The 288,358-nt window shown below is 42.9% G+C and overlaps 2 protein-coding genes and 1 long non-coding RNA gene across 11 annotated transcripts; all 3 read left to right on the top strand.

Moving 5' to 3' along the window:
- The first annotated feature begins 86,425 nt into the window (after positions 1-86,425).
- BTRC (beta-transducin repeat containing E3 ubiquitin protein ligase) lies at positions 86,426-212,988 on the top strand. 9 transcript variants are annotated; one of them, XM_081007070.1, is made up of 16 exons: positions 86,427-86,791; positions 101,703-101,771; positions 118,154-118,261; positions 141,546-141,623; positions 150,386-150,475; positions 186,174-186,405; positions 189,470-189,656; positions 196,080-196,176; positions 197,251-197,388; positions 197,910-198,028; positions 199,523-199,772; positions 200,129-200,247; positions 204,252-204,362; positions 205,216-205,294; positions 206,841-207,034; positions 207,805-212,988. In XM_081007070.1, the coding sequence occupies exons 1-15, from the start codon at positions 86,744-86,746 to the stop codon at positions 207,000-207,002; spliced, it is 1,887 nt and encodes a 628-aa protein (XP_080863196.1). In that variant the 5' UTR covers positions 86,427-86,743; the 3' UTR covers positions 207,003-207,034; positions 207,805-212,988. The 9 variants fall into 9 exon arrangements, with proteins under 9 accessions (XP_080863198.1, XP_080863196.1, XP_080863199.1 ...); XM_081007072.1 differs by lacking the exon at positions 141,546-141,623 and having other exon boundaries at positions 86,426-86,791; XM_081007073.1 differs by lacking the exon at positions 118,154-118,261.
- Positions 212,989-220,585: 7,597 nt separating this feature from the next.
- On the top strand, positions 220,586-245,259 carry LOC308477951 (solute carrier family 2, facilitated glucose transporter member 5-like). The gene is made up of 12 exons (XM_081007087.1): positions 220,586-220,959; positions 225,676-225,774; positions 226,043-226,203; positions 228,237-228,361; positions 228,902-229,047; positions 230,718-230,850; positions 231,025-231,212; positions 232,406-232,516; positions 236,834-236,935; positions 237,571-237,646; positions 240,878-241,005; positions 243,878-245,259. The coding sequence occupies exons 1-12, from the start codon at positions 220,915-220,917 to the stop codon at positions 244,121-244,123; spliced, it is 1,560 nt and encodes a 519-aa protein (XP_080863213.1). The 5' UTR covers positions 220,586-220,914; the 3' UTR covers positions 244,124-245,259.
- Positions 245,260-267,299: 22,040 nt separating this feature from the next.
- Positions 267,300-274,642, top strand: LOC308477962. Its single transcript, XR_013986772.1, has 4 exons — positions 267,300-267,447; positions 268,312-268,357; positions 270,538-270,593; positions 274,005-274,642. It is a non-coding gene; the product is annotated as an uncharacterized lncRNA (long non-coding RNA).
- Positions 274,643-288,358: the final 13,716 nt, after the last annotated feature.

The following is a 288,358-nucleotide window of genomic DNA, read 5'->3' as shown; positions in this document are numbered from 1 at the left end:
ACTTGTCAAAAGCCCAGAAAGCATGGGGCCTAGTGGTTTTCTGCTTGTCCCATGCTTTCAAGGCATGGGCCCAAGCATTTTTGCTTTTGCCCAACTGCTTTCCCCTAGAAACCCTGCTATTTAGCGCTAAATCAGAACAAATGGCAATCCCCAGAAAATTTTATTGCTGTTTGTTTTGATTTAGCACTGAACCGCACATTTCCCCAGGGGAAAGCAGCAGGGCCAGGATGAGCCCCAAGTCTAAGGCAGCTTCCAAGGATGAATGTCCCTAAGCTGTCACAACAGGCAAGCAAACTCATCCCCTCCTACCTTCCCCCTTATCCTGCTCATGCTCCCCTTCTAATACAGAAAGTGAATATTTCCCAGCTGCTCCCAGGTGAACCGGCAACTCTGAGGATTGATGGGCGTGCTTCGGAAAGTGTTTCCTTCCTTTCTTGAAGGCAGATGCTACAAGCAAAAATCCCATTGCAGCCTTTTGGATTACAGAGAAATGGATTGCTGAGAAAATCCATAGGGCTGCACAGCACGTTATCGCAAAGCTGTCCACCTGTGTCTTGCCACAGATGGGAGATTGTAAAACACCATGCGAGAGACTGAAGCATGTTCCCTGTTCCTGGTAATGCCACCTGCTATGGGAAACAAAGAACAAGGGAGTTTGGCGCGTGAGCTCACTAAGGGAATTTAACCTGTATCGTAAATTATCCCACTGAGGAGGAGGACTGAAAATGGGGAGGTGTCTGTATAATTTGCTGTTGAAATGGAATACTCAGGATGAAACGGTGAAATCTGTTATGATTAAATGGGCACAAGATGTTGGACATAACATTATGATGGCTGACTGGGAACAGTTATGGACCACAGGTATGAAGTTCACGGCATGTAATGCCTTAAGAGAGAATATAATGAAAATGATATACAGGTGGTACATGACACCAGTCAAGCTTGCGAAAATTTATCACTTGCCCGATAATAAATGCTGGAAATGTAAAGAGACGGACGGTACATTCTTTCACCTTTGGTGGACATGCCCAAGGATTAAGGCTTTCTGGGAGATGATCTATAATGAAATGAAAAAGGTATTTAAATATACCTTTCTGAAGAAACCAGAGGCCTTTCTCCTGGGCATGGTCGGCCAATTGGTGCCAAAGAAGGACAGAACTTTCTTTATGTACGCCACAACAGCAGCAAGAATACTTATTGCAAAGTATTGGAAGACACAAGATCTACCCACTCTGGAAGAATGGCAGATGAAGGTGATAGACTATATGGAACTGGCGGAAATGACTGGCAGAATCCGAGACCAGGGAGAAGAGTCGGTGGAGGAAGATTGGAAGAAATTTAAAGACTATTTACAGAAACATTGTAAAATTAATGAATGTTAGAATGATGTTGGAATGAATCTATGTGATTTTAGCAAAAAAGTATCAAAGATTTAAGAAAAACAGACTGTTAATTGGTGAAAAGAGGGAAAGTAAACTTATACTAAGATCAAGATAAATTTTCAGGATAAAAATTTTGAAGAGAGGGAAAGGATTTGCTGAAATGGATAATTGACTTAGAATACAAAAAAGGGAGGTGTGAGGAGGTCAGGGAAACAAGCAAATGAAAGATAAGTTATGGGAAGGCTTGATTTGTTTTTTTTCCCTTTTGTTTTTAATTGTTTCTATTCTTCTGTTTTTTTATTGTGATGTGTTGTTTTGCTATTGTTTAATTTGGTGTTTTTTATTTTGCCTTTTTGTAAACTTAAAACCTTAATAAATACTATTTTTAAAAAAATGAAAATGGGGAGGTGGAAGTATGGAAAATGTCTAAGTATGGAAAATGTTTATTTTGCCTCCCGTTGTTATTGGGCAGCATGAGCTGACCAGACAGGAGGAGGGATCAGTATACCACATTTTTCATCTATAAGATGGCGCCATGTATAAGACGACCCCTATTTTTTTAACCCAAAATTAATAAATTAAGTAGTTTCGCTTTTTGGGGGGGGGGGGGAGGTCATTTCCGTCAATCGCTCACCTGCCTGCCCAACACTGCCGATCGCTTGCCACAGCCACTGCTGATCACACACCTCACCACAGCCACCAATTGTCTGCCTGCTCGCTGCCACCAACAGCCCACTCGCCCACTCGCCGCAGCCGCCAATCACCTGCCCAATTGCCACAGCCACAGCCAATCACCAGCAGGCCTTGCCACAGCCACCAATCACCCACCCAATCTCCGCTGCCAGTCTCCTGCTTGCTGCTGTCGTTAATCACACGTCATCGTCCCCCGCATTCACTATCTGTGTATAAGACGACATCCAATTTTTGCCTAATTTTTTTTTAGCAAAGAGCATCATCTTATACACGGGAAAATACGGTAACTAGAAGGAGTCTGAAGGTTGCAGTTCAACTGTCCTGAGAATCCAAAGATGCTTTAAACACCATAAATTTAAAGCAAAAATCCCAGAAATAGTTGTTTGCCCTTCACAAAGCTTTAATTGCCAACACACTTAAAAACTCCAGTTCCCAGGATTCTTTGGGAAGGTGCTTTTAATGTGTGGTGTGTACTTAGCCCTAGACTGTAGGCCAGGGAAGAAAGGCCTTCAGGCACATAGAGCAGTGCTGTATTTGTAAATTGGGAGTAGGGTGGCCACTTATGCGCAACCACCACCACCCCAAAGAAGACACAGATTTGGACATAAAACTTGAATATACTAATTTATATGTATGGATAGAAGTTGGAACATTGTTACTACAATTTAAACAGAGATTATACAGTGTATCTCACCATAGGTATATAAGGGGCAAGTATTTATTAAGGACGTAAACGTCAGGCAATGGCAGGGACAGCATGCACATAAATTAAATCAGGGAAGAATGTGCTCAGTTTCCATGCTTAAAGCCAACTGCCCAAAACATATTAAAGCCCCTTCATTTTGGCTTGAACCTCCTCTTCTTTATCTTCATTTTGGGCAAGTAAGGCTTCATTGTATCCTTGTAAATACTGTTCAAGCACTTCTAGTTTTGTGCCTGTAAGCTTCTTAACTACGGCAGATTCATAAATGAATCAACACTGTACAGCTGATAAGAACGACATATTCCTATGGAGAAACTGCCACTGATAAGCAAGTAACATGGCACTTGCTTCATTCAGGGGTTTTTTTTGGTGGGGGGTTCTTTAGAGTGGGATGCCTGAGAGGGAATTTGTATAGGTGAAAAGTCTTCTTGGAAAAACTCTGCTGCCATCCGGATAATAGCTTTTGAAGAGCATCTTCCAGACCCTACTTTCTCTTTTTCAGATCTTTGAACCAGACGTGGCAGTCCTTCAAACAGAGGACAGCATCAGTTAGATGGCTGTCCTCTGCTAAGAAGAGCATAAAGGTAAAGGTACCCCTGCCAGTACAGCCCAGTCATGTCCGACTCTAGGGTTGTGCACCCATCTCACTTAAGAGACCAGGGGCCAGCGCTGTCCGAAGACACTTCCGGGTCACGTGGCCAGCGTGACAAGCTGCATCTGGCGAGCCAGCGCAGCACACGGAAATGCCGTTTACCTTCCCGCTAGTAAGCGGTCCCTATTTATCTACTTGCACCCGGGGGTGCTTTCAAACTGCTAGGTTGGCAGGCGCTGGGACCGAGCAATGGGAGCATACCCCGCCGCGGGGATTCGAACCGCCGACCTGATGATCGGCAAGTCCTAGGTGCTGAGGTTTTACCCACAGCGCCACCCGCGTCCCAAGAAGAGCATAGGGCCACCCTAAGGGAGAGATGCTGGAATGAAATTGTCCTTTCTCCCTACGATGGTCATATCCCAGCTGCAGTGTTGATTTTGTTTGCTCTCAGTAAAGGCTTTTCCTTCTGTCCTGCTTCCCATGGCTTCACAGTTGGTACTTATAGTGCCGAAAACACTCTGCTCAGCTAAGCAATGCTATTGAGGCCTTGGACTGAGTCCAAATCCCCACTGAGCCACAGAGCTCCCTGGGTGGTCCCGGACATGCCTGCCTCTCTTTCGTCAGTCACCCCGCTCACCCACTTCAACATTCGTGTGATTTGCTGCATCCTCCTGAAGATCAGAGCCCCATCCAACACGACACAGTATTTAATTTGTTTTTCTCATGGCAAGTTTTCAATGCAGAAAGAAGAATAAAAAGACAAGTATTTACATATCTGTAGGAATAACTGTGCTTTTGTATTTGCAGGTTGCGGAAAAAGATTTCTCCCCGAGTTCAGCTGGACATTTGGGTAAGTATAGTTAAGATTGCGACCTGAAACTTTCAGATTGTGAGTCTAAGCTGGCTGCTGCTGAAAAGGACAGTTGTCATATGCTAATTGTTTGGCTAAAAGCCAAATTATGTTTATCCTTTTTTTAAAAAGGAAGGAAGAAAAAGGTTTAAATATGCAACTGAATAAATACAGAAGAAGTCCCTGCTTCTGAAAAAAGAGCTCTTCTGTAAAGATCGGCTTTTGGAATTGCAGAATCCAATTCGGCTTTCTTCCTGGACTTCAGGAAACTCCTTTCACGGCGCTTCACAACACTCTAGCCTTCCAGATTGCTCTGTGGGAAGAAGCCTTCATTACAGATAAGCATTAACTAATTAGATTTGGAGTTGATAATGTAGGTGACCTTTTCAAATGGCTTGCGGTGGCCTTCCCATGCACAAAGCTCTCTCTTAATATTAGCTAGAGTTTATTTACCAATATGTGGAACGTGCCATTGCAATTAAAGTGTTCCACTTTTCATGTTCTGAGGGATGGGGAATGCAGCAGTGAGGACCAGCTCATGCAAGGTTTCTCTAATGGCTCAGTCCCAACTATCCTTGGGCATACAATTCATTGTGGCCATCATTTCTTTTGCTTTTACCTTTTCTCCTAGGGACAGGTTTCTGCTTGCTTTTTCCTCTTGCCCTTGTTAAGGATCGGAAGTTGTTTCTCAAGTGGTGAGTCTGGGGTATTTTACGGGGAGGGAACTGAACTTTTAAGAATTATAATGATTTTTATAATTAATTTTTGTCTATTTTGTTTTTTTTTTAAATAATGTTTATTAAAATTTTCAAAAATACAGAAAGTAAAAAGTTAAAATACATTCAGAACCTTATTTTCATATATCCACTTTCTGGGACTCCCCCCTTCCCCCACCCCTATCATATTCCTGTTTCATATTGTTGGCTCCACAAGCTCTCAATTCTGATTAAAAACTTAATTTGTTTAGACCATTGTTCGAATTTAAAATTTCTACACTCCTCATCAATACCCTTAATAAAAAGCCAAAAGTTTCTTTCCCAGGGCCCACCCCATTTTTATTCCACAATTTCCCTTTTTTTTTTAATAATAAAGACTCCCCACATAATAAAAATATCAGAAATAAGAAATAAAAGATAGAATAGATGAAACAAAACCAGTTCAAAGAAAGAAATTGACAAGCCTTTGGATTTTAGTTCTCCCCCTCTGTCCCCGGTTTAATTTCCCCCTGACCACCAAACCATGTTATCCGCCTGGAATTCTTACAATCCATAAATCACCTATTTTCCCCCAACTCCTTGCTGGTTTTTTGTTTTTTTTTTTTTTCCCTTACATAATTTATTTTTTAAAGCACTTAGCTTCAGATCTTTAATAAAGCTCCCCCCATTGTTCTTTCCAAATTGTAGTCCAGTTTCCTCTTGTTCCGCTGCTGAAACGTTCTAATTCAGAAGCTTAGTAAGTCTGCAGGGATTATTGTTATTCAGGAACAAAAACTTGCGTTCAGTCCCTTCCTTTCTTCAATAGAAAATTCTATTGTCTCCTTTAGCTGTACACCCTGTAGACAAAATATTATTTCCGTTTTGCAGCTTTCCCAGAAGATAACCAGTTCTATAAAATTCCAATGGTATTTTTCCACTTACAACCATCTTTGTAATGTCCCGAAACTCCTCTAGGGGGATTATTGTAACTTTGTTTTCTCTAGTCCAAAAGTCCGATTGTTATCCATGTTTTCGCCATTTTGTATCCAAGTTTTAAAAAGTTGTAGCAAATTGTAACAAATTTAGCCAGCAAAGTTCTCATAATAAAATCCTCTCTGCTTTCCGACTTTGACAGCTACTTTGACAGCTGTCAAAATCTCCGACTCTTTTCACCAGGCTCTCTCTTCAATCACCCCGGTTCCCAGGGGGGGGGGTTACGTTTCTTCTCCCTCAATTCGTCCTCCAGCACAGTTCTTATAATTTCCCATCGTGGAATTCTTAGGTTTTATCAGCAATACAAATCTTTTTGGACCTTGGTTTCCCCGTCCTTGTCTTAGAAGGTTTACAATAGGGGGGGGGACTGACTTCCTTTTTGGATCCCCCCCCGCTCGTGTCCAAATCGAAAGGAAATTCTTTTTTTTTTCCTCCTTTTAAACCCAGTTTCCAAATTACTCACGGGTTGTTGTTAAAAAGTCCGAATTTTCAATGGAAGAAGTCAGCGCTCTCCGCCGGATGGCATGCGGCTGCGCTCGGCAGGGATAGCAGAGGACTCAAAGCACCACGCTTCTCCCCGGCACCCGATCCGTAGCCTTTAAAAAGGCTCCTTCACGAGTCGGGAGGGCGCTGACGGTGCCAGCCGAGTCTCCATGTCCACGGCCCTCGTGGCCGTGGTTTTTAAGGGTCCCCGCATCGCCGGTGCGGTAGGACCCAGCCCCTGCCGAGCAGGCTCCCTCCGGAGCTCGGAGGGAGTCCGCCATTCGGCGATGGCGCCAACCCGGAAGTCCCAATTATTTTTTTTTTTGTCTATTTTGTAGGTGGCACAGAACCAAGATACTAATGTTGTTTTATTGTTTTTGGCAAATGCGGGGCTGAAAGGCAAGGTCTTATTGGTTTTTAGCTTATGGGAGAATTGGGATTATTAAGACCTTATTAAACAGCAGAAGAAAAGCATATGGTAAAAGCACATTTGGTTGTTTGTTATATAGAAGTGACCTGTGTTAATTTGCCCTGAGAGGGCTGTTTGTGGTTGTAGGTTTTATAAGAAATGATATCTGTAAACCTGTCTCCGAGTGACCATTCATTAGGCTGCTTGTTTTTATTTTGTCGTTCTGAAATGTATTACAGTAATCTTTACGGTGTATTAGTCATATATGCAGCCTCCTATTTCTTGAATATTGCAGATCCCAACTTGGTTGTTCCTTAGGTTGCAGTTTTGTGTCGGGCTTGATTTCCTTTTGTTTCTCATTCAAGCTCTAGAATATTCCCACATGGCTTGAGAGTGGGAATATTCCTCCTGGAGGAAAGACAGCAGCAGGCAGTGGTGGCTGGCCCAATGCAACCAATGGGCAACTGCCCCAGCAAGCTCAGTCTGCCTTCAGCCAGGCTGCACCTGCCTTCCTTCGTACTTACAACCTGTCCATGGGGTGGGCTGTCAGCTTCCTCCTTAGTCTCAGGGCTCGTCTACACTTCCTCTTGTTCCATACCTAGAAAGCATGGGTCTGAGTGTTTTTCCCCTTGCCCCACTCTTTTCCCAGGGAAAACCTGCTCTTTAGCTCTAAACCGGAACAGATGGCAATTCACAGAAAGCCTGAATTGCCCTTTGCTCCAACTGAGTGCTAAAGAGTGGCTTTCTCCAAGGATAAGCCCTCAGTGTTATAGCCCTTGTGGGAGGAGGACTGGGGAAATATTATAACTAGTTGACTTTGCCTATCATTGCCTCTGGCTCCACCTACTGTTGACCTCCCTACCTACAGCCTGAAATAGCATTGCTCTGTGGGAAATTAAAATGGCTGCCCCCAATGGGACACTGCTGCCATCAGAAAAACCCACAGCCTTGGATAGGGGCCATTGCCAGTGGACTGTGCCAGGGTGCTGAGGCACTTGCGGCAGCCAAAGGATGCCAGGTGATGTCATTAATGCTCTAATGAGATGTGGCATTAAAACATTTCATCTTCCTTACCACATTGAAAAAAACTATAAATGCAGTCTGATGAAGCTGTTATTTTGCACAGAGAAACAGAGATGGGGGTGTTGCCTAACCCTTTCTAGTCCTGCCTTTTTCTGCTGGAAATTACTCACTCTGCTACTTTTCTACCTGTGGGGTGGTAGAACTTATCCACGTTTTTCTCTGCAGGAAAGATACCACCTGAGAGGGGTGGTGGTGATTGTGAGCCAAAAAGATCATAGGCCCTTGCTGCTGACCCTTCAAACTTCCCCTTCCCACAGAATTGCAGTCGTTACAGACTGCTTTTGGGTTGCTTTAGATGATGTTGTTGTTAAAGGGAAATCACTGGGGGAAATCTACAGGTGATTGATCTTATATAAATCTGGATATCTCCAGGTTGGATTACTTCAATGCACTCTATGTAGGGCTGCCCTTGAAGCCGGCCCAGAAGCTGCAGCTAGTGCGAAATGCGTGGCTCAACTGCTTAGGGGATCAAGTATCACCACCATATTATGCCACTGCTGAAAGAATTGCACCACCAAGCTAAGATCAAGGCATTGGTTGTGGTGTATAAAACCATAAGCAGCTTGGAACCAGAATAATCTCACCCATTATATACCCAATCAATGCATTCCAGAAAAAGGTATCTGCAGGCATCTTTCAGATACCATCTTATCAGGAGATCTGTTCCATATGATGTAGGAATTGGGTCTTTTGTAAGGTGACAGTTCCCTTACAGTATGTGTGTGTGTGTGTATCTATTGTCTTTTCGGCACCTATGGAATACCTTCATCAACAAGCCTTTTAAGTGGAGATCTTTATTCTGCTCTGTACCTGCATTAGATGTAAAATTAGTTATGTACAAAATTGTTTTTAGCTGTTTTTACAGACTGAATTGTTATTACTGTTTTTCATATAGAATAGTAATTGTTTCTATTGTCGATGTTTTTATTGCAAAATGGCTTTGAGATATGTCATGGAAAACAATTCCATCAACTGGATCATATAATTATTATTTTTTAAAGTTACATGCTTTCCACCTGCACACCTGTGCTGTGTTTCCCATAGCCATATCTTCCATTCTACTGGCATTCATGCAGTCACCTTAAAATGCACCTACAATCTTTCTCTCCTCCCCCCCACATGCATGTACTTGCATGTATATTTATATGCATGGACACAGGGACGCACTGGCCATTGGGTGACAGTTCAGGCCATAGAGAGCAGCACCAGATTTTGATTTGTTGGCTGTCAGTCAATGACTTGAATGTCATGGGCATTAGGACTGGGAGATCAGGGAGAGCTGTGGCTGTCACAGAGCAGCTGTTGACACTCATCTGATGAAGCTGTTAATTTAACTGGAGTTTACTGAATGGCAATTAGGCGGGGCCTCATTACCAGCAACGAGTAGAGCAAAGGCACATTATAAGAACCCAGGGAAGGAGAAGGCAGAACATCAGGGAAATGGTGCCAAAGTGTCATTTAGGATCTGGAGTTATGCATCTGAGCGCCCTCTGATAGGCTGCCCTTCCAAATGCTCACAGCTGGAGTTAGGCATCGCAGGCTGACAGGCCTGCAGGTCTGGAGATGAGAGACTAAAGGAGGGCTCTCAGCGGAGGATGAAAGGAGGGGGGGTGAGAGTCTGCTTAAAAGTAGCAGTAAACAGCAGTGTGTGGAAGCAAACACCACATTCCCCGAAAGGAGAAGTGGCATTTCCTCTCCATCACATCCAGGCTGTATGTCGATGGTCCCAGGCTTGGGGACGTATTTCAGCCATCTTTGATACAGAAGTCTGAGGGTGCATCAGGGCCGGATTAAAGGGCATGGGATCCCTATATTGTGGGGCTGAAAATATTTTCCATGCACTTACCCCTGTGTTCACATTCACTACCTCATATCCCGGCCACCCCCTTTATCCTGTCCCATCATCCAAATGTTCCCTAAATGAGAATGACCCAGCAAGCAAAGGTCTACATGTTGGTACATGACAGAAGAAGTGTACCATTTTGGCCACTGCAGGGCTCACTTACCTTGCTGAAATGAACTAGCCAGCATGCTCTGAGGTTTATTGGAGTTTGTTTGTTTGCAGATGTCAAGGCACAATTTTATAAATTGCTATCAACATAGGTTGATGCAAAACAACATAAAAGGGCACACCAGAATTATAAAAGAGAATCCGCTTTTGCAAACTGTTTCCCAGGTTTTGCGGCTGCACAAGCTAAAACAAATTTCATGTGTTTGCTAGTTAGCAAATATTTGGAGACTGAGAAAGAACAGCAGTCCTGTCCAAAAATGACACCAACAGATCATTTCAATTTGACACAGAGCCTTCAGTTACACTCAGTGGTGGGACTATATGTTGGGTGGTGGCTGTTGCCCTGCTTGTCATGAGTTATCTGGCCAGCCACTGTTAGAAACTGTATGTTGGAACTAGATGAATGGTCAATCTGAACTAGGAGGGCTCTTGACAGTGGCAAGAACTGTACTTGAAAGAGGCCACAGCTTCTCTCTGGCTCCACTTCTGGCAGCTGCTATCACAGCATAGATTTGGTGTGTATGGCTCTGCCCTTTTTTGGGCAGAAAGTGTGGGATTAATTAACTGATTCTCTACCCCTTTCCACCACACCATTCTGTTGTGAAAGGCACATAAACTAGGAGCAGCTAAGAGCAGACATTAAAATTTCAGAGGAATACAATAGCTGAGGAGACTTCTCTCCACTAGCTGAGAAAAAGCAAATGAGGAACATTTGCTTCCCATGAAGCTCTCATCGGAAGGCACCTGGTAAAATTAACATACTAACAAGTTTTGAAATGAACAAACATTTCTTTGCACAGTCCAGCATTGTTCTCTGGAGCTCACTTCCATAGGATGACGTGATGGCCAGCTGTATAACTGGGTTAAGTAAAAGACCAGACAGATTTATGAAGGCGGGAATATCAGTGGCTGTTAATGAATGCCGCAGTTCAACACACTTCTCCATACTTATCCCGCTACCTCCAGCCTAATGCTACAATCCTATGCAGACTTACTTGGGAGTAAGGAAGGGGGAGAAATGCAATTCAGTTCATATGTAAGTGCAAATCCCACTTTCAAGAACAATTTGTGAACCAAGACACTGCCATTCGTTGAAATTCACACTCCTCCGAATTTTGCAGTGCGGCTCTCCAGCTAAGCAGTGTGTGCAAAAACACATAAATTTGTAAAAACAAGACGCAAAAATAAATTAAGCTACAGAAAATTCATTTGCAAACAAGAATAGGCAGAATGGCATACAAAAACATGTTTATTAGGGAGAAATTCACAATAAAATGCTGGTGAATTTTCATTATATATATATATATATATATATAGAACTGATGTGGAAATTTGAAGAACTGACCTTAAGGTTGGGAAAATTAGAAAATGAGAGAAACATTAGTAGTAGTAGTAGTAGTAGTAGTAGTAGTATTTACGCACCCTTCACCTGAAGGTCTCCGGGAGCGTTAAAACAATTTAAAATACAACACTAAAAACGCTTTTAAAAACATACCATTACCAAAAAAATGCAATCACAAAAATAGGGGGAGTTCTGAAAATATACATCTCAGGTGTCAAAAGGGTACAGAGAAGTACCTTCTTGGCAGACTCTCAGCAGTAAGGGTTACTATGGGGCTCACTTACCAATTAACACACTTAGGATCAGGATACATACTTGTCAGTAGTATACTTTTTATTACCGAGGACTTTATATATATATTTTTATCATGAACTCTTTGGCTCAGAGATGTTTAATAGTGACTTACAAAGCTGTGAGAATGGCTTTGTATTTTGGTGCAGGGGCCTGCATTATATTTTTTCCAAATATTTGACTAACATCTTAGGTCAGATGCAACTAAGTTTTACTCAAAGTGGAACCACCGAAATAAATAAACCTATCTCAACCATGTTGAATACCACCCCAAATATTCCAGTAGGAAGAAGAGAGGAATTAAGTTCAGCTTTGTTTTCTAATGCAAGCTTACCTGATTTGCATTTCTTCAATCAATATACAAACCAAAATTCAGTGATCCTTCAAAATTCGCACTTCTCCAAAGTATGCAAAGACTTCTCCAGTTGACAAATGTGTACAAAAAGTATATATTGGGGAAATGCATATATTTTTTAATAATAGTGAAAACAATATACCAAAATACATTGTATTAGAGAAATGTTCATGCATGTGTATAGCAGGCAGAATTGCACACAAGACTATGCATATTGGGGGAAATGCACACTAAAAAAGAAGAATTTATGAGGATTTTTCAAACAAAGACTCACAAACTGATATGAAAATGTGGCAAACTTGACTTAAGACTAGAAAATTGAAAAACAACAACCCGAGAGAAACAGAAATTGACAATTTCATCTTCCAACCAACCATATTTTTTTACCTCTCACCGTTGTATCCAATCACCAACATTTCTCTAGCATCTGAATGCTAGCATCTGAATTCTCTAGCATCAGGGATGTTGTCCCTGTCCCCACTGCTACAGAGGGGAGATGATGGGTGGGTGCCTGACCTAGGTACTGTGATGTGAAGGAGGCGAATGCAGGTCAAAAGGCAAGGCCGTGTGTGTGCTGAAACAAAGGGAAAGTGGCAATGATGTGCTGGCCCTTGCTAGGCTTGGATCCAGATCTGGCAAAGCACTGATTCTCATTGGCACATACAGCAATAAGCTTTACCCAGGTGATCCCTTGAGCTCTGACTGTTGTCAAGAAGGAGAGGGCAATTATGACAATGACTTTGCCTTGTGAGGAGTGGGTTCATGAGGCTATCAGCACATCCTTAACCTGGGTGCATTCATAGTTAAGTTTTTTGCAGGGGGCCTTGGTTCTCCCCCCCCCCATCCCCGGCCCCAAACCCCAAACCCCAAATCTTTAAAGGTTCCCCATACAAGTCCACAAGGGATGGCCTCCAGAATGTGCTTCTGAATTATGGCAATTTCACATTTCACTAGCAACCCCAGATACGATTAGCAAGTGGGTGTTGGGAATCCTTTGGCTCAATGGTCAAGGTGCCAGCAGTATCTTTAGCTTGGCAGATTTAGACCTGGGCATGCCAGGTAGCATTTTCTGGCATCTGATTTGACTTGAGCATATTGGTAACTAGATTAATTCTTGGCATTTACATACCACTGTAATGGGTCTCCACATCCATTCCAGCATCAAAAGTGCTAGAAAACCACTCAGCTCTATACAATGTTCACTATGCAAAGTTCAGCAGAACCGGTGAATCTCAGCTTAAATTCCATCAATTTCTTTATACTTCCTGCTGCAATATTGAGTGATCCAGCAACACAAGGAATTAGGGGAAGGAGTAGGGGTAGGGAGGCAATGGGGGTACAGTTCAGAAAGTTCATTCATATGATGACCAAATGCTTCTGGTAAATGAGCAAGACACACAAACAAACACACACACACACACACAGAGAGAGAGAGAGAGAGAGAGAGAGAGAGAGAGAGAGAGAGAGAGCCAGACAGTGGTCTCACACAATTCCACTTCCTTTAATGGTGCTTGTGCTAGAGCACTTCCCAGTGGATTGTTACCCTTTATCCCTTAGATCCAGAAGGCAATTCAAAGAATCAGTCAAGGAAAGGGAAGCGAGACTGAAATCCTGCGTGTGTCTGAATCGATGCAGCCCCTGAATGCCAAAGAATCCCCAGTAGGACTCGGCCGGCTATTGTCCCAGCTCCCCCTCGCACCAATTAGCTTAATTCATTTTTCCTCTTGCCTGTTCTGAGCCGGAGAAGGGGGAGGGAGGGTTTAAATAAAAGGATGAGAATAGTCCCTACTTGACCTCTCTTTTCCCCTAGGAGTTGACAGGGGAGAGGAGAGGAAGCCGTGAATAAAAAGGAACTCGTGTTTACAGGAGTGATTCTCCCATTAATGGCAGCATATGTTTGCATTTATTTAAACCTGCGGGGGAAGTGTGTGCGCCTGTGTGTATGTGTGTGCGAGTGCTGGGTGAGGGGGGGCGGTGGGGGGAGAATAGCAGCCGCAGCAGCCGCAGCAGCAATATTGCACACAGCATGCCAGGTGCTTGCTGTCAGCCTAAACAAAAAGGGGATGTCAGCATTCTGTGTGCTGGGAGGCAGGGGAAGGGGAGCTGGCAGATTCCTGTCATCGTTGCCTTCTGCCTTAATGCTCAAAATCTTGTCTTCCTACACAGAGACCAGATCAGACCAGACCGGCCTGGGGGCCAGCAAGCCCACTGCCCTGGCTCCCAGAGAAGCTGCAGCACCTGCTCTTTCAGAAGGAGCAACGCTACCAGGATCAGTCCAGCACGAAAGCACCCACCCTTGCCACGGCAGCTGGGGCTGCCATAAACATGCCGTGCCATTTCAGCCACTGCAAACACACCTTTGGCCACTGTGGACACAGCCAAGGTGTGTAGAATGAATGACAGGCCAAATGCTCATTCCCCATATCTGCCCTTAAGCAATGTACTATACTGGGGATGGAATAAATGAGTAAGGAAACCCTCAAATCCCAGGTTGGATGCAGGTTCCTTGTTATTTTTGCACCCATTTAGGTGAGAGGGCAAATATGCAATTGAAATAACTTTCTCACCTTGATCCCTATGTAGATAAAGAAAGGAAACATGAGGACACAACTTTATCCTTAGTGGGGCCACTATGCCTCATGGGAAGACAAAAATTAAACCCGTGCAATTTTCAAGTGTACATTCATGTGATAATGCAGATACAAAGCTGCTCAGGACTAGATTGGTCTGGTTAAAAAAGAGAACAGGGCTCTTGAACCGTTGCATTAGGAGTAGCCAACACAGTGCCCTGGAGATTCTGTTGGACTTAAAATTCCAATAATCCTCCACCCATTGGTGGTGATGAGAGTCAGGGTCCAAACGCCTCTGGAGGACCCCACATTGACTATCTCTGCTTGACGTAATTGCTAGGCAAGTTACACCTGCTGAAATGCCCTCCCCCCATGCAACAATTAAAGGTGCAAGGGTTTTGACTTATTTTGCATTTGACCAGGCTAATCATGATCTAGAAGAGTACCATGTGACTTGTCAGGTGATCAGCTGAACTGCAGGAAATTCACATGACTCAGTCAGTTGAACCACAGAAGGCTAATATGCATAGCTTTACAAAGGGGACATAAAATGGGGAAAAGTCATGTCTGTAACCGACCTATGGCTGGGAGTTTAAACTGTAGTTGCTGACTTGACTTATGCAATTATGTATTGCTGTTCTGAGGTTGTTATATAACTGCCTAGGAAGAAAGGTAGGCCTGTAAATTTGTTTTCTGAGGCAACATCCACACACACACACATGTTGGAAGAACTGTTTAATCATGGAACTGAGATCCTCATATCTCGATGCCTGTTGGTGGAAAAAAAAATTTTTTTTCTATACTGCTTTATATTTTTAATAAAAATCTCAAAGTGGTGTACAGCATATTAAAACAAATAAAACAATAGCTGGGCGATGTTCCTCCGGCTTCATGAGAAGCCTCTTTTGTAGAGCTGGTGAGTGTGGGCCCCACCCCCTAGGCCAGGTGGAAAGGGCCTTGCAGGGAGCAGCCTTGACGCCTCACAGCCGGGCAATGTTCCTCCGGCCTCATGAGGAGCCTCTTTTGTAGGGCTGGTGAGTCTAGTTAGTTCCATACAGTGCAAACCATGGAGAAAGTAATCTGTGATCCATGTGGATTGTGGTGGGGCAGTAAAAGAGAGCAGGGGAGACTGAGATCTGTAGCTACAAGATGCTGCAAATAATCAAAACATGCCACATGTAGCTAAGCGTGCTATATTTCACAGGGGAGTTTGAAGAATCTCAGCCTGGTGTGCTAGAAAATTGTTTCTTGATCCTAAATATTATCAGAATAACCCAGATCATTTAGAACAAGACTCAGGTAGCCGCCTGAGTGATCTCTGTAGATCAAAATCTCAAAATCTTTAGCCGACTGAAATGGAGGACCATTCATGACATCTCTGAAGTGATCAGATGTTGCTTTCCTTTGCATAAATTCTGAGGGCAGCTTCACAGGACAGGGTGTGCTGTTTTCCCCACAGGTAGAAAACTGTCTTAGGCGAAACAACCGTTGGAGAGAAGAAAGGCTATGGTACATCCTTGGGTACCTCTGATTCTGCCCTGCAGAGGCCAGTGGTGGATCTTCACACTTGCTTCCTTATTGTGGTGCACATGATCTGGAAGCTGATGCAAACCGTAGTCCTGGATGGCTCCGAAAAGCTGATCTGTGTAGGCTTCTTCCTACACTGCAGTTTCCCTCCAAAAAGCTGATCAGCACCAGCTGTCCGGTCCATATTGTGACAGTGAAGCAAATACTCCCACCCCAATTCACACTTGATGAAGCGCATGTCTTCTCCTACACAAAGATTATCTCTATATACGGTGAAAATAGAAAGCAAAGAACGAAGCAGCCTCGAGGTTCCATGTCAGGAACGGATACCCTTTGAAAAATTGGACGAATGCCTTCACCAACTTACTAGCCTACCCTATGGTGCCAACGGCCGCTTATAGATGTTTCTGAAAGCAAGAAAACATCTCTTCTTATTTCACAACTGCTCGTTCGCCACATGTTCTCTCATTGCATTGTGCCGGTTGCTCCCACGTCAAGAGAAATCCGATTTATGTAATGGCAGTTTGTCAGCACTTGGCTAAAACAGTGCCTGCTCTCTGCTAGCATAGCAGAACAAACATAAACACAGAATTACTAGGCAGCCAAGCTTTGCTAATATTTATCTATGATTAGGGAGATCAATCACTGTTAATTGATAGCTTATTGCTTTCACATGCCACTTTGTATGCATTTATCCTTTTATCTTTGCCACGAGCCTTTTAGGCTCATTTTTTCTGTGCGTGACAAGGTACTGCAGAGCAGCAGGCAAAAGTTGGCCATCTTTGACCTGGACATTATTGGTGGGGAGGTCAATTGCTCCTTCCTTTCTGCAATCACAACAGTATTCAATGCAAGTCATTGAAATGCACGTGTGGAAGACAAGGCCCCCCCAAAAAATTTCAACGAAGAAATATTCTAAAAGCAGGTACTCTCCTTGCTTTCTCTGGTTTTGCTTTCCTTTTCTTTAAAAAGCTGCATTTGGAAAATCTTTTTTAATTTTATAAAAATACAAAATTATTTTTAAAAATGGAGATATGAAAGCACCCATGACAACAGCTGTTTGCTGGTTACACATGATCCATCTTAGTATTTTTCCACCATCAGGTTTGTTTGTGAGCAGATCTATGAGTTAGATGCAGAGCAGAGGCTTAGAATACAGCTGCATGCTTGCAAGCCACGACTGCACATGCATACCATATTAACATGCCCCACTGACCAGCTCTTTTGTCATCCCTTACTGGGGTGTCACTTGGCTAGAAACTCCACCAGCCTCATTAGAATGCATTCATCCTGCAGGCTGAGACCCAGTGATGACATTAAAGGATTATACCCCTCAAGTTTGTGCACTTCTGTCTTGATTGTCCATGTGGCCTGTACCTGCTCATTTCAAAGATATACCGGTAGCTCACAACTTTATCAGCATATATCTTAACAACATTTATCCTGTCTTGCTGACATCCTTGAAAAAAGACCACCCCCAAGTTGATCCCTCCAATCTGGACCACAGACTAACAAATGCTGATAGATGGTATCAAGGAGGTGCACAGTGGAACGGCCATAACCTATGGGACAGCACAGCTTTACACGCCAAAGATCCCAGGCATCAATTGCTGTCATCTTCACTTAAAACAGGTATGAGGAACCTTTGGCTCTTCCAAATTTTGCTGAACTACAACTCTCATCAGCCCCAGCGAGCAATCCCTCCACGAGGAAAAGCTGCGCTGATCAATTTGGAACTAGTTGAACTCCAGGATCCAGTTGCCTGGTGCTGTATAAAAACCGTACATTTAAAACACATGGCTTCCCTCAAAGAAGTCCGGGAACTTTAGTTTGTTAAGGGTGCTGGGAACTGCAGCTCTGTGAGGGGGAAATTGCAGTTTCCCAGCTCTTTAAGGGAAGTTACGTGTTTCAGTTGTACAGTGTGTTACAGTAAACCAGCTAGAAGGCAAATCTAGTTTGGCACAACTTGCTTAGAAGCTTCTTCCGGTAAGAACAGGAAGATTCCTAAATGTACAAGCCAGATGAAAAGTTAGGGTCAGTGGATGCATCCATGTGAAGGCCTCTCTATGATAGGCTGCTATGATAAACCTCCCTGTGTCACCACCCACCACCCAGTCAGAAGGACAATTTTCTCCACGAGCAAACCTTTCGAAACTGAAATGTTGGCGCTTGCATAGAGAAAAATCTCTCCAACTGTCCTGGCATTCAAACTGCACACAAACCACCACTTCACACACGCACACACACACGCACACACACACACACACACAATAACAGATGCCACATGGGGTGATTTAAAGCTATCTTCACACTGCAGCTTTAAACTAGATTATCTCTGACCTCATCCAGCTATAAAAACCTGTGAATGTATCAAGCCCTTGTCAAGGCTATAATCCATAACTTGCATTGGGTTTGATACTAGCTTTTGTTTCATCACAAGGCACACACTCCCCTCTCCACCCTATGTTTTTGCAAACATCTGTTTTTCAAAAATAACACAACACACACACATTCTTTCACCTCCCTACCCTGTTCCCTGCCCACCCTCCTTGGGTGCCCTCTGTCCGATACATTCCTGGCTCTCTCCTTCCCACCCACCTTTCCTGCAACGCTCAGATAAAAGCGTTTGGGTAGCGTCGCCCTTGTCATATAAATCCCACCATAATTCTCTCTTTCCTGTTAAGCGAAAGAAAATAAACGTGTACGGCTGTTACTGGAAGCCAAGCTGTGGGACTGCTTTAAATTCTCTTCTTATTGAGTCTGGGCTGAAAATCATTCAATTCTGCCGAGGACACAGATATGCGTTTGCACACACACACACACGGAGGTGTGTGTGGTGGGGGAGAAAAAGAGAGAGACAGGGAGCAAGAGGCAGGCGTGTATAAATATCTCCAGCTCTCCAGATATCCGTCAGATTTATTCCTCTGCCAAGCCTGCAGAAAATTGACTTGTTTCATGGAGGCAGGCTATTGACACATTACCGCGAGGAGGGTTAGGAGAGAAAGCAGTGAGACTGGCGCCCCCTCTATTAGACGATAATGTAATCAGCAGTGTGGGAAATGAGTGTGGGTAAAATGGCATCGCTGACATTTATATTAGAGGATATTGATGGTGGGAGCTGTGACCGCATCTATCCTACCTCCCGTTTGCTGGGATTGACACAGACGGCTCTTGTTTGGCTGGATTCGCTCTCTCTCCCTTTCTTCTTAGCTGGGTGGCTGGCTGCTGTCACAGCAGATAGATAATTGAAAAATGGATCTCACCTTTCCAGCAAACAGGAGTGGTTCAGGCAATTACTGTAGAGGTTACCTACTCAGTCTGAAGGCTTCGTCTCCGAGAGAGATTCAGAGGAAATTGGATTTTACATGGATGTTTTATTCTGGCAGCAGTTTTAGTATAAATAAAGGCAAGGAGACAGAGAAGAGGTGTAAGGATGAGTGAGAGCTGCACAAAAGGGACTTGACAGAGAGGCAGCGTGCGCGTGTGAGCGCGCCCGGGTGCGCCTGGGTGAGATTAATACACCCGCTGCCAGCCCTCCAGGGGATTTCTGGTTTGTTGTTCATTGTGTGCGCGCACGGCTTTTAAAAAAAGAAACAGAAAGAAAGAAATCGGAGGCTAAAGGAGGTTAACTTCCTCAAGGCCGCACAACTAAGCCTGCCCTTGGAATAAAAAAGAAATGGAAGGGGGTGGGGTGGGGATCCCATTCCCGGAGGAAATAACAAAAGGTGGGAGGGGGAGAGAAAATAAAGGAGGAAGCGTAGAGCCCCCATCAAATGGGCTCTGGACATCTTTGTTTTTCTCTGCTGTCCCACCACCCAGAAGATTAGGCCACAGGCTCCCTGTGTTTTAACAGATCTTGCTGGGATAAACCAATGGACTACCTCATCCACTATTGAACCTCCTACAGGGGGAATATAAATGGAGGAGTGACCATGATGAAGATGTTAAAGAAGTAAATAACAGATCACATCACAAACAGAAAGCTTCAACTCTTGACCATTGTTTCCACACAGATGTTCAGGTTTATCCTCAGTACAGGACCAATGTCTTGGCCATCTAGCCATTAGCTCTTGACATTCAACTGCCTAATGGCCTCCATGTCACCCAGGAGATTTCAGCCGCAGGGGTAAGAAAGGAAGAGTCGTTCCTTCGCATGGAGAGTTTGCATGGAGAAGCCATTTTCAATGGAGGCCAGCAACGGAAATGCGCAGTTGTATTGAGCCAGCACCAGGTGTTGAAATTTTGTGCCCCTAACAATTTTGCGCCCTGGGCAACTGGCCCTGTTGCCCCCATGTTATGCTACTGCCTCCTCCCTCCATTTGTTTGCCTCACCACCCACCCACAGGCCCTGCTACTGCTGCTACTGCCTCATAAACATACAGGCTTCTATAAGGAGTCTCAGAGTGCACCGGCATGGCAGCAGCTAAGAGTCCTTTTCAAACTTTGCCTCTGTGCATTTGTCAGTTAATATATATATTGGTGTATAGATCAGGGAGACCATCTTGACTATGAGTCCTAGAAGACTCCTGCCTTGCTGCCTTGCTGGCCTTCCCCCCAACCTAGCCTGTGAGGGTGGGGCCCTGACTGACTCCAGCTACAAAAGCTGAGGATGCTGAACAGACTCTTGGATTGGGGTATTGGTTAGGGGTTTTTGTTGTGGGGGGTATTTTGCTGTTGTTTAAATGTGTGTTTTTTGTATCTTTATTTTGGATCCTATTATTTATGTGGAAATTGTTCTTTTTGGTTGTGTACTTTTTGACATTTTGTGTATTGTTTATGACTACTTTTGTTACCTTTGTAGTTATGTAAATTTTTTATATGTTGTAAGCCACCTTGAACACGGTTTTAACTTTGGAAAAGTGGAATACAAATAAAAGGAGTGATTGATTGATATTATGATGTGATCTATATATTTTCCTCTTTTTCAAACAAGTAGCTGGCATTCCATTTTGCCTGCTAATGACTATGTCATGAAAAGCCTTGAGATGATGTTTTTCATGACTCTCAGAGGTGCAATTCTGCTCATGTTTACTTGATCATAAATCCCACTGGGTATAGTAGGGCTTAATCCCAGTTAGTGAGTATAGGATTGGAGCCTTAGTTGCCATTCCTGAGTTGGGACAATCATGCATATAATCCAGCTGTATATATGCATAGTTTTCATGATGTTTACGTGTCTAGATTACTGTATATAACGGGAGGAAAGATTTCTGAGACTCATTTTAAATGAAATAGATGTAGGCTTCTGAGTGCAACCAGAACGTGTTCTATATGATTTTATGGTTTGCCATAATTTGGGTTTTAATATATGGTGAGCAGTGTTAGATGGAGTAACCTAAAAGAGGCCTGTAAATAATAAAATAAATAAGTAAAGTAGAATGGATTCAGGTGGCCTGTCCTAGATTTGAGCCCCTCTTCACACCCTTGCTTGTGCAGTTGCAGACCTCTGGTGCTGTGCCCCCCCCCTCTACACAGTTCTCACCCCACTGCCTGGGTGTAAACCTTGACTTCTCTTCGCTCCCTTTTTTCGTTCTCCTCTACCTGTCCCCTAATGTCAGCTCTGGAGGCTCCCGTATCACTTTCTTGCTGATTAAATCATCTCTGACATGCACCGTGGCAGCCTTGGCCTCATGTGAAGAGACTGTCTCTAGGTGACTCTCACCACTCTCCAGCTAGTCCATGGCAAAAAGCAAAGATCGGTATAAATGAAATAAGAACAAGGCACCCGCAACAACCACGTTTCTAGGTAAGGAGTTGTGTTAAGACTGTGGCAGCGAATAACACAGTGTCTTGCAGAACCCTTGAAAACTTAACACACTGATTGTGTCATGAGGTTTCACAGCCAACTTCATCAGGTGCCTGAAGTGGGCAGTGCAGATATGAGCTATGCGACAGAACTCTGCTGAATGTTCACCTTTTAATATTTTCAAGGTGAGAAGTATGTTACAAACACACCCCTGTCCCCCAAATCTACCTGCTTACAGGCATTGATCCCTCAATTTGCTGCTGTTTCATTTTGAAACCTGAACAGTACATTTTCCTTCACTACAAGATCCCCATCAATCCATAGTGATTGTGATGACATCATTGGTCATAAAGCCAATCAGATGTGGTTTCATTAAGATATGTGCACATTTAGATGTTCAGCACAATGTGCATTCAAACACACATTCCATTGACAGCAATATAGTGCAGATCTGCCTTCACTCGCATCAGCTGGGGCTGATGGGAGTTGTAGTCCAAAATATCTGGAGGGTGCCATTTTGGCAAAGGATGGTCCCAGCAGGGGTCCGGTCCACTGTCCCACAGACCTTGTGGGGGCTGGACTATATTTTGAAAAAATATTAATGAATAAATTCCTATGCCCCACAAATAACCCAGAGATGCGTTTTAAATAAAAGCACACATTCTACTCATGTAAAAACACCAGGCAGCCCTCACAAATAACCCAGAGATGCATTTTAAATAAAAGGATACATTCTACTCATGTAAAAACATGCTGATTCCTGGACCGTCCGTGGGCCAGATTTAGAAGACAATTGGACCGGATCTGGCCCCCGGGCCTTAGGTTGCCTACCCATGGTACAGATACATAATACACTCAGATGTGCATTCCAGTGTGCATCCAAGCTGATGCTCTCTGTTTTGCCTTGCTGCATTGTGCTGCAGTTGTTTCACTGAACTATGTAGCATGGCAAAACAAGGAGCATCAGCCCAGTTGACCAAACACAACAGAAACGCACTCCCTCTCTCACCTATGGACACCTTTGCACCTTTTCAAGCACTCCCCTGAAAAATCACCAAAACTGAGGGACCTTCTTCAAGCAGCATGGAAATATTCACAGAAGCACACTCATTTTGGCCCATTCACACACTCACGCACAGAGTAGCCACTTAAGCATCACCAGAAAAGAAGAAATGCACCACCGGGACAAAAGAGAATCCATATTCACGTATATTAATTAATATGCATAGATATACATAAAGATGACCAGTGTGTCAGCTCCGTCTTCTCTCTGGGTGCTAACTGCTGATGGACAGCTTGAAGCCTTGCTCACCCTTCTTATGGTTCTTTATATTTAAACTGGACTTGGGCTGTAAAGCAGGTCTCATGGCACCCTACACACATACACACACAGCCTTCATGGGATGATGCTTAGACTGAGGCCTGATTCCAGGGGTCTTCAAAGTCCATGCTCAAAATTGTTTATGAATGGAACTACTGGGTTCCATGCAGGAAATGTTTAGATGGAGCTGGGTTTTTATCCTGTCAAATCTTCTCAGTTGAATTGTAGAACCCGGAAACTCTTGAATGAGCATGCAGACTCAGAAACAGACACGGGCATAGACAGAGGCCTTTTTATGGACATGCTTCCCGTGCACTGCTCATGAAGGATGTCCTTGACTACATGGCTTACTACAATCATCTGTGCATGTGCACAGTCATCACCTCAACAATGCATGCACACGGTGTAATGAAGTCATTGTGCAAGGTTATGTGCCTGGTGCTTCTGCACACATGCAGAGAGGCCTAGCTGGGCTCCCAGAGTGGAACATGTTAGATCTTCTGCAGAAGCATTTTGGTTAGGCCTGCTCCTGGTTCAAACCCAAGTCCATCTGACTCAAATCCACACCAGTCTACTTCAAATTTAGGTGAAATCTGGCAACATCCCCATTTTGTTTTGCCCACAACCAAGGGAGTTAAATGGTGACTGGATGTTTCCTAGACCTTCTATGCCTGCTTATGCATGATATGAGGGTTCTCATCTCTATACTGCAGATGTTGCTGGACTACAGCTTCCATCATCCCTGATCATTGGCAGTGCTGGTTGGGGCTGATGGAGTCCAACAACATCTGGAAGGCCCCAGTTTCCACTTTAGAAGGTGGAGGTTATTTCAGAGAAATCAGAGTAGAATACAAGGGTGTGCCCTTGTTAGCATGATGGTCCCATGGCTCTCCAGCCTTTTTGGAGCAGTGGGCACATGGGGGAACCTAAGAAACTGCTGTGGGCACCACATGCATGCACCGCAACCATGCATGTGCTGCTGCCATGCATATATGCAACAGGCTCACTCTCCACCCACCTCAAGTATTAGGCTTCAAAAATGTGGTTTTTTAAAGCTTAATTGTGGAGTGGGGAATATGAACTTCCTAGAGAGTGCAGCTAGGTAGGGAAAAGCTAACTTTAAATCACCCTGTATAGCACACACCCTGCAACAATTAATCTTGAAAAAAAACCTCTTCTATTGGAGTCAGTTTTCAAATCTGATTGCTTTGGGTGGGGTGATGCACCCAACAGAAGACTCCCCCCCCCAAACCCCCTAAATTAGGGTTACCAGACGTCCCCATTTCCTGGGGACAGTCCCCAAATTTGTGAATAAGTCCCCGGACAAATTCCACCCCTGGAATGTCCCTGGATTTCATCTAATATCCCCAGGAAACTCAACAGCGGCAGTCTCAGTAGCCAGGAGCAGTTGGCTCTCTGGCTGGCTTCAGGAGCTGCTCGGAGGTCCCCATACTATGGTGGTGCAGGGGCTCTAAGATGCAGCTTCCAGGCTGCCTCCACCTTCCCTGACCCCCAGCAACTAAGCTGTGAAGGGAGGCTTCATGCTGCCTATCGGAGCAGCCTCCCAGCTCCTACTTGCGTGCAAGCAGGAGTGGGATGGGGATCTCTCAGCTGTGAAGGGAGGCTTCACACTGCCTATCAGAGCTTGTGTGCAAGCAGGAGGGGGTAGGGATCTCTCAGTTAGGCAACGGGAAGCCCCCCTTCCCAGCTAGGGGATCCCCACCCCCTCCTGCTTGCACTCAAGTAGGAATGGGATTGGGGCTGCTCCAATGGGAAGGGAGGCATTGTGCTGCCCAAGCCTCGCTGCCGCTGCCACTCTAAGCCCTCCATACCTGACTTTCTCCGCCTTCCATGCCTGACCCACCGCGCACTGCTTCCCTGCCACTGAAGAACCAACAACTCAGGGGCTGCCCAGGCTCATAGATAAAGGAGACAGAAGCCTCGGAGGAAGGGGAAACATGGCGGTTGAGGTCAAGGTGGCAGCCGCCCCTCTGCCACCGCCATCACTGAAGCATCAATGTCCTGAACGTGTGGTATTTATTTATTTATTTATTTAAAGTGTCCCCGGATTCATTGGAAAAAAAATCTGGAAACCTTACCCTAAATGTAGGAGTGGTATGGGAAAAGGAGGAGACACTTTAGGTCCCAAAGAAGGTCTTGGTGGGTGCATGCATTGGCCATTCCACTTCTAAGCTCTACAGAATATTTCCCCTGCACATACAGAACTCACTACCCGCAGGCCTGTGCTTGTCTCTAACTGGGTCATCACAGATGTGTACAGCAGATGTTACTGTCTATTTATTTGCCCATCCTCCAGAACTGAATGCTTTCATAGCCCTGGAAAAATGTGAATCACTGCATCACACAAACCGGCTACACACAACAGTGCCTTTTCAGATGAGGGGGCAGCCAAAGCAGTAGGTCCCCAGATTTAAGCCAATTGCTGATCTTTCCCATTAAAAGGACCCAGTTGTAGGTGATTTGGAAGACCTCTGCCTGGAAAACTACTGACAGTCAAAGCACTGGCGGAGGAACGGGGGGCAGGGGGAGCGCACCGCCCCCGGCACCATCAGGGAGGGGGGGTACCATCGCGGCCGCCCCCCAACACACACAGCCCCCACCCCGGTGCCGGGTGCCACACCACCACAGGTGGCGCTCCACGCCCCCAGGACGCACGCCATGCTCCCATGGGCAATGTGCCATGCCCCCAGGATGCACACCACGCCCCTCGGGATTTGCGCCAGCCACCCCCCCGCCTGATCTCCGCCCCCAGTGCCGGAGCATGCAGCTTTGCCACTGAGTCAAAGTATACAATACTGACCTGGATGGACTAATAGTTTGACCTGGTATGAAGTGTGGGATATTTAAAGCGCAGTCAAACCAACAATTCGTGCTTTGCTAGACAGGCACCTGATAGGAGCTAAAGCTCACAGAATTTTCCTGTAAACTTGCTAGAGAGGACTCTGTGAGAGACGCTCCCACTGTGCAGCTATATATTCTCTTACCTGCCTGGGCAGGTTCTCTCCTCTTTCCATCTCTTTCTGCTCTGTCAGCAATTTGAGAACATCTGCAAAGTCTGAGCTCCAAGCTCAGAAACCATTTCAAGCTAGACCTAAGTATGTCTTTGTAAACATTTTAAGTCTGCCTGAACAAAGCTGCTGTATCTGCTACTCTTCTTCAACAAGTATTCTGAGTGAGTAAATATTATTTTTTTCCCTTTTACAAGACTGCTTGTGTGATTATTAAGTGGGAGAAAACAGGGAAATACCAGAAGAATCCAGTCTGCCTTAAAGCATCCTGGATTTTTTAAACTAAAAGGCTAAAACTAGCCTATCTAAGCTTCCCTTTAAGCTGCAAAGGAATGGCACTTAGCTGAACTCACATGTGTGAGGAAGGAAGGATAAAATATAATAGATATATCCTCTCCTAGCATCTATTCACATTCAAACAGGAAGCAGCTTCCTTATGTTCCTAGGCTGTCTGTTTGCAGGGTCTTGCCCACCCCCCTTTTTGCCAGAGGGAAATCCTTTGCCACTCACACACAAACATTTCTACATGCAGAGTTTAGTTCACATTGAAGGTTACATACATGAAATGCACGACCCCAGAGGTTTGCTCCTATACACTGTCATATGTATAACCTACATGCCAGGAAGACGTGTGAACTGGTCTTTTACTTGCAGCTAAAACACGTTTGGATGGTGCCATTTATGTCTAACTTAGCATCAGTGGCTCAAACGTCGTGTCAGGTCCTTGGAAGAGGCAGATTCTAGTGTTGAGGCTTCATTTGAGTCGCTTTCTGCCTCTCCCTCATTTTCTGTCTTACCCTTTTTCTTTACTGACTTGTACTACAGCAGCTTTTCAGAACGCAGCCGGCTTTCATAATGCACTTCTGTCTATTTGCAAACACAATGGGAGCTCTCTTGGTGTTACTTGAAAGCAGTGGAACACAAAAGCCATGGAGGCATTCTCAGCGAGTTCATCGCCTTGCCACAAGGTGGTACTGTGATGGCATAGGTATCATACTGTGGGGCACAATGCAGACTCATTGGGAGGTCTTAGTATGCCGCTGCTGCCACCTCCTGGAAGGAATCAGAGCTGCACCGTCTTTAGTACGGGAAACAAGCTTGCTTAAGTGGCGCAACAGTACAAAGCTTGCGACAAAATCTGATCATTAGGAGAAACTGCGAGATCTAAAATATATTAATAAGGCTTTATAATTCATACCAGGAAGTAGTTTCTTGCAAAGTCAATAGGCAGGGGGTGATTACCGATCTTAAGCACAGAGTTATGCACTAGCAAATGACTAAGAATTTGGTGACAGCACAACCCTTTGTGTGCTTACTCAGAAGTAAGTCCTCCTCTTTTCAACAGGGCTTTCTCACAGGTAAGTACATGGAACTGCAGCCTTAATTTTCCGTTTTCTTGCTGCCCCGTATTTGAAACTGTTCAATCTTAAATCAATCTTTTGTCAATGAGTTTTCCGAAATTTTTTGAACGGAACAAAAGCAGTCTGTCTTGCCCTGTTCTCTCCTTTCCCACTGTCAATCCTTTCCCATGTCCACTAGGAAACACTCTTCACAGTTGCTCGCAATCCTAAACTGAGAAGGCCCCTGCATTTCTCTCCCACAGCCAAGCCTGTATCAGTACTCACTTCAGGGCACAAAACGTCTGGAACAGAATGTTGACTTCTTAAGACACTTACGTATTTATCCATTAACTATGAATCCTGCTCATCATCAGAAAGAAGCCCTAAGTGGCAAGCATCAACATGTTAAATCGATACAATTTAAAATAAAACAAAAACATATTTAACATATTTTTTTAAAAAAAAATAAAATGATTTAAAAGCATTTAAAACCTCTAAACATGTTTTAAAGATATTCATGTTAGGGAGGTAGTGGAGGCACATACTTAAAATAACACTGTTGCCCCAGATAGGTGCTCCTTGCATGGGCAAAATACTGAAGCTACCAGCTGAGCCAGGCCACGCTAACTGCCAATCAGCAGCAGAACCCCGCAGGTCCATGTGCCTGTTCAGCTCTGCTCAACATCCCTAGGCTGGAATGCATGTTTTAAATAAATAAAACATCAAGGCCTAAGCAGGGCAAGCATCAAGGGTTCTGTAGTATTGGGCATCTGCCCAAAGCGCACCCATCCTAGGAGAGGCCCCACTGATAAGACCTTGTTGCATTGGAGAAATGGACTGACTGAGAGAGCTGGGGTGCACAAAATGTATCTTGCCCAAAGGCCTGGATCTGACACTGACGGCAAGCATAGAGGAGACGGCGTGGGCCATGTCTCCTCAATCAGTGCATACATACTAGAAAGGATCTCAATTATATTGAGGAGGAATTGAGAGTTATGTAGGTGCTTGTGGTGGGAGGCCCATGGAGGTTGTTATGGGATGTGCACATGGCTGAATACTGGATCTTGATCCAAGATGTTGGGCTAGAAGAGCCATTGGCTTGATCCTGCAGTCTCTCCATAAGTTCTTGGAAGGGGCCACACAGGAAATGTCGTACAGTCACTCTAGCTGGGAGGTGAAAGATGAAGAACCTCAAAAGAGCATTCAGAATCTCTTAGCATCTCCAAAAAGCTCCTGGGATTACCAAAACTGCTTCTCTCAAGTACCAGACCTAGGGAGGGCTTCCAAAGAGAAGGAAGCTGACTTTCATCCCATCTCCTGTTGTTTGCTTTCCCTCATTCAGTCCTTCAGCAATCTACGCCTGGCAAAGTTCACGTCTGTGCTCATTAATTTCTTCCAATCTCTCCACCGAAGGCTTAAAGCAGGTCAGGAAAAACAATTGACATGTTGGGCAGCTGTGAGATCAATTGACACTGAAGGTCAAAGGGCAGGAATTCTGGAAGGGCTGGAGCTGGAGGCACAGGCAGGCAGGAGAGGTCCCCTAACAATCCGTGATGACTCCAGATGGAATGCAGAGAGACCAAGGGCAGCGTTGGGCACTAAATAGCAGCATTTGCTTAGGAAGGGAAAGAAAGAGTGAGGTTTTAAAACAACACCAAGCAGCAAAGCTTAATGTTTTCCATTTGAGGTCTACTGGACAAGTTCCCTGACATTATCAGAATTATACTAGATTCAAAGACTCCTCCTTGAGCAGCTTTAGTTGGAGGAAAGAAAGGGCTCCAGAGGGCTGGTTCACACTGCTAAATTCCTCCACATGGTTGTATAGATGGCAGCATAGAAATGCAGGTCGGTATGAACTGGACTGTATGTATTTGGGAGAACTGATTGTGGCTTCAGTTTTTCCACAGCAGTTGCTGGCTCAACATGCATTCCCCCCCGCCCCCCATGCTGAAAAGCTGTCCTCTCCCGTACAGACCTGTAAGATCTCTCAGATTATCTGGAGAAATTCTACTCATGCACTGTACAGAAACAATGGTGGTGGTTGACCCCCAAATGGGCATTTTCCATTATTGCCCCTATACTATGCAATGCCCTTTCCTCTGTCGTTCATAAAGCAGAAAGCATCCATTGCTTCAGATGTGTTGTGAAAACTTTTTATTTTTTGCCCAGGCTTTTCGGAGCCATAAGATCAGGCCCTGTTTTTATTTGTTTTTACTATGATTTTATACTTCTGTTATACTGGCTTTAGGCTTCCCTTTTTATTTTAATGATATTGTTTATTGTTATCTTGCACACTATTTGGATATTTTTTTGAACACTAAACGGTTTACAAGTGCTTTTAAATAAATAGCTAAGCTATTGTATGCCACCCAGTGAAATTCACCTCTCCCTACAAGACTGTGGATCCATGCGTAGTTCCACATATTTCACCATATTCACCAACGGGAGTAAGCCTAGACTCTTCTTTTTCTCAGGCTAGATGGGCCACTGGACTGATGCAACAGGCTCTTCTTAAGTCCTTACGATAAAACAGGGTCATCATAGCAAGCTGTGTGGGCCAGACAATGGACAATGGACTGTGTGGGCCAGACAATGGACTCCACAGCTTTCCTGAAACTTTGCAATAAATTATCGATTCTTCTTGTGAATCACTATCAGGAACAATAACAAAAAAACATGAGTCCTGTGGATTTCAGTGTCTACCTTTGAGATCCAGGCTGTGATCTCCTGTGCCATGAGAAATGGAGAAAGGCATGGATTAAGAACAGACTGTGACAGCTACAAAATTGAGACTTTCCATTTCCCTTTTAAACAGACACACTTTGTGAATATTGCCTTCACATGGGAGCTTGAAGGAAGAGAGGTCAGCTGCCACACAGTGCATGTTCATTGGGACCATCTTCTGAAGTAGACCCTTGAAAGCCCATCTTCTTCAAATGGCAGGGCCCAAGACCCAGAAAGTATGACAGAAGCTTACCCATGGCTGATAAAAGTGGAGCCACTGAAATGATGCACTGTGGCCACTCATGCAGTGCTCTCTTTGGTTCCACTCCAGAACAGCATTAGGTTGTGTTCAGTTTGTGACCAACTCCAACCTTCTGCTGAACTTCCACCATGGTGGACTCTTCACTGCAGTACTACTAAACATTGTGTCCTTCCCAGGCATCCCCCATATTGCATTTATAACTTTTGACCTCTCTTCTTTCCTGACGTTAGCATGCCTATTGGAAAGAGGCAGCAACTTTGAGGATCCATTCCAGCGCAGTACCTGTGACTCTTGCTCTGTTTTCTTCTACCAAGGTCAAACAAGTTTTGTGTCATATGGCAACCTGCCGCCCAGCTCCAATTCTATGGGAATCATGTGCAGGCATGTGACTGGCGGCCGCCGCGCAGTTGGGGGTACCAGCTGCCCAAGCTGCCAAGAATGATGCCTGTCACTCAATCCCTCCACCCAGACCAGCTTCTATTTCTGAGCGTGCCTGGTTGGCGGTCCAGGTTCTTCCGTATAGGGCAATGAGGCTGTTCTTAGGCAACAGCACGCAGCTGGGCTCTGGGAAAGTGAAGCCAGTATTACGTTGATCGCTGCGGGGTGCAGCAGTTCAGTAAAGTTCCCAATAAAGGCTTGGTGCGATGGCATTTCCTGCTGAATTTTACCTCCTATAGGTAAATGTGAGCAGCTGCTGTCCTTCACTGTCAGGGGCCAGATCAAGGAGTGGTACCAGAGACAAGGAAGGAGCAAACTACATTATGGCTTACGCGTGGAGGAAATAAAAAAAAAACACAGAAAGAAGAGCTTACTTGGCAGAGCATATTTTATTTTTACAAGCCACCCACATGGACAAAAAAATCTCTCTGGACCTGAGAATGACACCTGTCAGAATGCAAGATGTTCAGGAAAAAATCAGGCTGTCCTTCCTGGAACAAGGAAGAAGGAGAAATGTGGAGGGTGACCCACACAGAGAAATCAAAACGTCCATCTGGAAAAGAGGAGGCAGGACTCAGAGACTCCCAGGTGCAAGGTCCCAGGTGCAGGCGCCCCAAGCCCCTGTCAATCAGGCATCCCTGGGGTTGATGCACACAGTGCATGACGTTCAAGGAGCTGTCAAAACCTTGGTCTTGGCCCAAGTGGCCCCTGACTTGAGCAGCATGACCAAAGGGATTAGGCAGCCTGTAAAGTGACACTTGACTCTATCAGTGGATAGGGAGGGGAGGGGAGTTCTTTGCTCCTGGACACAGAATGGCCTTTCCATCATTTCCCCTGGCCTTTATGGGCAGCTTCCAAGGTTTACCAGTAAATATTCCCTATATTATTAATCATGGTTGTTGTTGTTGTCATTATTAATTTATATTCCACCTGTTCTCCAAGCAGCTCGAGCTGGCATCCAGGATTCTCCTTCTCCCCATGATTACAACAACCCTGTGAAGTAGGTTAGGCTGAGGGACAATGAGTGGCCCAAGATCACCCATCATGGTTGAGCGGGGATTGAACCATGGTTTCCCAGGTCCCAGCCCATCACTCTATATGGGAGAAGCCAGTGAATTGTCCCCCAAGTGATGCTGGGCTTCAATTCCCATCAGCCCCAGCTAGCATGGCCAAAGACCAGGGCTGATGGGAGTTGTAGTGCAACATCTGGAGGGGACCACGCTACACATCGAGATCTATTATCCTGTGGATACCAGTTCCAAAATTGAGACCAGCTTCCCTACCCAGCTATTTGTTCACCTGCAGCCTGCTTCCAAGGGTGTTTCTGTTGCACACTCTTTGCTTTCCAGGTGTCCTGCCGAGAACCTGTTCATTCAGTTCTGAGCTATGGGCAGGCAAATCTAAACTCCCTTCTGACCCAGCTGGTACATTCTTCTTAGCCCTTGCAGCAAACTCTTCCCCCGACCGTCTGTCAGGATACCGTAGTATCAAGATGAAGCAGTAATGAAATATTTTTCCGCCTTCTCCTGTGCTATCTCCTGTCTGTTCATAAAACTTATGTCTTGTATCTGCAGGGCCCACTCAAGAGTATTTTGTTCACTGAGACAGGGCGAATCTCAAAAAGACTTAGGCTGCAAGTAGATGCTATGATATATATGTACAGCTGCCATCAAAACAAAGCCCATATTTCTCATTCCTCTTCGCTTTCAATAACGTCTACTACAACTTACCCATTTCCAGATGTCAAGCAGTTATGGGCTTTCTTGTACCAGGTTTGGCCTTACCATTAGGAAGAGTGAAGTGGCCTCCACAGGAGGCAGATGAAGGAGGTGGCAATAGGCTTTTGGGAACTGGCTGCTTTTAATGAGAAGGCTGGTGCTGTAAGAAAGCAGGCAAGTGCATGACTGGCTAAAGAGAGCATGAAGTTAGTGGGGCCATACCTCATCTGCCTTAAGAGACCAGCCTCCACTACAGTCAGTGTAGACAATACTGAGCTAGATGGACCATTGGTGTGGCTCAATGTAAGGCCACTTCCATTGTTCCCAAGCTCTCTTGATGCTTGTTCTGCAACTCCTAAGCTAGCTAGCTTCTCTCCAGTGTCGTGGCGGATGCTGTTCTAACAGCAGTGTTGAAGTACAAGCTGACACTTATGTATGTGTTGGTGGTGATGCATGCAGTCTCAGCAACCCCTCTGGAGTGGCCTGCTTCACACCCTCAGCAATGACATGTGGGGTGTGGGGAAACACACAATGACCAGAGATCAGGACATGGCTAAGCTCCTTGTGACATTACAAAGGAGGAGGAGAACCCCATGCTCTGTTTGGCAGCAGCTATGTAAGTATCACAACATCTAGTTCTGGCCTTGTGTCAAAGGAGCCTGTAAAAATGGGTGCCATCAATTAGGAGGAACTTCTCAGCAACCCACACCAATGGCACATCCTTCTTCCACCCCCATCAGACATCCACATACCAAGGAAATGGTTTTGGAAAGCATGTTTTCCTTGAAAGCTACTTATTGAATTTGAGCTCCCAGAGTAATTAGTTTTGTTCTCTCCATCTATTACACAGGGCTAGGATATTGTACTATTTTTGTTAGATTGGGGCCTGCAGGAGTATCACACTAGGAATAGCACCTGGCTAGGCGTTCTTTCTGTCTTTTTCTTTTGTAATCATGAGGAAAGCCCCTTAGGAAGATCCCACCCATCTCCCCTCAGGTGGGCACTGACAAGCTCCTTTCCTCCAAAGCTGGTGGGCTGCAATGGCCCCTATAGGGGGAAAGTGAAGCCGCGGTGCCAACAGAAGTATTAGCAAGGGAGAATCTTCGCCTGCAATTCATCACGGGAGTACAGGAGTGGTGAGACTCTTTCCTTCCACCACACCTCTCCTTCCCCATGCAGAGCAGCGCTCCCTCTGCACTGCAAGGATGCATTGGCAGGTAATTCCAAACAGCCCCAGCGGGAAGGAAGTAATCAGCAATTTTCTGGTTCTTGTAGCCACCGCTAGCTCCAGCAGGCTTATCAAGGTAACACACTGCTATGTCAGTAAGTGCTCTAATAGCCGTTCCCTCCCTGGGGCACAACAATGATCACATCCAGTGGCATTCCCCTTATTTATGGGTGCTGTGCACACACCTAGAGATCCGTCTGTGTGCAGGTTTGCATCCTTCTAACCCTCAGCCGGCATCTCGCGTTTTCAGCAATGCAAACTGCAGGCAGAAGCACTCGCTGTGCCTGTAAAGGAGCAAAGAGGAGCTCCGTGGGTGTCCAATTAACAGCACGGGAGGTTCCGACACTAAGCAACTGGATTCTCTTCCTGGCTCTGCCACCTACCTGCTGGGGGACCTTGTTCACCTTCACTTGCTGCTTCTGCTGTAGCTGCTTTGATTCATAATCCAAAGTCATGTGGTTTCAATTAGGTTATTTCAGTTATTTATATACCCTGTGCTGTGCTCAAAGGATTCTTTAGGCCATGGATGTTGCTGGCGCTGCCTCCACCATCTCTCATGCAGGCACCCTTACGATGGCATAATGGAAAATCAAAGATGACCTTCATAACAGAGCTCCAGCCCTTACAGCAGGGGTGGGGAATGCTTTCCAGCCTGAGGGCCACATTCCCTTCTGGGGAATCTTCCGGGGGCCACATGCCAGTGGTGGGTGGGGATGTAGAAGAAAAGTGGGAGGAGCAATTAATGGAAATGTTTCCTTTGTAGAGTGGTCTAGTTTCTACATACACTCACACACTTCTCTGCATCTTCCAGCCAGGGATCCAGGAGCATACCCTTCAACATGTTGCAACAAAAGAACACAGGATGCTATCTTCTGGGGCTGCACTCCTGTGTGAATCACATGACCCATGCGAGATCACGACTCCCAAAAAAACACTTTTTGGACCAAGATTCCAGTGCAAAATTGTGTGAGATTGCAGCACCCAAAGTGGCCACTGTGCTCTCGTGGGGGGAAAGGGGATGTCCCGGTTTTTCCAGGACAGTTGACAGGTATGAAAGAGGCATTATCTGAGTTCAAAGACACATTTTAGTCAGGCAAAAGCACTTAAGGAAGATGTGATGTAGGGCAGCAGGGGGTGCCCCTGGGGAGGGATGGTGGCCCGAGGAGAGTCCTGAGGGCCAGATGGAGAGGACTAGAGGGCTGCCTACCCCCTTGGGCCTCAGGTTCCCTGCCCTACTATATAGTGCAAGCTACTCTAAGAAAGCTTTTGACATTCTTCTGAAGGTCAAGAAGATCAGGATACAAACAGACCATGAAGACAAAGACTCCAAAGCTGTAGGGTCTCAATGAAGAACCACTTGCCTCCTAGTTCTTTAAAGATTCTGTTTTTTGCACTGTCCATTAGGGAACTTTTTTTAGTTCCCATAATTGGGATTTATGTACAAAAAAAATTAACCCAGAGTGAAACAACTGAAACTGCTGCATCCAAGAACCCACTGATCCCAAAAAGGTCTTAGGATAAAGATGGGGTGCCTGTAGCCCTCCAGATCTTGTTGGACTACAACTCCCATCATCCCCAACCATTAGCCATGCTGGCTGGGGCTGATGGGACTTGGAGTTCAACAACAGCTGGAGGGTCACAGGTTTCCCCATCCCTGTCTTAGGGCATTCAACCGCAATAAAGATTGTTTGATTGGTATTCTAATAGGTGGACTGCCAAACACAAAGCCCTAGTGAAAGAATACAGCAGAGAGGTCTAATATAATTCTAGGAATTCATAGAAGAAGTGACTCTTCTACAGATAGCACTAGTAAGAGTCTATTGAATAGTATCCTCAGTTAGTATTTTGTTCTGTTTTTTGAATAGTATTTTGTGAACATTTGGGGAGGGGGCAAGGAAAATATAATGGGAGGGGAACCCTGGGCCCTGATGCGAAGCTACGGTTCCCATCAGCCTCAGTGTGCATGCCCAATGGCCAAGGGTAATGAGAATTGTAGTTCAGCAACATCTGGAGAGCCAAAGATTCCCTACTCCTTAAATATAGGAATGACGTGAAGGCTGAAGAGCAGCTGAAAAAGCACAACCAAACTCAAACATGATTTTATGACTTAGGACTTAGCTATATTAGGTGTTTGTTTTTTAGGTAAAGGTAAAGGGACCCCTGACCGTTAGGTCCAGTCGTGAACAACTCTGGGGTTGCAGCGCTCATCTCGCTTTACTGACTGAGGGAGCCGGCATACACCTTCCGGGTCATGTGGCCAGTATGACTAAGCTGCTTCTGGCGAACCAGAGCAGTGCATGAAAATGCCGTTTACCTTCCCACCAGAGGGGTACCTATTTATCTACTTGCACTTTGACGTGCTTCCGAACTGCTAGGTTGGCAGGAGCTGGGACCGAGCAATGGGAGCTCACCCTGTCGCGGGGATTCGAACCGCTGACCTTCTGATCGGCAAGCCCTAGGCTCTGTGGTTTATATCACAGCACCACCCACGGCCCTTGTGCGTTTTTTAAGCATGTTAAATTTGTTATAACACCAGACGGCGCTGTAGAGTTCAATCCTTTGGCAACGTGATTTCCCATTATAAGCTTTATAATGCGTTTCCCTGAAACTTTTTTTTTTTAATGTGTCTAGATCCAGCCATAGTGGGGGTGGGGCAACCATCTGGCATAGAGGACTGAAATAGAAGGAAGTAAGATCGGGAAGTTAAAGCGGATAGATTTTAATTGAAACTCAGTGTGAGTCTGACAATACTCCCATGAAGTCTGGTAAAATTCCAAGCACTAGGGGGCAAAAAACATCACCAAGAGAATTTGGCCAAATAAATGGCATGGGCTACTCTTCTTCCTGTCTCTCTTTTTCAGGGACACTGATTAACTGTTGGCACAGCCAAGGGAATAGATTCTCCATCACTTGCACCTTGCAAACCAAAGCTAAAAGAGGTGATTTAGTTTAATGGGCTTGACCTAGAATGTGCGTGTCCTCAAAGAGTCTGTTGCAATATCTCTGGGCATAAGCTGCTCCATTCATCTCCATAATAGGGTTAATACAGATGCTCAGAGATTATGACGCTGTGGCTAACATTGCTAACAATTTTATTCTTTATGCAAAAGAACACCACATCTTTACAGTATATTGTCAGCAGCATCCTGCTTTGCAAATTCAGGCGCAAAGAGCTTTTAATTCACCTCTTCCTCCATAATGACAGCCCACAGACCCACCTCCAATCCAAATTCTGTGACCCATAAATCCAAATTCATGGTTCAAAAGAATATTATGCAAAATTATATTTTGTATGGTTTATGCTGCTCCTTCTTTAACTGGGTTTCCCATACAATCTGGACTTCTAGTCTTCCTTTTTGCATGGAAGCGTGTGATACAGAGGAGAATGTGAGTAAATGCCGTCTCTGTTTTCTCTCTTTGACAATGTGAGAACTGGTGAAGGATGGAAAGAGGGGAGAGAAAGACTCACCAGAGAACTTCGACAGCACATTTCATGCTTCCGTGGCAAAATATGAAATATTACAAATATGTTTGTTTATTTATTATGGGTGCTTTGAGATGGGAGTTCAATGGTGGAGCAGTGCTCCTTCTACATGCAAAGTTTGTTTTTTCACAGAATCCACACAGTGTTGTAAAAATTCTGGTGTGTATTCCACCACCACTACCCCATTTAATCTGAATTTCCCCTTTCTGGAGAAAATCCAGTACGTTAAAGAAGCCTGTTGCCAACAAGCCACTTGCAATATCTCAGCAACCAATTCCCCATATTAAGTCTCCATCTGTAAGAACCCTACACCATGCTTTTTCCTCTAGAGAGCGCAAAGCATTCAGCATGTGATCTGCCATCCAGATAGTGATCATAGGAATGCAGGAAGCTGCCTTATACTGAATCAGACCCTTGGTCCATCTTGCTATGCATTGGCTGCAGGGGCAGGTCTAGGGTTGGCTAAGTTGGCCCCTGCCAAGGGTATAGGCTCCTGTGTGCATGTGCAAAAATTGTGCCTCTCCACTTTGACTTAGAGTGGCTAGGAGCCCGCTCACCTGTCCACCTGCTCCCCAGGTCGCTCCTCTGCTGCTACTGTATTATTGAGAAGGAGCACTCTTCAGACTCCCATCCCAAAGCACTGACAGAGGCCTTTATCCAAGGCTTGCAACAGTATGGGTCAGATGACAGGTACTGATCATCTGAGGCAGGGTTTCCAAAAATTTGGGTCTCCAGCCATTGGACTACAATGCCTATGATGCCTGGCTAACAGGACCAGTGGTCAGGGATGATGGAAACTGTAGTCCAAAAACAGTTGGAGATCCAACTTTGGGAAACCCTGAACTAAGGCATGGCTATTGAGTTCAAGAACGACATCAGGGGTCCAAAACCAGATGAAAGCTACAAAGATGCCTCAATGATGAGTCATGCCCCTCCCATCAGCTTTTAAAGGTGGGACAGGCACACACACTCATGAGACTCTCTCTCCCTGTGAGATTGGTGTGCTTGGAGGCACATGCTTCTCTGAGGGGTATGGTCTTCTGCCAACCACGGAGACAGCTCTGAGTTCTCAGCAGCAAGAAAGGGGTGAGCTCCTCTGGCTCCTCATCCTCCATCGGTCCAGCTGCCTCTCCTGGCTGTTTAATATTCTCCCCTATTGGTTAAGGCAGTGGTTCTCAATTGGGGTTCCGGGGACCCCTGGGGGTTCTGCGGAATGTACCCAGGGGCATCCCTTGCCTCCTCCTCAACAATTTTTTTGCCATTTTTGCATGGTAATGTTACAAATTTTATTGTCTGTGCAATTTTTCAATATACTGTTTTGAAATCAGACCATGATAACGATTTTGAGCCAGCAATACACAGCAATATATCGCTTCTCATGTGAGGGAGAGCAGGGCAGCCAATTTCAAGGCACTGCCAAGATCTCAGCTGATAACGCTGCTGATCTGAGCTGCCTTCCCTCATGCTGAGGCAGACCAGGGAAGCTGATTGCCCTCATTTCAAGGCACCATGGCACTACCTTCTCCTGGCACTGAGGCAGAGCAGCTTTTCTCAGTCAGCAGGAAAGCAGCAGCAGCCAGAGTGGAGGCGCATCTTCACTGGCTGCCACAACTGGCTGCCCTACTGACAGTGGCTTGATCCATCCCCCATCCCCTCCCACTCAAACCATGCTGTGGGGATGAATCTGCTTCCCCTCCCTACCCCACCTGCCCGATCTCCAATTTCAGACATTGTGATATATCAGAATATCGCGATGTTTAGCTGCTGATAAAGCACGGTGTTGAAAACCAGAGATCACTCAACCCTAGTCTGTTTTTCAGTACAGTATACCTAAAATCCTTTGCTTATTAGGGCCTACCCCACATTTTGTTCAAAAAACTGCTTTGCAGAGGTAACTACCATAGAGTTATCAAAACTTTCAAAAGTAGGGGGTCTGTGGCTTGGCTTTTGAAAAATAGGGTGTCCTCCGTAATTAGCTAATTGGGAACCACTGAGTTAGGGGATGGGGCAGGACAGAAAGCCTGTGCAACTGTCTTCCCTTCCCTGATCTCCAAAGGAAAGGTCTGGGAGCCCCTCCCTCCCTCTCAGGCTCCTCATCTTTGTCATCCTCCACACCTTCCTCATCATCAGACAGCAGCTGCCAACTTAGAACAGTGGGGATTGTGGGGCTCAGAACATCTGCTTAAATGAAGTCGGAAAAGTTTCACCAGTATTACACCACATCTGCATTTTGCCCGAGGGACCCAGAACATTGACTCTTGATTTTGCGACTGTGTTGTGGCACTTACTCATTAAGGTTATCCTTTCTCCAAGGAATAGATTGCAGGTACAGTACTGGCGAAAAGGAGCTGAGGACAAACTTAGTGATGGGGAGCCCCTTGATCAAAGTCAGAGTTTGATGCATCCTTGGTTATTTCCCAGTGCCTTTTTTCTGTTCCCCTCCTTTCAGTGTACCAGCTAATAGAGTTGTTATCCCTGTTAGTTTAAGGGCCGTTCGAATTCTATTAGAATATTAAATTATCCAGCTTTGTGCTGCCGGCAATAACTGCTACACAAGGTCGTATGTTAGCCTGACAGATAAGCTGTCATTCTCCGTCTAAGTTAGCTACATTTAAGAGCCAACATCTTTGTTTTATCTGAGAAAAGAGAGAGACATGGGACCAGAGAGGACCAGAGGGAGCCAGAGCTGTCTTTCTTCCCCTTCCAATCGCTGGCACAAATCACGGCCGTTCTGACAGTCTCATCCAACCTTCCTTCCGCTGCAGGTTGGTAAATGTGTCTTCCTTGTGTTTGATCATCAAATGGCTCCCTTTATTGCATTTGTCACAGCCAAGATTAAAGTCCCCCACAGTTTGCCAGCCTTGCAAATCAGGCCGGTGCTGGGTCTTGGAAGAGCTGGTGGCTCTTGCTGAGAAATGGAGGGCTCCTGCTTTGAACAGGTGGCTACTGAAGATGTGCAAACTCAGCCCATAAACAAGCTGCATGGTTCCAGGAGTCAGGAAATGATGCTCATTCTGAGGACTTATCGTGGGAGACAGTTAACTTTTGCATCAGAAGAGCCCAAACTTTACGTAAATGATGTAGAAGACGTAAAAGCAGGAAGACTTGGGAAATGCATGTTCCAAATTTCGAGTTTCTTGTTGTTTTTGGACACTTTGCATTGGGCACAGCTGGGCTGCATCAGTACCACATTTTGTCAATCCTCTGTTGTGCAACAACTGCCAATTCCCAAAAGCAGTGCCAAAAGAACTGCCATACATTTATCCTCCACAGGCTTTTCCACACCAGAGCTTACTGTGTGTTTACAGCTGTTTGCATTCCCATTTAATGATAGCAGTCCACATGATGTTTGGTATCTCCCAAGTCAGTCCAAAATGTCTTTATATAGAATGTCCTATGTTTGCCCCTTACGGAATAAAGAAGAAGGCTGCAGGGCCAGACAGACCTCATGGTAACCCGAATGCAGCAAAACAGAAGCTGGCCTATTAGTACAACATAAGCAGGTCACTCATTGTGCAGCACTGCCAGCATTATCTTGACTGGGATACAGACAATGAATTTACCAAAACAGGTAGCAAGCACAAAACCTGGCTGGGAGTTCAAAGCAATCCTCTCCTCCTCCCTTCTGCCCTCCAGCCCTGTATACTTTAATTCAAAGTTACCAGTTGTGAAGCTTCTCTTCTCTTCTGTCTTCTATTCTATTCTATTCTATTCTATTCTATTCTATTCTATTCTATTCTATTATTTCTTTGTTGCTTTCCTCACAGAAGCAGCCCATAGCAGCATACAAAAATTGCAAAATTACATTCCGCCCCCTGCTCCATGTGCCCCCATCTAGTGTGGTGAAGCTGGTGGCTTCTAGGGAGGTGCTTGGTGATCTCCCTTAGACTTCCTTGAGAATCAAACCTGTCCCCTCTTCTACATTAAGAATGGAAAGATCAGGCAATTTCAGTTTCTCTCCGATTCTAATTTTTCCAGTCTCATGTTCAGTTTGCCCCACTTCTGCATCTCCTGGGTGCTGTTTCTTGGTCATGCCATGACATACTGCTGACAAGGTGGGACAGAATGATGGGAACCAGCTTTAATATTAATTTTTTACCCTGCAATGAGTCCTGACATTTGAAACAGTCTCACAGACTAATTCCTTGCTCGGATCTTGTTATCGCGTTACCTTTAACCAACCTAAAAGCAACCTGGGTCAGTGTCACTGCTGATAGTAGCTTATGGAGTAGTGTGCTCAAGAGAGCCATGTAACCAGTTCCATCCAACATATTCTAGACCAGGTCACTGCTGTGTTTGGCTTTAAAATGTATGAAGGCACCCTAAGGACTCACTGTCCCACAACAGACAGAAGACTTGTGTGTAAGCGAGAGAATAACTCACCCCTGTGTCCTACTTCCTTTGCTACCTTTAGTGTCTGTAGAGCTATAAACTAATGGTCTTCTCTTTTGAGTAGTTAGGTTTAAGGCTTAAAGTGCTTGCTCACACTGGACTTACTAATAAGCAATGAGTCCCCTGTTGTGATGATAGGCCTGAAATCTCCTATGGCAAACTGTCTATAACCAGAGTAAAAGAGAACTGAACTAAATTATTTATCAGTGAACTCTTTAACTCACTCTAAGGCTGCAATCCTAACCATGCCGCACACTGAATTCGGTGGGTCTTACTCCCAGGTAAGTGGAATTAGGATTGCAGCTGAAAACACTGTTATTGTAATGAACCTAAGGCTGGATACATGCCATACAATAAAAGCACATTTCTCCCCACTCCCACCAAAAGGATTCTGGCAGCTGTAGTTTACCCCTTGTAGCAGTACAATTCCCCGCATCCGTAACAAACCATACCGTATTTTTCTCTCTATAGGACGCACTTTTTCCCCTCCAAAAATTAACGGGAAATGTGTGTGCATCCTATGGAGCGAATGCAGGCTCCTTGGCTTCAGTGATAGCAATGCAAAGCCTCCGAAGCGCAGAGGGAGCGCTCCCTCCGCGCTCCGGAGGCTTCGCATTGCTTTCGCTGAAGAGGGGTGCTTACCGACCCCCCTCGCTCTCCAGGCTTCAGGGATAGCCGCCTGAAGCCTTTGGAGCGCAGCGCGAGTTCCCGCTGCGCTCCGAAGGCTTCGGATTCCTTTTGCTGAAGCCGGGAGAGCAAGACTCTCCTGGCAGTTGCAATTTGAAGCCATAAAACATTCAAAGGTATGACGAGCTGTCAGGTTGTGCCGTCATCTCACACCCCCAGATTTACAATTGCAAAATCCTTAAACTGCAGCCATTAGAAGGGCACAAGAATTCAGTGTGTCTAAATCAGGGCTAGACAACGTGCTGCCCTCCAGATATTTCTGGACTCCAAATCCCATCAGCATGGCCAAAGGTGAGGAATAACGGGAGTTAAAAACCAGCAACCACTGAAGGGCTAACCCTGATCTAGTTCATATGACCTGAGACCCTCTGACTGCAGCTTGTGTGGCTGCCTAGAGCAGAGGGCAAGTACTTGCTAGAGAAACTTGCTTTCCCCTCAAATTTGATTTTAGCTATTGCCCTAGATAACACCTGATTGTACAACTATATGATTGGGTGCCTGACTAAGGTTGCTTCTACACAAACCATTTTGCCTGGAATTGCCATCTTTTGTTCACAGTGTGCTGTACTGCTTAGTGTGTTGGACTAAGACTGGGGAGAACCGAGTTCAAATCCCCACTCAGCCATAAAGCTCACTGAGCGACCTTGGGCTAATCCCTGCCTCTCAGCCTAATCAACCTCACAGAGTTGTGGGGATTGAATGAGGTGGGGGAGGGCCATGTACATGCCACCGTGAGCTCCTTGGAGAAAGACGTGGGCTATTAATGCAAACAAACAAACAAACAATTTTCCAAAACATTTCACCTAGGCTCTACCTTCTCCTAATACTCTGGCAGCAAATCCTACACATGTCTATTCAAAATTAAGTTGAGTTGAGTTCAGTGGGGTTTACTCTTGGGTAAGAGGGTATACTGCAGCAAGCTGCAGTGCTATGTAAATTTACCAGGGAATAATCCTCATTGGATGCAGTGGGACTGACTTCCCAGGAAAACCTACATAGCATTGTGCTGCGAGAGCATCAGTTTAACATTCAGCCATTACATCAAGCAGTACACAGTCCCTCTCCCTCCTGGAAAGTAACTTCCTGCAGTGAAAGATTGGTTCTACCAACAGAGAAGTTCCTCAGCGATTTGCCAATGTGATGAAAGGTGATGTCAGAGCATTTTAAAATGAAAGAAAGGGAACACCAGCAGTGGAAGTCGGATTCAGACATCCGTCTAATTGAGCAATGGTGCTCGCCAGGTTAATTTCCCGCTACTTTTTGCTTGTGTGCCACCAAGGTGCGACTTCAGTCTATTTAAAGACGCCAACTTTAAGCAATGTATTTTGGTAACGCTGGAAGATCGCAGTACTGGAGTTTTTCCTGTCTCCTCTGTGCTCTTCTTAATGCCTCTATGTAAATTCTGAAATACAGCCCTCCTTTACTATTCAGTTGTGAGGTGGGCTTCCTTCCTTGCCTCTATCTGTCTTGCTCATACACATTCATAACATTCAAATTTATAATGTAATCTTACTTGCCGTTCCATATTTATGAGAGGTTTTGATGGGTGTTTCTTTATGTGATAATATCAGGCAGAATGCTAACCCATTGCCTCAAACCACTGTAAAGTCGTTTTCTTACATAATTGACATCGGCATATTCTTTCATTATACAAGATTTAGCACGCATCTGCTCCACCATTGCGCGGCAATAGATGACTTTTTCTAGAGCTTCCTATTATCAATTCAAATTACCCCCATTTCCTGAAGCTACTGTATGGATTTTACAGTTGACAGTAAGGGAAAAACACAGGAGCATAATAACTCTCTTAAATTATTCAGGCCTAGTTAAACCCAGTTTGGTCTTGACTGGAAAGTGGATGAAGGAGGGGAAAGGGAGGGAGGGAGGGAGGGAGGGAATGAGAGGAGAACAAACCCGGCCTTTCATTGGTTATAGAATTCAGCCATCTCCACCATGAATTATGAGATGTGCCACCTGCAAAAGAGGCTGGAGGTCTTTAATCAAAGTGAAAACTCTGTCATATTACAACACGTTCCTTTCAGTTAAGGTAATTGGGTTCAGCAAGAGGCTAAGAGGAAAAGTTGGTGATGACACCAGCGTCTATCATCTCCTACCTTTCTGATGTCCCTGCCCTTTGCAGCAGCCCTGCCACCCTCTCATCTAAGCTCCCTGTCATCACACCTGTCTTTTTGCCCACAGTGGTACAAGTCAAGTCGGGAAGGTCATCAGTCACCCCGCCACCGTTCCATCTGTACATCGCCCTGTCCTCAAGATACTATTGGCAGGGAAATCTAGAAATAAATGTTGGCGCAATCACATCGTGAAACACAGAATCAATCTTCCAACCACAGAGCGTAGTGCACTTCAGAGAGCCAAGAATGTCTTGCTTTCATTCTTTTGAAAAGTACATTTGGATGCAGGAAACAAGCTGAAAATGTAGAATCTGCTAAAGGTGGGGCGGTAGACTAAGGGACTCCTTCTGGTCACGCTTCCAGTGCCCATAAGCAGGGATTCAACACTCCCCTAAAACTCCAGTCCTTTGGCACAGATCCAGGCTGAGTCCCTTCTCCACAGCACCTACTGACCCAAACTTCTCCTTAAGAATATACGGACATTAGAAGCACCTGCCGGATCAGGTGAATGGCCATCCAGCCCAGCAACCTGTTCTCTGCTGTTCTTGTGCCTAAAAACACTCAAGAGTATCTGGTCATAACAAAAACCATTGATCCCTGCTCTTTGAGGAGCAGAGCTCTGCACAAAAATGAAGTGAATTAACAGGTTTTACTTTCTCAGACTCCGTGTTAATTAGCTAAAAGGATTCACTGCCTCAGGGTGAATTCAAGGACAGTGATTTGTAGGTTTCTAGGAGAGATGAACCATGCCTACACATGACAGCTACATTAGGACCAGAATATAGCTATACTTCCACGAAAAAACAATAGGCAAGGGGTGAGGGTGGGTGTCATCATTGACTTTTGTCTTCTGCCAGCAAAGTAGGCTTGAAAACTCTTCGCCAAACAGACTTGGTTCCTCAGAGTTCATCCAAAAATGGCAGCTGCTTTGATATTGATACTCTGGTTTGTCACATCTTTAGAACCTATCCTGGGTGTTTTGTACCCACCAAGTTCTGCATTTGATATTGTTGCATAGTCATCATAGCCAGCATGCTTTGAATAATGTGAAACAGGATATTTTATCACAAGCAGCATTGGAGAGCTACCTGTCATATGGATGGAAACTGATGGAACCTTTCTCGAATTATTTATTCGCTAGTGATATTTATTGATTAAACACACTCACCACAAATTTAAAATACCAGTTTTATTCAGGTTCTAATTGGACTTGCCCCCTGTAAAAGCTTTTCCATTCAGACACAGTAGTAAACAAACAAACAGCCAGACAGACTAGGTTCGCACCTTGAGTCAGGCAATGCAGTTTAAGATGGTTGTTCACACAACTAATTTATGTGTCACGTAGTGCAGAGAAACTGCAGCCTTTATTTAACAGCCTCAGAATGTCAGATTGGCTTAACTGCTGTAATATTTTAATTAGCTGGTTAAACAGTTAAAAACAAGACAGCTGGGGCTGTTTTTTTTGGGGGGGGGTAGGGGAAAACTGTATTTGATTGCTTGTATTTGATTATATGTTGTTCTTATATTCAACTAATAAAATATTCCAAAACACACACACAAAAAAAAACAAGACAGCCATGGCTGCAATCCTGACCACACTTGCATAGGAAACCTAGTAAGCTGCCTTGTACAGAGTCAGACCGCTTGACCATCTAGCTTAGTACTGTCTGCACAGATTGGGAGAGGCTCAACAGGATACTCTCCCAGCCCAGTCTGAGTTTACTGGGAACGAGGCGCACCAACTCCTAGGGGTGCAGGGGCCCCCTTAATATTTGCTGGCATGGGGCCAAGCCCCCTCAATGTTGAGGGGCTGGAGGAGGCCAAGTGTGGCACAGTTTCAAGGGCTGGCTTCTCCCTGCTCAGGCTCCTTTCCACATGGGACGTTTTATACAACAAATACAGACTTGCAAACAATTTGTTGCACATAATCCCCACATCAATCCTTTGCGGTCACACTCTGTATGCAGGAATACTGCATTTTCCCAACACTCAAATTACGGCACTTTCTACCTTGAAAAACGAGATTCATCTTCCAGGCAGCACATCCACTTCATTTAAAGCTCAGAGACCTGTTGAAAACCGTCTTCAACTTCAATAGTCAACCGACGCAGCAGCATCCTCCCATCAATTCATACTGGTGCAAGCCAGAGTAGTCTCCATCTCCAAACTGATCTTCAGAAGGCACTGTAGTCTTCTTTAAAGCCCATTCAGATGATGCACTAGTTGCAGCAATAAAGAGAGGAGTCATTAGCATCACCATCTATGGTGCCCTGGCCTGAAGACAGAATTTCCCCATCATCTTCAGAGTTTGGGGACCAGTCCCCTTCAGTCTCTCCTGCTCTACTTCTATGCAGGCGCATGCTATTGCAAAATAGGGTATGGGCTCTTTAAGTATTGCTTATAGGACTTTTAAGGGGGTGAAGTCATTGGAAGAGAAGGCCCTGCCAGCCTGCTTAAACCCTTAAATGAGGCTGGTCCCCAATGGAACAGCATCTCCCTTAACCTAGCTGGTACTGGGAGATGCCAGGTCCTGATTTGGCAAGGTCTTTTTAAATCAATTATTGCCACTTCCCCTGGGACCCCAAGCCTCAGTAGAGTAGTTATATAATGCTGATGTTTTAATAGCTCGAGTTCAGCTAAAATGCAGTATATACATCAAGTGATCAATAAATAAATAAATGCCACCATCTTATCTGATTTCATACTGGTAGAATAGAGCATTTTGATTTTGTAGGGAATAAGCTTACTCAAACTACTGTAATGCCAGAACACTAAAAATCTACTCTGCCTTAACCACAGAGCTCCCATTTGCACTCTATAAAGTCCAAAAGCCCTGGAACCAAGACTTGCCAAGAACTCAGTTGCCCATCTCTCTGCTTCTCAGGATCCCTCTTTTGAGTGTTGTGCTCATGGAAGTATATGTCTAAGAGTACATGCCAGTGCTGGAAAAAATAATAAAAGAGGTTTTTCATCCATTTTTCGCTCTCAAAAAAAGCAGTGGAGCCATTTGTCTTTCTTCCTGCCCTCAGTGCTTGAATGGTGAATCATCGCTTGGTGAACAGCCTTTGTATTTTATCCTTCCAAATGATGTTAATGTTGCCTCCTCTGCACTCACAGCTTCAGTAGCTCTATTGAACAGAACAAGCCACCGTTAATGGATAGAACTCTTATTGCTATTTGTGTACTTTCTATCTTGCATTTTGCAGCATGTATTCTTTGGCTTTCTGATGCTCTGACCTTTAGCTAAAGCAACAAATTTCTAACCAGTGTTAATTCATACTTTTTAAGAGCCACCTCTCGTGGTGGCATGTGGGGAACAGACCTATGTCACATGCATGGGTTACAGTTTTGTAGAACCACATAACACGTTTTGCTATGTAGCCATAAAACATTTAATGTTTGAAGCAAAACACAGGGAGGCAGTGCACAAGAACTGCTCTAGAATTTTAAAGCAAAATACACTGTTGTTGTTGTTGCTATTATTATTATTTTATTTTAATATATACTGCCCTATACCCAAGGGTCTCAGGACGGTTCACAGAATAATATCAAGATATAAAACCACAAAATACATAATAAAAATAAAAACAGCAACACAACATCTCCCCCTACATAAAAGCACACTTTAAAAGGACATAGGATGTAAATCAGATCAACCAAAGGCCTGGTTGAAGAGGAACGTTTTTGCCTGGCACCTAAAGGTGTATAATGAAGGTGCCAGGCGAACTTCCTTGGGGAGAGCATTCCACACATATGTTACAAACACTGTTTTAATAATAATAATAATAATAATAATAGTAATAATATTTGTACCCCGCCCATCCGGCTGGGTTTCCCCAGCCTCTCCCTAAGCCTCCCTGTTGCTAAATTTATAATGTTGGGTTGCATTCCATGCTGTTTACCAGAAAGATGCCAGCGCATTAGTGTTGGCTCCACTCACTTTGAGGGAAAGCATCCATTGATTGTCCATCCTTTTGACAGCTCTAATCGCCTTCCTTAATTACCTTTCAAAAAATCCCTTTTGCTCACAGATAGCTCTCAACCCACACAACCCACTTCTCAACTCTCCACATTTCTAAGGTAGGTACAGATTTGCCAAATGTTTGGTGTCCTTCACAGTGAGAGATGCTGGAGTGAAGAGATCATGTAGTGGACGAGTGGGCTGGAGAGGATAACTTACAAAGATAGATTTTTATTTTTTTTAAGTACTGCTTATGGGAACAATGAGTCAGTGTGGGATATGACAACAGGCTACAAATATCTTATAGCATATTAGCAGCCAAGAGCAGGAAGGATTATGCACTGAGCTACACGGGGGTGTAAACAGGATGCATTTCAGGATATCATGCCTGCCTCAGAGTGAACTGCTATGAATTTAAATCCAGGGATGCAACAAGAGTTTAGTACACCGAAAACTCATATGACGAAGATCTCTAACTAGATGTCAAATTCTTCGTCCAAACCTCTTCATTTGGCAGCCGGAAACTACAAACTGTGTCACCGAAATAAATTGTGCAAATATTGTTTATTTCTAAGTTTTGTTCCAGTAGACAAACTTGGATTTTCTCCTTTTCCCCAAAATTTGGCTTTATCGTTTCTTCCAAGGGTTGGTACACTACAAATCGGAAAAGACAGGTTGTTGCGACTTAAGAACAGATCTGGCCCAATGCATTTTGGCACCTGAGGCGAACCACAAAGTGGAGCCATCCCCTTTTGCCAGGGAAGAAGGGGAAGCGAAGATCTACATCAGGAAAAAGCAGGGAATCAAATCATCCTCACCCAATAGTTGAACTGGGAATCAAAGGCCATCGCAGGGGGAAATGTGCCCATTATGAATCCTGCAAGGCAAGTCCAGGAGTGGGATGGAGTGAGACCAGCAGCACCTCCTATTCACTGAGAGGATGCTGTGGAGCTGGAAGATCTGGCCTCCAAGGAGCATGTGGTGACAGTAGGCAATGCATTCCTTGGAACGGCCACCCCTGTGGATCCTACCGCCTGAGGCAGTTGCCTTACCTTGCCTCATGGGTGGGCCAGCCCTGCTTAAGAACATTGCTTTTCCATCTGTTCAACCCACCTTCCTCCATTACCTTTTAAAGTCCCAAATACTCATAGCTCCCTCTGTTCAGCATCTCAGTGCAGTTATAAGTTTACCAAATTTTCAGTAGCAGAGGAGCATAGCTGCAAGGGACTGGAGTCATCAGGATAGACTCTCCAACTATTGAAGCCCCCGCTGCCCCCCCAACTACCCATTCTTTGGTTTCTACAATGTTAGCAGGCACCAACCATGTAGTTTCAGGGCTTTCTGGACAGTCAGGACAGTTACAGGTTGAAATAAAGACATTCACAGGGTTCTGGAGTCATTAGATTTTGCAGTGCAATCACAGCAGCACACATTTCAAGGCTGGTTTTAAGACTGTAATAATTTCCAGCTGGATATATGGAAAAGGGAACAAAGCACAGATCTATAGTCTTGGGAATCTTTCTGCCTTCGCTCTCAGCAGATGTGGTTGTTTCAACTGGTTGTTTTCGTGCTATTTTCTTATTGAAATTGCTTGCTCCCTTCTTTCCTTGTGAAAGGATGTAAACTTTTCCTTCCAGCAAAGCCAGATGGATTGTGCACTCTGTTGGCTATAAACATTAAAACATTTTAAATCCTTCACTTTACCCAGGTAAACATTAGTTTGAATATGAGATAGCTCCTTCCCTCATGCCCTATTTATCTGCTTTGAACGCCTGAAGAGGAGTTTTGTGCCGCTCAAAACCTTGCTTCCATCATTTGGAGCACTTGCTCTTATGACAAAGGTATTGTTTCCACTGCTGTGTTTTCCAAACGGGTCAAATGAGCTGAAATCCTGAGTGAGCAGACTGAAGGTAGAGGACCCATCTCAAGACAGAGAAGACAGCATGTTAACAAGTAAGGTGGATGAATTAGTGGGGGGGGGGGAGAGAGAGAGAGAGCACCCCCTCCACACACACACTGATTGGGCTTATGCAAAGTAATAGGCACCTGCCTTGGGCTGGGGGGAGGTTGGTTTGTAGCAACAGCTGGTAAGAGGCCTAAATATGATTAATTAATGCTGCAGGGGGGGGAATCACAGATGCAATTAAGATTTATGGTAGGGTGGGAAGATGCAGGACATAGGAGATGAGAGGAGGAGGCAGATTAGAGAGCTTAATAACTTTTCGTGCTAAAAGGTATAAGCAGAAGGGCACCTGAAGCTAGTGGAAATTGAAGGACTTTGTGTGGGCGTTTGCAGGGATTAAAGAGAGGATGAAACCAATAGAAGAAAACATCTCACTACAGTAATTGTAGGGATAGATGACAGATTGGCAGCTGCTTATAAAGGATCCTTGCTTACTTTCTTAGGAAGGGACCGTGGGTTGGAGAAGTACATGCTCAGAGATCATCACCAAATCAGTTTTTGAAATATTCATCAGGTGATGACACGACATGGACATTTTAATTCTTGCGGAAATGAAAGGGAACCTGAATGCCACATACGCTTCCCAAAGAAAAGTAAAAGAAAGAGGGGGAGGCTCTTGGAATGAGCCTAATAGAGGACCTGCCAGTTTCATGGCCTTTCCCAAGGTGGTTGGGAAAGAGTGTGGGAGCCTGGGATCGTGTCTGAATCCCCACCTTCAAAATATCTTATTGAATTTTGATACATAATCCTGACCCCCCACTCATAACCTTTGCTAATGAGGTAAGGAGAGGACTTGGGGGGGGGGGAGCAGGTGTGTGGCATTGGGAATTCTGAAGCCATATGCTCACAGACATATGGACATTAAACTATTTATCATTTCTGCAATTTATTGCTTCCTCTCTGGGGCTGCTGGTGGCGGCCACTGGCTATCCAGTCCTCTTGCGGGCGACAATTACCTTGTTACCCTTGCTTCTCCTGTTCCTCCCATTTCTCTGTTGTTTTAGCACCTTTCTCTCTCCCTTACCTCTCTATCCTTCCATCACCTTTCCCACGGAAGAAACATGGGTCCTGACCACCACCAGCGCTCCATGCTACTTGTGACACATTATGTACATTGCTGAGGCTTAACACTTCTTTGGCTGTCTGGTGAACCATGTGCCGGCGCAACACAATTGGACCAGTCACAAAGAATGATGCCAGTGGCTAAGAGAGACGGTGGAGCATTGAGCCTAAGAGGCTGAGGTACAAATCTGGAAGTCTCCAGTATGAATTCTGTCTCTGTCATGAGCTCGCTTATGAAGTCATTGGTAAGACACACCTTTTTTCAGCCTCTGTCTTCCCATGTGCAAGGTGTTCACACAAACCTGCCCCAATGCACCTGTCTTTGGAGGCGAGGCAGGTGATGGCTGGTTCTTTTCCACTGAGTGCCCTGACTTTCCAGAGATGCTAGTCAAGCACTAGATTGGATGTCCTTTTGGTGCCATGCAAAGACATTTCTATTTGCCCAGACATTTCAGATTTCCCCCCCAATTTTTTTTAAAAAACAACTTCAGAAATTAAAACAGCTGCAGTTGTGCTCTTTATATTAAGTTTTATATTGATTTATATATGTTATTGCTTTTACTTGTTTGTGAGCTGCTCTGAGAGCCCTTTAGACTGAAGTAGTGGGGCATTAGGAGCAAGAGGAGGATACTGGGTTGTTGTACAAACTGCACCAAGGTAATTTATGTGATGCACTTTGAATGCTCTTAAATGCAATATTAAATGCTAAGCATAATTGCAGTGCAATCCTAGGCATGTCTACTCTGATGTACATTCCCATTGACCTCAATGGGATGGACTCGCAGGTCACTGTGTATATGAGTGTAGTGTAGCTTGCAAGAGTCATGGGGGCAACAGCCCCTTGGTTTAGTTTAGAATGTCTTTAAATACCCCATCTCCACTCTGCCAAGCATTCCACAACAGGGCGCAGATTTCTCTTGGAACCTTTGGTTGCAACTCAGTCATAAGCATTTTTATGCAGAAGTCAAGTCCCACTGCGTTCAGTAGGACTTATTTGCTAATGAGTGAGCCTGGGAATTATTAACTTCAGCTCTTTCCCTCCACAGCACAGTTTCCCCAGTTTAATTTCCAGGTTCTACTCCTTGCAGGATATTGCACTGACCTGGAATAACTCAGGCCATCCTTTGCTAAAGTGCAAAACATTTGTTTGTATCTTTTTCTTTCATGCCAAGTTGACTTAGCATCTTCCTCTTTCATATCCCTCCTCCCTCCTCCAACCCTCCAGTGATCATGCAAATCAGTGAGGAGAGCAGGGGGAAATCTCATTCCAGCTGTAGTGCTTGCTCCACAACCATAAGGGCCCCCTCAGTGGCATTTCTCCACTAAGCTTCCATTTCTCGCACTTAATCACGTGCGCACATCTGTGGGCTCCAGCGGAGTCAGCGAAGCAGGTAGCAGCAGGTGTAAGAAGCTGCTGAGTCTGGTTACACCATGGAAACCAGGGATGAAGTTAGAAGGGAAGTCGGGAGGGGGGTGCCCGCTGAGCTAAGCTGAGGGAGTTTGGTTGATCCCTGCAAAAGACGGAGCAAAGTCAGAGGCTTGAGTTGAAGCCATCACAGTTGCACATCTGCAGGGGAATTTGCCTTTCAGTGGTCCAGTAGCAAACTGGAAACGTGGGTGAGGTTGTCTGAAAAATAAGTGCAATGTGGCACAGAAGTGCAACGTGCCCTTTACCTTTACCTTATTTTGCCTCAACTGGACCATGCGGGCAGCAATCTTCCTCTAAAAGTTGCAGAAGGTGACAAAAAAATAAAGATTTGCAGCAAGTCTGTTTGGAATGTATAAGCAGGAATAGCCAATATGGGGCTCTCCAGGTGTGGTTGAACTCCAAATCCCATCAGCCCCAACCAGAGAGGCCGATAGACTTGAGGATGTCGGGAGTTGAACAATATCTATAGGGCACCATATTGGCTACCCCTGATATAGGCCCTTCCCTAGAAAAAAATTAAACAGAACTGAAAGTGGGCTGAAGTTTCTGCTCACATTTTTTCATGAAGACACTGCTATCTTAATGTTGCCACGTGGGACAAAGGAAAACAAGCACCATGGGCTGATTGAATCCCCTTCCTGGGAGAACGCTAGGCATTCCATCCCTCTTTGGCAACAAACCTGTTTCCCCAAATATCAGGACTTTTTGTGTTAAGGTAAATGACAGGAAAAATACACTAGAAAGCAGCACTTGCTTTGCCACAACCCCGTCTAGCCTTCCTGCAGACTGATTTGTTTGCAAGAGTGAATGCTCCTTAAATAGCCAACTTCATTTAATCTCCCTGCAAACAAATCCAGATGAATGTTCAATAAACAGGTCGTCTGGAAGCACCCGGAGTCTGCTTTTAATAGGGTTGCAAACTCATTTGTATATGCTACTTCCTTTAAACATATGCACATTTAAAATTGCCCATGGCCTAGCAGTCAGACAGTGATTTAAAAAAATAAGTCTAATTACAAAAAAAGGGGAGGGGAGAGACTCAGTCAGGCTAGCCTAAAACCAGCCAGGTGGCAACTATATACTCCAAGGGGCAAAAGGAGTGAAGACTGATGAGATAATGGTCGTAAAGTGCTTTGTGGTTTTTAAACTCCATGTAAATTGTTTCACTTTTTGCTTTAACATTATGGATGGGCTGTTCGGAAAGGTAAGCTGGGGAAAGGCAGAGCCACTGAGCTACAGTGCATCTTGTTGCTTCACCATAACACCTATTCTGAATCAGTTATAGCTGGGATATTTCTGTAGTATTTGGGCTTAGTAAGATATATGTTCAGAGGGCAGCTTGGCACATTACAAAATACAGATGCAGATGGTACATAATCCATGCAGGAATTAGCATGGTAGGAAGGATAAACACCCACCATCTATTACACAATAGTTCAAAGCACTAACACCCTTGCTATATTTGAACATATTTCATATAAACATCAAGCTTGTGAGGATACCTATAGGGACATGTGGGTGGCTTATATCAACTTATATATTTGAATTAAAAGTGCTGTATTGGTGGTTATTGTATTTTTAATGTGAGCTGCTTGGAGTTTTGTTTTGTTTTTCTTTTCCAGTCCTCTCTCTGCTCCTATTTTCTTTTGCTTCATTGTTAAATTTGTATGTGAATTAGCATGGTACACATATGCAAAGTGTAATGTGTACAAGCACAAGTTTAATTCCTCCATTGTAGCATGGTGAAATGGGCCCTCGCTGAAATGATGCATAACTAGGTATTTTCTTTTTCCATTCCTGTATATAATATGTACTGTAATCTTAAATCACTACCCTGGCTTCCTATCCCCAGGTCCTGAACAAGCTTCTCATCTTTACTTGCCCTAACTCTCCACTCTATTTATTTATGGCTTAATGCCACAATACACTTCTAAGCAGCGTTGGTCAGTCCTAACACGTCCTCTCCTTGTGGCTTCCACTCGTCTTTCCCTGCCAGCCTGAACTATCTGAAGACCTCTTCCTCCAGGTTCTGCCCTTTCTCTTGCCTTGCTCCTTATGCATGGAGCTACCTCCCACCATAGGGGCCACATTAACTTAGTCAATCATTTGAGCCCCTTTCTCAAACTGCTTCCACTCAGAGAGTCCTAGGACTCAGCTAGATTGGTAAAGAAAAAGTGTTCTATTTGTGTTGTATATGACCACTGGTCCTGTTAGCTAGGGATGATGGGAGTTGTAGTCCCAAAACATCTGGAGGGCTGAATTTGGGGGTGCCTGTTTTGGGGTGTCCTGATTGTTACTTTTTGAAATATGGCAACCCTAGCCCTAGTGTTCAAGGGTAGCAAACCTGTGTCTCACTGGCATGAGAAAGCTGGCACCATTCACTGGGGATCCTTGGTTTTTCTGGTGAAAAAACCCAGGATAGTTTCATCATGCTCTCATCTGCCTACCAGTTTCCCTCCAATAGCTTTGTACTTCTTGCATTCTCATTTCTCCATCACCTGTCTTATCTGCCTTTTACTTTCACATGGTCCCTCTAATGTTTGACTACTGTATAATGAGTGCTAGAGGCGCCAGCTTGCAAGGGCTATGTTGTGCACAACATTGCATGCATATCAGGATGTTGGGAGGAGCCAGGGGCAGAGCCTGGGGCGGTGGCCACATGGCTTCATTGGCTCCTGCTCTGCCTCCTCTGGTGCTGCCATCAGCAGGAGGCTGCTTCAACCCCCCTTCTCCTCGACAGCAGGAGAAGAAGGAGCCAGCCACTGGAGCCACACCATGCTCTCCTCCATTCTTCGCCTCCGCACTTTTGGGATACCAAGGGACTGGCTCAGGATGCCCTGCTTTTTGCTACCTTTGTGCACACAGATACATCTACACTGTTCAATACTGTGGTGGCCAATATAGCCAGCCACACGTCTCTCCTTTGCTCGCTCGCTTGCTTGCTTGCTTGCTTGCTTGCTTGCTTCCATACCATAATTCAGAGTAAGGTTAGAAGATGAATTGGTAGAACTTTGACCATGTGACTGAAACCATCAGAAAGAGACATTGCATGGAGCATCAGGAGCAAGTTAGTAAAAGTCCATGATCGATGGCTAAAATAGTCTATGATAGGGAGATGTGATCATAGGCTTTAACAGAATGCAGACCTCAACGCACTAATATGAGCTAGCACATTCCAGCACAGACAGGGTTAATCATTATCCACATTTATCCCCCATCTGCACACAGCTAGGGTTGCCACCCTACAGGGAGGGAGGGAGAGGGATGAGAGGAAGTATTTAGCCATGTCTAATTTGCATGCATTTCCATGTGTTCAGTCATGCAGATTTCCCATGGTTGCCTGTGCCGTAATGCACACTGCCCACCTGGCTTGTTCTGATACAAATTTACCACCGGCTGGTGCAAAAGTGAACTGATTCCAGGACCTGGATTCAGGCCGTGCGAAATGCACCATTGCGGAAATGGATAACATGCCCAAGGTGGTGTCTATAGGAGCAGCTTTCACTGTAAAAGCTAAGTCATCAATGCTCTCATTTTAGGACTATAAATGTCTAGAAACTGAGTTTTTCTCCCTCTCTCATACTACTAGAACCTGGGGCCACCTGATGAAGCTGAATGTTGGAAGATTCAGGACACACTTAAGAAAGTACTTCTCCGCCCAGGGCAACCATGGAAATTGCTCCCATAAGAGGCGTGACGGCTGGCAACCTGGATGGCTTCAAAAGGAGGTTAGACAAATTCATGAGAAAACAGGGCTATCCATGGTCACTAGCCATGAAGATTATGTTCTGCCTCCACTGTTGGTGCCTGTAGACCTCTATAAACCAGTTACTGGAAAGTTCAGGAGGAGAGAGAGCTGTTGTGTTCAGGTCCCTCTTGCAAACTCCGCATAGGCCTTTGGATGGCCACTGGGAGAACAGGATGCGGGACCAGATGGGCCTTTGGTCTGACCCAGCAGCAGCAGAAGAAGAGTTTGGATTTGATATCCGGCTTTATCACTACCCGAAGGAGTCGCAAAACGGCTAACATTCTCCTTTCCCTTCCTCCCCCACAACAAACACTCTGTGAAGTGAGTGAGGCTGAGAGACTTCAGAGAAGTGTGACTAGCCCAAGGTCACCCAGCAGTTGCATGTGGAGGAGCGGAGACGCAAACCCGGTTCACCAGATTACGAGTCCACGGCTCTTGACCACTACAACACACTGGCTCTCAGCAGGGCTCTGTTTATGTTCTTATCTGGATATCCTGTACTTGCTCAAGGCTCCCTCCCCCCCCCGCCAACAATGGTATAAATGGATTGCACACAAAATAGGTGGTTTAGCATGAAATACCCCCGTGAAAGTCCACCCTGAAACTTTTGCAGGCGCAAACGATATTGAAAGTGGCATTGCTTAGGACTACCCATTGCTTGGGGGACGCAGGTGGCGCTGTGGGTAAAACCTCAGCGCCTAGGACTTGCCGATCGCATGGTCGGCGGTTCGAATCCCCGCGGCAGGGTGCGCTCCCGTCGTTCGGTCCCAGCGCCTGCCAACCTAGCAGTTCGAAAGCACCCCCGGGTGCAAGTAGATAAATAGGGACCACTTACCAGCAGGAAGGTAAACGGCGTTCCGTGTGCTGCACTGGCTCGCCAGATGCAGCTTGTCACGCTGGCCACGTGACCCGGAAGTGTCTGCGGACAGCGCTGGCTCCCGACCTATAGAGTGAGATGAGTGCACAACCCTAGAGTCTGGCAAGACTGGCCCGTACGGGCAGGGGTACCTTTACCTTTACCTTTACCCATTGCTTAGGACATCATGAGCACAAATCATTATGGATACACCACAGAAACAGACACCTGGAAGGGCCCATGTGGGTGGTTGTTTGCAGGATCTCTGCACTATCAAGGGGTGAGAAACCCATCTGGTGAAAGAGCTGGTGTTTGTGGGTACAGATGCCGGTTGCTGCCTTCCTCACCACTAAGGTGTGGTGTTAGGCATACTGGATTCTTTTCTGGGGGAAATGTTTCTGCCTTGTGCAAGACCTATAGAATCGTAGAGTTGGAAGAGACCCCAAAGGTCATCTAATTCAACCGCCTGCAATGCAAGAATCACAGCTAAACAATCCATGACTGATGGCCACCCAACCTCTCGTTAGAAACTTCAAATGAAGGAGAGTCCACCACCTTCCAAGGTAGTTTGTTAACACTGTCCAGCAACTTTTACCATCAGAAAGTCTTTCCTAATGTTTGGTCAGATACTCCTTTCTCGCCATTTGAATCCCTTGGTTTGGGTCTTCTCCTCCAGAGCAGCAGGAAAATGAACCTGGGTTGATTTCCATCATCCTTGTGTTCCCCCTGTCCCTGCATTCCTTTAACAAGTGGGAATAGGCAGCAGTGGGGTGTTTAGTGGTGGACAAATACTAGTCAGCATGTTACCTGAACTTGAAGGTAACAAAAGCGGTATTGTGGGGAATACCAGGACTGCTAGTGCAAGTCCTAGCCTAAGCAAGAGACCACATTCTCAGTTCCATCACATACAAACCTTGTGATGCTAGTCAGTCTTTTGTCACCTCTGTGTGAGGGGCTATTCTTATATGGCCACACCCTGGCTACCTAGTGCCACAGTGCCCTCTTCTGGACAGAAAACAGAGCTGCTTCTCCTGGCTCTTAGCTTCAGGTGACAGGTCTTGGTTTCAGAGGTGGCCAGTATGGAATTTTACACCTATGGATGACTTGGGGGGGGGGGGGCAGAGAAGGCTCTATGAAGTCTCCGGTGTATATTGATTTGCGATAATGCCCCTTGTGGAAGTTTGAGCAGGACCCTCTTGTCGGAGAAAGCATCAAGGATAGACCGCTTGCATCTTGCCTCAGAGTTGCATCTAGCTATGTAATGTGTCCAAACACCTCTCCAGGAACTGCTGTATAATAATTTTGCCCTTCTCTCTCCAGTGTTCCTCTACCATCAGCTGCCTTGAAGGTTGATCTGCACTACCATTCTCCTGTAGTTCCTTGGGGTGGGTGTGTATCAAGGCAACTACACCTGAACTGGGGTAGCTGATGAGGAATGGTTGAGGGGGGAAGGAAAGGGAGGGGTTTGCTGTGCATTCTGGAAATTTTCTCTCTCTCTCTCTCTCTCTCTCTCTCTCTCTCTCTCTCTCTCTCTCACACACACACACACACACACACACACGGCTGGTTAGGCACTCACATGTTTCCTCTCTCTTCTTGCCTTCTCCCTGCAAAAGAATTATGTAGCATGAAGGGAAGCAGGCGCCACCATCTTGAACTGAGAGTGAACTTTGCTTTCTACATATAAATACAGATAGCAATCACACCCCAATCAGCGTGCAGGCTTCAGGGCATCGTCTCAGCAACTCTAACTTTCCCATTACGATAATGTGATTTTCACTCAGTCTGTAATATCACCAGCCATGAATAAAACAACTGGCTCCCTCTCTCTCTCACTTTCTCTGTCTTTCACTCCCCTCACATTCTTTGCATACTAATGACAGCTCAGCAGCGCTCAGCAACACCAGAGAGTTATTCCGGCTTTTACCTGCCCCAGATGGAGAGAGGGGCGTCATCTGCCAGCACTGCACATCTCACCTGGAGCCAGCTTAGAGATGACAGAACAGCAGCAGGGCAGAGTCGATAAGCCCAACTGTGAAGCTTTTTCCCCTTAAGTGATGACTTCTAGAATTTTTTCCCCCTTTCAAAGTGCTGGCTTCTGCAATCTCTCTTTCGCTTTCCTTCTCTGCGAGTGATGGTTGCTCTCCCAAGGCACGGCTGCCCTTCTCATCAGGCAGGAGGAGCTGTGTCTGGGAGTGCTAATAACATAGAATTGTGCTGCAAGTCCTATTGAATTCAGTGGGGCTTACTCCCAGGTAAGTGGGGTACGGACTGCAGCCATAGTTTATTATTTTATTTTTTAACCACTATAGGGTAAAATCTTCAGATGCCAAGGTAGTGTCGTGGGCTCTCCTTCACCCAAGGTCACCCCTTGTGCTTCTCAGCTGTCTGAGTGCTTCCTAATCTATCTAGCCCAAATTACCTTTCAAAGTGTGGTTGGCTGGGGCTGATGGGAGTTGTAGTCCAAAACTTCTGGAGAATCCAAGGGTGGCTGAAGGTTGCTTTAATTATTGCTTATCTGAGAGATGTGAGATAGCTTGTCTGAAAATAATTATTGGCAGGCAATAACTTTTTTGACATATGTGGCTATCAACACTCTCCCACGCAAAACTATCAAGCCATCATATCCTTAATCAGAGACAGTTCTGTGGTTCATATTTCTTCAGGGTGCTGGATGTAAAGAAACTAAGCTGGGCAAAATACATTTCTGGTGGCTCATTCCCTTTGAGATTTCCTATAAAGCCTCATTCAGAATCCAACCAGCAGAGTAAATTTCCTCCTTCTGTTCATCAGTTTGAACAAGTTCATTCACTAATGGGTAGCAACTTCCAAGAAGGGTAGCTGAAATATGTTACTCAGTGTTGCAGCAAAAACAACTGAGCTTCTGCAGTGATAAATTTGTGAGTATTTAAGGTGCTCCAGCAATCCTTGTTGTCTTTTCTAAAAGGATAAGAAATGAACTGTAAGAAATGTCATGCACGGGTAATGCTGTGATGCAGAGAAGAAAAGGTAGAAGTGAAAATCTAAGAATTAATAAAAAGAAAAAAAGAAGCTGAGGCAGAGAGTTTATCCTGGAAAAAAACCAAACCAGCGATTTTATGATACTATATTTTTAAATAGTACGGTATCGTGCTGTTTTATGAACAGAGGACTAAGTTATTGGGCAGGCTTATGTGATAAAAAAAATAAAAACAGTCATTTCCCCCTGATTATAGACTGGACTGCAGTTGGGTGTATTATTGATCAATTGGTTGACTGGTTATATTTCTTACCACCCTTTACTAGGCATTACAGTATACACAAACACAATACACTTAACAGCAATAAACAGTAACTCCACCCCTGCAGTTCCAACAGAGGTAAAATGAAGAAGCTAAGGAATGCCCGTTCCATTAAGTCAGGCACATTGCTTTCATTGCGGGGTTTACGCAAAGAGCCAGATAGGCTGCCCAGACACTATTCATTTATCCAGGGCCGGCTCTACCATTAGCTAGAGTGGGGAAGTCACCCGAGACAGCAGATGCTGAGAAGAGAAGAGGGAGTGAAGAGTGATGCAGAGGCCTGTCCTGCACCCCCTGCCAAAGCTAGCCTACTACCACCATGTATGGTGGGAGGGAGACACTATCCCCAGTGTTGAAAGTCTAGCTGGCTTCTGTATGTGGAATGTGTGTGTGTGTGTGTGTGTGAGTACCATCTAGTCCTCCTCCTTGGGCAGCAAATGCTTGTGTTAGCCCTGCATTCACATATCGTGATCATGCACACATTATTGCCGCCCCCCATGTTAATGTCTTTTTGTTTTTTAAGGAAGCTGCCTTACACCAGCTCAGGCTATGTGTCAATTTGGTTCAATACTATCTACTCTAACTAGCAGCAGATTCCAGGAATTACACATAGGACCTTCTGCATGCAAAGAATGTACTGCTCTATAGGGTAAGTCTGAATGGCTGCTGTCTGGAAATCTTGATCCATAATCCTCAAAAGTCTATTTCTATTGAACCAAGTTTGAATTAACAGCAATGTTAACAATGGACGGCTTTAATAAGGATAATGGGAGCTGGGAAAGGGCTGGCTGTACTTGTTCTGTTCTCATTTGGCTACTACTCCCCGTGACTTGAAATGAGAAAAGAATGTTCAAAATACATTTTCTCTCTCCGCTGGTCCTGGCACTAAGCAGATATACTCTTCAGCCAACCATCCCTCAAAGCCATGTCCTGCTGTCCTGCGCCACATGATGCTTTTAACCCACTTGAGATCTGGCTCGAGACATTTTGCTGCCCAGGGTGAAACAGCAAATGGAACCTTACCCACCACAGTCAAGGAACATAATACCTTTGATCAGTGCTTTTTTCTGGGGGGACGCAGGGGCACTGGCGGAGGAACATGGGTGCAGGCGGTACGCCACACTCCCGGGACATGCGACAGCCATGCCCCCGCCTGCTCTCCACTCCCTACCCACTGGAGCTTGAAGCTCCGCCACTGCGCAGGGGTACACATACCCCTAAACATTTTGTGAATCTTTCTACTTTTGTCCATTTACTGTATTTATTTTCCCTCATTTGAACAATAAAATGGTGATTTTCTTGAGTCAAAATGAGAGTACCACTAAACATTTTTTAAGAAAAAAAGCACTGTCTTTGATCATGCATAGAATTGACTCTAAAGGAACGCATTATTTCAGAACAGTATCTAGTACTGCTTTGCCTGCCTCTTCCCATCAGGCTAAATATATGAATCCACCAAACCTGAAGAAGCGAGGTGGGTACGGAGATGAATATTTGCTATAAGGTACAGTACAGCTTATGGGTGTTACCATAAAGCACCAATGCTGCAGCAAGCAAAGGCTTTAGCAGCTCAGCCAGCTGCTTGTGGCTGGAAAGCCAGACAGGATGTTTGTGACTGTTGCCATGGGAACAAAGGGGCAGTCCATTCTGTACTGAGCACCGGATGTTAGCTCAGTGTGTGTGTGTCATATGACCCGTACTAGATGTACTTGGGAGGAGTTTCTTCTTGCTGTTGTTGAGTGCAGACATGATTCTCTGTACTGATGTAAGAGGCAGAAATAAATGATGTAAATAGTTTTCTGTCTGCTTCTTTCCCCTCCCTGGGGACACCAAAGGGGAGAGAGGAAGAACGGTGTGTTCCTCTCATACATCTGAGAAGAATCGCCGGACCTCGCCTGCTTATCAGCAGAGTGGAGACGCGGGGAGGTCGACAGGAATATCTGCCGGTGCCTACGCTGTGGCACATTCCTCTGACCCAGGCAGAATTCCAACAGTGGCAGCCTTCGGATGGTTGCGATTCATCGGACATCTGCATGAGAGGCTGGTGGATTGTCCTCCTCTGCTCCAAGGAGGAAGAGAAGCGTCTGAAAGAAGCCAGAGGCTCCACAGACAGCTGGTGGAAAGAAGAGGTGTTTTCCAGAGCAACAAAGTTCAAGGTATGCTGCATTTCGGGCTAAAAGTGTGAACGCAGGAAGATTAATTCCCTGGTTCACGGAGCTGCGTTTCAAAGAAAACAAACGCTCCGGGAGAAGAGGCCTGCAGCTTGAAGGCTGAAGCCTGCATTCCACAAATTTTTGTGGTAGATAAGATGTCCTATTGAAATGCATTGTTGCTAGGTAACGGTCCTGGAAAGTTACTGGCAAAGGGGCTGGACTCTGCGTGTAAGCCTGGGAAAGCGAAACAAAACCAGAGAATGTTTTGGCTACAAGGTTTACGAGCTCTTGGAAGGGACTTTTCAATAGCAGCCTGAGTTTAGCTGCCAGGTGCAAAGAGCGTAAACAATTTGCAGTTTGCTGCGTGAGAAAGGAAAAAAAACAACTGTTGGATTTTACAGTTTGTTTGACAGTCTGAGAGAGGCTTGGCTTCAAGATGGATGCCAAGAAAGGGGGAGGTTTGCCTTGCCCACCTCCCTTAACCAATGACAATTATTCATCTTGGTCTGTAAAGATGAAGGCCCTGCTGCAGAATCAGAGGCTTTTTGATGTAATTGAAAACCCCATCCCTGCAGCACCAACCAGAGGTTGGGAGTCACAGAATGTAAGGGCCAGGACTGCTATAATTCTGTGTGTCTCAGATGATCAGTTGGTGCATGTTCAGCATTTAGAAAATGCGAAAGAGGTATGGGACACGCTGCGTACAACGCATCAGAGAGATGCTGGTTCTTCAGCGTTGCTGTATTTTGAGAAATTGACCAATCTGAGACTTGCGCCTGATGGAGATGTTCAAGCGCACCTGACAGAAATGAAGTTTCTGCGTCAACAGATGGTGGAACGCAATTTTCGTCTTCAGGAGGAAGTGTTTTGCTTCATGATGATAAACAGCCTTAGCCGCACCTACAAGGTTGTTGCCAGTCAGCTTGGTTCCCTACCGGCCGCGCAGCTGACCGCGGAGAGAGTTTGTGCTGTGGTCCTGAATGAACACGACAGACTTGCTGCACTGGAAGAAAAAGACAGGGGGAGGGAAGAACAGAGTTCTAATTCCCCCACTGCTGATGCTACTGGGGAGCATGGTGTAGCATTGAGTGCTGTCCGATGCTACAATTGTGGACAGACTGGGCATCTACAGCGAAACTGTAAGAAGCCGCGCCAGTCAAGGGGAGCAAAGAGCAGCTCTACGAAGCCTCAGGCGTCAGGCAAAAGCCGTACCAAGTGCCAGGTGAAACCTGCAAAGGCTATGATGGCGAGAAAGGAACCACGCCAGATGTTGGGAACGCATTCATAATCGACACGGGCTGTACAAAACATTTGTGCCCGCACAGAGGACTATTTTCGACGTTGAAGAAGCAAAGCTTCACTGTGAAACAGGCCAACGGTCAGGAGTTGGAAGCAACTGGAATTGGGACTGTGTATCTTGAGAGTCTGAACTTGACTATAAGTGATGTTTACCTGGTTCCAGAACTGAGATTTAATCTGCTGAGCGTGTCGCAGATTGCAAAGAAAGGACTGAAACTGTCCTATGATGCTAAAAGCTGCAAGATCTACAAAGATGGAGAACTGTTTCTTACTGCCAAAGAGAAAGATGGACTGTATTTGTTGACTTTTGATCAAAGTGATTACATGAAATGTAATTCTTCTGTTTCTAACGAAATCTCTCTTGCAGGTGTGACCAGTGTGAGCACCAGGAAGGTGACTAAGACCAAGAAGGTCGACAGAGCATTTCAGCGGGTGTATGCTGATATGATTGGTCCTCTAGAACCATCTAGAGGCGGTGCACGATATTACCTTTTGTGTGTGGATTGTTTCACTAATTATTCTTGGGTTTATATGATGGAGAAACCGCAAGAAACTTTAGAAAAGTTTCAGGAGTTTTGTGACAAGGTTAAAAGTATGCATGATGCTAACATTGATTGTCTTTTCACAGATGAGAAGCAAATTTTTCTGTTACAGAAGTTTCAGAAGTTCCTGGATGGAAAAGGGATAGACCACAAAGTTGCAGTCTCGCAAGAAGCGTGGAACAGGGGGGTCTGTGTGAGCGTGAACAAAGAATTGCAAAAGGGGATGAATGCGCAATTGCTGAGTTCACATTTGCCACATGAATATTGGGCCGAATCGCTAGCGTCCTATCTTCATGTGTGGTTGAGAAAAGTCTCAACAGAGTTGGGATGTTCTCCTTTTGAGAAGCTGTTCAATAGAAAACCTTCTGTTGCCTATTTCAAGGTTTTCGGGTCTCATGTGAGAACAGAAGCTCCAGGTGGTGTAAAGAATGCCAGAGGCATTTTCGTAGGTTATGAAAAAGGTCTCTACAGAGTAATTTTGTCTGAATCTGGTCAGGTGATTCTCACAAAGTTTCTAGAGAGTGCTCCTGAACAGGAGAGGTTGATTGTTCACGCATTTCCCACAGAGGATTCTGATGATAATGATGATGATGAGTTTGATCTTATTGAGTTCAGTAGTACTGATGATGACAGCGATAGCTCAGACAGCTCAGTTGTCACAGTCATTGACAGGAAATCTCACATAATGACTAGACCCTCAGAAGAGGAGGATGAACCATTGATTAAGCTTAGTACTGGTTCTCAACAGAGTCCAAAGGTTGAACCAGTGAGCACAGAGGATCAGAACCTCATACGCAGGTCTGAGAGAGCAACGAAGGGTGTACCACCCAAGAGGTATTCAAAGGAGTTTGCTAACCTTGCATATGTTGCTATTGTAAACGACCAAGGACAGATTGAAGCTGTGTCTGAGTCAGAGACAAAGGCACAACAGAGAGTTGTTAACCGAGGTAATGCGAAGTCACACAACCAGAGAGGTACATTGGTTAAACCAGTGGCGGGTAGTTCCAAGGGTGGAACTGAAACAACAGGGGAATGTTATAAATATAACAACTGTTTGTTTTCTTCTCTGGATGACGCTTTGCTCGCGGCACACATTGATACTTTAGGGGGAGTATGTTACCATAAAGCACCAATGCTGCAGCAAGCAAAGGCTTTAGCAGCTCAGCCAGCTGCTTGTGGCTGGAAAGCCAGACAGGATGTTTGTGACTGTTGCCATGGGAACAAAGGGGCAGTCCATTCTGTACTGAGCACCGGATGTTAGCTCAGTGTGTGTGTGTCATATGACCCGTACTAGATGTACTTGGGAGGAGTTTCTTCTTGCTGTTGTTGAGTGCAGACATGATTCTCTGTACTGATGTAAGAGGCAGAAATAAATGATGTAAATAGTTTTCTGTCTGCTTCTTTCCCCTCCCTGGGGACACCAAAGGGGAGAGAGGAAGAACGGTGTGTTCCTCTCATACATCTGAGAAGAATCGCCGGACCTCGCCTGCTTATCAGCAGAGTGGAGACGCGGGGAGGTCGACAGGAATATCTGCCGGTGCCTACGCTGTGGCACATTCCTCTGACCCAGGCAGAATTCCAACAATGGGTTTATGTATGTTTTGCCCCCACCTTTTTTCTGAATTTACCTATATAGAAAATTATTTATGCAGCCTGATCCTATCCATGCAGAAGAAGAAGAGAAGAGTTTGGATTTGATATCCCGCTTTATCACTACCCGAAGGAGTCTCAAAGCGGCTAACATTCTCCTTTCCCTTCCTCCCCCACAACAAACACTCTGTGAGGTGAGTGGGGCAGAGAGACTTCAGAGAAGTGTGACTAGCCCAAGGTCACCCAGCAGCTGCATGTGGAGGAGTGGAGACTCGAACCCGGTTCACCAGATTACGAGTCCACCGCTCTTAACCACTATGCCACACTGGCTCTGGAGGTTTAGCACAGGAGAAATGGGCAAGGGAGCTGCTGCCTTTCCCTGCCCACTGCACCTGCCCCCTGAAGCAACTGCCTGTTATCTAATGATAGGGCCAACCCTGCCTGTTTCTAAGCAGAAGTTCCACATCCACTTTTAGACACCCAGATTCAAATTCCCAATCCCATTTCCACATACAGCTGATTTGATTCCTCATGCATCCTTGTCTCCACATACATAGTGGGAGACGGAGTGGAGGGTTTGAGGAGCACATTCATCAGAACATTCTGTAACCTAAGCCGGTGGCCACAAACCTTTCCAGAACTTCCACCATTAATCTGCAGCACCAAAGGGTAATCCTTAACACATGTCTAGAAGCACTCTATGCTTTCTTGTTACTTCGCACACAGACTTTGGTCTTTCAAATTTCAGTGGTGCTCCATGCAAGGCCCAAATTTGGCATCCCCCCAACCCCTGCCTTACGTTTTGCTCAATTAACTACATCATCGTGTGAATTAGTGTGACACACTGCAGCGTCCCCTAGGCTCGGTGTCTAGTGAGGTGGAACCAGTCACGCTGCTCCAAATCCACCTCTGATTCACACGTTGGAAGTCTTAAGTCAGGAGTAGAATCTAAATGTTGGATTCCAACTTCCATTACACCTAGCCTAATGCAGGTATTATGTGTCTTTTCCAAGCTCTTGGGGCTCTTCCCTCAGTGTTTCAGCACACAGCTGTCATTTAGAGGGCATTAAACGTCAGTACAGATGTGGAGGAGATTAAGCAGCAAATATTGAATGTTAAGGTTGATGTGTGCAGTGTGCAGGCAGAGTTACCCAAACCAATCTATGCTCTGGAATTTGTTGTTGTTGAGGTAATATGAGGAGTTCCTGCAGTTTTGGAGCTGCTTTCTGTACAGTTTCAATGAAGGCCCCTGTATTCAGAACAAACTTTCCAGACTGAAGTACAAAGCTATGAAGGAAAAAAATAGTTCTGTATTTTAGGGAAGAGATTATCAACTGCCGTAGTCTCAAGGAGTGAGTGTTTGGCTACATAATCAAGTAAGCGTGCAGCCGTAAGAACTTCGCTGTTCTGGTGCTCAACATGTGCTCAGGTCCACTATTAACATACAGTACTAATATATATGGCTCCAGCGAGAGGGCCAGATCTCTTACCTCCCCTGCCACATCTATGGCCCCAATTTGACAGCTGGGCAAGCTCATCCACCTGACAATAAACCGAGGTCACAATCACATCAGGTGACACAGCACTTTGAAGTCCCAAGGATCAGCTGTTTGTTGGAACTTCAAAGCGCTATGCAGGGCTATCTGCAAGCAGGGCACTTTGCAAGCATTTGGGGCTTCTAAAATGTCACCCATCAGTTGATCATTGGGACTTAAGAAGGAATGCATGTGGGGCTGCTGAAGCACAAATGACCAGCTGACCAGCAGCGCTTCAAAAGCCCAACCCAGTTTTAACCTTTTAACCTAACATACCCGATGTCATATACGATGTTAAGTGATTGGCAGGTGGTCATGGCTTGAAATGGGGATGTCTTGCTGGCCTAATTAGGTGAGCTGGCTGGAGATTTCACAGCACTGGTGTAGAATAAAAAATGTGGAATCTTTATTTCTTTCAACTGGAAAATATTTTTCGGGGGGCCACAAAGAGCCAGAAAAATTGCTTTGGGGCCCACATTCAGGCCACAGATGCCAATTAGTCCTTCATGAGCTAAACGAGAAGCCTAGATTCATTCATTTAAGGAGTGAAAGAAACCCCAATATACCATCATCTAGTCTGAGAGGAATCTTCTCAAAGTTTTATTCCATAAATCCACTCACCTATTTGGCTAAAACATTCTTACTTGAATGTTGTCTAGCATTATTTCAGTGCTATACATTACCTCTCTAAGTGACTCCATCACAGCATTTATGATCCTCAGTGTTAAGTGTGTTTTATCTCATATAGCACCAGCTCTTTATATTGAATTAGGTTGGCTGCTTATTCGTTTCAAGGACTATTTTCAGGTGCTGATCTTGACCTTTCAAACACTGAATGACTTGGGACCAGGTTAACTGAAGGACCAGCCACACCAGAACAAGCCTGACCAAACTCTGACATCAGCATTGGATGCCTTGCTCTCAGGACTCCTAGCAAGAGGTATCAAACTATTACGGTGGTGGGTACCAAGGAACAGCCTTTTCCGTAATGGCCCCACATCTTTGGAACTTCCTCCTCAAGGATGTACGTCTTCATTGCTGGGTTTTAGACCAGCTCACTTTCAACTAATTTGAAGTGTTTGCACGGTGGGGATTAACTGCTGTGCTGGGAAATTGTAACCGCCACTGTTTTTTTTATTCTGAAATGATATTTTGTAGCATTATTGTTTTATGGTATTGTGTTTTGATGCTTTCTTAAAAAAATAAAAATAAACTGTAAACTGCCTTGCGAGGGCAGTAAGCCCTGAAGGATGGAATGAAAATTCATCAAATAAATAAGTATTTTCTAGCTGGAATTTGTCCAGGTGTTGAAACTTAATTCCTCCATATTAGTTTGGCCAGCATCCATTATGTCATCTCTTTTTCTATTTCTTCTTTTACCCTCATTTACAAACTGAACTGATTTTGCCCATTAAAACTGCAACCTTGCCTATGCATGTGTGAGTTCTGAGCTGAAAGTGGCTTCTCTTTATGCATAACTATGCAAAGACTGTCGCCTCAGGAACACTTCTTATATTATCACAGTGTCACAGTTTCCATCAACGAACATCATCGCGTCACGTGGCAATGGCTTTCATAACATGTGCAAAGACCTCATACTGTGGTTAAGTACTGTTGTTTGAAAAAAATCCGTCTCCATGCCAGCACCCCTCTACTTTCACAGGAACTGCTGATGTGGGTAAGATCCTTCACTTGAAAACACTGACCCATGTGGCGAGTTCCTTACATGTGCCATAGTAGCTAGAGCATTTCCCACACAGAAGCATTACTGGGCAACATTCATGCTGCTGCAATATCATGCCAAGCAGCCATAAGCCATTAGCTGCAGCATGTTATTTATGAAGCCTTGAATCACTCTCACAGTTCTTTCTTTGCGCACCCATTATTTGAAGTCTTTTTCATAAATGTGAGCAGGCAAATGGAGCACATGATTCTAGTAACTTCTCAGCTTTGTTTCTGCACCTCAGTGCAAGCACTTTCCATCCCTGAACATAATTTCCTTTTAATAATGCATCATATTAGCTGTACTTGGCACAGCATTACACTGGGAGCTCATTCCTAGTGGTCTATCTGCTGTGACTGGTAAATTGTTTTCTTTGAGACCACACTTTACAGTCACCTGCAGCCCTGGGTTCTGCTAGACAGCCATTACTTTCCAGAAGTGCCTGAACTGGGACTCCGTTCCATATTTGTTTGTTTTTCATCCATGGAAGAATACCTGTGGAGGAATGCACTTGAAAAGAAGTATGTCAGAATGAAAAAGATCTATGAGGGTTTTTGCAAGAAATATCTATGAACAGGACAAAGAAATGTGCATTCTGCCCTGCCCTGAAAATGTTGTGACAATTTTGCACCCTCCATGGGTATTCTTGCCGTAAGGTTGCAAGTCATGGTGACTTACCAAATCACAGAATCATAGACTTGTAGGGTTGGCAGGGACCACAAGGGTCATCTAGTCCAACCCCCTGCAATACAGGAATCTTTTGTGCCTGTGCCATCATCCATATGTACATAGAAAGCAGGAGGGGCAGGGAGGGAAGTGCAGCTAAATTGTTTTCTAGCCACATCCAGAAGGTCTCACAGGGGAAGTAGCCAACCTGTTCTGGAGGTGACAGGTATTTAGTCTTGTTGGCTAGCTCAGGAAGGAATGAGCAAGACTTTCCTACTCTGATGCTGGAAACTTTTCCTGTTTTTGTGTTGTTTGTTTGTTTGCTTTTTGGAGTAATAGCCTGCTTGCAAGAAAAAGCCTCCTTGCGTATGTAAGGTAAGGGAGCCTGGAAACTGACACAGCTGAAGAAATAGTATAGAAGGCAGGGGCTGAAGAAGGAGGAGAATGTCAGAAAGGGAGCCAGGAGTCAAGAAGGAAATGGAGGAGGGGGACAATGGCCTCCTTTACTGGAGTAAGGCCGTAAGTGCCCATACCATACACATTCTTACTTTACTCATTTTTATTCCCCTGCTGAACCATCTTTTGGTGTCCACCACCCATGTGACAGAAGCTGCAGTCCGTGTGGAGACCTCAGCGTCTCAAGAGACGAGACTTCCCCCTCTCAAGCGGAGCATTTTGAGCGAAATTACCATGCTGGGCCCAAGGTGTAATTGAGAAACAATCAAGGAGCGGAGAAAGAGTTTCCAGAGTTAAAGACTGCAAGTGTGCAAGGTAGAGGAGCCACTGACATATTGCACCCCACAGGGAGCAATTACTGCTGTCTAGGCCTCGGCCGTTTCTCACAGAGGGCCTCCATTTCCCCTTCCATTACAGGGCAGCGGGTGATGTGGGTGGGAGGGGAGGTTGGATATAAAACCTGCCACCCCCACCGCACCCCGCCAAAAAGAGAGGCCAGGCCCCGGGATCCACGTGGCTGGGGAGCTGGGGTCACTCCCCGTCGGAAGTGGCATCCGTTCAGCTCCCCAGCAAACCCCCAGCGAAAGGCAATCAGGCTCACCGCCGCCCGGCTAATTCCGAGGGTATAAAAGCAGTAATGAAATTCACGGCAGGATTAGCCTCTCCATCCAATGGGCCGGCGCAGCGGTGACATCGCTTGCTTCTCGCCCGAATGTAACACACCAATCTAATTTACGTCGTGTAGCGAGCGGGAATGAAATGTTCATAAAGAATGGCTGCATCTTGTCACCTTAACTGCGGCCCCGGGCTCTGAGGCATCTGTCAGGCAGAGGAGAGCCGAGGAAAGCGGGGCCTGCTTTGCTGAGCAGGGGCCTGCAGAGGGGAGGCGGGCGGAGGGAAAAGCCAGGTTTTATAGATGCTACTTGGGGCTGGTGGGGTGAGGGGAAGCGGATGTGAGAGTTCATCACAGGGGATGGGCAGGCAAATGGAAGGTGCCCGTGCGCACATAGATATGTGCAAAAGGGTGTCTTTGCTAGCACATATGATTGGGGGGCAGTTCACACAACCATGAACAGCATGGACAGACGTTTTCTCCATCCTCCACAGTTCCTGACCAGGTCAACGTTGTTCGTTTTGTTTCGTTTCGCTATTTTCACAAACCACACTTTCTTCTAAAGTCTAGCAAGGCAACGTTCAACTTAAGAACATGATCTTACCACAATTACGGTATATAAAAAAGCTGCCAATAACATATCAATGAAAGGTGGCTGGTAACAGGGTAGAGAGAACAGGTCGTATGAATGATGGATTTGGACGCCGCAATAAAATTCAGAACGTCTAGGTTTGTGTTGGCCTGGAAAAACAGCAACAGTGCTTTGCATTTGTGTCAAGTGATTCAGAGAACCTCTTTGCTGTGAGAATGGTGGAAGCAAACAAACAAAAACACCTACCCACCAGCCAGGTATAGGGTTGTCTAGCGACTTGGTGGCGGGTTTGTATCACTGAGACATGTCACAAAAGCTCATGTGGTGTGCGAAAAGTATAAATAAATACTTGCGCTCTCTCTCTCTCTCTCTCTCTCTCTCTGTGTGTGTGTGTGTGTGTGTAACACTTAACAGCAAATCCAGAAAGAAGCAAATGAAGTTTAAAGGCAGCAAGCAATTTGTTGCTTCTATTTGGGATGCTGGGGAAAGTATATTCCTCTGGTCCTTGCTCTTTTCTGAATGAACAGTAAGAGAGGAGGAGGACCAGAGAAATACACTTTCCCCCTGCACCCCAAATATAAAGATAGAACTTGAAACGCTCCACTCAAACAAAAAAGGAAGCAGATTTTGTTATGACGAAACAGGCATAACTACCCCCACCTTGCTTTCTCGCATTTGTGAGGGCACGGTAAATTTTAGCCCACAATACAGCTATAACCTATCCATTCTATATAACCTGTGCAACTACTATTGGAGAGGTGTTGTGAAAGTGACCAAGGATGCTTCTATGCAGCAGTTCATTGTGGACTTGGTGCTGCTCACACACAAGCATTTTGTGCAGCATCCCCGTGACACTGTCATCTTCAAAATGCCACGCCATATTCCCCTCCCCTCATTTATTCCAGATTTGCCTTTTTCACACATCCACACACCCCACAGATAAGGTTGCTTGTTTTTTGTGTGTGTTTTTTTACAAGACAATGCTGGCAACAAACATTTGGATTAAATGGAAGGAAATGTGAGGTGGCATTTTGAAGAGAATGAAGTAGTGCAGACGCTATGGAAAGCTTCCACAATAAGCTGCTGGGTGGAAACACTCAAAGAAGTATGCAGTTGCCTGCCTCCATCTTCTGAGGAAGTGTTGAGAATTTCCTCAAATGAATGGAGATTAATGGCTCATCCCAATCAGTGTGGGGAGATAGTGTGCCCTGCCCCACAAGAAAGGAGAATCCTGCAGCAAGCATCTATTCCAGCAGGGTAGGAACAGGCACTGATGGAGTGGGGCATGTTAGTTATGAAACCTCAAAACAGGCTCTAGCCTTGCATTGACATCTGTGGAGGGAGCTGCACTTGAATATCTTCTCATTCTCATGACATATCCTTGCAGCGAGTTTGCTTCCATGGCTGTGTATTGGGACATGATGTGATGGCAGGAGAAACATTTGCATGCATTCTGAAGTGTGTGTCGTTCTCTGGCTGCGCACTTGCATCATGGCACGGGGATGCGTGTGCCTTTGCAGTACCCTTCTGCCCTCTGGCTCACTCCTGCAGCCTTCTGCACATTTCCTTGCCGTTAATTTCCCGGGATCCAAATGGCTTGCAGCCTGCTGTGGGATGGGAGTTTCTCTTCCCTGACTCTTCAGTCAGAAAGTTTGCAGCAGTAAAATAGCCCTTCCCGTTGCGTTCAGAGTAATAGCATTTTGGTGTCCGGAGGCGAGTTGGCAAGACAACAATAAACTTTATTAAGAGCAGGAGATTAAATTCTGCGGCGCTTAATTGAAATAGCATGAGTGAGCTGAGAGGGGGTGAAAGAGGGTCCTGCTAAGTTCCTCTAAAAAACCCTTACCCACCGCCCCATCTCCTCCATGGGAGGTCAAGTTGCAAAGAGCAAGACTCCAAGGAGGAGATCAAGGCATTGTAGGTTTGGGCCTTATTGCCTAGATTATTAAAGCCAACGCAGGAAAATGTACACAAAAGGAAGAAATACCGCTCAGATGTCTCACATGGGCAGCTGTGTCACAATCCCAGTGGCTTCAGGACCCATGACTGCATATTTAAAGTGTAATAAACATTTGATTAATGAGAGGAAACCCCTTTCAGTTTAACATGTTGTCTTAAGGACTTCCCATGTTCACACAAGCTCCAAAATGTTGGGAAATTACAGCTATTAAAAGGCCACAACCATTCCACTTTACAAGTGCCCAACTGGCAGCGAATATCGCCCCAAATTCAGCCTGAACCAATGTACCTCTCCTATACCGCCAAGTTTCAAATCAGTCTGTTGAACATTTTTATAAGCCGTAGAACTTACTGCCCACACCCCCCAATTTCTTGCTATTATGGCAGGATGCAAATCAGCCAAATTTTGCTATTACAACTGTGGCCCTATAATTTTAATCATAGTGAAGGCCTTTACAATTTTTTTCTCCATTCATCCTGGAAGAGTAGTGTCACCCGTAAGGTCCTTTCCATATAAACATGGACAGCATGCTACAAGGGCATTCTAGCCGCCGCATGTAGGGTGATGATACTAGATACAGTGGTGAGGGCAGAAATCCTGTACATTTAACTTTTGCGTAGCAGAGGGAATTTTAGCAGGTTCCGTTTTTCTCACCTCTGCGCAACAAGGGGCACCTGTCAAAAATCCCTCTTCTGCACAAGTATTATATTAGATGTCTCTCATATATCTGAATATGCCCCAAAGTCCTTTAAAGCAATGAAATCATAATATCCCTCTTATAGTTAAGAGATTTTATACAATCTGAATAGATGCAGTGCTGTAGCCAAAGGGAAGCTGAGGCAGACACACTTCTCTAGAATATTTGTTCCATGCCCTTTCTTTTAATTTTCAGCTTTTATTTAAAAAACAAAAAATAAGTTTCTAGCCTTTCTACTTTACAGAACTATAAGAGGAAATGTTCAGGCACAACACAATTCCAGCCAATAGCTCAATAAGGGTCGCGGTTCCTGTTTGGTTTTTGACCAGTGAATGAGAAAGTCATTGCCATATTTGATGAGCATTTGGCAATTATTGATTGGTTACATGAAAAGTATTTAATTAACTTCAAACATGTCTGACTACTTGTGTTTAGGGGCCTCTTCTGTCACATTGATTTCACAATCCCTTCTCAGTGTATGTAAGTCACTCTCCCCCTGACAACAGACAGGCTAGAGCTGTGTTTCCCAGTGAAAGTTGTACAGGGAAGAAGTGGACAGCCTCCAAAGAATTAGAGCAAAATCAAGCTAAAGGTTCACACAGGACAGATAGCCAATTGCATTTTTTAAAACAGGTGAATAGCTACAGGGCTAGTACAATCTATACATGCTTATAGCACAAGCCTAATTGTGTCTACTCATTGAATTCAGTGGAGTTTACTCCCAGGTGCATGGGGTTAGGATTGCAGCCTTGCTGAGAACCGGAGTTCAATGAAGCTTACTCTCAAGTAAATCTGTGTAGGATGCGAGCCTTAATTATTTTCCCTGCATATGAATAGTACACTGGAGGAGTACACTCCTTTCTAACAAAATGATTTTTAATCCCAAAAATGGCAGTAGGCATGTAGGGTTACAAGAGTTCAAATCACTCATCCCCTAGAGGAGCTATTTGAATGGCGCATGTCAAATGGGAAACAAGTGAGCATTTATTGTTCACCATGTTGTGCAGAAAGGCCCTAAAACACCAATATCCCCATTTTTCAGATTAGAAACTGAGACAAGCTGGAACCGAAAGAGAGGTGCTAACTGCAAAAGGCCATGGGGAGACAGCCATTTATGTTTGTACTTTTATTATTTTCTGTTCTGTTAACTTTTTAAAGTAAACACTACAGTCTGCTTTGGGCCTTCAAGATAGGACAGGATATATAAAAAAATCTAATAAAAGATAACAGATCAATTGGTCCCAGAATCAATCATACCCCGTCTGAACAGGGCAATACCCGCCATAGCTCTTTAGGTACCTGAATTTGCTTGTTTTCTCTTATCTTGCTTTCCATTTATCTTTGTGTATCATGTCTATTGGACTATAAGATATCTTTTTTGTATTGCCAACTGATCTGAGTGCATTGAAGGAAAGGTGGTTTTAAAATGTAGTGAATAAATAAAGTAAACAATAATTGATACTGCCTGCCACATACCGGTATATTTTTTTGTTGCCACTTTTTTGTCTTTCCCTTTCTTCTTCTATCAGTATCTGACCTGGATTACAAGTCCCTTAGCAACAGGAAAGTGTATCTTTTATATAATGTCATGTTACCAGCTCTTGGTCTTTGGAACAGGATGGAAATCCTTTTAAAAAAATGTTTTTGATTGAAAAATAAATGCAGGCCACCCAATGAGTTTGTAACTGAATAAGCCTTTGCACTCAGGTTTCTCGGACTCAAAGGGAAGCTATTTTCACTGGATCACTTTGGCTTCTTTTATATTTCGAGGTTTCATTCTCCGCCTCCATTGTTCATCATAGCACATTTCTGACCTAGTAAATTATCATCTATCTCCTGTTTCCGCAGTCTGGCACATCTTCTTCTCATTGCTTTTTGATGACACATCTTGTACAGCCCCTAATGAATTGAGGAGGCATTTTTTTCTCCCTGATTTCATTCCTACGCAATGGCAGCTTTGCGACTGAAAAATTACTTAGATGCTATGAGCTTGGATGTAACATTTCGAATTAACTGATGATGCCTTCCACTAACAGTGAAAGACATTTTGAACCCTGGCTTTCTTTTATCACTTCATGGTGGTAGAAGAATGGGCCCTTTCAGGCTTTTAAAATGGATTTCTGTTACATTTTGCTTCTTAATGCTTTCATGGACACAGGTAACCAAACCTGGATTCCAAATTTGGCAAGAGTATTAAATCCACACCAGGAAAGTTATCTGTTGCAACCTTTTGTTTCAGCAACCAAAGGGTTTATTCCTAGCGTAAACAGATAAGGTGAGCAGCAGCCTGCTTCATCACCCTACAGTATGAGGAGCATATGCACTCGATTAGTTTTACGTAATCCCTTCATCCTGAATTAGCAACTGCGAAGGCCAATATATGTACCAGGTCTGTAATCTTAAACACACTTGCAGCCTGTTCCCAAACAAGCTTGGTGAGTTTAATAGAACTTATTTCCTAGTAAGTAGGATTAGGACCATTTATATACAATGGTACCTCGGTTATTGAACACTTTGGAAGCCGAATGTTTCGGTTTTCGAACGCCGAAAATCAGAAAGTGAATGTTTCCGCTTTCAAGCCATCCTAGATAGCCTCAGGTGAGTCATGCAACCTATGATGATATGAGAGAATACTACTAATTATGGCAAAAGATAACTTGACCACTACTTCTGGAATCTTAACACACATCTCTTGGTGATATAGCTGTGTAATATCTTTCATTTCATTTGTATTTTAGTCACAGATGTGATTCATACAGGAGGCATTTGCATCTCTACAAAAATTAATGTGAGATGCTGTCAAGCGAGGTGTGAGGAATATAGTGTATTTACTAGAAAGCAAAGCCCAACGAACTAAATGTGATTTGTTTGCATAGAATTGGGCTCTCACTGTCCTTATGCTGCCACAATATGGTTAGTCTCTCACCTTGTTCCAGCACTGGTATACAGCTCTGATGTTGCATCTGTTCAAAGGACACAAATAGTGCAGTTTTGCTTTCTTCTACAGCTCAGAAGCGGGTGGTGTTTAAGTGCGGAAAGGCTGTGGGAGTGGTGACATCCACAATGCCCAGACCAGGACTTCTCCTTGCAGCAGTGCAATACACAGAACATGAACGTTAAAACACAGTACTGTTGTCAAAGAGCCCACACATTCCACGGCTACATGCCAAAATGCCAGCAGTCATGCTTTGAAAAAATACCACAGATGTATCAGAGATGTGTTAGACTCCCACCCAAACATGAGAGATTTCTGTTCCCAGGAAAACATTAGGGAAGCACAAAAGGCTTGTGGCAAATGCATGAATCACAACTCCCACAGTGGTACAGGGAATCCAGGCATAGAGTGAATTATAAGGATGGCTCCTACATACTCAAGGGACTGTTTGGAGAATATGCTGCTTCTCAATAGGCAGAGAATAAGGCACAGACAAGTTGCAGCGAGGGACCAAGAGACCCACTTGGATCACCACCTTTCTTTTTGACATGGTTTGCAAGTCTTTCACAGGAATGGGGAACCACGTGGCCACGCTACAAAACCCAGATTTGAAGCTTGATTGGATAATGAAAACTAGCAGGAACATCAGAATAAGTCCTGCTGTAATATGTATGTTTGCAATTCTGATTCTGTTTTTACTCCAAAAGCTCCACTGCATGCAATATTCCAAAAATATTTAATTCATGATGATAGCAATCACAGAGCAGTTTCCACAGTAAAACAATAAAATACAGTACCCAATTAAGCAAATGCTATTAAAATATACAGGTTATAAAAATAAAGTGGCGGTTAAAAGATTCCTAGCCACCATAGAATAGCACATATGATACGGACTATTCATAAAACAGGTATCACAGGTTCTTAAGCACCAGGATACACAGGTGCATCTGAAGATGGTAAAAAAATTGATCTATTGTTGACACATGACACATTTCCAATGGTAGGAGATTCCATAAACAGGGCACCACTACAGAAAAAGCCTTTTCCCTGGTCACCATGTGTCGTACATTGTCCAGTGGTGGGACTGGAAGTGCAACAGCTAGGCTAGCATATACTGGGAGATGCATTCCTGCAAGCATTTGGGCCCCAAACTGTTTAGGGTCCTATACATAGGCATTAAAAACCTTACCTTGGGTTCAGAAGCAAACAGGCAGAAAAGGCAGATCACAAAGAATAGATGAAATACGATTCTGACTTAGTGTGCAACTCAGTAACCAAGCAGCAGCATTCTGCACCAACTGCAACTTCTGGACCATCTTCAAGGATTTGCCCCATTCCATTAATCTAAACATGACATTACCAGGGCGTGGATCACAGTCGCAAGTCGATCACAGTTGGAAGGTTGTCCTGGTCCAGGAACAGCAGCAGCTGGCAAACTAGCTTGGGCTGGGAATAGGCACCCTGAGCCACTGTGGCCACTTGGGCCTCTGATGGCCATCCTGGATCCAGAAGTACTCTCAAGCTATACGCCTGTTCCTTCAAGAGGGGAGTGCAATTCCCATCCAGAACAGTGTCTCTGTCTTTTCAGTGCTCAATCTCAGTTTATTAGCCATCATCCAGCCCATTGCTGCTTCTAGGCACCAGTCCAGCACCTGTGCAGCCACACCTAATATACAAGGAATGAGGAGACGGAGCTGGAACCATTGGAATACTAATGACACTTCACTCCATACCCCTAGATAACCTATCCCAACAGCTTCATATAGTGGTTAAAAACTATGTGGAACGGAATGGAACCCCAGTGCACAAATACCATGGGGCTAAGCAGAAGCTCCCATATGCTATTCTTTGTGCAGAAGGCATGGGGTTCTCTGTCTGTAGATCTACTCTCTGTGAATATCAGTGTCCTGTGGGCTGCAGTCTACATCTCCAAGTCCCCATATTTTGAGCTTGACAATGTAATACCGTATGGCATTACAACCTCCATCGGAGACTAAAAGAGAGATGTAGTTAGCTAGCATTTGCTGAGCAAACCCAGAATGGTAGTTAATATGCAAGCCAAGAGTATTTACAGGAGATCTCAGCGTCTGTAACTTAAAGCATTAGCGAAACAAATTGGAATTGCCTTCTGGAGGCCGTTGTTATAAATTACGGGCCCAACATCTGCCCACATCTGCAGTGTCTAGACAGTTTGTATCAAATATAACAGCGTGGAAAGGGTCGTGAGTGTATTGGGGAGAGGGACTAAAAGGGAGGAAGGATCACACATGCAAAAAGACAGCTTGACTCTGAATGGATTTAACATTCAGTTTCCATCCAAAATTAAGACCCATCTCTGTTCTTGCTTGGTGAGTTGAAGTTCCTGCCCAACCTGGGCAGATTTGTAGGCTGCTTAAGAGGGGTTTCAGAACATGAAAAGTTATTTAAACAATTGATCAATATAGGCCCCAGTGCTATGCCAATCCATTTTAAACCCCCAAGCACAGCCACATTTTCACTACAATGCTCCCAGAATAGCCTCTACTTTAAAACACTCTTCCCAACACAAGCTGCCTCTTCCCATCATCATAATATAGGCTGGCATAGATATAGATTAAACCACTTTATCTTCATCACAACCCTGTGAGGTAGGTTAGGCTAAGAGAGAGTGACTAGCCCAAGGTCACAAATGAGTGGGGATTTTAACCCAGGGCTTTTCAGGCAAGGTTAAATGCTCTAATCAACACAGCATACTAAGCTCTTAGTATATTCTTCTCTGCTGCTACCATCTCTTCTTCCACACCTTCTCACCTTCTCCCACCTGAAGGGAAAGGGCTATAGCTCAGTGGCAGAGCACCCGTTTACCACGTAGAAGGTCCCAGATTCAGTCCTTGGCATCTCCAGATAGGGTAGGAGAGAACCTGGCCCAAAACCCTGGAGAGTGGCTGCCAGTCAGTGTAGACAGTACTGACCTAGATGGTCCAGAGGTCTGGTTCAGTTTAAGGCAGTTTCCTATGAACAACTAGGCCTGCTTACCTGGCGTGCATAATTCCTGCAGTGCGTAAATTGTAAATATAGCTCCGTGTGGTTGCGGCTCCTCTTGCTCTGGCTAGAAAGGGGGCCAGCCAGCTCTGTATTCCTCCACAGCTGAGCATCCTCTGGAGCACATTACCAAAAGAAGTGACCGGCTCTGTCCCTAATCTGTTAGCAACATGGCAGCTTCTGAGGAGGTCAGGCAGACATTATTTATTTATTTAGGAAGCAAGTTTTTTTTTAAAAAAAACTGCCCTTCATCATGTGATCTTTCCTTCCTCCTGGCCCCTGTGCCTCGTGCAGATCAGAGAGGCCAGGCCCTGTCAGTGAGAGCGACTATATTTTTTTTAACAGTTCCTAGCGCAAACCTTCTCATTTATATGTAAAGTAGCCATTAGTCATAGCTCCGTTCCCTCAGACTGCCTGATGTACAATCACATTTTGCAGTGGATGAATCTTTCCACACAGCTGCTCTGCTATGAATAATCCGTCACTGGGCCCATAAATCAGAAAAAAATCATGCACCTCCTTCGCCTGATCCTTACACAAAGTCATATATTTTACATGAGGACAAGCTAAATATTCATGAGGCTTTAAAAAGCCTCTTCTGGCTCTAAGGGACTTGTTGGGGTTGTTTTTTGAGTTGTTGGACTGAGCTGGCTTCTTCTTCCGGTGCTCCATTTTAAAAGAAAGCAAAGCATTCCCCCCTTTCCTGCCATTTCCATGTTGCTTCATCCACCCCCATTTGGTTGTCTAAATATTAAATACCCTACACTCTTTTATAATATCCTACCCAAACAATACTCCATGTGGGGTGGGCCAGACTCCCGCATCACATGACAGCTAGGGCTGCAGCCAGTTTTGCACACCTGCTGCCCTCATTGGAAATCCCAAATATTTCCACATAAGGCTGCCCATTATCATTCATGCACAATGCAAACGAGAAAAGCGGCCACTCAAGTTCAAGGTGCTTGTTTTGACATGCAGAGCTCTATCTGGCTTCAGATAGGGGTTACCAGCATGGCACCCAGGGGTGGGTGCTAATGTACCTATAGAGGCCTTCTCTAGCACCAATTGGGTTCCCTCTCCATGGCTTAAACTAAACATTCCATTACCGCCAACAGAATAGATTGCAAGGTAGGTGTGTGTGTGTGTGTGTGTGTGTGTGTGACCCACAATACATTCTTTGGTTTGCAGATGTGCACATGGTCTTTGATGTTGGGTAGGTATTGCTATTTCTGTGTTGTATGTGTGTGAGTTTGATAATGAGTGGTGTGTCGAAAGCTACTGAATCATAGCACATTCAGACTTGCTAAGGTTTACAACTCAGCCTCTTAGTCTCTCTGCTATACTGACTCTCAAGGATTCTAGCAGATTTTGGAGATGGCGTTCTGTAACAAGGTCAAGGGATATTCATAGAAGAGCAAGAAACTCACAGTGTTTATGATGTAGCTGAAAAACAGGATTCAAGATGAAGTTGGTAACATTGAACCTCTTACACTGTACAGTACTCACCTCCTTAAACTCCATTTCTAAACATTAAAGCCCTAATAGTTTCATAACCATAACCTCCCTGTCATCAGAATCCATTTCGTCTTATTTTCTCCCATTACATTTACGCTTCTCCCTTCAATTTGCATTTTTCTTCTATGTTTATGCTGTGTCTCAAAAAGTGAAAGTGACATGTATCCCCCTCCAGTTTATTCAAATCACCCACATTATTAAATAATTTGCCTTCTTTATAATCCAGAAAGCCCTATATCTTATGGTTAGTATGGACTACATGTGCAGAACAATTAGCACATCCCCCTCACAATAAGCATTGCAAGAAACTATCCTATTAACTTCTTCTTCCACCACAAACTACTCCCTTCATTTCTCATTTCAGTCTGGAAAGAATTAGCCCAAGAAGCTGTCTGTAAGGATAGTAATAAGTCTGAATGCATGCAGCTGCCAGCCCTGCAAATTTAATTTAAACACATCGTTCTTATTATTTAAAGTGTTATAATTCAGGCAATAATGCCCAAAGGAACTGAAATTATGGAAGATCCCCATTATTTCAAGGGTTACTTCTACAGATTCCCCAAAGAGTCACTAGAAATGTAAAAACAAGAGGCATAACAAGGGTGAGAAACGTGGTACTCTTCATTGAAAATCAAGTGGCCACTATTCCTTGTTAAATTGATTATTGCCACTACCTATTGACATTGAATTCACCCCAGGGATGACACTGGCTGATAAAGTCTTGGAGGCAGTGAGTGATATTCTATTGCAAAAATCACCAAGACAATGACATTACATGGATTTCTCCTGGGACAATTCTAGGAGTGAATAGCCTTCTCTTGAGTTGCACAGATGACTGAAAAATGCAAATGGCAAATTAGCCCTATGTTTTGAAGCCAGAGTGCACAGAAACACTGTTTATCTTCCCGCCACAGCGGTACCTATTTATCTACTCACGCTGGTATGCTTTCAAACTGGTAGGTTGGCAGAAGCTGGGACAGAGTAACAGGAGCTGACCCCGTCGCATGTATTCGAACCACTGACATTCCGATCAAGCCAAAGAGGCTCAGTGGTTTAGACCACTGCACCACCCACATCCTTATCTGCACAAGCAAGATAATTCAACAACATGCTTGGCAACTTCTCTTGGGGAAGCAGGGTCTTCCAAAGATGCAGGCCTATCTTGGAAAATGGTCTCGTTTTCACTTCCCCAAAGATGAGCGCAGGGAGAGTTAATCTGAAAGGTTATGAAATCCCAGGGTGTGGATGGCTTTATAAATTATACTATCCCTATCCCTGAATCTGTGATAGAAGTATCTGCTTATACAAAACATATTTGCCAGTCACTGCAGAGATATAACCAGATTAACTCAAGGATGCTTCTTGTCACAGATGTTCCATGTGAACATTTCAGCATTATCACAAGCGATTCTGACCAGTTATAGCTGCTTCTAGACAGAAGCAGATATTCCATTCTCTGGAGAAGGAGCAGGTCTTCCAACCTGAGGCCTGGAATTCTTAAGAAGACTTTGGAAAGGAGAGAATACTCAGTAAAGTATCTTTGTAGTATATGTGCTATAAGAAAAACTTCTTCTTTGGCTTCTTTGCACAACAATTTTTAAGTCTTGAAAGTGCCTCATATACATGATATAATTAACCTTATAATAACTGGTAAGATAAATCAGTTATATCATCCTCATTATGCAGATGAGAGACTGAGGCTGAGAGACAGGAGCTTGACAAAGCCTACCTAGTGAGTTCATGGTTGAGATTTGAACCAGGGGCCTCCCAGGTGACACTCTAGGAATCAAATTCAGTAGCCTATGCAAGCTGTTGGGTGAAAACTGTGGCTCACATCAGAGCACATGCCATCTGGACTGCTCCCTCTCCCTTCTACCATCAACTGCCCTGCAGGAATGTTTCCATGAAAGAGAGAGAGGAGATGGGGGAAGGAGGCAGACATCCAGCTGGATGACCGCTATGGCGAGGGAGGTGATTGGCAGAAGAACAATCCTATACAGTGGTACCTCAGGTTTCATACGCTTCAGGTTACAGACTCCACTAACCCAGAAATAGTGCTTCAGGTTAAGAACTTTGTTTCAGGATGAGAACAGAAATTGTGCTCTGGCGGCACGGCGGCAGCAGGAGGCCCCATTAGCTAAAGTGGTGCTTCAGGTTAAGAACAGTTTCAGGTTAAGAACAGACCTCCGGAACAAATTAAGTACTTAACTCGAGGTACCACTGTATATGGAAAGGGGTGGAGAGGGTGTGAAGGGTGACTGGGTCATGCTCCTAGCCACTAGACTTGCTCTCAATTAATTTAGTTAAACTGATATAAATTAGCAACTGATCTTCAAAAATGTTCCACTGCTACAAGGTCCATTTCTAAACTGCCAGGGGGACTTAGATGATATGAGGAATCGAAATGTCACACACACAAAAACCACAAATAAGATTGAGTCTTGGATGAACATGATCACAGTTTTGAAACTCAGAGGGTAAACTGATAGCAACTTAAATAGATTAACCAGACTGTAAGGATTTTGGGAGGCTATTTATTGTAGTATTATTTAACATTTTTACCCAACAGTGTGCATTACAGTCTATCTTGTTCATTGTCATAACTAACTCCTGCAGCATGTCATTTTTTCTCTAATTTGACAGATGGGCTGAGGCTGAAAGATAGCAACATGCCCAAGGCCAGTCAATTAGTACATAGCTGTGTTAAGATTTGTATCCAAGCCCTCTCTAGATGCACCTGCCAGATGAAACAAAGTTAAGGTATGAGTATCTGAATTTGCTTACAGTCACCCCTCCTTTCTGTGCTACTGTCATTTCTGCTCTCTCCTTTGGCTAAACTTGACTTTCTTTCTCCTTACCCTCCTCTGCTGTATCCCGTTGCTGAAATTTAAATTGTAATCACCTCAAGGCAGGGACCTGCACATTTTTGTTAAATGGGTTATCATTTTCTGTCGAGTGCCATCTACTGTCATGCTGCAAACCTAACAATAACACTAATAATACAATAATACAAACTCACATGAAGTCCAATATTCTGAGAAGAGTATGGGTACTAATAAAAAAAAACCTAACTGTACCGTATATTTCATATTTCACAATGTTTCTAATCTATGGTTACCATCTCCTGAAATCAAAACATCTGCTGTCTGGGGTGGAGCCCAGAGCTAGTGCTTTGTGGAGCCCAGTTGATTTTGCCACATGAAGAACAGAGCCATGGCCAAAAGCTATCTATTCACAAAATGTCTATACTGTATAGCAGGTGCAGCAAAACTGTGGCCATCCAAATATTTGTTGGACTACAGCTCCCATCATCCCTGATCATTGGCCATTTTGACTGGGGCTGATGGGAGTTGAAGCCCAACAACATCTGGAAGCTAGCTGTTCCTGCCATATACCTTTAAAATGAATTGGGGTAGTGGTAGGAAGAGCTGTATTTTGGCAATAAGACTGAAAACAAAACAAACAAAATAACTAGTCAGGCTTTTCCCAGTCAGATGCAATCCCTATGATAAACATAGGGCACAAAGCCCCCCAAAGTTCTTAATCCCCTTCTCTCCAGTGTTTAGCATTCAGTAATATAATGCTGCAAAGCATCATGCATTCCAGAAATTTATTATATCAGGAGTTGCCAATATGGTGACCGCGGGCACAAAGGTGCCCTTGAGGTCTTCCCCTGGTGCTCACAAAGCCACTGATCCTCCCTTGGAAGAAAATGCAATTACTTTTTCTCCCCTGTAAAATACATACAGCTGAAGGGGGAAGTTGGAAGAGATGACATTCTTCTGCCCAGTTTCCAGGACTCTTTGGGGAACTCATGACTGTTAAAAGTGATATAGGGGTGCTTTGAGTGTATGGTGCCCTCAATCCCACCCCGGGAATGCTGGAGCCTCAGCAGCTGCCCAAAGGATCTGACCTCTGTGGACACTGGCCCCAGCAGCCCTATCCTTTATTACGAAAGTATGATGCTATCAGTCAAAAATTGCAATGTAGGGCTGTGTGGACTAGATGACTCTTTGGCTCTTCCACCTGCACAGTTCTTTGGTTCCTATTTCGGATAAGCTGCATACCTTGCTGCGATCTGGAAACCTGCAAACTTCCACTCCTAAAATCACAGCAATGTCTCAATAAGCAGCGATACATTTTTGCATATCGGGCTGCAACCCTATGCTCTCGTTTCCCAGATTGACAAGGAAAAGGGAAAAGCAGCTGCAACTCGTCCCCGCTGCAGCCCAGCGCGGCCCCTTCGGAAACTACAGCTTCCATCAGCCCCTTCTCCCGCCAGCTGGGAGAGGCAGCCGTTCCTCCCTGCTCCCCCTTCCCCTTAACCCGGCCCAGCTCGGCCCACCCGAGCGCGCCGCCACTTCCCCCTTCTTCTCGCTGCCTTCGGAAGCAACGGCGCCGGGCGCGCCGTCTCCCTGTGCGCGGGGCTTAATGGGAATTGTAGTCCGCGATGTCCACTCGGGCACTTCTCGGGAGAACGGCCGGGGACTACATTTCCCACTTACCTGAGCCGGAGGAAAACGGAGGTTTCTCGCCTGACTCTGCGGTGGCTGCGGCCTTGCGTTGAGGGAAGGAGAAGGGAAGGGGTGGGGGGCGGCCAGGCCCCGGCTGAGGCCCGGAGCTGGCGGGGGAGCAGCAGTCACAGCAGAGGCGGATCGGGGGGGCTATGGACCCCGCCGAGGCGGTGGTGCAGGAGAAGGCCCTCAAGTTCATGGTGAGGAGGGAAAGAACGGGGAGAGGATGGGGGGATGCGGTGGGGGGGGGGGGAGTTGGTGATGACTGTTGCTGGTTGCTGTAGTAGGAAGAGAAGGGGGATGGCGGGCGCGGGGGGGGGGGCAGGAATAATCGGAAAGGGAAGCTCTATGGCGAAAGGGAGAGCGGAAGCTGTGGTGTATATGGAACCCGCTGGCAACCCCAGAATATCTGCGAAATGGGTTTAGGTAACTGGGAGGACCAGGGAAGGCATACATTTTGAGAGCTGAGGATTCTGCGGGATGTATGGGGAGGAAAGAGGGGCAGGCGAGTCATACCTTTCCTTTTCGGGGTGGGTCTTTTGGTGTGTGTGTTTGTTTGTTTTTGAGGTGTGAGCTTCTGTTATGTGGGGTTGATTTCGAAAGAGGGAGGATGCCTTTTTTAAAAAAAACAAACCCGAGGGATTAGGGTAACGGGGGGGGCTTAAGTATGCGGCTGAATTTTTGAGGAGAGGAAAGGCTTGGGGACACACTTAAGGAACGCTGAAGGGAAGGCCTGCATAGAGGGACTGATGGAAAAGATGGAGGGTTTAGGAAAGCTGGACCAGATTGGGTTTTTTTTGTTCCTTTTTTAAGGGATGGTGGTAGGTGGGCACCTAGGTGTTCTTAAAGAGGCCTGGAGTAGGCTTAGTGTTTTGGTTTCAAAGACGGACTTTGCTAGCAAGGTTAGCTATGTTGGGTCACTTTTGAAGAATGCAGGTCTTCTCACAAAAGTATGCAGTAAGCTGGGAGTTAGTGGGAAGGGTCCTGAAGAATTCATTTTCCAAAGTGAATTATTACATGGAGGCTTCCATTAGTAAATTGAGTGCCAGAGGGTTTGAAACATTACATTGCAGTAAAGGTGGGGCCTGTTTATGGGAGGGATTTCAAACTAACTCTGTTTCTACTATACAGTTGAAAGGTGACCAAGCATTACCCATTTAGGCCTGGTAGGTTTATATTAAGATCAGGTGATTGCTTATTATTTTATAGTGGTTTAATCTTGTCAGATATACAAGGGAGTTTATGACTTCTATATAGAATAAGTGCATCATGGTGTCATCTGATAGCAAAGGCAGGAATGAAGGCTTCCCCCCCCCCCAGCTCTACAGGGGTCAGGGGGCCTTTCTAGAGACCATCTATCCTTTTCAGCCTCTGAAGAGCAGCACAAGGATTAGGAAGGAAACACAAAGTTATCAAACTAATACTTATCTAGACTAGAATTTTACCATATTGCCTAGAGACAACAGTTTGGAATGCCAAGTCAGGAAAGATTCCAGCTAAGCTGTTTTTGAAGTTAAATGTGCAAGAGTATTGTCATAGCGTACACAAAAAAGACGTGGGGCTGTTAGTCTAGCACACATAGAATCATAGAACTGTAAGTGGAGAGGGGCCACATAGGTCACCTAGTCCAGCTCCCTGCAATGCTGGATTCTTTTGCCCAACATGGGGCTTGAACCCATGACCCATAAGAGTCTCATGTAAAAGCTTTGTGTTGCAAATGCCAACACATGCTGCTTCAAGCAGCTTTGACCCTTAAGAGACAAACCAAGGTGGTGGCTGACATCATCTTGCATGATGCATTTCATAAGGCTTTGTAGTGGTCTCATACATCTGTCCAAAGCAGAACCCCCAGATAGTAGAGAACTCATCTCTTCAGTTGAATGACTGCTTGGCTCCACGCAGGCAACACATGAAGACCCATTTTTCATAGCACTTTAAGTAGGCATGTTGAAGGCAAGGCATGGAATATTGGTTTTTTCCATCCTAGATATGCCAAGAAACATTTTCCCCTCACATCCATTATTTTTTGAAATTCTTCATTCCTCTTGGGGGACAATGAAGTCAGCATATGCTCAGAGGTACTCAGCCCTAGGGTCAATAATGTTTATTTACAAAAGATGGCATAGCTCATAAGTGCCCACTGAGTATTGCTTTTGCTGTGGGAAGGAGGGACCTCCATGCGATCTGGCTTAGGGTGCTGTAAAATGTCTGGGAGGAACTGGATTGTTTTGAAAAACAATACTTTCTGCAATTCGCAAAATTCTCTCAGTTCTTCAATTGTTCTAAAAGTAAAGCTTTAATTGCTTGATTATTATTTGACAATAATTGATAACCAGTGGCTAATCTATTTAATATTTATTCATTTACTAAAGAATATTATCTACAGCTACCATTTGGTACTTGACATAAGAAGCATTTGGTTGCTCACCATACAGAATATCTTGATTCACAACATACTGCCATTGCAGTTTTGTGCCATCAACTGCTACACATGACTTGCTTTACCTCTGGAACAGTATTTTTGTGATTGGATTCATAGGGGACTATGATGCGGTTTCTTGTCATCTGATTGCACTCTTGGTCTTTTTTTAACATCTACTTTCAATAATAATTAGAAAAAGTACTTCTTATTCAGCTGGCTGGAGAGCAGGCAACAAAGGGTTAACACCAACAGAAAGCAGGGGTAGCAAAACCTGACTGCTCATCTGTAGGAGAGAACCTTCTCAGTTTCAGGTCTGTGGTGGTTCTGCCTCTGAAAAGAGAGAAGGGTCTCTCTGCTATTCCCAAGTTACAGCTGGGATCACAGCCAATTCCTTCCCCCTCCCCTTCCCTCAAAGCAGCAGTATTTCCCCTCTCTCCTTCACCCTAGTGCCCCACCCAAATCATACAGAACAGGCTTCCCCTGCTGGATGTCTCTGAACACAAGAGGTGGTTTTGGGGGACCCTGATTCTTCCTATCCTTCATTAATGGGGAAGAAATTCTCCAACAATTTTTCATTTGGTGGAACAACCGATCAGTGGCTATGGACGTTGTGACTATCTCTGCCAATCACTCAGAGTGAGCAAATGTGGGAGGGAATAATAGATTCTTCCAACTCTGAGACCAGCTCCTCTTTTTGGCTCACATTCTTGTTCATAATCCATGGGATGTGGAAGGAGCAGGTGCAGATGGTGAGCTACTCATGAGCATTGCCACAAGTCAGTCCCCAATTGGGACCCCAAGTTGGTGTGATCTAGCTGGAACAGGGATGCTCCCATTGTTTCCCCTGGCCCTGGCAGACTCCAGTTCTAACATGTTGCCCCAGGGCATTCTCTCACAGTCTCTTAAGGCTCTGGGAACTGGTGTGCTTTGGGTTTCCTTTAGGTGGATGGATAATCCCCTTCCAGCTTTCCCTCTTACTTTAGACCTGATGATACCCTTCCAGTATGTCAGCTTCTTTTAAGAAAGAGGGTGGTGGATGAGTTACCCCATTACTCTCTACTTTCTTGCCTGTTAAACAGAAGGGGGCCTTGAATTTCATCTGTGTTGGCCCATAAATTGGACATGGCCTTGACAGTATTTTTAGAACACTGAAATGGAGAACAGTCTCCAGATTCAGCTAGAAGAGAATAGCTGTAGTGAGGTGAAGAGTTATGCTTAGTTCAACCTTCATTTTACTTTCCTCTTAAGCCTAGCTGACTTTGCTGAAGAGTAACAACACCCATTCAAGCAAATGCTTAATACCAACTTCATTGTCACTGAGTAGTAATAAAAAATGTCTCCTAACCTCCTCAAGCAGGGTTATTGTTTTTGTTTGTTACTATGTTGTGTATTTTTGTGTTTTTATATTGTAAACCGCCCTGCGATCCTCGAACGAAGGACAGTATAAATAGCATTTAGTAAATTTAAAATTTAAAAAATAATAAATAACATTTGTAGTAACTGGCCATGTTTGCTAAAGCCTGGATATTATAGATTAATGACTTCTGTAATGCAGAAATCTGCATTCAGCAGCATCATAGAATTTGATTAACCTTGCATTTATTTAATTAAATATGTATTGAAGCTTTGGTGACACTTGAATAGTATTTTATTTATTTATATTTATTTCAAAGCATTTCTAAACCACTTGATATTTAAAAACCTCTTAAGCAGCATACAAGATTGCAACATAAAAACAATAAAACAGTGTCATAAAAATGGAGATGCAAACATAAATAGTATTATAAAAACAGGTAAAATAGAATTTCATTAATAACATGGTATAATTTTATGAGCCAGGGAAAGCTTGGGCAAAAGATATGCTGCCTTTCAAAAGGTAGTAAACATTATTTATTCATTTATTATATATGTTTCTGCTCCAGTAAAGGAGCACATAAAGTGACTTAAAGGCAAAATAAAATTTGATACAATGATCCTCTAATTTGAAGGGGTGGGAAGGTATATGTGGTAGAACGTGTTCTTAGGTGTGTTAGACAATCAAAGATATGCACTGGCCTGGCAGACTATAAAAAAACCCAATGTTTCCATGTTTACTCAGAAGTAAGTCTTACTGTGGTTAGCAGTGCTTATATCTAGGTATGTCTTTAAAGGATTGGAGTTTAAAAGTAATAATCAGTGCTGGAGGCAGGTGCAGGTGAACTAAAATTGCTGTTAAATGCTTATTTTGGGCCTTACTCCATTAAGAGGCAAGCCATAGAATTCTGCATTGACTGAAGATTCTAGGCATTTTTTAAAGGCAGTTTCATGCAAAGTGTGTTTGCCTAATCCTGTTGGGAAATACCAATACTGTATGTTAACAATAGCTACAAGGTGAGTTCAAGAGTCCTTTGCCAGCCAAAGTGAACAAAGGCAGTCCTAGCCACTGCTTTCATTTGAGAATCCAGACACAACAGTGAAGGGTCCCGAAACTCCCCCAATTCAGAGGTCTGCAAACCATAATAATGTAAGAAGCGTTCTGCCAGATCATACTGAAGACCTGTTTATCCAGCATGCCGTTTCCTACTGTGGCCAACAGATTCCTTTGAAAAACTCTGAAACAGAACACAAGGACCATAGCTTTTTCTCCTGCTGTTGTCCCCCAGTAATTACTATTTGGAGGCATTCTACCTCTGATCTTGGAAGTAATACACACCTATAGTCACTGATAGCCTTATCCTTTATGAAGTTGTCTATAATCAGTGTGTCGAACCTCTGGCCCTATTGATGATATTGGGCTACAACAGTATCTTCCCTTCTCTTTCACCATCCATGCTGTGGCTAATGAGAATTGTAGACTGATAACAGTAGGAGGGCCACTGGTTTCCCCTTTCCTCATATATAAGATCAGCACCCTTTTGTCTTGTAGTGATTCACCTCCAGTTTCTTTGTCCCTCCACCAGTCAGTGACTGACTAGATCTGTAGTCCAACAACATCTGGAGGCCACCAATTCCCATCAGCTGCAGCTAGCAGCCAAAGGCCAAGGGTAATGGGAATTGTAGTTTAACAACATCTGGAGGACACCACATTGGCTACCCTGATCTAGATGTTGGTTTGAGGGATCACTTAAAATTGGGTTGAATTGTATATTTTTATTGTTGTAAGCCACTTTAAGACCTATTTGGTGAAAAGTTTATATCATTTTTTAAAAAAAATTAACACAACGGGTGTATTAACTAGCTTTGCTAATTTTTAGGTTGCATAATAGATAAGATTTATACTTTTGCTTCAGATTACTGCACTTTATGAAACATTGGAAGTATTTTGCACATTGAATAGGAAAGGGATAATAGATGCCATAGGCCACTGGTCCCAAACTTCCCAGTTGTATTAGTTTCTCCTTAGGAAATTCTGTCCCATAGCAGAGAGAACAAAAGTTCTCTGATAATGTCTGAATGTCTAATAATTGTAACTTTGCTCCCTTTCATTCTATGTGTAGACCTTTGGGAGCGCTGTCTTCCACAAAATGTGTTCCGTTCCAGCCTTTCATAAGACTATTACTGTTCTGCAGAACGTTCTGAAAACATCATAGCCACAAATCTGTTGTTGTAATGGTAAAATTAAGTTCACCCTTTGGTTAATGTGTTTTTTGTTGTTGTTTTTTACTACAACAAATTTGTCTTTTAGATTCTGCAGCTGAGTAGTTGAAATTATGCTACAGGACTAGTCTTTAGCCTTTTCAGACCAGGGACCCATGTTTAACCCAAGCATAGATTTGGGCCCTATTTCTTAATTATTCATGATATATATCTGCATGGTGGTAGTGCTGTTACTGCAATCCACTTTTGATCAGACCACAGCCCAGTAGTGGGTCCCGACCCACTATTTGAAGACCAGTGCACCACGGGAAATAGCGATAACCAAGGGCATTATTAGTTTGAAATCATTCCAATGCACACTATGAAATGACTAAAACTAGCTGGAAAAAGAGTACATATTTACTCCCTGAGGATGTAGTGTTCATGCTCAGTATTATGCAGAATAAACATTTTGGGTTGGTAAGAAAAGTCAGTCATAGTTTCCATTCCTATACTGCATGGTCTTGCAGCATCCTGAGTCTATTTTTTTTATACAGATGATTTCTACCCTGCTTTTTGATTGAATCAAGGCGGCTTACAATATAGATTGTAATAATACCCACACAAGCTACGCTGCTCCCCAAACAACCACAAGAAAGCTCTCTCTTGTGGTTTTCTGGTCATCAGAACTCTCCTCCTCTCTCCAGACTAACCACAAGCTGCATTCAAGGTTTATAGCTCATGGTTAATCTGAGAGAGCTAAATCATGAGCCCAGGTTTGGATGACACACTAAGCCAAACCATGGTGCAGCAGCCAGAATGACTGGGGAGGAGCAAAATGGCTTTGCGCTCCTTTCTGAGGGTTTGTGTGGTCACAATAAGCCATGGTTTGGGTTAGCATGACATGTGAACCAAGTCAGACTGAGACTTCTTTCAGGGGAAATTGAATAAGGGAGAATAAGTGTTGTGTGTGTACCAGTTGCCTAAAGCTTTGCTAGCTTTTTGCGTCTCCAAACAATGGATGCTTATCAATATAGAAAAGCTGCCGCCGCCAAAATGTAGGCTGTAAACCAAGTCTGTGGCTTGCATGGTGTATACTACTGTTATATTGGAATCAAATGTTCTGTTTGAAGTCTTTAATTTAGGAAATCCACAAAACCCAAGATGATTCTTTAAATTAGTTTTGGATTATGTTGCAACCATTTGCAAGCATACAATGGATGAGTTTAATAAGCAATGTATGTATTTGACTAAACTACTAAAATTGCAGATACAGTCCTTAAAAACAGAATAGAATAGCCTTGGCTGGGACTTTGATTAAATATCATCTAAACTACACTACATATGCCTGCATCAAAAAGAAGGCTTCCCCCCACCCAAAGTAGCTTCAAATGGTTCTGTTAAATGTAGGAATGTTCTGATGATTATCTTTTTAATTAAAATGAGAAATCTTTGTTTAAAGTGGCATTCTTTTTTTTACGGCCTCTTACAGTCTCTGTAACAATCATTTCTTAAGTCTGAACGTTTTTAATTCCAGGAATCCATTTATATAAAACTATGTTTAGACTTAATTAAAGAACAATTTCTTACAAAGCTTGTAAATAGCCAGGAAAAAGGGGGACAGAGAATAAAACTGACATTCACACTTAACAAACTGATTCTTACAAGGTATGTAATATGCTATAAAAATACAATAAAGCCCCTTTTATAAGAGTTCATATTTTCTGATCCTTGTTTTCAAAGGTATTTAAGAAAGATATCAAGGTTCTGTGAAGCAACATCTGTTTTCATGAATGGACTAGCAACCACTTCAGCTTAATCTAATTACCAGTGCATGGAGTTAAACCTTATTAGTATAGAGTTCTAATTAAATACCTTTGCAACTCATTTCTAACCCCTTTTTTCCTTGTGGTACTTTTAATTTGGCATTTTTGAATATTCTGCATTTTTGCCAAAAGAGTTATGGTGTGGGTAGTGAATGAGACATTAACTCTGTGCCATCCCTTCATTCCTCACCCAAAGCACTTAAATCTTATAGGGGGGAAATCCCCAACTCTTCAGGAACTTAAATTTCAGGAGATTTAAACCCTGGTGATCTAATCAGAGTTTAGCTAGATTATTATTTTATTTTCATTATTAAATTATCTGTTTCCTTTACCAGCTCATGGACAGCATCTTTATAGCCACTGTTGCAGAGTATTTCTCTCCCCGCACCCCACCCCATGTCGAAGACGTGGAGTCTCCTTTCAGGGACTTGGCTAGTGCAAATTATGAAATGTGCCATGTTCTCTTGCTCCCACTTTCTTCAAAACAGAGAGCTTTCTCATTGCATTGCTGAAAATACTGACACTGCAGCTTGAGTTGATGACCTGATCTTTAGTAAGTCAGCTTGATAGACTGACATGGTGATCCTATAGACATGTGTATCTGTGAGTGCAGAGATTAGCATTTAAAAATGTAACTTGCATTTGTGTGATGGAAGTGAGGTAAGTCCATCCTGTAGTGCTGCCTATCAGTTACTACAGGGTATTGGTTGGGTAGGACTACACCAGTGTAGCTGGTTCAGTTACGGGTTTTACAGTAGCATGCAAGCTGCCTTCATTCCTTCCCAGTTCTGATGCCTCTCAACCCTTTTCCATGCTCAGTAATGGCTTTGTGCTCTGCCACTAAACCACACCTGACAGTGGTGCCTGTTTACAACAATTAGGTTGATCCACACTGTTGGCTTGATGTCTTGAGTCAGCTCATAGTGTAGGCACTGCTTTGTAGAGAGGTGTGGAGCCTGATTCCACCTGCTTGTTTGCTCATGCAGCAACAGAAAGGATTGGGCCATAAATAACTCTTAGAGCTTGAGCCAGCCTTGTAAATAAGGCCACAAAAATGACTAGTCTGCAAAAAAAATTTACTAGCCTGTTTTGTAGTCAGGAGAAGGACTGGCGGATGGAACACTCAATCTCTCCTCTGCCATCCCCACTTATATGTAAAAAACTGGCTAGCAAAAAGTGTTGCATGCTGGGCATGAAAGAGAAGGTTTTCTCTCCTTACACCCAGCATAGAAATGCAGGGACTGTCAGATGAACTGTTTGTCCTCCCTCTGACAGCTTTCAGCCTACTTATCTGCATGTAATTCCTTGTCATCCATGGTGACCAGGCGAGTGGTTAAATACAAGGCTGGCTTAAGCTGTACAAAATGTCTGAGTTGATCAAATAAGTTCCCTTGGTAGTCGTAACACTTTGCTGTGAGCCAAAATAGATTTGTCTCTCTGTAGACAACATCTGGCTTGTATCTTACGTGCTTTTTCATTTTTTAAAAAAACATATTTTGAGGAATATTATTTTACATTCTCAGAGCAAGGAAGTCTTTTTACTTTGTTGTTTTACTTCTAATGGAAATTCCAGATTTGTTTTTAAATTTGTTACTCACCCCAAGCTTTTGGGAAAGAGTGGGCTGTAAATATAAATTTTAACAGTTGGGTTTGAATAAACATCACACTCTATCGCTACTTGTTTTGCAAATATCTAATGAGCATATGCTGCTCTATATTCAATAACTGAACATTTGTTCTTTTGAAAGGGAACGTTAACCGCCACCTCAATCCATATCCCTGTATTTCTTTCAAAGGAGGGAGCTGTTTAGCACGTGTGCAAGGACCAGCTCTCTTTATTGCAGTGGAAGGGAAATTCTTTGGGGTCAAAGAACTTCACACATGATGAATCAGTGTTCCTTTCAAGAGATGTGCACATTGTACCAATGGATATCATTGTGTGTTAGGCTTTTTTGAAAAAAGAGAGAAAGAGAAATAAATATTTTGTGAATTTGGTACATAAATGAATGATTTGAGTCTTCATGATGTGACTCGATTCTTTAGTTGCTTTAGGGGTTCGCAAATGGACTCAGTTCTTTAGTTGCTTTAGGGGGGCAATGCAAGGAGAGTGCAGGGTTCAAGTTAACAGCGTTTTGTTTTAGTTTTTTGCTTTGTTTGCTTCATTAAATATATGCAATTAGTAAAAGCAAATGGTAAATTTGCTAACGCATCATTGAAGTATTTAGCTTCATGGACTTAGAAAAGTGGAATTTGGTGCTCCATGCCCTCTCTCCTAGCAAATCTACTGTAGGCACTGGGAAGAATAGGTTGACCTTAATATTTGCTTTCCACTAAATCGCCGCCTTGCAGCAGTTATTTTCTACTGAATAAAAAGTTTAATTTCACGCCCTGATTAGTGCTAGTATATGCAGGTGGATATTTATTTTAAGTGGCTAAACTGGTCTTCCTTGGCAAATTGCTCACCAACCAGCAGAACTATAATTCCTCATGAGTAGTTAGTGCTAAATTATAGTTCTTGTTAGTGGAGTAAATCAAAACAATACTAGCTGCTAAGTTTTTGACTAGATAGGAGTTATGGGAAGATAGAGATGAGAAAGACACAGTGCAAGATTCAGATGTAATGCTAAACCATGGTTTAGCACTATGATGAATGAGCCTAACTGCCTCCGGGATCACACATTCTCCCGCTCCCCTTTCATCTTCATACATGTTCAGAAGCTTTTGCTTCAGTTTCTAGTTTACTGTAATTTGCCATTTTGTCTGGACTGGGAACTGTGGTCATCATCACCAACTGTGGCTTGTTTTGAAACAGCCGTAGTTAATATTAAATCATGACTCCCAGTTTGGATGAAATGGGAAGCCATGGTTAACTAAAAGCAAAAGCCTCTTTGCAACAAGCTTTTGTTGAAGGCAACTCATTCAAATATATTTCTTGCTGTGAATGTTTCTGAACATTTCAGGCTTTGATAAAGCAAGGAAGGATTGTGGTGCAGTGGTAAAAGGTCCTAGGTTCAATCGTCAGCATTTCCAGATAGGGCTGGGAGAGATTTCTGTCTGAAACTCTGGAGAGCTGCTGCCAGTCAGTGTAGACAGTACTGAGTTAGATGGACTAATGGTCTGACTTGATGTAAGCTTAAAGGAATGTAGGCACTGCACCTGCTTTGTAGACAGCGAAAATGAAGTATTGATAGGTGCCAGTATTTCCACAGATGCATCTGGTAAATTGGTAGTGGGAGCATTATTGTATTTGCTTTTCTAACATTCTTCTGTTCCTTTAACTATGTTTTGGTTAATTTTACAATTGGCTACCCACCTGTTATAGCACATTTTATCATTAAACAAAATTAATTTTAAAAATGGTCTGGAGCTGTCTGCTTTTAATGGGATCTGAGTTTCTTTAGTCCTATAATCTGCCTCATGAGGCTTGTCTGTCTTCTAGGAAGTGCAGCATTGCATCATTAAAATATCACCCCCTGCTGAGAGCAACATCAGTCCTATTCACTAAATGGAAATGCTGAAGCAGTGACAAGTGTTTCTAAAAACTGTATTAAAAATTCATTTATTCTTAGCTAAGCATTTAGCTAAGAATAAATGAATTTTGCCAAATAGGGGATTGCAATAAATTACAGGGTTCTTGTTGTTAACAAAATGCATCTGTCCAAAGGACTACATAAAAATAATAAATATTCTGCCATCCCAGCAGTAGTTCTGTGGTGCCAAAAGGGAGCTGCAGTTTTGATTTCTATTGTTTCAGAATTGAGTGGCTTGAAGCATAGAGGCTGCGTAGGAATATGCTTATGCCCTCACAGAATTATGTGATCAAACTCACATTGCCATGCTAACTTGGCATTGTTCACCTAAAAGCAAGAAGCTTATCATAATCTGTAGCCTCCTGACTCTCATCTGAAAGGAATAACACTGGAGGGTTAGTGCCAGCCACAGTTTTGTTTGTGTGTGTATGTCTCATGCCAGTTTTGGCCCATAATTTTCCCAGCTGGCTTTATTTATCCTTTCTTACAAGATTGGAGAGGCAGATATTTAAGAACCTTTCTTGCACAGAATGCCCTCTTCTTGCTTGCTACTTAATTAGCACTTGTTTATGACACAGCCTCTGATTTGATTTTTAAAACAAATTGCACAGTAAAGAAGCTGATATTTAAACTGTATGGTAACCATGGCTCCAGCTGTGATTCAAATATTGTAAGCCTTCAGGGGTTGTATTAGGCTTAGAAAATAGGAACTGAGGTCTGTAATTTAATGTCTGTCTTTTAAAGGCTGCATTTTTATATTTATTTTTTAGGGGGAAAACAAATGCATTCCGTAGAATTTAAAATATTGACTCATTCTGAGAAAACAGCCTTTTCAGACCTCACTAGAGACTGCTAGATCCATTAGGTTAAAAATGGAAGAAGGGGTAAAGGAAGGTAATAAAACAAAAAGTCAGTTAAAGATTGCAGGGAAAAGATGGCCAGTTTGAAATCAGAATGAGCTAATGACTTTAGTACATCGTGGGAGGGAGACTGTTGAGAAGGCAGCCCTAGAAGTAGGCTACATATTAAATACAGTGTTTGGGTTGCTGCAGCACATTACAGAATTGGAATTTGGCAGGTGTTAGGCTGGGTAATACACTGCATGATGGGGTAGGGAGGGTTCCCATGGGATCATGCTTGTAAAACTTGTATAGAATGGTTGCATCTTGTAGCAAATTCCGTAACTGTGAACTGTATGAAGAAGTACTTCCACGCATGCAGTGGGATTTCTCCTTCCTCTCCTTCCTCCTGCAGCCCTCCATATGCTCCTGAAAGCTGCTCCAGAGGGGATCTCAACCCTCCATAACAGATTTTGAGGGTTTGCTGAGGGTGGAGAAGGTGAAATTCTGTTGTGAGAATGCAAGTCTGTACCAGTCACATATGGACAGCATCAGCCACAATACTGATCCTTTTTTAAACTGTTTAGCTTCATTAGTTGACTCTTGGTTCTGCTATTATGAGAGGTGCCTATCCACTTTCTACCCACCGTGCATAATTTTATATACCTCTATCATGCATTTTTTTTTAAAAAGAGCTCCAAATATCATAACTTTTCTTCACAAGGGAGTTGCTATGGCCCCTGGATATTTTAGGCTGCCCTTTTAAAACCTCTTTTCCAGGTCTGCAACATCCTTTTTGATGTGTGGTGACCAGAACTATACACAGTGTTCCAAATGTGGTTGCACCATAGATGGGTATAACAGCATTTTGTTGTTGGCCGTTTCATTTTCAATCCCTTTTCCAATGATCCCTAACGCGGAATGCACCTTTTTCCACAGCTGCTGGGTCGACATGTTCCTCAAGTTATCTGCTAAGTCCTGACGCTCCCTTTCCTGGTCTGTTGCTGCCAGTTCAGACCACATTAGTGCATTTGTTTATTTAGAAGCTTTTCTGAACAGCTTAATATTTTCAAAATCTCTTAAGTGCTGTACACTGTGTGCAATATAAAAACAATATTCATTAAAACAAAAACACAAACTAAAAACAATGAAACAATATAAAAAGTAAGTAATACAGAGATTCAGGGGATTTGCATACATAAACCTCATGGGTCAGGGAAAGCCTGAGCAAAAAGATGTGTGAAGCAACTGAGGTTGCTGCTTCACATATGGTAGAGGGAAGGGCAACCCACAGAACAGGGGCAGCAGCAGAAAATGCCCTTATTTTGGTCACCACCCTTTGATATTCTGGTAAGAGCAACAAAGGTAAACTTCCTCAGTCCCTCTCAGAAAGAAGATCATCCATTTGAGTGACCAGGGCCGATTCTGTCCCAAGTGTATATGTGAAGTTAGGGTTTTTTGTCCCACTATACATTATTTTACAGTTGCTTACACTGTGTTTGCCGTTTTAATGCCTGCTCATTCTCTGTATGTTGTGGAACATCTGGAATGTATTCTAGAATTTACAATCGATACCTATGGAGCTCTGGATAAACCTGCTAAGCCTTATTATTGCCTCCCTGAACTTATAGTGCATCTTGGAATGCATATAACTATTAGCTGTGCATTTTAGGAGAAGGTGCTGCCCTGGACTCCTTCAGAATGAAGCGTAGGATATAAATTTAATTAATAATAATAGTAATACAGTCATATCTCGGGTTACAGACGTTTCAGGTTGCATTTTTTCGGGTTATGGACCGCCGAAACCCGGAAGTACCAGAACGGGTTACTTCCTGTTTTCGGCAGTTGCGCAGAAGCGCCGAATCGCAACCTGCATGTGCGCAGACGCGCTGCTGCAGGTTGCAAATGTGCATCCTGCACGGATCACGTTCACAACTCAAGTGTCCAGTGTAATTAATAATAGGTGGGGGAAACTGTTAAGGAAGCTTGCCTGCCTTTTCTGGTCTTCTCACTGAGAATTCTCTCACAAGCTTTCAAGGAACCCCCAGGGTTCTTCAGAACACATTTTGAACAATCACTGTTTTAAACTGATGCTCTGTGAGTTGTTGTGCTCTTCAAGCAGAATTCCCACATCAAAAAGCGGCTCTAATTGTGGTTATCCTGTTTGCATAGAGTTTTAGATCAGGCATGTCAGAAGAAAATGAAGGGGTTTGGTGCTGTAGAGGCTCATATATGCATCCTTTAACGAAAAAGGCTGTAAGGAACAAGCACGTAGCTGCTTGAACCCCTTACCCTTTCCAGCAGTAGGCTGTGAAGAGGTCAGATTTTCTCAGGGTGAACTTGAAGGTGACGTTGTACGTGTATAAAGTAGATTGGAGGGATATGGCCATCACCTAAGAAATTCTCCTTAAGTAGCTTGCATACAATGATCCCCATCCATGGTATGTGAATTACTGTATTTTTCCATGTACAAGACAAATTTTTTTTGGCTTATTTTTCCTTTAATAATTTGCTTAAATTTTTTTGTCAAAAATTGGGGGTCATCTTATACACGGATGGTGAATACACAGGGTTTTTTTAATTAAAAAAACCCACACTACTTCTATTCCCGCGGCTGCCGTGAAGAATCTCCCCCCAAAAGCTTAATGGACGATCTTGGATGTTGGTGGGCCACGCTATAGTTGTATTACATGGGTTAATTGTTCTAGAGATGTTTACCTGTGCAAAATCCTGTGTGGGTTGGGCATTCTTTATCGTCTTTTCCTAAGGTTCTATTATTTATGCTATATAGAGTAGCAGCCTCTCTGCAATTCCCCTGAAGAATGCATCTTTATGTGTATGGCTGAGAGTGTGTTTGGTGTTTGCGTTCACCTGGAAATAAGGGTAGGCTAGCCAGGTCTCAATGTAAAAGGAGGTCTTTTATGTCTATTCTCTCCTAGCCCAGAATACACATGCCTAAAGATGGATTCCAACTTTCATCTTCTGGATACCAAGCATGGCTAAAGCAGGTTGGACTGTGTTACTGTTTCTCATCTCTTGTGAGGGCTTGCACCAGAAAACTTGTGTTTGTTTCATTGGTCAAGTACACATACAGTTCAATACCCTCATGGTGATGTGTAATCAGATATTCACTACATCTATATATTTGTGAGTGTTGTGTGTCTGCATGTTGTGTGCATCTCCTGTTTGCACTTCTCGTGAGTAAAAGTTCAAACAAGGATCATCAGAAGGGAGAGTGGGGCAATGTATAGCAAGATCTGCAGCAACAACTCAAATTGCTGAATTAAAATTAGCCTTCAAATGTGAAGGTCTGTGGTGGTGGTAATAACAGGGAGGCCAGTGGGTTAATACACAGGAGGCTTGCATCTAGAGCCTAATTCAGATTTGATTGGGTAAAACAAGTGTGGACATTTGCTCGCATCCCATAACAATCCTGCAGTTTGACACAATCTGACACTATTGGGAGTCCCTGCTCAGATGTGGTCTGGCGCTATATTACTTTGGTGATTATTAAAGGCCAAGCTTTAGATGTTTCAGCAGCCTGGCTCTAGCAATTGCTGTCAACATCTCAAAACAAATCTAGTATAACAATTCTCCCAAAAGAATCTTGTTTTCAACTTTGCATGTATGACACATGCACACTCACGGCACATCTGTATCTGTGTGGGGAAATGTAACATCCTTGAAAAGTGGAAATGAAAAGTTGCTTCATTGTAGGAAGATGGAACGATTGTGTCATGGTACTAACAAATGAGAACAATGCAGCTAAGCTGCATCTGGTTGTTGTGGCAACTACAGTTTTGAAGGCGACTGTTAGAATGAAAGTCTCTCTGGTGCTCTGCGCCTAATGAAACAAATGGATAAAGAACTCCTTGAACTGAGTAGGAGAAAATAAAAGAATTAAACCTAAAGTTTTAAGTGGGAGGAGAGAATCTTGGGGTCTCTCATTTTCTTTGCTCTGCAAGCAGCCCAGCAGGACTAGTTTATTTTATGCACGAAACATTTGAGATTGTTACAGAGAGATCAGCAAAGAAACGTGAGATCCCTTCCTCAAAGAAAATAACATAGGAAACCTTATAGTAGGTCTTTAGTTTCATCTGCATACCACCTCTAAACTATTAGTAACATACAAGACTGTTTGCAGCAAGAGCTCAGTTGAGGGTGCTAGAATCTATCCCTAGTGCGATCGAACGCAAGATCATTGTTGAAATAGCTTTGTTCTTTTCTGTGCAGGACCTTGGCTAAGAGAACTGCTAAAAATAGATTCTGTCCTAAGTAGTCCCCCTTCTCTTTTTCTTAAAGGCTACTTTTGCCTCTACCACTGGAAATCAGAACCTCAATCTGCTCATTAATTTTCATGTTGACTGAAGTACTCATGTTGTCTTTGCATTTACTGACCTAATTAAAATACTACTTGCCCAGTCAGTATTATATTGAAATACATGAATGGGTAGTACTTAGCTTCCCTCTCCCTCCCTCTTCTCTGTTGAAAACTGTTAGGGACCTATTCAGTTCTATTCATTCCTTTAATGCTTTGCCAATGTGCATGAGTTGCTGGCCCAAAAATGTACAGTGGAACCTCAGGTTATGTACTGTCCTCCTTACGAACGCTTCGGGTGATGAGCTAACCTGGAAGTAGATGCTCCTGGTAGTGAACATTGCCCTGGGATGCGAGGGGAAGTTGTGTGGCAGCGGGAGGCCCCATTAACGCCTCAGGTTAAGAATGGTTTCGGGTTAAGAACAGACCTCTGGAATGAATTAAGTTTGTAACCAGACGTACTACTGTAATATAACCATTTCCCCTTTAAAATGTACTGCATACATATTTTGGATTTGTGGTAATACCTTAAAAGTGCTTAATATACTGTTCAATAGATAAATAGGTACCACTGCAGCGGGAAGGTAAACAGTGTTTCTGTGCACTCTGGCTTGCGTCATTGTGGTCTGTCGTGCCAGAAGTGGTTTAGTCATGCTGGCCACATGACTCAGAAAGCTGTCTGTGGACAAACACCGGCTCCCTCGGCCTGAAGTGAGATGAATGCCGCACCCCATAATTTCCTTTGGCTGGACTTAACTGTCCAGGGGTCCTTTACTTTTACCTACCTTACCTTACTTCCCTTTCAGTTGCCTTGGTTTGCCCCCAGTTATGTGAACAGATATGGTTGGTCACAAAGGGAAAACAATGGCGGAAAACAATATTGAAAAAGGGTGAATATTATCACAGTTAAAAGGTTTGTCAGGAAATCTTCCTGACCTCCCCCTCCCCTTGCTGTTTACAGCTCAAAAATGGAAACAGTGGAATATTTAAAACAGCCCTAGGTGGAAAAGGTTTACATTTGCTTGAAGTATTAACTGTGGTAATACAACCTCTGACAGTGCAGTGGCAGCATTTGTCAAGATAAATCGTTATAGGACTAATGCCAACTGTTTATGTTACCTGAATTGGTTAACAGTGCACCTGAATAACAGAGATGGTACGTCTTACACTGCCTAAAAGCACCTTAATTTTAAATGGAGATAAATCATCCCACTCTAAACATTTTGGGTGATGTTTCAGCTCAACTGGATGCATATGATTGTTTATCTTAGTTCATCTGAAATTATAGAGAGAGTTAGCATTTCTTTCTTAACCTTGACTGGTCCTTTAGCAGTTGGAAAAACTTGGCTTGTGTACAAACCCCAGTGTCATCGCAGCAGTCTCTTGTCATGGCTGTGGAGTTTCCCCTTTGTATTGTACACTCTTGATCTTGTGCCTGGCTTAAATGGAATGCATAAAATGCCCCTGTAAAAGTATATTAATTTGATCTTAAAACAGTTTGTGTTACAAATGAGATGAAGGAAGATGGATTTTTGCAAGACTGGACACAGTCCGCTATTAAGGACAAAAGGTTATAATATTGAATGTAGGCAACTCTGCACAGGTTCTGTTCAATTGTTATCCCCGATTTAAGCAGCTGAAATTGTGCAAATCTAACCTGCTTAATTTTTAAATAAAATTGTCAGGTTTTTATTGATGTTTATATAGCATGTGTCCAGTCTTGCAAAAAGCCAAGGAAGAATGTGTTGCCCAAGTTAATAGAAGTTTGGTGACTTCTTCCTCATAGATTATTATTTAGCAAGCTTATTCCTGGGTAGTGGCTTCAAACATGCCAGAAGTTTGCAGGATGTTCACAGTTGATCATCAAGCTTGCTAGAATTTGTCTAGCTTCAGGACCCATAGAGGGACTTGGACTGCCAAGGTCACTTTGGCGGACAACGTTTGCCAGCTAATGGATTTTGATTCTTCTGGATCTCACAGCAGTGATTGATACTGTTGACTTAATATCCTTCTGGACCACTTGTCAGGACTGGGGGTCAGCAGGACTGTGTTACAATCGTTAACTTGTTCCAGAAGGTGATATGAAGAGAGATATTGTGGGGTATCCATCTTATGCTGTTTATTATACAGTGTATTACAACTATGTAAAATCACAGGGGGAGGTTGCTTGCCATGCTGTAATGCTGATGGTATCCAGCTTTATTTCTCTTACTTCATTCCCAGTGATCCTGATGGATTGGATGATAGCAAATAAACTGAAGTTCAGACCAGTTGAGTTGGAGATGCTGGTATGGATGGTTCTGTTGATGTGGGGGATAGGTGATTGACCTGTTGTGGACCAGATAGCATCCCTCTGAGGAGTGGATCAGCAGTCAGGAGATCTGGACAAAGCATTCTTTCTTGACTTTATGGTGGCATCTGTTGCTAGGAATACCTTTTACCAGCTCTGTCTAGCTTGGCAGTTGATCCTGGGGTGTGGGTGTGTGGGTGTTAGATTGGGCTAGTGTAATGCAATGCTTGTGGGCTATTTTTTACTCATTCAGAAAATTCACCTGGTACAGAATGTGGTGGCCAGGGTATTAAGAACTGGGTAGGTGGGGAACATAATATGAGGACTCAAAGAACTGAACTGGCTTCCAGTTTCTGAACAGAATTCAACATGTTGACAGTTTTAAAATCATAAATGGACTAGATGCCAGAAGTAATAGAAAAAGAGACCTAGTTCCTAAATTTAAAAAACACATTCTAATTTAGGTGGCTACAAGAGCAGATCCTTTTCTAAGTGGTATCCCCTCTGGAATTCCTTGCCATTTTCCAGAGGCTGATGAAGATACCTGTTCACACACACAATACTTTATGGTATGAAATGGTTGCGAAACAGTAGATGCTGCTGCTTGATGTAGTTATTGTTCTTAATGTTTTTTGTTCTCAAAGCAGCTTACATAAACAATCATATTCCTAAAGGATGGGTTGAAAGCCACACTGAATTACCTGAAGTCTCTTAGTTACTTCTTGTGGCATATGGGGGTTAAGTGACCAAGTAAATCTCACTGGATTAAAGAATCTGAATGCTTTTTGCACTGGTGCGAAAGGGAGTGGTAACGAAATGGTTAAATAATGTGTCGGAATAAGGAAGTTTGGGTCTTGTTCTTGACTCTGATGTTGGCTTGCCGGGTGACCTCCAGAAAAGCAATTAACCTTTGTCCTTCTATAAAGGGAAAGGCAGTTATAACAATAATATAGGCACCCTGTTGTTACCACAGAGACCAGTATAGAATAAAAAGGATTTCTTTGTAAAAAGACAAGATAGGAATACTTACTCTTTTTTCCTGTTTAGCATCATCCAGTTGAGCCCTTTAATTGTTCTTGTTTTTTTCTTCTGTAATCCCCATCAACATACATCATTTTTGAGATTATGCTATATCCTAATATTCTGTGTTTTTTTAAGCTAGTAAAGAGTTAAAATGTGATCAAGAGAAGGACCCCTATTGCATCACAGAGGTGTTACAGAGTATACACAGCTTGTTTGGGTGATACTTGTAGCATAAAGAGCCAAAGTGAGGGTGTAATTTCTCTGTAAGGACAAGGGGGAAAGTGGGGTGCCACAATTCTATGGGTTCCCTCATAAACACTTTGAGAGCTTTTTAACTATCAGTTGATTAGTTCCATTCTGAAAGCTTTGCATTTAAATTCTGCACCAGATCCTATTTCCCTTATCTGTGCTCTACTTGCCTTGGTTGCCAAGGTTCTTAAATGTCTTTAGATGTACTGTATATAATTCTAGATGTTTGCTTCTGAAAATCCTAATCTGACTGTTAGATATCTAGATACAACTTTCTGGAGGACTGAAGAATTATTTCCCACTTTTAGGCACCACAGTGGATTTTTACAACTTGCTTAGGTTTTATATGATTACTTCCGTTAATTCTGCTGATATACATTTTGATTTTGTGCTTCTGTAGAAAATAATTAACATTGATTAAAATAGGAAAATTAGAAGTACCTTGTCACCCAGGTACCTAATGGGTTCATTCTGACGACACTGAAGTGTTTGAAGTATTTTTTCCACCTCTGCATTCAAGGTTAATGGATACTTAATAGCAATGAATAAATTACTCCCCTTTTTGTTTTTTATAGATTGAGGATTTGCTCTGCCATTCACCAAAAACTGGCTACTGTTTTTATCCTGTTCCAAAGATGTAAATGTAGCACTGTTGACTTCCATTTTAGGATTTTTTTCTTTTAAAAATGGAATAGATCTTCCTCATGCTTCTTAAATTCTTTTGTGTAAAGCTGACTTGACCTAGCTATTGCTTTGCTTTCCTTGTTACAATAGTTCCAAGTAGCACATTTTTAAAAATCTTACTTTACAAGACTCTGGGGTTGTGCCTGCAGTTCAGCCTGTGATTTTCCCATTTGTCAATGGGACTTAATCCTATGCATGACTACCCAAAAGAAAGTCCCATTCAATAACAGCATAATCCTGTACATGTTTACACAGAATGGTCTAAAACAGTTCATTAAGTGGTCAGTCTGTGAGCGTTTAGAAAAGAATGCTGCGATTACAAAGAGCCAGGATGGGTTTCTCAAGAGCAAGTCATGCCAGACTAACCTTATTTTCTTGTTTTGTTGATAGAGCTACTAGTTGGGTAGATGAAAGGAATGTTGTAGACATAGAATATCTTGATTTCAGCAAGGATTTTGACAGTATCCTCTACAGTATTCTTGTTGGCAAGCTGCTAAAATGTGGGATAAACAATGCTACCATTAGGGGGATTTATAGTTGACTGATGGAGCATACTCAATGAATGTTCATCGCTGGCTCCTCAGTAGCTTGGAGAGAAGTAATATGTGGGGTGCTGCAGAATTCTGCCCTGGTCCACTGTTGTTCAACATCTTCCTTAATGACTTTGACAAAGGAATAGTGAGGAATGTTAATCAAATTTGCAGATGACAAAAAATTGGAAGGGTAGCTTATCTCACTTGTCAGAAGCAGAATTCAAGATGAACTTGACAGGATGGAGAATTGGGCAAAGACAAACATGAATTTCAATAGTTAAATGTAAAGTTCTGCATTTAAGTAGGCAAAATTAGGTACAAGTACAGCATGGATGACATCTGGTTTGATGGCAGTACATGTGAAAATGATCTAGAGATTTTAGGAGACCATAAGCTAAATATGAGCCAGCAATTCAGGTTGACAGCTGAAAAGGCAAGGGAGTTTTAGGCTGCATCTATACAATATACAATAGAAGTGTACACTATACAATAGAAGTATAGTGTCCAGACCTTGAGAAGTAAAAACTATTTTGGTTTGGTCGGACCTCACCTAGAATAAACTCTCCTTTTCTGGATACTGCAGTTTGGGAAGCAACTTGACAAACTGAAACATCTACAGAGGAGAGTGACATAGGTAACAAACAGTCTGGAAACGAAGTCCTGTGAAGAAAAATGGAAGGAATTGGGTTCGTCTGAAGAAGAAATTATTAAGAGATGAAAAGAGAGCCTCATTAGATATTTGAAGGGCTCTCTTACGTAGATTATGGTACTCCCCCCACTCCCAAATTGATCCAGTGGGTGGAATCTGAACCAACAGGTACAAATTACAAGAAAGACGATTTTGACCGAAGACTAGGAAAACATTCTGATGGTATGAGCTGTTCAACAGAGGAATAGGCTGCCTTGAAAGGTGTTGGACTCTCCTTTTGTTGGAGGCTTTTAATTTAAGCAGAGGCTGGATTGCCATCTATTTGGGATGCTGTAGTCATTTTGTTCCTTCATCAGCAGGTTGCTGGCCTAGATGACAGAGTTCTGTTCCAATTCGTATGGGAGGAATTCAGTGTAGTGCTAAAGAGATGATTCCATCAGTGCAATTTTTAGCTTTCCAGAAAGAACAGTCCCACTCTCCCAGCGAGCCAGTGTGGTGTAGTAGTTAAGAGCGGTAGTCTCGTAAGCTGGAGAACCGGGTTCGCGTCTCCGCTCCTCCACATGCAGCTGCTGGGTGACCTTGGGCCAGTCACACTTCTTTGAAGTCTCTCAGCCCCACTCACCTCACAGAGTGTTTGTTGTGGGGGAGGAAGGGAAAGGAGAATGTTAGCCGCTTTGAGACTCCTTAAAGGGAGTGAAAGGCGGGATATAAAATCCAAACTCTTCTTCTTCTTCTTCTTCTTCTTCTTCTTCTTCTTCTTCTTCTTCTGTTCTGGAGGTTCCCCCAGCCCAATTTGGGGGTGGGGGTGGAGTGAAGAGCAAAAGGGCTTGTAGTGCTAGCAGAAGACCTAGTGATGGCTTGCACTAGTGGAACTCAGTTGAATCCGGCCTATGATTCTACATCCAACTGTGTTCCGTGTGACTCACTCCCTGGTAAGTGTGCTTAGGATTGTAGTTTTACTTTGAGGCAAGACTGTAAAGGGTTAAATGCATCCTTAAATGCATAAAGTTGTGGTCTCTATGCAACTGAGGTTTGGATGATAGTTTATAATTATACAACAAGATGCTCTTCAAAGTTTTGCTTTTCCCTTTCCCCGTGAAGCTTCACACACGAGGGATGCAACTCATATCTCAGTGGAATTTACAAAATAATATTTTAAAATGTCTTGACATAGAAGAGTCATGCTGAAAGGAGCCAAAATAATTACTAATTTGATAAGCTAAGCCTGGCAGGGTAATTTTGTCAGACAAGGAAAAGCCCTGTCGTGTTTTATCTATCCCGTGACAGAGAGAATGCAGAAGAATACAAGGTCAAGTTGTGGTGATATAGGAGTTTGGATGGGTAGTCTGAACTCCAAATTAATTTTGGCAGTACTCTTTGATTAGGAAATTGAGCAGTGCAGTGACAAAATAAATTTAAGATGACAATTGCTGTTTAGTTCAGGCACTTGGGGAAAGTAGGGGGCATTCTTTGCTGGTAGAGATATGAGTGAACATCACTAACTTCATTTTGCACATAGTTGGAGTTCAAGAAAAACTGTATTTAATTGGTAACTATATTTAATGTCTTGCATACCATTGTAGTGACTGAGAGAAGCTGTCCTTGGAATTCAACATGGTTGAAATAGAAATGACGTGTGGATAGAGAATGCTAATATCATCCATATATATGCTAGCCTGTTATAGTAAAAGTACAGTGCGAATTATAAAAACCAACAGCCATGTGACACCTTAAAAGACCAACAATTTTGTTTCCTAGACTATAAGATGCTACATGACTTTTGTTTTTTTGCTGCAACAGTAACTTCAATGAGTTTCTGGAAATTCTGAAATTGGAACCCGTTCCATGTAGAATCCTTTGCTTAGAAAATAAAATAGAGTGAAAAGTGCTCCTGCATGGAAGATGTAGATTGTGTTCCTTAAAGGAGCACAAGAAGTCTGCATAATAGTGTATTGCACAAGAGGAAGCTGACAGAAAAAATACTTCAGAACAAACTAAAGAGGCTCTTAAAATAATATTTAGTGGCACTATAAATCAATGATTTTATCACATAATATCCCCAGTCTGTCCCCAAAATGCTGGTGCTGATAGAAACAAAAAGGTAAGTATTTCCACTTAGGTTGGGAATGTTGGCCATAGCAGCTTTTGTGGAGATGGTGTTCCTAGAAATTAATTTAATAACAAAAGAGGAATTGATACCAATCCCTTTGTTAGCATTACTGGGCATATGGGGTGAGCCCAAGTGAAGATGGTTTGGACGAATAATTGATTCTATATTTTTTGCTAGCCCCCAGGATTGTTATCACAAGAAGGTTTATCAGGATTTATGTTATAGTCAAATCTGTTTCATAGCCATTGCTGAAAAATTAACTCAAAATTAAGATATGCTAGTGGACAAACAAAAAAAGATTCATTTTCAAATGTGTGGCAAGAATTTATTTTATGTACATTAATAATGCTAACAATGTTCAAACGGCTCTTGTGAAATATGCTACTATACTGAATTCTAAGTGTCTTCGCAGCTGTAAGTGACAGTATTGTAAGACCTGGAGGACATCCTGATATTTATATATCAAATCTTTTCAGAAAAATTACTATCCCACAACACCAAGGATAATAATTATTTTTCCCAGGGATTGTGAATGAAACAACCCAGTTTGCATTTTTTGGGTGTGGATGTTTTAATTTTAATGTAATTGTAGTGCATTGTAATTTTTGTTTCATTATTCTTATGTATTCTTTTATGTTGTTGAAGTATATGTTCTTGCTTAAATAAATAAAAAAGATTCAAAAAGAAATGGTTGTTTTGTGAAAATTATGTATTCATTCCCTCACTAGTTGCGGAAGACAACAAGAGGCCTATTGGGTTTCATTCTGCCACATGATATTAATTGTAGCAGAGGAAATGAGGGCAGGGATGTTTGCCATGTCCCATCAGTTGCATTCCAGTTGTCCTCTGTGAGTTGGAGGGCAACCATCTCTCACTGGTAGGGTTCTAACATTTGCAGGGAGCCTACAACGTCAGAACAGACTCCCAGCTGCAAACAGCCATCTTCCAGTTTAACAGGTAACATGACGGAGGGAGTTGAAGCATCTTCACTTTGTTGCATCTTCACCCGGTGCCTGGCGAATTTCACACATTGGTATTTAATTATATATACAGTGGTGCCTCGCAAGACGAAATTAATCTGTTCCACGAGTGTCTTCGTCTAGCGGTTTTTTCGTCTTGCGAAGCAACCCTATTAGCGGCTTAGCGGATTAGCGCTATTAGCGGTTTAGCGGCTATTAAAGGCTTAAAGGCTTAGCGGCTTAGCTGCTAAAAGGCTATTAGCGGCTTAGCGGCTTAGAAAAAGGGGGGGAAGCGAAAAAAAATCTCAAGACTCGCAAGACATTTTCGTCTTGCGAAGCAAGCCCATAGGGAAATTCGTCCTGCGAAGCGCATTGAAAAACGGAAAACCCTTTCGTCTAGCGGGTTTTCCGTCTTGCAAGGCATTCGTCTTGCGGGGCACCACTGTATTCAAGTATATAAGTTAATTGTGTATGTTAAATAATATTAACCATGTTGCAAACTGTACGATATTGAAATTTAATTCAGTGTGTGGCCCTTGGGTTCTGTGTTGATGTACTCTTGTGGCCCACTTGGTCTGAGAGGTTGGACCACCCTGTTCTAGAGGTTGATTCCTCTTTGGGTCTCAGGTGTGGGTAACGCATGGCCCTCCAGATGTTGCTGAACTACAGCTCCCATAATCTCTGGCAATTGGCCATGCTTGCTGGGGCTGATGGAAGTTGTAGCTTGTCAACATCTGGAGGGCACAATGTCTTCCTCAGCACCATTTAGACCAGGTGTGGGGACCAGGTCTAAAAGGTGCTGAGAGAGACTACAGCATAATTTAGATCAAATGGTGATAACAATTTGGGGTAGGGCAGTAGGATAGAAACACTGATTCCATTATCTTCCTTCCCTGATGAGCAACTCTGTACATACTGTGGTTTGCATTATTTCTTTTGGGTTTTGGTTTGTTTGGGGTTTTTTACTCTGTAGTTGACATGGGTGCAAGCAGGAGATACTGTCAATCACTATTTCGGTGATAAACAATGTGGCCCTTGTTTGTGGAGCTGTCAGTGCAGTAGTGAGTTTTTGAAGTACACAGCTTGACCAGGAGTTCTGAGAAGTGCCTATTGAGCTTTCTTAGCACTGAGGCAGTAAATGAAGGTGTCCTGTTGGGTCACTCCTCTGATTTACACACATTGTGTTTCTGTTGAAACACCTGAGGCCTTTTGTTTGAGTTTGTGAATAAGCTTTTTTCAGACACCACTAGCAATTTAAAGCCTGTGCTTTCTTTGGGTGGAAGGCAAGAACAGGAATGACGTTTTCCATTCGTAGATTGGTCTTTTAAAACATAATAAATGTTGCCTCCTTTGAAGAAAAAGAAAAAGCCATACCTCTTGAAGTAAATATGAATTTTGTTAGGTATATGACAAAAATTATGAATAACTGCATCAAACCTAAGAGTATGAATTAGTTGATGGAAGAAACAGTGTTACCCAATATATGCTATATGTATATGTATATGTATTTACCTTTAACTTTCAGGATTCTTGTGTACTTATTTCCATGTAGTGATACTGATTTCCTTCATACAAACTTTGGGTATCTTACAGGATGAGCAGAATTCAGTTTCCTTTAAGGGCTATGCCACATTTTGTATGTTTATGTAAAAACATTTGTATACACCCATTGTATGTATTTATATAGATAAATGTGCAATGAAGCTGAATAGGCCACAGCTCCCCATCTTATGTATATGCAGTGGCAAACACAGGTTGTATGTGGCATGCATCTAAGGACAGAGTCATGAAGAATATTTGAACAAGTGCATATTCTGAAGCTTTAGCATGGAAAGAAACTAAAATGGCATTGGCTCTCCCCCTGCATTTGAGACACAAGACACAGTCCATTCACTCACCTATTCTTATCTTATAGAGCACAGTGTGTTACAAGCAGAGAGTACATGTACCAAAGTGAGGAGTTTGCAAAGCAGATAACTCTAGGTGTAACACTCAAGAAAGCTGTGTTACTTTAGGTTGACTCTTAAAATGCAACAGAGGAAAACTGCCTCCATTCTTAAGAAAAAAGTGTTTTCAGAATGAAAAAGATCGGAGAGGGTGAATAAATATGCTGGTGGTATGGAGTACAGCACGCACGTCCAGCAGGTAGATAGTGATCTACCAGTACATCACTGGAGATCTGTGGTAGATCACTGGCTCCCCCCAAAGAAGATCAACAAGTTTGGCTCCCCCCCAAAAGTTCAACATTTAAATTGCCCTGCCCCAACATTTAAATTTGCCCCCAAAAAGGAGCTTTCGTCCTCCCTAAAAAAAGCTTAACAACTTTGACCTGAACCCCTCAAAGGGGGTAGATCACTGGCAGGCTTTAACTCTGTGAGTAGATCACAGTCTCTCAGGAGTTGGCCACCCCTGGAGTACAGGATTGGGAATTCCCTATGGCTTATTATTACTGAGTGTCATCTATTTACATTTGCTTTATTGAGAATGAGAGGACAGGTCCCTACCCCAAGGGGCATACAGTCTCACAATTGACACAAGGGAGGCAACAGATGAAGAGTAAGGAAATGGAGGGAAAGATGAACAAGGTAGAAATATGCGATTACACACACACACTTTGGATTTGTTTCAGTAGGCTATTGGGAACAAAGAATCTTGTAGCACCTTAAAGGCTAACAGATTTATTACCGCATATGCTTTTGTAGACCAGAGGCCACATGATCAAATGTATTATGTGTTCTCTTTGGCTTGCCTGTGGGTGTACAGAGGAAAATTGTAAGCTGTGGGGGTCAAATGGCAATGAATTTCAGAAAAAAGCACTGTGACAAGTCGGTTAAGTAGGGTATTAAGCATAAAGAATTGTCCCAAAAGCATCACAGAAGAGGTGAGTTTAAAAGAGGAATCTGAAGGAAGAAATTGGGGGTGGAGATCCTCATGTAAGTTCTCTGGTGGCAGTTCCCAGTACTAGGAGCAGGAAGGAGAAAAGGAGTTGTTTCAGGAAGCAAGAAGGTTGTTGTAACTTGAAGAGTCAAGGGTTTAGATGGATACAGAAGGATAAAAGCATACAGAAATGTAAGGCAAAGCCACGGCGAGTTTTGAAGGTAAGAACAAGAAGCTTGTGCAAAAAGCAGGCAGGATGTTTTTGAGGATTTAAGGAGTGGTGAGATATGTGAATAATTTTTGCAGTAGATGGATATTGGTGGATTAAGGTGACCAGAGAGAAGGAGATTTCACTAATCAAGGCAAGAGATGATCAGTGTGGAGCAGCATTTTTGCTATGAGGACAAAGAGGGAAGGCCATACTTTGTTTGTAAAGGAAGAAACCACATGATTCTTACTGAATCTTTGGGATCATCAGGCTCTCTAGTATTTCTGCTCACATTTTCTGCAATCTGTGGAGTATTGATATTACTGGTGACTCGGTGCCAATTCTCAAATTGAAGTTTAAGCCACAGAACTCTTAAAATATTGATAGCCGACAGGCCTTGTAACCTGGAGTGGATTGTGTAATACAGTGGTACCTCGGGTTACAAACACCTCGGGTTACAAACACTTTAGGTTACAGACTCTGCTAACCTGGAAGTAGTACCTCAGGTTAAAAACTTTACCTCAGGATGAGAACAGAAATTGCAGTGTGGCAGCAGTGGGAGGCCCCCTTAGCTAAAGTGGTACCTCAGGTTAAGAATGGACCTCCGGAACGAGTTAAGTTCGTAACCAGAGGTACCACTGTACATAGTTGATGGGTAGTTCAGATTTCCCTCATCACCAAGAAATTTAATTGAGAAATTTATTTGAGACAACTGCATGCTAGAAATTACCCTGTTTTTTGGATGGACAGGCTTGGTCTTCCCGTTTGACCTAATTTTTAAACAAGGTGCAAAGTAAGGTTACAAGCTTTATAGCATGTATTTTTCCCTCTGATAAGTGAGACTAACTTCCAGGTAAATGTACACAGAATTGCAGCCTAAGTAGATTAATTGATATTAATGATTAAAATTTGGCCTACTTGATTGGTTGAGACAAAGAAAATGTAGGGCCTGGTATCATGCAAGCTGCACAGACTAGGCTACATATGCTGTGTCTAATGAAAAAAACCTTTAAAAATGAATTGTCCTTCAAGCGTTCCTCAAAAACTAGCAAGCAGTTTGCTTGGGGGGTTTAAATTGCTCTACCTCTCTTGCATCAGGAACTTCAGACAGTTGACATAGAAAGCACTTGTCTAAAAATGGTGATTTATCGAATAACTCGGTTTTTCCACAGTGCTGCAGATCATGGGCCTTGAATTTGTTTATTTTTCTGAACCCATTTCTGATGTAGTTACAACTATTTCCAAACTAATTACGTTTGTTTGGAATCTTGACTTAAATGTGTGTTTTCTACTTGCTTTAAGGTAGGGTTGAAGAATATGTGGCTTTCAAGGTCCTGTTGGGCTTCCAACTCCCCTCATACTTGATCACTGGCCATGCTCACTGGGGCTGATGGGAGTTGGAGTCTAACAATATTTGGAGGTCGGCAGGTTCTCCTGGCCTATTCTAAGGCATTTTCAGATAGCAGTTGACACCTTTTAAATGACCTGTAACCATTAGGCTGGCAAGGTTGGTGGAGTGGGAGGAAGACCTAAATCCAGGAAGGCTTCCAGAGCAGAAGACAGGTGTACAGCTGGGATAGACCAGAGACAACTGTGGACCTGTTTGTTTCCCACTCCCTTTGATACCTTTTTAAAAATAAAAAAATACAGCTCAGATGAAGATTCACAGGCAAAATCTCAAGTCATTAATCTCTCATGGTCCTGTCCTTCCATATATAGGTCAGCATATGACCAGCTTGGCCAATAAATGTTAGAGGGTTCTCATATTAAAGTCCATTCGGTGCTAAAAATGTGTGTCATTTCCAAAGTTTTACTTTTCACTCAAACCAGTGCAGTTTATTGAAAACTAGGTGTAACTTTAAAAATAGAAAATTTCCCCCCTTCTGGTGGTCTTGCACATCTTTTAGTTTGCATAGAAAGATGAAAAATCTTCTTGCCAAAAAATATCTAAGCAAGGCCAGCTGAACCATATGACTGCTGCAGGTTCCTTGCAATCTTCTTACTAATTCATTCTATTTCCTCCCCTTTCCCTTTGTATGCAGTGTGACGTTTCCACCCTTCATTCTGCTTACATGGCAGAACTATTCACCCCATGCTGAATAGTGACTCTGCATGGGAAAAGACAGCAGGTGAACTGGAGCCCTTATGCTTAGAGCAGGGCAAAAAATATTAATTGATTAATTGGTGTAATGAATGGATATATCTGTAATTGTTAGAAAAGGATGCAGCGTGCTGAGGGCAGGTGACATCTGCGTGAATCTCTTTATACAGGCAATATCTTTGAGGCACTTTTCCAAAGAGTAAATTACCTGTGGCATTTGGTTAACAGGAACTATTACCTTCATTAAATACCATGTAAAATATTAACTAAGTTGACATATTGAGCTAGTACACACATAATGCTGCCCATCCCTTGGCTGTGGTTAAGGAAGCTGGAGCAGGCAATGGAATATACCCTATTTTTCCATCTATAAGACGCCCCCCATGTATAAGACGCCTCCTATTTGGGGGGGACTCTGATTTAAGAAAAGGGGGGGTGGAGATCTATCTGTGTATAAGATGCCCCCAAATTTTGGACATTATTTTTTAGGGGGAAAACCTAGTCTTTTAAACAGAAAAATATGGTATATGCTCCCATCCTTACATTTGTAGAACCATAGAGTTAGAGGAGCCTTTGCAGGCGAACTAGTAATCTCATCCTTCCTCCGCTGCCTGACTCCAGTAATGTCTTCACAAACTTTAACTTTATTCAGTGCTGCTCATGATTTCAGTCAGTTTTAAACCCTGGTTAGGAGCAAACCTTAGTGTTAGCTACAGTTAACCTACTGTATTTACTAGAGTCTAATGCTCCATCGAATCTAATGCGCACCTCAGTTTTCAGAACCTTGAAACCAAAAAAGTATTTGCTGGCTAATGTAAATGTGCCATTGAATCTAATGCACACCTTAATTCTTGCAACGTAATTTGGCCAAAAAAAGGTGTGCATTAGATTCAAGTAAATACGGTAGTTGTAGACATGATGGTGACTAGCTGTGATTAAGACCTGGTGGGGAAGAGAAGGACAAATTTGTACAATGGAGAGCAAGTCGTACACCATGGCTAAGGGACTGGCATGATAAATGCCTACATTAGCTAAAGTAAAACTTGTTTTAATCAGTTAATTAATTGCTTAAAAATCCACTAAAAGCATTGACTACCTTACATTAGGAAATTCTTGTGACCTATGGTATAACATGTCTTCAAGATACTTAATTGAGCTGATGTGATCTTAAGCATGACATGTGTGTTGTGTTTCCTATGCCTTCCCACCCTCCCTTCCTGCTTTTTTCTAAAGGGAATATTCAGGTTGGTAATGTGTGGATATGTGGAAGCTACTCCAATCTCTTACGGTCAGCTATAACTCTTCTGAAAACGTCGGCCCCAGAAGTTCCTGTAATCTGTGCCATCCTGTTTCATACAGTCCCATCTCATAGTTGTCCTTTCTCTGCAGTGCTCTATGCCCCGGTCTCTGTGGCTGGGTTGCTCCAACCTGGCGGACAGCATGCCCTCGCTGCGATGCCTCTATAACCCAGGGACTGGCGCACTCACAGCTTTCCAGGTACTCTCTCACTCTCTCTCTCTCTGGGTGTGTCTCCTGCTTGTGCTTTTGCTTGCTTTCATTAACTTTTCCATTAGTAGTAGTAATAGTGGTAGTATTTGCTTCATAGTTGTGTTTCCTTTATGTTGTCCAGACTAATAAATGCCATCCACATCTTGTATAGAACCACAGTTGACCGCTAACGCAGCAGTGTCAGATACAGATAGGATTGGAAACTTTTTGCTCAGCTATAGTAAGAATGCTTGGCCCAAAATGCAAGATTTGGTTATTACTGCTCACTTTGATCTGGATGTACTACAGTTGATGCCTTAATTTTACTACTCTACATTTAGGGGGTGGTGGAGGTGGTATGTATTTGATTATTAAATATGGATAGGAATACACTGACAGTTGGTAACTTGTATTTAAGCCAGTTGAGTCTCTGGCCTATTGCTGCTGTCATGTGCACGTACTTTTTCCATCTAGCTGCATGAAAAAGTGGTGATACTATAGAAGAAAGTAGGGCTGGGGGGCGGGAATAGAAGCAGAACAGCAAACTTTGGTCTTTTAACTTTTGCTTCTTCCCACCTACATTAAGTACTTATGGGTGGTGTTTTTTCTGTTTCTTGGAACTGAGGCTCAGGGGCTTCCTCACTAGTCCCCACCCCCTAGTTCACAAAACCAGTTTTCTTATTTTCTTTCAAAAAAAGATCTAGGCTTTCATTTACCTGGACTATAGGTGGCCAAGTTGTTCTGCTATTCAGGAAATGTGTGTGGCTTGTTCTTTCAGACATTATCATATGCATTAGAGGATGAGAGCAATTATGCCATTTAAAATAAGAAGAATCCATGAGAATTGTCTTTGATTCCAACCATCAATTCCAATCCATAACACCAAAACAAAAAAATCCTTCAGCAGGTTTCTTGCTGACTTATATTTTCAAAGAATTTACATCCCGCTTTCCTATCTAGCAATACTTTAAACAGATCATTAAAATACAGTTTCAGATCAGCAGATACAAATGCCAAAGGGGCAGTGGAACTGCAAAGTTTTCATTGTTGGTCAAAAGGAAAGCAGAGATGGGAGTTAAGCAGCCTTCTCTCAGGGGGATATTTCTTTAGGCTCATCACAACTGAAAAGGTCCTGTGTACCTCATGCTGAGTCATGGGGACCTACATATAAAACTGTTGTGCTAAAAATCTTTCAGAATTTATAGGAGTGTTGGCAGTTGTCCTTGAAGTAGGGTTACAGACTCCCAATTCATGCCTTTTAGGGGGTCAGTATTCATGGTTACAGAGAGATGGACACCCAGATCATGCAAAGAGCCCTCACAGGCAGATTGTTACTCAGAAGAAAAAAATGGTTTATTGTTATTCCCATAGACAAGAACAGAGAATTTCTAGGCTGATCACATTTATGTCCTGTTTATTGGGCTTTGACACTACTAGGAATTCTATAACATTCTACACAGCATTAACACTGGACCCGTTTTTACTAAGCCCATATTTTTAATTTATCTCAAACTTTTTCAGTTACACCAGACTTGGCATTTAATTAATATTACAAAATGATATTAATCCTGGTCCACTCTTCATAATCCCAGCTCACGCCTTTGAAACCACTGAATTAGAGGTATGCGTGAAATAAATAGTACCATGGTGACTATTTAAGGATCGGTATAAGGAGGCTATCCTGGAAGCTGATCTTAGCCAGTTGTGAGGACCTAAGTGACTATATGTAGACTCACAAGAAAAATAGGCATGGTTTGTTGCTTCAGAACAATAAATATTCTGTAGAAATAGCAGTGCAGAGTACCAGCACCTGGGGGAACCTTATGGAATAGCTGCTCCAGCATGCTCCTAAGGCTCATGAATCATCGTGACAGTCAGCTGGATGAGTCCGTAGGTTTGTGGCCAAGAACTTGTGATTTGACTTAATTTTAAATCTGGCTTCTTGCCTTGAGTGATGTGAAAATAGTGCTGACGCATCTTAGATCATTCTGCAGCAGCTCTCCTAGTTGAGCCAATACTTGGCATTGATGGACTCCGAATGCACCCTCTCAGTATTCCGGACATCTGGCAAAGCTGTAGGGAATAGGAAGACGAGGGTGTATCCTTTTTCATTTTCAGAAATGGAGGCCAAATTTAAATTTCCTCAGTACATTTGTTCCTTGATATGTACAGTTTGAAAGAATTCAGGTTATACTTTCCCCAAACTAGAATTCAGAGGTAAGGGATTTGGTAGCATGTTTGAGTCTATTGCTTGTCTGCTAAAACTAATGACACATTTTTCCTGTTGGGTTGCTTGTTTTGTTCCTGCCAAAACTATATGTGTGTTTTAATTTCCAGAGATGGCTGTGACAAGCTAGATGTATATGCATTATTTGCAGTACCAGTATATTCTGGTTAAAAAGGGAAATCTGCTTATATGCAGCAGGCAATAAGAAATTACTGTCCAGTTTGGAAGGTCAGAGAGATTCTAAACTGTAGCAAAAACAACAGAGCTAGAAACACAGCTGTCAGATGATTTGCTTGAGCTCCACCTGTTGCTTCAAATCCGCAAAGGGGAAGTGAAATCCACAGTTTCTGCTATGCTGAGAAGCTATGCTGAAGACTTTCCTCATTGCAAAGGTTGATTACAGTCTATGCTTTCAGAATCATTGCTCTATCTTGTTGACCACTCTGAGAACAGGATGCTTGGCCAGTTGGGCCATTGTTCTGATCCAGCAGGGCTCTTGCACTTTGAACAGGCTTTTAGGTGAGGGAGGTTTCATCCTGCCAACTGATAGTGGATACTATGAAAGTGGCAAAGCAGAATTATAAGAGTCCAGTACTAAATTATATTTCATATTTTATATTTTCTTCTGAATTTGTAGAATATTCCTTTGTGATTATGGCTATTGTACTTTTTCCTGTGCATATTTATATTCAACAAATCCCTGTTGCAATGGTGTATCACAGACTAAACAGGCATATGGCTGTTTGTTCATTTTATTCCGTAAAATTAAATGCCACCTGATTGTAAAAAAAGCCCCATGTTCTGCTGTGTATATTTCTAAGGCTCCAATAGTAGTGAATAATCTTTTGAAGAAATTCTTTAGTGACCCGTTGTGATAAACAGAATGCTTTCTGCCCATAATTGGAAGCAAGATGACTCCATAGTCAGAAGATCCATTGACCTAGGAGAAACACAGTGGATTGAAATCCATAGAGTATTTTCAACTCTAGTTCTGCTCCATTGGTTCTAGTAAAGTACCTGCAGGATATTTACAGTGAGATTATAAAACCAAATCTTAATTTTGAGGGCTGGCAGCAAAAGCCCATGGCTTCAGCCCCCTAGCTGGTGGCTAGCTTGTCCCCCATTTATGAATGTACTTAGGTGGCTCCCAACTGTTTACAAGACAGCAGAGGTGAGATCTTTGATTGACAAGTTAGAAATGCATTCGATCATTCCCTCTGCCAGTCTCTGGTTCATGCTGTTAAAAATGTCAGCCTCTCCAAGTTTGAATGGCAGCCCGAGGGCCTCCAAAGCTTTTTGTTTTCTGAGATGGAAACACAAATTGGATGTGTGCCTGAGCGCTCCATCCTGGGCTGTAATTTCATCTTTTAGCTAAGAACCACAAGGTACATGAACAAAGCACCCTGTAAACAATAATACTGGAGAAAAAAATAAACAAGGTCGTGTTTCTGGTACGTTGATCCACTGGTGTCCTGACCTCTATCACGTTGAACATCTCCTCTCTGATTGCTGCTCCCTCTGGCATTTCAATGAGAGGGAGAGGCTGACATAGGGGATTTACCAAGATTTAAAGTTGCAGTGGTGGTGTTCATTCCTTGTATTGGCTATGAAATATTGAACTGCCATAGTCTGTGACACTCAGTTTTAAGCAATGGTCCTAGTTTGAAAGGGACACTCTTCAGGCTGGGAGATTCTCTTTTTTCTTCCTCCCCCCACAAACCCCTCTCCCTCCCTGGCAGAACTGAAAGTAGTAACTGTGAAGGACAGAAATGAAACGAAATCAGCAGTTTGATATTCATACCTAAACATATCCATGGTGGCTAAAGATTAGCTGTACAGGAGTTTATAGAGCAAAATGAATGAATACATTGCCCGAGGGAATCTATAGTTGAGATGTGTGTGCTGTGCTATTTAAAGAATAATAAAAGGGGGGGAGGTTTATACCCTTTACTTTTACCCTCTCTGAAATTCACTAGGGAGACATGACACATGTGAAAGGTACACTGCAAGCAAGTGATTATCTAGCACTTTCTAGTGGGGTGGGGATGGGTGGGATTCCTTCCTTCCTTCCTTCCTTCCTTCCTTCCTTCCTTCCTTCCTTCCTTCCTTCCTGTTCAGTTCTCACTCTTGCCAAGCTAGGACAAGTGCAGGAAACCCTGCAGTATCTGTTGGCATAACTTGTTATATGTTGCAAGAAAAGCTGTGTTTGTGTCAAAAACTGAAGATGCAAAAAGTTGTACAGAAGCTACTGATCTCTGCTGCTACTTCCCTGACCTTGGCTACTGTCTGTATAAAAGGTAAAGGGATCCCTGACCATTAGGTCCAATCGCGGACGACTCTGGGTTGCGGCACTCATCTTGCTTACTGGCCCAGGGAGCCGGCATACAGCCTCCGGGTCATGTGGCCAGCATGACTAAGCATGCCGAACCAGAGCAGCGCACAGAAATGTTGTTTATCTTCCTGCCGGAGCAGTACCTATTTATCTCCTTGCACTTTGACGTGCTTTCGAACTGTTAGGTGGGCAGGAGCAGGGACCGAGCAATGGGAGCTCACCCCGTCGCGGGGATTTGAACCGCCGGCCTTCCGATTGGCAAGCCCTAGGCTCTGTGGTTTAACCCACAGCGCCACCCATGTCCCTCTGTACATGGCTCACAACAAGAGTTCCACATTATATGTTGTTCCATAGTGAGGGTATCTTCTGTAGTATTCAGTTTTGCCAAAGTAGTGTATTCCAAGATAGATAAGCTGCTGTTTGGAAGAAGGAGAGGAACATAATTGTTTCGGGATTGAGTGATGTTGAAAAACACAAACCCTGACCATTGACTATGCTGGCTGGGGCTGATGGGAGTTTAGTCCAAAACATCAGGAGGTTATCAAAGTGACCAGCCATGCACTATATTATCAACGTTGTAAAGTGTGTCTTTTCTAAAAAGTAAAATTTTGCTCATAGTTTTTTACCTCTGCCCCACCCTCCAACTAGCATGTTCCTGATCACTTCGCACATGTTTATCACTTCAACATTAGGCATGGTATTCAACACATACTCAGAGAAGACCCATAGTAGTTAATGGACTTGACTAAGTTTGGGTCATTGGGTCTGTGCTGAGTAGGACCTGGTTGAATTCAACCCTAATGTTACAAATTTTGCATTAAATGTAATGGTAAAAATGGGCCCTGTTCTTAGGGAAATCCTCCACACCACACAAGCATTGGCACCAATTACAAAGAGCCAGTAATGTACAGATGGCTTCTCCAATAGAATAACCCCCGTTTCAACCCTTCATGAATTGCCAGCCTTGTATAATATGCATTGTTCTTCCTGAGATGCTGAATTCAAAGGGCTTGCTAGTAGGGGACCTTGATCGTGTTTAAAAGGAAACCTCCTGTGTCCACAAGAGTGGATTTCCTTCTTTCCTTGTTAGAAGTCAGAAAGCTATTCTGACAAATGACATATGTAGTGCCAACCGGATGGGGTACAGGTACTCTTAAAGCTAGCTCCGAGTTCCCGAGGATTGGTGAACATCTGCTTAGAGGTATTGCAGAGCCCCACAATGCACTAATTGAATTACTCTTTTTCTGGAGTTGCAGACTGTGCTAATTGAATTAGAACCAGCTATAGTGTGTGTGTGTGTGTGTGAGAGAGAGAGAGAGAGAGAGAGAGAGAGAGAGAGAGAGAGAGAAATGAGCAAAAGCAAAGCTGTGCAGGAAAAGAATGGAGGGAGATTCATGTGGAGAGATCATGCGTACTGTGCTGCTACCTAATGGTCATTGGTGGTACTGTGCAACTGCTAGAAAGAGAGAGCACCTTGTCCTTTTAACATGAGGAAGGAGTAGCAGAATTGATGCTCCATTGATTCCAGCACAAGTTTTTTTGAACTTCACGTTTCAGTAATGAGAGTGGGCTTTAGTGATTACACCAGTTTTTTGTTTTAAAAAGCCCTTGCCTTTAAAACATAGCTGCACCGCATGTACTTCCTTAGATTGTAGACTACCCTATTCTTGCAAATATTTATCACCTTAAATGCTCTCAGTTCCTTTATGTTTCATAGCGGAAAATGGATTTGGCATGTGCTACATGGAAAACTCCTGTGAAACGCAGAAATAGGTGTACCCTGTTTTCCTGCTAGTAAAGCCAGTACCAAAGCATTCTGTTAACGTGTTTGCTAAAGACATTGCTTGTAATTGCAAGAGTATCTTTTCCTTATATCTTTGATGAAACAACAACTGATTAAAAAATTTAAATTTACCACAAATTGAAAGTTTTGATAACGCTTAATTGTCCTTCCTTTTAAGTCATGGTTGGTTACAGATTTAGTGTTCCATATAGTACTGACATCATGCCTCATTCCAAACAAGTACAGATAAATGTGGGTAAACTGTAGCTTTCTTCTTGCAGATGAGATCTAGGTGTCAGTGAACCCCTTCACAGTATACTTTCCCGAGCCTTTCAGCCTATAAATATAGTCACACTTGTCTTATTAATGGACTGTGTCTTCAAAGCTGTTGGTTTTGATGCAAAAATAGCTAAATATATTTATGGATTTACTTAAGATAATTGAGTAATTGCAGTGTGAAATGGGAAATTCTGCTAATTCCCACAATGCTATTTCTTGGATTAATGGTTCTTGCAAAATAATCTTTCAATGGATCTAATAGAGGCTTTGCAATGGTAAAGCTTTGTTTCTACAAGTTTTACGTCATAATTATGGACAATGTAAGTATAAAGCATTGTAAATCTACAACTGTTCTGTGTTTACCACTAAGTTGGTCAATGAAAATCTGAAGTTGCAGTTCCAAACTTTTGTGAATTGAGCTTTGCTGAGATATTCATTCAAGTAGAACTTTAATAGGTGATTCATTCTGTGGGATGATCTAGAATCAGAATGACTCAGACTTTTGATGGTTTCCTTTTCAACCCAGCCCTAAACATTTAAAATACAGTAAATTCAACTGAGTTCAGTAGTACTTTTTTCTTATAAAATATGCCTAGGGCTGCAGTTACTACTAGGCCTTGTTCTTTCAGACGTCGTACCACTGCAGACTGCAAGTGTGGGCCTCACATGACTGAATCATGCTACTTTATACAGTCTTCTATCCCCTGTCCATTCACACTGGACACAAGCATGTCAGGGAAAAGGTCGGGCTAGAATCCTTCTCCTAACATCTGATTTGCTATGTGGAGGCAATTTTAGTATGGTACAGTCTAGGCATAAGCTTACCAATTTAGTGAGAACTAGGCCCTGTACACACTCGCTTGGGTGTAGATTCTTAGGCACTAGCCACAGTTTTAAATGTATGGGATTTCTTTCCCAAATTTGCTTCAAATAAATTTCTGTTGGATTAATTTTCAACATCCAAATGTTGCTTTAGGTTTAGGTGCATACGTCTCCCCCCCCCTTCAAATGGTGCATCAACAAACACAGTTTCCAGGTTTCTGTTTGCGTAGGGTTTTATGGAAGAGAAATCTCTGAAAAACCTGTGTGTCACTAAGCTGAAACGTTAATTTACCAATCCCAAATAAATAGCATGAAGCAGTTTTTAAAAGGAGGGTATCTGAAATGTATATTTATAGTGCTACCCTTCAAGAATACAGTCTTAATTTTGTGGAACCTACAGGTAAAACATGAGTTGTAAATTTGAGGCACCTTATTACTCCATCATTTAGCGGAATAGTATTTGGCATGGGTATCATTCATTAATTTCAGTGAAACATTATTTTTTAAGGAAGCCTCACTGCCTCCTGCTGGTTGGCGTTTACCGAAACGTGTTATTTTCTACAGAAAGTCCAAGTCCCCTTAATGCCTGTAGGGGAGAGTTAAGTTGTAAGTGGTAAAGAATCCATTTCATACACTGTGCAAAAAGCTTTTTTAAAATAATCTATTTCTGAACCTAAATTGTCCTGGGACCAGCTCTTGATATAAAAATTCATAGAAACCTGTTTTTTTTTCCTGAGTGTGGTAACTCCTTTCCTTAGTGCTGTAGCGTTAGAATTCACATTGGCCAGGTTGTTCTGTAAATTAAACACTGACAGCTCCCCTCAGGGGAACAGCCAATGTATTTATGATGATGTGCTGATTACACAAAATACACTGCAAGCAGAAAACAGCTGCAGAGAACAAACCTCTTAAAAGAATACAATTACAAATAGCACCCTTAGTATTTCTGGTGGCGAGGGTAAAATACAGCATGTTAATGTAAGTTGTTGTGTGTGGGGTTTTTTAAGTTGGCTTTGCAAGAGATTGGAGATCTGAAGCAGCAGGGGGACAGGGACCTTAAATGTATAATTGGATTTGCATGTAATTCCAGGGCAGCTTACGTGTGTACCCTGTTCTCTACAGTGAGGAAGCACAAGCTCGGGTTTGTGTGTTGCCATTGTCACACCTTTTCCTCTAGGTTTTCAGCTAGTCCTATACACCTCCAAGATGAAACTCTGTCATGTATTGGGTCTAATGGCAAAAGTGCAGCTAGTGGTTGCTTTGTACAATGGAGTATAGTATAATTAGATGCCCTGGCATGAGTAATTTGGGGGATGGAAGACCAGGGTATCTTTTAAGATCACATTGAATAGTAAAGTGGCTTAGTAAATATTGATCTGCCTGTGGGCTGCTCTGTATAGGAACTACAGTTGAAAATGCAAGGTGCTAGGTAAGAGGGAAACCATTGTTAGCCTTAGATATCTTGACTTTATTCTACTGATAATATACCTAAATAAAATTTCATAAAATTCCAGGGTTGTTGTTTTTTTAACATAATAATTCTCAATCCGTTAGGCATCATAGCTCTAGTATAAATTGCTTACTTCAATTTACATAATAATTTCCTTTGTATAGGATAATTTCCAGTCTCTCTTATTCCATATTAAATACATTAATCTAATTTACATTCACAGTTGTTCTAAATACTTCATTCTTAAATTTCATCATGGTAATTAAGCATTTATAAATGAGTGACTCAAAATTCAAAACAATAATTAAAGAGTATTCCAGATTCTTGTTACCAATGCCTCTATTGGAGCTGGAGCTTCCATTCCTGACATATGGTCATCTAGGCTGCTGTTGAAAGATGGGTTGTCATCTCAACATCTTCTTGCGGTGTGGCATCTAAACAGTATACCTAAAGGTGTGGTGGGACTGCAGCACTCACCTGACCTCCATCCCGTTGAGTTGTTGCAGCCTATGAGGACAGAAAGGATGAGGGGTACGACAACAAGTGCATGATGCTGGAAACACAACAGTCCTGCTGGCGTGTTTGCACTATACTGACCTTGCTGCTGCTGCTGCACGCCTCCCTTTTTCCAGTCTGGTATGCTGCAGCGACTCAGCAAGAAGGAGGTGAATGGCGCACCCCCACGAATGATGCCATCTACGGCTGCCTGAAGGGTCTTTGGTCATTTGCATCCAGTGATAGCTCTTATTTCCATCAAGACTGAGTTCCAATGTTCTAGTTTTGGACATGTCCAAACAACAGCAACAGCAACAACAATGGAGTGGTGTTTGACAGCACCAGCACTTAAGAACAGCTTTCTGAATCATGCCAGTGGCCCATGTAGTCCATCATACTGTTCTAACAGTATCCAACCAGATGCTTACAACCACATATTTCATACATTAGAATAAATTATATTTAGTCTTGTGGACATTGAGTACCTTCTGAATAACAGGAATGAAAAAAGGAACCATCAGCCAGTGTGTCTATCTGTCTCTGTTCTCAACCACGCTCCTTTCTTTTTTATAAGTTCAGTGACAACATTGCACATATAATTTGTTACAAGGTTAGCAAGTAAACAATGTCAGATGCTTCTGAACCCAGTACCAGCCATTTCAAAAGGCACACTAAGCACCTTTTTTTCTTAGATTTATACTGCCTTTCTTCCACCATGGAGCCCAAGGCCATGCACTGAAACAGACCTCCTTTGCAAGGTGGGCGTCTCATGTGCCTGACATACCCTAACCAAGACATTTAGAAGGTTATCCTTTATTGTGGCAGCCTTTTGTAAGCTGCAGCCTACTTTCTATGCAGGAGGTTTCCTGTCTACTGTGCTCATCTGATGTCATTGATTGGAGTCTACAAAGGCTCATGTTGCACTTCATCAGATACTCTCTGTGGCCAGGAAACTTCCTGCATTTGAAGTAGGCTGTGGCCTACAAGTGCTTATGCCACACCAAATTTGTCATTTTGGCCGCAGCTGGCTAATTTAACTTCTTTCCTGCACATTTGTTTCTGCACATGGCAATTCAAGGTGATCAGCTGACGCATCCCTATAGAAATGAATTGCACTTGAATCTGTTCAGTGCTTTTCAGCGTTGGATTCCAAGGGGAAAGATGGAGATTTCCTGAGATTATAGATTTCTTAAATTTAATCTGGACTGATGAATTGATTTACAATAGCAAAATGTGCACCAAATGCTTATTCAACAAAGCTTACTATTCCTAAGAGTTTTAAATTCAGAAATGGTAGAATAAGAAAAAATACATGAAGAAGCCTGAAAAGAATGAGGCTGACTCAGCCAAGGTTATCACATTGAAGCTTCATTTGGGGGTTGGGTGATCTGCTAGATATCCTCTTGCTGAAGTGTGAGTCTTCAAGGAATTATTTAGCTTAAAATAAAGCTTTTGGAATCAAGATGTAAAATTTCTGGTAACGCTGAAGCTATTAACATTTTGGGAATGGGTGAGATTGAAGTATATCTCACACAGTAGTAAAGTATGTTGCAAATAAGAACATGAAATGAGTTATGCATAATTTAGGTAGCACATGATATCTTTCATTTCATTTTAATGTATGCATTCTTTAAGGGTTATTTTTAAAGAAACTCAAACAATAATTACAAATATACCTAGTGTTAGAGAAGGAATTCTACACTCTTCAGGTACCTAAGTGCATTATCTAACCATTTAGCAAATAGGATGGAAAATAGAAAGTGAAAGTCATCTATATTGTTATAAACAGAGAGGAAGGTCTATATGTGTTTATCTGTAGAAATAGACTGTAGACCTCAATATGGCCTTGCCCAAATGAAAGAAACGTCTGCCCATGGAGAAATTCTGAAAAGGAATTAACAGACCACATTAATTGAATATTTTGTCAAACTGTTTAACCATGTTGTTACAGCAATCACACTAAGTTTTTAAACAGAAAGCGCCATCACATAGTAATGGTCACACTAATTGCAGACAAAACTAGCCATCTTGAACCAGTGCGTCCATATCCATATATAAAGATTATTTCTCCTCTGACTGGAATTTGTACATTGAAAGACACACAGTTTCTGGTTTATTTCTTGTTCCTTTCTCCAGATTTTGTAAAGTTAACCCCCCTCAACCCCCCTTGGGCCTCAGAAAAATGGTGGTGTGAATAGAACCTCTTTTCCTGCTTTTTTTCCTGGACTGCAATGCAGTGACTATATAGCCCTCCTTTTTGCCTTGCTCTTGCCCCCAACTACTTTATGATGTCACTTCATTACTAAAATCTGATCAGTTTTAAAGCTCAGGTTTCCCCTGCTTCCAATTACAATGCGTGTGAATCTTTGACTCAAAATCCCAATGACCGGAAGGTACATATGAGTGCTGTAAGATACTTAAGTACTTGTTTGGGCACAAGAAATTCTATATCTTTCATTATTGAACCAGCATCTATGAAATGTATTCCAGGATTAGTTTTCTATTTGAATGTGCGGGAAAAGATGCCTAAATTCCATGACATGCATTTTTGTAAAGCTTCAGTTGAGATAACCACACAGAGTTCTGATCAGAAATGCTTCTGTCACCCTAAAATAAACAAAGCAAAATCAGTTTTCTCATCTGTGTGCCTCAAGTGAGTTGTAATGAACTCATATTGGTCTCTTGGCTTTCCAAAACTGTTTTGAGCCTTCCGAGTTTGTCTTGCTCTGACGTTTATCCCATGTGGCAAAGCAGAGTCTTGCATAATCACTCCACTTTAATCAATAGAATAATTGATAAACCAGCTAAGATTTAAACTGATTATCTCCCCAGTGGAACTCCCCTGAGGGCCTGGGCCTCTCTAAATTTTTGACGTCTGTTGTGTACCTTATGTATGAAGTGTGGTTTGAATTATCTGTTTTTATTTGCTTAATGATGGGAGGGTGTTAAAGTCAAATGTTTAATTAACCCAGCAATGGGCTGCGCTGTCTCTTACACACGCACCCAGCTGATTGAGATCTCTCTCGGAGAATACTGAATAGGAAGGATAATGTGGCACTCAGACGGAAGATTGCTTTTTCAATCCATTTGCTGGGTCACTGCTTTGAATGTCTTATTGGATGAAAGGCATTCAGCCCAAGGGAGGGGGGGAGCCCTGCATTTAAGTACATTTTGTTTCTCTCCTGGTCCCCTCCCCACCCAGAAGTTAACTAAAACAGATATGTTGTAGGTTTAATAGGCCATTCATGTCCAAGCAAGGGAGTGTGAATAGTGGCTTTTAATACACCCTGGCTTAAAGCTGTACAGTTTTCTTTAAAAACCAAAAATCTGACTGGCCTTTAGGTACAAAAGCTGTTCTGTACAAATATTCCTGCCTTCCACGTTGCTGTAGTTTGATGGAACCAAAGGGAAACTAACATCCCTGTCTCAGTCAGTGAGGAAATGTTTATTCCTTTGGAAACCATTCTTTTGATGGATAGATTGCTTTCCAAAGTTAGATTTTGTTAATTGAAACCCTTGTTTTTAAGGATTCGATCATAGTGATGTAGAGGGGGGTACACCATAGTAAAATAGCAATGGATAAACAGCACAATAGAGGAACGATGCATCATAAGTTGGCAACATGATTTGATCCGCTTGTAATTTTGTTCCATGCTGGGTGAAGTATGTTTGATTCCCCCCGCAACTTTTGCTTTGGAATCATCCATGTGCTGTATCCTGAAAACAGAGTACAGTATGTTAGAACAGGAAAGAAAAGCTACCATATGTGTTTTGTGGTTGCTTTTTTATTTTATTTTACTTTATTTATTTTACTGAGTTTTTGTGCAAATGCAAACAAGACTCTACCTAACAAACAAATCTACAGAAAACAAAGAAACAAAGCAAAGTTTCTGTGGTTGCTTTGTAAATGTGTCTGTAAGCAAAAACCTGTGCCTTTTGCGATGGTGATCTGCCACATCCCCCTAGCACAATGCATTAGTAGTCTGCTGTCTTTGTAGCTGGGTGTGGGGGTCAGCTGCTCCCTTAACCTGGCCAAGCAGCCTCTCTCAATCACTGGGCAATGAGCAAGGTGAAGCAGTAGTTCTGTTCTCTAATGATATGTAGTAGCTTCCCCCTCAGTCTGTCCCCCATTCTTAATAGCAGGTCTCACAGTGAATCTTAAATTACTGTGGGGTCTTTCACCCTGTTATAAAACTTTGTAGGTGGCTCTGCTGTGTTAGGATTTATACACACATCAGAATGGGATAGAGTTGCATACAGTAGGTTATGGACTACTTATTTCAAAGAGCAAGAGTGATTTCTAGACTGCAAGCTTTGAAGGAGTGATAATTACACACTTAAATGATGGGCAGTAACTTCGGTGCAGAAAGCAGGTAGTATGCTTCATTAGGAAGAGGGATGAATGAGAAGGGTGGGAGGAGAGGAATTGGACCACCCCACATTGTTTGACCATCACAAGTTGAGAAACTGGGAACAACAACTGAAAGCTATGGAGGGCTTCATATTTTTGTATAGAGGGTAGCTTCTGGTGTGAGTCAAGGGTTCAGATAATAAGGAAAGGAGCTTGTGGGTCAGCAAAAAGCTAGACTGGATGGATCGGTCTGTTTTCAAGTCCATATCATATTCATGCACAATTCTTTAAATATGCTTTAAAATTTGGATTTGAATTTTTTTATCACAAATAAGTATTTAAATACATATTTTATCACAGTGTACACATTTTTAAATGTATGCTATATTTAAATACTTTTTAACGCATTTTGGTACTTTTTTGAATTGAGAACTTCATTAAAAAATTGAAAAATATGCAAAATCTGAAACATGATCTTGTTCCATTCCACACATTAATCCAAGTGCAGATCAGAGCGGGTCATATTGGAATTCACAGAAATTGAATTCCTCAAGCTTCTGTACCAGGAACTCCTCAAGAGGAACTTATCCCTGTGCTTATTTCCAGCAAGGAGCCACAAGACATTGTTGATCAGCTCTGTAAAAATTATTTTTCTTGGCTACTTCAGCTCTTCAGATCACTATGCCGCAAGTACTTAGGTGTGACTTACAAAGAGATAGTCAAGGAAAGAGGTTAAACAAGCAATAGGCTTCAAAAGGATTCCATATGTGCTTGAATCATACAGTTCATGCATTTCCATCGCATAGTTTTACCAAGATCTAAGTTTGAATCCTCACTCTCACTTTTCTCCCAACTGGTTGCTGTTTTCAAAGGGTCGCTTTGGGTCAGGCCCATTAATGCCCATGGATCTGAAGGTGATCTTGGCATTAGGTCATCAAGCAGGGAAGTGGGTTTGCATAACAAGATCATGAGGACCTAAAGATGGTATAAGATGTATGGAGTTCTCAGAAGGAATGCTGGGTATGTTTTATGGGGTAGGATTGGTAAGAGAGTTCTGGGTTCAGCTACTTTTAAGAGACATTGGATCTGGCTTTGTATAGCAGATACAAATACAGTAGTACCTCTGGTTACGAACTTAATTCGTCCCAGAGGTCCATTCTTAAGCTGAAACCGTTCTTATCGTGAGACGTGCTTTCACGAGTGGGGTTTCCCGCTGCGCGCGCGCCTCCAGCGCACAATTTCCGTTCGCATCCTGGGGCAAAGTTTGCAACCAGGAGCAGCTACTTCTAGGTTAGCGGAGCTCGTAAGCGTTCGTAGCCAGAGGTACCACTGTATTGGAGTACAAGTTAGAAAGCTGTATCTGGAAAGATTGATACAGAATGTACAGTGAAGCTAGCCTACCTTATAATGCATTTTTCAAGTGCCTGCAGCTCCCATGCAGATTAAGCTATAATATTGAGAAGAATCTGTGTCTAGAGAATTTTAATAAATAAAGTGTTTAAAAAAGAATGCCTTCCCAGACCTTTTGACTCCTGCTGCCTCTTGTTAGTGATAGAAATATGTTTTTGATACCCCTGTGACATATCACTATTGGTTCAAAGTCTGTTTTTGTGCTGTTCTTTCTCTACTCGGAAAGTGTTCTTAGACAACTTGTTTTCTTCATGAAAGTTTTAAATTACATTGCAGAGGGGAGAATGAAAGTGACCAATTCTTGAATTTGATGCTTCTTCTATGCTGGAATCCAGCATTTTAAAAGTATTGTGTGTTTAAACCATGGGTAGGCAAACTAAGGCCCGTGGGCTGGATCCGGCCCAATCGCCTTCTAAATCCAGCCCATGGATGGTCCTGGAATCAGCGTGTTTTTACATGAGTAGAATGTGTCCTTTTATTTAACATGCATCTCTTTATTTTATTTGTGGGGCATAGGAATTCGTTCATTATATTTTTCCAAAATATAGTCTAGCCCCCCACAAGGTCTGAGGGACAGTGGACCGCCCCCCTGCTGAAAAGGTTTGCTGACCCTTGGTAAACAAAGATATGAAAATGGAGCAAACAAGCAAAGATTCCTTCCAGTTGCATATGACCTGGTTTCCCTCTTTGATGTAGCATTGTTGCAAGTTAAAGGGGAGCCCACAAATTGTACCTTCCAACATTTTGCAATTATAGAAGGCCAAAGCTGGATTTACATAAAACTTCAAAGAGTAACTTTGGGGGGAAGCGACAACACAGTAGGGGAGAACATATGAGCAATGTAGAGAATAGAAATAGAGATTTCAATAGATAGTAATTTACAAACATTTCTTGGTTGGTATTGCAGTTTAGCTATTGTCCTATTATTCTATGTGTTGGTAAATATAGTCCAATGTCCTTTAGCCATAAAATTGTATAGTCAAAAAAGGTAATAAAAATACATACTGTATTTAAAAAGAAAACCCACAAACAATTCCTTAACATTTCTGTAGTTCTAATCTTAACTTCTTGTTAGGAAAATTAAGAAACAGCTCCGCTTAATGCAGATGTCTGAGTTATAAAAATAACCAGATGTCCTGATTAGCAGAAGCAAATGTTCTTCACTTAATATGTGGAAAATTATACTCAGGAACTCTCTGGATATATACACTTGTATAAATAAGATGCTATCGAAGTGAACTAGTTAACTAGCTTTTAAGGTTCAAAACTGTGAATATTTTAAAATGTACCACTTTTGTTCCTTTTTAAATTCCTAGGAAATAAATATGAGCCAGGAAGACTTCCTTCTTTCGTAGACTCTGTTTAATAGATAACTTAGTGCTCTTAAAATAATCTAGGTTGCTTCTTTTTATTTTACAAGAATCTGGCTATATTAATCTTAGATGATTTTGAAAATCTTTTATCATTTTCATGCACATGGGCTTTTATACATGCCGTTGTATGATACTGAAGTATTTTAACTGTAATCTTTTCAATAAATGAATAATTTGAAATTAAGAAAAAGAAGTGGCCATTGACTTTGCTTTGTGTTTTGGTGAAGTTTTGATGCCCATCTCTGCAGTGACACATGCTGTTGTAGCATTTTTAGATATGGCTCAAAATAATAAATAGATAGGTTATATTATGAAGTCAATACTGTGCTTCAGCATGGTAAGAAAAGTACCGTTTCATATTGTCCCCTTCCTCCACCCTTATAGGAATTGCTTATTTGTTTCTTTAAAACTTGCCTTAAAAGCTAGAGTTAGACACATGAGTGCCTGTATTTTTAATTTGTAGGAAACAAACTCATTTCCTATAGCACTGGATCAGATGACTAGGAAGACTACCTGTAAAGATTTTTACATTCCCACACTATCCCTTTAATTGATGATAATGTAAATTACTGCCATATTTGTGTAAACATAAGCCTCTTACAAATAAAATCTTCAGTTACATGAAACTTCTTAAAAGCTAGGAAAATGCAGTTTGCATTGCTGGTTTGTTGCAGTGTGTTTGAATGTTCAGAGAGCAGATCATTGAGCAGATCATTGACACAGTTCTTCAGGGCTCAAGCCATTCTCTATAGTTTGGTGAACTAGTCTGAGGTTTGTTTCTGTTTGGCATTGCTTCCTGATTCTTATCTTCAAAACCTTAACATTGCAAAAGTTGTATTTTGGCCATAAGTGTGTTATTTTTCTTGAGATGAGAGAATGGAGTCTGTTAAATGATTTAATTGGGTGTTGAGCCCATAATTTTTGTAAAGAAGTTTACATTTTCTTTTGCACGAGCTATGTCAGTTTTCATACTAGTGCTTTTTGAAGGAGCTGAGATTTATAATCTGACAAACTGCATTTATGAAATCGGGATGCTGACGGTCCCTTTACAGTTGCAAGGCTCTTGAACTCATCTATCACTTACAAAGGTTATTGGAAAGGGACTATAGGAATTTTACTCTCCTGCAACCATTAGATTGGCATTTATTTCCCTCCTTCTCTTTAATCCATACTGTGGCAGAGTCGCAAAAGTAATTCAAATGAATTTTTTCAGCCCTTACTTGCTTACCCCCTGCAGTGTCCCACAAGATTATGAAATCCAATTTGGGCACAAAAACCTCTCCCCTGGACTACCAGGAAACTGAACATCAGCCTGCCAAAGTACCTAGAATGTTGTGTTTGACCTTATAGATTGTCCTTGAGGTACTTATGGAATTAGTTGCAAACTGACTCTGCTGCTTCTGTGTCTCAGTTTTATAGACCAGAAATGCTCATGTCAGGCTATACATGTTTAATCCCTACCAGCTCATTTCATTTCTCTTCTCATCTCCCTCTGCCCCTGTTCCAGATATCCTTGTCTATTCATATACATTGGCTTGCATAAGTCCTACTTGTTTGGAAGAGATTTGTTTGTCACCAGAAGCTCTGCTAAAATAGGGAATGCACATGACAAGACATTTGTAACTGCTTTTCTCCCCCAAAAGCAAGCATGCAATTTTCCTTATTGGTTGCAGGTTTTAAAGGCAATAGGATGTTTTAAAGACCAATTCTGGCCTCTGGGATAATGACAAGTGTTTTGCCTGCATAAACAATATATATTTTTCCTTTGAGGTCTCCACACACCTAGTTTCCCTCAAGCTCATCATCTCTGTCAGGTTAATCAATAGGCACCGTATGGCAGAGGGTCAGTAATCAGTGTCATCATGCCTTTAAATCGTGTTGAAAATTTGCTTAAAGCCTGGGCCAATTAACATCGAGATGATGAATGGATGGGTAGATGGGAAGAGCCTTGCGCTTGGGGGCTTTGTGCAAAGGAGATGCTCAGCTGTTGAGCAGCCGACACCAGCGAATAAAATCAGCCATTCATGTGAGCTCAGTCCACCCACTCTTAATGATAATGTCAATCTAGCAAAATATATACACATTGGAGTTGTCATGAGTTCATAAATCAAAGGAGTTTGTCAAAGGCATTCAGATTAACGAGGCAGCAGCAATAACAAGTCAAATTTGCATAGAGAATTGCCCGAATCTCAGTAAATTATGATCCTGTTTTTCATTTGATTATTTGCTAATGTCTCAAGAGGGAGAATGATTATATTAGCATGCAAAATCTACTCCAGAAGTAGGAATTGGAGGTACAGCCGACCAGCACACGACGACAATTAATCAGTTTCTGCATACTAGCATGAACGCACAAGGCCCAGAAATGAACTCCTTTTATTATTATTTCTCTTTGCTACTGATCCAAATGGTTCAGCTTGACAGCGACTTTATATTGCTTTAACAGTGTTCTGAATTGTGCCTGCAGGCAAGACATAGTTATGCAGCTATAACCAACCTATCCATCTGCCAACCAGATTGGAATTCTCCTATCCAAAGCTTCCATTAACCCCCACTGACAGCTCCAAACAGGATTAAGGATTTGAAAGCATAAAAAGTGCTCTCTGCATAGACATGGTTCCTCTCTCACACACAGATAGACATTTGAAAAAGTGCTGCATCTGTATGGCTTTATAATTAGTGCTGGCGAGTACAGTCTTTTCCTCCTCCCACCCTCAGAAGAAGAAGAAGAAAAGCATCTCCGTAGTTGGCATGGTTATTGTGATATCTGTTGTGAGATGAGGGGCTGTCTTAAAAGGTGGTTCTGTTCAGCTGATAGTCCTTTGGAATGCTTTCATCCATCCATTGCATCTGATTCCAGCATTTGTTTGGATGGTTTATAGGCATGAAAGTTGCAATATCACAGTTAAGTTGCTTCAGTGCAACTATGAGGACGTTTTAGGTAGGGGTGGCGGCTGAGTTTCCTATGTCATTGATATTAATAAATTGTGTATTGGGTTTAGGGGTAGTACCGAGCGTTGGGGTAGCTATGTTGCCATGCAAGTGAATTCTGTTAATTACAAGTCTTCTCACACAAATGAGATTTGTCAAGGGTCTCTTTTAGACACTTAACTGTCTAAGATTAGAACATAGGATTGTCTCAAAAATATGCTCCTGTTAGCATTGTAAAAGAGAAGTGATCTTTACCTTGCTGCCTAACTGTTAAGATAAGAATTTCAAACCCCATTCACATGCTCAGCTTTCCCATAATTTTCTGTACAAGAATCATGATTAAGTTCCATGGAAATGTTGTTTCACAAGAGAGGCCAAAGAAGCTCATACTTCTTTTCAGACTTTCCTTACAGTTATGTTACATATCCAATGCTTGCTTATAGGAGACATTTTTATTGAGGGATTTTTTGTGTGTCCTCCATTCTTCACTGCCCCACATAATCCCACTGTCTTTCTGATAAGCATTTGGTGATCATGGGATAATTCCAGACATTACCTTCTACCAGTACCATGTGGGTTGAGCTCAAGGGTTGAGCTGTCATTCTGGAAATGTTGGCTTGCTGAGTGTTAGATGTGGGGGAAGATTACCAGAGCACATACTATGAGGTAAACTGGTCTCAAAAAAGACCTGATTAATTGTGCCTTGTGCTTCATGCCTGAAATTGTACTGCTTGTGTGAGAGATTCCACATATCTTGCTTTTGTAAAAATATTTGTCAAATGAGAGCAGCCTGGTGAAAAGAAAGCATTCAATCTAGTACGATCAAGAGCTGTCAGGGTTTTCACCCACATCTTTTGGGGTGGGCTGTGGGGAGGCTTCTGCTTTCTCCCTCCTATGTGATTTTACTGTAGTTTTGATTTCTTTGATGCTGTATTCTGTATTCACAGTTTTAGAATTTCACTCAAAACATTCCTTTATTGGTCAATAGAGGGCGCCAGCAATTCCTAATTTTTGCTTCCAAGGGCCCAGACCCTAGGCCCCAAAGAGTGCTATGAAAACCTGATGAGCAGTTCAGTGAGGAGTGATGCCTGCAGATGTACTTATTTATTTCACCTTTGAAATGCATAGCAGAATCTAAAGATTGCAAAGAATTTCCTGTGTTCTAAAGCTTGTTGTCCACATGGAAACAAGATTTCCAGTTTCCAAGCAATCGGTTCCATCTTTGCTGCTTCTTAAGGAGCATAATCTTTTCCAGTTTTCATCCTTTGCCAAGCGTAACTTAACTTGCTGACAAAAGTGCATGAGCAGCGCTCCTTTTTAATAGTCTGCTGTGTTGGTGCAGTAGAATGGGGCGACGGCAAGCTGTGAGCCACCATATGCACTTGGCAGTCATTGTCTGGTCTTTGTTCAGCCAACCTCTTAGTCTTGCCACCTATAAAGATAATGAATAAAACAAAGGTTTCAAATTAGCTGTTTAGTTTCAAGGAAGAAATTGGTAAACTTGAAGCATGTTGGGACAGGCAACATAAAGGCTGTTGAATTCCATGGCATTTGGTCATGCATTTATCCTAGAAGGAAGGCGAAGGAGAGAGAAAAAAGGGAGCATTTGCTTGGTGCTGCCACTTGTTAGTACTGTATTCAGGTACCACCCTAAAAGTATAATGTATGTACTAGTTTTACTTTTTCTTCTTCTCTACTTGTGTTATTAATTCCATATTTCCCACCCATATTTTAACCTTTTCATGGACTTATGTCCTTCATCATTAGTCAGTCTGTTTCCAGTTTCAGATCGTTCCTTAAAACATACTCTATAAGTAGATTGACCAAGACAGTGGATGGTGCTTTGTCTACCCTTTCCTATCCAGACTCTATTCATGGTAACTCAGTCTTTACCATTTGGGTTAGCTAAAATACTTGTTGGGTAGAAATCCTGTCTGTTTTTATATCCTATATAACATTCTTTATTTATACCAAAGTCTTCAACTGTAAAAGAGCTTCTGGAACAGCTAGTATCAGTACGTAGCAAATATATCAGCTTGCTAAACTATATTGTAACAGTGGCATGGTATTTTGGAGTTCCTCTGTGTTCCTCTTAGTATTTAGGTTGCAACTCACAGGACTAATTTGGGTCTTTCCACAAAGTCACTGCTTCCAGGAGCTGTTTGCATGCTACATTTCTAAGTCCCATAAAAATATTTTTTTCACATTGTGATCCTTAATTTTGTAACATACAGTTGCTAGCATATAAAGTCCGGAACAACTCTGGATTCAAGTACCCTAAAAGGAATGTCTCCCAAATAACTACCCAAACCATGTATTACGATCAGTGGGTGATGCCTTGCTTTCTGACCCATCTGTGGGTGTGGCAGTTAGGACAACGACATGTGACAAGTCATTCTTAGTGACTGTGCCCATTTATACAATATCAGAAAAATAGAATTGTAGAGGTGGAAGTGATTCAAGGATCACTCTAGTCCAACCCCCTGCAGTGCAGGAATCACAACTAAAGAATGCCTGATAGATGGCTAGCTAACACCTTTTTAAAAACTTACAGTGAAGGAGAGTCCACCACCTTCCAAGGTAGTCTGTTTTTCCTAAGCAACATTTGGTTGGCACCCATAGTTGATACATTTAAATAAAGGCTGAAGACATTTTTATTTGTCCAGGCTTTTGGATCTTAATGGAAACATTAAGGATAGGTATTAGGACCTGTTTATAACTTGATCATAAATGATCTAGAGTTAGGAGTGAACAGAGAGGTGGCAAAATTTGCTGATGATACTAAATTGCTCAGGGTTGTTAAAACAAAAAGGAAATGTGAAGAGCTCCAAAAGGACATCTCCAAACTGAGTGAATGGTCAATAAAATGGAAAACGCAGTTCAATGCAAAGTGTAAAGTCAGGGCAAAAAAGATTCATAATTTCACATATATGTTCAGGGGATCTGTCTGTGGCTGACCAGGAATGAGGGATCCTAGTGGATATCTCAATGAAGATGTTCACCTCAGTGTGCAGCAGCTGTGAAAAAGGCAAATTCAATGCTAGGGAGCATTAGGAAGGGAATTGAAATCAAATAAGGTGGTTATACAAATCTATGGTACAGCCACATTTGGAATACTGTGTGCAGTGCTAGTTTCCTCACACGAAATAAGACCTTGTAGAGTTGGAAAAGGTTCAGAAAAAGGCAACCAAAATGATTGTGGTAGCTGGGATTTCCCAATTTAGAGAGAAGGCAAATAAGAGGTGACATGAAGTTTATAAATAGATAGAAAAAAGTTGTTCTCCCTCTCCCATAACATTGGAAGTCATGGATATCCAATGAAGTTGAATGTTCAGCAGGCTCTTCTTAGGTTCTTAACGTTCATTATCAAAGTCATTGAAGTGGAAGTAATTCCATTGTATTAAACCCTAGTATTGTTGTGAGCCAGGGCATCCCACTTTAGTTATGTAGAAGAGTTCAGATCCAGCATTATGGAAGTGCTTGGACACATGCTGGGAATACAAAAAATCTGACTTTGTAATATTTTGAAAGTCTTGTTTAATTAGATGGGTATCTGTCATGAAGGAATATGTCTAGGGTCTGTTTATAGTGGCTTGCTCTTTTCCATGATACTGGATATGTCACAGGCTATGTCTATGGCAGACACTCATTCCAATTTATCCAATTGCGTGCCAGACAAAATAAAAAATATTGATGCGTCTTAACAAAAAGAATTCAAAGGAAGTGAAAACTCATAGGTAATGTTGCTGAAAACATCAGATTTTTTGCTTTCTTAGATCAGTGTTGAAAGGAAAATATCTGAATTAATGATTTGCACCTTTCCCCCTCTCATCTGCATAGAATTCATCTGAGAGAGAAGACTGTAACAATGACGAGCCCCCCAGGAAGATCATTCCCGAGAAGAATGCACTCAGGCAGGTATGCACTGAATTTAGGTGTGCAAAACCCACCCAGCCCCTTTCCTTGAATGACCTAGAGTCCTTTGACATCCCTTGCAACTTGGAAAGATACAAAACACATAAAGGAATTATTATTATTTTTCTCTCCCTCCCTCCCTCTCTCTTTCCTGAAAGAGTATATAAGTTTTCAAGTTACAACAGCCATTCTTTGGAAGGCACCTTGGAGCTAATTCACATCTTTCCAGAGCAGTATGCAAGCTTACTTTCTTATGTATTGTACATTGCTCCAGTAATGTGCCTTAGAGAGCAATCTTGTGGATCAAGCAGGTGGTGTGATTCTTTGCTGTGCTAGTAATGCATGGATACTGAATTCCTTGTCATGTGCTGTACAAGTGATCCACGTATTCTGCAACCACCCTTGACCTCTTGGGGAATAGCAAGTTTGTATTGCTATCAGGCAAGTTTTCAGACCAATAGGCCTTGATTCTTATGTGTGTGGCCATAACTAAAGGAACAAACATTCAGTTATATTCCTAATCTAAACTTGAACCAGAACAGAAGAAAGGTGAGCTAATAGGCTTTTCAGTTAATACAGAATTGGCTGCTAATTTAAAAAGTGATTCTTGGAATTTAGATGCACTCCCTTACACACAAGGGTTATTGATGGTTTATGCCATAGTCTTAACCTTCAGCTGCTGTTACCAGTTTGCAGACAGTAGCATTCTGGTTAGTGAGGCCTGGTAGCTGGCATCAACAGGGTACAGCTGAGATTTTCTTGGACAGTAAATAAAGAAGAGGTATTACTTGGCTGAACTCATTGGAAAAGCAGTCAGTCCAAATTGGCCTGCAGGCTATATCTTTGAGATCAGATATGCTTCCAGCCATGTATTTGTGAAATCAATGCTCCTCAGATATGCATTTTCTTATTTCTTTTTTTTTGCAGGATCCACACAACACTGTTGGCATCAACATTTCAACCAATATCACTGTCCCACCCTCCCTTTAATCTAGATTTTCCGTTTCTGGGAAAGATCCAATATTAAGGGGTTTTCTGTGTGTGATATTGCATAAAGGATAAAGCTGTTGCCATTGATCCATTTGTGATATCTCAATATCCCGTTGGTAAATAAATTCCCTGTCTGGATAGTCCCATAGGGACCGAGAAGGAATCGAGAAAGCAATGTGTTTCTTTTCTGAAAAACAGTTCTATTTTCTTCTTTGAATGCAAACATTGCTCAGGAGAGGGCAAATTTGTTGTTGTGGGGGGAGGGGGAAATAAGGCTGGACATCCAGCCACTCCTTAAACTTCCTATTGTCCTTTTATTTAGTAAAATGACCCTAAAATTCACAACAATCATTCTCACTCATGAAAGGACAGCATCAGTATGTGATCTGCAAGTACATGGGTTAGAGAACTTTTGCAAGCATCATCTGCTTGATCTATGTACACATGGCAAGTATACAGCACTGCTTATTATGCATTGCAGAATGAAAACACATTTCCACATGGAGGTGTAACCTATGGTGGCCTTTATTTTGGCTCCATGCATTTAAAGTGTAAGACTTCTCCTAAATAATCTTGGGAACTGTAGCTGACCTCCTACAGAGCTACAGCTAAAGTTTCCAGGAATCTTTACGGGAAGTCATGTACTTTAGGGGAAGTCATGTACTTCAAATGTTTAGTGGGTACCTTTGGTCACTTCCCATTACTCTTGCATAGAAGCAGTGGCGGAGCTTCATGTTCCGGCACCGGGGGGCGGAGAGCAGGCAGGGGCGGGGCTGGCGTGCATCCTGGGGGTGTGGCATGTCGCCTGCGGGGGCATGGTGCCCAGCACAGGCAGGGGGGCAGCCGCAATGGCACCCACCGGGATCACACTGCCGGGGACGGTGTGCTCCTCCCACACTTCTCTTCCTCCGCCAGTGCATAGACGAAGCCAGCAGAGAGAAACATAACCTAGTTTAAAGCCATGTACCGTTTAGAGAAGTAAATATAATTAGGTCTTATTAGCATGTATTCTGTGAAGAAAGACTTGGGGGGAAATTGAATGCTGGGGGGCCGTGGGTGGGGGAGGTTGTGTGGATGTGTGTTTGCAGCCTTGGAAAACCATGACAAGGGGACAAAGTTTTTGGCAACTATGTTTAAGCTAACAAACGAATTTTCTCACTGCTAAGTTATAAATTAATTTTAATAGGCTGATCCAGATGGTCCATTTGGAAAATGGATAGCTTGATCTGTTGAAAATTAAACTAAATTTATCTCTCTCATACTTCAAACTGAAGCTAGTGTGAAAAGAGTGCCCATTAAGTCCAGTGAATACAGATGGACCGGCAGGTCACACATGGGACTAATCTGATTCATTTTAAAAATAAATGTGTGAATTATTGAATCAGTCTCCTGGTTTGACTCCTGGTTTGTGCATGTGTGCAGTCTTTTTAAAACAGACCCTCAAATGCTTCAGTGCCTTTTTAACCTGTATGTTTCCATTTTAAATTCAACGTTCTTGCCAAAAACTGTAATTAGTTTTCAGTAGCCATCATTTAGTGTTGGATCCGAATAGTAGATTGATTAGGTCAGGCATTTGTTATTTTAAGGGCTTCGTCTCCATTTCTGAAGAGTTGGGGCTTAGTAGCTGAGAGAGAGAGAGAGAGAGAGAGAGAGAGATCGCTTTTAGAAACCAATGAGGGGGAAGCTCCCCAGGGACCTTTGAGCCTTTTGGCTTTTGGTTGTGTTAAACAGAGCCATGAATGAAGATCTGTAAATTTATTGCAGTGCCATCTGGGTTTTCCCGTTCTTTTTTGTAGGAACCATATTATTGTTGGCTTGTATCTGTCTATTGTAGTGGTCACTCCCCAGGAGCTTGCCCTCATCCTCCAAAGGAAAGTGATGAATAGCAAGGGTCAGCAGGCATAGGTCACAGGGCAGCTGTCCGGAGCTGCCCTGAACTTGATTACCCTACTGTCTTTAAAAATATTGGCACAATGCAGGTTGTTTAAAGAAAGCTTCTCTCTCCTGTGCTCAAATGGGGTAATAATGAAGTGCCTTTTTGCTGTCAAGACTTGCTCTATGGGGTGAGTTGGGGGTGGATCTCTGTGGAGAGGAAATCGTGTCAAAAGGTGCCATGGGGATGTGCTGACGGCAGCGGGATTGCAATGATGTGCATTGCGCTTTTCATCGGGATCATCTCTCCTAAGAGCTTCCCGATGGAAGGAAAGTGAGGCACCCAAGACCCTTCTCCACCCCACCCCGTCCCAGCCACCCAGCATTCTCATGAGCTCTTCCTTCAGCAATTCGACACAGAGCTGCAACATTTAGAGGTTGGGGAGGACATACAAAGCCTCTGACATTTTGTGCTGCAGGATGCTTAAAAGTAGGGGCAAGCCAGAGCAAAAGAGAGGCAAAAGTAGAGGAACATCGCTTCCTAGTTACTGTAGAGTAGGCTGTAGATGTTTCTGTGAGGAAAAGAGTTGGTGTCTAAGCTGTACAGTAATTTGTATCAATCTTGAACGCTTGTTAGGAAAAAGCGACCCAGTATGAAGGAGGAATAGTTATTTCAAATGTGCTTATAATTTGCTTTTGTGTTTTCCTATCCACTATTATTATCCCAAATATCACTTGTGCAGAAATCCTTGCCTGTTCAGCAGAAATGTTGTCTTGCAGCCTAAAAACTCTGTGGTTGCCCCCTGTCCCTGTTTCAATGCTAATCGGGTCTGTCAGATGTGCGGCATTTCTGCATTCCCCCGTAATGGAGTAAATTGCTTGCGTTGTCTATTGTCCTGACCTTTTGTTTCCGTGTCCACTTACAGGCCAATGAACGTGGGTAGTGATAAATAAAGCTCGGAGCAGGACTCTCAAGTCTTTGAAAACAGCATGTTGCCATCTCCCTAGTTATATTTCTTTAAGTGTTTACGTGTATGCTGAATTCTTTTCTCTTGTGTGGCTGGAACCCTGGGGCCTCAGAGCCATGAGAGAGGCCAAGAAGCTGACAAAGTAGCTGTCCCCTTGTTAGCTTGTTCCTTTCTTTTAAAAAACCACAAAAAAAACACAAGATGAAACCCATCTGGCTCAGGGCATTACATTTTCCTCCCCCATGCACCTCTATAGATGAAGAGTTTCACCTGCAGTGAGGGTTTACATTGATTAGGAAGGGTGCAGTAATTCAACTCTGGCCATCCACTTCACTGATACTTTGCAGTCTTTAAAGGTGCTGACCCATTGAGTTAAGCTGTCAAGAGGAGGATAAAAAAGGAGCTCCGGCCCAGGAGGTAACAGCTGCCAGGTTTTCAACACCTTGTGCGCTGCTGGAGAAATGTCACCAATTGTCAATGGGGAAGAAAAATGACTGACTTGCCTGCCATCTTCCCTTTTAATGACTAGCCTTATAAAATGAAGGATTTAAGCCTCGGAAGATCAGCAACCACAAGGCAAAATTTTCATTGGCAGGCAGAAAATCAAGAGCATTTTAAGGAGGTGCTACATATGCAGTAGCTCTTTTGGGCGGGGGGGAAGATGCAGTTAGCCTAGGCTAGGCTAGGGCGACCTTTGAATAATGGGGTATAAGTGTAAAAAGTTTGCGGAAGCCACTCACATCCAGCATTAGCTTATCTACTTTAGGAGGAAAGGCAGGAGGGGGAGCTATATTCATAAGCCAGTGAACTGAGAGAAAGCATACTGTATTTCTGCTCTTTGGAGGACAATTTGTTTTCAAGCTGCTACCAGATGGCTAAATACCATGACATTTCTCTTTTGTTTGGGTTTTTTTTTCCTGTTTCAGTTTTTGTTTTACAAGCAATTCAGTACTCCTTGCTTTTGTCAATATTGTTTTACTGAATAAGTTTCAGTGGCTCGGGAATGGGACACAAAGTAGCATTGTCCTTCTCCTTGTTTTGATTGATAAAAGAGGATACAAATGTTGGAAATGGGCTGAGCATTTCCTCCCCCCATTTGTTTTTAGGTTACTCATTTTAATTGTACTGAGTAATTAGAAGGTACATACAGCCAAGGGAGCATTGTTATGGAAATTGCTCAGGAAAACCCATTCCCCATTTGCCATCACCATGTGTCGAGACAATTCTTCCCTCTAGTGGCAAAATTAGGGACTCTGGCTCCACAGTAGGCAAGGTGTAATTGCAATATGACAAACTGAGCTTTGGGGACGTTTCTGTAAATGTTCTTGGTTTTGGCTTGGCTAGTCTATATTTTTTCTTGCTGACTTCCTGCAGAGATCTTTTCCCCTTCCCACAAGCATTCCGAGCAACAGAGACTAGACATTTTACTTTAAATATAGAAACGATAATCACAGTGGATTCTGGGTAATGCTCTGCAGCTTGACTTAATTCTCATCTTCCTTTTTTTTAATTACCTGTTTATAAAAACGCTTTTAAATTTGCAGGCATTTAATACTTTTGGAAGAAGCACCTCATTGGAAATAAATAAATAAATTGCCTTTTTAAAAAATAGTCTGTGTGAAAGACCTTAAGGGTAATTAATGGAGGTCTCATAAGGCCCTGTAAGTGAGATGAAAGCGATCTTTCTGAATCTGCAAGAGTGATTTGTTCGTATAACTTCCCACTTCCACTGAATTCTTCAGAGTCTAATAACTATTTTCTTACCATTTGGCAATTGGCGCTTTGCTGCAAAAGCCCTTGTTTGAACAATGAAAAAAAGAGTTTAATAATCTTGTCTCTGGAAATGACTTGGGGGAAGATTGTGCTCTTGGATTTCGTTGTTGGGTTTTTACTACAATAATATCTTTCTCTGATAAATCATGTAATTATTGACTACAGGGGTGGGAAAGAAATTTTATTGAACATTTAGATTCTCCAATTAAAGTGCTGGTGTGCTGAAAGATGAGATCTTTTGGATGAATTGTGAAATAACTTGCCATCCATTGGTATAGATGGAAAACTTGGAAGCCCTCAGGGATTCAAAGGATTAAGAGTAGGCCCACTTGATCCTGACATTGGAAGGACCTGTGGACCATTTTACTCATTGCATAGGAACTGACCCTGGGCTTGGTAAATGCATTCAGCAGAGAGCTGCACCAATTCCCATCCTCTGAATGTTGTGATACGATGTATGTGTTTGTCATATTCATCCTTTGTACTTTGGGGCATAACCTAAAAATGTGAGACCTTAAGATGTTTGTCAGTCAAAAAGATAGAGTTGTTAATATACTCTGCACTGCTGTGGAACATAGATATGAAGCAGTTTCTGCTAGTTTAAAGCAGGTAAATTTTTAGTCCTTATGGCTGCAGAGAGAAGGTTGGCCAAGCATTACAGTGTTTATTGAAAAGAAGAAAGATCCATTTCATACTTTGCTCATTGTTTCTGTATTTTAGATACTCCCTCCTTACCACCTCAGTCCACCTCAAAATATTCTGATTTCCCCCACAGATTATGAAAAGACAATGTTTTACACTTCATGTAATTTTTAAGTAGTACCCCAGACAGTCTCTCCACATCTATAGCAGCATCTGCAGGTGGTAATTTGGACCTTTGTCTGGCGATAGATGCTGCTTTGCATCGCCGAGCTCCTCTCATTGCATTTCTGCTCCTGACATGATTTGAAGCGGTCATACGTCGGTAGATATTTTTTTCCCATTAGTGTGTTGCTATAGGCTGCTTAACACTCATCTCAAACAGCTTTTGCAAGGTTAAAGGAATGTGGCTTGGTAACAAGTTTGTGTCATTTTAAATATATACCTTCCAGTAAATAAGGAGGAGCCTAGCAATCAATCCCTTTTAGTGTGTTATATGTTTCACCTGACAACTAAACCCTCTATTGATTAGCCATTACTTTGTTGGATAATCCTGTGTCATTGAAGCCACTGTAAAAATTAAACTCTTTAAAATGTTTTACCCTAGCAGCAGTGTGAAAATTGAAAACTTGTTCAGAATTATAGCCAGCTTTCACCAAAAGGGTAGTTTTCAACAAACTGGTTTATGCTTGCATTCTTTATATGCAGTATAAAACCGTATTAAAGCACTCCAACGCAAAGCTATCTCCCTCTGGCTCAGTATCTGGCTGCCATTTCAAACAGTGCTTCCTGTGGCCTAGAAATGGCCTCTCTTGGTGATTGGGGAGGAGATGCTTGGACAGTTCGGGTTTCTGAGCTAGAATTGAATCAGAAATCCTTTTATAGCCAAAACACGGAGTTTGGACTTCTGTAGAATGATCAATAATGTAACAATCCTTTGTGAATCTCACAAAGGAATACAACATGAGGTAATGACAGGGGTGGCAGTGTTTGGGTGATGAAAAATTGAAACCTTCTAATCAATTAAAAAGGTGCCCCTGATTAATTGGGCAGCAGATTTAATGAAAATGTTTTTATGCCTTTTTAAATACTGTGGCTTGCATCTTAGTAGAGGCATTCCTCCTAATCTTTCACACAGAAGGGGTTGCACAAGATATTGCCTGCTTCAACATATGTTACGTGTCTATTCCTCTGTGACTGTGGCTGAAAATGCAATATTATCTGTATGACATACTCTCTCATAGAGATGCTACCCTTAAATTTTACAAAACCACAAACAGCTTGGGGTCAAGTTACTAAGAAGATATCCTTGTTCTGTATATATACCGGTACCTACCTACCTGATCCTTCAGATCCTTCCCAGAAGCCCTGCGCTTCATGCTGTCACCAAATGAAATGAGGCAGACAGTTACTAGGAAGAGTGTCTTCTCAGTGGTGGCACCCAATTATGGAACATGCTTTATAAAGAGACTTGCTTGGTGTCAGCCTTGCAGCCTTTTTGGCAACTGGTAAAAGCCTTTTTATGCATCCAGGCTATTAAAAAAAACCACAAGTTGTTCAATCTGGCCATCTCAGTCTTAGGATCCATGCTTTATTGTTTCTCTTCGAGAAAGCATTTTTTTAATGCTACTTTTATTATTTTACATTTTATTCTTAATATTTTATTTTATTTTTAAAATTTCTGTGAGCTGCTTGGACAACGTATATTGTTGGGCAGCCCATATAAATGCAGTAAGTAAATAAATAATCAGTTGTTTAAGCTTCCTCAAGAATCATTGAGCCCAGAAGCAGAAAAGTTTACATGGCAGTGTTTCGTTTTGTCCTAAGTGAAATAGGAAGGTTCCAAATCCACTATGGAGCACCCTTCCTCATGCTTTGAATTTTTGCTCTTTCACAGGAATATTAAAAACACTTTTGCTTCTTATTGCTGCTGGATTTTTTGGGGATAGAATGCAAAGAGGATCTATTGCTTTTTTGGTTTTTATTTAGATTTGTGCTCCATTGTGTGTTTTAGTTTTCTGTAAACCACGTTGAAATACTTTTGGAATGTACACCTTTGTAAAAATTAAGTACGGTAAATAATAGCTTCGTTTCCCCAGGGAAATAATAACCTTGTGGAGAACAGAGTGTTACCACCTACCCCACATTTTAACAATTGACAAAATGAGCTTTTGCAGGTGGTGGGGGAGTTTGGGTTTCTGCTTTACACCACTGCTGTAGAAGAGTTTGGAGTTGGAATATTCCCCTGCCCCGCCCTTAGATTTCTTAATTTAAGAACTTGGAGGTGCATTTTTTTTTCATGGTCCTTGAAATGTAAGGCTCTTGATTTAAGCAGTACAAATCCCTGTAGGGCAGACTTGACCATTGTGTATGATATCTCTATATGACTATATAATGCAGGCTGTCTGCTTTAAAAGTAGAAGCCCATGAATGCAATTGGCTGCTCTAAATAAATGAAACACCTTACCTTTAGAACAAATACAGTTCCATTATCCAAACCATTATTTTGTTTCTTCTTCACAGACCTATAATAGCTGTGCCAGGCTCTGCATCAACCAGGAAGCAGTTTGCTTAGGGAGCACTGCTATGAAGACTGAAAACTGTGTGGCCAAAGTAAGTAAAGCTGCAGCTGTCATCCTTGTACCAGGTCAATAAGCTGCAAGTTCTCTCTTCATTGGAGAGGCAATTTAATACTGTGCTTTCTGAATGTATCTGTGTAAACCTAATTGAGTCCATAGGGTCTTATGGGAATTTATGTAGTCCTTTATCGATAATGCACATTTTTTGTTTTAATCCTAAGAATCCCTTCCTCATTAGTTCCCTGCCTGTAAAGGAAAAAGGTGAGATATAAATAAATATAATAATTATAACAATAATCGTTAGTTTTTGAAATTAGGATGATAATATGGTGAAAATTTAGAAATGAGAGTTGAAAATCCTAGTGGGTTTTTTTAAAAAAAAAATCTTATGATTTGTTGGGCCCTTTTAAACAAAAAATGTGCCAAATGTATCTTAGCAATAGCCATGGTAATATGAGAAACACATAACTCAACTGTTGCACCTCCAACTGGTGGCTTATTTATTTTTATGCTGTCTTTGTCCAAACAAGTTGTCCATGTTTGCTTCCAGCAGAGAGAGGCAGTTGAGTGGGCATTCAGATTGTGGGGCTGCAACCCTGCCTCCTTTCTGAATTTAAGCCCCTGCAATTTTAGACAGGGAGCATATGATATTCTCATACCCCCCCTGCTGGCCACTGTCTCAAGTCACACAACTGGAGCCGAGGTGGGGGATTTGATTCACATACTTACTGCAGTACGGAGACATTGTCAGCGGGTTGAAGACGCATCTGATTTTAAAACAAAGCACTTTCGGAGGAATGGTGGATTGGGTATGTTCCCTTTTGCATTGCCACATCAAAAGAGACATTCTCAGGGAAATGTGCATCCTGTCTTTGGCTTCCCCTGCAACTAAATATAACTCCCATAAAATAAGAACCGTGTCTGAGGGATTGTGAATGACTGGAAAACATTCCAGCCACGATACAGTGTATATAAAAAGAGCATGTTTAGCCTTGCTTAAGCTTCATGTTTCCATTGGAAGGAAGTTCAGGATAGCCCTGCAGGACAGATCAGTGCATGCAGCCATCTGTTAGCAAAACCAGCTGGCGCTTTTGCAGCATCTCTCCCCCTCCTCTTCCCACCCCCAACAAAATGGCTGGTAGAGAAATGATTGCCCTCTTCTCCCTCCTCATTCCTTGGGATTTCTTCCTGTAATGCCTTTCCCCCAGCATATGTATTCCTGCTCTAGATAGATGCCATATCCAAGAAACCTTTCTTTAACTTTACTCAAATATAAAAAAATAATCCCTTTGGCAGACAGTAATGCCATGCAAATTTTCTCCACCTTTCTGTAAAACTGCCTGTCGCATACAACGTTTCTCCTCAAGTGTGTCATTCTACAGAATCCAACATCCATTTATGTATGGTGCCAATGTGTGAGCAGTCTGAGCAATCGCTCTGTGTGCATAACTCCGTGGGAAGCTTGCTTAACCCCAGACAGAATGAAATTCTCCCTAAGGCCAGATAGATACCTCCGTTTGAATTTTGGCATTCAGTAGTGTACATAATGTTACTCTGGAGGACCAAGCTGTATGGAGTCACACCCTCTGTACAACTGTGCCTGTCTCTGTATGCTTTTGCATGGTTTGCAGCTCAGTGTGGTAGGAGCTTCAGTGAGCTGGTCAGACAAAAGACTAAGCCATAGTTTAGTATTGCAGTAGCAAACCTCAGCAGGCCTTATGCTTGCTTTCTCCCTCTCCTCCTCAGGGGCAGCTACCAGGAAGAGTTTGGAAGGTTTTTGCTTCTGTTTTAGATTAACCACAGCTCGCCTTGTTGTCTAACCTCTGTGAAGCTGTGATTAATTTTAACTTTGGCTTATTTATTATTATTTTTCTAATTCTAATAATTTATACATAGTTTAATACTGCAGTTGTATTGTGTACAATAGGTGTTATGGAGGGATACAGCATAAAAATAGTTAAAATAAACCATAAGATTCGGGGGGGGGGGGGAGAGCCTGCTGAAAGTCTTTACCAAGCATAAAATGTTTACCAAGCATCAGGGAGCAGGCTGCCTTATTTCAGCTTGGAGGGAGCTCCTCAGAATTGGACTCACAATACTGAATGCACAACCAGTAGTTTGTGAAGCTGGCTTATTTCTGCTGATCATCAGTTTAAGATTAACCACAGTTTAGGGTTCAGATGATTCATAAACTGTGGTTAACATAAAACAGTAACAAAAATTTCCAGTGTCCTCCTCGTGTCCACAGTAGAATGAGGGGAGAGTGTGCAAGCCATGACGTACATACCAAGCAAGTGAGTGCAAAGAGCGTAGCTTAGGGTGCAACTAGGTGATTTAGTGGCGTGGTGGGTCTTTTGCAGTAAGACTTGGGAAATGTTGGTTGAGCCCAAGTCTCTGCAGTCCCTGTTCCATGTTCTGTATGAGTCCAGTGGAGCAATTAAAATGTGATGATACAGGGTCAGAGTTCACGCTCATAATTTTGGGGGGGATGGAGGCCTTGTGGTTGTCTTTTTCCTAATACTCTGAAAAATACGGCGATGTCCAGTCCTTCTATGGCAGATGGGGGACATCAGCTCTGTAATGCAAAATGCATCTTCTTAGTTGTGAAGCGTTTTGTGTAGCGTTGTATCCAAACTGATGCCTTGATTCTTACTTAAAAGGTAAAGGGACCCCTGACAATTTAGTCTAGTCGCAAACGACTCTGGGGTTGCGGCGCTCATCTCGCTTTGCAGGCCGAGGGAGCCAGCGTTCGTCCGCTTCCGCAGACAGTTTTTCCGGGTCATGTGGCCAGCATGACTAAGCTGCTTCTGGCGAAACCAGAGCAGCGCACGGAAACACCATTTACCTTCCCGCCAGAGCGGTACTTATTTATCTACTTGCACTGCGTGCTTTCGAATTGCTAGGTTGACAGGAGCTGGGACCGAGCAATGGGAGCTCACCCCATCGCAGGGATCCGAACCGCCGACCTTCTGATTGGCAAGCCCAAGCGGCAGACTTATTTTTCTACAAATGAGTGTTTCTCCCTCCCCCCTTTATCAGCAAGTATATAGCTGTCTTATTGGAAACCCCCTTCAGGTTCTTGGTTTCAAATTCTCAGCCTGAGATTATAAAATAGCTTGGCAGAGTTTTCCCTGCATGTGCTTCCTCTAGCAGTAAACTTTTCTTCTATGCAGAACTCATTCGTTTGACCAGAAGTTGTGTGTGGCTGGCAGGAAATCACAAGGGAGCTGCACTTACTAAAAGTAGTTTGTAGCACCTTTAATTAAAGGTGTGCCCTCAAAATGGTAGCCCACAAAAATTAGAACTCTGTTAATTTCCCCTGGGATCTTGACAAACATCTATGAGAAGAAAGCCGGAGACAAAAATTAGGTAATGAATCCTCGTCTCTGATAAAAGATATGGTCCTTCCAAGCACTGCTGCACCAGAGTGTTTATTCTTGGGCACATATTTTGCATATTTGTGTGTTGCTGGGAGTGGTGTTCTTCTTAAAATGTGTGGGGAAGTATTGAACTCTCATAGGAAGTAGATATTTCTCATGATGGTGTGTATAGACGAGAACTACATTACTAGTTCAAAACCTTTTGAAAGTGGAGTTGACGTGGGATATGCATTGCCAAATATCCTGAAGACTAAACAAACCACTTTGCAGAGATTCAGTATTGTAGTATCTGTGAATATATCACTAGTTTGCTTTATAGGTGAAATTCAGTGGGTGTAAATTGAAACTTAAAGTTCTTGTGGGTCTCCCTTTGTACAGAGGAATCTGTTCCCTTTTGTAGCCCTCAACATCACTCTGCCTTTCCAAAATGAATATTCAAAACTGGCCCAAAAGAATGCATTTTTAAAAAACAGTGTAGGGTACATTTAGATGTGGAGATTGCTGCATTACTTTTTTCTGGTTGCAATGTTAGCACTTCTGTCCTCCTTTCTAATGTTACTGCATTAACTGTTGTGTTCTGAAACTGTGGCTTTCCATATACTGCTGTATATTCTATTCACACCAGTGAACATGGTGTGACACAACCGTGGACATCATCAAACATGCCGCCACTTTTTATGTGCATGCACTCTTCTGTTCCCCTGTGATTCACCCAGGAAGCTGGCAGGAAAGAACTGAGTGCCAGAATACTGCCCTAAATTTCATCACATAAGCAGCAGTGAAAACCACAGGGAAATTTCAGCACAAAACTCCTGTGATTATCCAGGTTAATGGGGTTGCAAACAGATTTTTTTCTGGAAGCATTTTGCGTGCAAATGAGTGCTAAACTTCCACTAGATTTCCTGAATTGACATGTGAAAGATCACCTAAAACACTAAAATTATCAGGTAAGGAAAATGGAATAAAGTGCTGTCTGAAGGCAGCCATAGTAAATGCCTGACACTTGTTGACATAGGAAGATTCTAAGAAGATTTAAAGAAGAATGAAGTAGCTATATAGCTGGTAATGATCTGCAAACCCAGTCTGCCAAATCTTTTAAAAGGGATATAAAATCTCAGATGGAGTTTAAGCTGGTATCTAACCATCAGCATGCATCTGTCAACTGCAGAAACCGTTCAGCATGTTGGCAGTATTAAAATTATAGCTACCATCAGACACAAGGTAGACCAGGCATTAGAGCCAGTATCTGGTTTCCTAGGATTATAAGATATATGAATTTCAGGTTGTAGACTCCTCTGTCTCCTTTAAAGGATCCTTTCATTTAGTTTCAACATACTTCTCTGTCTTACTAATTCAGCACCTTAGAACAGTATGGACTGGCTGTTGTGCCGAACTTTCTTTGATAAGGCATCCTCACAACTTTTTACTGGAGCTCAAGGACAGGCAAGGTGTTGCTTTCACTGGCGCAGTGAAAGCCAGCCAGGCAAGCAGCTGTTCTGTTATTTAGTAATCTTGGCTCTTCAAGCTACGTATTGGTGACTGTGATCACTTTAGCTATCTGGTAGAATGGTACACAGCTAAAAATGCCTGCTAATGAATGTCCCACTTTGGGCATGCAGAACACCTGGACAGATATGAAAAGTTCCAGATAGGGGATGGGGTTCTCAGACAGGTAGACCTTTTCCTTCCCCTCATCATCCAAGACCCAGCTGAGTTGAATGCTCTCTAGCATTGAATCTTAGGAAGTCACTGCTTTCCCACTTGCTCCATCCTCCCAGTATGAATTGGAAGGAGTTGCTTTGCCACAACAGTTTTTTCCTGGTGGGCTGCTTTCCTTCAGAGGAGTTGGATATGTCTTGTTCTGTCATTCATTCTGATGCATGTGTTGAATTAGTTTTCTACTTCGCGGATCTTTTGAACACGTGCAGCAGGCTCTGTGCACTTGACTCCACACCCCCTGCTATGAGTAGATAGTTGGCTGGTGGGGGTGGGTAGGCAGAAGGTAGACTATATTAGAAGGTGAACCTGAAATCAAAAACACTAGCTTGAGAAACTCTGAGTTTAGTGCTCCTGAGATTTTCAGACCCTGAGAATGTTCAGGCCCTTCAATGTGCACATAAGTTCTTGACCAGTCTTGTTGGGATCTCTCTGGAGGTGTCTTGCCAACCTTTTTCTTAACTGAAGTACCTTTTATCTATTGTGACTTTTCTGTGTTCAGTACTGTGGGTTTTTTCCGCTTTTCTTTCTGTTGGACTCTGCTGTGGTCTATATTGTGCCCAGGTTCTTGTTTCCTTTATAATTATGGTTGAACAAACCTAATACTGCCTTACAGGAATGGATGCATTTCCATCGTGATGCTGTACTTGGCTCAAAATTGTTTTTTAACTTATGGAATTAGAATCCAATCTCTCTCTCGCTCTTTCTCTTTCTCTTTCTCTCTCTTTCTCTTTCTCTCCCTCTCTCTCTCTCTCTCTCTCTCTGACACACACACACACACATGCTAAATTATCTTTTGGAGATAATTTCTTAAATGGAAATAAAAAGTGTTATAACTAATGTAAAACTGAAATGAAGTTTACTTAATACCCACAAGTATTCTGCCTCCATGAAGCATAATTAAAATCATCCAAAGGGTTAGGCTTTTCAGTTTCTTTACAGTGGCACGTTGGTCATAATCTAAGTATGAGGCTATTTTGCCTTAATCTGGAATATTTTACATTTTCACAGTTTCCCCCTTCCCCCACCCCTAGTCAGAGTTATTTGCAAAGGGATTGAAGAAAGAATGTGCATGTCTCCCCTCCCTTTCCCCTTCCCACATTCTCCAGATTTTGATAGAAGATTTGTTTTATTTATTTCCAAAATTATATCCGCAGGAAACAAGCCGTTTAAATTCAGATTATGCTGAATCAAAATGGTGCTGGTATGAGAAGCAACGTGCTGTTTTATGAGCACGGAGTCCCTTTTCTCATAACTGATTGATAGTAAATATTTTCCTGAAGAGTTATTGCCAGCCATGAACAGTGCAACTGTTTCCCTGGTTTTTTTTTTTCCTGTAGTACTTGCTGTACCAGCCATTGTCTGTAATTAAGATCTACAATTCACAATGCAGACGTTTGCACTTCCTCTGGGTCTGAGCTATTTATAAGGTATTTCAGCTGTTCAGAGTTTCTTTTGAGTGCTAAACTACATGTAAACAGGCATTTTTCTCTCTCCAGTATGCACACATTGTATATCAGTTGCCTTTATTTTAGCCTCCTCCTGTCTTGGAAGCTACTTTACATGTTGGGTTCATCATGAAATAAATAAGGGTAGAAATAGTTCTCTCCACCCCCAACCCTCACTCCAGCAATTTTCACAAACCATTGCACCCTCCCCCAGCCTGTTTTCAACCAAGGACCTCTTAAATGCTAGGGATACCCAGCCACTTTTGCCATTAATGGTTCTACTGAATTAACAGATGAGTAGCAAAAGAGTGGCATGCTAAAGCTTTCAACCTTATAGAGCTGGAGGTAGAAATAAAAAAATCTAATGATTCAGTCTTCCTTCAACCCACTTCCTTCTCCCTTAGGAAAATATGCAGTTATCTGTGAGTCACTTGACACAGACAAGATTTTCCTTGGTGATCATAGGGAGAAACTATACACATCCTCATGTGCAACGATCATGTGTCTATTTAACGACTTATGTCTGGAAGCAAGCATAATTAAAAAGGCGATATTTATGCATGTTTCATTGGTAATGTACCGTTTGTGGTCTTCTGAACCAAACACCGCCTGTTGACCTTGCAGATGTAGATTTAAACCACAGCTCAGCAGTGGAATTCATGGACTAACAGCAGACAACTTATATATTAATAATAATAATTATTTATTATTTATACCCCGCCCATCTGGCTGGGTTTCCCCAGCCGCTCTGGGCAGCTTCCAACCGAATATTAAAAACACAATACAGCATTAAACATTAAAAACTTCCCTAAACAGGACTGTCTTCAGATGCCTTTTAAAAGTAAGATAGTTGTTTATTTCCTTCACATCGGATGGGAGGGCGTTCCACAGGGCAGGCACCACTACCGAGAAGGCCCTCTGCCCAGTTCCCTGTAACCTCACCTCTTGCAGTGAGGGAACCGCCAGAAGGCCCTCAGCACTGGACCTCAGTGAGCGATGGGGGTGGAGACGTTGTTAGTTGCCTTAGTTTTCCCATCTGTAAAATGGGGAGAACAATGGCGTATTTCATGAATTGGTGGCGAAAATCCACTTCCTGGGTATAAGGTCATCAAGCTGGGACATTTGAGTGACCTTTTTGGATAACAGCCTAGTGTGCTGCAGGAACATCACCAGACCTAGAAATCTGAGGGAAGAATTTTGGGAGGGAAACTCTGTTCTAGCCGTATCCGCTCTTTGGCCAAGTTGAGAGCAAGTTTACATGGGTCTGGATCAGCTCAGAAAGGCTCCTGTGTCTTTGTCCCTAGGAGGAGTAATAATGAGAAGCAAGTTCCTCATCAGGCATGTACTGCAGCAGTGCCCGCTGATGCATGCCGGATCACCCGCACACAGGGATCACGTGACCACTCCAAAAGTCAAACGATCAATTCGCCTCGTTTTGGCTCTGTAGTTAATGCACAAACAGTGCGATCTGCAGGGCTGTAATTGCATTGTTAGGGCCAAGGAACAAGCCTGTGCCTTTTCAGCAGACAGCTGGCAGGGAGAGAGGCATGTTGTTAGGAAAGAGAGAGGCAAGGCAAATAAAATTACTGCTAACGCTCAGAGATCGGCAGGAGTCCTACTTGCCTAATCTTACCGGTGGGAGCAAGCGGCTGTTGTAATCCAATTATAGCAGCATAAGCAATTTGTTAGACACTCCGCATAATGTAACAATTTCCCAATAAACTCTGACTTGTAATAACGTCGGCAAGAGCCCACATAAATCTGCCCGAATGGTGGGGGCTGGAGCATTCGGCTGGGGGCTTGTAATTTGTGCCATCAGCACGTTTCTCCGACTGTGGCATGGCGCACCATTTTCCATGCAGGAATTCTGAGGAGTAAAGCTTGGCAAAGCCTCTCTAAAGAGGAGTCCATTAGGAGAGGAGGGGCCAAGCAGTACTGAGAACCATACTGCTCTGATTTACCCCGTATGGTAGAAAAACTCAAAACGGCTTGTAAAAAAGAAATTAGTCAAAAGCAACAAAGAAAAGCCCGGGACAGAATTTTTTCCTTCTTATTTCTTAAAATTAAAAATAATGGTTAACACAAGAGATTGCTATGTTCTACTAAAAATGAGGTGGTGCCCTAAAGGAGTCAAAACTGCCCAAGAGAGATTTTCTCTCTCTGGAATCCACCAATTTGTATTTTTGTTGCTTGTTGCTGTGCTTAGATTTGGAACCATTAACTTTGAATTTCCCCAGTTGGATTTAACTTTTTTAGTGAAATATTGTGCATCCTCACTCTTCTGTTGGAGCCTTTACAAAGAGCTAATTTAGATATTTGTATAGAATTCATTTTCATGTCCTGTCTGTCACAGAACAAGACTGTTACTACAACTGATGTGCCTGGCATATAAGAATTCTTGTTTTGTTTCTTTACAAATGCTTCATTTAGTCATATGGTTGTGGAAGCTTTGAATCATGGTACACAACCCTAGTTTCTGTCAGTTATATCAGCACTCAGCTTTGCTGTGGAACTATAGTCTCCTCTAACCTCTGAGAAGGTCTCTTTCCATGTATTGCTGAGGCACCAGGTAGCAGCACAAAGCCATCTCTGCAGAAGGTCCTAGTTGAACTTGCTCCCTTATCAATCAAGTAAAGCTGTAGAGTCTTTTGACCTTCAGAGAATCTGCTGGGTACTCACAACAAGATGTCTGACCTTGGGAGCAACTCTTGAGAATGTAGAACGTTATTGATGTGTCTTGTGTACCTTATTGTGCTAGGATACTGCTTAATATGATATTTTGAGTTGCAGAAGTGCAGGGGTTTTTGTGTTGGCTGTTTTATTGATTGCCATATTTCAATTTTAAAGCACATTTGTGTTAAATCTGGTCAGAAGGTTACACAGTTGTCTGCCCTTGGTATTGTGTGCAAATTCACATTCAGATTTGCTGGATGGTCTTTCCTAATGCCCGAACTGCAACATTTTCATTGTTCCTAATCTGCTGTACACATCAAGATGCCAATTAACTGCGTCAGGGCAGCAAGCTTTCTGCTGCTCCTGGAATTAGTCTAATAAATACTGCCTCTCAGCTGAAGCCTCTTTCTTTCTGTTTGAAAAGAAAATGCTATCTTACTTTGCTGGAGCTGCACATCAATAAGCTGCAGTGTCCTAATAAAGCCACTCAGTGTCTAGGTTTAACTAATGACTGATTTTCATGGCTTTGACAGTGAGCTGTGTGCGTTATTTTCTCCTGATATTGTAAAAATAATGAGAGCAAATTAGAACAATCAGTTTACACAGATAGCTCCTGATTGGAGGCGATGGGCAATATGGCAGCAGGTAATCCATCTTCGGACTCCTGTCACATTAACTTCAACCGCATGGAAAAGATCAGGCGGAGCAAACGGGGATCCTGCCCAATCGGAACACTGAAATTAATGAGAAGAGCATTGTTCTGTGATCAACCTTTTAATTAGCAAGACGGGAGACAGAGGGAGTGATGACGCCGGCAGCACAGCTGCGCAGTGACAGGCATGCCTCCTGCAAAGGGGAAGGGAAAAGCACACGCTTTAAATTATCCTGCTCTCTGCTGCTTGCCCACCAGCAGCATAGCTTTGTTTTGAACCCTTTTCTCAGAGCTGTGCAAACAATGCCTGCATTTATAAGAATACTCTAAGCCACTCACTCCCCAGCATTCGTGTCTGCGACCACTCCTGTCGTGGGGAAAATGTGATTTTGAAAGTTTTAGTATATTTCACATTTGAACCAGAGAGGGGTCATTATTCGGTAGCAGCCTGGCCCATGTGCCCCTTTTGCTTTTTCGGCAGCTGCCTCATAATAAGTCTTTCCCGTTCAAAGGACTGACACACCGTTTGTTTGTGTCAAATGGGGTTGGCGATGAATTGTGGCACTATCCTGCTGTCTGAGTTGCTGTGCCTTTCCTCACTATGGCTGTGCTAAAGGGTGTCATAGAAATGTAGGCTGTGGGTGAAAAGTTCAGCCTTGCGAAGTGTGCAGAAGATGCGTTGAGGATTGAAGTTTAATAACTTCCTGTCCAGGTCCTCTTTTTGAGTGAGGTTTGAAGGAAGCAGAGAAGGCAAAGGACAGTACTGAGAGGATGGCGTTGCGGAAGAGGAGAAAAGCACAGAAACGTTTAATATTCTTTTAAGAAATCAAACAACCAGCATTTTAACCAACATCTATAATTAAGCATTAAAGTGGTCCTCTTGTTGTCTCTTGTGTGACATGCACACACACAGAGCATTTATCCTCCCCCCCCATAGTGTTGCTTTTCTTTATCTGCTAAATTTGCCCGTTCTCTTTCTGTATTGGGACTTCAAATGACACAACAGCAGTACTTGGTGATTTTTCAAGCAACTGTGCTAATTGTGGACAATGAACTGAAACTTTATGCAACACTGTAAATGTGTGGTTGCCTCCTCTGGTTTGCATGCAACTTCTGTTTGATTTGTTGAGCATTGTGCGCTACCTGGAAGTACTGAGATAAAAGCGAAACAGGACCCTTCCTTCACAAAGTCCTTAAATGCCAACCAGTTGTGTACTCAATTGGCCTAGTCTTAACTGCTCAAATGAAGCATTTGTCCTTGATGCAGGAGACCATTACTAAATACTGTCTAAGAAACTGACTGTCTTCAAAAGGTTAAAGGTATTAAGAATGCAAAGGTATTCCTAAGGTTGGAGACTTACAACAAACAAAGACTAGATTATTTTTCAAATGTTCCTTTATGAAGAGTTCTCCATAAATGAAGCTTTCTAATACAGTATTTTTAAAGTTATTTTTGGTAAAACTAAAATAACCTATTTATCACTATATTCTTTAGAAAGCTACTTACCTGTGGGCTGTGACTAAATGAGAATTTTCGGTTCTCAGATAACTTTATTTTGAGGAAGCTATAGGCAAGGAGAATAAATGTTTGTTTGAATGCATTCGCTCTTGACACATTGGTGTTGCGTTGAAATTCTGTAGTGAATGTTATGAAACATGATTGGTGATACTGTTTATCCTGGGACTACTTATAGAAAACTTCATGGGGAAACCACTCTTTAACATAAATAGAACTTGAAGCATACATTCTTTCCCCGCTCATATTTGGACTTTTTACTTCTGTTTTATCATTTGGCCCAGTTTGGTGCTTGAAAGCATTGCTCTTTGAGACTCCACATGGCATCCCATGTTTGGGACTGTGAAGTGTCTCTGAAAGAATTACTGTTCTTTTCAAATGCAAGTAATTTATTTTTGTTAGTGGGTACGTTGAGGCTGACGGATGCATTATGCAGCTTTCTGATCACCCATAGTTATTTCCATGCCAATTCTGTTTGGCTGATCCCTTCCCTACCCTTAGCTTGAAATGGAGAAGGAAATAATTGCTGTAGCTTTGTATTAAACAGCAGAAGACTATCAGTGTAAAATATTTAATGCAAGGTATTAACATTTCCCCCTGTTTTGTATCAATCTAGAAAATGTTATTTTGTTAGTTTCTAAAACACTTTTGTGAGAAAGAAATTCTAGTTTACATAGTCTGGTCAGAAAATACAAGGCTTCAGTTTAGGTGAATCCCTCGCCCCCCCAAACTCTGCCCTGTATAATAACGTATAATTTAAAAAATTGGTTGCTATGGCTGTGTTTGCATATAATGATATGCCAGTGACTCTGCTTATCGTGGTTTATTATGCAGTGTGGTAGTGCATGCTGTCCAATCACTCCCAATTTGTTCCTCTCCTGGTGCAAGTGAGATAAACAAACCAGTACACCTTGTGTTTTCATTAAGTCTGAACCAGAGATTGTAGCTTGTTGCTCCCTAACAAGCCCGAATCCATAAGGCAACAACAAACCATAGCTGAAGGTTGGCTAACAACCATTACTTGTTAAGGAGCAGCAAACCACCATCCCTGTTTCCAACATAACGGGAAACGGGGAAACAAACCAGGAAGCCATTTGCTTCACAGCACTCCACGATCAGCCCAAAACTCCAGCTTAATGCTATGTGTGAATGCAGCCACAAAAAGTGGCTACTAATCTGAACTACACTGCATAGTAGATGCCAACATGTAATGAGCTGTTTATCTGAAGCAATTTCGCTAGCATAACATTCAACTAAAAATTAGCTAAACGGTGCATTTGTGCTGATATGATATAACTAGGCGTCTCTCATACGTTCGGTCAATTACCTCACCTCACAGGTGCAGCCAGAGAGCAGCTATGAATCTGCTTCACAGCTTTGACAAATGAGCTCATTGTTTTTTGTTCTTTTCTTAATTTTGGTTCATCTGTGATTCAAGTTTATCCTGGATTTTTAATTTTTCACGAGGTTGCCAAGATTTAAAGTCAGCCATATGAGTTCTGTGGTGGCAGTTCTGCTTTTCCGTACAATTTGGGACCTCAAGACAGTTAACGACCATCAAATGTATGTTAGTCTATACTAAAATGTTAAGAACACATGGTTCATGAATAAAGCAGCAAGAGAAAGTAACTTCCTTTATTTAAAAGTCCAACTTTGAAGATCATCTCCCCCTTCCCCATGTCACATCATCATGAACTAGTATTGTAGAGGCTGTGCGTCAGGGCTGCTTCACAACAGGCAATCTTGATAGCTTCCACATATAAGCACAACAGGGTGAGTTTAGCAGTTTCATTTCTTAATTTCTTGCTTTTGTAGGTTTGAATCAGCCCCATAGTATGTTAATAAAGAGGAAGGAAGGAGTTCAATTTATACTGGTCATTAAGGATCCCTTGGTGCTTATCGCAAGAGTGAGGTTATTAACCCTGATGTTCTTCTGGCCAAATTCAACTCGTGATGATTACATTCTGCGACCTAAATTACTTTTGTAGTTTTCACTAGAGAGATTGACTTTCGTGGTTTCTCCTGGAGAGAGTGACTTCTGCTTTTAAAAATGCTCTCTAACAAAGTGATTACACGTTCTGCCCCAGAAGTGGCGGCACCTCAGTTGAAGTGGCATTGTTCTTGGCACTGCCAAGTGCTCAGCTTAGGTGCCTTTTTGAGGAATTCTGAGCCCTCTGTTTAATAAACAAATGACACTATGTATTGCTGAAGGTCATCTAAAATTTTCATTATAATACTAGAAAACAATTCAGTGCCACTGATTTAATATTTTACTTCACTGATCAAAATTTAACTCTACATATTTTATCAATCTCTCTTTCTGAAAGAGAGAGCATCAGTAGAATTTAAAATATAATAAATTAATAATGCAGAGGAAAGCATCAAAAAGTAAAAGTCTTGCTTTAAAAGCAGAAACTGGCTATGCTGAACCTTAAACAAAAAGTGGTCAAGGGCAGGAAAGATTACCCAGCTGCCTTTTGCTACCTTGAAAAAAATATTATTTCTAAATAGACAGTGCCATTTTTAGCACAACCTACTTGAATAATTATTTAAAAGTATTTTATTATTGTAATTGGTACTTAAGGGAACTGATATGTTTTCCTGTTGTTGCCTCGAAAAGTCAGTCTGGGTGGCTATATCATCATCATTACTATTGCTTTTATTATTAGTATTAGTATTCACATTTGTATACTCTCCTTCTGTAGTTCTCAGGGTGGGTCACATGATACATTGCAGTTTAAGTTGTAGGTAATTGATGCGATCATTAGTATAGGCTTTTTGTTATACATAAATTCTTGCACTGTGTGGTGACCACTGCCCTTGATCTAGTTGATTTTTATATGGAAGTCATTATACCAAGAGCCAAACTCGATTAGACACCATTCATACCATTAGCAATTGCATGAGTGGTTTTTCAAAGGTTAATAGCAGGCATAGAGAAAGGGTGATCCAGACTGAAACTCTAGAAAGGGTTTGCTCATTACTGCAATCCCAATCCAGATTAGGTTTCTCCTGCAATGGGTCAGTGCATTAACCAGAAGGTTGGTAGCTTGAGCCCACCCAAGGATGGCTGTGGGCAAGATTTCTGCGTTGCTGGGGGCTGGACTAGTTGACCCTCAAGATCCCTTCCAAGATCCCTTTATGATTCTATGACTTTTGCACTTCAGGGGAGGGAGGACTTTTATTGCTGTGAATAAAATGGAGGGGAAAACAATATATATAGGGACTACAGAAGATGGTAGATTATTAAACTACACATCCCTACAAGGACCCCTTTCCAGATCCACCAACTTTTTTTTTTTTAAAAAAAGACACGTTCACAATTGCTAATTGTGCGAACAGTACTGGTTTGCCTAAAATGCAAGAATCTGCAATTTGTACCTAGAGAAGCCTCCATCTAAGACACTTTCCCTTCAAAAAACTGTGAGCTTGACTCCTTTGTTCTTGACTTCACTTACTCAATGTGAGTATTGCTGTGAAATGTTAAAACTGCAAGTTGCAGATAGTTTCAAAACATTTTCTGATTAGATAAAGTAACATTGTACTATTACACCACTTATTTTATGACTGTGAACATTGCATGTGCCATGCAAACTCTATACGATATTACAAATATTAACAAGACTATCATACAATACAACACATCCAATTATATCAAGATATAGGAAGTTTGAAAGGAAAATACAAATATAAATATTTTGAAACTTTCAAAATAAATAACAGGAGCCATGTGAGCATTTATACCTGGGGTGAGAAACCTGTAGCCCCCAGTCAGCATGGTGACTACTTCCAGTGAAAAATTGTATAATTCCTTTAGTTGTCAATAAAACTGAAATAATTCATCACTATATAACTTCTCATTGTTTTATCATTTTCATATAGTATCATACAGCCTAATGTTAATGAAAGAACATCTAGGGCGTTGTCTTCAATTACTCTTGTCTCCACTTACTCAAACATTTTCCTGTATACCCAAGGCAACGTAGCCTCTTATGTCTGCCTTCATTATTTCTGGAAATGGCAGTCCAGTGTTTCGGCTAATTCTATGAGAATAGATTTGCATTTGGAAATTTAAATATTCTTGTGTATAGTTACTTCTTGTTGACCTAGGATCTTCCCATCACAGGGTAAAATAAAGCCCCCTTTGTCATTGCCAGCATCTTTGAAACTTAGTTAATGACTAAAATATTTCACTGTTAATTCTCCTGACCTCAGGATTCCTGTTGATTCCTCTGATTGCCTGTGTGCTTGGACTGAGCTCTCCTGTACAACATTAATTTAGAAGATATAAAAATGAAAAATATCTCAATTAGCAGTGACACCACAAAAAAGTTAGACTGTTAATTGAGTGAAGCTTGTAATTCCTTAGCAGAGCTGACTAGTAAACCCTCCTTGTAATGCTTTGATAGTAGGTAATAAAAATGTTGTTTAATTAATGCCAGTGTGAGTTCTTTTTGAAGCTTTGGGTTTTGCAAAACTGAGTAAATCAAAGAACTGAACCAGAATGCTTCTCTGTGCTGTTAATTTAAGACTGTCACTTCCATTTGAAGTCATGATTTATATTCTTCAATATTGATTACTTGGGATGCATCTGAATGCTGTGTTCAGAAAAAAATGCAATTAAACCTCACAGTAAGTTAATGCATCCTAGCCTGTGATCTGGTTTTCTAAATTGTCTTGTATCTCAGGCAGAGTGTAGGGACTGGTTCACAAGGAACATTTGTAGAAAACCATATGGTAAAAAGGACCATATATGTTTAAAAGAAATGAGTTGTGCTTTGTACCCTCCTCTAATACAAGAAACTATGTATGTTTCTAAATAGGAGAAGGGAAAGAGGTCAATCTGTTAGCCCATCCACCTCGGTATACCATTAAAGTATACTAATAATGGTACTCCCAATTCTTGTTGAAACCTTAGGGTTTCTACAATGTAAAGTTTTTGGATACCCTTGGCGAGGGGTCAGGTAACCTGTGGCTGGAAGAAGAATGGGCTGTAAAAAATCTTCAATGAATTTGTCTTGACCTTTCCATTTAAAAAATGTTTTTGTATTTATTATTTTATTTCATGAAATCTATACACCGCTTGATTGCGAAAAGCCTCAAAGCAGTTTGCAGAGAGCAAAATAATCAGTAAACACTTAAACAACTCTTTAAAAAAAATTAAATCAGCAATGAACTAAGAACAGATTAAAACATTATGCATATCAACATTCTACATATCTGAGTAGGCTCACCTAAACAAACATGTTTTTAGCAGGCATCAAGAATAGTACAATGAAGGTGTCTGCCTGATGTCAACAGCCAGGGAATTGTTTCAAAGTGTAGGCACTGCCACACTCAGAGATTGATTTCTTGGAAATGCAGAACCAGTTGGTTGGTTGCTGGCAGTAAATTCCAAACATCCATGGCGGGTATATTAAAAAATATCCTTTTTTTTGTTGTTGTTCTTTTACAAAACCAAAAAAAAAACACACACAATTGGGTACACCAGCCTCCATGTATGCATTTTTTTCATGCAAAGAATGATTTCTACAACGAGGGATTGAAACAAGCTGGGTGTGTGGCAAGAGCATAGTGGCTTCTGTTGGCTTCTGCATTGGCTTCATCTACCTGCTCTATGGACAAATGTGTACAGAGGCCTGCAATTTCATCTTCACATTCCATGTACTTGCCACTAAAACTCTCCTTTAAAGCAAACTAATAGAGGGTGAGATCTGCAGGGCAAGATGGTGTGGAATCATCTGAAGGGACAGGATGTTGCTTTTAGTTTAGCACCAAGTTCGATGGAAGAAAGTTTTCATTGTCTCCACCCAGCACAATGTCTCCTGGAAGGCTTGGTTTTAGCTGCTGTTTTCAGTCACTTGTCTTCCTTCCTAGCAAGTCCTGAGAGGGGTGGAAAAAAGAAAAATGTAATTGTGGTTATCCTAACACAACCTATTGTACTTATCACTTTCTCTCTGTCTCCAGATGGCAGAAATATTAATCATTAACTTCAAAAACTCAGCAAAGTTTGGAAATCCCCTGGTGGTTAAATATCGAACTTGCTGTGATAAGTAAGGTAACTTTACTAAAGTGCTGCCTCTCTAGGGCACTTCTCTGAACTCCAGGAATTTGTTAGCTGGTTTCATATTGGTATTGATTTTAAGGCAGCTGTCAGAATGTAGTGTGTCTATCAGGAAGAATCATGGAACTTCAGCAATGAAAAACACACGGTATGCCATTTGCTTTTAGAGTTCAGGTCTTAGTTGCTCAACAGTCTAGAAGATTGGCTGGCTTAGTTTAAATAATGTGTTCCAGTATAACCTTATACAGGTTGCCATTTTGAGTTAAGGAGCTTGGAGCTATTAGTATTGGTTCTGTACATGACAAATGCCCGTGCTTCAACTTGACTAAGGAGTGGGAAAATACTTTATTATACGGTGCCATCAGTGAACATAACACTCTACAGAGATAAAGCACTGGAGAGGTCCCTGCTCTGATGATTTTACAGTCAAGGATTACACATGAGGGAAATGTGGAGAAAGCAATGATAGGGAAAGAAGAGAATGGTCACATATCAAGATGGTGAGGAAAGCTGTACGTAAGTAATAACAGTAAGGAGTTGGGGCAGGAAGAGTAACAGTTGAAGAAAGGCTTTGCAAAAAAACAACACAAACATTTAAAAGGCCCTGTTGTTTGGGAATGTTAGAAGGAGAATGCTAACATTGTTTGATATATCTTTTTAGGATACTGGCTTTTGTTGATTTAAAAAATGTGCAAGCATTCAAATATACAGAAATCTTCATTGCCAAATAACTAACTCTTGACAATTATTTCTAAACATATTTACACACACACACACACACACATTTCTAGACAGGTTATTTTTGAACTTTTATACATGTAGATACTTTAGGTAGACAACTGCCTATTTAACTGTACTGAAGGTATAATGGAAGTATTTGTTTGCTTTGTCTCAGGCTAGAGAGACAAATTATATTATAATTACAATTATAATAATTTTATTAATAATACTCTGAGGCATAGAGTTTCTGCTGTTCAAAAGCTTGAATAACTTTTTGATATCACCTATTCTTTTTTTAGCTTTCCCCCTATGAATTTGCATAGCAGTAGCTCTTTTGCAATACTATCTTGGAAATACTCGGATAACTCTTTTTATTCTGAACTATCAATAGCCTGTTTTAGTTGCCTTTTGTGTGGCATTGATGCTTTTCCAAGCCTGGCCTTTCTGAAATACCCTATCTTTGGAATGACAAGGCAACAAGATTTGATCATTAGGCTTCTGGCTTTTGTTATATCACCACCAGCAGTACCCTGCATTTACTTACCTGAACTTCAACGGAACTAGTGGGAATAGCCTCTTCATGTGGCAACAAAAAATAAAATAAAAGCAAATTAAAAATAAAAATAGAAGTGTAACATTTCACGAGCAGCTGTAAATTGTAATTTTTTTGGTATATATAGTTCTCTGTTAGAGAAACACTAAAACTTTTCTAGAATAACAATTTTGTGGGTATTAAAAATTTTAATCAATGAACTTCCTTTTTAACATTTAATTTCAGTTCACATTAAAATTGTAACTGCTCTTTAACTTCCAGAAGGCTGAACCGTTTGGAAGTTAATCAAATGCACAAAACTTCTGTTTTCTGCCTTTATAACTGACAGAGTAAAGCCAGAAATGATGATTAGAGAGTAGTTTGATCAAGGAGAGAAATTATGAAGTATCAAAGTAATGGTTTTGATGTATTTTTCAGAAGGCTAGATGATCTAGTGGGTAACCAGCCAGCTGGTTGTGTCCTTGCAAAACATTGTCAGGATGTCCTTGATGGAGAATGGACAACAAACTTAGCATGCATAATTGTTATAACTGATGTTTTAATTTTAGCATCTTTTGTATCTGGTGACTTATGTACATGTAAAAGATGCTTCAGACTCAAATGTTTTTGTTACCATCTTTTGGACAGGTAACATCTTTGTACTAGGAGGTATGAGTGAAGATTATAGTCCCCCCACCCCCAATACCAGTTCTTTTCTCTGTCCTACAAACCCGGCTGACACTCTTAAGGGTGCATAGCACTGTTCCAGGGTGTCTTAGTTGTGTTTGGGCTTGCTCTTCTGGTTTGTAGTGGATTAAAAGGGGATATGTGCTTCACTGCTGAGAAAGGTGCAAAATATGAAGGCTGACTGACATGATCAGTTTTGTCTCCCTGCCCTTCTCCTCAATGACCCGCCTGTGATGCATCCCCATGAAGGATGTCCTATGGCTGCTACTTTGCAGAAGCGAGGTTCTGCTTCTACAGTAATAGGAATTGTCCTGGGAGAGGAAGAGATGGTGTCTATGGGGGCAGGGAATCTGGAGGCAGGATTGCATAGAGGTAACTTGGCCATGTGAACCAACTTTGTAAACTGGAAGCATCTAGGGCCTTACACCTCTAAGTCAAATGTTCAGTTCTTTGTTGCCTCATTTCAGGCAGGTCACCTGAGTGTTTTCAAAAGGCCTTTCACTAAAAGCATTATCTGTTTTTAAAGCATCATAGTTTCCAGATTTTAATCTCGTCATCTAAACTACCTAGGCTTCTCATGCCACGACCTCATGGTTCTCTTTTATCACCAGAAGCGGAACCCATTTTAGATCAACCTCTGTAGATAAACTTGAAGTTTAAAAGTTGGGAAAACCTCTCTCTTTCTTTCCAACCTCACGGAAATTTTATTTCAGTGATTTCACCAGCATTTAAAATCCAAATGGAAGACCTATATCAGAGGAAAGTTATACAGTAAGAGTCACCAGATTCCAGACAATTAAACTTTATTAGTCTGTCTGAAGCATAAAGTAGTACCTCTTAAAAGAATAGTTTTTCATCTCCTCTCCCTGTTGCTGTTTACTGTTTAGCAGTGTGGGAGAGGCGCGACTCTTTTCTTTCAGGAATGCATTTTCCTTAGTCACTGGAGAAATTCTCTGGTATTCTTGGACTACATGTAGCCCACTGCAGGGTGCAACAAAAATTAGTCCCTAAATGTGGTGACTGAAACGTCACTTGTTCCTCTTAAGCCAGTGATTAAGTACATGTGGCTCCAGAAACATTTTAAGTAGCTCATAGGTGTTTGCTAAAACTTCAAGAATTCTGACTTATTTCATAAAAAATAAGTGTTTCTTATCCTCCTGTATTTCCAGATAGAACTTTGATTATGTTGTTGTAAAGGTTTAGAAGAAACAGGGCAAATAAACTTAAAATGCACTATTTAACTCAGCTTTCTTTACCTACATAATGGAAGCAGGTGTTCTGATTTCACATATTCCTAGCTACAGATTTAAGGTATTGGAGAATAAATGGTGCTGAACCAAGGTGCTCATCTTTTCCTTATCTTGTGTGTTGAACTCATTGTAGTCACTTACTTTCTACTGGAGTAAGATTCAAAGTTTGCCATCACAAAAAAATTACATATATGTAAAGTGAGTTTATTTTGAAAAATAATCTCCTGGCAATGTATTGGAGTTTTGCAAAAGCTGAAATTGTTGACAAAGAGGCTGAAGTAGTGGTGGGCATAATACAAAGGATGCTGCCCCCTCCAAAAATAAGTTGAGGACTAGAAACTTGCTTTTTTGAATGAAAGCTAAAACCTGCAAGAGGTCTAGCTCGTTATACCCATGCTGTCCCTATAGTTTAGCAGAGCGGTTGCTCATTTCAGCATAATTCCACAAGAGATGCATCTTTTGTCAAACTTCTTGCTGCATAATTAGAAACCACATGTGGGCATGTAATAAATAAGTCTTTCGGTAGGGAGAGTGAGATTAACTTCAGTGCAACTTTTTGTATTTACTTTTTGAAATAAAATAGCAATGAGATCTTTAGCATCTTTTCACAGTGGTTGTTTTGACACTATCAGGTGATTTACTTCTAAGTTGCACTGGATATTTAGATGTTTCAGTGAGCTCACAATGTGGAAAGGGTGATTCAGCACTGGTTGAGCAAGTCCTTCATCAATTAACCTCCTGGAATGAATTTGCACAAGCTGGGCTGGTAGAGGGAGGTAGACTGAAAATGGTAGCTTGCAAACTGAGTTTCTGAAATAAAAGTAAATGGACTGAGTGGCTTGAAAAACTAGCTCTCTCACTTTGAGTCTGCCAGCTGACATGTTAGCAAGACAAATTCATTCAATAAACTCAAGAAATGTGAGTCCTTTTTTTGGCCTAAACATTTTAAAGTATGGGAATGCCATCTTTAGGGAGCTGATATTGTTCAGTCAGTAGTTTGCCCAGAGCAGAGTGCTAGTGGCTCTCAGATTCAGTCCCAGCAATCCTCCGCAAGCCAGAAGTTAAATTTTCAGTCCTTCTTGGATATAACAGAAGAATCTGTACCTTCTTCAAAATTACATTTAAAGAAAATCACTCTTAACAACAACCTTGGAGTTTAACAGATAAAAGAGTAGGGTAACAAAGACACTCGGTTGCTTTGAATGTGTTATACTTCCTGGAAAAAGTTTGTAAACAAACAAACAAACAAACAAACAAACAAACAAGATGCTATTGAGGCCTATCCCAAAACATTATATTGGGATACACTTGTTGTAACGAGACAGAGGCCAGGGGAGGGGGAGTTTGTGTGACATATAAAAAATTGGTTCCCAACATGTCTCTATCTCTCTCCCTTGTTCTAAAAATCTGGTTTCTAGGATCCTATGCACCATCTCATACAGTAAGAAACAGCTCACAATGACGGGACAGGGGAACATTGAGAGAGAGAAAGAGAGTGTTAATATTTTAAGTGCTCCTTAAAGTATGCCGTTTTATAATCTCTTAAAACTGAATTCATGGCTTAGTCATTGGGAAAGATCCAACAAAGATAAATCATGTTGTTTTCAAGAGAAATATATTAAGCACATTCTTCTCCCTCCTATTAAAACCAGTGGTGTTTAATTTTGGTGGGATCATGTCCATTAAAGTAAAGCTTCTCTTCTCTGTTTAAAAGAATAATATAGTTCCAAAATAAAGCATTGTAAAGATCATATGCTATTTTAGTATTGTTCAAATAATGAATATTTTGACTCCATCAACCAAGCAGCTCAAACACTTTACTATCACTGTGATGGAGAAATGCTACTGTGTCCAGAAACAGCCAGGCTAAGTGAAAGTTCTGGAAACGTAGTCTTCAAGTCAGTGATCTTGCTTAGTGTCCTTATCAATATAGAGAGAACCAAACAGAAATCAATCCTGAATTTTACATCTGTCCCTTTAAGTCAGTATAAATTCTGGGACTTCCGGGTTAGCGCCATCGGCAATGGCGGAGTTCCTCTGACCGGGAGGAACCCGCTCCGTGAAAATCGAGTCTTGCCGCCGCGGCGAAGGCGGAGACCCTTTAAAAATCCCAGGCAGAGGAAGCCTGGGAACGTGGGATTCGGCTGACACCAGGAGCGCCTCCCCTACTCGCAGGGAAACCCCTTTTTGGGGATCCGAAGCGACGTGGGATGAGCGGCGCGGTGTCTTGAATCGACTGCTACTTTTACGGAGTGAAGCCGCACAGCCGTTGCCGGAGAGCACTGACTTTTTCCTGTGGACAATTGGACTCTAAACAAATACCCGTGAGTAAAACGGAAAATTGGATTAAGAAACATTTTAATTTGGCACCGAAGCGGGAAGGTTCTAAACAGGAAGTCCGCCTTCCGCTTTTTGTAAATAGACTGAAGCAAAAATTTGCAAGCTAAAGTCTGGAAAGTCGCATATAAAGGACTAAATTTCCTTCAGTTATAACCATCAAAACCCCTTTTGGAAGCAGGAGAAAAGGGGGGAATTTTGATTGTTTAAGTCTGCAGGAGAGAGAGTAAAGAAAGATAAATTTCCACCGTCTCAAACCTGGGAACGGGGTGCCAGAGACAGAAATTCTTGGGGAAGTTCATTGACTGTGAATGGAACGTTTTTTTGACAGATAGTTAAAAAAAAGAGAAACAAACTGATTCCAATGTTGCCTTTTGTAATCAAAAGATACAAAATATATGAAAAATGAAAGTAATTTTCTTTTGTTGGACCTGTTTACAAAAGATAGATACAAATAGAAATTGTCTCCTCTAGAGGGAGCTTGTTAAATTGTTGCTGGAGTCGATCTGGGGATTTTACAGCTGCAAGATTAGGATCGTGAGACTAGACTCTGGCCTTGAATAAAAATGTGTTTAGAAGAAGTTTTGGTGCTTGCTTTTTGCAAGACAAGCGCTTTGTTGGAGCAGATGCATGAGAAGATGGATTTGATGACTGTTGCAGTCAAAAACTTTGGACAAACGGCGAATACCCATATAGAAACCATCCAGGAACCAACTCAGGAACTTGTTTTGACAGGGCAAGTGCAAGTGCAGAAGATAATGGAGAAGATCATTGTTGAACCTCAAGTAACACAAATGGAGAGACCCGAGGCCCTGCAGGAGCATAAGCCGCTGTTCTTGAAGATTGAATCTGGAGTGGGCCAGGGGGGGTCTGGAGTCGTGGGGGCTTTTAATTTTGGAGGGTCTTTGAAACATGCTTTTAAATACTTTTTGGCCTACAGTGCTGAGTGTGGGGAATGGGACTGTGGGGAATGGGCTGATCTGCTGAGGGGAGTTGGAGATATCTTTGGGTTGGAGTCTCCCCGAGTCCTATTCCTCAATGAGAAAGGAAAGAAACTAAGAAAAAGATCAACAGAAGACAAGGTAAAGTGCAGGTATAAACAAGAAGAAGATCTGCAGAAGGGGCATGGAAGAGACTTAAGAGCCTCGGACACAAGAGCACCAGGTTGATGGACTAGATGGAATGGACAGTAAGGACTGACCAGGAAGAAGAGACGTTGGATGAAGATTGGAAGAAAGTTTTTCTAAAAAAATATATATATATTTTGAGAATTAATGTAAAACTAATGAGTATTAGGAAAAAGGTTGGAATGAAACTATTTGGCTTTAGTAGAAATGATATAAGGAGTTATGTATAAATAAATATTAAGTTTTAAGCTTTAAGGTATTTTATGGTAAGATAAGGTTAAAATAAACTAAGGTAAATTGAATGACAGAACATAGTGAAAGATAGCAAGGATTTGCTGACTGAATTAATATGTTAGACCGTTAAGATAAATTACTTAACAAAAATTGAGAAAAATGGAAAGAATTTGCTGGAAAAATTAACTAAACTAGAATACAAAAAGGGAGGTGTGAGGAGGTCGAGGAAACAAGCAAATGAAAGACAAAGTTATGGAGTATTGGATGTGTGTTTTTTATTGTTGTATTGTTGTATTGGTTTTTATGTTTTTTATTTTCCTTTTTTATGTATCGAAATGTATGTCTTGTTGAATTTTTTGTTGTTTTCCTTTTTTCTTTTTTCTGTAATTTCTAAACCTCTAATAAATATCTTTAAAAAAAAATAAGTCAGTATAAATTCTGTAGTGCGGAAAGCATATAGACTGCATGACCAAAGACTTTGGATTATGATCCTGGGTGTGCTTTAAAGCACTGATGAGCTGAGTTGCCATCTCATGATACCGTTAGAACTTAGTTTTCCAAACTGAGTTTTTAAAATGTGTATTTTAAGGGAAATAGCTTGGTTAATTTCAGATCCACACCAAATCTGCACCCCACTCTGCTGCCACAAAGTAAGTAGTGGGAAGAGGGAGAAGTCAGCCTTTTCTGGCTCTGATTACAATTCAAGTCTTCAAAAACTGGGGGGGGAGGCCATGGCCCTGTTGGGAATGCTACTTGCTTTGGGAGTGCCAATTTCATAGTCCAAACCGGATCATTACAAAGTTCAGCAGTGTAATTAATATAAAGCTTCTACTTAGTTGTAAACAAATATGTTTTTATTTGTTGTAGTAACCATTTTGTATGTGTCCCTTGTTGAGGAAATGTATGAATTGAAATCTGGAGACATAATTTAAATGTGTTCTACTCTGCAGATCCATTCTGCAGATGAAAATAATGCAGGTTACGTAGTGTAGTAAGTATGCTGATACGGACTGGCACAATTTTCAGTAGTGTGCCCCCCTTTATTGAATTGTATCAGATAAAATAAACATACTGCAATATAGGACACAAAGAAGAAGGGACAAAACCTGATTTCCTGCTGCAGAAATTAGGAACGCCAGGTTTAGCTACTACTGCAATGGTGATTCTTTATGAATATTTTTTCTTTACCCCTAAAAAGTGAATGTCTGCCGTCCATTCCTGGAGAGATATAGTGCTGCCCTCCATACCATCCTGGAGTTCTTCCCATCTATGAGCCTCTGTTGCAGCCTTCTTTCCATTGGCAGTTTATTTATTATTATTATTATTATTATATATCACCCTTCCTCCTGCAGGATTCCAGGGCGGCTAACAACAACAAGATAAGAAACATAGTAGAACAATTATTATAATAACCAACTCTGTATTGATAATTAAAACATTAACCAGTGTGCAATAAAGCTTTCCCTTTTAGTTTCCAATTCAGTTATGTTCCAAAGGCCTTGCTAAAGAAATATGTTTTTAATTAACAAAGTCAATCAGATTTCATTTGGGAGCTTCACAGATTGGAGAGCCACAGACAGGAAGGCCCTGCTCCATGTCATTCCCCTATGGGCCATGCCCATGGACAGCAACACAAGCTGGGACTCTCTCCTGTTCTTTACAGGCTGGCAGGTGTTGAGGAAGGCATTCCTTTCAGTACTGGGTCCCAAGTCATCTAGAACTTGGTACATCATCAGCAACACATTGGATTGCACTTGGTGAATTTGCTCTTTCCCTTCTCACTGCCCCACATAATAGCCGGACAGCAGTATCTTGCACTACCTGCGGTTTCTGGAGCCATCTTCAAGGGTAGCTCCGTGTAGCGTGCATTGCAATAGTCCAACCAAGATTCTTGATACCAATTTGTTCTAGTTCGGAATAATCATAACTGGTGAAACATTGTAAACCAGATTTTCCTCGTTGTAGTCAGTCACATTGTATCCTGTTGCTCTTTCCAGTCGTTTCATTGCTAGATTATCTAATGTCGCACTCCCTACAACCATTTCAGTTGGGTTCCAAAGTCTTGCAGTGGGAGGGATGCCTGATTCTCTCCATCACTGCTGTCCCAAATAGCATGAACCATCCAGTCTGCTGCCATTCAGTACTGATCTTACTGTGAATACACAGGAAAGGCCCTGGACTCAGGTATTTTCAGTTACCATGACTTCCCTGCACTGAAACCTGTTGCTACGGTTGTGCCACTGCCTCCTGTTCCCTTGCTGCAGTGTTCAAATGCCCCCTCTAGGATGATCAGCCCCCTTTGTTTGTATGCCAGCTAACCTACTCAGTGCAGTTGATACTTTGGTTGCCAAACCACAAAGCAGTGTTTAGGTCTGACTGCATTTCAGTACCGTATTGTCTTTCTTCCCCAACCCCCAAGTCTCTCTGCCCTTGCCTGTTCTCCTCCTTCTGCCTTTGCTTAGGTAATGTCCCCAATGCTTTTAACTTCACAGCAAAGTTAGAACGCAGGAAGTTAACTGCCTTGAGTCTTTTAAATTTAAGTAACACACACCAAATAATAAGCTGTTGGTTGCGTTTTTTTGTTTTGTTTCTGTTTTGTTGGTGTGGGTATTATTTTTTCCTGCCTGCAAAGAAACATAAACACAGCTCTCATTTCTGGCAGGTTTTTACTGTCAGAGTTTCTCCTATTATATTTATCTTACAATTTGCCAGGGGGTGAAGTTATTAAGTTTTAGCAGCAGCCATCGATCAAGTTCACAAGTTAACACGATAAAGGCTCTGTGCCGCTCCGATCCGGGAAAATGATGATCCTCACTCGGTAATTAACTAAATGAGAAAGTTAAATCTTACTTGAGAGCTGGGAGAGATGCAAGAGAGGTGTTTGTCAGTTTCTCAGTGGAAATTAGAAGCAGTTTTTTTGCAATTCCCTAAGCTGCTGCTCTGTCATATTTTACATAAGCACTGGGAAAACGTCTTGTAATTAGTGCTGTCATGGAGGATTTTTTTTTGCTGAAGGATGTTGGAATAATTCATTAGATTATCAAGAAAGGCTTGTGTCCTGAAATGATTAGCACAGTGAAATTTAAACCATTAACGATAACAAGTTTAGAGCTTGCTGCAGTGCAGAGGCACCCGGGGTATGTCTGTGCCTATTTCAATCATTTCTTATAATTAAACATTATGTCCTCTCCCCCTCCCCTCCCCAATTCTCTTCACTTGGGCCCAACCAAAAATTCTGTTAAGGTGGCTCTGTAAAGATCAGCATGTTTACCAGCAAAGAACAGAGGCAGCTATAGATGAGGAGTGCAGGGGAGGGTTGGATGAATCTGTTCGACCCTGATGCTGACATTGAGGGACAAATACTGCCAAATCTTAATTGGGTCTCAAAGCTAGCACTGGGTGCTGCAGTCGGCTTCCCTGTGGTGGTGATGATGGCAATAACACTTAGCATTTGCATAGATAGCCGTCCTGCCCTGACATTGTGTAAGAGCCTTACAACACCTGAGTCCCAGGCCTTCTGCTGATCTTCCGTATGTGCTGGCAGCAAAAGTCAACTGCATCCATGCAAACAAGCTTGACCTTGCCTAGTTGAACGCTATGGCTACAGAGCAGGGTGGAAAACGGAAGACAAAAGATGAGCGCAAGCAAATAGTATGGAATGGGAAGGTGGGTGAAGGGGCCATTGTTCAGTGCTACAGCATATGCTGTGCATATGGCAGGTCCAATTCTTGGCATCTCCATTTGGAAGGATCAGGGGGGAAATGATGGGGAAGACCTCCATCTGAGACATGGGAGATCCATTGCCAGTCAGAGTAGACAGTACTGGACTACTTGGACATATGGCCCAACCTGCTATAAGGCAGCATCATATATTCTGTAGCAAATCCATACTCTCCCAGGCATGCAAAGCTGAACTGTGTGATGCACGTTTGTTTTTAGGACACACACTAATACATGTTACTATTTGGTTGCCTTACTGAGAGAGACCTAGAAAAGGTGTGCTTCGTCTGCACTATAAGCTGTGCTAGTCAACAATGTCAGCAACTGAATCTTACCAAATCATAGTGCTCCGTGAGACAGACCAAATACAAGGGAAGTGTAGACTAGAGTCCCTCAGTGTACTCAGATGTGACTAGTTAAATGGACTACATATAAAGAAGTACATATAAAAAAGTTCCTTCTCCATAGCCTCCCCCGGTAGCCAGAAGTAAATCATTCTCCAGTACAAAAAAACCTCTCAGGGGAAACCTATAGACAATTGTGCAATATAGGAACAGGTTATTTCCCAGGCTCCGAAGCTCTAAGCTGTTGGCAAATGTATACATGTCCTTGTGTTTAACAACCTTTTTATACTGCATAGAGCCCTAGCAAGCTTCTTTGAAATTTGTTAATATTTCATTATCTGCCCACTTGAAAGCTCCAACAGAATAGCGGTTAGACAGAATTTCCTTGCTGTGAAAAAGCTTTCTCTCTCTTTCCCTCGCCCTATCATGTTGTATCACAGGTTGGATTCTTATAGATGGTACTATTTACTCTGGGGTTAGAGTTCAAGAGTTCATGACCCAATGTGCCTTGCTTCCCTTGTTGCTATAGTGGTCATCCCTGACTATTAGCCATGCTGGCGGGGACTGATGGGAGTTGTACGCCAACAACATCTAGAGGGCACCAAGTTGACTGACCACAGTTTCTTCCTATTAATTTTGTGCTTGCCCAGTGAGGATGGTGTGGGTTTGTTGTTATTATTATTTATGGTGTGGATGTAGTCAGGGGTGAACAAAGGCATCATGACACCCGGGGCATCGCTACGTAGGGCGCATGTGTGGCATTGCTACATGCACTGTACATAGCAATTTGCCACCAGCAGTGCTCCAGCGCCATACGGACGGTGCCAGGATCCCTCTGTTGCCACTACAGCCATGAATGGAGGATCCTCTACATGCGGCTGTAGCGGTGACGGAGGGTTCCCACTGCTATGTACAGCGCATGTACTTGGCCTGTAAAGCGAGATGAGCACCACAACCCCAGAGTCATCTGCAACTGAACTTAACTGTCAAGGGTCCTTTACCTTTACCTTTTTACAGCTGTTGGCAACAATTGGGTAAACCTGTTTTGCTTGTGGAAATGCTTCTGCACATCCAACGAAGTTTCAATTCATGCTTTTCACTACCCAGGCTGCATTGCAAATGGTGTTTGAAGGTTTCCTGAGTTCAAAAAGCAGCTTTTAATATGGGTCACAGCTTTTATGAGGAAAGAACCATTGCATCAGAGTGGGAGAAACACACCACACCCTTCTCTGGACCTTGACCAAGGATTGCATCTTTAACGCTTATGATACTGGGACAGAAAATCATTGTGATTTTTACCAATAGGCAAGTCCGTTTTAGTTTGGTGATACAACAGGACATTAGAACATATTCCTTCCTCAAAAGTTTCGGCATATTGGGTTTATCCTTTTTTATCTTAGCCTTTGCTTCATTGTACCTACTGTACGACCACCACATTAACTGTTTTACCTAAAGGATCTTGTAATAGACAGCTCAGCAGAAACATTGTGTGCCCTCGTTGAGATCAATAGAATGCCCTTGTGTTCAGGACTGTTCAATTGATCTCCAGAAGACACCACTGAGACACTCAAATAAAGCAAAGCTGCATTTTGTTGAGTTAAATTCTAAGAAGAATATATGACCATGGCAAGATGCTGCTCATAGTCCTAGTAGTTTTTCTCACATCAGAAATTGAAGCGGAAAGAGGTAAGCACTTAGGCTAGGTTAGAGAAACCAATTTTTTTGAGGTTCTGGAGATGTGTCTATTGAAAAGTGAAGGAAATTCCATATGGATTACACAGACAGAATGTCCCGAAGCCCCCTTCCCATCCCCCCTTCTCTTCCTTCTGCAGTTCTTCTTTCCATACGTTTTCTAGTAGCCGTGTTTGCATCCTGGGACAGGCCATGTGAGAGAATGGCAGGGCCAGCCACTAGCAGGAGGCAGAGGGTAGTAAAACCTCCATGGCTGTCATCTGACATCCATTGGTAAGGACATAGGGACTCCTCCCCCTCAAGCATAACTTGGAGCAACTGTGTATTCTTTACACCCCATCACTAGTTGTCACAGCTTTGGAAAATGTGTGGAATGAAACACAGGTGGGGAAGGGGCCAGCATTCCTACCTCTGCTTTTTCAAACAGCTAGATGATGATGATTAATTTATTTATACCCCACCCAAGTCACCCTGGGTGGCTCCCAACAGAATATTAAAAACACGATAAAACATCAAACATTAAAAATTTCCCTAAACAGGAACATCATCTCATTTTCCATGTGAATGGGCAGACCTGCTTTTACAATCATGAATTTGCCAGTATCACATATAGTTTGGACCTGACAATCAAGCTTCCCTCTTCTTTCTTTAGTGAGGATGCAGGTGTTCGGTATACCCAATATTGCAGGAGTTATTTTCTCCTAGTGGAATACGGAATAGTTTTGTCAGGATTTTGAGATTGCTAGTCATCAGTGGGTTTCTAAGAAATCACTACTTGATTCTAGGTTTTTGTTGTTTTACTAGACTTCGACAGATGCTTCAAAATATTTTAATTGAATGCTTTAGAACGGGGGGGGGAGGGGAGCTGTGCTTTTACAGCTTTGTGGAGATTAAAGGACATGCAATGAAGTTTATATGTATAGGAGTAGGGATTTTTTTTGTAGTCATAAAGGGTTATACTGCCTAGAAATTACATAGCACCTTCCATAAACTAAGTCAGAGAGGGTTGAAATGACTTGCCCAAAGCCACAAGCTGAACAGCCTGGAACCAAATGGGATATTTTCAGTTCCAGACTGCCACCCTCCGGCATGCATACTCACACATACATTCCCTCCCATATAATTATTATTTCCTTCCATCACCTCATTCTCAGTACTGTGCAGCAGAGTATGCTACAATTCAATTGGTGAGTTTGATTTGAAGTCATAGAAGGAAACTGCACATTGGAGTGAGGAAGGAGGAGCAAGAGAAGCGCTGGGACAGAAAATGGGGGGTCTGTGTTAGGATATTTCCGTTCCACCTTAAAAGAGAGCAGGCTTTGTGAGTCAGAATCTGCGTATTTCCTGTTTCACAGGATGTTTCTGTTGTGTCTTTTGTTTTCGCTCTCTCTGTGTCTGGAGACACTGAAGCAGGCAGTCATGTTTTTCTTTGTTCTGATCAACGCTGAATAAAACTTGTAAATAATGCTATCCTGAGTGCGACTTTTGCTGTGCATTATCTGCTGATAGAGTGTGCATGAGCTCTGGAATGTGGCAAGCTATTTCTGGAAGCTCGTGTCGCTAATTGCTGATACAGTATCTATGGGAGATCGATGGATCGTCCGGCAGCCGGCTTGGGGGCCATGATGGACTTTGTCTCCCTGGCAGTATCCCAACAGTCTGTGGGTGAAGGAAATATATACAGTGGTACCTCGCAAGACGAATGCCTCGCAAGACAAAAAACTCGCTAGACGAAAGGGTTTTTTGTTTTTTGAGCTGCTTCACAAGACGATTTTCCCTATGGGCTTGCTTCGCAAGACGGAAACGTCTTGCAAGTTTGTTTCCTTTTTCTTAACACCGTTAATACAGTTGTGACTTGACTTCGAGGAGCAACTCATAGAACGCGGTGTGGTAGCCTTTTTTGAGGTTTTTAAAGACTTTGGTGATTTTTGAAGCTTTTCCAAAACTTTCCCGGCACCGTGCTTCGCAAGACGAAAAAAATCGCAAGACGACAAAACTCGCAGAACGAATTAATTTCGTCTTGCGAGGCACCACTGTACTCAAAAGAATTTTGTTAACAAGGCTCAAATATTGCCACTCTGTGATAATCCTTACACATGCAAGGCATATCATGTTTTTTCACTGACTGTTTTATCTTATTCACAAGTTCTGTGGAACTACATGTTGGAAGTAACAGCACTGCTGTTTCCTGTGGGACTGTAGAGAAGGGCCATAACTCAGTGGTAAAACAACCTGGACAGCTGCTGGAGTCAGTGTAGGCAGTATTGATCTAGATGCATGAATGGCCTGACTCAGTATTAAAGCAGCTGCTTGTGTTCCTATGCTGCTGTTTGCTTACTTGCTTATGCTGGGGGAAAGAAAGTGTTGCCTTCTGGAAGGAGCCCACCACTGCAAAAGAGGTAGGGATGAGTAAAAGTGGCTTGTGAATTACTCGCCTATCCCAACCAACCAAAATTGTAAGGTGCTTAAACATTGTATAAATCCTAAAAACAGTTCAGACAACTCAACAGAAATGCAAAACCATTCCAGCAGCCTATGAGCCAAACTCAAACAATTCTCCTTCTGGCTCAGATGAAAACTTGAGGGGAGGAGACGTCATTCAAAGAGCTGGTGTCCTTTGCTTCAGGACCTTCCAGACATCACACCTCCATTGCAGCTCTCACTGCCCAGTAGGAGCCAGCAGTCACAGAACTGGGCAGTGGTTCCTTTAGAAAAAGAAATTGCCTCGGGGAGAGCAGGGTTAAAGACAGATTCAGTCCCACCAGGAGACCTCAGGTTGTTGCTGAGACAAACAGCACTCCTTGGGTGAGTTCCAGCCACATCCTGCCACTGTGATTTGTCCAGGGTCCTGACAGATGGTGTTCTGTCTTGTCTGTTGTGCTCATGCATAGCCGTCTTGATAGTGCTCTCTCAAACTAGGCTTGTCCCACCAATTGTGACTCCGCTCTTCTAGACATGAAGAGCTGACCTTTCCAGTAAGTGCCACTGCTTCGACCTGGCCTTCCTGGGATCACTGAGACATGCTAGGACAGGACAAACTATTCAGAGTAACTACTTAAATAAATAGTATTTGAAAGCCACTGAGAGGTCCAGGAGAATCAAAAGGGTTACACTCCCCTGTCTTCTGACTGTGGTGGTCAAACCAGGTGAAGAAGGCAGTTTCAGTTCCCAAACTGGGTCAAGATCCAAATCCAAAATGGGTCTAGATAATCCAGGAATTTGCTACCATCTGTTAAGATATATCATCTAAAGAGGGAAGAATAGCAACTAGTTGATATTCTGACAAATTATATAGGGTGTCTCCAACTACCACCCTCAAGGCAGTCAAAGACACTCCCTTTCTCTATTTGGTTAAAAATAGATCAGTGCATTCAGCTGGAATGCACAAGAAATCCACAGATTGTTCTGATGAAACAAAATTGTCTTCATATTTAGTCCACCTTGTACACATGGGAAGGAAATATATCGTCTGAAACATGCTGGATTCCTATGATTTCCAGTAATTTAAGGCTGGGGTATCCAACGTGGTATCCATCAGGTGTTGTTGAATTATAAATCCCATCATCCCCAGCCACCATGGCCAATAATGAAAGATGTTGGGATAACTTCATTTGAGCTATCTCTATTTTTATAACTATATATTTTAAATCTATGTGAAATAGTTGCCAACGTTGTAGATACCCTGCACATTAGTATTTCGTTGAGCACTTCAGCATGGAAACAGTTTAGAGATTCAGGGAATTTGGGGGTTATCATCTCAGGATGTTTGGTGGTATAGACTGGGCCTCAGAGGTCACCCTTGCATCCTGACTTGTAACATTGCTGCTTATGCAGATTGGTGATTTGGCTCACTTGTGTACAAAATTCAAAGACAATGTTTTTCTGAGAAGGGAGTAGGTAAAAAGGCAGAAGGTAATGATTTTAAAAACATGCTGGATGAAGACAGCCTGCTGTAAGATTGGCTGTGCAGCAAATGAAATGGGAAATGAAATGAGGTCAGGCTTATAAAATACACCATTTATCAACTATCTAAATCTTAATCCAGCGTTTCATTGGTTTTCTCGTTCTGCAAACAACTGAACTGCTGTGAAAACAGCCACAGAATCCCTCCAGGCCAGTGTTCAATAGAGTCCAACCTTCATGCTTTAATGCTAGGCTATCGCCAACAACATTTGTGCATGGAGAAACCCAGCACTTCTACACCAAGGAGCTATGTTTTATCATTTCCATAAAGACTGTTGAGGCCTCAATAGTGAGCGAGAATCCAATTTTGTTTATGATGTTTCTTGGTTTGCCAACCAAATATTTTGCTTGTCGGTCAATTGCTGAAGGAGCATTAGCAATCAATCATAGGTATGATTGTTCTGCATGGCGTAGAATCTGTCTGTGTAGCATACGGATCCTAGTGGTATATGAAAAAATATGTAAGATCTGTTTTCATTCTAACCCTCAATCTGCAAAAAAAAACCACAAAAACAACAACACACATCCTTTATTTTCATATAGTACCGTATATTAGAAAAACAAGAAGTATTTCCAGAAGACTGACATTTGGGCATAAGGGTGAGGCTTCTAGTTCTCAGGGTGCAAGTCTTTATGTATAAAGGACACTGAGCTTTGTGTCCATCTATATTCTTTCCACACTCAGCCATGTAAAACCAATAACTTGGTTCGCCTGATCAAATGCTGCAATTCAGATTAGAGCCCAGCAGTTGCACAGGGAACTGTTTGGTCCCATGAGTTTACTCTTCAGTGCAGTGCCTTTACAAGATCAAGATTGGACTATTGGGTTATTTCTTTTTATCACCATGCATAACAGTCTGTAGCAAGTCACTGCACTATTCTTTAATGGACTGTTACAATTATGTCTAATAACAAATGTGCACTATCTAAACTTCTGATGGCCTGAACTTCTTGGAAGTCTTCAAGACATGCACACTTGTCCTCCCTAGATGTGTTTCAGTCTATTGGAAGGAAATGTCTGAGACAACATATGCTAAAGGACCTTTAGTTTGGTAGTGTTGGAACAACATGGAATGTCATAGGATGTCCTCCATAGCAGCAAGATACTGTTACTTAAATCTAGTTAAATTTGTTAACAAAACATTTGAATTGGCCCTCCTCCTTAAAACTATCATAGAAGAGGTTCATACTTTTTATCCGTCCCTGAAATTTGTCTTTGAGGAGCCGGTTTCATGGTGAGTATCTAACACTATAAAACCAGAAGGTCAAAACACATAGTTTTATAAAATGTTATTTTTAAAGTTTCACTACTGTATGTTCATAGTTTTTGAATAAGACATATTTGTTTCATACTCTACATGATGCTGAACAGCAGCATTGGGGAATTTCCTCCCCTCTTTTGTATCTTATATGTTTTTTTACAATTTTAGTAGCAGTCCAGAATGGACTTTTTAAAAAGGTTTTAGATGTGAAGCATCAGACAGGCATGTATTAGTGCACTAAAGTGGCTGGAAACTTGCAGAAGTTTAGACTGTATAACATGTAATTAGGAGCTGGATGGATTTGTTTGTTCCATCACATGGGGAAGGTTTATGTGTAATGTATTGTCTTCTAAGGATGTCAAATTCTCTGCCCTGAAAAATTCAGTGTTGTACATTTTCTTCTTTTCTTCCATAGACAAAACTTGCCAATGGCACTTCAAGCATGATTGTGCCAAAGCAAAGGAAGCTATCTGCAAGCTATGAGAAGGAGAAGGAGCTCTGTATCAAGTATTTTGAGCAGTGGTCAGAGTCCGACCAAGTGGAATTTGTGGAACATCTCATCTCCCAGATGTGTCATTATCAGCACGGGCACATCAACTCATACCTCAAACCTATGTTACAGAGAGACTTCATCACGGCACTACCAGGTAGTCTGAAAAGCTACTGGCAAACACACAGACTTTGCAGGCTTCAAAAATGTGTAAAAAGACCTTGACTTCTCTCGAACGGCCTTCTTCAGTAGCAGGGTGTTCTGTCCCTGGAGTCCTAGAAAGGAGTTGCCATTTGAGGATATGTCACCTATCATAAAATGTATGCTGTCATGGTTTTTCCCCCCTAGGTGCACTTGTGATGTTTGGTTAGTTGCCTTTCATGGGCACATAACAGTTAACAGGATTTGGACTTTATGATCATAGAAATTAGCAGGGTCTTGGGAAGGGGGTCATCAAGTTCGTGTAATTTCTGTACAGCATATTATTTCCTATGCAACATGTTCAGTTCAGTCTAGAACAGGGGTAGTCAACCTTTTTTATACCCACTGCTCACTAATGCATCTTTCACTTGATGACCAGTGCTCGATGGAAGAAGGATTCAGCTTGTGCCGTAGAACCCCCTACCGCCCACCTAGAATCCTGAAATGCCCACTAGTGGGCAGTAGGGACCAGGTTGACAACCCCTGGCCTAGAAGCTCCTGGGTGAGGGAAGTAAAACAGAAGTCCTCCTTGCCATCTAGAAGGGATTCCTCCCACCCTAAATTGTGGTGTAAAAAAAAGATGCTCTATAGAAGGTGGTGGTTGTCATGTTCTATCAGTCACACTGTACCTGCCACATATGCTCATAGGTAAAGTTTTGACATTTCTTCTTGTCAATGGAAGAATTCTTTGCCTGGAATTTTGCCCAATTTATTTAGCTTTAACATAGTGAATGATGAAAATCTAAAGCCTTAACATCACAGTTTATATTTAAGTATATTCTTCAATAGCTTTTGGTGTTGGAGAAATAATCTGTATCTATCACTGCCTCACTGTGGCAAATGGAACACTGGGCCGTGGTGAGCCCAAACTTGGGACTAACATGGAGAAGCAAACTGATGTGCCTTCACCTCCCATTTTCAGGTTGGAGGTGGATATTGGAGGCAGAAGCTTATGGGCTTATCTCTGCGCCCAAGAGGTGTTCCAAACTTGGAGCCACTGTTGGACACAGAGGCAGATCAAATCAGGATGCCTCTGCCTTCAGCTGTAGATGAAGTGGGAAAGTGGAGGCCCATCAGCTTGTCTCTGTGCCTGAATGTGCTTTGAGCTTTTAGCGCCCAAGGAACACACTGGAAAGCAACCTTCTGTCCTAACAATGAGCTGTGGGCAAGCAGGAGCTTACTTGCTGCCCCACCCCAGCTCCAAACTCAGAGCTGAAAAAAGGAGCAGCTTCTCTCCTGACATTGTGCTGCATTCGAGATGTAGCAGAAATAAGGGACAGCACCCCACTCCTTTGGAAAAGGTGGTAACAGCAAAAAATTTGTTTGGTCTGTTGAGTATTTCTTTTACTTGCTGAAGTTTGTCTTGTCTGTCAAGTGGAATTATGCTGCTTGGTTTATTTTTCATTTTAGGAAAACTCTGCCCCCGCATCTAGGAGTGTTGGGGTTGAAAGAGTTGTCTCTTAGAAATCACATTTCTTTATAAAATTACTTTTCATGAATTTGTCCTGAGAATATGGAGGGAGAAAAACTACTTTGATACATGAGAAGCTCATTGTGAGGTCTTCTGCTTGTCAGCAGCAAAGTCTTGGTACAGCGTGTCCTCTGTAAATCCTGATCAGAATCATCTGATAGGCATCTCACTCTGCATCGTCTGCTTAAATGTAAGACATGTGACCCCAGCCATCCCAAAATGCATTCATGGCTTCCTACGCTCAGCCTCTGTTGTTGACAAATGAAGCTCAGTCTTTGGGGCAGCTGTAACAAGAGCAGGAAATGAAGCATTTGATCTCTCTCTGGATGTTTGGTAGCTTTTTATTTGGAGAGAAAAGTTGCCTGCTATGCTAATCTGGCATGCTTGACTCTTTCCCAAGTGAAACTGGGGATGGGGGCGGATTTGATCAAGCAACTAAAGTAGCCTTGCAAATTGAACATTAATCTACCCACTCAAAAAACCCAGTAGCTCATATTCACTAGATGCCACAAGAAATCATGGTTTACCCACAATTCCCATTGATGATCCTTCATGACTTTAGACAGAAGCATCTCTCCAGTTTGAGAGCCAGAGTCTCTCCCACAAGAGCACTTTGGTCTATGTGCATGTATTTTTTAGGTCTTCTCTGTGCTAGCTCTATGATATGAACTAGCATATATGAAAAGCATTTGTAATGTGGGAGCACTTTTGAGTTCTTGGTTCAGTTATAATATAAGCCTTAAGAATCCAATACTTTCCAACGCATGGCAGAAGGATTGTAGCTCAGTGATAGAGCACATGGGTTGCATACAAAAGGTGCTAAGTTCAGTTTCTGGTATCTCCCAGGTAAGGTTCTTCTCTCCCCTCCACTGTGAGTTGTAGACAGTACTGAATTAGATGGACCCAATTATGTATATGGCAACTCCCAGTGTTCCTAAAACTTTCTAGTCCTGTAGTAGTAGTAATTATTATTATTATTATTATTATTATTATTACTACTACTATTTATTTTCCCAGCCACTCTGGGTGGCTTCCAACAAAATATTAAAATACAGTAATCCGTCAAACATTAAAAGCTTCAACACCACCACCCTTTTTCGTAAGTGATAATTGGACCTTTTATTCCTTTCTTCTTTGCATCAAAAAGTAGCTTTCTGAGCTGGTGGAATACAAGAACAGCTGTAGTAGCAAAATGAGAAATGGTCCTAATATAGCAAGATTGGGGGGGGGGTGCATCATCAAGTGAGAAAAGCCTTCCATTGAACATCCCCCTAGTGCTAAAACTCATAGAAATAGATTGGAAATGACTTCCAGGATTCTTGATCATCTCTAACACTTTCCACTTTTATCTTTAATGCTTTGCTGTTTCTTATCCATAAGAAGCTGCTGGTTTCAGAACTTCACAGGAGACTATTTTCTGCCCAGTCATCCCAGCTCTGCATTACAGGGAAGGGAATGAGCAACAGTGGGGGTGAAAATGTCTGAGCAGAGATGGGCTTCTCGTGAACTCTCCAGTGCTGATTAATTGCCTATACTTTTTCCCTTCCAGCTCGCGGCCTGGATCACATCGCTGAGAATATCCTGTCGTACCTGGATGCCAAGTCTTTGTGTGCTGTTGAGCTGGTGTGCAAGGAATGGTACCGAGTGACATCTGACGGCATGCTGTGGAAGAAGCTGATTGAGAGAATGGTCCGGACAGACTCGCTGTGGAGGGGTTTGGCAGAGCGGAGAGGATGGTGAGAGCATCTTTCATGCAGTTTCCCTTGTTCAGTGAGGGAGTAGGTGCTGGTAATTTACGACTCACAGTGGTATGGTTTTTAAATGGTATGGGGCTGTATTCAACACAATGCTAAGGAGATCATTCCATCAGTGCAAGAATTTCTACTTCTCTGATGAAACGATCTTCCATCGCCTCCCATCACCTGCTGTTCCATGGGTTCTCCAGACCCTCCAGAACAGATTTGGGGATGGCATGGGAAAGGTCCCGTTGTGCTAACAGGAATCCTTGCACTGACTTAGCCTAGCAAAACAAGTAAATTGAAAACAGCTTTAGGTCATCAGTATGACAGTTCATTTTATCTGAAAATTGAAGATTGCCTTTTAAATTCTACCATTCATTCTTCATTTTTTTTCTGAGGCCGTTTTTTGGGAGTATGTATTATTTCCTAACTTGGGGCAGGTAGGCACTTCCCCTTGATCTGGAAGCAGTATCCAGTAATTTAGTTCTACCTCCAGAGATGACTGGCCAAGCTTAGTAACAGGAACAGGGGATAAGTCCTCTCATATATCTGATATATATATATATATATATATATATATATCCAGCATATATATATTCTGCTGCTCCTCATTCTCTTCATGGCAATGGCAGTGGTGGTGGTGGCAGCCCCTCCTCTCCCCCATCAAAATTGTTTTTCCTTTACCAAAAAATGAAGGAGAAAAATCCCTAGATGCTGTATGTTTTTAGAGCCACTGTGGGGTAGTGATTAGTGTCAGGATAGGACAAGGGAGACAAGCATTCAAAGTCCCACATAGCCATCGGGCTCACTGGGTGACCTTGGGCCAGTCACTGCCTCTAACCTTAACCTACCTTACAAGGTTGTTGTGGGGATTAAGTGAGGAGCAGCAGAACTATGTATGCCACCTTCAGAACCTTAGAGAAAAGATGGGATATAAATATAATCACTCAATCAGTCAATAAACCTGTCCCAGCTCATGGAGAATGAAAAACAGCTAATAACAAAACCTAAAGATGAAATAATAAAACGAAATATAAAAATGTTGCAGTCTCAGTTCTCCATGGTGGTGGGACAGGAGATTGAATGGAAAATAAAAACCATGAGACAAAAAAATTTTGAGTGGGCCAACAAAGTTGGGAGATTCTTGGCCTGGCAAATAAAAGAAAGACAAAAACAGAACACAATTTGTAAAATAAAAGATGGGGATAAAATGATTGAGGACCCGAAAGAAATTAGAAAAGTATTTCAGAGATTCTATAGAGATCTTTATAGGAAAGATAAAGAAGACAATAAGAGAATAGAAAAGTATATCCATGACCATAAACTACATCAAATCTCAGAAGAAGAAAAAAGAATGCTTAACCAGGAGATAACAGAACAAGAGGTTACGAAGGCAATAAAAAGAATGAAAATAGGGAAGGCCCCAGGACCGGACAGTATCTCAGCAAAGTATTATAAAACACTATCGCAATACCTGACACCTGTTCTAAGTGAAGTAATGAATACAGTCTTAAGAGAAGGAAAGATGCCAAACACCTGGAAAGAAGCTTATATTACACTGATCCCAAAGAAAGAGGGGGATATATTAGATGTAAAAAATTTCAGACCAATTTCGTTATTGAATAACGACTATAAGCTATTTGCGGATATACTAGCGAATAGACCAAAAATGGTGTTAAATAAGGTGATACACAAGGACCAAACAGGCTTTCTGCCGGGGAGGCAACTAAGGGACAACGTAAGAAACCTGATAAATATAATTGAATATCTTGAAGTCAGAAATGAGAAACAGACAGTACTATTGTTCATAGACACAGAAAAAGCGTCTATGTTTCTTGGCATTTCATGAAAGAAAACTTAAAAGTACTAGGAATTGGTGAAAAATTTTTGAGAGGTATTGACACGATTTATTCGGACCAAAAAGCAAAGTTAATAATTAATAACAACATATCAGATAACTTTGAGATAACTAAAGGTACTAGGCAGGGATGCCCTTTGTCTCCCTTGCTATTTATTACAGTCCTAGAGGTCTTGAATAAGAAGCTAAGAGAATCATCAGAAGTCAGAGGCATTAAGGTGGGACGAAAAGAATTTAAGTTAAGAGCCTTCGCAGATGATCTAGTCTTAACGTTGGAAGAACCAAGACAAAGTGTGAAAGAGGCAATAAAAAGAATGGAAGAATTTGGGAAGGTATCAGGGTTTAAACTTAACAAAAACAAGATGAAAATGCTAGCAAAAAAATTGAAGAAAGAAGAGATGGAAGAATTAACAAGTAGACTCAGGAATCGCGATAGCTAAAAAAATAAAATATTTAGGAATTTGGATGACAACAAAAATATAAACCTGTACAAGGACAACTATGAGGTGGTATGGAAAGAAATTAAGAAAGATATGGATATATGGAGTAGACTAAAATTGTCATTATTAGGCAGAATCTCTGTCATAAAAATGAATATACTATCTAGACTGTTATTTTTATTTCAAGCAATACCAGTGGTAAAGGATAAGACAATTTAAGGATTGGCAAAAAAACTTAGCGAAGTTTGTCTGGCAGGGGAAAAGGCCAAGGATAAAAATGAAGATACTAGTGGATAAGAAAGAGAGAGGAGGTTTTGATTTACCAGACCTGACTTTATATTATGAAGCTTCGTGCTTGGTATGGTTAAAAGACTGGCTGACCTTAGAAAACACTGACCTATTAGATCTAGAGGGCCACAACAATAGATATGGTTGGCATTCGTACCTATGGTACAACAAAGTAAAGGTACATAAAGGTTTTCTAAACCATGTGATTAGGAAATCTTTATATGAAGTATGGGATCGGAATAAAAACCTCCTGGAAAGAAAGACACCGTGGTGGATATCACCAATTGAGGTGCTGACAACAAAAAAAGTAAACATGGAAGGGGAAAGAGTAACATATGAGGATATTACTAGGAAAACAGCCCAAGGGATAAAGCTCAAACCATATGACCAAATTGAAAAGATGTTAACAGGGTGGCTGCAATACCATCAGATCAGTGATTTATTAAAGGAAGACAAAAAGAGAAATGGGTTCGATGATAAAAAATCGAAATTCCAAATCGAGTTAATAGACTGTAAAGATAAAATTTTATCAAGAATGTATAGTTTATTGCTAGAATGGTATACAAAAGACGAAGAAGTAAAGGAATCAATGATAAAATGGGCAATTGATATTGGGCATAACATTGAATTGGATGCGTGGAAAAGATTATGGAAGGAGGGTTTGAGATTCACAGGATGCATGGCTTTAAAGGAAAACTTGCTAAAAATGATGTATAGATGGCATTTGACGCCAGTAAAATTAGCTAAAATGTATAGGAAAAAAGAAAGAAAGTGTTGGAAATGCAAAAAGGCAGATGGGGACTATTTCCATATGTGGTGGACCTGCGATAAGGTAAAAAAAATTTGGGAATCAATTTATAATGAACTCAAAAAAATATTTAGATATACTTTCCCCAAAAGACCGGAAGCGTGTCTATTAGGCTTAATAGGAACAGAAATTAAAATAGAAGATCAAAATTTGTTCATGTATGCTACAGCTGCCGCGAGGACCCTTCTGGCCCAAAGATGGAAAGTACAAGATATACCAACTATACAGGAGTGGCAGGCGAAGTTGACAGAATATGCAGAACTTGCCAAAGTGTCAGGGAGGATCCGGGACCAGGGAGATCAAAGATACCAAAATAACTGGAGTAAATTTATTGAATATTTAAAGAAGAATTGTAAAGAGGTCAAGACACTAGCAGGATTGACATAATACCTCCAATGTATAATAGTACTAATTTGAGAATGATGTGTGTGATGGAAAGAGGATAAATATACCAGTTGTGGGGAGGGAGGGGGGTCGTGACTCGGCAGAGTCAAAGGGAATGTATGGTGCTATTACAATTTGTTGGAAAAGAATATGTAAGGAAAACAATAAAAATTCACTTGGGGAAAAAAAGAAATGTAAAGTCGAAACAAACTGCAGAGCTATCTGATAATAGAAGTCAATCTTTTTTCTTTGCTGTCAGGTGATTTGCAACGACTTTAGTCTCTCTCTCTACACACACACACACACACACACACACGGCTTACTCCCCCCCCACCCCTTTTGATGCTGGTTTAGCAGCAGATGTGCTGGAAAGGCCCTCCAACCCCATTTCCTCTCTCCCTGCCTTGCTGTATGAAGGGAAGAGGTGCAAAGCCTTGCTGGGTGGGAGGTAGCAGGGCTGCCAGTTGTAGCTGCCAGTGCCAGATGTGGACCATCAGCCAAGTCCAGAGTCTGGGGTGGTCACTCTGTTTCACCTCCACCCTCCACCAGTGATGGCCCTTCTTTTGGGTGGGTGAACAAGCAACGTAAGTCCGTGTAACATACAGTATCCTTCCCTCCCGTTACTTAGAGCAGTCTTTGATATATTAATTCATTAGACTTTCAGAAGTTTATGTACTCGCTGTACAACTAAAGTAGGTGCATTTTACATGTTATGAATGTGTTAGGTCACTTTTGTTTTCCTCAGCAGATTTTCACAATTAGAGACCTGTTTTATCTTTAGCCATAAAGCCAAGAGTACAAACCACTGAGGGCAAGCATGCAGAAATTCAGATAGATTAGTTAATCAGACGGAATAGTTTTTTCTATTATGCAAGACTTTCCCCAAGTCTAGAGCTGCTCTGTTAACATTTCATTAGATGCTTCGCTCTCTTGGGTAATCCCCTTAATACATAATTTTCTATCCAAGGAGCCTCCCTCGTATGTTGTCTGTGAGGAAATGGGTATGAATATTTCATAAACAAGACAAAGGTGACAGCTAAGGCATTTTAGCTGCTATTAAAACAAAAATTAAAAATAAGGCCAGAAACTTGCCAAGTGCAAATTCTATTAAGGGCTTTGGCACTAGAAATATGTTACAGTTTAATAGATTATGAGGGCAGAAAAAATGTTTGTGTAATGCTTTCAGCGCTTCAAAAAATACCTAAAATACAGTTCTGTATTTAGTATTGATTTCTAGAGGTACCCAGATTACTTTCCCATGGCAGAATTAACAACAGGCAAGGCACAGACATTACTTTTGCCGCTTCAGAATCTGTAGTGAGCAAAACTGACTTCTGATTGTGGAGATCTTGGTGGGTCATAGTTAACATGTCAAACAGCACACTGACAAAATGTCTAGGCAGTAATGCGAATGTGCTGCTTCCAACATCTTCAAGATGCCTGCATAGAGTTCTCTTCCAGGGAGATGAATGATGCATACTCATAAGATAGAAAGTGGGGAATGAGTAGCTTCTGATACCTTCTCGGCTAACAGTTCAGCATTGGGGTTCTTTTTCTCATTAGGGGCACAAATCTGCTAGTTTGCAGAGGGTACCATTGCTTACTTATAAGGTGTTGCTGAGCTACACATACAACTAGGGAAAGTTTGCAAAGCTTGACATTCTTGTAGGCAAAGCATTATACCTGCCATATTTTAAAACGGAGATTTGTTAAAGCTTAGTTTTTCCAGAAATGTGTGTTTGAAATCGTATGTACCCCCCCCCCCCTTGTATCACACTGCTCAGTATTTTTATTAGTCATTTTGTTGATTCAAATCACTCTTCCAAAGCAGGGTTTACCTTGCACGTGCCCAGGGCATCTCACGCAAAAGGAAACTTCTCAGCATATATTTTCAGATTTGTGGCAAGGAAGGAATGCATAGAAAAAAACCTGTCGGAAATAATGCAACAGTGAAAGGGGGAGCAGAGAGCTGGCCTAGGCTAAATGCCATGCCTCACATGCCAGGATTATACTCAGAGGATTTGTGCCCATTTCTGCTTCACAAGGAATGTTGCCAGGCAGAAGAGTTGTTAGTATGCCCATGGTGGGGTTTACTAGCTTCCGCACAGTGTTAGGTGGCTCCTTAACTTTAGGATGAGGAATTTTAAAAAATTTACACAGCATGAAGTGATTGCCGTTCACTGGGTTTCCCTCCCTTTCTCTGGCAAAAATGTGCATTCCATGACCAGGCTAAGTTGAGGAAGAAGCTAATGCAGTTTACTCAGAAGATTAGAGGAGCAGTAAAATGCTATTGCTGATACTATGAATTGCTTAATTTCTTTTTGTTTTGGAGCAATTAGAACGTGGGGAACATACTGAGGTCCTCTTCTATTCTCACTCTCCTTTGAAGGACCCTTTTATCTATCCACCTTTACTTGCAAAAAGGCCATATATTTATTTAGATGCCTACTATTTTATGAATTGCCACATGTCTAAAGGCAGTAGTATTATGATGCAGACCCTACAGCATCCCTTTTAAATCTGGTCTAGTCATCGATTTTCATCTACCAAACATAAGCTCTACAAGTCTCTCTCACAAATCCTTGAATGAAATAGCCATGGCTAAATGAGCAATGCTGCTTTTCTTTCTTCCTTTCTTTTAGGGGACAGTATCTTTTTAAGAACAAGCCACCCGATGGGATAGCCCCTCCCAACTCCTTCTACAGAGCACTTTATCCCAAAATTATACAGGATATAGAGGTAAGAGCCAGAAAAAAGACTATGCAATTGTATGTGAAGCCCTCATCTGAGCTCCTTTGTTGTGTGTGAAACAATTCAAATTTCCTGCACAGATGCCAGCCAGTTATAGCTTCCTACGGCATCTACTGTAGAATGAAAGAAAAGCCGAATGTGATAGTGTGTACATATTTGTACACATTTTCCCTCTGAGTCCTGTTATAAAAAAAAACAATTTAGTAGTCTGTCTTTAAGACACTTAGGGGTCATACAGTATGTACCAGATCCATTGATAGTTGGTCTCCCCTTCTTTGAAGGGAGTTGAATGTTCAGGCACTTTGATTATACCATCTCACCACAATTAAATCTCAGTGTATTATACCATTTCAGTTCAACTTCCATGATTACACTGAATTAAATTTGGCAACCTTTCCATTGAAGAAGCATCTCGCAGTGTCACATTTGTGATCAAGGGATGTACAAAGTTCATCACAGTAAGTCTTACCGACTCAAACAACTGTTTGAGCTTCTCCAAGTGTCACTGAGACCAAATCAAGGCAACCTGCATTTTTTACAGTACCCACTGTTGACCTTAATTCTGGAGAAGCTGTTCTAAAGAAAAGAATAGAATTGTGGCCAGTTCCGCATTCTTGAAGATCACTGAAGGGACAGATACCTGTGGAGCCAACAGTGTGGGGGAAGGGGGAAAACCTACCTAATGGACAGTCAACACAAGGGGAAATGAACATCCCGGGTTTTATCCAATGTTAGCCCTACTCAGAGTAGACACACTGAAATGAATGGAACTAATTAGCCCACTAATTTCAGCTATATTCTAGATATCTGGTGCATTTGCTTTCTTTGTAATAACTAGAATCATCTTAGAGGGATTTGAAACTTTATGGAAGCTAGGGATTGGGAAAGTGGCAGGGAGAAGGACTTGTTCCTTTTCCTTCTAGCTTGCTCTGGGACTATCTAATGATAAATGATTTCAGCATCAGAGCTGCTTCTGTTGTCCCAGGAGTCCAGCAGGCTTTATTGGTGCAAAATTTCCATGATGTTTGTTCCACACTTTATAATTGTTTCTCTCTCCCCCAGACAATAGAATCAAACTGGCGGTGTGGAAGGCACAGCTTACAGCGAATCCACTGCCGAAGTGAAACAAGCAAAGGGGTTTATTGTTTACAATATGATGATCAGAAGATAGTAAGTGGCCTCCGAGACAATACCATCAAGGTGAGAGCTCCCCAGTGGGCAATGATTGAACACAAAATCCTTTCCCCAGAAGAATGCAGGTGTAACTTCATTTAGGAGGACTAATGCAAGAGAGAAACTGAGAAGGATGAGGTTAATCCTTGTCTTCCTTTCCCTCGTGCCCCCCATCAAGTCTGACTATGAATTGCATTGGTTTTCCTCCCTTTCTTCCAAACAAGGAGGATAAATCTATATTATCTGTTTCATTTTCTTGCATTCTGTTCAGTGCTAGCCACGTTATTGGTCCTTCAGTAATTAAAGTCTTCCTGTTCCCTAATGAGAAGGGTAAAGACTATGTTCATATTAAAAACAGAGATATTAAGGATAGTTTATATTGTTCCAAAGTGCCTGTGGAATACAAAGTGCACTGTGTGCCACTTAGAAGAAGTTCTGCTCGCCTTAGTAAATAAAATGCTGTGTTACAGAAAAACAAAAGAGCCAGTCTAGCAATACAGTTTACCTTGTGGTGAAATCCCAAATGTGTGCCCTTTTTGCCTTCCTAGATTTGGGACAAGAATACGCTAGAATGCAAGAGGGTTCTGACTGGACACACGGGGTCAGTCCTTTGCCTCCAGTATGATGAGCGGGTGATCATCACTGGATCATCGGATTCCACTGTCAGGTAGCTATTTATTTATTGAGAATGTTTATATCCTGCCTTTCTAACAAATACAGGCCTCCAAGGTAGTTTACCCCATAATTAAAACAATCCATTTTAGTGAAAAAATATATAAAAGGCAGAGAATAGAGCCAACAGTCAATAAGCAAAAAAATTAAACAGAAAGCAGTTAACCAACCAGATACCTCTAAAAGCTTTTGAAAATTAAGCCTAAAAGTTAACAGTTTGCATGCAGTGTCAAACCATAGTTTGGAATAAATTATATTGAGATTGGGGGATTATATGATGAGTGTCTTGGCTACCATGCTACTCCTAATGCTCAAGAAGAGGTTGCAAGTAAGAAAGATGGATTTGCTCCACAAGCCCTATTCAAATTCTGCCCTCAAAACAGAAATGGTGGAAGACATGCACAAGGAATGGAAGGCTGTTTCTATAAGTTTTTGTAAAAATAGCCTTCAGAGTCAGCAATTTAAACCCTTGATTCCAGGGTTATCCACACACACACACACACACACACACACACACCTGTCCTTGGGAAAAGATAGCTGTCAGCACGTTTTATTGAGCTTGCATGAAATATCCAATTAAACTGTTTCTTGTTTAGCAGGAATATTTTAAATTCCTTAATACCAGCCATTAATATATTATACAATGCTTTAGCAGGACAAAAGGAATATTTCAAATTGTGGGTGCTACGTGACATTTTTTATTGCTCAGGAATTGTTCAAGTCCTGCGGCCTAGAATTTTTTAAGAAACAGTCACAAGAAAGAGCAGCATATTTGGTGCAGGGGTAATTCTGTGTTGGGAGTAAATGATCCATTTTGGAGGCTTTGCCGATTTGGAGTGTGTTAATATGGATTATTTGAAAGCTAAGAAGAGTGAAATGTGCTGAGGAAGGACCTGCCTTTTGATAAATTTTGCCATTGTTCTTTTTAGACATGATTTTTAAAACAAAGGTGGAAGCGCTCCGCAAACTAAATTCTGTACTAGTTTAGATGTTGCATTATGCCCACAAGCACAGAAACTCAGCACATGCAGCAGAAGATTTCAGTCCTCAGATCTTCTTTCCTGTTAAATCCTTTTGTTTTGAGGTTCTTGCTTTTTCTTACTCTGTTTGGACATTACAGTGTTAACTTTTGTTTGTTGGACTCCGTAGCTGTGCTGTTGACTAAACCCAAAGGAGGACAGTTTGCTTCAAATTGCAGCCAAGCCCAAGATTCACAGTGTGACACTGAGCAAATTACACATTTTCTCATTTCCAGTTCCCCATCTGTAAAATGGATATAATAATGTCCTACCACACAAAGTTGCTGGGGGGAAGAATTAGATTCTTATTGAAATACTATTTGAATTTACCAAATTAGGCGGACAGACTTACTTATTTAGCACATCTTTTACAGGAATGTTTGGCATATTTCCCCCTTCTGCTTAATAATGGAAAATCTTAAAACATCTCTCTCCGCCCCTTCTTTTCTCTCTTCTGTCACAAATTCCAGAGTGTGGGATGTTAATACGGGTGAGATGCTGAACACCCTGATCCATCATTGTGAAGCAGTATTGCACCTACGTTTTAATAATGGCATGATGGTGACATGCTCCAAAGATCGGTCCATTGCCGTGTGGGACATGGCCTCCCCGACAGACATCACACTACGAAGGGTACTGGTTGGACACAGGGCAGCCGTCAATGTGGTCGACTTCGATGACAAATACATTGTATCAGCATCGGGGGACAGAACGATTAAGGTGCAAACCATGAAGTCATGGTGACATTGGACATTTATTTTATTTATTTCTTTTTCGCAATACATATATACTACCTTCCTATACTGCCTTCATCAGGGGGGCATGGTTCCCTTCTTCACACACTTTGATTCTCATCATCATGCTGTTAGTGTAGATTGGGCTGAGAGGGTAAGTGACTGGCTTAAGGCCATCCTTTTAGTTTTGTGCCTGAGTGGGAGTGTGATCCACAGCCTCCTAGTCTTTAATCCAACACTCAGACCATCACACCACACCGTCTCCCATCAACAATGTATGACTTTCTCATAAACATCCCTGTCCATTATTTCCTTCTGTTTGTACTTGTGTCTCTCTTACAGGTCTGGAACACAAGTACCTGTGAGTTTGTGCGTACGTTGAATGGCCACAAGCGAGGTATTGCATGTCTACAGTACAGAGACAGACTAGTAGTGAGTGGTTCATCAGATAATACAATCAGGTAAGAAACACAACAGTTACCTGAACAGCATGCTCTCTCAGAGCCAAACCATATATTACACATCAGTGTTTGCAGTCTTCTCAAATGGCCATTTTTTCACAAAATGCCAATTTGAGACAAAGCAGTGGAGAAGGTGTACTTAAACATGTTCTTGTCTGTTCCCACTCCAAAGGCCCTGCTCCAGCACTTTATCGTTTAAAAAGAAGCAGTCAGTATTAGACTAATGTTGCATGCAATTGTAATGTGCTCTTTAGCACATCCATGTGCCCTCTACTTATTAAACTGAGATTGTACTGCTTCTGATTGCAGGTGAAGGATTGCACTTCTGAATTCTCCCCCGCATACAAAACACAATAAGCTTTTTTATTTTAAAAACAAATAAACTAGTATCGCAGATAGAGGCCTGTTCCTGTGCCTTTGTCCTGTGGTTTTTTAAAATAAAATAAAATTGGGGGAAGATGGTTCGTTATTAGTTTTGGTTAAATGTAGGGGAGCATTCAAGACAGATATCCCTCACCTGCTGTTTGAAGTGATGTGGCTCACACTAGCCCTTCAGGATTATACCACTTTACTCTGTGGTATATGTAAACCAGGCCTCGTTGTTACTAAATAAGGTTTTAAAAAGGCAGGGGGTTCCATATACCTAGAAATGTCAAGATCCGCCAAAAATCTGAGTTCAAAATGAATTCAGTATGTATTTATTTAATTCACATAATACAGTTGAATTAAATATTTGAGGTCTTGCCAAGGGTATTTTAGAAAGAGCAGTCATAAGGAACCAAGAAAGGAGGCTAGTGCACAAATTTGGGGAAGTGCTTTGGATTCAAGAGAAAGTAACCATGAGGCAACAATTCCGTCTTGGTTTTTTGTCATTTTCAACTTTTTCTCTTTAGCTACCAGGAACAGAAATTTCTCAGCTTTGTAGAATTTTCAAAAATCAAAAGTCTGCACTCTATTCCATGTATTCTTAAAATGGCCACAGCCCTGACAGCAGAGTAAAACTTGTGTTCTAAAATGCTTCTGTAAGAAGGAAAAGCTTTTGTCGTTGCCTCAGTTTTCCAGAGTTAAAACTTCCATATCGTCAATGAGCAATAATCCATTTATAGTACTACATATAGTTTTATTTTGCATAAATATTTATCTCCTTTTTTAACACAGCTGCTATTTAGATTTTTGTATTCTGTAAGAGCTAAAAGCAAACAGTAATAATTGTTTAACTTCTCAAAATGTATTATGTGAAAGCACTGGCACAGACTGTTATAAAGGCTGCTCCCCTTTATGGGTTGTGTCTCTGCTGAGAAGAGTTGTATTTGCAACAAGAGGTTTTTAATCCAACCCCAAAACAGTGCTGGGGTTTTGCCAACCAAGTTTTTCTCATGGTGCTTAGCCTCAGGCACCATTTGTAACAGGTGGCCTGGACTCATGGAGTCTGCTTGCTGTCCCTTGGTTGGAAACGTTCCAAGCAGTGATCCATTCCATAATAGAATGAACTGTGTATTTTTGCGTTGGATGAAATTTGACAGTTTTTAGAGGGCGAAGTATAATAATATCATTGAAAGCCATTGATTGGTCAGAACTGAGCAAGTAGGAAGTACTATCTTCCTATACTCTTCTGTGTACCTCATCCTTAAAGCTATACAAGTTGTTGTTTTTTGTGAACTATGGTGATGAGTTGCCTCTATAGCCATGAGCTGCTTCATGGTTCAGTCATCTTGTCAATGCAAATATTTGTGCACTTGCTTAAAGGGTTTCTTCCATTCATGTGCTCTTCTTTCCTGCAAGAAATGAAGTGTCAGCCCAATCCTCATTCTTTTTTAATCGAAAGCTTTGGTCATAGCAGTTTGAGCACCGACTCACATGGACAGTGCATTGACAATCTGCTTTTTTAATTGTCCTCAGCAACAATTCAAGCAAGACAAAAGTTGCCATACTCCTAAAGCTATACAGTTTAGTGAGTGTACAGATATTAAAAAATGGGTAAAGGATCCCTCTTAATCAGACCAACAGAGATCATTCAAATTAATGGTATCATCTTTCCTCATCCGTTGTGCATAATTCTCCGGGTCCAAGGTCAAATGTATGGAATCACTGTGTGTCCAAATAAACATACAAAACAAAGAAACAATTCCTTTCATTAAGGGACTTAAGAGGCTGGTAATTGACTAGTGTAGCTTTTAGAGAAAGCTAGTTACTGAAGGTAATTGCAGTAACATGAGTAATGAAAACAAACAAGTCAGGGTACTGCAGCAGACAATTTAAATGAGAGACATGGGGAATTGTAAGGGGACAGTTGAAGCTATTAACCAATTATCACCTTCACTCAACAGCTGCATTCTATTTAACGCCTTGTAAAGATCAAAAGATTTGCAAATAACACCATGGCTTTGCTTGAGGGGAAAAACCAGGGCACACATACATTGGGGGGGGGGGGGGGTTGGGGGTGCCTTCATGGTATGGCTAAACAAAAGATAAGACAAACTGTGTTTTGAGAAAATTTTGAGTTTAAATGAGTTTAAACTTGGATCCAGCACTCTACTGTTCACCGCTTCCATAAGAAATAGCAACATCAAAGACAAATCTAAAAAGCATACAATTCGGAAAGCACAAACATCGACAGTAGTCCAAACAGGAAATAGTTAAACTTTGCAGAGCTTGGAAAAGTAACCACAAATACTACACACAGTAATAACCAACAAATATAAATGTCAATATGGTAATAAATTTAAAGAGGAATACAATTACTTTTATGCTTACACTGAATAAAATCCTTGTGCTGGAATTTTTGCAGTGGTTGGCAACATATCTCAGCAGAATGCAGGTTAGGTGCACAGTTGGCCCACAAGTTCCCAAAGATCAGTTTTCAAAATTGGCTTGGGGTGGCTGTTTCTCCCATCCTCCTCTCTTGTATTTTCAGTGTAGAGTGTAAACCACCTGCACACAAGCTATCTTTTGTGTTCTGTGCAGCAATTCACATTTGGTCAGTGGGTGATCACAAAAGGTTTAGCATCGACACTGTGGAATGAAGTAGGATTATATCAAATAGCAACTGTAACCAATAGGTGGGAAAACCACTTTGTGATATTGTCATTCCTATTTAATTTTAACTCGGATGAACAAGCATAGGGCCCAGCAAAACCTTCATGACAAAAAATTATGTGAATGGCTTCACAAATTATTGTGCAGTTTTCTTTTGGAGGTGATAGGGGGTGACACTGTTTAAATTTGCCTATATCATGTGCTCTTTCCACACAGAAAAGCAAGGACATTTTTCACCTTCTGTTAGCAACCGCTTTGTCAGTGTAATGTGAAACATGCTTTAATTGACTGAGGCATTTCCTGCTTAAGCAGAAGAAAAAAACAGCGGCCTATGGGTTAAGCTAGATGTTACAGCAGTAGAGAGGCACATGTGTAATAGTTATGCCACATTCATACCATACATTTAGGGCACTGTGATAGCACTTTAAACAGTCATGACAGTCTCCTAACAAATACCCATATTTAGTGCATTTTGGTAAACTCTTTTCAGAGGTTACGAAGATGTGTTGAGAAATGGCAGGTTTTTTCTAAGAAGCTAACATTTCAGATGCAATGTGAATGAAATATGTTTCTGGTAACCACCTGATTTTCTTCTATAGCAAAGCCAGGTCACAGGAAGGATTTCATTTTTTTCTGGAACAAGCAATCTTATCTCTTCAAGTTGACACGGGCCCCCATCTCCATGCTATCTATAATTTGTTGTCTCTTATGTAGCCCAAACAACATTCAGGCAGTAATTCAGAGATAACACTACTACTCATAAATGTACAGTATTGGAAATGAAAATTGTAGAGTTTCACATTGAAATTTGTAATTTTCTAGATACAAAATGTGAATTTAGGAAGAAATTGGGAGATTCTTCAGAGTTCTCCCATTCCTGGATAAATAGGCAGGTTTGATTTGCAATTTGTATTTCCAAAACATTTTTCTATGGCAATTGCATAATGATTGTTTGCCTTGTCTTCTAGGTTATGGGACATTGAATGTGGGGCATGTTTGCGAGTTCTGGAAGGCCACGAAGAGCTGGTGAGATGTATTCGTTTTGATACCAAGAGGATAGTCAGTGGAGCCTATGATGGGTGAGAATTTATTATTAATTTATTAATTAAATTTCTATCCTGCCTTTCATCCAAGGATCACAGAGCAGTTTACAAATTTAGTGATGAAATAGAGATGTCTAGAGTCTCTCTCCCACCCACCCACCCACCCCAAACTGTTACCCTGAAGGCTAGAAAATTAGAAATGCCTTACTCTGTCAGATCCAGTGCTTCACTGAGCAAGTAACCTGTATGCAATTTGGATTTTTAGAAGAAAGAGAGAATCAGTTTTCCCCATTCAGCATTACAAATATAAAATGCAAGAAGAACAGATACCAGTAGTATTTAAAGGAGGAGATATTAAAATACATTGCAGGTTCTGCAAAGACAACCACTTACAGTAGCAATCAAATTTGCTTTCCTGCTGGCCTCATTTGGATAAGTGGAAGGTAGAATTTGCTTATAGAAGTCCCATTAACAGGACCTAAAATAAAAGACATGCTTGGTGAGGTAAACACTACTTGGATTCACCAAATTCAAATTATACATATTGCTATTACTGAAGTCATATCACAGTACAGTACAATACAATACAGTGTAATGTTTATCATTCCTTCCATTATAATTGATGTCATCTTTTTAGTTTTAATTTATCTTTATGTTAACCATACACTTCCCATTAAGATCTGTTATCTTCATATCAACCTTACTACCTCCAGCCAACACAAGAGAAAACAGCAAAGCCAAGTTGCAAGAACAGATGCACATCTATTTTTTTCTCCATGAGGTAGATTGATCAGCTGAGATGGATTAATCTCAGTTTTTTAATATCATGTAGTGCTTACGCTTACTTTTTAATGAAACTCTGGTTCTTCCTTCTTTTCCGTGCCACCAGGAAAATTAAGGTGTGGGATCTGGTAGCTGCCCTGGACCCTCGTGCCCCTGCTGGAACCCTCTGCCTGCGCACTCTTGTGGTAAGAGCTTTTGACTGATCTCGGATAGGAGGGAATATATTTATCCAGTATTAATACATAATAAAACTTCACCTGGATTGTCAAATGAGAGTTAGACTAAAATATGCTCCTTCTTAGCCATGCCACCAAATCTAATCCATTAAAGAATGCAGCTTTGTGTAAGCTTGCATCGTATGCAAAAGAAGTCCTAATATAGGTTTGTCTTGAATTTGCCTTGCCTTAAAACTACAGCGGTGCCTCGCAAGACGAAATTAATCCGTTCCGCAAGTCTCTTCGTCTTGCGGTTTTTTCGTCTTGCGAAGCACGGCTATTAGCGGCTTAGTGGCTATTAATGGCTTAGTGGCTATTAGCGGCTTAGCGGCTTTAAGAAAAAGGAAACAAACTCGCAAGAACTCACAAGACGTTTCGTCTTGCGAAGCAAGCCCATAGGGAAATTTGTCTTGCGGAACGACTCAAAAAACGCAAAACCCTTTCGTCTAGTGAGTTTTTCGTCTTGCGAGGCATTCGTCTTGCGGGGCACTACTGTATGTCTTAAAGTGGAGAATAAGCAAAATACAAAGACTCTAATGGTGGCATTGAGCTTGTCTTCTCTGTGGCAAATGTGTCCATTGTTGTAGCAATGCAGTTGTTCTTTTTCCAAACTAATTCACACGGTATAGGCCAGCTCAACTCCTTCTGCCTGATATATATCTAAATACAGTTGTGCTGCTTTATAGAGAACATAGGACCCAGAGGATAAGTGAAAAAGCAGCCACCTTGTTTCGTTGTTCTGATCCTAGAGGACCAAATATATGAAGTGGTGTAGAATTCATTAAGCCTTAATGAGGTGCTGGGGGAGTCAGTGCTCATTACCCCTGAGTGACTATGTTCACACTTCAGCTGAGACTGACTTGTGAATCCTGCTGCTCGTGGCTAAACCACCACTGTAAACAAACCCTAAGATTTCACTGCCTCATTAAAGTTGTGTCTGATACTCTTACCTTCAAAAGGGTGAGCAGAAACAGGCAAGTTTTAGGTGCTTGCAAACTGGGGAAATGTAACATTTGCTGTTTTGCTGCATCTCCTCAGGATCTAAAATTAAACCTGTCTCTGCAATGAATGCAGCATAGTGTGTGCTGTTTTATTCTCCATTTCCAGATGATAAGAGGAAAGGCCACATAATAAATACTCATTTCACATAAGAGAGTAAGAAATGCTCTGCTGGATCAGAACAAGGATTTGTCTAGTCCAGCATCCTATTTTAACCAGTGGCCAGCCAGATTGGACTAGAATGGCCACAAATGGGACAAAAAGCAACAACTAACTTTTCTAAGTGCCCTCCTCCCTCAAGTATTCCCAGCTTCTGGAATTTAGAGGTTGAACATGAGTGCAAACCTTTTCCTGATTTTTTCACAGAAATGGTTTGTTAGGTAATGAAAGCCTGCTTGTTTGTGCAGTTGGTTCTTTAGGAGGAGGTGTATACTTCTGTAATCAGAAACATACAGTGCTAAGGTCACAGCAACCCTTAATGCTTCTGAATTTGACTTGTCTCCCTTTCCCCATCCAGGAGCACTCCGGCAGAGTTTTCCGGCTCCAGTTTGACGAATTTCAAATAGTTAGCAGCTCGCATGATGACACCATCCTCATCTGGGACTTCCTAAATGATCCAGCTACCCAAGCAGAATCTAACCGCTCCCCTTCCAGAACATACACTTACATCTCCAGATAAATAGCACTACACTGTACCTCACACTTGCACAGGTAAAAAAACAACAACAACACGTTAATGCAGCAGGTAGGCTGCATGGTGGATAGACATGATTTGTGAATGGAGGTTTTGCTGGTTCCTTAACTGAGAGTATTACTGAAAGCCACTGCAGATAAAGGGGTGACAAGGGTGGTTCTGTCCTTTGGCTTCTCAGAACTTCCTTGCCTGTAGGAGCATTAGGAAGAAATGACCATGTAGCTGCAGTGGACCAATAATGAATTAATTTAAATGAGCACAAGCTGAGGAGAGAATGAAACTGAAGTTTGTAATGAAGAACCACTTCTTACTCTAGCACTCTACCTGGGAGGTGCAATTTTCCTACCTCAGCCAAGGATCAGAAACAAGTGATCAGGAAACAGGAAGGAATGTTGTGATCTTTTGTGAGGTTCCTCAAGTGCTCAACCGTCACCCATACTTTTGAAACATCAGAGTGCTCCATCCAGTTTCCTGGGCACTCCAATCAGCTCCTTGCCACTTCTCAGCACAACTGCCACCTGCAACAGAAACAATGTGGAGGTGCTGTCACGGTCTCTCCCCAACATAATTTGGGTTTTCCCTCCTTGCCGCCACCACCTGTCCTACAAGATGAATGTTAGCAATAACTTGGGAAACAGATCACATACACAGGCTGAGGGTTCACACACACACCCCAAATGTATCCATTTTGAAAAATCTAGATTGCCTGTAATCATCTTTTGATGGTTTATAAAATTTCATTAACAAAAATGTGGATGACAAATAGTTCTTGTCTTTTCTTTCCTAGGACTCATTTAAGCTGCGATATTTAAATTACCTGCCAATGCCAGGGCAAAAGAATTATCCACATAACAGATATAACTGAAGAGAGAGGCTCTCAGACACACTTCTGGAACCAAGTCAGCGCATGGTTGATCTCGGACAAGGTCTTCTCAGCGCAGCTGACTGCTCAAGTGCTGCTATATCAGAAGATTCCTTTTATCTTTCCTGAATGACTGATGTGTTACACCTCCCCTCTTCACACACTTCTCCCTCCCATCTCCTCTCTTGTCCTGAGTGCAGATGTCCTATAAATATATTTAACATGTTGCCAGAATTTCTTGCTTCGCTCTTAAGCAGAAAAATCCTTGCCACCATTCGTTCCCATGGGGGAATCACCTTGTGATGTGTTGGTAGGTGGGGAACAGCAGGCTGATGCTTCTACCTTTGGGGACTTGTGATAAGGATGCATCTACTTTTTTGTAGATGGGCCTTGGACTTTAAAGGAGGGCCAACTTGATGCCAAATGAAGGCCCCGGTGGCCAGAAACCAGTCGGGAGATAATGATGAAGTCTAAATAATTTCAGCTAAGCCCTCTGCAGTTAGTCACTTGTCTAAAATCTTCATCCGGCGGATGCCAGTAAATGAAAGGTGAAGCCTTCTTCTGCCAAAGTCTAATTTACTTAAGAGGTGAGACTTACTGGTGATCACATTGGTGATGGGCAGTATTTCTGCTGTCAAAGTATATGAATATATTTCCATGTTCTTCTTCCTTCCCTCCCCACATGGTGCAGTATTGCACCTCTGCTCCTTGCCCCCCCCCCCCGGAAGAAGAGTATGGTATCAACAGTAGCAACCACCCTATTCCCTCAGCACTCAGTCAAGACTTCAGACTTTTCCTGTTAACCTGATTGTGTCATTATTCGTTGGCTGGCATTTGTGCTTTGTTGCCATACTCTGTTGGAAGGGAACTCCTGAAAGAACGGGAGATTCTGATGACTCCACATCTTAGTCTGTAAGCTGCAAGGTCATTTTGTGGTGGAAGGGATAATAGTAGAGGAGAACAGTGGAGGGGTCTTAGCTAGGGACAGAAAAGACCAAAAGCAAACCTGTCCTATGGTACTACATAACCTCCCTTCATTGTGTGGGAATAGCATAACGCTTGTCTCCTACAAGGAAGGGTTAACTTCTTTGGCCAAGATTCAAATTTGGAAGTTAGGGGGAAAGAGCTTCACTTTTATGCTGCTAAGCAGGTCTCCTCTGGCCTGTCTCCTCTTCATTCACTTGGGAGTTGCAATTTCCCTCCAGTGAAGTTTGGTATTTGCCATGGCGGGCTCAGAAAGTCAGTGGAAACTAAGAATAAACGGGCAGCTGGTTCTGTCCTGTAGTTCTCTGCTCTGGTTCAAAAGTGAGAGTTTTGTGCAAGTGCTCTGCCTTACCCATGGATTCTCAGCCTGCGTATCATCCAGGGCTGCATTAGCACCAAAGGCATAGTCAGAAGTATTTGTTCTCTTGGGGTGGGGATAAACATGCTGATCTTGGTCTGCTTTTCTTTTTAAGTGTTTCTTTGAGCAAAGGCAAAGGAAGTCACAGCTGCAGCTAGAAGGCTTTCCTTAACTGTGCTATCCTTCAGAGTATGGAAAAGGTTGCCTTGCACACTGAATTGCAAAGCAAGATGGAAAACAAGAGACAGATTGCCACATACTAGTTCTTCATTATGTTTGAAAGCTCACTGTCGCCCCAGCCCTGTTTCATCGCTATTACTCGGATTCCATTTATACTTTGTAGTACAGTATTGACAATGTGTGGAACAGGACTGTAGATCCACTACAACTGGAGCATCAACAGGTTATTTTCTCTTGCTCGCTGGCAGAGCTGTGAGATCAGTATTTTCTCCCGTGTGTGTGTGTGTGTGTGTGTGTGTGTAGGGAAGTGTCTTTGGCGGTGGCTCTGTCAAGCACATAGGAGGGTTGTTTCTGTTATGTGGAGTTGGAGATCAGATAAGAGACAATGTCATTTCTGGTGCAGCCTTTCCTTATTGTCATAACCCTTCTCTTCCCTGTTGTTGTTCCCAAACACACCTAACTGCTTTGGGGCTTTAAAACAAACAAACATGGTACTGGAGAATTAATTCTAATGTATAAAACCTGTCACCAAGGGGAAAGTAGTGAGGTTTTTTCCTGTTAAGTCATTTCAAGGAAGAAGCTGAAATGTTGCTTTTCCAATAGAAGGAGGGCCCACCATGCCTTGGCATGGAGAAAGGCCACTGCAAAAAGCAAGACCTCCTCCCTCCAACTTCTACCCCACTCAAGTTGCATGAAGTTTTACAGCCTTCAGCCTAATGCATCTCCAACCATTTGGCGAGGGCTTTGGTCTTCACTGGAAGAGAAAGGCTCTAAAGCATCTCCGTACATGGACATTTCAAGGGTTAATTTGATATGGGTAATTCCAAATGGATCTGATGCGAAAGCTGAAAAGGGAATTTTAATGACGTTTCTGAAGAGGGGCTGAGCCCTAATATCTTTCTTTGCAATGAAATGCTAACTTGGAATTGCTAATCACAAATGGCCTTGCCTTTCACTGGTGTGGAGCGGAGAGCTCCACAGGCAGGTATTTACAGAAGGAAAAGCAGCGCACAACTGGCTCTGAGCCATAGGAGAGAACCTTGCTGTAAAACTGTGCATTTCTAACCCTAGAGCAATTGAGTAGTTTAAATAACATAAGCTCAGCCTGGGCACCCAGCTGAATACGTAGCATAGGACCCCACCCCCCCACCCCGGCAGCAACGCTAAGCCACTTTCACCGTTCCTGATTAGGCTTCTGAACAAGTTGGACCTTTTGATGACTATTTTAAGACTTTATGCTTGCTTCTGAAATTAGAAGATGGGAGAGAGATCCTGCTGCCGCCAGCAAAAAACAAACCTATATTGACTTCATAAAAGAAAAGGAGAGTGGTACATATGTGTGTTCCCCTTCTCTGGGTTCATATATGAATCTGCCAATTTGAACTCATGTGCTTGGTACCTCTCCAAATGAGGTCTTCTGGTCCTGGGGGGTTTTTCCCTCCCATGCTATGCTCAGACATGTTTAGGAGTTAACAGTGTTATCAAAAGAAGTGACTACTTGTGTGCTGTTTTCTGCTGTTGCTTCATACCAGGAAGGAACTATTCTATATACAGTAGGAGGGTAGGAGGAACATTCAGTAGTTTTTAGTTACAAAGGCTTATACGGCTTGCATGCCTTCCCAAATTCTCTTGGATTCGGGAAGAAAGAATTGGGGAAACTCTAGGTGGCACAAGGCATATATATGGTCCCTAAGTGGCCTACATATATGATGCATTTTAACAATGCTGAGCTGTGCCCTAATCCATTCCTCTTCCTTTAATCAAGTGGTCAAATTAGGGGGGTTTGGGGGGGGGGTTTCCCTGAAGAAGGAAGCCTTTTGGATTTTTCCTCAAGCTGCACTTCTGGGTAAATCTCCTTTTTCTGAAATCAATCTCACATATCCAGCTGAGAGTGAGCCAACTGGTTGTGGAAGCACAATTCTCACTTTAGGCCATCATGTCCTGGGCAGTTTCCACTTGGGTTTAAATGCTGCATCCTGGGAACTGCATGCTCTGGAAGCAACACTTCTGTATTGTAAGTCACCCTCTGCATCTTTCTGATTTATAACATGGCTGCTGGAATAAAACATGGGTGCAGCCCATGCTTTATTTATAGGCTCCCCTTCACAATTGTGATTGACTAGTCCTCAATCTGCTTGTTAAAGTCAGAGCTCTTTTCAGGACTGCAGCATCCTATATCATGGGCATAATTATACATTATATCTTTGGTCTGCAAAATGCAATTGGGCTGTAGCACACGAATTTAGGTCTTCAAAAGTGGCAGTAATCATACAGAGATTTACAATTAGTGACCTTTCAGTGATGCAAGGTATGCTCAGGATGTAGACCTTTGACAAATCAACAATAACCTTCACAATGGAACATAACTATGAGGTTAACCCCATTAAGAAACCATTATTACCTGGCTCTAGAGCTCATGCAAATTCACTGATCTACAGACACCACTCTAGATGCAGAAATGCTTTCCCTAAAGTGCTACTCAGCTTTTCTGGAGAAAGTATAAGTAGTGGTCTGTTCTGTAGGTCTACTTGTGTACATTAAAAAACTAAAATTCACTGCTCAGTGCAAATCAGTAAAACACCCAAATTCACTTAATTTGTATTGATTTGCATGCTTTCTTCTGAACTCTGCATTTGGGCACTTGCACAAGATCAAATGCACAATGAAAGTTTGGACAGGCAAGAGGGTTGTGAAAAGCTGTATGAGTGTGAGCAAAACAAGGTTGCAAGGGTAGGCTTCAAGAAACTAAAGCTTCAGGTTTTGACCTGAGCATTTCACAATGGTTCTTGTGTGATTTCAAATGTATTTTCACTATAACGAGGGCTAGAAACTTGCTTTTTAAAAAGGGAAGCTGGGATTCTCAGGAATCTAATATGCATAAATCATTGTTGTGCACGCTGCCCAATCTATGATGCCCAAAGCAGATGCTTTAGCAGAAAGGCACAGAAGACCATTTCCTAAATACTCCATGTTTATTTTCTCCATGTTATTGGCTGCCTTTACTGGTTAAAGCAGAGCGCTTTTTTTCTCCTTATCTGTCTGGGACTAAAATGGTCATAGATGGTCAAAAAAATTCACTTCCAAATTATGAATTTAGGTTGAGTAGGGAAAAGTAAGGTAGCTGTTGATCCATACAAGAGGAAATGCTCACAATATAAATTGCTAATTCTAATATCTTTTTGTACAGCACATTAGTGTGAGGGGTGCAAGTTTAAAATCTGGCAAAATTGAATTGGCTCTTATGACAATTTATTCTCTTAACAGCTTGCTGCTCCTTTGAAAGCAAACACCCGCTAGACCAGTGCATGCCTTTAGCAACTGCAGGAAGCTCAGATAACTGTGGGCACAGAAGGTTAAAAAGAAAGCACATGATCTCTTATTTTTATTTGTAACTCTGCTCTCTTTGTTCTCTAGATTCTAAAAGTAATGAGTGCTTTGGAATTTTTGTGATTATGTTCTGGTGATGTGTAGCTAACGTACTAATGTTCACTTGAGCTAGGGTCATGGTAATGTGTGGTTTTTTTAAGAAAAAATATTTTAACTGTTCAGAAGATAACTTAAATACAATTATAAGATTAAGCTGTGAACCTGCTGAGCGTGTTTTTTTTCTTTAATCTTAAATGAATGTTTGTTTCCCAGGCACTTTGACAATGAATGAACTAGTGCAGAACTTCAACCTCATCTCATTAAGTGCATTGACTGTCATTCATTCACACTGGGGCAGCTTATTCATAAAATCTCAGCGTACTTTATAAGAGTTCCATTCATTAATGATATCTTCCATCTAAAGCACTGTAAATTGATCAAAACGTGTGACAGCAAAATAAGTGCTTTTAAAAGGGGAAAAGGGATCCTAAATGGATCCTACAGGATATTTGTGACATTCCCTTATTTAGAAGATGCACAGAATGCAGCTATTTAAATGTTTTTGGTTCAAAGAAGATGACATACAGAATAATTCAAATTCTACCTTCTTACTGGACCCACCATGTTGCTTTGCCACCTTCACCTCTGGCTAACTTTTCCCATTAGGTATATTTTTATTTGTGCTTAAGGCCAGTCCATTGTTTTCCTGACCTGGATTTTCTTTGCAATTAGAAAGTTTGCTCTCCAACAGTTCATTTAGTCCACTGAAACTGGCCTTTCGGAATCTTGGTTTAAAAAAGAGAAAATTCAACTAACACACTACACATGAATCCAACAAAACAAAATACTTTAGGTGGTTTGGACAGAACCAAGGATGGAGATCCACACATCATAGAATTATAGCGTCACAAGGGACCACAAGGGCAATTTAATCCAACCCTCTGCAATGCAGGAATCTTTAGCTCAATATGGACCTTATCCCCACAACTCTGAGATTAAGAGTTTCATGCTCTACCGACTGAGCTAGCCAAGCCTCGTCTTGGCTTCTGCTCCTCTCTTGTCTGCCTCACATTTTCAATAAGACTAGTGTGTGTCACACTATGTTTTAGATGTCACTGTACCATATATTCCAACAGACCTGCCTACTACTTTCTCCATGATTTTCCTTCAGGAAGGCTGGTGGGAAAGCAGATGGAAAACGTAGGCACCTTGGAGGAACCCTCAAAACAGCAGGGCCTATATTAAGTAAAATCTGTTCTGTGTATCATAACATCCTTGTCCAACTATGCAAAATGCCTGTAAATTGTGCGGCGCTTTGTGAGAGAAAATACAATCTACAGTTGCAGAGCAAAACCATGAACCAAGGGCAGAGAGGGGGGAAATGGTTATTTTCCAGTTAGAAATCAAACTCCAAAGATTGCTTGTTTGCTGGATGCTTTAGACTGCAAAAAACCCAAAACTATCCAAGTGGCATTTCATTTAAGAAATAATATAAAAATTTAACAAAACAAATTTTAGACATTTCCAAGCATTTGAGGAGAAATTAACCACAATATTAAACTTGAAAGATGATGAATGAAGAAAAAGGGGTTCTGGCATCACCAGTTAAGGAAACCCTTCAAAACAGTATTGCAGACCATAAAAGTTGCTAGCCCTCAAAATTATTTACTAGTAAAGAAGTAGATATATGCTGCCATTTCTCTAAATTTTACAGCATTGCTTGCTACTAGTGCCTTCACTTTTTACTTGCGTATTTGGAAGGTTTGTTTGTCCCTATTTTGTTCTCAGGCTACTGGACCCCTCACAGGGGACTGCCTGTTGCTCTCCCCTCTTTTCACCTCCTATTCCTAATACGCCAAAGGACGTATCTCCACTAGGTTTCCAGCTCAGTGTGGACATTCGCCTTTGCATGACTGGCTTTCTAGGTAGTATATACATTTTATCTTTTGGCACCCTGCCTTGAGGAAAGGGAAGTGGCTAAATCTGGACTACGTCAAGAAGTATGTTCTGGGCAGTTAACTGCTGAGGTCATCTGCTTCACTCAGTCGGCCACCCAGGATGCTGTTTTGAGGAGCAGTGAGAAAACTGAAATCCTAAGGAGGCTTCCCAACTCCAATGATAAAATGTGCTATGAGAAAGGTATGAGAAACATAAATACTATGCTGGGCTGGAAAGACTAGGCTTGCTGCATCACTCCCCAAATCCAATGATCTACCAACAGGAACCAGGTCCAAAAGGCATGTGGTTAAAATTTAAAAACTGGGAGCCTTCTGGTGCTTTCTGTACAGAGGGATTCATTTTCAGTACAAGAACTGAAATGAGCCTCAAGCCATTTCACACAGAAATCCACTCCGGATGAGCTTTCTTCATTTCAGCTGCCTCACTGAGGTGAACAAAGTTTTGGCAGTCGAAAGCATTTGCTGATCTGCAGTAGCTCACCCAGAGATTGTCCCTAGATTCTGATCAACTTTCTGCCCACTCCTCTGCTATGAGATGCCCGTGCATTGGAGCTGTCCTTAATCATGCATTGTTGTACTAAAATTGTAGAGGGTGTCTTTAAATTGTCCTGAGTCTCCTTGCTCTCAACCACCTTCCAAATCTGCTCTGGACAAAGCTATGGGCATGCATCTCATGTACTTTTGCATCATGATGCACATCCAATGTTGAGAAATCCCTCGAGCCAGGACAATGCATTGACACAACAGGTTTATGAGACTTGCTTGAGGTCTCATGTTACACACTACAAATGGTGGGTGCGATGTCAGAATACAAAAGTTTGGGTTCTGCTCAAAAATCATTGGACAGATAAGTGTAATGTCATCATGCAGGGAAAATTGAAATTTGAAAATGAAGTGCCTCTTCTGAAATTGGCCCACAATGCGAGAAGCATGTCAGCTGGGAGTTGAAAGGCAGCATGGATAAATGATCCTGGAACCTGGAATAGCACTCAGTTACTAGTGTGGTACTGAAGAGAAGCAAGATACTTGTGCATCTTCGCCCAAATGCTGGTGTATCAGGTAGGTGGGAGAGCTAGAAGTGCTGCAGATTCTTTTTCTGGGGCAACAAGAAATATCCAAGCTTGGCAGAATGCCCGGTTTCTGCAAAACAAATTCCATCCACCAACTTATAAGAATACAAAAGTGTTCTTTCATGGCTAGAGTGAAGGCTTGGGAAGGGGTGGCCACCCAGTCTAGGAAAAAATGATTCTTTTGCTGCCAAGAGTTTTCAGTCTTGTGCCTTGTAGGCTGCCTCAGCCTCACAAGCTCTTCCAAAAATGAAGACTTCTGACCGTAAATTGAATAACTGTGGCCGGCTCTTTGCTGCTTTTGCCCTCCTCTTGCCAACTCAGTTCATTACCAAACTCTGAAGGTCTCTGCTTCACCTGCTTTACTGCCTCATTTTCCAAAAGGGAAGTATTTGTTCTGAGTAGCAAAGAACAAGGAAAGAAATTTGGTTTTGTTTGCATTTTAATATGAAACTAATTCACCCTACTCAAACTAATGCACAAATGCATTTTGCGATGCAGTTTTCCAGCCAACTTTTACAAATATGCATATATTGGCAGGAAGCATGCATAAAAAAATGAATACATTTATGAAAATAACATACAAAATTGTCTTGTGTCAGGAAACTGCAAAAAAGTGCATTAGTCAAAAGGGCAGAAAAATGTTTTATTTGGATAAATTCACACTAAAATGCAGACAATGAGGATTTTTTAAAAATTGCAAATTGCTGTGGAAGTGTGGAGAACTGAGTGTAAGATTGGAAAAATGAGAAACAAAGAGAATTGAAATTGACATTACTGATTTCTAAGGAGCAGAAATCACCTTTCCCTGGCACTGTTTCCTCAGTTCACAAATACTGCTTGGGCATTGCTAAGCAATGAAAGAACCAATTTTATTCCATGTAACATGGGCAGTGTGGGCACAACTGGTTTTCTCCTCCTGATACTGGAGACTAATACTGAACACACCCTGTAGGAAATATGCTTTTAAAAGCCTAAATATTGGCAGGACAATAGCTCCATTGATGAATATTTGCATAACAACCATATCTCCCACTGCTCCCAAAGTGAAGTGACTCAAGACTTCAAGACAGGGGTAGGCAACCTAAGGTTCATGGGCCGGATGCGGCCCAATCGCCTTCTCAATCCGGCCCGTGGATGGTCCGGGAATCAGTGTGGTTTTTTTACACTGTAGAATGTGTCCTTTTATTTAAAATGCATCTCTGGGTTATTTGTGGGGCCTGCCTGGTGTTTTTACATGAGTAGAATGTGCTTTTATTTAGAATGCTTCTCTGGGTTATTTATGGGGCATAGGAATTTGTTCATTTCCCCCCCCCCAAAAAAAAAATATATAGTCTGGTCCACCACATGCTCTGAGGGACGGTGGACTGGCCCATGGCTGAAAAAGGTTGCTGACCCCTGCTTTAAGAAGTTGGTACAGGCATTGTGCTAAGCATCAACAGAACTCTTTAAAAGGGGAAAATACTCCAGAGGTCACCAGTGATTTTGTGTGTGTGTAAAAACGTTCAATTCTATCCAATATCAATTAAGGCCACTTGTATTATTCTAGTAAAGGGGTAGGAAGAATTCAGAGTCCCAGGATCTACTCTGGGTGTAGTTGTGGTTTTTTACTAAAACCTTAAGATCTACCAACTGGTGCCTGGTGCAAAAGACATACACTTACAGTGTAACCCTATACTTGCCTACTCAGTGTTCAATAGGACACATGTGTTCCCAAGTAAATGTGTTAGGATTGTTGTCTAAAAATTTACAGGGGAAGTGCCATAGCTCATTGAGAACAACTGCCAGCATCTCCAGATAAAGGTAAAGGTACCCCTGACAGTTAGGTCCAGCCGTGGCCGACTCTGGGGTTGTGGCGCTCATCTCGCTTTACTGGCCGAGGGAGCCAGCGTACAGCTTCCGGGTCATGTGGCCAGCATGACTAAGCCGCTTCTGGTGAACCAGAGCAGCACACAGAAACGCCGTTTACCTTCCTGCCACAGTGGTACCTATTTATCTACTTGCACTTTGATGTGCTTTCGAACTGCTAGGTTGGCAGGAGCAGGGACCGAACAATGGGAGCTCCCCCCGTCGCGGGGATTCAAACCGCCGACCTTCTGATCGGCAAGCCCTAGGCTCTGTGGTTTAGACCCCAGTGCCACCCACGTCCCAGATAAGGGATGTCCTATACCTGTAATTCTGGAGAACTGCTGCCAGTTGGTGCAGACAATGCTGAGCAAAGTGGACCAAATGGTCTGACTCGGTATAAGATGGCTTACTATGTTCCTTAAGAACTTTGAATCTAGGAATTTGGTTTAAATATCAGAACTATTCTCCTGGTTCTCCAAAGCACTGGGATTTACCACTCAAAGTGCTTTAATGCATGTCAATAAATTCTCCACTTGATCTGAGGTTTGCCAGATACTGGCTCCGTCAACCCCTTTCCCTAGACTGTTTCTTGCCTTATCTCAAGGCTAATAGGCTTAAGCTGGGGTCAGTTGCAGCCCTTCAACTCTTACCGCTACACTGTTACTGGTGTGAACCCAAAAGACATGGGCATCTCTCCAGATGTGTGACTGCATGGTGTGCCAACATGGTTTTAGAGCAAATTTAATCACACCAGGAGAAATGATTTTTTGAACAGAAGGCAACTTGTGTTTTCAGACAGAAAATAAATCTCCATGCTTTTTTTTTAGATTGAGGTTGAATCCTGACAAGACAGAAGTACTGTTTTTGGGGGACAGGAGGCGGGCAGGTGTGGAGGATTCCCTGGTCCTGAATGGGGTAACTGTGCCCCTGAAGGACCAGGTGCGCAGCCTGGGAGTCATTTTTGACTCACAGCTGTCCATGGAGGCACAGGTCAAATCTGTGTCCAGGGCAGCTGTTTACCAGCTCCATCTGGTACGCAGACTGAGACCCTATCTGCCTGCGGACTGCCTCACCAGAGTGGTGCATGCTCTGGTTATCTCCCGCTTGGATTACTGCAATGCGCTCTACGTGGGGCTACCTTTGAAGGTGACCCGGAAACTACAACTAATCCAGAACGCGGCAGCTAGACTGGTGACTGGGAGCGGCCGCAGAGACCACATAACACCGGTCTTGAAAGACCTACATTGGCTCCCAGTACGTTTCCGAGCACAATTCAAAGTGTTGGTGCTGACCTTTAAAGCCCTAAACGGTCTTGGTCCAGTATATCTGAAGGAGCGTCTCCACCCCCATCGTTCTACCCGGACACTGAGGTCCAGCACTGAGGGCCTTCTGGCGGTTCCCTCACTGCGAGAAGCCAAGTTACAGGGAACCAGGCAGAGGGCCTTCTCGGTAGTGGCGCCTTCCCTGTGGAACACCCTCCCACCAGATGTCAAAGAGAACAACAACTACCAGGCTTTTAGAAGACATCTGAAGGCAGCCCTGTTTCGGGAAGCTTTTAATGTTTGATGTATTATAGTATTTTAATATTCTTTTGGAAGCCGCCCAGAGTGGCCGGGGAAGCCCAGCCAGATGGGCGGGGTATAAATAATAAATTATTATTATTATTATTATTATTATTATTATTATTATTATTATTTTAAAGGACAATGTGATTGGGTAGGGAGAGGCACAAATTTATGCTAGTGGTTGGAGGGACTTTTTATTACTTTTGGGAAAGGTTTGGGACAGCAGACTCTTCCTTTCAACACCATCTAACTGGAACAGGAACAAAGATGTTGAGAAGCCTGGAGACAGACTGTTGCTATTTGGGGGTGGGATTCAAGCACATACCACCCAATTCAGGTTGTGATAGTAGATCAGGAAGACTTGCACAACAAACCCACTTTCCCAAAATATCAGATTTTTGGGAAATATGGAAAGTAATGGGGAAATGCACTGGAAACTGTGGAAAGTGTTTGATGCAACATTGTCTAAACAAACTCCCCGCAAACAGATAGAGATGAATGCTCACAAGTCAGCATTGTCTAGCTGCTCTGTGAACAAATGAATCAGGATAAGTGCTCAATCAACAGCTCACTTAGATGCACCTCAAGTTTTATGAGGAATGGCTGAAGGAACTGGTCATGTTTAGCCTGAAGAAAGCACAATTAAGAGGTAATATGAAAGCCACCTTCAAATAGATGAAGCCAAGTTTGTCTTCTGTTGCTGCACAATGTAGGGATAGGAACCAAAATCAATGGGTTCAACCTAATGAGTGGATTTAGACCACACCTTACTAAATATTGCCTGGTGGTATGAACTGTTCAACACCCTTGGAAAGCAATGAACTTTCCTTAGTTAGAGATTTTAGTTAGAGTCCACCTAGCAGTGGACTTCCCCAATCAGCAAGGAGTTAAACTACATCCCCCACTTGAAATCTCTCCCAAATCTGTGAGGCTATATAGACTCACGATGCATCACTACCTCATCCTCCTCTAGCACCCGACATGAAATCCTGAAAGAAAAGGATTCCATTCTATGTTCTCCATTTAGGGAAGGAAGTCCACATGTTGCTGGACTCTCAACTTCCATCAGCCCCAGCATACACTCATTGAAATGAATGAACATGGCTAAGGTAGCCAATTAATTTTGATGGATCTACTCTAAACAAGGCTGAATTGAATACCACCCTTCAGCTCTACAATGGCCCTTATTGTTATACATTTCTAATGTGCTAATCCCTTCTCCTACAACCGTTATCCAGGTACAGAGAGAGTTAACATTGCCCTGGGCAGCTGCCAATGCTGGAAGGTCCTAGCGGCTCCAGGTTCTGAACTATGTATCTCTTTCTCAAATAAGCGAAGCGAATCACATCAACCATCATGTGATTGAGCACTGCCTCCAAGGGCTTAATGAAGCAGAGCTTTTCTTGCGTCTCTTGCATCTTTCTCTCCCTATCTTCCTTTTACTGCCTTGGCCCAATTGCTTGTGGCTTTTTCTGTCCGTCATTTGGCAAGTTGGTGGGGGGGTGGGGAGGTGTGTGTCTGCGTCTCCGTAGCTGAGCCTCCAGAGGGTCTTACAGCATCAAGTATTACTTTGCTGAGTTTTTCATCTCTCCTGGACAATCCCATCATGGGTCACTGAAATGAGCAAGTGGATCTCAGCCAGGCAACTTCACTTCTTCCTGCTGAACCTTCATTGTATTGTCTGGACGTAAAAGACAGAGATTGCCCAAATGGACAACAACCTGCGTTTTGACTTCCACAGAAAGATCACCGGGGTAAGTGTGGGTTGATGTTTTTTTGGAGCTTTCTATATGCCACAAAGGTTATCTCCCTTGAGCCTGGCGTGCTGCAGTGCCCAGCATTCCTTAAGGGATTAGCTGGGATTTTAATTGCACACGACTTGAGAAGGCTGGCCAAGACTATAATCTCAGCTACTGTGCTCTGGGATATGTGGAGTGACAGTTTCCAGCTTCCCAGGGTATGGAGTTTGCTGTGCTGGCCTAAGGAATCAGGGCCAAAACTGGGGTGGGGAACTCAGTCCAGAAAGACATTTCTAAGTCTAGTAGCTTTAGATCAGGCACCCCCAACCTGTGGCCCTCCAGATGTTTTGGCCTCCAACTCCCATGATCCCTAGCTAACAGGACCAGTGGTCAGGGATCATGGGAATTGTAGTCCAAAACAGCTGGAGGGCCGAAGCTTGGGGGTGCCTGCTTTAGATCTTTCCAGCTGCAGATGCTACTGGGTTGGGGGAGGAAGGGTGCTGGAAGTGGTCTAGCTCCTTATAAAATAATGTTTCAACTGGGGTGCTTTGCAGCCACCATTTCACTTGTGTCTGTTGCATGTTTTCCTGTTTATGAGAATGAGGCTTAATCATTCCTGCTCTAAGTTTGCCTCCTGGCTATGTACTTTTTTTTCTTTTTGGGGGGTTTGCAGATCGTTGGTGATCTGTATATGTTATTAAGTTATTGCCATATGCTAATGAGTTGTGACAAGGCTCCTCCCCCCTCAAAAAATAACTACACTGGTACCTCGGTTTAAGAACAGCCTTGTTTATGAACTATTCCATATATGAACACCACAAAGCTGGAACTAGTGTTCCACTTAGCAAAGTTTACCTCGGTCTACGAACGGAAGCTGAACGGTGGAAGGGCACCAGCAGTGGGAGGCCTCATTAGGGAAAGCGCACCTCAGTTTAAGAACGGCTTTGGTTTAAGAACGGACTTCCGGAACAGATTAAGTTCGTAAACCAAGGTACCACTGTATTAAGGGACCAATCCTGGTTACTTTCTTTCAGCATTTGAATGCCTACATCTTTCCACAGGGAAAAGTACTAGACTGCAAAGGACTTTCAAGCCAACATAGGCAGAATAGGAAGAAATGGCTGACAGTAAATGCTGGGCCAGTTTCAGTTTAGAAATCATGTTCCCCTGAGCCTGGAATGTTGAAAAGTCCTGCCTGTCTACAGTTCAGAAGAAAATAACCCGTCCATTTCCCACAGTCATAGGGGGTAATACTGAATTATCATTTCAGCTCAGGCAGGTTCTATAATGGCCAGTGTTCTGTGTCTCAGAACACGAGGCACACAGAGCAAAGTAAGCCAGGAATGACAGCATGAGTGTGGCAGGTCCAGTCCCTGGCATCTCCTGGTAGGGCTGGGAATGTCCCCTGCCTGAAACCCTGGAGAACCACTGCCAGTCAGCAGTGGTGCAGCACTGGTTGCTGGCACCCAGAGCACGTGCCAGCCCAGCCCTTGCCACTGGAACAACCCCACCCACATTGGAGCAAAACGGGGCTGCACTGAGCTGCTCGCTCGTCCACACTGGCGGGAGCCTGGCCAGCCAGTGCAGCCCTTGGTGGGCAGAGAGGAGCATTGGGCTGCACTATGCTGGGGTCACCTGCATAGGGACACCTGGTTCATGCCACTTCCAAAATTATGCACCTGGGGCCACAGCTCCCCTGGCACTCCCCATGCTATGCCCCTGCCAGCCAGGGTAGTTAATGTTGAGCTAGATGAATGCAGCTTCCAACGTTCCATTTAACAGCATAGTGAGCTTGACGTTCTTGTATGGTGCCATGTTGGAAGAAGTGGCAGTAAACAGGGATGTTGAACCAGAGCATCACTTTCCCATCTGTCCACCACACCATGTGCCCCTTTGGCTTCTCCCTCCTTCACTGTGTGAAAGATGCATGATGCTGTAAACACAGAAACAACCCCAAAGTCTCTCCTTAATGGCTTAGCTGCCGTCCTCTCTCATATGCCACAGAGAGGGATAATGGGAGGAACCACTTGAAGGTCCATAGGAGAATGCTCTGCTATCCATTCAGAAGGCCCCAGCTTCAATTTCCAGCATCTCCAGGAAGGACCAAGAGACTCCTGCCTAAAAACTTGGAAAGTCACTGCGTATCAGTGTTGGTAATACTGAGGTGGATGGTCTTGATAGCAGTGGAGGTTGGTCTGTTGGGGTTACTGGAGTGCTGTCCCACCAACCTCAGTCTGCTCTCAGTTAGCCCTCAATTGCCTACCTCCTTACTTGAAACCAGTTCAAGGGGTGGCACTGGCTGTCAGCTTCCTCCTCCCTGGTCTCAGCACTTGCAGAACTCAGCAGGGAAGAGGAAAGGGGCAATAATTAGTTTGTTCTGGCTCCACCTTCTGTTGGGCTCCCTGCCCTCTACCCCACCAGTCCCAATGGGCACCAGGCAACTTCTGATGCTCCACTGTAGGATTACAGCCATTTCCTCCTCTCATTTCTCTGCCTGATTCTTAAAAAGGAACACTGCTGCTACCATCTGCCTGGTCTATTTTGGATGAGCTAAGCTAGGGAATCCCAGCCAGTTATTCCAGTACATATAAAAATACATTTCACCAGCGTATCTCTATATGTGGAAATTCTGGGGAATCCACCTCCTCTTTGGGTAGCAGTAAAAATTCTCTTCTAGTTGCTACTATGGTTTTTCCAGGTTAAGCTTCCTGTATAGCAGTATTGCAGGGCTGTGCTTTTTGTTACTCTGCTATTTTGCGGGGGCAATGTGGGCTCTTCTGTATTGTCCAATTGCTTCACTTTCAATAATGCGTGTTTATGGATTCATCTCATTTTGCTGTCTGTGCCTAGCCACCTTGAATTATTTTTGTGATAGAAAGTCAGTATTGCAAATATTTTAATAATAATAAACCTTTAAGAGGCTGGGTGATAAACTCTTGTGCAAAAATAAGAAAAGGTTCCTTGGCATTCACTTCTGACCTCAGATAATTTATTATGCCTTCCCATGATATTCTTACCCTAAATAAGTGTCACAATCTGGGCCTGCATTCACCATGATTTGATTTCTAAAGTCCTACCAGCTTCCATTTTCTCTGGAATCCACATTCCCTTACAGGACCTACCTGGACTAGCAAAGCTGGAAGTATTTTTAAGATCGCTTTATGGATCTGTTTCTGTGACAAATGAGAGATTTCCTCCCTCTACCACACTTCCTGCTAGCTAATTATGGTCCTGTTGCCCTTAATTACAGTACCATGAATTGTTCTAAAGAATCCTCCCCCCAAGGAACCCACCCATTTTCCAATAGACTAGCTTGCGACAATTTTATTAATTTCCATGATGAGTTTCTCTTTTCATGTTGTTTTGCTACGTTTATTAGACACTCAACAGCTTGTATTCTCTGGATGCAAGAAAAGACTTACAAAATCCACATAACAGCAAAAGCTTATCTGATAGGCTTTCACATGCTCTGTCTGTGCAACATTAATTGGTTCCAGTCCTTAATGGGTGTGGTTAGAACCCTTTGTTGATTGTAAATGTTTCTCTGTTAAACTATCCTGGGGAGTCCAGTTCTCTCTCTTCCTGCTGGCTCTTCCGCAATACCTAACGGAAGGAGGCTTCTGGCTGGAACTGCTCCAAACCACAGGCAGCCCAGGAAATAATTCCTTGATGTCACATGATTCATAGGAACAGCTTAGAGTGATAGCCAAAGTGGTGCCCTCCAGATACTGCTGAACTACAGCTCCCATCATCCCTGGCCATTGGGCATAGTGCCTGTGGCTGGTGGGAGTTGTAGTATCCAGTGGGCAAAGTGTTGGCTTAAAGAAAACAGCGACTCCCTGAATCCCTTTTAATTGTGTGATGCCGTTCTCTGTACTCTGGAGAAAGTGCAGTCATAGGCAAATTTGGAAGCACCTTTTTTATTTCCCGAATACCCTGCCATTCTGATTTCCTTCATGGTATGGTGGTATTAACCCTTCTGCTACCTTGAAATGCCACCCAAGAGGGGTGCTGGGTCTTCCTCTCCCATGCAGCCAATGCTGGTGTCCTCCAGTGTAATTGCCTCACTAGCCACCACTGGGGTGAAAGCTGCCTATATTTATTTGTTATACAGTTTCCTCAGCCCTGGTTCGGCTTACCAGAAGTGTGTTCATGTGCAATGTCTTCTCATCAGTGGAGGCTGGCCCATTAAGACTCAGTCTGCCCTCAGTCAGCCCCCACTTGCTGCCTTCTTACTTAAAACCAGCCAGTGAGCAGCATTGCTTGTTAGCTGTTATTCTTTGTAGAAATAAGGGAGGAGGAGAACAGAGACGAAACTATATTTAGCCAGCTCTGCCTGTCATAGGCTCTGACTCTGTTTCTTGTTGGCCCCCTTGCTGTCTGCCCCTCTGGTCCCAAGGGGCACCGGCCACCACTGATTCTCATCAACTTCTTTTACCAGCTGAACAAATCCTTCAGTAAATCTCACCGAGCTCCAACACCTGGACAAACATGCTTAGGAATGTTTCTGTTTCTTTTCTTTTTGGGAAATGGAGGACTTCCTATGAGTATCTTTGCTGCCTTCTGCTACCTCTGGAATTTTGCACCAACTTTTGAACCACTGTTGTTATGTACCGGTAGGTTCACCAATCTATAGCAACTCTTGGTGGCAAAACAATGTCCCATGCTTGGTATGTCTCATGACCTACTTCCACCTCCTCCTTATCTGACATGTATTCTTGTCCTTCCTAGCACCTCACCTTCCCTCTGCTGGCTGTCACACTGCTGTCATCGTTTGGGTCTTCCATGCTGTATGGCTACAATTTGGCTGTGGTGAACTCTCCAGCAGCGGTAAGATTCAGACAGAAAGTGCACACACTGACCATCATAGAGCCTTCCATCCTCTGCTGAGCTAGAATGCCCCTCTCTCCACTTCCTGGCCTGATACACCATGTTGAACTGACCCCTTTCTGTTCCTCCCAGGCCCTCACTTGGGTTAATACTGTTTCCCACAGACATCACAAGACTCCAAATAACCTGTGGTTAAAATCTGATGATGGTGAACACAGATCTAGAACTCTCACAATTTTATTGCATGTTGTGTCTTCCTCCACTGCAGCACATCAAAGCCTTCTATAACACAACATGGTTTCGGCGCTATGGAGTGGGCCTGGCTCCAGCACGGCTCACTCTCATGTACTCACTGACTGTCTCGGTCTTTGCCCTGGGAGGCCTGGTGGGATCCCTGCCTGTGGGAGTACTGGTAACCCAATATGGAAGGTAAGGGCAGGGCCAAAAACAGAGTGAATTTCCAATTCATAGCCAAGATGTGTTGACAGATACACCACCCATTCAATGTGGAGGGAAGCGAGGATGACTGGCACTGAGTTCCACATAGCTGAGCACCCACATCCCTCTGACCAACCCCTAATCCTGCTGCAATTGCTCCTTGCCACTATTGCCTGCTCTCCTGTCCCTTCTAAGCCAATGAACAGTGACAAAAGAGGAAAGCGAAAGAGCAGAAGAAGAAGCCTTAGACCACATTGACCCATCTCCCACTGGACAGGTGTATGGACTGTGGCCAAAGGGAAGGTGTAAGCAAAAGTGCAGTGGCAACAGCAATGAGGAGGTAGATAGGTCTTCTCTGAGAGGAGGCCCATAGAAGGTATCATGCCCAAGTCCCCCCACAAATGTTACAAAACACACATTAATCCCTGTAGAGTTTAGACAGCAGGAATGTACTACTACGTAACCCAGTTCCGTTTTGGCATGCAAGCCAGAAACTGCCTCTCTTCCCAATGAAAGCTGCAGCACCCATGAATGTGACCAATTCATTAGCCTTCAACCTCATGACCATTAAGGACAGAGATAAAATTGAGCTGGATAATGTGATCAAGGCAGGAGTGATTCTAGAATTCAAACAGTTAAAAGGTCAAAGAGGTTACAACAGTGCAAGATGCTGACGAGACTGACCTTTGGCTACACTGGTGAGACACTGGATGCTGCCTTATTCCACCCAGCTCAGTTTTGTCTGCACTGCCCGCAGCATAGGCTTCAGGCAAGGGTCACTCCCCATCTCTTACCAGGAGATGCTGGGAACTGAACCTGTGACTCTCTGAAGGCAAAGATAGATGATAGGTATAAAAACTGTCAGTTAATTTATGGTCCTCTTTGACATCTCAGTTGAGACATGTTCTTTAAAAGTATTTATTTTGTTAGGGCATCAGGAATGAACTGAATCACTTGGAAGCACGATTATTCTTTACCGTGGGTTGTTCTGAATATGTTTTAAGCTGACACTTTAATTGTCCCTGAAGCTCATTGGAAACATATTTTGTTAAAGAGGGTGTATAAATAATAGAAGGAAATGTAGAACAGTTGTGTCAGCTGGGATAACGCTATGATTGTCAAAACAGAGCTACTCCTTATGCCTGCCTCTCAACTCACATCCCAGATTTAATTTGAGTTGAGGCTACTTGCCAAATCTCAACTCTACCATCAGAACAATTTCCATATGCTCTAGCAAACAACCGTGTCTCCGTTTAAACTCTGGATATCACAACAACTCATCCAGCTGAAAGGTTGCTCAGTGATCATCTACATCAGGGATGGAGAATCTGTGGCCCTCCAGACATTGCTGGACTCTAAGTTCCATCAACCTCAGTCAGCATAGCCAATGGCTAGGGATGCTGGAAGTTATAGTTTAGTAACGTCTGAAGGGCCATCTCTGATCTACATCCCATTTGGCTAGTCACTCCATCTCTGACTACAGGCCTTAGGATCTGGCAAAGCAATTCTAATGGGGAAAGGAGTTAGAAGCACCAAGGAACGAAGGGGACAGAGGGGCAATTATGGGGATGCCAGATGGGCATTTTGTTGCAACAGAGAGCAGAGTGTTCAGCAGGGCTGGCCCAAGATACTTTGGCACCTGAGGCGAACCAGAAAATGGCGCCTCTCTCCCCGGTAGGGAAGAATGGGTGAGTGAATATCTACCTCAGAAGCAAGGAAGTAAGATCTACATCGGGATCAGCTGCCCCTATGGATCCTGCCATGGTGCCACTTGGGGCAGTCACCTCACCTTGCCTCATGAGTGAGCCAGCCTTGGTCCTCAGGGAGTGGGGATGGAACAAAATGTTTTATTTGGAACTTTTTGTAATCAAAGAGGTTGGATGACCATCTGTCATGTGTGTTCTAGTTGAGATTCCTGCATTCCAGGGGGTTGGATTAGATGACCCTCTGTTCCCTTCTACCGCTACAATTCTATGGTTCCATGATTCAATGAAACCATCTAAAATAAATGACCTCTCTACCAGGAATGGCACCTTGGTCCGTAGCAACGTCCTCGTCTTCCTGGCTGGCATGTTAATGGGATTCAGTCGCTACTTGGAATCACCTGAAATGGTCATATTCGGACGCTTCATAACCGGCGTTCACTCTGGTAAGAGAAATGTCTCTGCCCAGACTTCCTCACTTTGTGTGTGGGTCTCCTCCTTCTCTAGTGTAGTTCCTTCTCCTCTAGGGTCCAGGTAATGCACAGCCACTGAAAGCTACGTATTCATCTCAAAAAGCATATCTGTACTGTATATATAGATTATTAGAGCCACTGCTGCCTCTGTTGCTCATGACGTTCCACATTGATTTGAAAAGCAAAAGAACGTGCTTTTTAATTTAGAGAGTTAGAAATGAGTTACCACCTACAGTGAGTGAATGGGAACATTCACAAATTATTGAATGTGGATTCACTGCATGCACTTTCTGAATTAGGCCACTGCCCATAAAATCTCGTTCCACAATAAACTAATTGCTAAGATGACACATTCTGCCTCTTTGTAGCAACAGAACTTATATGACTACTTTGCGGGAAGTTAATATAGATTTAGTTGTTCCTGAAGATATTAGCCCTTAGATATCTGAGGTTGCTGGCTGATTGCCATGTCATTCACCACCTTCCTTCCCTTTTCTTTCCTCTTCCTACCAGGGATCTGTCTCAGTGTGGTGCCCATGTACCTGGGAGAAATTGCCCCTAAGAACCTGCGTGGATTCTTGGGCCTTGTACCAAGCATTTTCATCTGTCTGGGGGTCTTCTCTGCCCAAGTCCTGGGCCTTCCAGAGCTGCTGGGAGAGGTAAATGCCCAGGCCTGCCACTCTTTGCATGGAATGCCCAGGCCTGCTAGCTTCGTTGCTGTCAGAATGTAAACTGATGACAGGATGGGAAGGGCACCACTGGGAGCAGCTGAGAGTCCTAGAAGAGTGTGCTAGCAAAAGGTGGTGTAGTAATGAACATGTTGGACTTTGGATGGGGAGACATGAACTTACAGACATGAAGTTCACTGAATCACCTAAGGCAAATCACTGTCTGAGTCTAGCCTACCTAACAGACTTGTCCTCCAATCCTCAAGCTCACACTGTTGCTAAATACCACTCTAGCAGATGACACCATCACCCCTGCTGTCAAAAAGAGCAACAAAGCTGCATTTCATTCCACTGCCCCCATTTCTCCTACTAGTTTAGAAAGGCAGACAGGCTTTTGCCATCTTGAATCCAAACATGTGTTTTTTTTAATGCGCTTCCCACTTCTTCAAGTGGTGAGAAGTTCTAGGAGAATGACTTATCCATCTTTTATTCTCTTTGGGAAGAAGAGATGGATGGCGAGTTAATATGTTTCTGCTATATTGATTTACAAATATTCAAGTTGACCATAGATGGAGGTGAACATGGGGCATAGATGGAGGGCTTCCCCTCCCAGAGGTGTCTCCAGTTATTTCCTAGCCATTCCCAGCCATTTTAGCTCTAATTTCCCTAACAGAAGATGTGCCTGCTGGTATGCTTGGCCTCTTGGCCATTAAGGAACCTTAAGAACTCATTCTGCCTCCTTTAACATTAACAAATGCTAATCCCCACAGCAGAAATCAAATAGCAAGACCATAACAATGTTAAAAGAAATCTGGCCATTATACAGGAGAAAAAGTCTCTGCCATAGAGGAAAGAGGAGGCATCAGGGATTATGTTGGAGAAAGTGCGGGGAGACAGATGTGGTGGAGGAGGGGAGTATCTTGCTCAGGTCATTCTTGCTTCTATCCATGCACCCACCACACCCAAAATAATGCAACACCTAGGTTTACTACACATTTGGAATTTCCTAGACATATCTGGAATACTGCATTCAGCAGCAGCATCCAGACGGAAATTGTTTAAATGCCTGGGAAAATCCGGACATATGGCAGTCCATGTCAGCAGTGTTATTTGCCAATTTCCCATAAAAAAAGCTCAACAACTTTGGCCAAAAGTTTGAAATATGGCAACCCTAGCTATACCCTTCAGGACTAGGCTTTCCTATATAACCCTGTGAGGAGAAAGATGGAGAAAGGGCTGCAGAAAAGGAGCCATTAATCTATCAGTGTGGAGCCAGTGTGGTGTAGTGATTAAGAGCGATAGACTCATAATCTGGGGAACCGGGTTCGCGTCTCCGCTCCTCCACATGCAGCTGCTGGGTGACCTTGGGCCAGTCACACTTCTTTGAAGTCTCTCAGCCCCACTCACCTCACAGAGTGTTTGTTGTGGGGGAGGAAGAGAAAGGAGAATGTTAGCTGCTTTGAGACTCCTGAAGGGGAGTGAAAGGCGGGATATCAAATCCAAACTACTCCTCTTCTTCTTCTTCTTCTTCTTCTTCTTCTTCTTCTTCTTCTTCTTCTATCAAGTCCTTTGTGTTTCACAACCTGCATAAAGTATCCTCCTTGCCAGAAAGAAGCTGCAAAACCCCTCTCATCATGGGGGGGGGGCTCTCTCTCCCCTAGGATGCCTACTGGCCTCTCTTCCTCTCGCTGGTGGTTGTCCCTGCCTTCCTGCAGCTGATCCTCCTGCACTGGTTTCCAGAAAGCCCCCGTTACCTTCTTATTGAGAAGAATAACGTCCTTGGAGCTACTGATGGTAAGGGAAGTGCAAGGATCTTCGTTCCTTACCGCTTGGAAATATTTTGGGGGTGGCCATGAGAGGCCAGAAAAGTTTGCTATTGTGTGGCAGGGCTACCCACAGCCTCCAGGCCTCCAGCTGGCCATCCCTGTCCTGGATACTTTTCTCACCCGCGTTGTCTTAACCCTACAGCACTGCGCTGGTTCCTGGGCAAGTACGACGTGCAGGACGTAATCGAAGAGATGCAGGAGGAGAAGCGCTCGCTGGCTTCTGTGGAGACGGTGTCTGTGTGGCACCTGCTCTTGGATCGCTCTGTGCGATGGCAAGTTCTCTCCGTCGTGGTGATCAACATGGGCATGCAGCTCTCAGGGATTGACGCGGTAAGGGCTGCAGGGTCGATCATGCCTGCCACAAGGCCGCTGGGCTGGCCTGCGCCTCCTGCACCTTCATTCAAGCACAACAGTATTCCAACCTCACTGCTCTCTTCCCCTGTTTAAACCTCTGGGCGTATTTCCCCCATGTATCTGCAACACCTTCGCTAATTGGAGCCAAATAACTCTGAGCTAGGTGCCAAAAGTCAAGAGTTACTGTTGCTCCTCCCAAATCATGAATATTATTTAAATTTCCGTACCGCCTTTCCTCCCAAAATGGAGGCAAATTGCAAAACAGAAAAACAATGCATAAATAAATAAATCTAAAACCTTGTAAAACAGTCATATCCCCTCACAGCTAGTAATGCCAAGTTTGCAGGAAACAGTGCTTTTCAGCCATTAAATGCCTGGAGGAACAGGAATGTTTTAAAATTCCACCAGAATGTTAATAGTGGGAAACTACCACCATGGAGGCTCTGTCACAGGCAGCCCCCAGCACTATCAACAGGCTGAGATGGTTGACATTCTTGAGTACTTTGGTCCCAAGCCTTTTAGGGTTTTGTAAGCTGGTTCCAGGCTTTGTGCACCTTGAATAGAGCCTTACTGACACCCACTCTGCTTGCAAAAGGAGGGAGGGAGAAGGGGTCCGCATGTACTTTTCTCTCTAGCCCTGCCTACCACTGATATGCAGCCCTTAACAGATTACTCCCAAGCAAATACAGCCCATGGCAGAAAAAGGCTCCCCACTCATGTTTTACATCATGCATTAAAATGATTTACTCTAATTCATGGTAGAGCATAATTAATCCCAGGAGGGAGGGGTTGGGCGATTAAAAATGAGGCACTCATATCTTAATAAAAGTGCTGTTAGTACCAGCATACAAATGGTTGCCATAAGCAGCCAAAAAAGGTGATTTTTCTTATTTTACAAGTGTGCTACAGAACGGAGAAAAGTGGCATGCCTCCAGCTAATTTTGATTTGAACTCAGACCCTCAAACTGTCTTTGCTAAGTCCCACTGGCATGAAAGGAGAGGATAGGCAGAAATGGTCTGCGGGTGCTAACACGCGCAACTCTGCAGCAGTTCCCTGCATACCCGTCCCCTGGATTTCCTTGCAGCCTCACGAGGTATGCCACTGTCCTTCCTACTCTTCTAAGCCACACCTACCCCCTCTGCTTATGATTTCTCCTCTTTATTGACAGATCTGGTTTTACACAAATGTCATCTTTGAGAATGCCGGCATCCCTGACCCAGAGATCCCTTACACTACGGTCGGCACGGGTGCGATTGAGGTCGTTGCTGGCTTGATAGGCGTAAGTGTGGAAATCTCTAGTTTGCGTTTGGCATGTCCTTTAAGAGGGCATCATCCTTCTGCTTTCCTTTTGCACTGAGAGAATAGATTTGTATGTACTTTTCATAATGAGACAGGGCAATAATTTCCTAACTCCTTTCCAGTGTGGAGGGCACACTCTTGGTTCCTTCAGGATGCTCTCTACCCATTTTCAACTGGAAGGATATTGTTCACAGCTGGGATCTTAGAGAAGAGAACCTGTGAGGTTGCTTGTCACTGCCTGGTCCTAGCAAAGAGCCTTTTCTTGCACTCATTCTCTGCTCTCCTTGTGTTGCCAAACATAGCCACCAGAAGAGAACTGCTCACTTGCCCTCAGCACTCACCAGATACTGTTTATGAGGCTGGATACACACCATAAGTCTAAAGCACCTCCTGGGACTCCTGGGAATTGTAGTTTACCCCCACAGAACTACAATTCCCATAACTCTTAACAAACTACCATTCTCAGGACGGTGGGAATGTGCTTTAAATGTACGGTGTGTACGGAGCCTAAGCTAGCAGTACTTTCCTTCCTGTCCTAGCTATGTTTCTTCTGGGCCTTTCCTGCTGAGTGGTGGCAGTGCTCTCCTTAACAGAGCATCAGTCAAGGCACAGGCAGAATGAAAAGCAACAGCTTGGAAGATCTCTCCAGCTGCCTCTCTTTCTCCACTGGAGGTAGGGAGTGAGGACCATGCAGCAAGTCTACTTATAGGTAAAGGGGAACTGTGTTCCATGCCTTTCTTCCTCAAGTGGGTAATGTGGGAACTGGGCCATAGGCTGCAATCCTATACATGGAGGCAGCCAGTGTGGTACCTCCAGATGTTGCACTCCACATCCCATCAGCCCCAGGTAGCATAATCAGGGATGATGAGCGTTGTAGTCATAAGAACATAAGAGCCCTGCTGGGTCAGGCTAAAGCAGCCTTTCTCAACCTGTGGGTCCTCAGATGTTGTTGAACTACAACTCCCATCACCCCTAGCTAGCAAGGCCAGAGCTCAGGGATGATGGGAGTTGTAGTCAAACAACATCTGGGGACCCACAGGTTGAGAACCGCTGGGCTAAAGGCTCATCTAGTCCCACACAGAGTGGGACTTACTTCTGAGTAGACAAGGCACTGCTAGATTCTCTGTGATCAAAGAGCAGCCAGCACACAGAAGAGTGGAGCATTTTGCCTTGTGGCTTGGGAGGCCAGAGGGATCACAGAACCAGCCTCACTCAGCATGGTCTCTCAAACTCAAGGGTTGAATCATTATGCAGACTTAGTCACAGCCCCTTGTCTCGTCACCCCCAGACATCTTACCACAGAGAGGAGGATAATCAATGGCACCTCCTGTCTGTGGAGAGGGACTCGCAGTATTGTAGGAGGACAGAAGTCATTTATTAATCAGATTGCTTGCTTCCCACAACAGACAGGCATTTGTAACACTGATGATTTGCCTTGGGAGATGAGTCAAAAGGACCCTTCTGATTATTGCTAATAGCTCGTATGTTTGCATACAGCAGACTCCGGCAAAGGCTTCTGAGGGGTGCAAGCATAGTTACATAAACAACAGATTTGCAGGACACATCCAGTATGGCATTTGGTTTGTTGGCTTGCTTGTTAGACAAGAGGTATAAATGGCAGGACGATCCCATACCTAATGCATCTTTTAGCTGTCTTATTGCAACAAGGGTGCTCATTCCAGCTGTCACCGTCCCTTTGACTCCAAATTTTAGCCTAGCTGGGGCAGATTTCCAGCTGGATATCACCCAGGGCTGCCCATGTCGGACCTGTGCCTCTCCCTATTACACAGGCACATAGCTCTCCCGCCCACCAACCGCCTTTGCTGCCCATCAGCAACGCCTAACTCCGGCAAGCTCATCGCTCCATCAGCGTGATTGCTCCCGAGTGCCGACAAAAACGGCCCCCAATGGATGCACTGAGGTTGGTTATAAAATTACAGGCATTTGTTCTGCTGTCAGCAGCTTTCCTGCTTTGGCTTCCTTCTGGCAGCTTCTCCACACACACACACACACACACACACACACACACACACACCATCGCAACCATAGGCTTCTGGCTCCCAGGATACCCTCCTTCCTTCCACAACCAGTGCACAAACTGCTCCCATAGCTGGAGCAGAGCCAGGGGTACATCCACAAAAGTTTGTTCCTGAACCCCCTTTCCATCAGCTTTAATGAAAACGACCTCACTTCTTCTCTTAGGGATGAACTTAACGGTTCTGCTTTTCAATGGCAGCTGCCCCATAATACATTGGATGAGAAGCCCTTCCCAAAGCTAGGAATAAAACCAGGACTGTGTATTTCCAGGCTAATGTTGTGCCTTCTATATGTTGACCTCCTTTGTAATGTTTTATTTTGAAATCTTTAAGATAATGTTTAGTTTCCTGTTAATTATGTTACTCTGAACATATACTTTATATTTGAATTTCTTCAGTAATGTTTATTCTGGATTGTTTTATTTGATGTTTTATTGCACGTTGTAAAACGCTTTGTTTCCCCCCCCTTAAAAATATAAAGTGGTATAGAAATAATAATAAGTTGTTGGACTACAAATCTCATCATTCCTGACCTTTGGCCATGCTGGCCCTGGCTAATGGGAGTTGGGAGTCCAAGAGCATCTGGAGGGTACTATGTTGGCTGCCTCTGACCTAAACTATTTGATCTTGGAAAATAGAATGCAGGAGACAATGCCAAGCATAAGGAAGATGTCACATAGTCAGGCTATTGGTTCATCTTGCTTAGCCACTGTCTATGGGCAGCAGTTCTCTATGGGCAGAACATCAGACAGGGTGACATTCCCTGCTCTACCTGGAGATGCTGGAGAGTGAACATGGGAACTTCTGCATGCAAAGTGGATGTTCCACCAGTGTCAGATCTATTGCTCTAAACCACCACCACATGTGTGTAGAAGCCCAGTATACAAGCTATGCCATTGGGACACCTGCACAACCAGGTGCCCTAAAAACAAGGAGCCCCTACTCTTGAGCATGCACTCACAAGTAGGGCTTCCTTCTCACGCACCTGCAGGGAACAAATGTTTGTGGGGCAGGGGCAAGATGTTGCACTGGGGCACAAACTTATGCCCTGCATTTGACTAGGGCATACTGGATCCCATATTGGATCCCACTCTCCCCTGTTAGTTTCTGTTTTGCCACTGAGCAGCTGCTTGGAATCACAGGACTCTGTTTACATTCCAGAGACCTTCCAGTCTCACAGGAGGGGAGATGGGATGTGATGTTAGTGGTTTCCTGTTTCCTTTGTTCCTTTGTTTCAGTTGCTCTCTGCTTTCATAGAGAGAGGATGTCTTTTCTGACTGCGTAGCTTAGAAATAAAACTCTTTACAATGTAGCCCAAACCTCTCGTCTCTTCCCTGTGCTGGGAACTCTGTTGAATAGAATGTGCCTTGGAGCCTCATCAAAGGCTCGAGGTCGTTAATTATTTGTCGGAGGCGATTCTGGAGACTCGGCTGGAAGCTGAGGGTTTATCAGCTTGGCCGAGTGGAGATTCCGACATCCCCTAGCTCTGGAACCAAACCCAGAATTTCTAATGGTTGGCATTCCAGCCCCAGTGATGGCCAAACTTGGTCCTCCAGCTGTTTTTGGACTACAACTCCCATCATACCTAGCTAATGGGACCAGTGGTCGGGGATGATGGGAATTATAGTCCCAAAACAGCTGGAGGGCCAAGTTTGGCCACCACTGGTATAAGCAATGGGACAAGATGGTTCTGCATCCATGCACTGTCTACGTAGCTAAGAATGATGTTACTCCATGCAGTACTGTTGGCGTCTATGCAATAAGCTTGTCTGTATACTTTGTGTATATATTTGGGGGAATCGAAGAGACCAGGGATGGAAACCTCTGGCCCTCCAGACATTATTGGACTCATCCGCCCCAAACAGCATGGTCAATAGTCAGGGATGATAGGGGTTGTAGTCCAACAACATCTGCAGGCAGTGCTGGCTCAGGATACTTTGCTGCCTGTGGCAAGGTATAAAATGTTTTCCTCTCCCATTCCACGTTCAGAAGCCAACTGGACCAGCAACTGAATCTTACTTCAACACCAGCAATGAGGCAGTGTCTTCCCTTGCCTCCAAGAAAGGCAGGTACAGGCTGTGAGGCACACATAACTTCAACTGAAGAAAAGGCCAAGGCTGCATCATTCTGCCTAATGGTAGAACCAGCCCTGCCTGGAGGGTCACAAATTCTCCATCTCAGAACAGACAGAGACACATGCAAAACCCTAATACAACTAGCCAGCAACCTGTCTCCTCGATTTCCCCCTTTCTCTTTGACAGTGCTTCACCATTGAGAAGCTGGGACGTCGCCCTCTCATCATAGTTGGGTTCTGTTTCATGGGCATCTGCTGTGCAGGCATCACCCTGTCCCTGATTCTGCAGGTAGGAACAGCCCCATAGACACATATACCCATGGATGGCTGACAATGTCTCTGCAGTCCGTCCCACCACCCCCCACCCCCAATCGCATATTAGATTTTGTGCTTCAGTTTGCACAGTGGGATCAGAAGTGCTGGTGGATCCTCAGAAACTCTATCCTGCTATATCTATACCACTGGTTTCCTTTTTCACACCCAAATGCTAAAGTGTAAACATAAGCAAGGCTTGGTCCTAGTTCATAAAATTGGTGCAAGTACAGGTGTGACCTCACACAGAAACAGGGATGAGTGCAAGGGGGCAGGATGAGGGGGGCAGGTTTATTTGAGAATCATGAGATGGAAGAGAACTACCATCTCTGGAATATTGGTCAAGCTAGGTGGAGGACACCAGCTAAGTTAGGAAGCAAACAGCTAAGCTTGGAGCTATGACAGCAGGGTGTTGTGCCTCAGCTGCTTGGAACGGAGGTGTCTACTCAAGCAAGGGTCACAGGATTGGCACAGCTAGCAGTCTGCAGACTGGGACTGAGTGTGGGCAATTGAGCTGTAGGATGCAGGCCTGGATGTAGTGGTGGAATCTCAGAACTGAATGAGCCAAAGGGGCCCAGCTGCATTTATGTAAACCTTCTATCCTTCCCACAGGCAACTGTGTCCTGGATGCGTTACGTCAGTGTGGCATGTGTCATTGGCATCATTGCAGGATTCTGCATGGGACCAGGTACGTTTCTGGTGCCAGACAGAGGCATCCAAAGAAATAACAAGGCGACAAAGCTCCTCTTCAAGATCCCTGGGCACCAGCAAAGCTGTGGATAGGCTGAGATCACAGGAAACCTGGTCTGAGCTTGTGGCCCCCAAGAACAGGACTGTGAGGGAATGTAAGAAGTTTGCTGATAGGATTCAGGTTATTTTGGGTCTTACAGGAGATGCAATGAGTGGTGCAATGAGTCTTCTTCTTAGTGGGGTAGGAGAGCTGAAAATAATGCCAATATATTTCACATCTGGCAACCAATGTGCCCTTTTGGTTTGAGATAGTACATGGGAAGGCGAGTCTAAAATGCCTGAGGACACAAATTTTCATGGCCCTCTAGCAGCTATGGTGGCTCATTTACCAGAAGTAATGCACCGTATTTAGCGTTAACTCTGGTGTATATTTTGCTCTAGGAGGCTTGGTTTGGTCAGAATTGAGTATACACTTCCAGTGTTTAGGCTAAATACATGACTTCTGGAAAATGAGCCACCATAACCGCTAGAGGGCCATGAAAGCTTGTGACCTGGGCTTTTTAGACTTGTCTACCTGGGCACTAGTGGGATGTGGCTGGCACTGTGGTCTAAACCACAGAGCCTAGGGCTTGCCGATCAGAAGGTCGGTGGTTTGAATCCCCGCAACGGGGTGAGCTCCCGTTACTCGGTCCCAGCTCCTACCAACCTAGCGGTTCGAAAGCACGTCAAAGTGCTGTGGCAGGAAGGTAAATAGCATTTCTATGTGCTGCTCTGGTTCGCCAGAAGCGGCTTAGTCATGCTGGCCACATGACCCAGAAGCTGTCTGCAGACAAACACCGGCTCCCTCAGCCAGTAAAGTGAGATGAGTACCGCAACCCCAGAGTCATCCGCGACCGGACTTAGTGGTCAGGGGTCCCTTTACCTGGGTACTATCCAAAGGGACACATTGGTTGCCAGATGTGATTTTTAAAATCTCTCCTACCTCACTATTTGAATTGTCCTAAGTGCTGAGGACATTTATTTATTTGATAACAATTCTACACTGCTCTTGACCAATAATATGAGAATATGGACTTAAGAACGTAAGGAGAAACCTGCTAGATCAGGCCAATGGCCCATGTAGCCCAGCACCCTATTCTCACAGCATCCTATTCTCAACCAGATGCCTGTGGGAAGCCCGCAAGCAGGACCTGAGGGCTAGGACCACAGCATTTCCCCCCCACTTCTGATTCCCAGCATGTGGTATTCAGAGGCATACCCTGGCTTGGTTCTGGCATTTTGAGTACCCAAAGGATCATGGTCAGCAGGCCACTGGTGGGAATCTGAATCTGTCACCACCTGCCATGCCCTAAAACTGGTGCGGCATGAATTGCCTAACGGTGTCTTGCTTTGGATTTCAGAGGCAACTCCTGCGATTTCTGCTAACGAAAGGGCCAAAGCAGAGCTCTCTAAATATGATGGACGAGGCGGCTGCTGGTTTACCCAATTGATGTATTAGTATAGCCGCCAACAGATCCATAACTCATTGTCGGCCCAGAATTTATTCGCTGTAATTACATCTTTAATTAGGATTTTAATGGCTCATTGTTCACAAACAATGATGAATCTGACTTTTAAAATATAAATATCTCTCTTCCCACTCTGGGTGATCTGTGAGCAATGCTCAATCAGGGGTTTTTCTTAACAATCCCTGGATGGATTTCCCCCCAGTATTATTAAGGCTGGTGGTTCTTTTTAACAACAACAACAACAACAACAAATATTATTATTATTTCAAGAAGCAGTCCCTTGTGTTCCTGAAAGAAAGTGGTGCTGCCTAAACTACCACCATGTAAAGAGGGCAGATCTTGATGCACTAGGGCAGATAGATCTGAAACCTTTCTGTTGCAGGAGCACAAGGTCTTGGCTCCTTCTGTTAAAGAAGTGTCTGTCATCAGCATCACCATATATATTCAAGTGTGTAGGGCTACGCTGAACCAGAGAGCAGTTTTGTGAATATCTTTATGCCCCTTGATAAGCAGTCCTTCACTTACAGCAATTAGAGGGGGTACTCAAAAGCATGCAGAAGTGTTTATGGGTTGTGGGGGGAGAGGGAACACATCTCTGTTGCCTTGGAAACTAGGCTGATAATCCTGCTTTGCTGCAGTTACGCTGCTTTGCCCTCACTCAGAAGCCCTCTTCCAGCTCTGGATGCACCAGAACATGTGTTGGAATGGGCATTCATGCTCGCAACCTACTGAGAGCAACGTAGTGCAGACAGGCCACATCTTCACTCAGATGTGCATCCTGGTATGCATCCAAGTGCACATTCAGGTGTGGGTGTCACCTATTCAGCTGATCTCAGTCGGATGTGCACTCAAACAAACATTTCCATGTGACTTCTGGCAGCCTAGATAGAGCCTGATTAGAGCAATGCAGCTTAGCGGGGCCTCCTCACTGTTTTTGTCACGTAGCCAAATCTGATTGGCTCCACAACATCATCACTTTTACTGCATCACCCGTGATTGTCTGAGATCTCTTGGGGTTTTTTAAAGGGAGTGACAAAGCAGCAATGGATTGAGTGAAAAGAAGTGCAAAAAGTAAAAGACAGGGAGTTTGATTAATGGCTTTTGCATCCTTTATAGTATGTGTTTTGCCCTGTTCTGGGGCCAAAAATGTGGCACAATTCTAACTTTCTTTCTTTCTTTCTTTCTTTCTTTCTTTCTTTCTTTCTTTAAATCCATATACTGTTTGGTTGTAAAAAAACAAAAACAAACTCACAGCAGTTTATAAAAAGATAAAAATGTTAGATGAAAATTTGCAACCATGCTTTAAAACATGCAAAAGTTAAAATGCTAAAACAGATTAAATTTAAGTGGTTGTCTGTGCAGGTGGTCTTCCAATTTGTCGCTGCAGGGGGCAGCAATGAGCAAAATAAATGCCCCCTCTTGTGCAACATTATTTAATGTCAATCTTAATAATTAAGATTTATTGCTGGGTTGTTTTTTATTTTTATTTTTATTATGTGTTTTGTGCTTTTGTTTTGTAGCGGCCCTGTGGGTATAGGGTGGTATACAAATTTAATAAATAATAATAAACATCTTTGGGGAACCTGATGATTTGAAATAGATTCACCCCTGCAAGGGTTATTTGCAGGTTCTGACTTTGATAGTCTGGCCCCACTAGCAGGGGCTCGGATTAAAAGCCTAGCCTGGCCTATTTGATTCTGAGTGCCGTCTTTCCCATACAGCTGGGGTTCCATTTCTGATGACAGCTGAACTCTTCAAGCAATCGCATCGGCCATCGGCCTACATTGTGGGTGGGTCCCTCAACTGGCTCTCCAACTTCACTGTTGGCTTTGTGTTTCCCTTCCTGCAGGTAATACTGGGCCCCTTTGAGAGGCTGGTAGGCTCTGGGGTCCCCTGACTAGCAAGGCAAGAGAGCAGAATGCCTAGTGAAGGCATAGGCAAACTCCAGCCCTCCAGATGTCTGGGGCTACAATTCACATCATCCCTAGCCAACAGGACCAGTGGTCAGGGATGATGGGAATTGTAGTCCCAAACATCTGGAGGGTTGGAGTTTGCCTATGCCTGGCCTAGTGGTTCTCATGGCAGGTTCCTTCTAGCAGTGGTTGCAGGACACAGCACAGAGGAGAACCATATGCTGTATTTCTGTGTGACCTAGAACTTTCTACTAGAAATGGGGAAAGAGCTCCATAGGTACTGCATAGCTTAGTTCTTTCTCAGTAGTGGCGATGGGGTCATGCTCCAGCATTCTGAGTGGCAGAAAACACACGTTACAGTAGACCAGCCTTCCCAAGCTCATGCCCTTCAGACGTTCTGGACTGAAGCTCTCCCATCATTGTGGTCCATGCTGGCTGAGGCTGACAGGAACTGTAGCTCAAAACACCTGGAAGGCACCAAATAGGAGAAGACTGCCATAGCAAAGCTGGTGATGCCCCCATGGTAGCAACAAAATTAGTACCAAAAGAAACTAAGAGAGGGGGCAGTGTATCTTTCTGAACCTTTATTATATATTGCATAAAGCAGGGGTGGTCCTCCAGGGTAGGGTAGTGCCTTGCATGCAGTAGGTCACAGGATCTGTCCCAGGTAGCACTGAGAGTCGGGGACTGCCCACACATTAGACAAGGTGAAGCCATTTGCTTCAAGTAGCGGATCCGACCCCCTTGCCCTCTCCACCCTCCCATTGCACTGCTGCCAGCCCCATTGTCCTCATTGCTGCCACTACCCCCTTGTCGTTCCCCCATTTGCTGCTGCTGCTGCGTTCTGGCAGCAGCATGGGCACAACTGCAGGTGAGGGTGCTGTTGCTGTGATGGGCTGGCAGCAGGGAGGGGTGGGGACCTGGATCTGTGGAAGAGGGAGCGGAGCGTTTTGCCTATAGCGGCAAAATGTCTCAGACTGACACTGCTAGGAGTGACTCTGACTTGAAACCCCGGAGAGCCTCTGCTAATCAGTGTAAATGGGTCTGAGCTGGATGAATCAATGGCCGGACTCAGTGAAAGGCTGCTTCCTATATTCCAGATGTTGTCGAACTCCCCTCCACAGCCAGTATGGCCAATGGCCAGCAAGATGGTGGGAACGGTAGTCTAGCAACATCTGGAAGGCCACCACATTGTCTACCCTCTGCTCTAAAGAAACACAAGACCAGTTGTGATCTTCGTCATATTACACGGAGAGAGAGAGAGAACCAGCAACAAAGCCATTTGGTCTTGACAAGTTATTCCCTAATCTGATCGCGTGGATGCGCCAAATGGCAAACCAATTCCATTGCTTTGTAAACACCATTCCCTGCCCCAAGACATGAAATCATTACATTCTGAAAGTACCAGGCCTTCTCTTATGTAAACAGCGCTGGAAAGCCAAAGTGAAGGTTTCCTGTTGAAGGGTCAGAAAAGTAATCTAGCACTTCTTGACATACCAGTCGTATATGGTGAAGGTGTGTGTATGTAACTATGCTAATTCACTTCAGTCACGGAATTAAGAGTCTTCTGGTACTAAATTTTAGAACTGTGTAATCTAGATCAGGGCAGTCCAACTTTTTATAGCAAGGGGGCTACAATTGTGGTGTGACATGGGACTCACAGGCCACACACTGCCTTGTTGCATGGGGGGAGGAGAGTGAGGCCAAAACCCCTCCCCCCTCGTGCTGCCTTCCCAAAGTCAGGTAAGCGAGGCGCCGGGCTTGGGGATAAGGTGCAAGGCTCTGGCCAGGTCCTAGAGCCCTTCTACCTCCTTCCCAAAGCCCAGCACCTCACTTAACCAGCTTTGAGAAGGCATGGAAAGGGCTGGGGGAGAGCATTAAATGTTGCCAAGGGCCATCAAAAAAGGCCTCAATGGCTGTGCATTGAACCACCCTGATCTATATTATTAAATCCCCCACGGAGCCAGAAGGAAACACATTAAGAGGAAGGGGAAGAGCAATAGCACAGTGGTAGAGCCACAGATTGGTTGCAGAAGGTCACAGGTTCATTCTGCAGCATCTCCAAGTAGAGCTCAAGGAAAACCCTGCCCAAAACCCTGAAGAGCTGCTGCCAGTCGTAGACTGGAGTGAGGAACCTTAGTCCCAAGGCCCAAATGCAGCCCTCAAAGCATTTCTGTCTGGCCCTCAGAACTCTTCCCACACCGCACCTGATCCCCAGCCACACACCTTCTTCCCATGCCCTGCCTCTCACAAACTCTGCTTCACACCCTCTTGGGGTGTTTTTGCTTATACCCTGACCATGCCTTTTGTTGCCTGGATGGAGGATAGAGAGAGATGTATAAGTATGTTCAGAAACTAGCCTACTGTACAGTGGCAATATTTTTATTTGTTGCTTCACTCACTTTTGCCTCTTCACACCAAACACCTTCCATGTGGCAATATTTATATTGGTTGCTCTACTCACTTTTGCCTCTTCACACCCGACACCTTCCATGTGGCTTCCAGGAGGAAATGCTGGAAAGGGTTCTCCAACCCTCGGTGTAAACAATACTGAGCTAGACAGACCAATTGCCTGACTTCATGTAAGGCGTCTTCCTATATTCCTAAGAGGCCTTAATAGGTAAGAAGAGAACCTGTGATGGTGAGGAATGGGAGATGCTGGGGTTTGCTAACACAGAGGGTGCCCTAAACACTCAAAATGCTGGAGGCTGCTTCTTAGTGCACTGAACCAACCAAATGGATGAGGACTGGGTAGAGCCTGTTTGTGTCCCTCTGCTTATCTGGACCCTTCTTTGTTTCCATTCCCAGATGTCTGCTGGTGCCTTCTGCTACTTGGTCTTTTGTGGCGTCTGCCTTTTGGTGGCACTGTATGTCTATTTCATCATCCCCGAGACCAAAAACAAGACGTTTATGGAAATCAGCCACATGTTTGCCTCTCGCCCCTCCTTCCTCTCCAGCTTGCCGGATTCTGTCAAGATGATCAAGTTCAATGGTTATGGTGCCCTGGAGAACAGCTCCCTGGAACTCTCTGGCTCAGGATCCAACCCTCCATGATGATCTCCCATTCAGTGTTTTGGGGGTTCCATTTCTCCTATTGTGGGGAAGCCACCTCAGTGAAATGGCAAAGGGAGACAATAATACTGATTCTCTTCCTGTAACTTCTTTCATCTTGCCTGGACCAGCAGCACAAAAGGGACCGGGGGGAAGATTTGGGGAGAAGCATCTAATTTAAACCTAAGAAGTCTGACTCTGCCCCCAGGTATTTTGGGTGCACTTCTGTCCCAAATCCTTTCTTCCTCCTTCACTGTCTTCTTCTGAGGGCCGGAAATTAGTAGCATTGAGGGATAGCTATCCTCAGGAACTTGGTTTATACACACAGTTTTTTCAGAATGTCATGAATGGGACTCATCCTCTTTCCTTTAAGGCATTTTGAGGATTTTTTGGAGATCTCCTCACCTGCTTCCTGATTTTTCTGGTAGTCATGCCAACACATGACTGGAAATCCTATTGAGAGATCACCAATAACAAGTCTTCCCAGCAGTGCTGCAACTAAACAGCAATGTCTGAACCACACCAAAAGACAAACTCAGTACCTGTTAGAGCACATATACATTCCACATGCCACTATGTCCCAAAAGGCAAAGACAGAAGTCAAATGCCCATCCAGTCACTGATTTACTCCCTAACAGAGCAAGAGCGATACACTGCTGGGACATTCCACTCAACACTGATTCATTCATAACAAAACTATTCCAGGGACAGGGAACTTGTAACCCTTCGAGCTCAGTATGGCATACACCAGAGATGAAGAATCTGTGGCGCTCTAGATGTTGCTGGACTACAATTTCTGTCACCCCTGACCTTTGGCCATGCTAGATTGGACTGATGGGAATTGGAGTCCAACAACAGCAGGCGGGCCACAGGTTCCCTCATCACCTCACAGAACCTGAGGTTATTTCCAGACCACCTGGTTATTGAGGATTCATTCTGATTTGTTGTACAATGCTTCCGAGTCATGTTTTCCAGGTTGCTTCCCTCCAACCCAGCCCTAGAGATTGAAAATAAAGAGGAATCTTTTGGGTTTGTGTTCTGAGAAGTGTGAATTTTGAAGGATAGCTGTGACTTGGTTCATTAATTGGTTAGAGATGGCAGATTAGGCAGTTTTTCATTAAAATGCAAGCAAAATTGAATTTCTTCTTTATTCTAAGCTGGGCCCTGTCAGTGCTTGAATGGAATCACCTGAGAACCATATGTAGGCTGCCTTGAGTTCCATGAAGGAAGAATGGAAGGGAATCCCATTAATAAATTAAATTAGGGTGGTGGATGGGGAAAGGGTTAAGCACACCCTCCCCTTGTAGGTTCTCTGCTTTATATCACCTGTTACCAGAACAGTTTTTTTGTGGGAGCCAGAGGTAGAATTGTTACATGCACTTCATTTAGCATCTAGTTCAGCCAGATGAACTCTTTCCAGAGTTGTAGTTATTATTTTATTAGAAAATTTGTAATCCACTCCGTCATAAAATATAACAAGGTGGCTTACAGTAAAATACAGTAGAATCAACCTATAAATATAAGTGAAGCATAATTAAAAACATCAGTACATACTAGTTCATTTAAAGAAAAAAAAATCCTGTCATGAAGTCCTGTCTATATAGTGCAGTTTTCAGGAGACACCTGAAAGATGGCAGAGACGATTCCAGTTGGAGTTTGCAGGTAAGGCGTTCCACAGGGCTCAGTCCCTCATGGAGGCCAACCAAACTTAGGTTTACATCAACCCTCATGTTATCATTAAGCGAGAGACAGGGTGGTGTAATGGTTGGAGATTGGAGGTTCAAATCCTAAAGTTCTGCTGGGTGACCTTGGGCCAGTAGCTCCCTCATATATATCTGCTTCCTAGGGTTGGTGTGATGATAAAACGGAAGGCGGGCCAGACGTGGCATTTTGTACTTTCTGGAAGATGGGTGCATTTGGGTTTTTGGGGGGTTTTTTACACAATAAATAAATAATTTGTACACACAGAGAATGGAAAGTTTTACAATGAATGACCACTAGATGTCCCTGTTGGTCAGTAATCTCAAGTGGATGCTTTCAGTAAAACTGAGCTGCCTGAAGCTGCAATCCTAACTTTACTAGCCTACATCTGCACCATGGATTTAAAACACTATCATACCTCTTTAACAGTCATGGCTTCCCTCAAAAAATCCAGGGGACAGTAGTTTGTTAAGGGTGCTGACAGATTTTAGGAGACCCCTATTTGCCCACCCTCCTACAATTTCCAGCGCTATTTTTCTAGAAAAAGAGGTGCCAGAACTCACCATGATTTCTTCCCTTGTTCTCTCATAATGGCGCCCACCTGAGAGATTCCAGAACTGAATTCCAGTGAGTTCCGGCTTTAACAATCAATCCGTCTTCACAGGGAACTGGGAATTCTAAGTCTCTGAGGGGAATAGGGTGTCCTAACAACTTTAAGCATCAAACTACAGTTCCCTCCCAGCGCTCTCTCCCTCTTCCTCACCTTGGTGTCCAGCCCCAGCTTCTATTCAGAATTCTTGCAGATTTTCTCCTGTGGTCAGCACAGAATGGGGAATCCTCAGGAGATGTTGACAAGTAGGAAGGAGAGACGGGGACAGATTCCTCACCTCTAGACTCTGAATTCCGTCTAGTGTGTCAGGAAGATGGAGAACATGACTGGGAACTTGATGGGCCATTGTGGGTGCCATGGCACCCATGTCAGTGAAAACAGGGGCCTGACTGGGTCACAGGCAGCTTCCCACATTCTGTGCACAAGGCCCTAGGATTAATCTTCAACACTGCCAGTTGAAAGGATCTCAGATACAGGGCCAGGGAAGACTTATGCTGTAGTGCGGCAGGGACATGGGATGGAAGCTGAGGGAACACCTCCTCTTCCCTTTGGGGCCTTTTCTTGGGAGCACAACAGAAATGACATCCAAACCCAGGTCTTTGTGGCTTATCACAGCTCACATGCTGACTCCTATGCTTCACTGAGGAGCCCTGAGGGAGGGAAAGGTTGGCAACTCAAGCAGGAAGGAGTCAAACCAAGTTTCCCTTCTGGGTCTATAGTTGGCTCAGCCCCAGCTTCCCTTGAGACTCCTTTTCCTCACTCATTCTCCCTCCCACTATTAACTGCCTTTTCCTGCTCAGCCATCATGTTCTTCTGTGACATCCCAGGCAGTCCACTGTCAATGGCAACAACTGGGGAAGCATCAGTACGAACCCCCCACCCCAGGCATGATCATCATTTTATTTGTATGCCGCCTTTCCACAGTTAAAACAATGCTGAAGGCGGCTTACGATATGAAAAGATTTACATAATTACAAACATAGCAAAGTAGTCCTAAAAATAAACACATTAAAAACTACATAACCAAACTGAACAATTTCCACATAAAAATAAAGATACAAAAAGTTAACATCAGTAATATCAGTTAATATCAGTAAGAACAGCAAAAGCTCCCCCCAAATACCCCAGTTCTTGCTGGGCAGCAGCCACAGTCCTTATGAGGCCAGGCAAGCCCCACCCTGGGCCACGTGGATAATCGTGGGAGGACACCAACAGTGATTTATTTGTTTATTTCTTATTTATTTCTCACCCAGCACACCCTTCATGTCTAATGATACCAACTCAAATGCATGATATCCCGTTACATGAGGAAAAATATAGAATGACCAGTATATGCATTTAGAAATATAAACTGGCTTGTTCAAGCCCTGCAGTTCTCTCCAATACTTTCGTGGGTGGTCTTGAGAAAAACTCACTGGCTTCAGACATCCCTGTAAAAGGGATTTTGTAACAACCAGAAGAAAAATGGACAATGAGTGGACTAGCTGCCATCTGGCAGCATTGCCCAGGCACCTCCACTCCTAGTTTCTGCCTGGTGACGTCATCTGCTAACTTCAGTCTGCCAACTTCCAGGGCTTTCATCTATTCATCTTTCACACATCTCATTCATGCACATGTACACACCATTTCACCTTGACCACATTCGAAAGCTCCTATTCATTCATTCATCCAGAGAGACATACACCAGCCAACATCCATGAAGAACACCAGTAAACACATCCAACCCTCATTCATTTACTTTTGTGCCCTGGCTTTATTCCACAAATATCCACCCGCTGCTGTTAACTGGCTCCCGAAGGTGAACTTCAACCAGCTTATATTCACAAATATCAACCTGTTTCAGCCTTGCAGCATCCACCAGCTTCTGAATGTGAACTTCGCCAGCATCTACCCACTGACATTTGCCAGCTATTGTTAGGTCCACTGCTAGACATCAGTAAGCCATGGAAATCAGCAGCCTTCAAGCTGCAATCCCACCTAGCAAACAAACTTGCCTTATTATTTCTCCATAGCATCCTGCTGCTAGCCTTCTATTCTCCAGTGTTCCTTCTCCAAGTGGGAAAAAGGGGCACTGCTGAATGTCACAGTTGTGTCCTGCTGGGGAACAGAGAAGGGCTTTCCCCTTGGCCTGCCTTTATATTCACTCAGCTGCTCAGTGCTTTTGTGACATCATAAGCAGTTTGCAACCAATGGCAACAGCTGTGCAGGTATCATCTTCATCTCCTCAGACCTCACAATCGTGGGTGCACCTCAGCAGTGATTCAGTTGTGTGCCTGTCTGTATGTCAGTGTTGGCCGGGTACAGAAGTAGAACAACAAATGTTTCGCACACACACATTTTCTTGAGTCCTAAAGATCTGGGCAAATGAGAAGCAAGGTGGGCCTGAGCAGGAAAATGTATTCCTCTCTCAAAGGATAACATTGCACAAGATTGCTGTATCCCCAACCTCTTCCCACCTGTATCAATAATATACACATTATGAATGTGCATTGGGAATGACACTGATGCACAGGAAAATCTGGCATGGATGGGAGCGAGGATCATATTTGTAACTTTGGCCAGGTTTTTGGTGTCATCATACCAGAACTGCCCTTCATTAGAACTGCTTTGTATCATTTTAGGCCAAGTTCCAACCTGTTTCAGCAACAGAGACATAGCATTTGCAATAGTATTGGCATGCCTAGGTAATCATGCTGATGAGATAGGGAAAAGAGAAAATGTCTGTGTCTTCCAACAGAAGTGGTTTGTTCCACTTCAGAGAGAGATACCTGAAGAATGCCACTGGCTCGACTTGCATCAAGCCAGATGCCTGCTTCCAATCTATATTAGTTCAGAAAATAGACCGAATATCTTTTCTTCCTTGCCTATACTTCCCTGAAGATCTGGCTGTCCCCTCTGGCGTGGCCTTGCTCAGAGGGAAAGGGGTGGGGTGTCAGAGGAGCAACCCCTCTCCTAAATCCCTTTGTTCACCACCAAGCCAAGCGGTAAATATGTACAACATTACGTATGTATAATGGAGTGTAAATAATCCCAAAAAGTGCCTTGTAAATAGACTCCAAGTTTATCCTTTATTAATGAGCCGCTGAGCATCCTGCTGCTTTAGAGCAGCAAGGCTTTCATAATATCAAACCCTAAATTACACTTGGTGTCTCTCATTCCCGGCAAACGAGAATCATTTCAGGCCTCTTTGCTGCCTGTATTTATTTATTCATTTATTGATTTTTGCGAGAGTGAGCCCAGCATTCTCTGTGCTGCCATTTAGTAACGTTGAAGCCCCTGTAAATGGGAACTCTACACCCAAAAGCAAGCACAATAAAAGATGCCAAGGGGAAAATGGAAATTGCTGCCTTCCAACCGGTGCCTCCTCCTTGCTCCTGCCCCTCCCTGCAAGTCCGAAGCTTATTGGATCTTAGGGTGTGCTTTACACCTTCCACTGAGGAAGGTGGAAGAGGGAGGCAAGGTCTTAAGAGTACTTTAAAAACCAAGACCAATCTGGCAGAGGTAGACTTAGTTCCAAGACTTCTCCAGGCACCATGCCAACAGGGAAGTTGCTTTGCTCAGTAGTGGGTCACTACAGTTTTGAGGGAGGGCCATCAATGCTAAGCAGGGATGTCAATAGGATATCCTGACACACTGTATGAGCACTGGGGCACCTGTGCACACACGCATACTACCATCCATCTTTTGGCAAGAACTGCTGCTTATGTACATATATAAACTTCACCAAGCCAACCCCACAGGGCTGTTGCAAAGGTAAAAGGCAGAAGCGGAGCATAGCATGCCCAACCTAGAACTCCTGGGAGCAAAAGCAATATACAAATATATAATGTAATTCACAGATCATGTAAAGAAAGCTAGAAAACCAGCCTCCTTGCTTTAACTGCAGCATTTCACAGTCCTGATATTTATAGCAAAAAGCAAGAGAAAAGTTTGTCAGCCCTGATAAATAGCAAGATGCAAACCACCACCACCACCTAAGTATCTGTAGTTTCATAACTTTGGCATCTGATCTTGGAGGAAAAGCAAGATACTAGTAAACAACAGGAAGATAAATACTCTAACCAATAAATACTCTAACCATGTGCAGTTTCACAAAACTCTCATCAAAACACAAACCCACAGACACATTTTGCCAACTTTGATAAACAAAAAAGTATTGTGTTAAGAACACTATAGGAATTTTAACTTGCTGCAGCTGTAAGGTGCTTGGTGATTTTTTTGGTTATATTTTCTGTTTTATTTTGTATTATATGTTTCTTTATGGTTACTGCATATTAACAAATGACAGCCAAGTGATGACATGCAGACCAGTAGTGGCTGTTTGGGGGACATAGAAAACAAGGGGCACACCATAGCAATATCACTATGTTTTGTCAGCAGGAAAAAAGCCTCATTTATTTCATGGGAGTTCCTTTTGAGTAAGCCATACCAAAGCCAGCCATTGGTGTTTTACACTGCAGACACAGCACAAAATGAAACAATGTGAACACAGAGCAAATTGCTTGAACAAACTTACCCCAGTACACAGACAGACAATCTTCCTTCACCCAGCATCAGGCTAGCAGCAGCAAGCAGCCATAGACTTCTGTTTTCCTCCTGCTCTGGGAAATGCTCCTCTTGAGTCCCAGGTGGGGCTGATCAGTGTTTCTTCCTGTAATTGCATAGCAACAGGGATTAAAGGTGGTATCCAGCTAGGTTTTACTCACATCAGACCCATTGAAATGAATGAATATCCCTAAGTTAGGTCCATTAATTTAAATAGATCTACTCTAGTACAACTTAGCTGAATGCCATCTTAAGTGATAGGCATCTTTAGCAACAGCAGCTTCTCTGTATCTGCCTTAGAACATTTTGTTTTCTAACTTTCTTCAAAGGTTTTCCAATTGACTTCTTTTAAAATGAAGGCTAAGGATCTGGCAACACTGCTGGCTCAGGGCTTGGTATGTGGGTATTCCCTGTACTCTTCTTACATCAGCAGCCCTGATACTAGACTGCAATGAAATTTCGCACCATTGGGAAATCAACCAATCAGTCAATCAAAAGTGGAATGTTTGGAATTTGAACATAGTTAAATGTTGCTTTTGAATTGTGACTTGTGGAGACTTAAACACAGGAAGATTGGTAACTTGATGACTTTTTAAAGCAGCGTGTTAATGATCAGCTTGCCAAATGCAATGCATTCATACTTTGTTCTTTTAAATCTGAAATATCTATAATTTGGAGGGGGTGAATTAAGCAAATGAATTAAGAGAATTTGCTTACAATCCTCTCAGCTAACACCCCAAAACTGGATCATCCCCTGTCCTACCTCAGTCTTGGGATTCAAATTGTACTGTAATTTGGTTGAGACTAAGATTAAAACAAAAAACAGAAGCGCCAGAAACTGCAATAAAAATAAGATATAGAGAAACTGAACACCATTAGGTCCAGCACCCCTTCTAGTATGCAACTGTGTTGGGTGCTTCTCCCCGCCCCCGCCCCCACTCTCAGGAAAAAAGAAATGTCTTACAATTATGCAGAATGAACTGGTAAAATTATGAACTTAAACTTTTATATATTTTTTTATGTTCCCCCATGCTTTATTTCCACAAGATTGTCAGATCGTGTGCCTTCAGACCAGGCCATGGGACTTATATATAAACATGTGACAATAGAAAAGTTTTTTTAAAAGACGGATCACCTTTCATGCATTAAGAGGAGTGGTGGTAGCTTGAATTTGCCAGCTGCCCACCCCTCATGAGTCACATGTGTGTGTGTGTAGAGCTTGTGATTGGCTCATGTGGAGGAATCCCACATATTTACATCTATGCAAGGTAGGGTTGGGACGCGGGTAGCACTGTGGTCTAAACCACAGAGCCTAGGGCTTGCCAATCGGAAGGTCGGTGGTTTGAATCCCCGCGACGGGGTGAGCTCCTGTTGCTCAGTCCCAGCTCCTGCCAACCTAGCAGTTTGAAAGCACGTCAAAGTGCAGGTAGATAAATAGGTACCGCTCCAGCGAGAAGGTAAATGACATTTCCGTGCATTGCTCTGGTTTCATTGCTGGCCACATGACCCAGAAAAACTGTCTGCAGACAAACGTCGGCTCCCTCAGCCAGTAAAGCAAGATGAGCGCAGCAACCCCAGAGTCGTTCACGACTGGACTTAACTATCAGGGGTCCCTTTACCTTTTAAGGTAGGGTTACCATGTTTCAAAAAATTAAAATCAGGACATCCCAATGCTGCAGAACTTTTTCTTACAAAAACACAGAAACTGTGATTTTTTTTTATTGATCCGGGACAAAGCGCCACCTTTTGGAAATTCCCCCCGGACGTCAATTCTACCTTTGAAATCCTGGTATGGCAGGCCTAATATAAGGCCTTTTCTTGTGCTTGCTAAATGTGTGGCTAGCAAGAGGATGATCAGTACACATGTGGGTGGGGCTGGTTTCTGCATCCTCCTCAAATATGTTTTGAATATGTGACAGTGAACTCTGTCATGAACTCTTATCAATTTCCAAATCCATATGTGGACTCTAACAGTTAAAGCAAAACGGAAGGAAGAAAGGGTAGGAGGTGGTCACTACTTAGGGTACCAACTGGCTGCAGGAAAATAGCTGGACTTAGAATGACCCCTTGCTGCCCTCTAACATCTCAGTGGGAAAGAACTGGAATCACCATAGAACATCCTGGCTGACACTTAGTGTAGCTGGCATACTTTTACCTTGGTATTCATATTTTTAAATTTCCCAACCAACTTTTCCTGGCAAATTGGCAAAACTACTCATGTGTGGTTTTGACAGTTGCAAGTGCTCTGAAGCAGCAGCCAGAAAATGTGCCAAACCGTGAATGGAGATAACTTCTTTCCACGACTAAAAACAATATTGTGAAAGCTTAATAATAGATTATGTGTGTAAAATATTTCCTTTGTAGCACAAAAAAAGAGAAAAGACAAAATGAACACTGGAGGCCAGTTGCCTCCTCACATCCCAAGGCCTTGCCTGAATTAAGTCTTTGGTCTTCCTGTGGTATCAGAATATTCCCTTCCTAGTATTAATGCCAACCCAACACTGCCATGTGCTCATCATTGAAGGCTATTCTAAATCACAGAGTACCTTTGGGGGGCATCTAGAATGGTGTCAGCATGGTCGCCATAGGCACTGGCTTCTGGGGGTCGGGGCTATTTGGGCCCCCTCAAACTTTTTTGAGAGGGCCAGCCCCTGCATTGTTGAGGCTGAAGGCTGAGCCAGGAGCGGAATGACATCAGGACATCGCACAACATCAGAACGTTGTGTTGGGAGCCCTCAATCTTCTTCCAAAGATGGTCCTCTGGTGGTTGCAAATGTTTCTCTGACAGAAACAAGGACATCTGCTTTGGTAAGCAAGGCATGAACAGCTGGACCACACAAAATGTGCCTCCGTCCCCATTCATTGGAGTAAGCACATCTACATCTTGCTACTTCTTACTCAGTTTCACGCTTTTCTGGAAGGGTAGCATTTGCCATGTGTTGCTGCTAAGGTTCCACAGACAAGGAGCTAGAGAGAGTCCCATCCAGGCTAGACATGTATCCATTCCAAGAATCTCTGGAACCGCTACATTTCCGAGTCATTACCTGTGTGAGCTATCTTGAGCCTTGTAATGGCGTGTGTAGGGAGTCTCTTCTTTCTCCATCCCAGTCAATGGGAGGCCAGAGGCACCATCCTCTGGACATCCTGGTGGTGGAAGAAGGTGTATTTACCTAGTGATCTCTTGCTGCTCCCCCCCCCCCAAGGTTGTGTACCAGGCAGACAGCACTAAAAGGATTTATTGCTACACCAAGATGCCTCTCGGAGCTCAGTCATGTAGGAGATGTCCCATTATATGGGCAGTTGACTTTAATAGTCATTGTGTGCTTAAAGCACAGCAAAACAACAGTGGGGGGGGGAATCCCCACTCCACTTAAGATTGCCCTTCCCCCTTCCCCCCCCCCACTCCGCAAAGCCCTGCTAGTCTATTTGCACAGTAAATTAAAAATATGAATCACTTCTCTGTACTGCCTCCCCAAACACTCATCCTGTCAGGCTCTGGGTTGTCTTCATTTGTATTACCTTAATTTAATGTTAATTATGTTCTTCATTTACAAAGAACAAGCATTTACACTCCCCGTCTGGGGATATGCCGCACTTACCATCTCCAAGGATTTGGTTCGTGGAAGGGGGAGGGGGAGGACTCGTTAGCACACCCTGCAAGGTAAAGGAGGGGACTGGAGGGGCTACACACACACACACACACACACACACACACACACCACTCTGCTCTGCAGCTCCCCCCCCCCACTCTGCTGCTCTGTACCACAATGGACTTGCCTGATGAGAAGCAAAATTACCTTTCAATTTATGAATTGGTGTGCTATCCTGTCTCTTAAAACTGGATTGTGAAGCTCAGTCAACGAAAAGAGATTGATTGTCCTGGGGAAAGCGAGTTAGGTGATGCTCTGTGGTCAAAACAGCTTATCACTTTGGGTGTGTGGGGTACACCGAATGGTTCAGATGATGTTTTAAGCAGAGACTCTGCCAAACAGAAAAGTTTGGGCGGGCTGTGCCACAGCTATCATAAATGAGGAAAGGCACCATGATATCTTGCTTCTGTCCATCAATAGGCAAAATGAGGGTGGAATCAAATGCTGTGCTATTACAAACATTTCATCTGCACTAGCATTTCAGCTTGCTAGAAGGAATGGTGCTCCCACCCCCCACCCCGGGCACATTGTTTTGGAAGTTCTCCTGACACACACACCATGAATATGGGAGGCATGAGAGAAGGAGAGAAAGGAAAACCCCTTTGCGCAAGCAGAAGTCCCCCATCAGGGTTCATTAGGTGAATCCCACCCTAAGTATTTGTCACCTCTACCACCCAAGGTGGTAGAGCACCAGCAGGTAGGCCAACCAAAATTACTCACAGTGGTTGTACTCCACCCACTGACTATGTGGTTTGGAGGCTGTTTTCTAGCTGGTTGGGCCTCCAGGTGTAAATGATTTCCATCCCGGTGCCAGCGGTCAACAGGCTTGTTGGATGCTGGTTTGGAGGTTTTTAACACAGTTGAGACTAATATTTGAAAACTGTTTCAAACACTACTCATTTATAGTTACTAAAGTATTTATAACTAGCCTTGAGGACCACTTCAAACATATAGAAAAAAGCACATAGCGAAGTCCTGTCAAGATATATCAAGGCAAGAAACAGGTTAGGTAAAGGTAAAGGGGCCCCTGACCATTAGGTCCAGTGGTGACCGACTCTGGGGTTGCGGCGCTCATCTCGTTTTATTGGCCGAGGGAGCCGGCGTACAGCTTCCGGGTCATGTGGCCAGCATGACTAAGCCGCTTCTGGCGAACCAGAGCAGCACACAGAAACGTCGTTTACCTTCCCGCCAGAGCGGCACCTATTTATCTACTTGCACTTTGACGTGTTTTTGAACTGTTGGGTTGGCAGGAGCAGGGACCGAGCAACGGGAGCTCACCCCTTCGCAGGGATTCGAACCACCAACCTTCTGATTGGCAAGTCCTAGGCTCTGTGGTTTAAACCACAGCGCCACCTGCATCCTTCTAGCCTTGAGGACCACTTCAAACATATAGAAAAAAACACATAGCGAAGTCCTGTCAAGATATATCAAGGCAAGAAACTGGTTAGTAATTGAATACATAAAATGTGCATCTTCAAGTATAAGTTTGCAGGCATGATGCACATGCAAATGATGTGGTGATGGGCATAACACCTCTGAGGTTATAGATACATCTGTGAATAATAAGCCATATTTGTGACGGCAAATCACTTACTGGGATTAATGTTGTGGTGTCATTTTTTTCCAAATCCCATTCCCAAAAAGCTGGCAGCCATTTCCAAATCCACCATTATTTTGCCTACAGTATTTTGCTCCTTTCGTGCCATAATCCTCATCCCACAAGTGAAACACGCCCATGCAAGGAATTGCGTAGCCTTAATAAAACCATATTTTGTGGGACAGAAAATCAGAAGATGTTTACATAATGAAAGAGATGCCAAATGCCACCTGCTGACTTTGGACACTTCCAGACCTGCTGTTTGGGGGTAGGGTTCAATCATATACCAGTAAATCCAGGTTGCACAATTCTGGTTGACTGGGAAGTCTTGTGCAACAAAACCCTGTTTTCCCCAAAATATACTACTTCTTGCAATAATGAAAGTTAGGGGTAAATGCACTGGAACATGTGGCATAACAGTTACAGTTCCCTTAGTCTTTCAGGCCCAAGTTCAGATGGGGAGGATGGAGTACCTGCTTGGGGCTAGCAAAGATGGCCAATATCATCCTGATACTGAATGACCTTAATACTCATCTGAGTCTTACTGTATTTCTAGCGGTATCCTCTCATAAACTGACCTGTTTATTTTAGTAGGGTTAGGGTTTGTGATAGTGAACCTACAGCTGGGACTGTCAATACAGACTGAACGTGCCCCTGCAGATATAGGGTTGATAGTGAGACAAACACACATTTAATACCATATCTAGTTCGCCTTTCACAGAGAATTGACTTTGTACAGTATTTCCCTATCTATTTGTGATACCAGATTAAACAGCTGCTCTTTTCCCTGGCTGCAGCACTTTCATGCCATGCATAAGGGATGTCTTGTGCAGCACACTATCGCATGCTTCAGAATCCTTCGTGGCAGAACCATCTGTTCACAACCAAGCGTTCATTAACACATTGAAAATTCTCAAAAGGGTTCACTTGGGGAGGCAGTAGGAATATATATATATAGGCAGAATTTGAGACCCACTCTTTACACTCTTAGAAGGAGCAATCAACAGGAGCTACCTGATGCCTGACAGGACCTCTGGATGCAGCTCAAAAAAGGGGGGAAAGTATGAGGCAACTTGGCCATCTCCTTGTATCAATTCAGTGTGGCAGCCAGGAGCCTATTGACCATCTAATTCCCATGTCTGCATGACATTGCTGGGAGAAGGCACCCAGAAGTTTGGGCTGATGACACACTGCTCTACTTCTGATTCCCAAAGGAGGAAGTGGAAATCCTAAAGAGATGTTGGGAGGTTGTTCTGCAATGGATGAAAGCATAGAAGCTGAATCTGAATCTAGATATAAAGAGGTGCTATTGACCGGGAGGACCTGATCTACTGATAGTTTGCCACCAATTTTGAATGGAGTTGCACTGTAACTAATATGTCAAGTATGGAGTCTGGGGGTTCAGGTTGTGCAGTCTATGGAGACACAAGTGGTTTTGGCAGCCATGAGCACCTTTTAGCAGCTTAGGCAGGTTAGCTGAGACCCTATTAAAAGAAAGCTGACTGGCTTCAGTTACCCATACCCTGGTTACAGTCAGAGCAGTCTACTATAACACTCTATAACAGCGGGCTCACCAGGTGGCCCTCGGCAGCAGCGGCTCCACCTCTGGCAAGACGCTGGACCTGCTTCTTCTTGGCTCGTCCCCAAGTCGCACTAGGATTTATGCTATTTCCGGCAGCCACCAGGCCTGGCGTGGCCCTCCTGGGGCCTCACATCATTCAAGAGCAGGAGGCCGAAGACAGCAAAGGGAAGAGAGGGGAGGGAAGGAGGGAGCAAATAGGCAGATGAGGAAGGGGTGAGTGGCAGGGAAGAGACAAGTGACAGAGATGGGGGGTGGGGTGGGGGGTTGCTCCGAACGTGTTCAGGTTTTTTTGGAATATGTCAACCGTACTTTATGTGTTCTGGGAGACCAGGAGGGAAGGAAGCTGGCTGCAGCAAGAGGAGAAGACTTTCTGGATTCTTCAGCAGCCTGCCTCATTTCTTTCTCCTGCCCCCACTCCTGCCTCTGATTCTGGACTCCTTACCAGCTCCCCTCTTCAAAGTCTCTATGCTGCCCTTGTAGCAAAGAAGAGGATGGTAACAATGCTAGAATTAGCTTGTTCTGGATATCACTGGTTCCAGCTCCTGCCTGAATTCCCGGCCCTAGTTGTCCCCAATGAGTCCCAGCAACACCCTGTAGGTTAGAAAGTATAATTATTCCCATATCACAGTGTTGGCTGAAGCTGAGTAAGCGGCTTGTTTTAGGCCACCTAGTGCATTTAATGGCAGAGCTGAGATTTCAACCAGCATGTATACAGTGCTGGCTGCAGTTACTGTTGAGCAGCTCTGCCACAAGAGCCATTCAGCCTGAACTGCATCCCTAATACTGCCCCCAATCCCATTGTCTTGTCTGCAACCACTGTGGTGAAATTAAGAGAGAAGGAAGAGCCTGCTTGAACAGACCAAAGGCCTATAGAGGGACAGCATCCTGGTCCTTGCAGTGGCCGACCAGATACCTAGGGAAGCCCAGAAGCAGGACATAAACAGCAGTAACAGATCATCATGGCATTTTATGGCCTTGGTAACTCACATTCAGCTTGCTTTTGACTAGGAATGAGTTGCTCATGATACCTACACCTTGGATTCTGGGGCTGACAGCCTTTTGATCTGTACAGGCAACGACCATTTTACATGTGGGTTATGTTCCAAGACACCACACGTTTAAGTGAAATAGTGTATATTGGGAATGCCCATTGAAAAAGCCTGCAAACATCCTCTAAACTTCTGAAAACCCTAGAAAAACCCTTTAAAAAACCAGCAGCACTCCCCAGACTGGCATGAATGGTGGCAATTACTCCCTCCAAAACTCCTTCCTCAAACTCCAAGTCTCCACAGACCTCAAAGGTTGGTGCGAAGGCTCCTGGGATTGCACTTATAAAGGCCTGTGGGGTTGCAAGGTGCTGTTTTTGTGGCATTTTTGCCCTTTTGGCGCTCTTTTAGGACTGTTTTTGCCCTTTTTCTAATCACTCCCGGGTTCGCGGTGATGCGTGAGCACACAGCTGTACACCTACTGAACACGCCTAAAATGGTTGTTGCCTATATTGGCATCTTCCCATTGGCACTATGGCTGCCAAGCACCTGACACTAGGATGTCTGCGAATGACCAACCACAACATGCCAGAGGAACAAACACACTCTGGGGGGAGGAGTGGATAAGATACACACACTGTGGCTTGCTGGTTACACAAGAGCACACCCCTCCCTCGCTTATTAACAATGACCTTCCTATTCACCATGCTCTGGATTCCCCAGCCCCAAATAGCTTTTAAATGCACTTCATGATCCAAGCTTGTGCTTGTTAATAGGGGACATGTGACTGTAGGCCAGCCGGCCCACTCACGGGCCACGTCACGCTCGCTGCGTGGCACACTCGGGCAGGCGGCACGTGCACACGTCTTCATATCCACCCTAACATTTTAATTAATGACAATGGCGCTTTTCTCTCCCGTCCTCTCCTCAGCGCTTTAATGTGTGTCCGTAGCCCGCCCGGTCCCCACAGCCATGGAAATATTAGCTTGACGGATGTGCTGTGTCGCCGGTGCTCCCTCGACGGGCCTGGCTGTCAGCTCGCCGATGATGACATTAACACAGGCAGAAAGTGATGACAAATGCCCGTTATCAGCGAACGAGGCCTGTGACAAATCGAACGCCGCCTCGCGAGCAGCCCCATTACGCTGTAATAAAAAAAGATGGATGGCTTTGCACGCCGGGGCCTGGTGCTAATGCGATTTCGCCTGGTCTCAGAGGGTTCCAATTAAGGCAGAAAAGAGAGAGCGAAGAGGAGGCCCAGAAAGCTCGCACACACGCCCGGCCTTCCCTGCCAACATTGCACTAATCGAGTCAGATCACCTTGAAGGAGAAGGAGCAGATATATATATACAGAGAGAGAGAGAGGCTGGAGAGATTCCCAGTTCCAAGTGGGGTTCTGAACTGTAGGGTATAATGGGAAGCAAAATGGACAGAAGGATGGCACAGATGGGCCTGGGAAATGTGTTTGTATACTATCCCCCTGCCTTGGCCCAGTTCTGGCAGCTCCCACTGCATCTGGCTTGCTCTGCCTCCATCAGGTGAAGAGCTTAATCAAATCATCGCCTCCACCATCCATAGCAATGAGATGGGAAGGGGGTGGCGGTGGAAGGGAAGGATGACAGAGGCTTCTCTCAGACAAGTGTCACCTCCAGGAGGTGCCTCGCTAGTCTGCGGGCAAAGAGGGGACAGATCTTACATTGCTGGGATGTGTATGGAGAAATAGTTCAACATGGGGGCGGGCAGTGACCAACCAGGCCTAGTTGGTGAGGAGGAGAATGTATGCCTGCCCCCTCGGAAATGGACTGATCCTGTTTCTACACACCCTAACCCTTGCTTGCATTCTTGCAAGATCCTAACTGTATGTTTAAATTATTAAAGAAAAAAAGAAAAAAAAAATTATTTAGTGCTATAGGTTAAGGCTTTCGATCCCCTGAATGGACAAAACATTATTAGCATTCAGATGCATGTAAGAACATGTCTGGGGTGATGATAACAAGCAATCTGGCCACTTTTCATTTCAGTTCATTATTATTACTGCCGCTGTTGTTGCACTGCCATTAACTACACTGGAAACAGAAAGAATCCATTCTACATAGAGGGTTATCTTCAATTAAGTCATAAAGTAGTCCCATTGGAATCAAGGTAGCCTAGCCTATTGGTTTGAATGGGTCTGCTGCTCTGAGTATGACTCAGGCTGTGTATACGCTAAACATTTAAAGCACAACCAAAGCACATTCTTTCCCTCAAAGAATCCTGGGCACTGCTGTTCACCTCTCAGAGAGTTACAATTCCCAGGGCCCCTTAACAAACCACATTGCCCAGAATTCTTTGAGAGGAAATAATGTGCTTCAACTGTGCTCTAAACATATACTGTGTACACAGCCTTGGTTGGATACAACTCATAGTTGAGCGCTAGCTATTTTGTTGTTTTACAACAAAATGGAACAAAGCACTAACTGATGAGAAACGTTGGATAGCCTAACTCCAGAAAAGAATTGGCTCAGCAAAAATTGATCAACTTGCCTGTCTTTGAAGTGTGTGTGTGTGTGTGTGTGTGAGAGAGAGAGAGAGAGAGAGAGAGAGAAAGAAAGAGAGAAAGAAAGAAAGAAAGAAAGAAAGAAAGAGAGAGAGAGAGAATGGGGGACATCAAGCTAGATGTGAAGTGTGTGGTCTGCAATTTGGATCTCGTGTGTTGTTGTTGTTGTTGTTTTTAATTGTTTCAGGGGGTGGTGGAATGGAATTGCAGAACAATGGTTGGCTGGGTGGATAAAATTCCCCCATATATAGGGAGCTTGTCGCAGAGCAAGGGGAAGTCGTGAAGTAACACACCCCACACCTGCAAATAAACAAGGAATAAATCCAAGCAAAGACTTTCCCATGTTGTTGTTGTTTTGAATGCAGTTTTTAATTGTGTGCTATAGTGAATACTGCATTTCCCCCCGTTCTGTATCTAGTTGATTTTCCTGAATTGCAGGGGGCTGGACTAGATGACCCTCGGGGTCCCTTCCAACTCCACAGCTCTGTGATTCTATGAAGTCATGTGTTTAAAATGGGTTTTATATATACATACATGCATAATTTTAGTTTGTATGCTCCCTTTCTATAGTTCAAACCATGCTCAAGGCGGCTCACAACATGAAAAAATACATAACTACAACATAACAAAAGTAGTCATAAACAATAAATAAAACATTTAAAAATGCAGAACCAAACTGAACAATGTCCACATTACAGGCATAACAAACAATTAATAAAAATAATAAATTCACTATTCTACTCTATTCTATTTTATTATGACACCAAAAGAACTAATATTTAATATGATAAACTAATGCACATGACCACATGAGAGGAGCAGGTAAAAGATGACATTGATTGCTAAGTTGAACCTCCAGTTTCAGAGGCAGCCAGTGAGCTTCAGCAGATGAATGGGAATGCATAGTGTTTACACAGTTGCAGGGTTAGGGAGAGACGCATGTCTGAAGCAGGTCTGTGCTTAATAATTTTTAATAAATGGATTTTTAAAATCCACGTGGATTTTTAAAAAAACCAACCCACACAGATTGCTGCAGAAACGTTGACAATCAAATTTAAGATAAAACAACAACAGAAGAGAACTGAAACTGACAGATCCCTCCACCCCTAATCAGCAATAGCAGCAGCTACGACAACAATCCAGGAATGGATGTGAATAAATATGTTACTCAGGCTTCATTTCAGCTGAGGATGAGGTCTGAAGACCAGACAAAATGCAGGGCTTCTTAAGATGCAAACCTGACACATTCACTTTCAAAGCCAGTCAAAGCTCCAGCCTCAGAGACAGAGATGTGATTCTGGACTCCCACTCCCCTAGAAACTTCCAATGCTCTGGCCCAATTGAGGACCAAAGGGGGGGGGGGCATGCCCAGTCTGGGAGCAGTTCAGGAGCAAGCCAGGGTAGAAGTGGAAGCAGCTAGGATGAGCCAGAGGTTCCAAAGCCATCCCAGTTTACTGACATGCCCCAAAAACTGAGGAGCAATTTAGACCAGCTCAGGGGCTGGAATCTTTCCCATCAATGTCAAGAGGGTAACAGTTGAACAAAACAGAAGTTCTGTTATGCATTGAAGTTATCACCCTGGCCACCAGGGGTATCATGTATATAGTTTTCACTCAGGTCCACGTCAGTTAATTTAGGCGGGAAACCCTGGGTTGTTGTTGTTACAATGTTGACAGCTGGCTGCCTATAAAAGCAGGCCGGCTGAGCTGTTGGCTGTTCAGTTCAGTTCCAGCTTACTTATAAAGAACTACTTGGAGAAAGCTCTGTGTTGCCTGCTGTGTCCACCCACTATTTAATAAGTTCAAAAGGTGGAGGACCACAAGAACACGCCTCCGCCCTCACTTCCACCCTACTTGCAAGCCCCTGAAAGGGCTTTGGGTGGTTGGTTAAACCACTTTGGAGTCTCCCCTCAACAGCCTTAGGAATGTACAGTTTGAGAGCCAAAGCAGCACCAGGAGGTGAAGCCCCTCCTTTCTGCAAATGTGCCCCTCCTCCTCCCATGTGAACCTGGAAGGGAGAAATAAGATGGCGGGTGTGGGGGGAAGGGGAAGCTTGTGATAAGGAAAGGGGAGTTACAAGTGAGAGAATTCACAGTTCCAGCCTAAGACATTTTGGGTGTCTGAAGCAAAGCCCAAATGCTGCCTTGTCTGGCTAGGCCCAACACTTGCTGCATCATTCTGGCATCCATTCCTTCCGTTAACTATCGCCTCATCACTCTGCTTCATCTCACTGCATCGCAAGGCTGTCCCTGAGTTCAGCACAAATCGCTGTCATACTCATTTTTCCTTTTAAATTGCACCTACACACACACACACACACACACATTTCCGTTAGTTTAGCAATTGCATTTATATCCCACTTTTTTCTCCAAGGAGCTCAAGGTGGCATACGTGCTTCCCCGTCTCATTTAAATCCCCATAATATCCCTGAGAGGTAGATTACGTTGACAGACAGTAACTGGCCCAAGGTCACACACCCAGTGAGCTTCATGGCTGAGCAGGGATTCAAACCCTGGTCTTTCAGTTCCTAGTCCGACAAGCTAACCCCTACACCACAGTTTTATATGAGGATGGGGCAGCCACAGGCCTGTCACCATCACAAATAGCTTGGGCCTAAGGGGGTTAAGCTGCAGGCTTATTTGCTAGATAAGGTTGGTTTTGAGAAGGCATTTGAAGGAGGGAGATAAAGAAGTACAGTGGTGCCTCAGGTTACAGACACTTCAGCTTACAGACTCCGCTAACCCAGAAATATTACCTCAGGTTAAGAACTTTGCTTCAGGATGAGAACAGAAATAGCGCTGTGATGGCATGGCGGCAGCGGGAGGCCCCATTAGCTAAAGTGGTACCTCAGGTTAAGAACAGTTTCAGGTTAAGAACGGACCTCCAGAACAAATTAAGTTCTTAACCCGAGGTACCACTGTATTCTTGTGAGTTATTTCTCATATAAACAAAATTCCAACATAGAAAGGTAAATTTCGCACAAAATGCTAAATCACAGGTGATACATTTGTCACTTCTGATTGACTGGATCGATACGTCCTCTGTCAAGATATATCTGTATTAGCAAACTGATTTCCAGCTTTACATTTAATAATTAAAATGATGCGACTGTGACTGAACCACTGTGGTGCAATAAGCTCTTGGATGTTCTCTTCATTCAGCACTGGTGATGTAAGGACTGTTGTCCACCACATGCCATTTTCAAAGGGTACAACCCTATGCTTAAGAGATATCCTTAAGGTAGCCTAAGTGGTGGTGTCAGATTATTTGTTCTTTGGGATCTTGACATACATGTCTACACTTTTCCTCAGGGCAGGCCTGGATTCTTGCCCTCCATGAAAACGGTAGGCCACAATTTATACACCACTTGGTTGTAAAAAAAACCAACAACGCTCAAAGTGGTTTACAAGAGGTAAAACAATAACATCACAAAAGTTTTATGACCATACTTTAAAACATGCAAAAGTTAAAAGAATAAAGTTACCTCAACTTTCTTGGTACGCTTGAGGTATGGGCCTCAGAACAGTTGCTCTGAATACTGGAAAATATCACAGTGGCACTATGGTTGGAGCTACTGCCAGGGGCTGCTGGATCCATGCATATATGTCCCATGTGGTGAGCCACTGGACAGCATATGGCAACTTCTTTTGGCGCTAGACCGACTTTGCCCACCAAGGTCCTTCAGGACAGGAAAGAGAATAAAGGGCTTCATTTGCCAGCTGTCCTTGACCTTTCGTTAATCCTGACCTCTGGCCTGCCTTTTGCCCCTGCCTCCTTATAAAAACTTGCTGCTCACTCTTACTTCTGGTTGCTCCTCAGCACTGCCTGGCCATGTGCCCTTTGATCCCAACCACTTCTGCCATCCAGGCTACTGACTTGTCCCATGACTTCCCACTCATCTCAAACTGCCTCCTGTGGCACTGCCACTAGGGCACAGATCTGTCACCCACCTATATTCCTGCTGAGTAGAGAACCACTTAGAATGGTCCTCAGTCCAAAGTCTGCTGCTTGGATTCCAGAACGCACTAGCTAGTCTCTTTCTGGTTTGGCAGAGCTAGGCAATAGCAGGTTGAACTTGCAGGTTGAACTTGCCCTTCCCTTGAGTACCTGTGCAGGCCTTCTTGCCTTTTTTGGAAATCGCTTATCATCAGCAGTATCATTAGCATCATTTTATTTGTATGCCGCCCTTAAACCCATGCTCAGGGTTTTACAACATGAAAATATTTACATAATTACAAAAGTAGTCATAAACAATAAATAAAAAACACCAAGAAGCACACAACCAAATTGAACAGTTTCCACATAAATCATAAGACCGAAAAATAATGATGCAATTTTTTTTATAAACAACAGCAACAAAAAATCCCCAAACAACACCCCAGCCCAATAGCTTGATCAGCAGCCTCAGATTTTCTAGCTGGAGTCAGTCCAGGCCCCGCCCTCCCAGGCCAGGTGGGAAAAGACCAACAAGGCAGGGAACAGGTCTTCCAGGACTCACAGCCAAGATTTATATATATTAACTGTTTTTATATGCAATTGTTTCATATATGTTTTTACTGTATTGTGAAATCGCTTCAAGGTGCTTCATAGAAAGCTATCAATAAATGAAATATAATAATAATAATAATAATAATAATAATAATAATAATAATAATAATGTGGTACCTTGGGTTAAGAACTTTATTCGTTCTGGAGGTCCGTTCTTAACCTGAAACTGTTCTTAACCTGAAGCACCACTTTAGCTAATAGGGCCTGCCGCCAGGCCGCTGGAGCACGATTTCTGTTCTCATCCTGAAGCAAAGTTCTTAACCCAAGGTACTATTTCTGGGTTAGCGGAGTCTGTAACCTGAAGCGTATGTAACCTGAAGCGTATGTAACCCGAGGTACAGTACTACTGTAATAATAATAATAGTAGTACTACCTTAGAGGAGCTCTGCTGCAGCAAGAGCATGGGTGATTAGAGAGGCAGTGGTTTTACAGCACTACCCTGTGGCAATGGCAATGGAGTCTTCTCTGCTACAAATTGCCGATCCTGGGGATGGGGGTTGCCATATGGTCTGGTGAACCCAAACAGAGTCGTCACCAGTTTGCTGTCATGCTTTTGGCATCAATTTGCAGATGAAGCTGTTAATATTCAGCAGCTGGCTTGGAAACCACTCATTTTATGCACAGCCAGAGTTTTAACATATCAGAATTCTTATCTTGTCCATTTGCATCCATTTCAATTTATGTCAGTCATCTTTAAGTGCTGTTAATTGGCTGACTATTGATAATGAGCCTCTGCAGATATTTATTAAGCTATGCCTCTAATAAACATGCAAAATATACTTTCCATTTGGTATCCAGCATCATTTACATGCTTTCATCTTGCCATGCTACATATTTTACAAGTGAACATTCAGATGAAACCTATTCCATACAAACTGCAACGCCTTAAGAGTTTTCCAGATCCATTCTTCTCCCTTTTGCATGATGTCATATGGAATAATGTATTATTGAATACCCTCCCCCCTTTTGCATATCCTGACATTACATCCAAATGGTGACCTTAATTCACCTGATATATTTGAAGCCTACATCGAACATTAGGAAGTATTTGACACCACAGGAAAATGTGTTGAAAGGCATTTGGTAGAGTATGAGACACTTCGGTTCAGGGTTGTGGATCTGAGCCCCACGTTGGGCAAAAAGATTCCTGTATGGCAGGGGTTGGACTAGACAGCCCTCATGGTCTCTTCCAACTCTACAATTCTATGATTCTATGTCTTGCATTCAGGTTCTCTCTAAAGAACTCAAGAACAGTGGTCTCTGGTGGTAAACCTTAATACCTGATAGGTTTCATATTTGCCATAAAAATTCATCCTATTGTGATAATGCTCCTTCTGCAAAATCCCACATTGTGACCTCAGTGGCCGCAATTCAGAAAAAGGCCAATGGGAGCTAAGCACAAGTCACTTTCTCTGGATTGGGAGCAGCAAGCAGGGCTTGTAGGCAGTTAGCACCACCAGTTTATTGCATCACTTTCTTGGGTTAAGTAAGAAGTACATCTTGACTATGGAGCCTTTTTGGATTGATCAGAAATATTTTGAATTTGACGACTTCATGGGGTTAAAGCGCTCATGTTAGTATTTACTTACTCACTTTCTTGATTAGCAATCCATAGACCATTTAAACATTTTAGAATATAAATTTACATCAGTTCAGTGCCACATGTAAACAATACTCTATTTGGACTTCAAAGTATGGAAAAAGACACCAGGGGTGTAAGTCATAATCAGAATTAGGGATGGGAGATAAACTTGATTCAATTAATATTTAAAGGCAAACCAGTTTAGTAATTTGCACTCTACAAACCCAAACACACCTCCTTTAAAATTTGTATTTCTCCAGATTTTGCAGTGCAGTACAAAGTAGGTTTTATTTATGGTATCCAAATTGTGTTGAAATAAATAAAATTTGCCCAAACAGAACAGAGAAATCTTATGCCTTCTATTTGCTGTTCAATTAGGACCATGGATGCTTTTAAATCCTGTACTTCTAGCCAATGTATGAAAGTGAACCAAATTGTTTCCTAGTTTTTTCATTTGGATGAATGCAATGGATATAATGTGCATATGTTTGCTCATTTTTCGCATCAGCTTCTGCTAGTCACAGAGAAAGTGTACTGAGCTATGCACCAAAGCCTCAATCCCCTACTCACGTCAATCCTATTGAGTTCCCATTTGGCTTCACAGATTTAACCAGCCTTTGGCCTTTGCACTTTCTAGCCTACTTTTGAAATTGCCACTACAAAATGTGGTGCTTTTTTCTGCTGCTTCTAGCCCAGACACAGCAAGAAGTTTCTGCTGAAAGGTTGCCCAAGAACAAGAGTTAGAAAGAGGGAAAACTACCTGGGGGGAAACGTAGAAGGATGTGGAAGAAATGTAATTATATCTGGAATGGGCAAAGGAAATCTAATTTGTCCCCCAACATAATCTTGTCTTAGCAGTAACTCTGAGTGAGTATCATGAGGAATGACACTAAAGACTGAGGTAGGTATTGGGGAGACTTCTAATTAGTAACCACAGTTGTGCCTAATCTACCTTGATAATAAGATATGGCCAAATTAAGGCAGATTTACCAAGAAGCTCTGTGGCATTTGCAACAGAAGTCTTACTAAAATGTCAACTTTTCCCTTTTCTTGCGAGGAATCCTATTCGGAATAAGGGAATTTCCCTTTAAAAAGCTATGCTGTGAAAGAAGGTGGTTTGTTGTTACCTAGAAGTCTATGGAATATGGGCTATGCTTAGATGGTGTTGTTTCATTTTTATCCTGTCTTTCTGCCAAAGAGTCCACCTCTTATTACCTGAAATAACAGGACTTGAAAACACTCACCTCTGGAGGCATGATCCATCCCAATGTAGGCACTGGGCAGCGCTCTGAATGCATTGTTTCTTCCTGTGCATGTAAAATGGAGAATAGAAGAGTTGTGCCTTTTGGGGGGTGGCACTCAAAATCCACAGATGGGCTATACCTTTACAGTATTAGTACGAACAAAATTGTTGCAAAATAATGTACAAGCTTTCAAGTGGTGCAGAATGTTTAATCAGGCTAGATGTTATTCAAAGCAGGGGTTAGGGGCAGAGACAAAATTACCCAAAATTAGACTGGATTGTGATGTGCTGAGGTCTGCATTTTAGACTGTGTCTAAAGTTGGAGACTGCAGACTGGATTCATCTCTGCTAGGTGGTTGCTGAATATACTTCAAATTCTGGGAGGAAGAGGCAACGACTGAGTCCCCATTTTTGTAAACATAAGGGCCAAGTACACAAGTTTCTGGTTATGCAGAAAGCAGGTATAAAGAGAAATATAGCACTCTTTATAATAGGAAAGTCAGAGATTAATTTTTGACGGTGCACAAAATAAAACTGCTCCATTGAAACCAAATTGCATAGCATTACCTAATGTTTGGAGGGTGTCATGATCTGACAGGATGACGGGGAGGAGGAACAGGATCCTGGAGAGGGGTGTAGCCAGGACTGGGACACACCAGGACAAGCAGGGGTTGGGGGAGGAAGTACTCTTTGAGGCACAGAGAGCAGCAGGAGGGTTGCTCTAGGAGGCTGAGGTAGGCAGGGGCCCACAGGCCAGCTCACTAACTGGCCAGGTGGGCCTCATCAGCTGGAGGAGGCTTGGAACAGGTGAGGGTCACCTGCCTTATCAAGCCCAGATGCTGTAATCAGCATGCAAAGTACAAAAGGGAAGCAGAGCTGAGGGGCTTTGCCTGCTCAACTGCCCATGTGGATGGACCTTGGCTTGGATGCTCCTGGATCTTTAGGGGACTGTACTTTGGCTTTGATTCTGGACTGTTTCCTGACTGCTGGATTTCAGACTTGGCTTACTTGGACTGACCCTGGACTGCGTTTCCTGAAATTCGGACTTGACATTCTGGCTCGCTGCCAGGTAGGCCAGGGATTCAGGACAGAGAGTAACTCTCCAAATGCAAAGTGAGGTGGTAGAAAATCATCTTCCCTGCAGGCATGTGCACATGTGGATTGTCTTTCTACCCTGCCAGTTCTCTAACCCCTAATACAGTTGTTGTTCTTCTGACTGTCCCTTATTATTACCCATCAACCCAAGTGCAAGGTCATGACAGATTGGTACCTGCCATGAATCAGTAACCTACAAGCAGGGGGAAAGAGAGGCCCCAAGAAGATGCAGGGAAAACATGGATTGCCTAGAGATGGAGGGAGCTTCATTGTAGGTGTAATCTTCTTGCACCATCCATTACCACAAAAAGATGAGAGGGGAGGATGAGGAAGTACTTGTGGTCTCCTTATAGCAGGTTAGAAAATGTCAAAGGCACCCTTGGTGTCTTCTTCCCCTACCCTCAGAGCTATGCTGGGGCAGCCTAGTACGGGAATGATCTTGGAACCTAGCAAAGATATGGCCAAGAAGGGCTAGCACAAGACTTAAACTAATCCCTTACTTTGTCATGCTTTCTTGCCTTCAAATTCTGAGGTGCAGTGGCAGAGAGGGCAGGGAGGTCAATAAATTAAACTAGACCTACATATGACTGTTTATTCCTGTTATTGTAACCTGGCTGTGACCGAAAAGATGGCCATTGATGGTCTATTATAAGGAATATGATGTGATAACTGGGATTTGCTGGCACAAAGACAAGGGCGAGTTGCTGACTTTGCTGATTGCTCACTATTTCCTTGTCCTCTAGTTCCCTCTGCTGGCTACTAAAGCTGCAAGCAATTTCTCCTTGGCTGCATCTTCAGAGTGAGTTTGTTTCTGTTTTTCGTCCTCTGTCAGGAATTGTTTGGGGGTTTTTAAAAGCATTTCAGTATTCAGCTCCGAGAGGAGAGGCAAAAATCTCAGTCAGTTCATTCTGGATACAAGCATCTTTGGGTGGATCTTTTCCTCACAACCAGTAGCATCAGCTGGCTGGGGCTAATGGGAGTTGTAGTTGTGGATGGAGGAGAAATTTGGTTCAGCTCACATTTAAAGGTGAGCCTACCTAATTCATGCTGTCTGAAACATGAACTCATGTGTACTTCACAATTCACACTTCTCTGAATTTTTCAATGCAGCCAAATAACATGTACAAAAGTACATTTACTAAGGTTAAAAGTTTGTTAGTAAAAAATAACACATAGAAATGCCTTATACCAGGGAAAACTGCAGTGTAAAAATGCGTAAGGCAAAGCCACATACAAAAATGTGGATGTTCGGAGAAATTCGTACCAAGGTCTGATGAATTTTCATGAGGTCTTTAAAACCAGCAGTTGTGGAAATATGGAGAATGGAGACATGAGCAAAAGAGAGAATCTGAAAGTGGCACATTTGCCTATCCATCCCTACTTGTAGTCCAAAATGTGGGGTTCACCAGGATGGGAAAGGCTAGTGCAGAATATTGTAGCAGAGCCACTAAAAGATAGTGGATCTGAAAATTCATATTTAAATCTTGCCTCGGGCATGAGCCCCCCCCCAACACACACAAACACCCCTTATGGGAACGACCATAACGACCCATTTTACAGGGCCATTGTTATAAAGATTACTGAGATTATGGAAGTGAAGTGCTTTGAGCACTCTAAAGCCGCTGTATAAATGCAAAGTGTTTTTGTGATGGGGCAGTTTCAGGAATCACTGAGACCATGCCATGAACCTGGTGCCATAGGATGCTGCATCTACTTTCCTGCCTGCCTGCCCTTTGTGGCTTAGGGCCCTCGTATTCACGGGACCGCCTCTCCTGGTATGCCCCACAGAGGACCTTAAGGTCCATGAATAATCATAGTTTGGAGGTCCCGGGCCCTAAGGAAGTCAGATTATCCTCCACCAGGGCCAGGGCCTTCTCAGTGAAGGCTCCGACCTGGTGGACTGCTCTGTCCCATGAGACCAGGGCCCTGCAGGATTTAACTTCCTTCCACAGGGCCTGTAAGACAGAGCTATTCTACCTGGCTTTCAATTTGAACTTAGCCTGATCTTTTATTGCCCTTCCTTCCTTCCCTCCTCTTCCCCTTTTTATGAATATTACCCACTCTGCGATCCCACAGCTAATTCTCCCCTGGTCTCCTCGCTGGCCCAAATAGGAATAATTTAGCCAGCTAGCCCTGGTGAGCATCTAATGTTTATTGGATGGATTTTCCCCCAAATTGATTTTTGAATTCTGAATTTATTGTTATTCATGTTTTATACTGTATTTTATGCTGTTTTTTGTTGCATCAATTAAGTGTTTTAAATTTGTTGTTAGCTGCCCTGAGCCGGGAATGGCGGGGTATAAATAAATTATTATTATTATTATTATTACAGCAGTTGTTGCAAAACTTCTAAGTGGTGGGGTATCTCCTGGGGTATTCACTAAAGGATTATATTCATGCAGTGTGGCTAGTTCAGGTCCATGACCAAACTGAAAGAGAGGAAATGTTATGATTCTAGACCTGCAGAACTTGAAAGCCTCCCCCCATATGAATGAGAGCCCCCACCTGGAGCCTCAGCGACCTTCTGCTTTTGTTGCCTGGCTGAGACTGCAAAGTCAAGCCCCTGGCAGGCCATAGGATATAGCTGGTGGGCTGAAAATTCCTCGGTAGTCACAGGTGATTTAGGCCTATGTTAGATGTGACAGGTTATTTCGCAACAACTGTTGGATCTAAAAATATTGAGGGGGCACACTGGTCTTCTGAGATTCCACACCTCACACCCTCTTGAGGCTTCCACCTTCTTTGGCCAGGGATAGGACAATATAAAAGGGCTCCATTCTCAGTATAGATATTGAAGAGCATCGCTAAGTTTTTGCTAAAGAAATGGTGTGCCTGCCAACAATTGGGTGCATCTACAAGCATCTCTGTGATCAGGAACATGGATTGCACAGGGTTCCTGATCACAGGGAGTCCTGTACACAAGTTTAAGCAAGCCCATTTCCTTCAGAGCCTACTGCGGCAAGCAGCAGGTTGGGAGTAGAGCAGGCAGGGCTGGTACATACAGTCCTGTATCATCAACACAGTTTGAACTTTACTATTATTGCAGAGGGCTTGATGGTTCAGCCTGGACCTTTGAATGATCTCAGCCAGCAGTTTCACTATAACATTAAAAAGCATGGGAGACAAGACAGATTCTTATGGCACTGCGTAGGGTTCAACTGCAGTCTCTCGGTGCTGTCACCTAGGGATGGGTGAATCTGTCAGTTTCAGGTCCTCATTTTTCCAGTACTAAAGTGAGTTATTCACATTTCCATATTAGTCTGAGATTTTCCTTTTTAAAGCCAGCTTGAAATTTCATTTTATTGCAAATTTCTCCAATTAGATACATTTTTGCAAAACAATTTCCCCTGATGTACAAGGCACAATGATTCCAACATTTTCCAGATCAAACATTTCTAAATGGATTTGGTGTTATTTTTACAGACAGCCATAAATATGGTGGAACAATGGAGTTAGAGGACTCTGTTTTTTAAAAAACAACAACCTTGGCATTCTTTTTTTTTTTTTAAGAGTGTGTTGCTAGTTGTGCGTTCTTCCAGATGTATACACAGAGCGAGAGACTCAACAGATGCATAAAGCTGTTCAGTGTTATTATTGAGCCATGGTCTAAACAGGTAAATTATACCCCAGTAACAGATTTGCTATGAGACAGGGGAACCATAAGAAATATTGCTACAACCATCATCAGTGCCCATATCATAGCCCCATTTCCGGCAATGACAAAGTGCTGAGTTATTGTCTTGGCTTGAAAGGCAACGAGTTTGTAAACTCTCTTGTTTGTGCCACTTTCCCAGCAAAATGAAAAATCATTCATCATCACTAGGTAGGTACACTGTCAGAGCAAGGAGCAGAAAGCAAAAGGGCTACAAAGACCAAACAAAGCTATTGGATGCTGGCCAGATTTGAGAGAGAGGCTAAGTGGCCAAACAGGTTGCAGGGCTGAGGTGTTAAAGGCTTCTCCAGATGAGCTATTTATTGAGCATTCATCCTGATTTGCTCACAGAAAGCTGACATGGAGGTTAGATTGTAACTGCCCAATAAGGTTATAGGACAATAAGCGTTCCGTCTTACATTCACCTTTGATTTGCTTGTGGAGTGTTTATGCATCCCACACTTTTCTGTGAATCTCCCTGACACTTTCCCGACCACAAAAGTCCATTTCTTTCTTTCTTTTTGGCTCTTTGGCGAGAAAGCACTTTCATCCAAACAGGCACTGATTGGAAATGAAGCAGCATGACCAGCCCCAAAACATTTGCCAGCACCAAAAGCATTGAAAGCAGGATCAGATGTGACTGCCCCAATAGCATCACAAGCACAAATCATCACAAATGTGCAATAAAAAAAGACTCCAGGAGGGGCCCTGATTGTGACAATCAATAGAAAAATGTCCAAGGTAGGGATGGAGGAAGAGCCAAAAGCCCTTGCTCAGAATGGGGTGGAGTGCGATGCTTTCCCATTTCTCCACCTGCAGGGAGAACAGCCATCAAACCACTCATTTTGCCCTATTTTTACTGCAGAAATTATCTCTCTGACCCACCATTACCACCCTATTTCTGCCTTCCCATCTATGTCTCATTGCCGCGACATTCTTTCCAGATTGCGCCAGTAAAATCACCCCACACCCATTTATGTCACCTACCATAGCAACATTTTGCAAGCCCCACTATATCATTAGCACTCTCCACACCCAGTATACCCATTCTCACCTTATTCCCAGGTATCTGTTGTCACCTGGAGAACAATACATGTGGGCCACTTATTAATGCTGCTTTGCAAGCGTTGGGGTCCTTAACTATTGCAAAGGCCTCTAAGACCAAAGTAAATGCCAGGAGGATGAAAAAGTGCATTCTAACAAGGCATAAGGGTAGATAATCTGAAGCAGCTGGGGCACTCAGCTCTGCATAAGAGCTCCACCCACCCTCTCCACCTGCATCCCTCTGCCATCAGAAATCTGGTAGATGGTCACATGAGGCTTTTTCTTGGTGGCACTTAGCTTTTGGAATGTCCTTCCAAGGGAAGCTCACTTAGCCCCATCATCTACTCCCTCCTTTTTTACCCAGCTAGTGAAAATGCTGTTTTAGGATGTCTTCAGGGAAGTAACAACTGAGGGTGTCTCCAGAGACAGTCGCTGTTTTGTGGGATGGATTCAAACATGTACCGGAATTTTTGGTTTGCTCAGTCAAAGTGGATCAAAAGGCTCTGTTGCCATGTAGACACCCCACAAACAAATCAGGATGAGTGCAGGACAAATGCTCATTGTTAAATAACTGCCCTGCAAATAAAGCAGAACAGTTGCTCAGTATAATCTAGCCTCTATGCAAGCAAATCAGGGTGAATGCTTGATAAATCAGCAATCTCTGAAATAGCCTTGAAAATAGATCTGGATTATTTCCTGGCACTTGTTATGGTGTTCCTGCCAAAGTGATGTGTCTCTTTTGTTTTGTGGTTCCTTTAATATTTGTGTTTGCTTTTATTTTGTTAAATTGTTTGAGGATGTGCTTTGATATTGTGCCTTGGTGGTCTTGAGGGACAGAAAGGCAGGATGAACAATATTTTCAATTAAATAAACTGCTATCAGGACTTCTCAGCATGTGCTATGTCTGTTGTTCTTGGCTGAGAGGATAACAAAACACCAGACCAAAAGGCAATGCCCGCTGACCAGTTTCTCCTGCTTTAGCCACACCTGGTTGAACCTGTTTCATTGTTGGTGTCCATTCTAAAGAGCACTCCCATTGCTGCATGGAAGGAGTACATTTGGTGGGCTGGTTTTGTATGTTGTTGCTGGCATCCGTCTGTCTCGAGAGACAATGGAGTGCGCCTCTGGGTGTGAAGGCAAACTGCTGGCGATTCACAGCACCTGTTGTAGCTGCAGAGACTGGTAACTCGCAATGTTGCCTCCAGTGTTGTTTTTGCTGTGTTAGCAACGCCAAAGTGACCTTCCTGGGGCACAAGCCTGGGCAGTGTGTACGGAGTCCTGGGCTGCCCAGATGACGAGGCCTCCCACTCTCAGCCTCACTGATGTGGTCCAAAGGAAAGCAGAGAAATATGTTTGGCATCAGCTTGGCTGCAGGAGTTGACAGAAGGAGACGTACACCATCCAACTGTCTTAGGGATTCCACTCTGGATTGTAGGGTTTACTCCTTAGCTTTCATTATCCAGAATATGTCCCACAAGATTTTTCCTCAGGTTTATTCCTGAGGCCTTTCTCATGAATGAGTATAGCCACAAAGCAGTGGGGGTTTCGGACCAGAGATTTCCTTCTGTTGTTGTTTTCCAGTACCAAGAAAGTGATGGTGTTCTTATCAAACATCACAGAATAGGGAGCTAGTATTGGTGAATATTGGAAGAGAAACAAGGAGTTTAAAACCATCATCCAGTCGAGACTGTGCACACCTTCACCTTTTATTTTTAGTATCCCTTTCCAGCTCCATGGCCCCTGGGCAGACACTGGCAAAGAGAAGGAGACTTGTTGGAGAACATGTCAAAATGCCCATATGAGGTTTTTACACACTGGATAGCACACAAAGTTGCCTAGGCCAACACAGATACGTGAGAATCCTACCCTTTACCACTTTCTTTTTTAAGAATGTAAGAATTGTTTTGGGAGATCTAAGTCCAGCTATTCCAGTATTCTGTCTGCAGCAATGACTGTCCTAGGGAGCTCATAAGCAGAGCATAAAAGCTGATGGCCCTTTTTCTGATTGCTCAGCATCTGGAAATCAGAAGCTCTGTTGTCTCTGAAGATGAAGCTTTAATTCAGCTCTCGTAGTAGCTAATGGCCACTTATTAGGCCCATCCTTTTATGAATTTATCCAATCCTTTTTTGAAGCCATCTTAGCTGGCTTTAAAGCTAACACATCCTAGTGCTAGCTTTAAAGAACCAGCTAAAAAACAAACAAACAACTAGCTAGTGAATATCCTACAGCAGCCTTCCACAGCCTGATACTTCCTGGATGCTATTGGCCAATGGTTAGCATGGCCAATGGCCAGCCCATAGCAATAGTTTTGGCTTGGGATTGGCTGAGCAGTGGAAAGAGCTGATTGGCCAAAGAATAGGAGATTGACAGAAATGGCTGCAGCAGTTCAAACTGGAGCCTTGGGAGAATGTAGGGAGCAATAAATAGTGTGGGGGCTTTGGGGGGGGTGTTAGTTTGGAGGAAAAATCAATTTCTTTCCCTTTTAAACTCCATGTGATGGGACAGTGCACCCAATAAGTGACCAGTCTTGACTCACTATTTAGCAGTGCTGGACACAATCCACCCAAAGTCAAGCATTTGTCTGTGCAATCTTATACATCTATAGATGGGTTCAGTGGGGCTTACTCCCAGGTAAGTAGATATAACGTTGCCACCTTAAAGCCGTTTACAGTGCAATCCTATGCACATTTATTCCGGAGCAAATTATTCAATGGGGTTTATTCGCAAATAATTACGCATAGAATTACAGTATTAAACATTGATTTAGGTAGAAATCCCATGCACATTTACACAAAAGTAAGTCCCACTGTGTTCATTGAGGTTTACATCCAAGTAAGTAGGCCTAGCAGGGCAGCCATGAGTATTTTACTGTGCCTGGATTGTGCCCCTTCGTTTCATTATCTTAACTCTTTATAAATTTCACTGGTTTCCCCTTTTATAACTATATTTTCTTTTTTATCTCCCATTTTTATAAAAAAATATATATTTTGTATATTCTTTGCATTTCTTGTTTTCCCTTAACCACTTCTTTGTCCGCTGCACCAGTTGTATATACAGTTAAACCAAGTTATTTTACTTCCTGTTAGAGCTTCTCTTATTTGTTTTTTTTTTTTTAAGATATTAAGATTTTCAAAAAATTACAAAATAAAAAAAAAGAAAAAAGAAAAATACAAAATAAAAATAGTTAAAAACAATTCAGTCTTTCAATCACTTATCTTTCATTTGCTTATTTCCCGGACCTCCTCATGCCTCCCTTTTCTGTATTCCAATTCAGTTTGTTAGTTCAGCAAATCCCTCCCCTCTTTGTTTATCCTAGTCTTCAATCTTAAAGTATTGTAACATTATATTTTTACCTATTAATAGTCCATTTTTTAATATTCCCTTATAACATTACAGCTAAAAACCACTTAGTTTCTATCCAACATCATTCTAACATTCATTAATTTTACAATATTTCTGTAAATAATCTTTAAACTTTTTCCAATCTTCTTCCACCGACTTTTCTCCCTGGTCTCAGATTCTGCCAGTCATTTCTGCCAGTTCCATATAGTCCATCACCTTCATCTGCCATTCTTCCAAGGTGGGTAGATCTTGTGTCTTCCAATACTTTGCAATAAGTATTCTTGCTGCTGTTGTGGCATACATAAAGAAAGTTCTATCCTTCTTTGGCACCAATTGACTGACTATGCCCAGCAGGAAGGCCTCTGGTTTCTTTAGAAAGGTATATTTAAATACCTTTTTCATTTCATTATAGATCATCTCCCAGAAAGCCTTAATCTTTGGGCACGTCCACCAAAGGTGAAAGAACGTACCTTCATTTTCTTTACATTTCCAACATTTATTATCGGGCAAATGATAGATTTTTGCAAGCTTGACTGGTGTCATGTACCACCTGTATATCATTTTCATAATATTCTCTCTTAGGGCATTACAGGCCGTAAATTTCATACCTGTAGTCCACAACTGTTCCCAGTCAGCAAACATAATGTTATGTCCAACATCTTGTGCCCATTTAATCATAGCAGATTTCACCGTTTCATCCTGAGTATTCCATTTCAACAGCAAGTTATACATCTTTGACAAAATCTTAGTTTTGGGTTCTAAGAGTTCTGTTTCTAATTTTGATTTTTCCACCTGGAAGCCAATTTTCTTGTCCAAATTGTATGCCTCCATTATCTGATAATAATGAAGCCAGTCTCGCACTTTGTCTTTTAATTTCTCAAAACTCTGCAATTTCAATTTGTCTCCTTCTTGTTCCAAAATTTCCCAATATTTCGGCCATTTGGCCTCCATAATGAGCTTTTTCTGAGCCTTTGCTTCCATTGGTGACAACCACCTTGGGGTTTTATTTTCAAGTAAGTCCTTATATCTTATCCAGACATTTAACAATGCTTTCCTAACAATATGGTTTTTAAATGCTTTATGTGCTTTAACCTTGTCATACCACAAATATGCATGCCACCCAAAAACATTATTGAAACCTTCTAAATCCAAAATGTCTGTGTTCTCAAGAAGCAGCCATTCTTTCAACCAGCAGAATGCTGCTGATTCATAATAAAGTTTAAGGTCTGGCAGGGCAAATCCACCTCTGTCCTTTGCATCAGTTAATATTTTAAATTTTATTCTGGGCTTCTTGCCCTGCCAGACAAATCTAGAAATGTCTCTCTGCCACTTCTTGAAACAGTTCATTTTGTCCAAGATTTGCAATGATTGAAACAAAAATAACATTCTTGGCAATACATTCATCTTTATAACAGCAATTCGAAAGCTTCAAGTTTGACCATATCTCTAGGTCCTTTTTCACTTCTGACCAACATTTCTCATAATTGTCTTTAAATAAATTTAAGTTCTTAGCGGTCATATAGAGCTTCTCTTATTTGTTCTTTGCTTCTCATTTTCTCCACCCATTCCATTTTTAAAAATACTTTATTGAAATAATACTTTAAAAACAAACAAACAATAAACAAATCACAAAACAATACAATACAGTAACAAAGAACAAACAAACAAGAAAAAGCATCACATATTCCTTTGACTTCCATTCATCCCACTATGTTTTCCAGGCTTCATTTTCGATTTCACACTTTGTATTATCACTTCTTAATGTTTAAAATCACTTAATTTATTCATGTTCCATATTGTCCTGCAAGGTTCAGTCTAGACTTGTCAAAGCGTTTGTTTTTACAATGTAGCCATAAATATTCTATAAAGACATTCCATTCTTTATTTAATTTCTGTTTTGAATCATCTCTTAAACTTCCAGTCATTTTGGCTACTTCTGTATATTCTATCATCTTCACCTGCCAGTCTAATTTGGTGGGTATCACTTCTCCTTTCCAATTTTTTGCTATCAAAATTCTAGCCGCCGTTGTTGCAGACATGAAAGTTCTTCTAAAAAATTTTGGTATTTCATTATATATGATTCCCAACAGGAAGGCTTCTGGGGTTTTTTGGAATGAACATTTAAAGATTTTTTTAAAAGTTCATTATATATAATGTCCCATAGTTCTCTAACTTTCACACAGTTCCACCATGTATGTATCATTGTACCTTCTGACTTCTTACAGCTCCAGCAAACGTTCAATTTTTTTAATATACATTTTGGCTAATTTGGCTAGAGTCAGGTACCAACGCTAAAACATTTTCATCAGATTTTCTTTCAGATTATAACATGCGGTGAATTTTATGTCTACCTTCCAGAGTCTTTCCCACGAATCCATTTGGATATTATAACTTAAGTTCTGGGCCCATAACTGATTTTACCACCTCCTCCTTGACTTTCCAATCAAGGAGGAGTTTATACCTCTTGGATAAAGGTTTTTCTTTTTTTAATCTTTTGTCCACCCTTTCCTTTATTTTAAATATTTGGTTTTAATGTCTGTCTGCCTTATTTCGTTTTTCATAAGTTCTTTTGTAAGTCACTGTGAGTCGCCATGGCAAAAAAGGAAACTAATAAATCCAGTAAACAAATAATCATAAATGTCTGGCAACCTGAATGAAGAGTATGTTCACATTAATGGCTTGAAACACAGTGAGGTCATTCCCCTACCCCACTGCATTTCAAGCCACTTTTGCACAAAGTTGTGCACTGTGCACACGAAAAAGGGGGCAGGGAGGTCTTCACCAGATGCACAGACCTTTTTGGGATCCCCACCCATGTAGCCCCCCCGGCACTCCTGTTCACTAAACTGTCACCTGTGTATGCTCACCTGTGCCAGTGCAATGGCTACTGGGTATGTTCAAATTACCACTTACTCCACATCGTTTTCTAATTGGATTGAAGGTGGTTTGAGAAGAAAAACACATCACACAGGACTATTTGCCAAGAAACTACGGGATCAATATGGATTGTGTGAATGCAGCTTAAAAAATGAGCAATGCAAGTGCATTGGATGTGGAGTAAGCAGTAATGGAACCCCCTCCAGTGCCATATAACTAGCAACAGCAGGTGGGTAGAGAGCTTGTACAGTATTCAACTGCCATGTCTCCCATCAGTACCAAGATTTCTGCTTCTGCAATCTCCTCACCCTACAGGTGCCTCACAGCCTCCCTAAATCTGCTCCAGAGGGTTAGTGGAGCCCCTAGAACAGATTTAGGGGGCACACATGGAGTATGTTTCCTTCCTCTAGCAGAAATCCTGGCACTGATGAGATGTTCACATAGCACTACTTTGGATGCTCCCCATAGCTCAATAGCAGAGTGCACTGTTTACATGCAAAAGGTCCCAGGCAGGTTGAGTCCCTGACATTTCCAGCTACAAGGGCCACAGCTAAACAACTAAAGTAAATGATATCAGATAAATTATATGAAGGGTCTGTGCCTGAGACTTTGGTTACTCTGCTGCCCATCAAAAAAATCTGGCCTGGTAGAAGGCAACTCCTGGTAGAAGGCAACTGCTGCTCTGAAGTTGTGTTTGTGCACGTAGGTGTGCACATTAAGTGTACATAAAAGGTAAAGGGACCCCTGACCATTAGGTCCAGTCGTGAACGACTCTGGGGTTGCGGCGCTCATCTTGCTTTATTGGCCGAGGGAGCCGGCGTACAGCTTCTGGGTCATGTGGCCAGCATGACTAAGCCGCTTCTGGCGAACCAGAACAGCCCATGGTAATGGCGTTTACCTTCCCACCAGAGCAGTACCTATTTATCTACTTGCACTTCGTGCTTTCAAACTGCTAGGTTGGCAGGAGCAGGGACCGAGCAACGGGAGCTCACCCCGCCATGGGGATTTGAACCGCCGACCTTCTGATTCGCAAGTCCTAGGCTCTGTGGTTTAACCCACAGCGCCACCCACGTCCTAAGTGTACATAGGTGCACCTTAAATTCCATTGGTGAAGCAGCCCTTAACTTCCCAGTCTCAGGAGCAGACCAGTGGTTATCAACCTGTGTGCCGTGGCACCCTGGGGTGCCTTGAATGATGGTCTGGGGTGCCGTGGGTAACACTGGCTTCTACCCTTCTTTCCTTCCCTCCCTCCTCTGATGCCCTCTTGCATCTCTGCCTCCCAAAGGCTTGCACAGCTGTTTGTGCAGCAGCCCTGGCTACAAGCTCCCCAGGTGAATGGTGCCTCTGCGGCTGGCCATGGGGTGCTTCCAAGGCCCCTGTGGGGCAGTGTGACGAGGCACCTCTCTTTGGGGCATGGGGGAGGCAGCTCAGAAACCAGGGGTGGCAGCTGCGGCTGCCCAGAGGACTCCCAAGAAGAGGGGAGAGGAGAGGAGGCTGAGGGAACACTCTACAAGGAAGGGTGTTCGAAAAAGGGTGAGAGGCTGCCAGCTCCTGAGCCCCACAAGGGTGCCACAGAAAGAATGTAGTTGGCTAAGGGAGTCATGAACTCAAAAAGGTTGAAAGCCTCTGACTTAGACCTTACTCACTGGATGCTGAGCCCTTGAGAATGTCCCCAAAGATTGTGGGGTGTAGCATTCCTGGGTGTGTTCCTCGCAGGACATTGCAGCCCCAGCCTTGTGGTTCCCAGCTGTCCTGGGTTGCCTATATCAGAGTCCCACACATCGTGGCTCAGTTTTTAATTACAAGTGCTCGGATAGGCAGAAGAGATGGCACCCGCTGGTTTTGCATGTTAATGAGGGTGCTTAATATTCATGAGTCAATATTTTAGGGCGGCGAATGGCTGTGCAGTAGGTGCACATATGAATGGGAGTTTATCATGATTAGGCAAATCAGGAGGGAGAGCGAGCGGCAGGGGAAGGGAAGATGAATTTCTCCAATAAAATTAACTAAGGCCGCCACTGCATGCTGCTCCCCTCCTTCTCCTTCCCGTGTGCTTTGCTGAGCTCTCTCTTTCCTCAAATTTATGAGGCCAATTACAGAGATGAGCTTGGAAGTTTCTGGGAACTTCACTAAGTGCAAACGGCGCTCCCTGCTGTTCCCATCAAATTAATTAACCGAGTGCTATTGATGGCTGTCCGGCTCCAGCGAGAGATTTAGCTGCAGGGAAACGCCAGCGTAGGATTCGTGGCGAACGGCACCATTTGGAAACAGGAAGATCCTGGCTTGTGCTGCTACCACTGGGAAGCTGCATGGCAGGGGGGTGGCCCAGGAAGAGCGGCCTGAGCTGCAGGAACCAGGAACTGCTGCTTCAAAATGGAGAGATGACCCAGGAAATGGTCTGATGGCCATGGTGGCTGGTGCCCATTGGGTCTGGTGGGGCAGAATGCAGGGAGCCCAACAGTAGGTGGCGCCAGAGCCAATGGCAGGCAGTGCAGGCTAATTCTTGCCCCCATCTTCCTCCTTGCTGAGTTCTACCAGGTGCAACACTGAAACTAGGGAGGAGGAAGCTGGCAGTTGCTGCTGCCTTTTGGACTGGTTACAGGTAAGAAGACAAGGCAGGTGAGGGCTGGCTGAGGTAGGTGGGGCAGTGCCTCATTTGGCTTAGTGGGTCACCTTCCACTACTTGAGGGTGGAACATGACACAGATACTTTGCTGAAGTTAAGAAGGTGTCAAGGTTGCTTTCCAGCCAAATAAATGCACACGGAGGAGAGTGAAGTATTTGTTGTCAACGGTAACACTTAGGTGGAATCTACACACATATTAAAAAACGTTCTGAAAATGGTTTTTTTTAATTAAAAAAAAAACATTGAATTTTCCATAAGGCTCACCATTGCCATCTGGTGTCACGTTGTATATTGCACTTAAAACACACTTAAAACGTTTTATTTGCAGCTGTATAGCTGAGTCCTTATAGCCACTTCTACAGCTCTGGATACCTATGCCCACCAGTCTAGTGTCTAGGCAGCTATTCCCAGCTCCGCCCTCTATGGAGCAGTTGCAGCAGCAGGGAACCAGTCTCCTCCACCAGTTTATGTACCTTCCCCTGACGAGCTGCACACACGCAGCCAGAGACTGTGCCTGTGTGGCAACTTCCTCTGATCATCCCTTTTCAATCCCCTCCTGGTTCTGGGAGACAGTGGTGCAGGAGAAGGTGGGGAAGCAGCTGGCCCTTCACTTGCCTAACCTGACTTTTCCTCTTCTTCCGACCCATCCTATGCTCCAGCTCTGAAGCTTCCCCTTTCTCCAGCTCTTGCCTCTTGTCCAGAACAGTTCACCACAAATCGCTGATCCCCTCTTTCAAGACTCTAGCCCCACTTTCCCTGATGCACACTCTTCAGCATTCTGCCAGTCCTTGATAGCAGGTGATGGGCCCTACCTTACAGAGCCTACAGTCACTCTGGAGACTTGTTCTATTCATTGAGGTGGAGGGCGGGCTTCTCAGAGCTGCACCGGAGATAGCCTTTGCCTAAGATAGCAGATCGGCTGTGCATCAGGAATGAGGGAGAGCAGCAGAAAGAGGACCCTGCTCCACAGCCTTAGGCTGCCCCAGTGGGAGATTAATGGTCAATGCCCAGTTCATCAGAATCCTAAGGCCCTTAGCACAGCAGCCTTCTCCAATCTGGTGCCCTCCAGATGTTTTGGACTGCAACAGCCCCAGCCATAGTGGCACCCCAAGTTAATGTAGACTTGCCAAGAGTATTGCATTGGGTTGCGACCTTTTTAAAGAAAAGGGCTAGCAGGGGATTGGCAAAGGTATTGATTTTGGTTTCTATCTTGTCATTTTTGCAATCTTAAATTCGATTCTCCACATTTACACATCAGCATGTTTTTTAAAAAACAAGTTTTCATGAAAATTCATCAGAATTGTAGTGCAACTTTCTCTCAATATATACTTTTGGTATGCAATGTTTCCTTGTGTACATTTTTTTTGCAAAGCATTTTTCCTTAATATAATGTGTTATTTTTACTAAAATATGCATTTATATTCACATCTAGTATATACATTACAGAACAAGCTACACGGCTGGGGAACTGAACTGCAAAATTCAGAGATGGGCAGATTTCAAAGGATAGCTGTGTTTCAGTCTGCCCGTTTCAAAAAAGTGTGAATTAGGTAAGTTCTCCTTTAAATGCAAACTGAATCAAATTTCTCCCCCATCCTTTGGACTAACACAATGACAACAACATTTATTGCAAGGTAGGAAATGTCACCTTGCAGTATTTTTTGAACGTGGAGCGCGTAGCTAATGCAAAGGTACTTAAGATGAAAGCAATATGCAGCGCTGGATATATGCAGGAGCAGAAGCAGCAGTTTTCTCTGGGACTAGAGTTGTAAGTGTGGTTACTCCACCCCAGGAAGCCCCAATTCCCATTTCCTTGGGCTTCTTCGCCAACTAATCTGCTGCAGCATTTAGCTGAATTTTAATTTTCAGGATCATCAGACTCACAGTCTATGCGCAGGGGTAGGAACTTCCCAGAAAAAGAATAACCCAGCGTCAGAGGCCACCTAGTGAGAGCCTGATACCCATCTTAAATTTCTGAACGTGCTTGCAGAGGCACAAACTATGTGGCTCATACCTGCTCCTAATGCCAAAAATCAGTGGAGCAAGATCAACATCTCTTAAATTCACATTTTTCCATTTGGGAAAAGTAGTAGTCCAAAAAGAGCAGAGAGAGCCTGGCATTCAGACTGGTCCTCCTTCTGATCTGGCTAGCTGCCCCTGACACTCTCCCAGAGTTGACCTGCATGGGCAACCTCATAAATACCCCTAGCGGTTAAGAGTCCTCTACCTCCTTACTATTCAACATCTACCGCAGGCCGAAACATAATTCATGATTACAGAACCTCTGAGGTAGAATTCACCTGCTCTTTATATGTTCATCCTTTTCATCCTATTTCCTAGGCTTTTCGTTTCATTTATAACAAACTGCATTTACCAACCACTAAATGAACAAACGTACCAGAATGTGTCATGAAATTCTTCCACACCCTATTCCAGAAGGTTTCACAAAGTCCCTTACAACCCACACATTATCACCCTGTGAAACTTTAACTGCTTTATCCAAGGGTCTCCTTCTACAGAAGTCCATGCACTGAAGGAGGTTGACAATTATGCTCTGTGTGTGCCAGTAATTTGTTTGAATTTACACAAAACACCATCTATAGCTGTGAGATGATATAATTGCAAGAGACGTGGATTTCTTCCATGCTCAGCTGCACGGTGCGCCATTCCTGGGCAAACATTGCAGGCTGTTCAGCTGCATCTCAGAAATGATATTTTGCTCATCTAACTTTATCTCGGTGAAAGAGGTCTTTGCGCAATTAATTATGATGACAGGCAGGGAATCTAGGGGCTATAGGAGGTCATAAGCCGAACATGAGTCAGGCAGGCGATGCTGCTCCCAGAAAGGCAAATGCTGTTTGGAAGATGCATTAGAAGCAATGCTGTACTGGAGGCGCAGGCCTGCTTTACAGCACTTGTGCCTGCAAAAGGAGGGAGAAAGCACCCAGCTTTGATAGTCATGTTGTGAATGGATATTAACACACTGAAATAAATTCAGAGGAAGAAAGCAGTGGGATGCGAGACATGCGGAGAGGTTGAAGACAATAAAACATATTTATTGTAGACAAAGGCAGATTAAGTTGAAACGTGGTTTTAAATACTTATAAGCTGCTCTCAAGGAGCAGGAATGACAGCTATGCCTCACTGTGACAGAAGAAAGGGTGAAAGCAACAGTTTCATGGTGCAGTGGTAGGTATTTAGTGGAACTCAAATAATAAAACAGAAATGAGCAATGGGACAAGTTACCGAGAAAAGTTAGGGGATAACCTTTCATTTTCCAAAATATTTTCCCTAACTTTTATCAGAAAAAGAAGTATAATAGGTGGTAGTCAGAAATGTCTTGGAATCCCTGCTTTAGAGCAGTTGGACGAACCTTTTAGAGATCCCTCAGGCTAAGGTGGTGTGTATGCTGCAAAGCCATACAAGAACAGAAAATTCAGAATAGGTCCCTGGCCATCTGAGAACTTCAGTTTTCTTCCCCTTGTTAGAAGCAAGTTTCTAGCCTATATGGTTGTGAATATATGGTTTCCCTCCCACTGGGAACCATGGGAAATTCACAGATTTAAAGCAGCTCCAGAGATTATCTAATTTTTTCTCTGGCTGGGGAAAGAAACTGGAATGGGTTGCAGTTCTCCAGCATGCACCCCAAACTGCCCCAATGTGGATCACCCTCTCTAACATCAGAACTCTGCTTCCTTATTGAGAGGAGAGCTGGTTTGTCCTACAGTTCCTAAGGTGCCTTCCCAAGAGCCATAGTATTTCATGCACAGGGACTTTCCTGGCCACCGAAATAGTCCTGCAGTCTACGAAAGAGTGGAACCTTCTGAGACCATCACAGAAACATGCACTAGAGATTCTGCCTATAAAAAGGGAGTTAGCAGAACATGTCATTACATGTCCTGACCACAAGAGGGCCCCCTTATTACACAATGTGCATGATCTGAATTGGGGAGCCAAGCAACTTGAATGGAGATGCATGAAAATTGCTTGTGTCAACCCAGGGTAAAAAGGGAAACTAGTAGCTCTCGATGGTACAGGGTGAGCTTACCAAGGACCAAGCAAATAGTGTAAAACCCAGCCCAGAAAGCAGCCCAGGAAACATCCTCTTCCAGAGGATGTTGGACTCCAAGTCCCATCTGTCTCAGCCAGCAAAGGCCACCGTCAGGGATGACGGGAGTTGTAGTCTAACAACTGGAGGGCCGCACGTTCCCCATCCCGGTTATAACATATGAACACTGGACAACTGCTGAGATGACAAATTTACCTAAGATTGTTCAGATTGTAAGAGTGAAGAGGAATGGTTGCTGTTTTGAGAACTGCATGATGTCTTTTGTAAATTATTATTATAATTGTAAACATCAGTATAATCTTGATGTAAACAGATGTAGTTGTCATATTGTATGAATAATGTCTCATAAACTTGTGCTCATTCAAGATTGTGAGAATACATGTTCTGATGTAAAGTCAAATGGACGAAAGGTGTGGATTAGCTGTAATTAAGGAGGCTGGTGGAGCAAAAGCTTCTTCTCCCCACCTGCTCCCCCAAAACCTCTTGGAGAGGAAGCTCCGGAACAATGTGGAAGGGGGTCTGAGGAGCTGCTGGGTAGACTCACCCAGAAATGTCCTTTGCCCAAGAGGGCCCCCAAACACCTGGAGAAGCAGGTGGCTGCATGGAGGAGGGGGGAACTTTCCGTCCGTTACCTTATCTTAAGATCCAAGTTATTCGTCTGTACTTCAGAAATCATGCCACCAACTTACTAATCTCAAGCACAGATCCCAGCACAACTGGATACTGTGACCTCAAACCATGGAGGTCCACCTTTTTTTTTTAGTTTCTCCTATGAAGCAATTACGTTAACTTAAATGCCATGCCAGATTGCTCAAAGTAGACAGCACTACAAATCTGGCCTTTCCCCCATAGCTCACCATGACATAAACCGGTTGGTCTAGTTCAGGCAGCAGCTCCAGAGTGATGAGCTGCAAAAGAAGGAAAGGCTCTTGTACCTTTAAGAGAAGAGGGGTT

Source organism: Podarcis pityusensis (assembly GCF_964106645.2).
Source record: "Podarcis pityusensis genome assembly, chromosome: 5".
Taxonomy (NCBI): Eukaryota; Metazoa; Chordata; class Lepidosauria; order Squamata; family Lacertidae; genus Podarcis; species Podarcis pityusensis.
The sequence above is the reverse complement of the archived record's forward strand: the minus strand, read 5'-3'. Positions and strand labels throughout refer to the sequence as shown.

Excerpts from the sequence above, each read along its gene's own strand:
- BTRC (XM_081007070.1), top strand. The coding sequence starts at position 86,744 with ATGGACCCCGCCGAGGCGGTGGTGCAGGAGAAGGCCCTCAAGTTCATG. Across the intron at positions 118,262-141,545 it reads GCGCACTCACAGCTTTCCAG|AATTCATCTGAGAGAGAAGA; the intron begins GTACTCTCTCAC and ends TCATCTGCATAG. Across the intron at positions 200,248-204,251 it reads TCATCAGATAATACAATCAG|GTTATGGGACATTGAATGTG; the intron begins GTAAGAAACACA and ends CTTGTCTTCTAG.
- LOC308477951 (XM_081007087.1), top strand. The coding sequence starts at position 220,915 with ATGGACAACAACCTGCGTTTTGACTTCCACAGAAAGATCACCGGG. Across the intron at positions 220,960-225,675 it reads TCCACAGAAAGATCACCGGG|CACCTCACCTTCCCTCTGCT; the intron begins GTAAGTGTGGGT and ends TGTCCTTCCTAG. Across the intron at positions 225,775-226,042 it reads TGGTGAACTCTCCAGCAGCG|CACATCAAAGCCTTCTATAA; the intron begins GTAAGATTCAGA and ends CCTCCACTGCAG.